The sequence below is a fragment of the Rhinoderma darwinii genome, chromosome 6 (genome assembly GCF_050947455.1).
Source record: "Rhinoderma darwinii isolate aRhiDar2 chromosome 6, aRhiDar2.hap1, whole genome shotgun sequence".
In the NCBI taxonomy this organism is placed as follows: domain Eukaryota; kingdom Metazoa; phylum Chordata; class Amphibia; order Anura; family Rhinodermatidae; genus Rhinoderma; species Rhinoderma darwinii.
In genome coordinates, this window is record NC_134692.1 from 73,987,949 (window position 1) to 74,225,922 (window position 237,974).

General features: G+C 43.4%; 1 protein-coding gene across 3 annotated transcripts; it reads right to left on the reverse strand.

Moving 5' to 3' along the window:
* Positions 1-16,864: 16,864 nt before the first annotated feature.
* Positions 16,865-191,954, reverse strand: PFKL (phosphofructokinase, liver type). Of its 3 annotated transcripts, none has more exons than XM_075829946.1 (22): positions 191,501-191,950; positions 177,653-177,726; positions 157,047-157,124; positions 155,671-155,860; positions 150,619-150,784; positions 147,729-147,773; positions 144,143-144,251; positions 136,579-136,674; positions 135,101-135,193; positions 133,561-133,686; positions 131,047-131,111; positions 97,671-97,734; positions 92,331-92,477; positions 92,092-92,162; positions 80,292-80,379; positions 70,846-70,998; positions 63,568-63,732; positions 38,036-38,097; positions 34,772-34,883; positions 34,434-34,533; positions 20,551-20,656; positions 16,865-17,513 (listed from the first exon to the last, which is right to left on the reverse strand). In XM_075829946.1, exons 1-22 carry the CDS (start codon positions 191,583-191,585, stop codon positions 17,366-17,368), a joined length of 2,343 nt encoding a protein of 780 aa, XP_075686061.1. In that variant the 5' UTR covers positions 191,586-191,950; the 3' UTR covers positions 16,865-17,365. The 3 variants fall into 3 exon arrangements, 1 of the variants encoding a protein (XP_075686061.1); XR_012849520.1 differs by lacking the exon at positions 16,865-17,513 and adding an exon at positions 23,396-23,491 and having other exon boundaries at positions 20,568-20,656; positions 191,501-191,954; XR_012849521.1 differs by lacking the exon at positions 16,865-17,513 and adding an exon at positions 25,608-25,674 and having other exon boundaries at positions 20,571-20,656; positions 191,501-191,954.
* Positions 191,955-237,974: the final 46,020 nt, after the last annotated feature.

Sequence of the window (237,974 nt, forward strand, 5' to 3'; positions counted from 1 at the left end):
ACACTGAAACGTCATCCTGGGAGGCCGGACTGGAGACAGACGCAGGGAGTTCTCGGTAAGTATGAACTTATATGTTTTTTTACAGATACATGTATATTGAGATCGGTAGTCACTGTCCCGGGTGCAGAAACAGTTACTGCCGATCGCTTAACTCTTTCAGCACCCTGGACAGTGACTATTTACAGACGTCTCCTAGCAACGCTCCCGTCATTACGGGAGCCCCATTGACTTCCTCAGTCTGGCTGTAGACCTAGAAATACATAGGTCCAGCCAGAATGAAGAAATGTCATGGTAGTAAAACCAATACGCTCCGCAGCACACATAATATCTGCGGACTTCATTGCGGAATTTTGACTCTCCATTGAAGTCAATGGAGAAATTCCGCCATGAGTCCGCCACTGCTCCGCAACAGACAGAGCATGCTGCGGACACCAAATTCCGCTCCGCAGCCTATGCTCCGCAGCGGAATTTTACGCCTCGTCTAAACGAACACTGCTAAATTAAAGTGTAAGTCAATGGACAAACGGCACCGCTGCGGATTAACGCTGCGGAGTGTCCGCAGCGGAATTTAAGTGAAATTCCGCCACGTGTGAACCCGCCCTAACAGTCATCCGGGTCAACGTTAACTGTATTCCCAATAGATGCTCCAGACATTTACTGCTGGTTTTTAGTAAGTCATATCAATAGGCTACATTCACACGAAGCGTAAAAGCTGCATATTTTCTGTCCAGATTTGCAGGCAGAAAATCTGCAGCGTATTACAGTAGCAACTAAGTGGATGAGATTTTAAATCCCATCCACACACAAATTTTTCTGATAATTAATTGTCCTGCGGTGCAGATTTTTTAATCTACAGCATGTCAATATTTTGTGCAGAATGTTTGCATATTTGTTGCAAATTATCCCCATTGAGTTCAATATGGAAGTGAAAATTTGCAACAATTAGTAAATGTTTTGTGATATTTTTTTTTGCAGAGGAAAAGTGGTAAAAATTACAAGTAGGAAGGAAGCAAAACATATTTCCACTTTAAAATTAAAAAAAAGCTGTATACTAACCTCCCCTGGTCTCTAGTTAGCGATGCCTCACTGTTCTGAATATGATGTCCCAGGCTGCAATTGTCACATAGGACGAAACGTAATCCCAGGAAGCCGGCAGCACAGAGACCAGCAGGGGGAGCAGGGATGCTTTGCTATAGGAGACCACGGGATGTGAGAAACACAGCTCAATATTTATTTCCCTGACTGCAGATTTTAGAAATATCCCATATGTGGCCATAGCGTGCTACTTGACTGAAACACAGGCTTCAGAAATGAAGGAGCACCTTGTGGATTTTGGGGCCTCCTTTTTATTAGGATATTCTCCTTGCACCACTATAGGTTTGCAGAGGTGACAAAAAGGTAGAACAGGGTTTAGGGGGCCCCGTTCTAGAGATAGGTGCGGGTCCCAAAGGTGGGACTCGCATCTATCTGACATTTATGACAAATCCTGTGGTTATCCTCAGAAAAAGCATGGTTGAACAGCAGCACACGTCTCCCAAGTTTCAATCAATATTTTCTTTTATTGGTCAAACATCCAGTAAAAAATGGCAACGTTTCGACCCGTGACAAGTGGAGGGTCTTTCTCAAGCCTTGTACAAAAAAAAGTTCCATGTAATAAAATCAAAAATTGCCATTTTCCCCTTATCAAGTTCTTTACTATTGGAAAAAAAATAAATCAAAGGGGTTGTCCAGGATTAGAGAAACGTAGCTCTTTTCTTCCAGAAACAGTGCCACACCTGTCCACAGATTGTGTGTGGTATTGCAGCTTAACCCTGTTCATTTTAATGTAGCTCATCTGCAATGCCAGACACAGCCCATGGACAGGTGTGGCGCTAATTCTGGAAGAAAACAGCCAAGTTTTACTAATCCTGGACAACACATTCAACTATACATAATTGGTTTTGCCCTCCTATCCTCACTGAGCTCGCCTTAGGACAACTGCCTTAGGACAGATGTACCGCCCCAGTCAAATTCCCCACCTGCCATGGTCCTCAAAGCTGAACTATAAAAATATTATGTTATATTATGTCAACGCTGTAAAAAAACGAACATAAAAACAATTCCAGAAATGCTCTTCTCTTCTTTGGTCACCTTGTCTGCCAAAAATGAGAATAAAAAGTGATCAAAAAGTGGCATGTATCCAAATATGGTACTAATAAAACTATAGCTCGTCTCAAAGAAAACAAGCCCCCATACAGCTCCGCCGACTAAAATAATTCAAAAGGTATGGTTCTCACAACATAATGGCAAAAAATATGTTTTGTTTACAAAAAAGTAATTCTATTGTGCGAAAAGTTGTAAAACATAAAAATACTATACAAATTTGGTATCGCCGGAATCGTACTGACCCGCAGAATAAAGTTAACATGTCATTGATAACGCACAATCAACGCTGTATAAAATAAACCTAAAACTAGAATTTCTGTTTTTTAGTCACCTTGCCTCACAAACCAATAGGATAAAAAGTGCTCAAAAAGTTGCAAGTTGCAAGTATCCAGATATGGCACCAATACAAACTAAAGCTTGTCCCGCAAAAAATCAAGCTATCTCACAGCTCTGTAGACAGAAAAAGAAAAATGGTATGACTCCCAAAATATGTCAACCCAGAAACATGATTTTTTTTTTAAATTGTATGAAAGTAGTAAAACATAAAATTGATATAAATTTGGTATAGCTATAAAGTTAACATGTAATTTATACAGCACGGTGAACGCCGCATTAGAAAAAAAAATGCTTTTTTTTAAATCACTTTGCCTCTCACAAAATGTAATAAAAAGTGATCAAAAAGTTGCATGTATCCCAAAACGGTACCAATAAAAACTACAGCTTGCCCGCAAAAAACAGCCTTCATACCACTACGTCTATGAAAAAATAAGTCTCCCATAATTCAGGAAAGAAAAAATATGCAGATGTGCAGCCCCGAGGGGAATATTTTTTCTGTTTCAAGAGGTGATCATCAAGGCCCCAATATTTGGGAACCAGGAAGGAGAGGGCCCAAACTTATCTGCTGGTAGTGACGGTGCCCATATTATACCGGGGCAACACATTCCCAGCGAAATTCCCCAAAATGCAAAGGTGCAGAGTGTGTAACAAAAGGGGATAAGAAAGGACATTTATCAGTGCGACACTGGCCTGTGCATAAAGGATTGCTTCAAAGCGTAAAAAACATCATGCGTACTCAGCCCAGCTTACATATGCCCCCACATTATAAACTAAAACACCGGTAAAACTGCAAATAAAACTATGACCAAGCAGCATTTGCGTTTCAAAAGCCAAATGGAGTTTCCTCACTTCTCAGCCCTACACTGTGCCAAAACAGCCACATATATTACATCGCCATACCCAGGAGAACCCATCTAACAATTTTTGGGGTGTGTCTCCAGTGGCACAAGCTGGGCACAGCACGTTTGCCACTGAAATGGCTTATCCATTCATTATAATGACGTATGAAGCTCTGGTGAGGCTTTATTTATAAGATAATTATACCATTGTAAGTGTATGTGCACACATAGTGTTTTCAGGCGTATTTCGGGGGCATTTACCCCTCGAAAAATGCCTGAAAAAAACGGAAGCTGAACGCCTACAAACATCTGCCCATTGAAATCAATGGGAAAAACAGCATTTAGTTCATCATTTCAACTAGTTCACAGCATTTTAATAAACGGAGCGTAAAAAGACGCTCCATAAAAAGAAGTGCATGTCACTTCTTGAGGCGTTTTTTGGAGCTGATTTTCCATTGAACACTATGAAAAACGCCTCAAAAGAAGCTCCAAATGAAAAGAAGCTTAATTTTCAGCTTCAAAAACGCCTGAAAATCAGAGACTGTTTTCTCTGAAAACAGCTCCGTAATTTTCAGACATTTTTGACTCAGCGTATGCACATACCCTAACACGGGGTTTTGCTAAATTCCTGAAAATTTCTGTCTACCCTATTGTTGAAGAATTGCTGGGGATATAAGACTGCCCCGTCTATTCTACTTGTTGAACCCCACGCAAATGGACAGATTTGCTCGTCTTGCAGTTTGGTGCTAAGCTGAAGTATTTTGCTCAACTGCATCTCCCCTTATTAATTTTGGGAGAGGAGTGCTGGAGATATTGCAGGGAGCTCAGGATAGCGAAGTGCTGGCATAGCGCCTAAACCTGTTAGCGGAAAATCACTGCGTGGTGGATCTCCTAAAGATCAATTCTGAACTCTGAATCTCAGGGTAGAATGGATAAATACAGGAAAACACCTCAGGGCAAAACCCTACTTGTTTACAAAAATCTAAATGTGGATTCCGCCCTAGAGCCGCCCCCCCCCCCCCTCACCCGATGTAATGTTCCAGGTTCTAGATATGCGACTCTGGTGATAATCTTGATGAGATCTTGGCGCTGGTTAAAAAAAGTAACTTTGGTTGACGGCACAAGTTGGTGTAGTCCATGTGAACATCTCAAAGACGTTGAAGGAAAAATTGTGTTGCTGGTCAAGGAATCAGTTGCCATTAAAAAGGAAGTCGATAAAATTATGGAAGAAAATAAACAGCTTAAAAATAAAATTGCTGACCTAGATCCAGGGGTTTTGTTGTTTTTTGCCCCTCCACTTCACTCTCTTCCAAATGGTCATCCAGTGCTTTTCTCCGTTCTGCTGTTTCCACCTTCTTATCTAGTAGTGATATATAGTTGAAAAGAAGACTAAGGTCCTTTAAGTCCAACCTATAATCCTACCGTGTTAGGCCCTATACACACGGCACGGATAGTCGGCCATGTTACGTCCGTTTTTTCAGTGGCCGTCGGACGGCCACAGTAAAGACAATAGACCCTGAATGGGGCTATTCACACAGCCGATTTTTTGTTTTTTTTTCCATTCCGGCCCGTGCTTCCGTTTTTAACGGCTGATTTTGACCCAATTTAGCATTCATTTTTTCCCTGTCCGGTTTAAAACAGGGTGAATTGAATTTGTAAATTTTTTGGCACACACTACCCTCTGTAGCCAATGCCACACTTCCCTCTGTTGCTAATGCCACACACCGCCCTCTGTAGGTAGTGCCACACAGCCCCAGGTAGGTAGTGCCAAACTACCCCCTTGTAGGTAGTGCGACACAGCCCCCTTGTATATAGCACCCCTATAGATGGCACCCCCCCCCCCTCCTGTAGATAGCGCTACTGTAGGGGACCGCTCCAGGAGAAGTCCCTGGCTTCACTGTCCATATATTTCTTGGAGTGGAATCCCCGGCTTTAGAAACGCTGTGGCCAGGGATTAGAGGAATTCCACTCCTACAGGGAGCTACAGTGAAGCGATCTGTGGACGGATGGGTGCCATCTACAGTGGTGGGGTGCCATCTGCTAGAGGGCTGTGGCAGCAAAAAAATCTCCTTCTCACATGCACTTCAAAATGTGGAGAGAGCGAGCGGGGGTAGACACTTGGAGCACATTCAAGTGACGGCCTTGCTTTACACGGCCCTATAGACTTCGATGGGAGAAGTGCGGCCGTGAGAATGGCTCAAAATAGGGCATGTTCCATTCTTTGACTGCGCGGTTTACCGGGTCATCAAAAAATCGGCCATGTGAATAGCCTAATTTGGGGTCTATTATTCTTACTGCGACTGTGTGACGGCCATTAAATAAACAGCTGCCACATGGCCGGGTTTCCCTGTCGTGTGAATGGGGCTTAAATCCAGAGGAAGGCAAAGCCCCATGAGGTTGATGCCAATTGCGTCATTAGGGTAAAAATTCCTCCCTGACTCCAAATATGGAAATCAAAATAAATCCCTGGATCAACAAGCCATCTCCAGAATCTAGTATTCAGAACCTGTATTATTATATTTTTCAAGAAAGGCATCAAGGCCCTTCTTAACTCCTTCAGGACCAAGCTCATTTTGGCCTTCAGGACCAGACCCATTTTTTCAAATCTGACATATTTCAATTTATGTGGTAATAACTCCGGAATGCTTTTACCTATCAAAGCGATTCTGAGATTGTTTTCTCGTGACACATTGGACTTTATGATAGTGGAAAAATGTGGTCGATAAATTCAATATTTACCAGTGAAAAACACCAAAATTTTGTGAAAAATTGCAAAAATTAGCATTTTTCTAAATGTAAATGTATCTGCTTGTAAGACAGGCAGTTATACCACACAAAATTGTTGCTAATTAACATCCCCCATATGTCTACTTTAGATTGGCATCGTTTTTTGAACGTCCTTTTATTTTTCTATGACGTCACAAGGCTTAGAACTTTATCAGCAATTTCTCACATTTTCAAGAAAATTTCAAAAGGCTATTTTTACAGGGGCCAGTTCAGTTGTGAAGCGGCTTTTAGGGCCTTATATATTAGAAAACCCAAAAAAAGTTACCCCATTTTAAAAACTTCACCCCTCAAAGTATTCAAAACAGCATTTAGAAAGTTTCTTAACCCTTTAAACGTTTCACAGGAATTAAAGCAACGTAGAGGTGAAATTTTCAAATTTCATTTTTTTTTGCAGAAATTCATTTTTAATCTATTTGTTTTGTAACACTGAAGTTTTTACCAGAGAATCGCAACTCAATATTTATTGCTCAGATTCTGCAGTTTTTAGAAATATCCCACATGTGGCCCTAGTGCGGTAATGGACTGAAGCACCGGCCTCAGAAGCAAAGGAGCACATAGTGGATTTTGGGCCTCCTTTTTATTAGAAAATATTTTAGGCACCATGTCAGGTTTCAAGGGCTCTTTAGGTGCCAAAACAGTGGAAATACACCAAAAGTGACCCCATTTGGGAAACTACACCCCTTGAGGAAATTATCTAGGGGTATAGTGAGCATTTTGACCGCGCAGGTTTTTTGCAGAAATTATTGGAAGTAGGCCGTGAAAATGAAAATCGGCATTCTTTCAAAGATAATGTAGGTTTAGCTAATTTTTTCTAATTTCCACGAGGACTAAAGGAGAAAAAGCACCACAACATTTGTAAAGCAATTTCTCCCGAGTAAAACAATACCCCACATGTGGTTATAAACGGATGTTTGGACACACGGCGGAGCTTAGAAGGGAAAGAGCGCTATTTGGCTTTTGGAGCACAAATTTAGCAGGAATGGTTTGCGCAGGCCATGTCGCATTTGCAAAGCCCCTGAGGGACCAAAACAGTGAAAACGCCAAAAAAGTGACTCCATTGAGAAAACGACACCCCTTGAGGAATCCATCTAGGGGTGTAGTGAGCATTTTGGCCCCACAGGTGTTTCATAGATTTTATTAGAATTGGGCAGTGAAAATAAAAAAAATCCTTTTTCTTTAATAAGACGTAGCTTTAGCTCCAAATTTTTAATTTTCTCAACAAATAAAGGAAAAAAAGAACCCCAACATTTGTAAAGCAACTTCTCTGGAGTACGGCAATACCCCACACGTGGTCATAAAATGCTGTTTGGGCACACGGCAGGGCTCAGAAGGGAAGGAGCGCCATTTGCTTTTGGTGTACAGATTTTGCTGCCTTTGGTTTCTGGTCGCTATGTTGCATTTGCAAAGTCCCTGTGGGACCAAAACAGTGGATCCCCCCCAGAAGTGACCCCCATTTTGGAAACAACACCCTCAAGGTATTCACCTAGGGGTGTAGTGAGCATGTTAACACCACAGGTGTTTTGCAGAAATTCGTGTGCACACTATGTGGGAGAATGAAAATGGGAATTTTTCCTTAGATACGCCAATATGTGGTGCCCAGCTTGTGCCACCATAACAAGACAGCTCTCAATTATTATGCGGTGTTTCCCTGTTTTAGAATCCCCCTACATGTGGCCCTAATCTTTTGCCTGGACATTCGACAGGGCTCAGGAGTGAAAGAGTACCATATCAAATTGAGGCCTAATTTGGCGACATATAAAGTATTGGTTCACAATTGCAGAGGCTTTGATGTGAAATAATAAAAGAAACCCCTGAGAAGTGACCCCATTTTGGAAACTGCACCCCTCAAGGCATTTATTAAGAGTTGTAGTGAGCATTTTCACCCCACGTGTCTTTTCCATAAATGATTGCACTGCGGAAGGTACAAATTAAAATTTTTCCCTAGATATGCCAATTCAGTGTCAAATATGTCATGCCCAGCTTGTGCCACTGGGGACACACACCCAAAAATTGTTAAAAGGGTTCTCCCGGGTATGGTGATGCCATATATGTGGAAGTAAACTGCTGTTTGGGCACACTCTAGGGCTCAGATGGGTGGGAGCGCCATTTGGGTTTTTGCAGCGTGGAATTTGCTTGGTAATAGTTTTGTTTGGAGTATCACTGTTGTTTCCGTTTATAATGTGGGGCATATCTGAGCTGGGCAGAGTACATCAGGGGCATAGTCAGGTTGTATAATAATAAGGTAAAAAAAATAATAAAATGATCCATAGATGTGTGTTACGCTGTGATCGATCCTTTCTGCACAGGCCGGTGTCGCACTGATAAAAGTCCTTATCCCCCTTTTGGTCCACACTCCGCACCTTTGCTTTGGGGAATTTTGCCGGGAAAGTGTTGTCCTGGTATAATACGGGCACCGTCGCTTCCAGCAGATATGTTTGGGCCCTCTCCTTCCTGGTTCCCTAATTTTAGTGCCTTGATACATCGCCTTTTGAAACAGAAGAAACGTTCCCCTCGGGCCTTCACAACTGGATATTTTTCTTTCCTGAATTATTGGAGCCTTAACTTATTTTATTTTTTCATAGACGTAGTGGTATGAGGGCTCTTTTTTTACGGGACGAGCTGTAGCGTTTATTGGTACCATATTGGGGTACATGCGACTTTTTGATCACTTGTTATCCTTTTTTTGGGAGGCAAGGTGACAAAAAAACAGCAATTCTGCCATGGTTTTTTAGTTGTTTTTTTTTTTATACAGCGTTCACCATGCGTTATAAACTACATGTTACCTTTATTCTGCGGGTCAGTACGATTCCGGCAATACCAAATTTATAGAACTTTTTTATAACTTTTTGCACAATAAAATTACTTTTGGAAAGAGAATGTATTTTTTCTGTCGCCAAGTTGTGAGAGCCATAACTTTGAAATTATTTCGTCGATGGAGCTGTGTGAGGGCTTGTTTTTTTGCGAGACGACGTATAGATTTTATAGGTACCATTTTTGGATACATGCGACTTTTTGATCACTTTTTATTTCAATTTTTGGAAGACAGTGACCAAAAAAACAGTAATTATGGCAGTGTTTTTGAGTTTTCTTTTTACGGCGTTCACTGCGCTGGATAAAGAACATAATATTTTTATAGTTCAGGTCGTTACAGTCGCTGCGATACCAAATATGTATGGCTTTATTATTTTTTTCTAAAATAAATGACTTGATAAGTGAAAAAGAGCGATTGTGTTTTATTTTATTACTTGAAACTTTTATTGTATGTTTTACAACTTTTATTTTTACTTTTTTTACACTTTTCTTTAGTCCCACTAGGGGACTTGAATGTCCAACTGTTTGTTTGATGTTCTAATACATTGCACTACCTATGTAGTGCAATGTATTGGAACGGTCAGTTGTTCACTGACAGCAAGCCGATCAGGCTCCACCTCTGGGCGGGGCCTAATCAGCTTACGTAATGGCAGACAGGAGTCCATTGTTAGGGCTCCTGTTGCCATAGTAGCAGTCGCCAGCCTTGCCATCGCATGGCAAGGCTGCCGATTTGCTACAAACCTCTAGGATGCAGCGATCACAATGGATCGCTGCATCGAAGGGGTTAATGCCAGGAATCGGAGCTAGCTCCGGTTCCTGGCGATAGATCGGGGTGTCCGCTGTAACATACAGCGGCCACCCACTGCTGATGACGCCGGCTCAGCTTCTGAGCCGGAAACTGAGACGGCGCCATCTTGCCGATGGTACCGGAAGCCTCCTGGGCCCCGCCGACGACGGGGCATAGGAGGATTCCGTTACTGGCGGACCGGGAGGTAAGCATTAGCTCTCCGACCGCCTTTGCAGCCACCGGCAAACCCAGCGATCACGTTGCTGGGGTGCCGGTGGCTATAAACTCCTCACATGCTGCGATCTCTATTGAACGCAGCATGTGAGGGGTTAATCGGTCGGATCGGAGGCTAGCTCCGGTCCTGACCGATACCTCAGGGTGCCAGCTTTAACATACAGCTGTCACCCGGCGGTAATGTCGCTGGCTCAGCTCCTGAGCCAGCTTCATCTCCATGACGTACAGTAACGTGAAAATGCAGTAAGACACAAGTTTTAATGACGTTACTGTACGTGATCCGGCGGGAAGGGGTTAATCCCTTCCGGTCGTAAACAACTTTCAGATTTTCATTTTAGTTTTTTCCTCCCCACATTCCAGAAGCCATAACGTCTTTATTTTTCCCTCGATATAGTACTATGAGGGCTTGATTTTTGTGGGACGAGTTGTAGTTTTTCGTAGCACCATTTATTTTGCCGTATATTGTACTAGGAAACGGGAAAAAATTATTTGTGGGGTAGTAAATGAAAAAAACGATTCCTCCATGGTTTTTTGCGCACAGTATTTATGGAATACACTGCGCAATTAAAACAACATGTTAACTTTATTCTCTGGGTCAATACGATTATGGCGATACCAAATATATATAGTTTTTTCTATATTTTACTACTTTTACATGTAAAAACCTAAGTGTAAAAAAGAAAACTTATATTGCGTCGCCAAATTCCGAGAGCCATAATTTTTTATTTTTCCGTCGATTAAGTAGTATGAGGGTTTATTTTTTGTGGGATAAGCTGTAGTTTTTAATACCATTTTGGTGTACATGCGACGGTTTGATCACTTTTTATGGGAAATTAGGTGACCAAAATATAGACATTCTGGCGTTTACAATTTTATTTTTTTATGCCGTTCACCGTGCGGGTTAAATAATGATAGATTGTAATAGTTCAGACTTTTACGGACGCGGCGATACCCATTATGTTTATTTATTTATCTATGCTCTAGGGAGAAAATGGGAAAAGGGGTGTTTTTTGAACTTTTAATTTTTTATTTTATTTTTTTTACACAAAAAAAACAACTTTATTCAACTGATTTTTACTTTTTTTTTATTAGTCCCCCTAGGGGACTTAAACCAGCGATCGTTAGATCGCTTGCACGATATACTGCAATACTAATGTATTCATACACAAGAGAAAACAATCAGAGCATTTGAGGCCAATTTATATATAAAATGTTTTGACTTTTATTAAACATATATCACAAACAATATTAAAATGCAGAAAGATAAGACTCTAGTAAGAATAGCGGAGCTAGTAATAATTATTCTTGCTGATTCAATTACATGGGTTAACAAATAGTATACAGTTACTTGTATCAGAAGATGTATACCTCCCCTCACAAGGGGAAATTTTCCCAAGCCTAGTGAGTATACTTTGTGAGTATATTGAGTAAATGTAAAGAAAAGAGGGTACAATAAAGTGACAGTGCTTTAGAAAGTAATCCGTATGGCCACAGCCTTACCCATAGCCAGCAAGAAAGATGGTAGTCAATGTCCGCTCCACCACATGAACCCCGACGCACGTTTTGCCACGAGTGCTTCCCCTGACACATCCCCCTGAGGAAGCACTCGTGGCGAAACGCACGTCGGGGTTCATGTGGAGGAGCGGACCACCACAATATCCTGTGGCAGAGTTCCATAGTCTCACAGTAAAGAATCTCCGTCTGTTACGGTGGTGAAACCTTTTTTCCTCTAGATGTAGAGGATGCCCCCTTGTCCTGGTTACAGACCTAGGTGTAAAAAAGATCATTAGAAAGATCTCTGTACTGTCCAATTATATATTTGTACATTGTAAATCAGATTGCCCCTAAGTCGTCTTTTTTTCTAAACTGAATAGCCCCAATTTTGATAACCTTTCTTGGTACTGCAATCCGCCGATTCCCTTAATTACCTTGGTCGCCCTTCTTTGCACCCGTTCTAGTTCAGCCAGGTCCTTCTTATTCACAGGTGCCCAAAATTGTACACAATATTCGATATGTGATCGCACTAGTGATTTGTATAGAGGCAAAACTATGTTCTTGTTACAAGCATCTATGCCTCTTTTGATGCATCTCATGATTTTACATGGCAGCAGCTGGCTGCCAATGGTTGCTAAAGGTAAATGTACTGTCCACCAATATCCCCAAATCTTTTTATGGGGTAGTTTTACCCAGTGTTTTACCATTTAATGCATAATTGTAAAATCTGTTTCCTCAGCCCATATGTCTACTAGAATAGGTGTTTGGAATGTAATAGAGTAAGGCTTCCCACACATGAGCGTGTTCGGTTCGTGATATATGGTCCGCACGTCGGCCGCATTTCCCGGACCAAACACAGTTCAGGGAGCCGGGCTCCTAGCATCATAGTTATGTATGACGCTAGGTGTCCCTGCCTCCTCGCGGGAATACTGTCCCATACTGAAACATGTTTTCAGTACGGGACAGTAGTCCCACGGGGACGCAGTGACTCACAGCGCCATACATAACTATGATGCTAGGAGCTCGGCTCCCTGAACTGTGTTCTGTCCCGGAAATGCGGCCGACATACGGACCGTATATCACGGACCGAACGCGGTTGTATGAATTAGGCCTTAGGGGAACGTATTAAGGGATGTACTGTTTTTGATATTATGAACAGACATCTTCCTGAAATAATTTGTCTCATGTTGACGCATCTTACAGAGCGGAGCATTGGAAGGGCTAGAAGGAAGTGGGCACAGGAAGAGTTCCATGCTTTGTTCTCCTCATATGCCCGGGGGGGGGGGGGGGGGTGGCGAGTGTGAACATCCATAGAAGTGTTAAATTCGATATTTAAGACTTCAGGGTTGATGTAGAGGGAAGATATGTATTCTTGTATGGTAAACTGGAGGAGGTCGGTATCTTAGCATTTGTTTACGTACCCCCTCTATTCTCCATCAGCATTCTAAACATTTTATTGAAATGTATTGCTCAAAAAGAATCTAGTCTGATTTTGATTTTAATTACACTATGGATGAAAGGTTCGATAGGGTGAGAATTTATGTAAATGATAGAGGCGTAAAGGATAGAGACTCCTCAACCATGGGCAAATTTTGCATTGAAACAGGGATTTTTGGATGCTTGGAAAGCAAAGTATGGGGACAAACAAATTTTCTCTTGCTTCAGTCGTACATATAAATCGATGTCCAGAATTGATATGGCTCTTATTAACAATAGCTTTGCTGATCGCATTCAAAAAATAAAATATGAACCCAACAGTATCTCACTTCACTCTATTGTTATGGTGGTTTTAAAATCTGAAGGGATTAGGGGGGGGGGGGCAAAACCTTTGTTTAGATTGCATCCGTATTGCCTTGCTGTGTTGAACGTAGACATGATCGAGAATGTTCGCAGGAAAATTGCATTATTTTGGAACGTTAATCTGAAATCTACCCATATCTCTTTGGTTTGGGGTGAATTTAAAGTTTATTTGAGGGGTTTATTGATTAAGAATATCAGTCATCTTTTGGGAGCAGGAAAGCAATTTGCTTAAGCAGGTCCTGGATGCAGAGGGGGCCTTCCAGGCAGATCAATCCGAGGCATCCTGGGGGATCCTGAATGATCAAACAGAAGGAACAGGAGTTTTTCTTATTCAAAAAAATAATTTTAGTGAGGCAGGCAAACCAGGTAAACTGCTTTCTCAGACTTTTAATAATCAAAGAAAGTTTTTGGAATATTTCTCATGTTTTTACAGATCCTCTGCTGGGAGAGACCTCAATTCTCTGGATAGTTATCTTGCCCAGATTACATTCCCCGCCCTCTGCAAGGAGGGAAGGGAGATGCCTAATGCCCCTACATTGTTTGAGCAGCTGAAAGAAGCATTGCTTTCCATTTCGGGAAATTCTTCCCCTGAAGCGAATGGACTGCCTTTTGAAATTTATAGAAAATTTTGGGATGCCATTTTTTCCCTGTTGTGGGAAGTACTAAAAATTGCAAAAGGGGAACCTCTCAAAATCAATGTTGGAAGCCATTATAGTTATTTTCTTGATAGGGAGGCTTATAGGCCTATATCGCTCCTTAACACAGATGTAAAGTTATATGCGAAAATATTGGCAAATAGGCTTGAAAATGTGAAATTCTAAAATCCATGAGGATTTATCCCTGGAAGAAATTGGAGTAATAATATTTATAGATTGCTTGCTAATATACAGTTGGGCAGGGGTGGAACCTGCTCCATCCTGTCTTTTGATGCTACTAAGGCGTTTGACAGGGTGGGGTGGGGTTTTCTTTAGAGGGTTATGGCAAAATTTGGGTTTGGAAAGAACTTTATAGATATAGTGAAGGCGATGTAGAGCTTCCTCACTGCTAGAGTCAGTGTAGGTGTAGGTGGGGACTTCTCACCCAGCTCTCTAGAGAAACATGGCAGGGGTGTCCCATCTCCACTTTTATTCACCATATTTATTGAACCTTTGACGATTCTAATAAAAGAGGATCTGTCCATTTCTGGATTTAGTTGTGGAGGGGTGAGGGTTAGAATCTTTTTATATGTGGATCTAAAGGCAAGTGTCCCCCTAATAAACACACACATATATATATATATTTTATTAATTATGATTATCAATTATTTCTCTTGTTTTAGCATTTTCTCACATCACACACTTGTATTATTTGGCCACCATTCACATTATTATTTTCCCTTTCCTTTCTCCCTTCTTCTTGCTGCTTCTAAATTTCTTCCACATGGTTCGAATTTGCGATCATATGTTTATTTACTTCTTAGATGCGCCCTCTTAGAGCGGTTGTGCGCTTGCGTCTGTGGGGGGGGAGTGACCATCGCCGCTCGCTGTCTTAATCGGTGGGCGGTGATGTTAGACATCGCCGCATCATTTCCGGTCTTATAATGCGGGACCGGAAGTGGGGCGGCGGCCATCTTCATACCCACCGCATGTCACCGATATTACCCTCTTCCACCCAAAACACCTGTGCACTACATTCCTATTGGCTATCCTGATCTAAAAAGGGAGGTCCCCGCTGGGATGACGCCACCCCAGGATGAAGGCATCAGACAAAACGCGCATCGGGTCGGCGTCATTTCCTGTGCAGGAGTTCCTACATGCGTATGTGTTCATTTGTGCTGGCTTTCCTGGTCTCTGATCATGTTTTGCTTTCCACTTGGATCTTCTATTGTGTCAAAACAGCATATTTATGACCAGATTACTTTCATTCTTATATTACTGGGGGCAGCTTGTATGGTTTCTTCCTAATTGTCACATTCGTTCATATGTATGCATGTCTTGGAGACATTGTTTCTTTACTTGTTTGAGACATACATAGACAATCTGTCTGATATTGACCAGTGTGATCTGTTTCAAATAAGCTCCATCAACCATTGTATGAGCATATCAATTGTTCTCTATTACACCTGATTTCCATATGCTCACTTGTTGAACCCACACGGACAAATTGTTTGTCCTTGTGCACATATCCTTTAGATTCGTCCATATACTCCTGGCACAGGCTGACGCCCTCATTTGCATTGTACGACTCATTTTTAATCATTGTTTCTATACATGTCTTAAATAAAGATTAAATATTTCCTATTATAGTATGATCATTGTGTAATTATTGACCCTTTCCAGTTGTAGGTTTCTCTTCAAGTTAAGCTTGGTATACCTTTCTTAAATGCCCCAGTTATGCCTCAGTAATAATTTTTTAATTATTGTAGATCTGTAACTGTTCTTTACTGGTCATATACCTTTGTGGCATTTTTGTCTTTCTGAATGTACAGATAGGCTTTGACTGTGTTAACCCAACCTAAAGCTGTCTGAAATTGACGATTTTGGATATTACATACCCCCTCCTTTGAAAAGCATAGAGAACTTCTGCCTGATGAAAGTGATTGACCAGGTTGGCAAACTTAGTCCACGGTGGGACGAAACTATATGTTTATGGTATGATCATCTGAATTCGGCCGATTTGCCACTTTGTGCAAACCACATTGCGGCCGTTTATATCTTATATGTATGGCCGGCGGCATAACCTCCTCATAAGATCATGCACACTGATAAGCAGTGTGAGCAAGTGATTTTACACTTTTATTATTCATTTGTAGGTTTAGTGTTCCCTTAAAGAGACTCTGTCACCAGATTATAAGTGCCCTATCTCCTACATAATCTGATCGGCGCTGTAATGTAGATAACAACAGTGGTTTTTATTTTTAAAAAACGATTCTTTTTGAGCAAGTTATGAGCAATTTTAGATTTATGCGAATGACTTTCTTAATAAACAACTGGGAGTGTTTTTACCAACTGGGCGTTGTACAGAGGAGTGCATGACGCTGACCAATCAGTGACCAATCAGCGTCATCCACTTCTCATTGTTCCAGCCCAGCTTCTCTCACTGCACAATCACACTGTGCTGTGAATCATGCTGGGCTGGAACAATGAGAAGTGGATGACACTGATTGGTCAGCGTCATACACTCCTCTGTACAACGTCCACTTGGTCAAAAGTAAAAACACGCCCAGTTGGTCAAAAGTAAAAACACGCCCAGTTGGTCATTAAGAAACAATTAGCATAAATCTAAAATTGTTCATAACTTGCTCAAAAATGATCGTTTTTCAAAATAAAAACCACTGTTATCTACATTACTGCGCCGATCACATTATGTAGGAGATAGGGCACTTATAATCTGGTGACAGAGCCTCTTTAAGCAAACTATAAAAACTGTTGTAAAGTGGGATCTATACGTTTTCTGATGGGCTCCACGGATAAACGCAGACAATTTAATTATCTATTGTTTTCATCTAGATGCATTTTAAATAGATAAGGGAATGGCATATAATGTAAATTTATAATGTATTTGCCTCGGCCCCCCCCCCCATATTTCAGACAGACTTTAATATCCGAATGACATTGTATCCCCCAAATAAAAATACCCTGGACTCTGGAAATAATACATCAGTGATGATCAGTTTATTTGAATTTATATAGATTTTTTACATTTTAGTGATTTATTCAGTGCAGATTTTTTATATTAAAGAATTGAAAACATTCTACATTCAATAAACTCATATTTCTGAGATAGAAATACTTCCCTTGGATGCCTGGGCATAATCTCCATTCATACATATGGCAGGTGCCCATTCATTATTATCATTGTAAATCTCTTCCTTCTATGTACTTAAATGGGTTATCATCAGGAGACCTAGAATTGATGGCCTATCCTCAGGATAGGTCATCAATATCTGATCGGTGTAAAGCAGGCTGGCAGCATATGGTGGTAACCAGAGAGGGTCAGTTAGCACAAAAAACTGATTTGTCTCAACTGGATTAAATGCTAAAGATTTCACAAGTAATGAGTTAGTCACTGCAAATTACGCTAGCTCATTTTGTTTAGGATTAACAATTTTATATCTCATCAGGTCCTAAGAATATCACATATCGGAAACAAATCAAAACCCTTTCTCAATGCTTAGAGTCCTGCGTGTAACATGTTCTATCTTTCCTGACACATATTCGGTTAGGCTGATTTGATAGTTAGCCAGCATCTTTAGCATCAAACGCAAGTTCAGCCACCACTGTTCTTTTGGCATTCTGTGCCTAGATGATAAAAAGAATACAAAATGTAAAGAAAGCACAATGTTACATAATGATACATACATGTTATGTTTAGGCCTTATGCACACGGCAGTAATAGGGCTTTCATTGAAGCGCATGGGCCCTCTATTATACCAATTTTTATATAGAGGTTTTTTCAGTAAGATTCGTAATAAAAATGTTCAAACACATGCCATGTTGTATATATCATTGGAGCCAGTACATGAGCACACAGGGGCCATAAGGCGCTGTACTAAGAACCCGTATAGGCTCCTTTCATATGGCTCTGCTATATGCATAATCCTAATGTTACATACAGCGAGTTTACCTCTCCCACTGCAGTAATGACATTAATATATTAATAGGCATGATTGATAATAGCAAACACCTCAACTCACAAAACCACAGAAAAAGGGGACATAAATTTACTTATTAAAAATCACAGAAAAAAAGCCATACTAAAGGCCAGGTTCCCACAGGTCGGATATGCTGCATAAAAACTGCGCAGCATATCCGACCTGGAACCTGCAGAACTTTCTGTCCAAAAAATGACACCACACTGTGGTAAATTTTTTCCAGCGCAATATCCGCTGCGGCAGCGCTGGGAGAAAAAAAAAAGCCATTTATACTTACCCCCTCCCTCTTCTCTGCACGTTGTCCGGCCTCCTACGATGACGCTGAGGGCCACGTGACACGTCAGCGGTCACATGGGATGAAACGTCATCCCAGGAGGCCGGAATGCAGGAAAAAAGAGAGCGTTCTTGGTAAGTATGATTTTTTTTCATTTTCTGTAGTTGCGATTTTTGCTGCGTAATCACTGCGATTCCACCGAAAAAGTTGCAACACTTGGATTTCTGTGCTTGGTTTTCAATGCATCCCCATTGAATTTGATGGGGAAAACCTGCCAAAGAAAAACAAAAACGCAGCATAAATTGACATGCTGCAGAATAAAATTCCGCACCGCAGGTCAATTTATTAACATTTACGCTGCTTTTTTTTCCCGCAGTGTGAGCATGAGATTTTTTTAAATCTCATCCACTTTGCCGTTACTGTAAATGCTGCGGAATTTCTGCACAGAATTCCGTTGCGGAAATTCCCCCACATTTACGCTACTTGGGAAGACGGTCTTACTGATGCAACATCAAGCTCAATCACCAGCTCCCAGCAGGATGCAGACAAGTAGGGCCGCCATCAGGAATTTCTGGGCCCCATACAGCCAAGGAGTCTGGGCCCCCTCCATTACCGAGGGTTGAGCAACGGAAAGTGGTCCGCTCGAGTTTGTACGTTATGCGCGTTAACCGATTTTGGCACTGATGTCAATTACAGTAAATTAAACCATGGGTCAGGCACATGACCGGTTAATGCCCTGGTTTTAATAACTGTTAATGCACCGGTTTTGTTCAATTCAGACCAAACGTATCCCACTGTATGGCATACAGTGGGATAAGTCGCCCAGGGAATGGCCATGGGGAAACTCCTGAAGTCATGGTCCATAAATGGACAGTGACGTTAGTAGCTTTCCAAGGGCTGGATTCCCCGGGCACAGCTTTTACCAGTCCTCTGCCCAGGGACTCCGGCGCTGTTCCTGATGTCCATATACGGACAGTGATGACAGGAGCTTCACAGGGCCAAAGTCCCAGGGCAGGGTGATTGCGATGCTCTTCCGCGATGCTCTGCCTGGAGACTCCAGTATTGGAAAGCTCCTGACATTACTGTCTATATAGTGTGTCAGGAGCGGTATACGTTTTTTTTGCGGGATCTCTCAGGATGGAATAGCAGAGTCTACTACGCTAGTCCCTCCTTAAAAAAATGGTAAACCCCATTCACATGAGTTATATTGTAATTTGTATTGAATTATCAGTGAGCAATCCGCACTGAAAATAGCTAGAGTTGTGGCCATGTGCCAATTTAAAAGCAAATTCTTCTTCTATTACTCTTCCAACCTCCATGTATTTGCTCTTGTTTTTCTCAGAACTTGTTGGGCTTCCATGTTGTGTAAAAAAAATAAGAGATATTTTACTTTTTAAAAAATGTAAAAGGAAAAAAAGGGAAAAATAATAAAATAAAAATATGTGAATATGTAATTTTAGGTGGTGTTTTCTGACATCTGGTGCATGCCACTGGGTAAACACACCTGAATACATATTTGGCAAATTCAACGATACCAAACATTTGGGCATTTCATACACGCTGGGCGCAATGAATGAATGGTAGGGAAACTGGCTTTTGGAGAGGAAATTTTCCAAAGCTGATTCCATAGCGATCTCTGTGCATGTGACCAGTGTCGCGGCCAAAGTCGCCATGTAGCCCAATCCTAATACTGTACAATACAGCACTATATATGATATGAAAGATATAGATAAAGAGATAGGTAGATAGAAATAATAATAATCTTTATTTGCATAACACAAAAAAATAAAAATAAATTTAGAGCGATATATAAAACATATTATAATCACCTATCTATTTCATATATATTGAAATATAGTATAGTTTTAGGCTGGGGCTACATGGCGACTTTGGCCGCGACACATTACTATGTTTCCTAGCCCACATGTAATGACTGTGAATGTGGTCGCAGTTATTTTAGTTGCGATGTAGGCTACTGGACAAAGCGATTTTTGGCCATGGGACCGGTGTTGTGGCCAAAGTTATCGTGTAGCCCCAGCCTAGAACTATACAATATATATGAGAGAGACACAGACAGACATGAGAGAGACACAGACAGACATGAGAGAGACACAGACAGACATGAGAGAGACACAGACAGACATGAGAGACACACAGACAGACATGAGAGACACACAGACATGAGAGAGACACAGACATGAGAGAGAGACAGACATGAGAGAGACACAGACATGAGAGAGACACAGGTATGAGAGAGACACAGGTATGAGAGAGACACAGGTATGAGAGAGACAGAGACTAATGTGAGTAATTACAATTTGTGTAAAGCGTTGTGGAATATACAGACACTATATAAGCAAGAGAAAAACATTTACAATACATTCTATTCCAATTAGTTATGTATACTTACTCAAAGTCAGTAACTTTTTTCAAATCACAAACAGATGTAAACGCCACAACTTTTTTCTTAAGCCCAATTACACAGGCGGTGTCTGGAGAATTAGCAAATACACGACCTTTAACATAAAATAAATGAATCAGAAGTGTTTGAACAACCAAACAATACATAAATTACATGTAAAGCTCCACCTTTTTAAAACAATGGGTAATATTTACTAATCAGAATGCACGAGAATTCTGGCACAAATTGCGGAAAAAAGTGGCATATATGGTGTGCACCAAATGTAATATTTGCTTAAGATACTTTTTTACGCCTCCCTCGATAATTTTGAAAAGTGTCTGCAAAGGCTTTGTAAATGGTGCACGATGTAATAAAAGCATGCGTCATTTTTATAACACAAAATATTGGTGTAAAGTGCGCCAGACAAAAGGTATCATACAGAAAAGTGTCTTGCATGTCTAGCGAGTTGCGCCAAATTTATCATACGTGTGCCATTGTGATAGATTTGGCACAGGTGATAATTTGTTGTGACAAGAATACACCTTTAACAGGAGATGGCAAAAAGCACAATAAACTGAAATACATGCTGTAAGTATTGCAGTGTAAAGTGCAAGCAATCGAACAATCACATGTTCAATTTCCCTAGTGGGACAAACATTATTTTTCAAATTAAAGCTCCCTGCTCCACCATTCATTATGTAATGCCAGCCACGAGTGATGACGCGGTGACATCATCGCGCCTGTCTGCCTTTAATTAGGCACTGTGGGGACATTATACTGTGTGGGAGCATCTAAGGGGGCATTATACTGTATGAGGCACTATGGGGGGGGGGCATTATACTATATGAGGCAGCTATGGGGGCATTATACTGTATGGCAGCATCTGTGGGGCATTATATTGTGTGAGGGCAGCTATGGATGCATTATACTGTATGGGAAATTTTACTGTGTGAGTGCAGCTATGGGGAATTATACTGTATGAGGCCGTTGTGGGAGCATTTTACCGTATGGGGGTATTATACCATATGGGGCATTATACCGTGTGAGTGCAGCTATGGGGCATTATACTGTGCGAGGGCAGCTATGGATGCATAATACTGTATGGGGCATTATACAGAGTGAGTGCAGCTATGGTAGCATTCTACCGTATGGGGTAGCTATGGAAGCATTATACTGTGTGAGTGCAGCATTACCCTGTATGGGGTAGCTATGGGGCATTCTACTGTGTGGGAGCACTATGGGGCATTATACTGTGTGAGGAGGCAGCATGGGGGCATGATAGTCTGTGTGTATGTATATATATATATAAAAATGTATGTATGTACTGCTTATGCAGCAGTACTGTGTCTTTAGAATGTGTGTACTGTAAAGCTGTGTGTATATCTATTGTGCATGCAACAGTGCTGTGTGTGTAAAATGTCATGGTGAGAGTAAAAATATCTTAACTTGTTTTCTGCTGTCTAAACCTGGGTGCGTGCTAGATGTCCTAGATGCCCAGAGGAGAGAGCCGACATATTACACATGTTCTGGACTTGCAGAGCTCTGGCAACATTATGGAAGGAGATATCTGCATTAATTGATAAGGTGTATGAGGTGAATCTTCTGGCAGATCCAAGGGTGTTGCTTTTGGGATATGTTAGTGATCTGGAAGGGGAAAGGTTGGAGTGTTTGGCAATTGCTAAGATATTGTATCAACTCAGAAAAACAATAGCTAAACATTGGCTGGATGCTGTACCCCCAACAAAGAGAGAAATCAATGGTGCACTGAATCACACCATATTAATGGAGCATAAAATATACTCCAAACGCAGCAATGTTAAAAAATGGGAAAAACAATGGGGCAAGTGGATTGATCGCTCAGGGATTGTGTCTCCGGAGGTGCTCAGACTACGGATGTGAGATGATGGTATGTGAGAGAACCTGTTGATGTTGGAACAACGGTCTTTTACCGGGGAGAAGGTTGTTGTTTTATTTAAATATCTAGTCCAGGGATTCCTATAATCTGAATGCTTTATTGCGGACATGGGGACATATACTGGAACAGATTGTGAATATGGGTATGTTCACACGCAGTGACCAAAAACGTCTGAAAATACGGAGCTGTTCTCAGGTGAAAACAGCTCCTGATTTTCAGCCGTTTTTGTAGCAACTCGCGTTTTTTGAAAACAGTCAATGAAAAACAGCTCCAAAAACGTCCCAAGAATTGACATGCACTTCTTTTTCGCGGGAGTCTTTTTACGCGCCATATTTTGACAGCGACGCCTAAAATTGCACCTCATGGGAACAGAACACCGTAAAACCCATTGCAAGCAATGTGCAGATGTTTGTAGGCGCATTAGGGGCGTTTTTTCAGGCATAATTCGAGGCGTAAAACGCCCAAATTACGTCTGGAAACACTGCGTGTGAACATACCCTAAGAATGTGATATGCTGGGAGGATCCGATTAAACAGAAATTATAAGGTATTAGCTAGAGGTATAAGTTACTGGTACAGGGCTGTGCTGGGAGGGGGTGGGATGACATGTTTGTTACTTGATATGTATATTTTGTAAAAAAAAAAATTCTCGATGGCTGGAATTGTACAGGCTTGTTATTCTCTGTATTCGATCATTTTGCCAATAAACTTGATCGGATTTAAAAAAAAAAAAACACCTGGATGCGTCCTAAAGTTAGGGGCGTCTTATAGTTCGAAATATACGGTACTTGGTGTCAATGCGTCCGTAAAAGTCCAAACCATTGCAATATAACATTATTTATGCCGCAAGGTGAACACAAACAAAAAAAAAAACGGAATAGCTGTTTTTTTGGGGACCTTGCCTCACAAAAAAATAAACTGCAAAAAAAGTCACATGTACCTCATAATGGTATTAATAAAAACTACAGAACGTCCTGTAAAAATCCCCAGCTCCATCGATGGAAAAATTAAAAAAGTTATGGGTCTAACAATATGGCTGCAATAAAAAAAAAAAATTGTTATTTTGTAAAAGCAGTAAAACAGAAAAATAAACTATAACTTTTGTATTTGCCGTAATCGTATTGACCCACAGAATAAAGTTAACACATCGTTTTACAGCACGGACATAGCTGTATAAAACAAAACCCAAAAAAGAATGGAGAAAGTGCTGTTTCTTTTTCCACTACAACCCAAAAAAATGGGGTTTCCCAGTACATTAAATGGTGCCATTAAAAACAACAACGGATAATGCGATGGAAAAATAAAAAAAGTTATCGCTTTTGGAAGGAAGAAAGAAAATGAAGAAAATGATTTTACGTATTATTTTTGGAAGCTGCACTTTGAGCAATTCCCTGTAAGGTAACAGCTATATATTAGGGAATTACTGACTATATCTGACTCAGGGGGATGAAGTTACCTAATATATCAGTTAAGGGGGTTGTCCAGGTTGGGGGCTGTTTTTTATACTGATGACCTATCCACAGAATAGGTCATCAGTAAACGATCGGTCGTGGTCCGATACCCAGACTCCGCACTGATCAGCAGCTCCAGCTGCCTTCAGGGTCAGTGCTGGAAGCAGAAGTCTCTCCAACCATTGTATACCGGCCGTGCTGCAGATCTGCTCCTATCAATCCTTCAATTGAATAGGGGAAGAGCTACAGTAACCCAGCACGGCCGCCATGCAGTGGTCAGAGCCTTGTGCTTCCGGCACCGACCCTGCATAGCTTCTGGCACCCGGAGGCAGCTGATAAGTGCGGGGTCTGTGTGTTGGACCCCCATAGTGACTAAAACGAATGGGATAGTAGGGTGGGCTGTAGGGTAAATTTATATATAATTAAAAGTCATTTACCATAATAGTTAAGAAAACGGTTCAAGAAAAAAACAAAGCAGAGACTTGTTTGGTTTTTTAGTTCAGCGACAAAATGTGGAAAAAATGTAAGTAATGCTATTTTAAGCACAAAGCCAGTAGTCGCATATATCATATGCTATAATAATAATAAAAACAATAGCGAATACATAAACACACATACACACAGCAGTTACATTGTATAACACAATGCGAACATTATCTGGTGGCAGATATAACATGCATTGCCATTTCTAGTGTTACCTGCAGAATACAAAATAACATTTTATGCCAAGTATGCAGTGTTTAGCGGACTAATACCGGATACCAAGTGGAAGATTTGGTGCCGAGTGCATATTTACATTCATATACTATGCTCTGTGGTGTCCGCACTTTCTCACCCATGACATGAATGTTCTCCGGTTTGGCAGAAGAGATTAAAAATTGCTGATAATTTAATCTTAGGCTCAGTTCACACAGAGTTCTTTGATGCTGATTTGACACAGAAACCGCATCTGAGTCAGCGCAAAAAAACGGCCTCCCATTGATTTTAATATGTGTCGAAGTAGTATATCCGCGGCGGTTTTTAGTTGTTCAGGATAAAAAAAAAAGCGGCATGCTCTTTCTTGCCAATGTTCCGCCCTTGAACTCGCATTGAAATCAAAGGGAGGCAGAAAAAGCGTTTTTCGCTGCATTTTTTTGCCCACGACGCTCGATGGCCGCGGGCGAAAAACGCTGCGAAAGTCGCGACAAGTAGTTGCAGGCAGGTCAAAATCAGGAATTTTGAGGCAAATTTTTTTTGTGTGAACTAGGCCTTAGATTAATAAAATGCAGCCGATTGGGCCCACCTAAAACGCCGACCCTGTGAAATCACTTCGCATACACCTTAATGGAAGAGTAACTGCTGAACTTCATCCGAAACGGTCCCTATTTTTCTAAAGGGCCTTTCTCACGTTTTTCCATTTATATTTCACAGAATGCCCAGAACAATTAATGGAAATATACTGCATAAACTTCCCACCCATTAATGCGATCAATACATAGACTGTATCTAAACAATCCCCAGCCTAAATTTCAGATTAACAGAATTTTTACGAACAGAACCCATTTAATTCAGAGAATTAGAGGATCATGCCTAGGGTAAAGCCATGCCAATAACTGTGACCAAATAGACAAAACTTCTAATGGGGTAAAAAGCAGGCACTTTATGGACAGCCGCAAAGTTTTCCTGAATGCAGCCACTACTCGTTTCATGCAGAGTACTCACAGCGGGTGACTAGTAGATCAGAGATGGTGTTTGGTAGAGCCAAGTGTGCATGGCTAGGTCTGGAAGACTAGAACATTATTATAATTAGCCAAAATCTGAATAATAATTATTTTCCTTCAGTGAATATGTCCAATCTTTGCCAATACACAGTAATCATATATCCGTCTCATTCTTCATTAGGTGAATGTCAAAGTTCTAATTTAAATAGGAAAAAATCCTAAACAAGAACATAATTCCAAGTCTGTTAAGGAAACCATTTGAACCATGAGACTTTATTTAAATATCGCAGCTCATTATTTTGACATTTTCTCCTAGTTTTTCCAGATAGGTAGCCAAGTCTTTGAAAAGTAAGACAAGTAAAGAAGAAGATACACAAATCCCTCATCAGAGTGGAGACCAGCTACAAAGAGCATCTCTCACTCAGGAGGATCTGGCATGCCCATGCTTTACATGGATAGCCCTTTGATTTGAATGGAGACCATGTAATACCCTATAATCCCTGTGGTGGTGCTGCAGGTAAATTAAACACTTGCTGCCAAATTCCCCCACACATTAAAAGGGATCGCTGGGGGTCCCAGCAGTACGACATCCGGTTATCATCAAAAGACTCTTATAAAAAGAGATTCTCTAAAATAAGTCAAGACCTTTAGGTTACACTATGGTTTCTTGTTCAAAGACCTGGGCGATCTTATGCTTAGAGGGGGCCCGGTGCTAGCGACAGCCACATTCAGTTGTATCTGCGTCGTCTGGCTGTAGATGGGAGTCGTCTAACTCTCTGAGGGGGCAGAGGTGCCACTGAAACCAGCCACCGCCACCCTCTTGCACCTGCGTCTTTAGCATGCAGGTACAAATACATGGATTAGCGCTGAATGGCCGGGCACGTTCCGTGTCCGATCATTCAGCGCCTTACAAGGACGTGGATTGGTGGGACAAAATGCCCTGCCAATTTGCGCCCTTCAACGTCGAAAAGCGGCGCGACGAAGTCATCACGCCGCTTGCGTCGTTCAGCTGCAGCAGACATGCTCAGAAGAGAGCAGGTCTGCATTGCCACCAGACGATGTGGGAACAGGATCATGCGAGTATGTAAAGTTTTTGTTTTTTTCTAATAAAACTGTGAGTGGCATTATCTACAGGGGGCTCCATCTAATGGGGGGGGGGTCTATATGTGGGGATGTGGAGCATTATATACAGGGAAAGCTATATGTAGGGCACAATCTACAGGGGTGGGCTATATGTGGAGCACTATCTATAGGGGAGCTATTTGTAGGGCAAAATTCATAGGGGTGGGCTATATATGGGACACTATATACAGGGGTGAGTTACCTGTGGGGAACTATCTACACAGGGGGCTATATGTGGGGCAAAGTCTAGGGTGTTGTATATATGTACTAAGCTTTGTTCTGGTGCTGTATATATGTACTGAGCTTTGTTATGGGGCTGTATTTATGTACTGACCTTGGTTCTTGTAGCGTCCATGGCCACAAGCCGTCGGGTTTACTTACCTCCCGACGCCCGCAGCCATGGATCCATGAGCGCTGGTCCCCATCTCCTTCCTAGGAGATGCCAGCGCTCACTTCCGCTCCGTTCTGCTGTGTCCCATAGGGTGCGCGCGCACGCTCGTGTCCGGCCTTAAAAGGGCCAGCGCGCGCACATCAGGAAATCATCATCATCATCAACGGCCAATAATTCCCTGGTCTATAAGAAGGCCCCAGCCCTTCTGATCCTTGCCTGAGCGTTGTTAGTTTATCCCAGTCTGTCTTGCAAATGGTCCCTTAGTGTTTACCATTCAAGTAGTTACCAGTGCCCTGTTACCTGTTTCTGTATCCCGTGCTGTTCTTGTTCCTGTGCCTACTAGTGTTCGAGTCGGGTCTACTGCACCTGCTGTCGTTTGCCACGTCCAGTGTCTTTTTTCCACGTCCAGTGTCTTTTGCCATATAGAATACTGCCCGCCACGTCTGGCGCTACCTGCTGCACTGGCCTCCATCCGTGCTGAAGCCACAGCTACCGTCTAGACTCGTTCAGGTACCCAGGCGTTACGATCTACTATTGACTTTTGTATAGACTGTTACCTGGTCAGCTGCCACTCCGCTATGGCGGAGCGGCCTAGTGGGTCCAGATATCCTGTGACCGTGACAGTACGCTCAGGCCATGGAACCCGCTGGCCAGCCCAAGACCGCAGTCCAGAAGATACAGACTGAGATGCATGACCTACGCACACGTCAGGATCAACTCCTTGAGGCTGTGAATTCTATCTTGGTCCGTCTGGATCTACTCACTGTTCCACCTCCGGTTCTTCCTCCTGATGCTGTTGCTGTGCCACTGCCCGTTGCTCCTCCTGTTTGTTCCCGATCCACAGTTCCTCTGCCTCTTTCTCCTCGCTACGACGGTGATCCCAGACCATGTAGAGGATTTATTTATCAATGCACGGTTCATTTTAGGCTACGGGCTCATCTCTTCCCCTCCGAGGAGGCCAAGGTAGCATTTATCATCTCCCTTCTTGCTGGCAAGGTCCTCGCATGGGCGAACCCAATCTTGGAGCAACAAGGACCTGTATCCTCGGACCTAGCCTTGTTCGAGGAGCCGGGTCGAACATCCTCTAACGCAGCTACTCTGTTGACCCTCAAGCAAGAGGGTTCCACAGTAGGGGAGTATGCCATCTCTTCCATACCCTGGTAGCCGAGCTGGCATGGAACAATGAGGCACTGGTGGCGACCTTCTGGCAGGGACTGTCCTCTCACATCAAGGACAAACTGGCAGCCCGCGACCTTCCTTCTACCTTGGATGCCCTCATCCTGTTAGCCACCCGGGTTGATATTAGAATCCGGGAGCGCACAAGAGGTTCGACAGGAGAGCTGGGTCCACAGACCAGCAGCCTCGGTCCAGAGACCACTATTGCCTTCCCCTAGTGTGCTACCTGAAGAACCCATACAGGTAGACAGAGTCCGGTTATCTGAACAGGAGAAGCAGCGCAGACGCTCCTCTGGACTAAGTATGTATTGTGGCCTTAAGGGTCATTTTGTGCGCCAATGCCCACAGAAACCGGGAAACTCCAGTACCTAGGGTTGGTTGGAGAGGCAACTCTAGGTGGAACGTCTCAGAACGTTAAAACCTCCCCCAAATTATCGACTCCTGTGACCATAGTCTCCGGAGAAACGTCACATCCTTCCTCCGCCTATCTTGACTTTGGAGCGGCTGCTAATTTCATCCAGCAGGATCTAGTGGATCATTTACATCTACCCACAGTCTGTCTGGAGAGACCCCTGACTGTTGCCTCTGTGAATGGTCTACCATTGCCCGATCCGATTATGCTCATCACGGAGACGTTGACACTACGGGTCGGAGCTCTTCACTCGGAGCAGATCACCTTCCTGGTACTACCTAAGGCTATCAATCCTATCTTGCTGGGTCTGCCATGGCTCCGCCTACATGCCCCGGTTCTTGACTGGAGTTCCGGAGAAGTTCTTCAATGGGGTTCCAGATTCCATAGCCATTGCCTGTCACGTCCGTCCTGTTATGCCCCCTCTGCCTCAATCACTCTCCGGTCTACCATCTCAGTATGCCAGTTTTGCGGATGTCTTCTACAAACGAGAAGCTGAGACGTTGCCTCCACATCGGAATTAGGACTATCCCATTGAACCGGTCCCTAATGCTTCTCTTCCCCGTGGACGGGTATATCCTCTCTCCTTGCCAGAGACTTTATCTAGGTTAGCCTATATCAAGGAGAATTTGGAGGTGTTTTATACGAAAATCTTCCTCCCCGGCTGCGGCCGGCTTCTTCTTCGTTAAGAAGAGAGATGGATCTCTTCGACACTGCATTGACTACCGTGGTCTCAACCAGATCATGGTCAAGAACAAATACCCGTTGCCACTTATATCCAAGCTGTTTGATCGCATACGAGGAGCCCAAATTTTTTCTAAGCTAGCTCTGCGGGGGGCTTATAACTTAATTCGGATTCGCCGGATGACGAATGGAAGATGGCATTTAACACCCGTGATGGGCACTACGAATAACTAGTGATGGCCTTCGGACTGTGTAACGCTCCCGCAGCATTTCAGGAAATAGTCAATGATCATTTCCGAGATCTCCTCTATATGTTTGTTGTAGTTTATCTCGATGATATTTTGATTTTCTCCCCAGACCTGATGACCCATCGGAGGCATGTCCGTCAAGTTCTTCTGCGACTGAGAGAGAATCGCTTAAATGCCAAGTTGGAGAAGTGCGTCTTTGAAAAGAAGTCTTTGCCCTTCCTTGCTACATCATCTCGGATCAAGGTCTTAAGATGGATCCTGAGAAACTAAAGTCTGTTCTGAAATGGCCACGTCCTAAAAGGACCATACAACGGTTCCTGGGATTTGCCAATTTCTACCGGCAGTTTATTCCAAACTTTTAATCTCTAACGGTTCCCATCTCTACCCTTACCAAGAAGGGTGTGAATGCCAAGGTATGGACTCCAGAGGCAGAGTCCGCATTCATTAGCCTCAAGAAAGCCTTCACTTCAGCTTCGATCCTCCATCACCCTGACGTACCTCAGCAGTTCTCATTGGAGGTGGACGCTTCCTCTGTTGGTGCACTTCTGTTCCAGAGGAGCTCCAAAGGAAAGGCAGTAGTATGTGGCTACAACTCAATACTTTTTTCTTCCGCAGATTGCAATTACTCTATTGGAGATCGGGAGCTACTGGCCATCAAATTGGCTCTGGAGGAGTGGAGACATCTTCTAGAGGGCGCAGCTCACACCATCTTCAATTACACCGACCACAAGAACCTTACCTACCTTCAGTCCGCTCAACGACTGAATCCTCGTCAAGCCAGGTGGTCGCCGTTCTTCACCCGTTTCCAATTTCTGCTCCACTACCGTCCCGCTGACAAACGTGAATGTGAGGGCCGATGCCCTGTCCAGATAGTTTGAGACGGAAGACACTGTGGAGTCCCTTCAGACTATAATAGACCCATCCTGCATTGTCACTGCTAATCCTCTGCAGGTTAAAGACATCCCTCCGGGGAAGACTTTTGTTCGGTTGGCAGACAGGAGAAGAATTCTCCACTGGGGACACAGTACTAAACTAGCTGGGCACGCTGGTTTCATAAAACCCGAGACCTGATTACTCGTCACTTCGTGCAAGAAGAGACAAAGTCCAGAACATGCCCGGTGTGTGCTTCTAACAAAGTTACTCACTCCAAGCCGGCCGGCCTGCTTCAACCTCTGCCTGTATCCAATTCCCCCTGGCAGCACATTGCCATGGACTTTGTCACAGACCTTCCCCCCTCAGCAGGATGCAACACTGTCTGGGTGGTGGTGGACCGGTTCTCCAAGATGGCACATTTTATCCCACTGACTGGCCTACCTTCTGTTCCCCGACTGGCGAGTCTCTTCATTCAACACATCTTTCGCTTGCATGGATTGCCTCTTCACATTGTGTCCGACCAGGGGGGTTCAGTTTACCTGAAAGTTCTGGAGAGCCCTCTGTAAACTCCTGGATGTGAGATTGGACTTTTCCTCAGCCTATCACCCCCAGTCCAATGGACAATTTGAGAGGATCAACCAGATCATGGAGAATTATCTCCGCCACTTCATCTTTTCACAGCACGATAACTGGGTACAACTTTTTCCATGGGCAGAGTTCTCGTACAACAACCACACAAGTGAATCTACCATTTCCACTCCATTTCACATTCTGTACAGTCAACATCCTAGAGTCCCTGTTCCAGTGTCGACTTCGGTCCTCTATTTTGCTGGCAGTCGATCGCATGAAGCGAAAGGCAGATACAAAGAGAAGAGGTACTAAAGTCTGGCTGTCCTCTCGGAACATTCGTTTGAAGGTGCCCTCATACAAGTTTGCTCCCAGGTTCCTTGGTCCTTTGAAGATTCTGCAGCAGATCAACCCTGTCGCCTATAAGCTGCGGTTGCCTCCTACCCTCAGAATCCCCTCTCCTTTCATGTGTCCCTCCTGAAACCCGTGGTCCTGAACCGCTACAGCAAGACTTCTAGTTCCACAGTTGCTCCCAGAGGTTCTTCTGATATATTCGAGGTGAGGGAGATCCTGGACTGCAAAAGGGTAGGAGGAAGGACTTTCTATTTGGTGGACTGGAGAGGGTGTGGTCCTGAGGAGAGGTCCTGGGAGCCAGAAGAGAACCTCAGTGCTCCTGCTCTTATTAAAAAATTCCTCTCTCGCTCTTGCCCCAAGTAGAGGGGGCGCAAGAGGGGGGATACTGTAGCGTCCATGGCCACGGGCCTTCGGGTTTACTCACCTTCCGACGCCCGCAGCCATGGATCCGTGAGCGCTGGTCCCCATCTCCTTCCTAGGAGACGCCAGCGCTGACTTCCGCTCCGTTTACTGCACCTGCTGTCGTTTGCCACGTCCAGGGTCTTCTGCCACGTCCAGGGTCATCTGCCACATTGGATACTGCCCGCCACGTTTGGCGCTACCTGCTGCATCGGCCTCCATCTGTGCTGAAGCCACAGCCACCGTCTGGACTCGTTCAGGTACCCAAGCGTTACTATCTACTATTGACTTTCGTATAGACTGTGACCTGGTCAGCTGCCTCTCCGCTACGGCAGAGCGGCCTAGTGGGTCCACATACCCTGTGACAGTTCTGTTGCTGTATATATATCAGAGATTGGTTTTAGTGCTGTAGGTATGTATTGAGCTTAGTTCTGGAGCTGTATATATGTACGAGGTTGGTTCTGGTGCTGTATATATGTATTGAGCTTAGCTATCGTGCTGTATTTATGTATGAGATTGGTTCTGATGCTGTAATTATATAGGAAATATTTATAATAACAAAATTGGAGGGCAGATGGAATGGTTTTCAATTAATTGTATATTTAATAGGAACCTGTCTGGTAGTTTTAACCCCTTGAACTGCCACCATGCGGTAATACATGACCTGACAATATTTCCAAATGGATGTTTTTTTCAGATGCAGGAAAAATCTATAAAACCAACTTTTAAAATGGCGCATACTATATGCTAATTACTCATTAAAGGGTCGTGGGGCGGTGCCGCTATCCTGAAGATTCACATAGCCCTTCCTCCAAACCCACCTTTCCATGTTTGATTGACATCCCCCTGGCTGATACAACTTTCTCGGATGCGCCATTGCCTTGTACTACTTGGGCACGCACTGTGCAGCAAGGTGTACTCTCCCAAGCTTCATCGCTGCACCGCACATGCCAGGGGAGTACAAGGCAAAGGAGGAGGCTGGTGGAATGTCCATGGCTGCGGGCTGTCAGCTCCAATCCCCTCCTGACAGCCGCAGCCACAAGTTGGCAAGCGCTAGCCCCAGCCTCCTCCTCAGGAGACACGTCCACTCACCTCAGCCGGATCCCGGACCTTATGAAGAACTTTGACCCGTGAGTACCCTGGACTGTAAGAGGGGTCCAGCCCCCTGCTTCTATTCCTGAGCGTTGTTGTGGTTTCCTAGTTTGTCTATGTGATGACCTCCTAGTGTGTTTCCTGTACCTGTTCCAGTTCCTGTTCTTTGCATTCCATACCATCCTGGTCTAGCACTGTGCTGTCCCAAAGTCGTGTCGTGCTGTATCCATGTCTGACCTGCTTCACCTTGCCCGACGCCTACCTGCTGCCTAGTCCAAGCCGAGCCTGCCCTGCTGTTGTCTGAGCTGCCACAGGTACCTATACGAACTATAGACCTTCACCTGCTCCCTGTTGGCCAGCTGCCTTACCGCCAAGGCGGTACGGCCCAGTGGGCCCACAGACCCTTCGTGATAGCTGGTAGTGATGTAGAACAGCCAGGGGGATGTCAATCAAAATCTTGGGGGCGCAACTTCAATTTTCGCCTCAGGCAGCAGAGAAGCTAGAATCGGCCCTGAGGCTGCAGTCTATAAAGTGCTGGAAAGACTCCCTGCACAGGCCGGTGTGATGACGTCACTGCATCATGCTGGTCTGCGCATGTGTCCTGACTGGAGCCTTTGCAGCGCTCCGTCCGTCGCAAGAACGGGGCAAGGTAAGTAATATACTATTTTGGGGCGGGGGGCTCTGTGGCACGATATACAGGGGGGGAGGAGCATGTGACGACATATACATTGGGGGAGCAGGGTGGCACTATATCCTAGGGGGGCTGTGTGCCACTTTACACAAGGGGGAGCTGAGTGTCACTATACACAAGGGAGAGATGTGTGGCACTATATACAAGGAGCTGTGTGGCACTACTAGGGGGGGCTTTAGAGCCATCTACAGGGGGCTGTGTGTGGCGCAATCTACAGGGGTCTGTGTGTGGCACTATCTACTAAGGAGGGGGCTGTGTGGCACTACTAAGGAGGAGCTGTGTGGCACTATCTGCTAGGGGGCAGTATGGCACTATTTACAAGGGGGAGGGCTGTGGCGCTATCTACAGGGGGCTGTGTGGCGCAATCTACAGGGGTCTGTGTGTGTGGCACTATCTACTAAGGGGGGCTGTGAGGCACTATATACAAGGGAGGGAGGCTTTGTGTAACTATATACAGGGGGAGCTGTATGGCGCTACATACAGGGGGGGCTTTATGGCGTTATCTAAAGGGGGGGCTGTATGGCACTATCTACAAGGGGGAGGCGCTATCTACAAGTGGGGTGTGACTGTCTAAAGGGGGGGCTGTATAGCACAGTCTACAGAGGGGCTGTATGGCACAATCTACAGGAGGCACTATCTATAAGGCGGGCTCCGTTCATAAGGAGACGGCCAGGTAAACCCGGTTTTAAGATAGGTGGGAGTCCCCGCGGTCAGACCCCCACCGATCAGATATTTATCCCTTATCCTTTGGATAGGTGATAAATATCGATTGTGGAAAATCCCCTTTAGCATAAGTGAAGATGGGATTCTATTTGACTTACCCCTTCGATAAGACTCTCTAAGTTTTTCAGAAATCCATAACACAGCCTTGACTCCAAGTTTTGTTCCATAATTTCTATCAAAAGGGGTTGGCGCACCACCCTGCATTATGGAAATAATTTCAAACATTAAAAATTGCTAAAATAAATAGATTCAAACTGACGATTCATAATTTACCAGAACACAGAATAATTATGTGCCAATATTTAACGTTTGTCCAAGCTATATTCATATATAAGGAAATGTTTGCCCAAGACTTCATAGTTAGTATATAATTAACTGAAAAGAAGGCCCCAATCCTAAAAATGACAAACTGTTTAGTGGCACAATTTTAACATACCTGTTGCAAGTGTCCAAGAACATTTGTACGACAGTCAAAAATGTCTTTTCCTTCTGCGGAGTACAGATTATGCAAAAATTCTGTGGTATAGTGGTCATGGCATTTTTCATTCCTATGTAATACACATTAAAAGGTAATTTTTATAAAATATACATATGTATCTATTGCATTGTCAAGTATTGTTTTTTTTTATACAAAAAATAGAACAGAAAAATGAAGACGCCTACGAATATTAAAGGAAAAAGGCTGTATCATGGGTGGTAAAGTGCCAAACGGATTCTCAGTCAATCCCTGCTTATACTTCTGTATTGCCCCTTGGATTTTGTCCTATTTATTTGCCTAACACAGGATGCACGGAAGTGCTGGGCAGCACTGGATATAATATACATGCAAAGAGATTCAAGCAGAACCCTTGGTTAAACTTGAGACATTTTTTTTTTTTCAACCTCCCTATGTAACTTATGCAGCTGGAAATAGAAACAGTGGGAGGGTTCCTCCAGCTCACCTTATCACGGATGTGTTGTATCGTTCGCGCACGGGTCCTCGTGTCGGTACACGTATAAGCATAAACAGAAACGTAAGGATTGAATCCAGCGCTGAGTCCTTTGGGTCTGTTAAAATAGGAAGCTTCTTCCAAGTTTTATTTTCAACAAAGTTAAAAACAGCAAAAATAGTGAGTATTGGTATTTCCAAAGTACAAATAGAGGGTTTAGCAGTGTGAGCGGTGCCTACGCGTTTCTGATTAAGGACGCAGTTAGCGCCAGAAACGCGTAGGCACCGCTCACACTGCTAAACCCTCTATTTGTACTTTGGAAATACCCGTACTCACTATTTTTGCTGTTTTTAACTTTGTTGAAAATAAAACTTGGAAGAAGCTTCCTATTTTAACAGACCCAAAGGACTCGGCGCTGGATTCAATCCTTACTTTTCTGTCTAACTTATGCAGCATCCAAGAACAGATTTTTGAGCGTCTTTAATTTTTCTACACAGTTCTTGTAGTGCATAATCCTCATATAATACAGTAAAATATGGTGGATGCTGGAATCTCTTTGCATGTATATTTGTCTATATCACAATCGTGCCGCTTGCATCATTGAAAGGCAGGGCAAGAATGTTCCTTGCCCTGCCATTCAGCTATGCAAGTGGCACAATGACGTCATCGTGCCACTTTCAACATTGAAAGGGGCTGAATTACATTAGTTCTTTGCCCTGCCATTCAGCGCTTTTCAATTACGTAAGCGACGCAATAACGTCATCACACGGCTTGCGTCGTTCAGCTCCAGCAGACTTGGTCAGAAGAGACCAGGCCTGCATTGCCAAAGGATGGGCGGGGAAGGGATCAGGTGAGTATATAAAGTTTTTTGTTCTTTTAAGTTAACATTTTCTATAGGGGGGCTGTATGTGGGCCACTATCTCCAGAGGGGCTCTTTGTAGGTCACTATCTCCAGGGGGCTCTAATGGGAGCACTATCTACAGCAGGCTCTATGGGAAGCACCATGTATGGGGGCACTAGCTACAGGGGGCTCTATGAGGGACATGATCTACAGGGGGCACTATCTACAGGGGGAAATATGGGGGGGCACTATTTACAGTGTGCACTATCTACAGGGTCACTGTGTGTGTGGGACACAGTGTGAGGTACACTTATAATCTGAGACCCAGTGTATGGCGCTATTACATTTAGGGGCATAGTGTGAGGCACCATGAGAATTTATCTTCATTTCTGCACATATAAACGTTTGAAAACTGAGACGCTGAAGACATCTGAGCGGCAAACTGAAGAAATGGGCCATGGCCGGGAGAAGTCATCATAGAGGTATGGACCGGATGGAGAAGAAAAGAGCAAAAGAACGGCTAGAATCGGACGGCTACGGTCACTCACTCTAAATGTTTATTCTGCCTCTAACCAGTACTGTAGTCCAGGTATGATCTGCAGCAAGATGGGTGGTATGATTTTTTTTCTGTTAAATAGCAACTCCCATCATATCCTTACCATTGTTCGGGCCATGCTGGGAACTGTAGTTTTACACTGTACAAACCTATATGGCAGTGGTTGCACTGAAATGGCAAGTGATCTCTGTACGGAGCTGTACTTTTTCTGGTACTACATTTATGTACTAACTTTGTTTTGGTGCTGTATTTATGTACTGAGCTTGGGTCTGGTGCTGGATTTATGTACTGAGCTTGGGTCTGGTGCTGTATTTATGTACTGAGCTTGGGTCTGGTGCTGGATTTATGTACCGAGCTAGGGTCTGGTGCTGTATTTATGTACCGAGCTAGGGTCTGGTGCTGTATTTATGTACCGAGCTTGGGTCTGGTGCTGTATTTATGTACCGAGCTTGGGTTTGGTGCTGTATTTATGTACCGAGCTTGGGTCTGGTGCTGTATTTATGTACTGAGCATGGGTCTGGTGCTGTATTTATGTACTGAGCTTGGGTCTGGTGCTGTATTTATGTACTGAGCTTGGGTCTGGTGCTGTATTTATGTACGGAGCTTGGATCTGGTGCTGTATTTATGTACTGAGCTTTGTTCTGGTGCTGTATTCATGTACTGAGCTTGGATCTGGTGCTGTATTTATGTACTGAGCTTGTTCTGCTGCTGTATTCATGTACTGGGCTTGGGTCTGGTGCTGTATTTATGTACTGAGCTTGGGTCTGGTGCTGTATTGTACTGAGCTTGGGTCTGGTGCTGTATATTTACCTTATATTAAGGTAAATGTAGATTTAAACAACAGAGACTGTTTTTTTAAAGTTACATTCACACACAGCAGATTTTTTTTTCTAGCTAGAAATCACATACAATTTAGAGCCCCTGATCTTTTTAGGGACAAAGCATTCTGCTTTCCTGTATGGTTCATTCAGTTTTTACAACAAATTCAAAACTGTGCCGGATCTGTGGTCGCCTAAACAGAAATCTGTAAAAGTATGGTATGGTGTCTTCAGAGTGTGTGTGTGTGTGTGTGTGTGTGTGTGTGTGTGGGGGGGGGGGGGGGCACACTTTGTGAACTGCCCGGGGCTCATGGTACTCTTAATCCACACCTGGTAAGAAGTACAAATCTTGGAGGCAGCCAAGGAGGCCGTTATAACAGAAAATAACTGGAGGCTGGATGGTCTACTGATTATCTGGGATTCTGAGCAGACTATACACAAGTTCCATTCCTAAACATTCTCTTATGGCCTTTTTAAAGACAGCCTCCGTCCTAGCAAAACTTTCCCTTTTTAGTTTTTTAAACTTTTGTAAATAATGGTATAAAAAAAATCATACCTCAGGACAAGTCCTCTCTGTATATCGGTCTTCATTTTTTCTGTCAAGTGCTCCACATTAGACTGAAAATACAATGAACTATGAATAATAATAATAATAATATGGATATGAATACATTATTAGTCTGCATTATTTTCCATCTTCTTTTCCTTCAATCCATTAAAGATAGCAAATCCAATTAAGTGGGTATTTCAACACCAATTGAATGGTGGCAAGTGGTAATTTAACATGAAAGTTATAAAGGATGAACCTCCTATTTTATTTATTTATTTATTTTAAGTTTAAAATTATAGAGACCATTCCTGCTCTGGTGTACACCACCTGTTTGAATCATAGAAATTGTAGGTATGGGGAGAGAGGAAAATAGACCAAGATTGATTGTCGCCTTCAATTATTTTTATTGATACCGACTGTTATAGGGAAAGGAATTTATTGTGCAATGTCCCGTTTTCCTTATTGCACAGCCAACTATTTTTTTTATTTATTTGTTCGTTTTGTTTTTTTATTTAATTCTTTTTGGTATTTTTATGACTTCATTTGTTGTAAGTGTTTTTATGTATTTCAAATCCCATTGATTAAGAAGCCATTATATGGCTATTCTTCATCCATGGGAAAAAGGAGGGAGTACTCCAAAAACTTAGTATTGTGATTATGACTTAGTCCATGAATTCACACAACATAGGATTAAAGCTGCAGCCTGTGTCATACAAGCAGCTAGGACAGGGGCGTAGCTAAAGGCTCATGGGCCCCGATGCAAAAGTTCTTATTGGGCCCCCCCCCCCCGCAAACTCCTCATGGCCGACGGTCCGCAGCTTTCAGCTGCATCGCTGGGTCTCCTAACAATGCAGCACTAGCAGCCGGGGCGTCACTAAGGCTGGGTTCACACACCCTATTTACGGACGTAATTCGGGCATTTTAGCATTGAATTACGTCCAAAAATGAGTCTCAAAAGCGTTGGCAAACATCTGCCCATTCATTTGAATAGGTTTTACGATGTTCTGTGCCGACGGTCATAATTCTTACGCGCCGCTGTCAAAAGGCTGCGCGTAAAAAAGACGCCCGCGTCAAAGAAGTGCCTGTCACTTCTTCAGACGTAAATGGAGCCGTTTTCCATGGAAAAACAGCTCCAATTACGTCCGTAATGGACGCAGCGAAAAACGCCTGCACATGCCATTACGTCTGAAATTCCGGAGCGGTTTTCTCCTGAAAACAGCTCCGTAATTTCAGCCGTAACGGACGCTGCCGTGTGAACATACCCTCAGGGCTTAAAATGTCAGGGGAAATAGCCCCAATACATATGTGTCCGCCCAAAAAAATAAATGTGTGTATAGGAGACAGCATAGCATATCTATAGCACTACGACCCTATAAACAATGGCTAGGATTAGATACATTGGCTCAGCAGACTGTATCACACATGATAGGATTAGATACAGTGGCTGAGCAGACAGTATCACACGATAGGATTAGATACAGTGGCCGAGCAGACAGTATCACACATGATAGGATTAGATACAATGACTCAGCAGACAGTATCACACGATAGGATTAGATACAGTGGCTCAGCAGACAGTATCACACATGATAGGATTAGATACAGTGGCTGAGCAGACAGTATCACACATGATAGGATTAGATACAGTGGCTGAGCAGACAGTATCACACATGATCGGATTAGATACAGTGGCTCGGAAGGCAGTATCACACATGATAAGATTAGATACAGTGGCTGAGCAGACAGTATCACACATGATAGGATTAGATACAGTGGCTCAGCAGACAGTATCACACATGATACGATTAGATACAGGGCCCAGCAGACAGTATCACACATGATAGGATTAGATACAGTGGCTCAGCAGACAGTATCACACATGATAGGATTAGATATAGGGCCCAGCAGACAGTATCACACATGATTGGATTAGATACAGGGCTCAGCTCGCTGACATTGCGGCCCCAGCGCTGGACCCAGGAAAGGTAAGAATAATAATTTTGCTTCTTTATGTGTTACTGATTATTTTTGTGCATTTGTGTTTTTTTTTACAGGTTCGGTTGTTGGACTTCGGATTCGAGGACTTTAATGACGGCGTTTTTTTTATTCTCAATAAAATGGTTAATGGGGTTGTGTGTTTTTATTTCATTAAAATATTTTTTCTATGTGCTTGTATCTTTTTAAACTTTATTATCACCGCCTTAGTAATGGCCGCTGGCTGATTGACAACCTCCATTACTAAGCTGGGGCTTAATGTTAGCAGGTGCAGAGACCAACACTAACCTCCATTATTACCCCGGTACCCACCGCCACCAGGGATGCTGGGAAGAGCCAGGTACAAACCAGTACCCGTCCATCTGTAGTGACGGGCAGGCACCGCGGTGGCCGCAGGCTGGTAGTATTAGGCTGGGGAAGGCCAAAACCAGTGGCCCCTACCACCCTGGTAATGCTGCCTGCTGCTGCCGTGTTGTATCTGGCTGGTTATGAAAATTGGGCGGGGGGGGGGGACCCGACATCGTTCTTTCCAATTATGTTTTTAAAATTTATTTATTTTAAATGACGTGGGGTCTCCCCCCATTTTTCATAACCATCCAGATACAATAAAGCAGCAGCAGCAGCCTCGCATTACCAGGGTGGGAAGGGCCACTGTATCTGGCCTTTCCCCTCCTGATAATACCAGCCTGCGGCCACCCCAGTGGCCGACCATCACTACAGATGGTCAGGTACTGGATCGTACCCGGCTCTTCCCAGCACCCCTGGTGGCGGTGGGTACCGGGGTAATAATGGGGGTTAGTGTTAGCCTCTGCACCGGCTAACACTAAGCCCAGCCTTAGCAATGGATGCTGTCAATCAGCCGGCGGCCATTACTAAGGCGGTAGTAATATAGTTTAAAAAAAAACACAGACATAGAAAAAATATTTTATTGAAATAAAAAAAAAAAAAACACACAACCCTCATTAACCATTTTATTGATAATAAAAAAAAAAGCCGTCATCGAAGTAGTCCTGGAATCCGCCGTAGTCCAACGACCGAATCTGTAAGATAACACAAGAAAAACGATTAGTAACACGTGTTAGGCTTAGATACAGGGCCCATGTGTGATACTGTCTGTGGGACCCTGTATCTAAGCCTACCACAACGTAGGCTTAGATACAGGGTCCAGCAGACAGTAATCTTATACAGTATAAGATTACTGTGTGCTGGGGCCCTGTAGCTAAACCTACAGTGTGGTAGGCTTATAGACAGGGCCCATCAGACAGGATCACACATGGGCCATGTATCTAAGCCTACCATGTGATTGGCTTATATACAGGGCCCAGCAGACAGGATCACACATGGGCCATGTATCTAAGCCTACCAGGTGATTGGCTTATATACAGGGCCCAGCAGACAGGATCACGCATGGGCCATGTATCTAAGCCTACCATGTGATTGGCTTAGATACAGGGCCCAGCAGACAGGATCACACAATCTGTGATCCTGTCTCATGGGCCCTCTAAGCCTGCTACATCGTAGGCTTAGGGGTTGTGCAGTCCCTAAACATTGATGGCCTATCCACATGATAGGCCAGCAATAGCTGATGTGTCTCCCGGGACCTGCCAATCAGCTGTTTTGAAGGGGCCGCAGCACTCGTACGAGAGCTGCTTCCCCTTCATTTCACTACTCGCTCACACTGTGAATCGCCGACACCGATTCACAGTGTGACCGGAATGAAGGGGAGCAGCTCTTGTACGAGTGCTGCGGCCCCTTCAAAACAGCTGATTGGCGGGTCCCGGGAGACGGACCCCGCCAGTCAGGGCTAATCTTACCTTCCTCTTCAGCCGCGGCGGTAGTTCTGTCGTCTCAATGCTGTGCGCGGCGCATAGCGCTGTGACGTCATGCGCTGCGCACAGCGCTTGACGTCAGGACCTCTGCTGCGATCCGGAACCAGGAAGGTAAGTAAAGTCTGTTACTATAGTAACAGGGGCCCGCGGCCCGAGTTACTATAGTAACTTTTTATTGATGTGGTGCGGGGGGCTGTGGGCCCCCCTGGCTTCGGGGCCCAGTCGCAATTGCGACCGCTGCGACCCCTATAGCTACGCCAGCGAGCTAGGATGTATTGCAAAAGGAAAAGGTACGTTTCCTAGTTCGTTATTGTGTGTATCAGGACTCATATATCACTTTGACTGCACTGGGAGAAAGCGAGTCTCCCAGTCCGTCCTTTTGTGCGTCCGGACTTTGTATATTGTCCCGGGTGTCGCTGCTCTAGGACCTGTCAATCGAGCAGCGAGACCGGGATCGCAGCTTTCACTGCACTGGGGTAGACAAGCTCCCAGTCCGCAGCCACACACCTCCAAACAGCGAGATCGAGATCACAGGCTGTATTGCGCCTGCAGCATTCAGAGTGTCAGCCGTGAGTGCCGTGACGTCATCAGCACTCGACGGCTAGGCGGCATGAACGGTTGGTGTCGCCACTACACTCGCTCAATCCCGTTGTGATTGGGGGCTATCTTTGGCTATAGTAAGATTAGCTGTATTGTATTATTCTAATCTCTCCCTCTTTATTAGTTTCCCTATTATCTGGTCGTTATTATTCCGACGTACGTTTCGCTGATCAGAGTCCGCTTCTTCCGGAGGCGGGAACATTTTGTTTCTGGTCCTTTTTATAGGCCAGAGGTTGACTGGCCAATCAACATAAAAGGGTAACTTGTTATTACGTATCTCTTGTTGAGAATACAATAGTGTGAGTATTTGTTACATTTGTAACAGGATATTTCCACCAGGTTATATCCCATACTTGAATGTGTTTAACAAAAACAATTAATAATTTATTAGTTAAGTCTTGTCATCTCATATAGTAACTTCAATATTACATATATATGGTTTGCTTGTTATTAAATAAGCAAATAGAGTCTAAGGATATCATATTAGTGTAACTTGTAGTTTTTTTGACTTTCTCTTTTTGTTAGGCATTCGGAAATTATGCCAATCGTTATTTGTATTTTTATGCTTTAATTTTTAAAGTATTTATTATTTATTTTTGTTTTTTAATTTATTACATTTTTATTGCTATTTTTGCATAATATTTCCAAGAGAAAGTCATACATATATAGCAGGAAAAGCACACCATTACGAATATCGGTGTGAAGGATCTTTCTTTTAATGACCCACACACTATATCCCATTTAGTCCGAATTATATTGGTAGTATAAATGACATTGTTGATTATTTGTTGACAAAGTGGTTGTCATTCTTTAGCTAGCTCATAGAGTTTCCATTATTTTTCTTAGGGTGTTTTTATTTTATTGAATATCCCACCCTTTATGAAAAAACAACCAGATTTATATCAGTTGGCATAACTGGCATATTTAGAGAAAACAGCCAAAATTAAAGGCATGGTGTCGCCCCAAAAACATGTTTTTTTTTTAAAATTTAAACATTTAGTGTGTGGGTGATTAAACATTGTTCAAATTTTTTTTATTTTTTTCGCGAGTCAGGAAATATTATAAATTTTTTCAAATTTTTCAAAATTTATAATACTACCCATTTTTGGTCACTAGATGGAGCTGTTTGGAGCTAGTTCCCAAAATTGCAGCATTGCAACATTGGGTTAAAAGCTATCGCTCTAGTGAGCGCTCAGCATCCCCCCCTCCTTTATCCTGGCTAGTGCCGGGATAAACGAGGGGTTTGAAAGGTTTAACCTGCTACACTGTGTGTCGCCATTTTTTGAGGTAACTCACAGTGTAGTAGGTTTGCATGCAGTAGTAAACACACACAAACACTAACATACATTGAAATCGCTTACCTGCTCCTGCCGCCGCGGCCCGTCCGCTCCCTTTGCTGCCGCTGTCCCATGTGCACTTGTCCGGAAGCCGCGACCGGAAGTAGTAATATCACTGTCCGGCCGCGACTTCCGGTCCACAGGAAAATGGCGCCGGACGGCGCCAATTTCGAATAGGACTGTGTGGGAGCGGCGCATGCGCAGTTCCCACACAGACGCCGTACACGGCAGTCAATGGGACGGGAGCCGTTCGCAGTCCCTATGGGACTGTGGCTGCCGTATTCCATGTCTGTGTGTGTCGTTAATCGACACACACAGAAATGGAACAAAAAATGGCAGCCCCCATAGGGAAGAAAAAGTGTGAAAAAAAGAAACAGTAAAACACAAACACACAAATGAAAATAAACGTTTATATTAAGGCACTAACATCTTTAACATATAAATAAAATATTTGTGATGACACTGTTCCTTTAAAGGACTCGTTGAGTCCACTAGGACTCAGTAAGTTCATTTTATAAATCCACTTACTCTCCTCTTTAGAGGGAGTCTATAAAAAGTCTGGCAACCGTCCATACTGAAGGGAAGTTTATATGAGTACATGGAACAGTGCATATTATGTAAATGATGGTTTTGTGTATATTAATTAGGCGCTCACAGTGATGTAGAAACGAGAGGAGGAGAAGAGGAAGATTGCAGGGGGTGCTAGATGTTGTAAAAAGAGCACCACAATGTTCTACTTTATTTTGTCAGAGAATACAAATAATTTAAAGCCAAAAGGGAATGTGTCATCAATTTGTTTTTTTAATTTAATAATTGTCTTTTTTTTTTTTTTTTTATTATGTCCTTTTTTTTCCCACTGGTAAGGAAATATGAAACAAATGAATGGTTATTATTTTCCACTATTAGCCAGCAGATGGAGCAATTATTAAAAAAAACAAAAACTGGCCCAGTCAAGCAACCTGTAAACGGTTGCTGTAAATTTAACCTGGCCACTGAACCTGCTGTTGACCAGATAGCTCCCCTACCCTTCTGGTTACCCAGCGGTAAAGTACAGGTTCTTGTCACCATTAAGATGATGATGTGGCTGCCGGATCCTGTCCGCGGTGACCAGAGCCATAGAGTGTGCGCAGTTCACAACTGATGAGGCTCCAGCATAGAGGTAGGGTTGTCCCAGGGGTGTGGTCTGACTAGCTATGTGAGTGGACGCTGAATCCAGAGCTCCCGCCACTGAGACACACTTTCTGGGTGAGGTAGCTGCCTCTACCAGTCTGGGGTCAAACAGAGCATCTTCTAAGCTTAATACGGACTGGGAGTTTGTTGAAATGACCCGCAAACGAAGAACACAAATGCTGGCGGGGATGAAGACACAAGATGGTGCCAGCCCGTCTACGCAGCAGGACGTAAAGCGAGACTACAGTGAGGCGGCAGCAGAAAAGTTGGGGAAGTTTACACGGCATACTTCGAGGACTTCAGGGCGATAGACGCGGATGTCCCCTCCATTTGTGATCGATGCACAACATTGGTCTCCGTTTACATCGCGGAGTCGGGGGGGGGGGGGGGGGGTGAGGAGAACGGGAAATGGTCAGCTGGGTCAACATGCACTTCTAAGACTAGGGCCACACCACATCAGAAGGAGCCAACCATAGTAGATGTCTGTCTTGCAGTAAACCATAGTAATATTTCATTGGCTGGACTGACTAGTCAGGTGGACACTGTAAGGGAGGACCTTTCTATTATCCACCACGATTCGCAAAAGGTAACTGAATGCACCACAGCGGCAGAGGGCCACATCAGTACATTGGAAGATGCTATTAGACGTCCTATAGAGCAGAGGTGGACTCTGGTGCCCAGGCTGTGAAAGCTTTGCAGGCCAAGACAGATAGCCTGAACAATCAACTACGCCAAAATAACATTTGTATGTTGGGGTCCCTGAACAAGTAGATGGGTCTAATCGGACGCCACTTTATGCGGTGGAAAGGGCTCAAAGGGTCCCTACACCCCCAAGCCCAATGGGTTGGACCTCTCGAACCAGTGCTTGTTAAGCTGCTACATTACAAAGAAAAAAACCTTATATTCAAGACCAGCGAGAGATTGGTGAGACATCTGAATTACCCATCTATTACAAATCTGTAGGACTCAGATTTCCTAATATTCGGATTACTCGGCAGAGGTTCAACTCAAGAGGCTCCAGTTCCTAGACATCAAGAAATGGCTGAAAGGCCCAGATGTGAGTGGTGGCGTTAGTGTTCACGGACTTCTTTGCCACTCAACAGGAGGCACTTTGGTGACTGGACATGTATGAAAACCAACTGCGCTGATCTCAGGAGGTGGTTGGAGGGTGAGCTAATACATTTGCAGTCCACGGGTTTGGCGAGGAAACAGAACTGCTCAGTTTTGCTGGTTCTCTAGCATATGGTTTGTTTTAATTTCTGCTTGCAATTGAGATGGACGGTTGTGATTTTTTCTCTATTGCGGTCATTATGCTGAGGAGAAAGAAGATTATGGAAACAACAGATTGTCCCGCAACAAATAACCCCTCACACAGCTCCATTGGAGAAAAAAAATAAAATATGGTGGCAAAAAATGTGCAGAGTTTGTTCCAAAAGCGGAAAAGATTGGGCACCATTTATCAGTGCGACACTGGCTACACACCTTTAGATTATTATTTACTACATTATTATACCCCCTTATTATGCCCTGATGTTCACCGCACATATGCCCCCACATTATAAACTGAAATACCAGCAAAACCCCAAACAGAACTACCAAACAAAATCTGTGCGCCGAAAGTCAAATAGCGCTCCCTCCATTCTGAACCTTACAGCGTGCCCAAACAGCAGTTTACGTCCACATATAGTATCGCCATACCCGGGAGAACCCGTTTAACAGTTTATGAGGTATTTGTCATCAGTGGCACAAACTGGGCAAATCAGTGGAAAATTTGCAATTTTCACTTCGCACCATCCGCTGCGCATTAACCCCTTCACGCACTCCATCATAGTAGCACGTCGTAGTGCGGGGGGTGATGTATGGAGTGGGTTCATGCACTAGGCCCGAATTACAGCTGACACCTGGGACAAACGGCCAGGAACAGTGATCGCGCTGTTAAACAAGCCCGTAAAAATTACAATATACTGAAATACATTAGTATTGCCGTGTATTGTAGCAGCAATCTAACGATCGCTGCTTCAAGTCACCTTGGGGTACTAATAGAATGTGTACAAAAAATAAATAATTAAAACGATTAGTAGTGACAAAAAGAAATGAAAAAGTTCAAAACACCCCCTTTTCCCCATTTTTACTCAAAAGTAATGTAAAGTATAGACTAAAAAGAAACAAAATTGGTATTGCTGCATCTGTAAAAGTACAATCTATTACAATAAACCATTATTTAACTTGCACAGTGAAAATTTTAATCCAATGCCAAAATCGTTTTTTTGGTCACGTTCGTTCTAAAGAAAAATGGAATAAAAAGTGATCAAAAAGTTGTATGTACCAATAAAAACTACAGCTCGTCCCGCAAAAAAATAAGCCATCACACCGCTCAATTGATGAAAACATAAAAAAAGTTATGGCTCTCAGAATGTGGTGAAACAAAAACAATTAATTTTTTAACAAATAGTTTTATCTTTGTAAAAGTAGTAAAATATAAAAATACCTATATAAATTTGGTGTCACGTAATTTGGTATCACCGTAATTGTATTGAGCCGCAGTAGAAAGCTAAGTTGTCGTTTTTACCACACGGTAGAAGCCGTAAAAACGAAACCCAAAAAACAATGGAGAAATAAATTTTTTCCAATTTCAGCCCGCAATTATTATTTTTTTCAGTTTCCCAGTACATTATATGGTACTTTAAATGGTGCCAATAGAGAACTGCTTATGCAAAAAATAAGCCCTCACGCCACTCATAAAAAAGTTATGACTCTTGGAAGACGGGGAGTAAAAAATGAAAATGCAAATAATGGCTCAGTCCTGAAAGGGTTAATTAATTTCTAATGAAAAAACACCTGTGGGATCAAAATGCTCACTACACCCCTTAAAATGCCTTAAGGGGTGTAGTTTCCAAAATGGGACCACTTCCAGGGGGCTTCCACTGCACTTTGGTACGTCAGGAGTTTTGCAAATGCGACATGGCGCCCAAAAACCAAACCAGCAAAATCTGCATGACCCATAACGCTCCTGCCTTTCTGAGCCTTGTCGTGTGTCCAAACAGAAGTTTATGACCACATATGGGGTATTGCTGTACTAGGGAGAAATTGCTTTACAAATGTTGGGGTGTTTTTTCGCCTTTATGCCTTGGGAGTATGAAAAAAAATTTCTATTCATTTTCACGGCCTAATGCCAATAAATTCTGCAAGAGGCCTGTGGGGTCTAAATGCTCATTATACCCCTAGATAGAGTCCTTAAGATGTTTAGTTTAAAAAATGGGGTCACTTTTGGGGGGGTTTCCACTGTTTTGGTCCCTTAGGGGCGTTGCAAATGCCACATGACACCCGAAAACCATTCCAGCAAAATTTGAGATCCAAAAGTCAAATGGTGCGCTTTCCCTTCTGAGCCCCGCTGTGTGTCCAAACAGAAGTGTATGACGACATATGGGGTATTGTCATAATCGGGAGAAATTTGTTTTCAAATGTCCAGATGCTTTTTCTTCTTTATGCCTTGAAGAAATTTTAAATTTCTACGTTTTATTGGAAATAATAACGCATGGTCTAACAGATGCCTTTCAGTTTTACACTGACAGGCACAATACTCTGTAATACAGAAGTATTGCAGTGTATTATAAAAGCGATTAAAAGATCGCACAGTAAAGTCCCCTAGTGGGACTAAAAAACAAAATTACAAAAAAAAATAAAAGCTTGTAATAAATAAATAAAAGTCCTAAGTAAAAAAAAAACAAAAAAACTACCCACTTTTCCCCTTACAAAATACTTTATTATGAAAAAAGTTAAAAATTACACATATTTGGTATGGCCGTGACCGTAATGACCCCATATATAAAACTATATAATTATTTAGCCTGCAAGGTGAAAGAGTAAAAAATAAAATTAAAAACAATGCCAGAATTGCGGTTTTCTTTTCATCCTGCCTTCAAAAAGTTTGCATGCACTCCAAAATGATACCAATAAAAACAAGTCATCCCGCAAAAAAACAACCCTCATACAGCAGAAAAATAAAAAAAGTTATGTCTTTCACAATATGGCGAATCAAAAACAAATTTAGAAAAAAATTAAAAAATGTTTTTACTGTGTAAAAGTAGTAAAACATAAAACTACATACATTTGGTATCGTCGCAATCGTAACGACCCGCTAAATAAAGTTATATTTTTTTTTTATACCACACGGTTGTACGGCATAAATTTAAGACAAAAAAAAAAGTGGCCAAATGTCAGTTTTTTTCTATTACCCCACCAAAAAAGTTAATCAATAAATTACAAGTATCCCAAAACGGTGCTATTAAAAATGCAACTTGTCCTGCAAAAAACAAGTCCTTATACAGCTATGTCGACAGAGATAAAAAGTTATAGCTCTTTGAATGAGACGATGGAAAAAATTAAAAAAATTGCTTGGTCATTAAGGTTTAAAATACCTTCGGTAATAATGGGCTAATCAGGCACCACAAGTAGTGTCTCCAGCAGTTGGACAGTGAGAAGAGTCACAGAGGTGCAGTTGGCAACCATTAAAAGAGGGTCTGTCACTAGTTTAGTAATGCACAAACGCCTATCTTATCTAATAGGCGCAGTTACCCTGATAATGCTAGTGAAAATTGTGTCCCAAAACGTTTATTACTTTAAAAGTTATGAGCTTTTTTTCTAAGTATGCAAATGAGGCTATACTAGACAAGTGGATGTCAACACCAGCGATTCTCCTGAGGTGCAGCTACGTCACAGCTTTTGACGCCGTCCTATCAGCTTACAGCATTTTCACACATGGTGAGAGATGGAGGCTGGAGGGAAGGGGGAGGGGGAATCACTTCAAATAGCCATATCTCCGTCTGTTGACCACCTGGAACAGTGGTTATCGGCATAATAAAAGCAGAGATTATAATCTTTGATATTGCACCAGGATTGAAGTTCTTGCTGTGAAACAACCAGAGATATCACCAGTAGAAAAACACAGTCAAGAATGGAAGCTGTATTCTATATGATCACGCTGTGTTGCTGCGCTGGGAAGAGGAGAACTGTATGATGCTGATTGGACAGCGTCATACAGAAAACATTACACCGCCCAGAATGAAAAGAAAAGTTACCTCCCATTTGGCAAGTATACCCAAATTAGCATATTTAGAAAAATGCACATAACTTTGCAAATAATAAAGGTTTTGTAAAAAAAAATAAAAAATTACACTGCAGTTATCAGCATCATACGCCTATTAGATTAGTTAGGAGATAGGGTATTAATAAACAGGTGACAGATCCTCTAAGTGTCCTCATTGTCCAGTTTCTACAGGTGGTAATCAGGAGGAACCACCATCACCCCCGACGTGGGCAGTGTAAACTAGTGCCAATCAACGAGATAGCTCGATAAACGGCGCGCGTTTGCTCCTTTCACAAGGAGCTATGTATGGGGACGAGCACTCGTTAATACGATCGCTCATCCCCATACATTTCTATCATGTCGGTAGCACGTCTCCCTGTTGGAGTTGTGCTGCAGACAACTATAATATTTTAGGCTGCATAAACTATACAATCAGCCGTTGAACAAGTTAGTTTATCGACTGATCGTTGTCCTGTTTACACAGGGCAATGATCGAGAATGAGAGTACTGTGAACGCTCGTTTGCCAGATAATAGGCCCGTGTAAAAGGGCCTTTAGTAGATCTAATTATGAGGGGAATCCAGATCACCTGAAAATTCAAGGAGTTGAGAAAGTGCACCCCCAACTGAGTTTATCACTCCCTCCCAGAACGATCACCTGTACCTTTGACCCAGAAGTAATTCCCTTTGGATGATATAAAAAGGAAAGTAATTGTCTGTTTATTTGATAAGCCTGATGAAGACCTAGGTCGAAACGCGTTGCACGATTTACCTTTGTTTGTTGTTATTTAAAGTCATTCAATATAAATGAAACAACTTTATTTCCGTCATTGAAAATGTGCGCATATACCACCAAACGGGAGCGCCCCATATAGGAGCTTTATTTTCTATTACTTTCTACCCTCAACTGAGAGGTGGGGATTGGGATAAATGCATCCTGCAAAAGGGAAGCACGCTGGATATTTGTCTTCAGAACAGTGAAGCCGGATGGGCTCAATGAGAATATATCTTATATTTGTTTTCTATGAGGGGGATCTATAGGTGATGGTGTAGGCTGGTTTTTGGCGGTGGATATAAGTCATGCCGACGTTGCGCCGCTTCATTGAAAGGATGAGTGGGCTCGTCCTGCCTCGGGTGGGCCTGGCTTAGCTAAAAATAGGTGGTGCACTGCCGCTCGTGTTACGGTCAGACACCAGTGCCGTTTTGTTAAAAAAGTTTTTCTGGCAGGGGGGCTTGAAAATGTACACAGAAAATAGTATACCTCCCCTTGTCAGAAATATACACCTTTGAGGAAACATCCGGCTTAAAAGGGATGTAGAAACCCATTAGATGTTTTGTGTAATGATATAAGCTGGTTTTGGTTATTAGTCCAGGCAGGGACAAATATATATGCTGATAACGGGAGAGGTTATAACAATAATAGTCTAGCGTGGTATTTGTTATACCAGTTGCTCACTATTGACATTTCACCTCAGTTTTCGCTGCCTGGTTAGCATGAAAGTTTTTGGGAATATATTGGCTAGTTTAGCCCAGCTTTTATGGATTAATTAATAAATTAGATATTTTAGCGTTCTAAGGCCTCATGCACACGACCGTAGCCATGTGCACAGCCGTGATTTTCGGGTCGGCCGGCAACGGACTGTCAGCCGCGAGCCGCCCGCAAATCGCGGGCCATGAACATGGCCCGGCCATTATTTTCAATGTTCTGTTCTTACTGCGGTGCGGGCTCCTGGGCCATGCACGGACCGTAAAATCTACAGTTGCGTGCATGGCCCCATAGAAATGAATGGGGCCGCAATTCTCCCATGGATTTTCGGGGGAATTGCGGCCGCAAAAGCACGTTCGTGTGCATGGAGCCCAATTCAGGGGGGTTTTCTATTTCACACATTTGAACAGTACAAAAGGCCAAAACTCAAAATGCGAACAGTAGAAATATGGATTAAAGTAAAAATTATAAAAATAAATCATGGTTTAAAATAAACTATACATAATGCAATTTCACAAATATGTTCATCCTACCAGTAGGGGTAGAAGATAGCTCTCTCTTCTTCCCTAGTAACTTAAGGGAATTTCTAATTTCCGCCAGTACAATATTTTTAATACTAGATGAAAGACTAGTGGAGTCCTCAGCGATAACTTTAGGCAAAATTTACATATCCTTCTATTATAAGAAGATACTAACTTTTTGTTACATACAGAATACTCCTTATTACGAGATTTATATAAAAAAATTCTACGACCCTCTCTGGCCTAAAAACATAATGTACAAAAAAAAAAAAGGACAAGATTAGAAAAATATTCTGTCCTAACCTTGTAGAGGACCACATCTTCAAAGTACCGGAATAGAAGAGCTTGTGGCGTCCGAGCGGTAACCGCACCCTGCTGCTTCCCCTAGGGTATCCATCTGGTGGTCTAGCGGAGGAAGGAGCCATCTTTTTCTAGAATTGGCTGGAGAGGCCCTCTGGCAACGGCGCGCTGTGAGCCCCTCCTCCCTGCTGGGACCCGCCTGAACACCACTTCCTGGGACAAAGGCACATCACCTCTGCCAGAATAACATGCCGCCGCCAGCCCGGATGTGAACACCAAAGTGCGCCGGAAGATGCCGAACGCAGATCCACGCGTTCCAGACAGAGTCAGACTGGCCCACCAGAGGACCGGATCCTTCGGTGGGGCCAAGCAGTGAGCGGCTTTTATCCAGCAGCAGAGCAGAGAGAGCTTGCCTCCCTGCCCCGATGCTTACGCTTGTAGGCAGGGCCGGCGTAATGGGTGGCAAACTGGGCAATTGCCCAGGGCCCCCCTGTCGACCATAGCAGCTGCTACAGGGCCCATGCCGCCCGGCACATCATTTATGGGCCATGTCGCATGGGTCCCCTCATGCCCGTTGGCGTCGCTAACACCGGAGGGGGCCCCGGTGCTAGCGACTACCACATTTAATTGTATCTGCGTCCTCGGATGTAGATACTATTGAATAGTATAGGCTGCAGGCCTGCAGCCTATAAGATGCTGGGACTGAGTCCCTGCGCCGGCCTATGCAAGTGTCCCGTCTGAGACAGTTGAACGCTCTGTCCGTCGCGCGAAAGGGGCTAGGTTTGTACAATCATTTATTTTTTTGGGGGGGTACTGGCTGTGTGGCGCTACCTACTAGGGAGGGGGGGTGTGTACCGCTACCTACTAGGGAGGGGGGTTCTGTGTGGCACTATCTACAAGAGGGGGGGGGGCTGTGTGTGGTGCTATCTACAAGGGGAGGGGCTGTGTGTGGCTATCTACAAGATGGGGGCCGTGTGTGGCACAATCTACAGAAGGTGGGCCGTGTGTGGCACGATCTACAGGGAGCGGTGTGTGGCACGATTATTATTGTGGGGCCTAAAGGGGTTACGATTATCGTGTGTGGCACCTAGGGGGCATTATTTTCATCTGGGGCACTATAAATGATGAGGTTTTTGTAGAGGGTGGGGAGGTGCTAGAAAAGCGAGAAGCCAAAGATGTTTGTGTTGCAAATTCTGCAGAGGCGATTCGTAGTCGGGAGAAGGAGTCAGGGCAATCTAGGCCAGATGAAGAAGAAAAGGAAAAGTGAGCGACTCCAAACTGAGAAGACGTCACCAGTGAGTCACTGGATTTCACTCTATTGTATTAAAGGAGATTTCCCATCTTAGACACTTATGGCATAACCACAGGAAATGGCAAAAATGTTGATAGATGCGGGTCCCAGCTCTGGGACCTGCACCTATATTTAGAACAGACTGCAGAATCCAGGTGGAGACCATTGGAGAGAGGGTCACGCGTGCGGCTTCCGTAACTGCTATTGAACAGAATAGAGAGCTGCGCGCACGTGTGACCCCCTCTCCACTGGCTTCCGCCTGGATCCTGCCGCCAGTTCTAGATAGAGGTGCAGGTCCCAGAGCAGGAACCCGCATCTATCAACATTATTGGCATTTCCTGTGGAAGGCCCATGGTACTTCAGTCTCACACTGGTTCCACAGCCTGACCACGGAGCTGGAGCATGACCCTTGGAGAACGCTCTCCCTCAAGAGGAAACCGCACCACAGCAGGATCAAGACTACCTCCCCAGAGGAAACTGGTGCCTCTAGAAGAGGGACTTACCCACCCCTGGCTTAAGTTTTCTCCTGAAGAACTTGCTAGGGGGTCGGCAATCCAGAGAAAAGTGTTTTATCAAACAAGACAATCCCATCCAGAGCACAAGAAACCTGACTGGGTATGTGGAGAGTTATTTTATCAGGCTTCCTTTCCAACAAATGGGAAGTCTCTCTAGGGGTACTTACATAGGAGAAGTAGTGTTATTTCTCATGTACACACATATGGCAGCTTATTCTGAAAAGTTACCTAAAAAGTTAGGTACGCTTTAAGCAAAAAGAGCACAGAATCGGTCCTAAACCAGACTAGGAGATAGAACAGCCTACACACCTTTAATTTATTTTGTGCACATAGCAAGACTATTAAAAGGTAAGATAACTTGGAGGTGGATATTTGACTCGACAGACACACACACACACACACACACACACACACACACACACACACGCAAAGTCAAGGAGTTGCACTTAGAAACCACAGTAATCAGATAACATGTTTGCTGCTCCTTTTTAGTAAAAAAACAAAAAAAAAAAACGGCTGAGGGGTGACCTAATTATAAACATGTCAAAGATCAATACAGAGATTTGTCTAATGATCTAATTTAACACAGGACTGGTAGTATAAAAAGAGGGCATCCACTACGTATAGACAAAAAAAAAGAAAAAAGGTTTCTACACATAGAAGGGGATTCTTTACTGTAAGAGCAGTGAAACTGTTGAATTCTCTTTGAAAAAGGCTGCTCATTTCAGCACTGAACAGGTGCTTCCATGATTGAATCTGGTAGGAGAATTTGCTTGTGCCTCATGGGGGGGGTTTGCCTTTTGATCAACATTGCAAGATCATAGGCTGAACTCTATGGACTTTCGTCATTTTTGAAACCTTACTATATTAAATCTTCTAGGAGAACAAAAATAAATAAAAAACAGAGCAAAAATATGGTAAAGCAATATAACTAGCAGCTCAAAAAACTAGTTCTATATTAAAGGGATTCTGTCACCAGCATTTCACCTATTGAACTCTATTCACACCTTGCTGGCCGTTGCAGTCAAAAGTTCGTTGCCGTTATCCCATCTCCTAAATTCCTCCTCCGACTGTAAATACTTTTATGGTAATGATCCGGCAGCCTAGTTCGTTCCTCTTCTAATTCCCGCCCTCCGCCGAAAATTAGCTCGCCCTGAATGCCAAATTCTCATCTGAGATAGTGCGCATGCGTCAGTCAAGGTAGAGCCTACTTAGAAGATAATTATAGGTTACATAGAAACAATTTTTCACCCACTTCCACCAGGTATTTCTGGTTTAATAGGTGAAAGGCTGGTGACAGATTCCCTTTAAGTCGCGACTGTTGGACATTCCAATAATTCTAAAGTAAAATGGACACAGAGCTTATATACGCTTCAACTTCGATACCACAAAGCGGTTAAAATGTTGATTCTCTGAACCTGTCCAACACTGTGGACATAAAGACATAAGATCCCCGGTCTTCTCCCTGCTTTCGGCATTCCCAATGTGAGCACTCCTTTTCTCAGTTGCCGTTGGTACAGATACCCTCAAGGATCAAAATTCCTCAGTTGTACTTTGTTTTTCACAGCGAATGTTAAAGCGCTGCTGTGGCAGCTCAGAAAACACCTGCGTCGGGCATCCCTTAGCAGCTCTATCCGTAGGATGTCGGGGGCAAGAAAAAAAGGAAAACTGCGTGCAGTATTAAAATGTTTCCCTATCCTTTAATATTACGCTTAGGAGGAAAAACTTGCATTAAAACATATCATAAAACCTCACAGAGTGTTTGGATGGTACCGACCGGTTTAGACTTTCCAGCTTCCTCAGCGATCACCATTTCAGATTCCATTACATGATAAAGCAGTGTTTACAGATCAGAGCCAGTTCAGCATTGAAAATACATCCTAGTCATACAGTATATAATTTTATTTATTTTGTAATAAAACAATTGGTATCAAGCTCTATATTTAGTCAGTTAGGGAGGATTTATCTGTAACGTCCGTGGCTGCGGGCTGTCAGCTCCAGCCTCCCGCTGACAGCCGCAGCCACGAGTCGGCAAGCGCTGGCCCCAGCCTCCTCCTCAGGAGACGCCAGCGCTTGCATCCACTCACCTTCGCCGGAGCCCGCAGGGTGCGCGCACCGGACATCTTGAACGACCTTTGACCCGTGAGTACCCTGGGCTATAAGAGGGGTCCAGCCCCCTAGTTCGATGCCTGAGCGTTGTTAGTTTTCCCAGTCTGTCTTGCAAATGGTCCCTTAGTGTTTCCCGTTCCTGTTGTTACCCGTACCTTGTTCCCCGTTCCGGTTTCCCGTGCTTTGCCCTAGTATCTAGTCGTGCCACGTCCAGAGGAATCTGCCACGTCCTGTGTCATCCGCCACGTCCGGAGGAATCCGCCACGTCCTGTGTCATCTGCCACGTCCAGAGGAATCCGCCACTTCCTGTGTTATCTGCCACGTCCGGAGGAATCCGCCACGTCCGGAGGAATCCGCCACGTCTGGCGCAACTTGCGGCTCCTGTGTCATCCGCCACGTTTGGCGCCATCTGCTGCACCCATCTCATCTGTGCCAGAGCTGCGGCCACCATCTGGACTATTCAGGTACCCTTGTGCGGGACATTGTATTTCTGGGGTGTCCTGTTTGGCCAGCTGCCTCCCCGCTGCGGCGGTACGGCCTAGTGGGTCCACTAACCCGCTTCGTGACAGTACGCTCAGGCCATGGACCCCGCTGGCCAACCTGAGACGTTGACTACACAAGCCATGCTGGCTGAGATGAAGGATCTCCAGTCACGACAAGACCAGCTCCTCCTGTCGGTGAACGCCATAGCCCATCGGCTGCTTGCTCCGTCCACAGTCATCACCGCACCCGTTCCTGCCGTTCCGCCTTCTACACTTCCTGTCTGTACCGGTACCAACCACCTGTGTTTCTTGCCGCTACCTCCACGCTATGACGGAGATCCGAGGTCCTGCAGGGGATTTTTGAATCAGTGCCTGATCCATTTCAGACCACATGCCAGGTCCTTCTGTTCGGATGACGTCAGGATCGCCTTTATCACCTCTCTCCTTACCGGCAAAGCCCTGGCATGGGCCAATCCTCTGTGGGAACATCAGGGACCAGAGACCCGGGACTTGCAGTGCTTCTTACAGACCTTCCGCTCGATCTTTGAGGAACCTGGGAGTTTCTTCGGCTGCTGCATCCTTGCTGACCCTACACCAGGGAGACCTCTCCGTGGGCGAGTATGCCATTCAGTTCCGTATCCTGGCTGCTGAATTGACCTGGAACAACGAGGCTTTGGTGGCTACATTCTGGCAGGGACTGTCTTCAGGGATCAAGGACGAGCTGGCTGCTCGCGATCTGCCATCTACCCTGGACGATCTTATCCTACTCGCCTCCCGTGTCGACATGAGGATCCGGGAACGTTCCCAAGAGGTTCTCCGGGAAGGAGAACTTCCCAGGCTGGATTCTGCTGTCCCGCAATCCTCCTCAGTCGTCCCACCAGAGGACCCGATTCAGAGTAATCATGTTAAAATGTCTACCCAGGAGAGACAACGCAGACGCACTTCTGGACTTCATTTGTATTGCGGCCATGGAGGCCATGTTGTGCGTCTGTGCCCCCAGAGGCCGGAGAGACCCCATTGCATGGGATTGGTTGGAGAGACAACAGTAGGTGGAACAGAATCTAACAGAGGATTCGCTTCCAAACTGACTATTCCTGTGACCCTGGTATCCGGCGACAGGACGCATCAAGTCTCTGCCTATCTTGACTCTGGCTCTGCTGCAAATTTCATCCAGAAAGAGCTTGTGGATCATCTTCAGCTGCCCACAGTTCCCCTGGAGACATCTTTGGCTGTTGCCTCAGTTAATGGACTGCCTCTGCCTGATCCCATTACCTCTAGAACCAAGCCGTTGAAGCTCCAGGTTGGAGTACTTCATTCTGAATTTATTTCGTTCCTTGTTTTGCCCAAGGCCATCAATCCTGTTATGCTGGGCCTGCCTTGGCTTCGACTACATGCCCCAGTCCTGGACTGGAATTCTGGAGAGGTTCTCCAATGGGGCTCCAAGTGCCATGGTCGTTATCTGCTGCAGATCCATCCTGTCAAGCCTTCTCTGCCTCAGTCGCTGTCGGGACTGCCTCCCCATTTTGCTCAGTATGCAGATGTTTTCAGCAAAAAGGAGGCTGAGACGCTGCCTCCACATCGCACCTATGACTGCCCCATTGAACTGGTTCCTAATGCCTCTCTTCCCCGTGGACGGGTATATCCTCTCTCCCTGCCTGAGTCTCTATCCATGTCGGCCTATATAAAGGAGAATCTGGAGAGGGGTTTTATACGAAAATCTTCCTCCCCAGCCGGGGCTGGAGTCTTCTTCGTTAAAAAGAAGGATGGATCCCTTCGTCCCTGCATTGACTACAGGGGCCTCAACCTGATCACAGTCAAGAACAAATACCCATTGCCACTCATCTCTGAGCTATTTGATCGCATACGAGGGGCCAAAATTTTTTCTAAGCTAGACCTGCGTGGGGCTTACAATCTAGTCCGGATTCGCCGGGGTGACGAATGGAAGACGGCATTTAACACCCGGGACGGGCACTACGAATACCTGGTGATGCCCTTCTGACTGTGTAACGCTCCCGCAGTGTTTCAGGAGTTCGTTAATGACATCTTCCGAGATCTACTCTATGTCTGTGTTGTTGTTTATCTCGATGATATTTTGATTTTCTCCCCAGATCAGACGACTCATCGGAGGCATGTTCGTCAGGTTCTACTACGATTGAGGGAGAATCATTTATACGCCAAGCTGGAGAAGTGCGTCTTTGAGAAGAGTTCACTGCCCTTCCTGGGCTACATCATCTCGGATCAAGGCCTCAAGATGGATCCTGAGAAAGTGAAGGCTGTCCTGGAGTGGCCACGTCCCCAAGGCTTAAGGGCCATACAGCGGTTCCTGGGATTCGCCAATTTCTACCGGCAGTTTATTCCTAACTTCTCTTCTCTGACGTCTCCCATCTCGACCCTTACCAAGAAGGGTGTGAACGCCAAAGTGTGGACTCCAGAGGCAGAGTCTGCATTTAATAGCCTGAAGAAAGCCTTCACTTCAGCTTCGATCCTCCATCACCCTGACATATCTCGGAAGTTCTCACTGGAAGTGGACGCTTCCTCTGTCGGTGCAGGTGCACTTCTGTTCCAGAGGAGCTCCAAAGGAAAGGCAGTAGTATGTGGCTACTACTCTAGACTGTTTTCTTCTGCTGAGCGCAATTACTCCATTGGAGATCGGGAGCTGCTGGTCATCAAATTGGCTCTGGAGGAGTGGAGACATCTTCTGGAGGGCGCTGCTCACCCCATCCTGATCTTCACCGACCACAAGAACCTCACTTACCTTCAGTCCGCTCAAAGACTTAATCCTCGTCAAGCCAGGTGGTCGCTGTTCTTCACCCGTTTTCTGTTTGCGCTCCACTACCGTCCCGCGGATAAGAATGTGAGGGCCGATGCCCTGTCCAGATCGTTTGAGACGGAAGACACGGTGGAGTCCCTCCAGACCATCATAGACCCTGTCAGCATCGTCACTGCTATTCCTCTGCAGGTTAGAGACATCCCTCCTGGGAGGACTTTTGTTCGGTTGGCAGACAGGAGTAGAATTCTCCGCTGGGGACATAGTTCTAAACTTGCTGAGCACGCCGGTGTCCGTAAAACCCGAGACCTAATTGCTCGTCACTTTTGGTGGTCCACGCTACCTAAGGATGTTCTGGACTTTGTCTCTGCTTGCACGGTGTGTGCCTCTAACAAAGTGACTCACTCCAAGACTGCCGGCCTGCTTCAACCTCTGCCTGTACCCAATGCCCCTTGGCAGCACATTGCGATGGACTTCGTCACAGACCTTCCCCCCTTAGCAGGATGTAACACTGTCTGGGTGGTGGTGGACCGGTTCTCTAAGATGGCTCATTTTATCCCGCTGACCGGCCTACCTTCTGCTCCTCGTCTGGCAAGTCTCTTCATCCAGCACATCTTCCGCTTGCATGGCTTGCCTCTTCACATTGTGTCCGACCGGGGGGTTCAGTTTACCTCTAAGTTCTGGAGAGCTCTCTGTAAACTCCTGGATGTGAGATTGGACTTTTCCTCTGCCTATCACCCCCAATCCAATGGGCAAGTTGAGAGGATCAACCAGATCATGGAAAATTATCTCCGCCATTTCATCTCTTCACAGCACGATAACTGGGTACAGCTTCTACCATGGGCCGAATTTTCTTACAACAACCACACAAGTGAGTCCACCACTTCCACTCCGTTTCACATCGTTTCACATCGTGTACAGTCAACATCCCAGAGTCCCTCTCCCTGTGTCGACTTCATCTCAGGTTCCCGCTGCTGACTCTGCATATGGGGACTTCCTGCAAATCTGGCAACAGACCCGGTCCTCTATTTTGCTGGCAGTAGATCGCATGAAGCGAAAGGCAGATATTAAGAGAAAAGAGCCGCCTCAGTATCTTCCGGGGACTAAAGTCTGGCTGTCCTCTCGGAACATTCGCTTGAAGGTGCCTTCATACAAGTTCGCTCCCAGGTTCCTTGGACCATTCGAGGTCCTGCAGCAGATCAACCCTGTCGCCTACAAGCTTCGGCTGCCTCCTACCCTCAGGATTCCCAACCCCTTCCACGTCTCCCTCCTGAAGCCTGTGATCCTAAACTGCTATTCCAAGACTCCCAACGGCTCCTCGGACATCTTTGAGGTAAAGGAGATCTTGGACACCAAGAGAGTGAGAGGAAAGACCTTGTATTTGGTGGATTGGAGGGGGTTTGGTCCCGAAGAGAGGTCCTGGGAGCCAGAGGAGAACCTCAATGCCCCTACTCTTCTAAAGAAGTTTCTCTCTCGCTCCGGTCCCAAGAAGAGGGGGCGTAAGAGGGGGGAATACTGTAACGTCCGTGGCTGCGGGATGTCAGCTCCAGCCTCCCGCTGACAGCCACGAGTCGGCAAGCGCTGGCCCCAGCCTCCTCAGGAGACGCCAGCGCTTGCATCCACTCACCTTCGACCTTTGACCCGTGAGTACCCTGGGCTATAAGAGGAGTCCAGCCCCCTAGTTCGATGCCTGAGTGTTGTTAGTTTTCCCAGTCTGTCTTGCAAATGGTCCCTTAGTGTTTCCCATTCCTGTTGTTACCCGTACCTTGTTCCTGTTTCCCGTGCTTTGCCCTAGTATCTAGTCGTGCCACGTCCAGAGGAATCTGCCACGTCCTGTGTCATCTGCCACGTCCTGTGTCATCTGCCACGTCCAGAGGAATCCGCCACGTCCAGAGGAATCCGCCACGTCCTGAGGAATCCGCCACGTCCTGAGGAATCCGCCACGTCCGGAGGAATCCGCCACGTCCGGAGGAATCCGCCACGTCCGGAGGAATCCGCCACGTCCGGAGGAATCCGCCACGTCCGGAGGAATCCGCCACGTCCGGAGGAATCCGCCACGTCCGGAGGAATCCGCCACGTCCGGAGGAATCCGCCACGTCCGGAGGAATCCGCCACGTCCGGAGGAATCCGCCACGTCCGGAGGAATCCGCCACGTCCGGAGGAATCCGCCACGTCCTGTGTTATCTGCCACGTCCGGAGGAATCCACCACGTCTGGCGCAACTTGCGGCTCCTGTGTCATCCGCCACGTTTGGCGCCATCTGCTGCACCCATCTCATCTGTGCCAGAGCTGCGGCCACCATCTGGACTATTGAGGTACCCTTGTGCGGGACATTGTATTTCTGGGGTGTCCTGTTTGGCCAGCTGCCTCCCCGCTGCGGCAGTACGGCCTAGTGGGTCCACTAACCCGCTTCGTGACATTATCTACCTGTCTACGTCAGAAAAGTTGCAAAAGGGCCCAAAAAGGCTTTCAGCATTTTAACGCCACCCTTGCCAATTTTATGAAAAGGGACAGGCCACTGCAGCCCAACAAATTTATTATAACTTATGCCGGAAAAATGGTGTAAAATTATAATGGAAATCTATGCCACTCCTAACTGGCGGAGATTTGAGGCGTAGTATGGTAGAGGCCAGTCTTCAAACCTTGCCCCCCCCTCCCAATTAGACAGCCCCTTCCTCACCGGACAATAAATATTAAAAAAAAAAATTAAGAAGGACGTTGCATGTGATGCAGCACTGTTGAAGTTTTGTGCATTATCGCATGTGAGCCGCAGCATGCTGAGGGAGCCGAGGGGACCCAAAGCGAAGAAGAAGAGCGGTGATGTGAATACACTTTATTTTAATTCTATTTTGAAGGGGAGAAAGGATGGCGCACGTCTGTGGTCATTGCGCACAGACGGCGATACATTTATTATTTAGGACGCCAGTCTTAATAAATTTCCTACCTGACTTCAATTTTGTTCTAAGCTGCATATTCCCATTGCTTTTAAACCTGCAGGGTTATTTTTAGGTTTCTACATACTTTGCAACATCTTTCCTTTGTAGATTTGATCGGTTCTATTCCGCTAACAGCCAAAAGAAAGAATAGAATGTAAATCAAAAAATGAAGTGTACCTTTTAGAATGTAGCTTTCGCTATCAGATTGTTGGAGAAACAGAATACTAAAAATGAGACAAAACAAAGATGCGAAAAATACTCGAAAAGGACTATTGGCCCATAGTGTGTCAGCCCATTTTAACGAGAAACACAAAAATGATCCTGCAAGTTTAAAAGCAAGGGGAATATGCCTCTTAGAATGAAATAGGAGGTTGGAAGATACAATCAAAAAACTTATCGCCAAAAGGAACGGACAACATATATCTTCTTTACACAATGTTCCCAAATGGACTAAATATAGAGTTTTACATCAATTGTTTTATTACAATATAAATTAAATTATATGCAAGATGACTAGGATGTATTCCCAATACTTACTCGGCTTTGCCCTAGAAACACTGCTAAGAATGCTTTCAAATCATGTAATGGAATCTGAGATGTTGAACCCTGAGGAGGCTGGAATCGTGAAACTTGTCGGCCACCATCCAAATACTCTTAGGTTTTACATATATTTTAATGCCTTTTTTTTTTTTAGTATTAAAAGGAAATGGAAACTTTTTAATACCGAGTTCCACTGTTTTTCTTTTTGATCCTTGAGGGTATCTGTACCAGCGCCAACTGAGAACAGGAGCGCTCTCCTTGGGAACGTCGAAAGAAGGGGGAAGAAACGAGCATCTTATGTCTTTATGTCCATGGGTTGCAGTGGCAGAATCGGAGAACAAACTTTTTAAACACTATGCAGTATGGAAGCTCGAAGCGTATATGAGCGCAGAGTTCATTTCACATTAAAATTTATGTTAAATCTTCTATTTTAATTTCCGATACAAAAGGAAAATAATAATAATGTGCTAATAGTTACTTTTCAGAGACTTTACAAATGATCAAGAACACAGTATAGCTTGCTTTACCAAAACATATTCTAACTAGTACAGTAATATATTTAACACTTGTAACTCACCTTCAAGTCATGAATGTTGAAATGATCCTCAAAGATGTAAGCAGCATCAGCACCCACAGCTATACCTGCCACTGTAGCAAGATAGCCACAGTATCCACCCATGGTCTCCACAATGAAGACACGTCGCTTTGTACCAGATGCAGATTGTTTAATGCGATCACAGCTCTTAATTTATCAGGAAAAAAAAAGTTTTCATTAATATTAAAATAAAATCACACAAAGTAAATTTTTACAAACATTAATTTAGGCATCATGATTTGTATTTAAAGTGTAGCTAAATGTTTGAGAAACTTTTGACATGTCATAGCGACATGTCAGAAGTTTTAATTGGTGGGGGTCCGTGCACGGAGTCCCCCACAAATCGCTAGAACGAAGCAGATGAAGCATTTGTGTGAGCGCTCAGCTGCTTAGTGTCTGTGCAGCATGTAATGGGCAGGGCTGCACTTTTTTCCTACCCTCCTCTGTTAATTAGATATCGGTGCCATTATATTTGGCGCCCGATATTTAAATAACCCCCTGAACTGGGACGTGTAATGGCAAGGGGGCGTGTTACTATGGCTGTGACACTGTCCAATCAGCTACGGACATTGCCACAGCAAAAGATGGAGAGAGGAGAGCGCGTGCAGCTCGGAGCTGTGCGTACATGCTCTCACTCACTCTTCAGCTCTTGACAGACAAGACTGTGTAATCTCTCGCGAGAGATCGCAGTCTTGTCCTGGTCTGCCGAGAGCTGAAGAGTGCGTGAGATGATGCACGCGCAGATCCGATGGATAGGTCATCGGTTGTTCAGTAGTGGACAACCACTTTAACTGGTTAAGGACTGCCCACTGTATATATACGACGCAGGTTTAAGCTTGATGACCGAGAGGTTGGGCAGATGAATATTGGGTGCCCAGTAGTCAAACTGCCAAGGATCCTGAAGAGAAAACAGAAGTGTTTTTCCCCTCCCCCTCCTTCAAAGTGCATATGTCACACACATATACAAATTGCAATATTAATTACATTAAGAACAAGACTATACAGGACATTTTCACATCATATCGTATATACTACAGTATTGAAGTATTCAATACGAGATCAAAACCGTTTCCAATTCCATATTTAAAATATAAACCTATTGGTTATCCGATCCTATTCCAGCGGCAACATCCATTGAAGAGGCAAATCCCGTTCCTTCTACCCAAGAGGCCCGTATTTTTTCAAAAGTGTGTCTGCCATTTCTGGATAGACAAATATATTTTTACATACGAGTCAACCAGTTAACTTTAGTTAAATTCTGATATAATTGGGGGTTGTTTATCAATCCAAATGTTGTGCGATGAGTTTGCTAGCTACATATGACAAACGGGCAATAGCCAGTTTGAAATGTTCAGATATAGAGACATCCTCCACATATCCCAGAATACAGACATACGGAGTAAAGTCTATGGAAACTTGATATACAGAAGAGACCAAGTCTACCACTTCTGTCCAGAAACGCTAATCTCGGACATTGCCACATCATATGTATCAACATACCGGGATCAATTTTGCATCTCAGATACATAGTCTCTAAGCCTGATGTCGTAGAGAAAGACCGGAGTCCTATACACTCTATGCCAGGGGTCTCAAACACGCAGCATACGGCCCCTGAAACCGTATCTCCCTTGGAAGAGGAGAGAGCAGACCGAAGGAGGTGTGCGCCTTCATGACGTCCCAGAGCAGAGCTTATACTAGTGCTCTGCTCCGAACTCCTGCTCTGAGGAAGCCCCTTACATCACCATCTATACATGGAAAGTGATGTCAGGAGCAGAGCTGGAGTCCCAGTCAGAGTGCTAGAAGCGGCTCCGCTCCGGGACTCCGGCTGGGGAAGCCCCTAAATATGGACAGTAATGTCAGGAGCAGAGATGGAGTCCCACTCAGCACGCTAGTAGCGCTCTGCCCGGGATTCAGACTCTGGGGTTGCCCCTGACATCACTGGCCATATATGGACAGTGATGTCAGGGGCTTCCCCAGAGTTCCGGAGCAGAGCCTATACTAGTGCTCTGCTCTGGGACTGCTGCTCTGGGGTTGTCCCTGACATCACATTCCGGTCCAGGAGGATCCCCTGACGTCACTGTCTATGGACAGTGACGTCAGAGGCTCCACCAGCAGAGGAATCTCACTCCTAGAGGGAGTCCCAATGGAGTTACCTACAGATGGCACTGTGGCATTATCTACAGGTGGGCGTGGCAGTATTTACAGAGGGCACTGCGCCATTATCTACAGAGGGCACTGCACAATTATCTACAGAGGGCACTGCGCCATTATCTACAGAGGGCACTGCGCCATTATCTACAGAGGGCACTGCGCCATTATCTACAGAGGGCACTGCGCCATTATCTACAGAGGGCACTGCGCCATTATCTACAGAGGGCACTGCGCCATTATCTACAGAGGGCACTGCGCCATTATCTACAGAGGGCACTGCGCCATTATCTACAGAGGGCACTGCGCCATTATCTACAGAGGGCACTGCGCCATTATCTACAGAGGGCACTGCGCCATTATCTACAGAGGGCACTGCGCCATTATCTAAAAAAGGGTTGCCCAATCTTGATATTTTGTGTCTGCTAAACGCTGCCAACGGAGCAACCAGACTGCATTTATCGACACAAACTGGAAACCTGGATTGTTAAAATAAAACTCGCAAATTTCCGGTAAGTTTAAACCTAGCGCTATTATTATAGTAATGTAGTATTGTTATAGTAATGTAGTATTGTTATAGTAATTCAAATAACTAATTGATTAACAATTTTGTATTGTATCAAATTTGAAAGTAATGCAGCCCGTCAACGTCACATTTTTTCTATGTGCGGCCTATTTACCCAGCCGAGTTTGAGACCCCTGCTTTATACAATAAGTATAAGTGAGAAATCTGATATGCCTCATTCATCAATAATTTAGTCTTCAATAGGATGTCGTTCCAATGGTTTTCCCCTATGGGTCCTACATCCCTTTCATTTATTTCTCAACATGGATGGGTATTGGTCTAGGAATCGTCAGACTTTTATATAAAAGAGAAATAATACCAGAAGTGTTGTCTGCTTTACTAATTACTCTGATCAAAATATTATCCGTCACTGATAAATCTTGGTTTCTACGGTTTCATAAGCATGTCGAAGCTGAAGGTATTTATAAAAATGGGTTTGGGAGAGATCAAATTCAGTCAGTAATTAATCAAATGGTTTGAAACCACCATCATCTATTAACTGGGTTAATCTACGAACACCTGCCATATTTTCCATATTCCAAAATCTAAAAGAATATGTGGTTGAGTTAACCAGGACATATACCATATAACTGCATATCGTGAGCAACCCTTAATGTGTTACAGATCTCTAATACACCACCATAACTTGTGCATCAGATACAGCGTCGGGAATTTTTTAGTATGTATTTTAAATTTGCCTCCAATGTCTCATACAGTGAATCAGAATGTAGAAATTGCTGAAGTAGCAATTCGGTAGAATCAACCACTTCATCTCTATCCCAACCTCTCAGATGTTGCAACTGGGAAGCTTAGTAACACATCCTAGGATTAGGAACTGCCAGACCTCCATGTCTTATCTCTCTGCAAAGATTCAAACTTTATGCCAGCATGTCCTGTACTCCATATAAGTAAAAATGTCCAATTTAGTTTATGGATTTTTATTTTTGAGGACATTGTCCCAGTTTATGCCCTTAAGGTCATCCCTTAGCCCAGGGGTCTCAAGCACCCGGCCCGCGGGCCGCATGCGGCCCCTGGGGCTGTCATCTGCGGCCCGCGGGACACAGAGCCGCTAGTATCCGCTCTGCTCAGAGATTCTGGAATTCCCTGACATCGCTGCCCACATATGAATAGCGATGTCTGGGGCTTCCCCAGAGCCGGAGTCCCGGGCAGAGCGCTGGTGTCAGCTCTGCTCCGGGACTCTGTGGAATTCCCTGACATCGCTGTCCACATATGAACAGCGATGTCTGGGGCTTCCCCAGAGCCGGAGTCCCGAGCAGAGCGCTGGTGTCGGCTCTGCTACGGGGCTCTGTGGAATTCCCTGACATCGCTGTCCACATATGAACAGCGATGTCTGGGGCTTCCCCAGAGCCGGAGTCCCGGGCAGAGCGCTGGTGTCGGCTCTGCTCCGGGACTCTGTGGAATTCCCTGACATCGCTGCCCATATATGGACAGTGTGTCAGGGTCTTCCCCAGAGCGGAGTCCCGGGCAGAGCGCTATTATCGGCTCTGCTCCGGGGAAGCCTCTGACATCGCTGTCCATACATCGACAATGATGTCAGGGGCTTCCCCAGAGCAGGAGTCCCAGAGATGTCAGGAGCACAGCTGGAGTCCCAGGAAGAGCCTACTAGCGCTCTGCCTGGGACTCCAGCTCTGGGGTTGCCCCTGACATCTCTGTCCATATATGGACAGTGATGTCAGGAGCAGAGCTGGAATCCCAGGAAGAGTGCCAGAAGCGGCTCTGCTCAGGGACTCCAGGTCTGGGCAAGCCCCTGACATCACTGGGGCAGCCTCTACAGAGGGCACTGAGGCAGCCTCTACAGAGGGCACTGTGGCAGTATCTGAAGAGGACACTGGCATTATCTAGGGGTGTGTTGCATTATCTACAGAGGGCACTGTGGCCTTATCTACAGAGGGCACTGTGGCCTTATCTACAGAGGGCACTGTGGCCTTATCTACAGAGGGCACTGTGGCCTTATCTACAGAGGGCACTGTGGCCTTATCTACAGAGGGCACTGTGGCCTTATCTACAGAGGGCACTGTGGCCTTATCTACAGAGGGCACTGCGGCAGCATCCACAGAGGGCACTGCGGCACCATCTAAAAAGGGGCTGCCCAATCTTGACATGTGTGCTAACTGTGCCGCCGGACTGCATTTAGCGACACTTAAACTGGAAAGCTGGATTGTTGAAATAAGCACGTGGAGAAATATCTCAAATTTTAAACCTAGCGCTATTATTATAGTAATGTAGTATTAGTATTATAGTAATATAGTGTTATACTAGTTCAAATAACTAATTGATTAACAATAATTTTGTATTGCATCAAATTTGAAAGTAATGCGGCCCGTCAACTTCCCATTTTTTCTATATGCGGCCCACTTACCCGGCCGAGTTTGAGACCCCTGCCTTAGCCCATGAAAATTGACACAACCAAAATCGTATTAAAGGATACAGAAAAATTATTATGTTGTGGTGACTATTACCTACGTGACCCCCAACCTGTGCTTTTGATATCCTGTGTGGCCTATTGGTTAAAATTAGGTCTAGAATCCCCCCCCCCCCCCTCTTGTTGGGTCCTGCACCAGTTGTGAAAGGTAATAGTCTTTAACTATCGACAAAAAATTATGAAATAAAATTTACTCCTAAAACACCCTTCACCAAAAAATACACCTCCTGCCAATCATTGTTGTAACGGTAGACAATAACTATCAAAATAAAATGTCTGTTTTAAGGTTAACACTATATTCTTACCAGAAAAATTTGGATGGAAAATAACTTTTTTTTCAAACTTAAAAAGCCTAAAAATGCTAAAAAAAGGAAAAAAGTATGTGTATAAAAACGATAAGGGAAGAAGCCTGCATTGATCAGGAAAAAAACAACGTAAAGATCATGTTGCTAGCCCAACAAATAAAAAGGTTATAGCCTTTTTCACGGTTTGCATAATTGCATCTAAGTGTTTTCACATATGTATTTTATAGTGACCTTAAAGAGACTCTGTCACCACATTATAAGTGCCCTGTCTCCTACATAAGGAGATCGGTGCTGTAATGTAGGTGACAGTAATGCTTTTTATTTAAAAAAACGATCTATTTTCACAACGTTAGGAGCGATTTTGGTTTATGCTAATGAGCTTTCTTAATGCCCAAGTGGGCATATTTTTACTTTCGACCAAGTGGGCGTTGTACAGGAGTGCATGACGCTGACCAATCGGCATCATGCACTCCTCTCCATTCATTTACACTGCACTAGCGATATAGATATAATCGCTATGTGCAGCCTCATACACAAACCCTAACATTACTACAGTGTCCTGATAATGAATACACATGACCATCCAGCCTGGACGTCATGTGTATTCAGAATCCTGACACTTCTGACTCTTTGTGAGATTCCGGCAAGTGAAACTAAATCTCGCGAGATTATGGAGCTAAACGAGATTTCGTTTCACTTGCCGGAATCACTGTAGTAATTTTAGGGTTTGTGTATGTAGCTGCACATAGTGATATAACTATTTCGCTAGTGCAGTGTAAATGAATGGAGAGGAGTGCATGATGCCGATTGGTCAGCGTCATACACTCCTCTGTACAACGCCCACTTGGTCGAAAGTAAAAATACGCCCACTTGGGCATTAAGAAAGCTTATTAGCATAAACCAAAATCGCTCCTAACGTTGTGAAAATAGATCGTTTTTTTTAAATAAAAAGCATTACTGTCACCTACATTACAGTGCCGATCTCCTTATGTAGGAGATAGGGCACTTATAATGTGGTGACAGAGCCTCTTTAATATATTTCCACAAATTAGGAGTTTAATTTTTGGTCTTCTGTATACTGGTTAATATTGATTACTTGGGATTATTATGCACTTTAATATGTAATTTTATTAGATTTAATATTAATGATTATGATTACTATTGAACTTTATATAACAGACATATGTATGTTCTTCGATGTATGTAATACATGCTCATTGGTGGCCTTACGCCCGAAGACGTTGATGCTTTGAGTGCGTCTTTAAGTGAGAGAAAGAATGAGCCGTTTGACGGCTGAAATTGCCATATAAACATCTGTGTCATACGTGAAAAATGGCTATAAGTTTTGGAGGGGCGCTTAACGTGTCTTAATCAGGTTAGTTACCCTTTATTGCATGCACTGGAGTTGTATTCTACATGCAGAACCACTATGTGCGCTAGACCGTTTTATAGATATTAGGGCAATTCAGTAGTGAAGGATGGAATTGTGATATATATATATATATATACTATAAATTATATTTATCTAAGACATGATTTTATAAAAAATAAATAAATATATATATATATATATATATATATATATATATATATTATACTTTTTTTATAACCTGGTGAAGAACCACTTTTTTTTGTGCGAGTATTTGTAGGTTATTATAGTTTGCAGTAATCTTGGCCTGAACTATTGGTATTTATGATTATTGCTCAAAAGATTGTAGGCTTTCCTAATGAGAAAATTTACCTACCGCCAAGATTTATTTCACATATTAATCCAACACTCCTAAAATTACTTAATTTACCTCCATGGCTGCATTAACTGCAGTGTCTGAGCCAATACTAAAATCAGTTCCTGGTACATTGTTGCTGATAGTAGCAGGGATAACACACATGATGATGCAAAGTTCTTCATATTGTTCCCGTGCCTCAACAAGCTGTAACACTCCTTCATAAGCCTACAAAAAAACAAAAAACACAAGACATGTTCAATTAAAGAACATTTTCAGAAAAATACATAGAAGACCATCTTTACTGAGGATTTGTGTATTTAATGACACAAATCTTTTGTCAATTTCATTTACGTCCATACAATATTCTCTCTTGACAAAACAATCTAATTTATACACGTACTTTTAGATGTATTTTTTATGTTCATCAATATTCGCTACCCAGGTTTATTGGTTTTTGTGGTTTATTAACGTGTAAAAAAGATCATTTGGAAAAAACGAAAAAGAGCAATAACTCAATAAGTGTGAAAATCATTTATGCATGCCCTCGTTGTCGAATATTGTTTTTCTTTAACCCTGTTCTGACAAGTGTTTTGCACCTTCATGCCGAGAGCAATATTTTAGAATGCTGCACCATAAAAGATGATTTTTTTTTTCCATCTACCCCAAGATATTTTACTTCTTTTTTGGCGGGACCCTGCTGGACCCACAATATTTCCTAATTTTTTCATGCTAAATTTTAAAAGGGAATCTGTCAGTAGATGCCTCAAAACTGCTGACAAAGCTATATAGAGGGAATTGTAACGATACCGAATGTCTTGGTCAAAAGTCGCGTCACCGAGAAATTGTCGTTTAATTCCCCTGGATCTGCAGTTGATAGTGCGCTCCAGCATGCAATAAGGAGACCGCTAGAGCGGTGGGAAGGGGGCCGGCAGCGTCCTCTAAGACGAAGCCACCACCTTAGTGGCACCTGCGACCATGGTGAAAGGGAAATTAAAAGTCGATGTCTCAGTCATGCAACTTGCATGACCGAGACAACAGGTATCATTACAATGCCTACTTCCTCCCCTATATAGCGCTATCAGCAGTTTTGAGGCTTTAGAACTGCTGGCAGATTCCATTTAAGGCAGTTTATTTAATACATAATATTCAAAACTGCATAAAGTCTTGAATAAAGACCCTATTTTAGCTTTAAATGTGACTCTCTCCCTTAGCTTTAGATGCAGCCTCTGTATATGGATAATAATTAGCCAAGTACAGATTTTTTTTTTAGTAAAGGCACAATAGCAGATAGGGCAGGGTAGAGAAGACTAAAATGAGCTAATAATATAATAAAAAAACTGCTCAAAATATTATTATAAGCTAAATTTTAGTCTTTTCTATCCTATGCCTTTGTGCATTTACGCAAAAATTTGGTACTTGGATAATTATCCATGTACAAAGTCTTGCATGACCGAGACAAAAAGGTATGTTTACAATGCCCTCCCCTATATTGCTCTGTCAGCAGTTTTGATGCCTCAAAACAGCGGACAGATTCTCTTAAAAAAGGAACTTATTTTTCTCATCTTAAAAAAAACCCAAAAATATAGCCTTAGAGCCCTGTTTTCAGGGAACAAACAGATCATGTGTTCCCGGTTAAGGCCCTGTTAACATTAAGTTTTGGCCCTACGTTTAGCGTGCACGTTGAGAAAGCTCCATGCAGACATGCTAAGGCCGGATTCACACAAGCGTGTTCGGTCCACGATATACGGTCCGTATGTTGGCAGTATTTCCCGGACCGAACACACTGCAGGGAGCTGGGCTCTTATCGTCACAGTTATCTATGACGCTAGGAGTCCCTGCCTCACTGCGGGAAAACTGGCACGTACTGAAAACATGTTTACAGTACAGGACAGTTTTCCCGCAGCGAGTCCTAGCGTCATACATAACTATGACGATAAGAGCTTGGCTCCCTGCAGTGTGTTCGGTCTGGGAAAAACTGCCGACATACGGACCGTATATCGTGGACCGAACGCGCTCGTGTGAATCCGGCCTAAATGTGTTTATAGGGCTCCACTAGCCTGACTGAGTCCAAAAGAGAGTGTCCTTTTGGCCTCCATCGGTATACATTTTGTTTGGAGGATGGAAGAAGATAGTATACCACACTATTCCATCCTAAAGGATGCCGCAAAAATAATGTATACTTTGGGGAGCTTTCCCAGAGCCAGAATCCCTGTAAGAGCGTCAGGTAATGCTCGGCGCGGGGATACCGGCCCCAGGGAAGCCCCTGACATCACGGTCCATGTATGTACAGTGACATCAGCGGCTTCTACAGCAGCAAAAATCGCCGGCCAAACAGTCAAGGAATTTCACAAAACAGGAGCCCCCCGGCTAGAGCGCTTGTGATGCTCCGGCCGGGGACTCCATAGTTGAAAGCCCCCGACATATATGTATAGGTACCTTAGGGGCTTCGCTACTTCAAGCGCTGAGCGCGGGGATGTGCCCGGGGATTTTGGGCAACTCATGCCACTGTATGCCTATACAGTGGACTATGTCGGTGCCTTCCGTCAAAGGTATACGTTGGGACTACTTCCGACATATACTTTAGACGGAAGTCAAAAATTTAATGTGAACAGGCCCTAACCTGTGCCCCAACAGTTGAAAAAAAAATCCTAAAAAAAGCTAAAAATAATATTTAACTGTGGGGGCACAGGTTAGCCAAAAACACTATATCTGTTTGTTCAGTGCTGTCCCCATATACAGATCACTGAAAACAGGGCTCTAAGGCTAGGTTCACACCATGTTTTTGCATCCTGTTCAATGGTCAATGCAAAAAGCATCACATCTATATAATTAAAATCAACCCAGCTTGTTCAAAGTGGTAGTTTTAAAATACACATTCAAAGTGCGTCAATGTTACAAAAGAAAGAAAAAAAAAAAAGAAAAAGATCACAGTAAAAGCAGATCGTGGGACGCTATTCGTACTATGGAGACCGGATTGAGCATGGTTATCATGGGGATACACCAAACAAAAACAGAAAACTCTGGTCCGACGTTCACGTCAGAGGATTGTCCATATCTGAGCACTAACATCACTCCACATCCCATGAACACTACGATCGAGACTACAGCTGATGGAAGAAATGGATCAGAATTTATTTTAATAAAAGGAATACTGTTACTATACAGAAAAAAAACATTCTATTTGTTGTTATCTTTGTTACTGCTGTTGCCGTTATAGGGCTTGTCCACATGTAACAGAATTGCTGCGTATATTCCGTCCGGAATTGTGGACAGCAAGTACGCAGAATACAGTAGCAGCAAAGTGGATGGGACCCAACAAATCTCATCCACACGCTGCGTAAAACTTCCAACCAGAAATTAACCTGCGGTGCTTATCTTTCGTACCACAGCATGTCAATTCCAGCGGCGGAAAGTGGATGAATTGCTGCGTTTTTCAGAGTAGATGTCACCATCTCCCAGCATTGAAAAAAACGAAGCAAAAAGCGACACCATTTTCTGCAGTAAAAACCGAAGGAAATGGTATGGTTTTTCCGCAGCGGAAGGTCTGCTAGTTTTACTGGAAATGCTACAGAAATTTTCTGCAGCAATTCCATTACGTGTGGACAAGCCCTTAAACAACAGGTAAAAATAAGTCAAATAAAAAAATAAAACCATTATATATATATATATATATATATATATATATATATATATAAATTGTATTTCCTATAAAATCGACATTGTTTATCATCCATACATCATATAAATTACGGCAGCACATTCTTTGTTATAAGGTATTATACCAATTGGAATAAATCTCTCTCTATATATATAAAAATGTATTTCTGTTGTCTGATCTCTGTTGCATATTCTTTATGCACAGCCAAACAACCGGACCAATCTGCAGCAAATTTGGCAAATAAGTAAATCACGCGCTTCCGTAGTTTTTAGACCGGGTTTAAGCTCTCTAGAACCCAACGTTCTCTACATATTCACAAAAGCAAATATGACGACACCACTGGCTTCCACATCAAGGACCTTCCTCCATTTCACATCAGATGACCAGTATTAGCCAATAGAAGCTTGCAGGTCCTTCATTTCATTCTTAGCCTCACTCACATACACACAGTTTTAGACCAGGTTTCCATAACAACCAAGCCATTTTTCTTTACTCGACGGGTTACTAACCGTAAACAAACTGTACCAATACTAGATTTGAGCACTCAAACCCTTTCATACCAGGCATGCCTCCAAAAAGGAACCCTGCACTTTGCCACAGGAGTCTTTCGTCTAAGCGCATGGCTGCTGCCCGAGCTGCTGAAATCTCTCAACAGAACCAAAGCCCGTGGATTTCAGCATTCTCATAAATTAAACCCCTTTCATACCAGTCCTGCCTCCAAAAAGAAACCCTGCACTTGGACTTTATTGGATACATTGGTTTGATATCAGTAGGAAATTATGTTTTTAACCACACACACACACAAACAGCAAACAAATAGACCAGTGTGAAGCCGGGTAACTCTGCTATTCTATATTATAAAAAGTGAATGTCTATTTGTCAGTCCTCTATAGGCATCCAACTGCCTGAACCAATTGACCCCAAATTTGGCACATAGGTACATCGTGTGTACAGGAAGGATTTCTTAAAGGTCCCGACGTTGCTGTTGTCAGCGATTATCACATGATCACGATCCAATACTATAAAAGCGATACAGACCTTCGCTTTTATTGTAAAGATGTTTTAATCTGGCAGTAGCTGGTAGTGCACTTTACAAGATAACCCTAGATGGGAATGTACAGGGCAAAGGTTACCCATAGCAACCAGATTACTGATGGCTAGGAGGAAAGCTGCATTACTAGCTGCAGAGACACCTCTTGCCCAACTGCAAGCTGATCAAATGCGTCATACTGCTGCTCAAGCTGCTGAAACTCCTCAGCAAACTCAGGCTCTCTCAGCAACAGATCAGACAGGTAGCTCTCAGAAGCGCAAATACTCCTGCCCGAACCCAGGCCAGTCAGCAAGCTGATAGAGCACATCATGTTCATGTACATCGTGCGAAAGAGTGGGCTTTCATGCAAGATGCCGTTTTCAATTATGCTCCAACCATAGTCTATGGCCAACTGGTAATAAAACGAACAATGCTGTTTATCAACAGGCTCCGTCACAGTCTTAGGACTCCATTTCCTACCAGTTTAGCCATTAGGTATTTAGGAAGTTAAAATTCAAATAAACCGTGTTTAAAGAGACTCTGTCACCACATTATAAGTGGCCTCTCTCCTACATAAGGAGATGGGCGCTATAATGTAAGTGACAGCAGTGTTTTTATTTAGAAAAACGATCTATTTTTACCACTTTGAGTGATCTTTAGCTTTATGCTAATTAGTTTCTTAATGCCCAAGTGGGTGTGTTTTTACTTTAGACCAAGTGGGCGTTGTACAGAGGAGTGTATGACGCTGACCAATCAGCTGACCATATATAAAGATGATTGGTAATACATTTAAAAAAAAAAACTATAGACATTTGGTATCTCCGTAATTGCATCGACCCTCAGAATAAAGCTTGGATAGGCAAAAGAACTATGAAGTTATAAACGACATAAAGTGAAACGTCAGATTTAAAAAATGAGGCTCTGTTAGGAAGGAAATAACTGGCTGCAGCGGCAAGGGATTAACATTAAAAAAAAAAAAAAAAAAGGTATATAAAGCCTTTAAATTAACTAAGTGCACCTATGTGTATAAATATAGGTATTTATGTGATTTGGGTCATGTTGAGGCGAGTGTATTATTAGTCATGTGTAAGGCGAGAAAATATTTGGTTTTTTTTTTCCAAAAGAGTGCAGGTTCTTCCCGCTCCCTCTTTTTTTTTTTTTTACAGTTCCTTTATTGCTCTTCTAATTTAGTCATCTACCTCATTTATTGTAAATTTGGGTTGCAGTACATAACTAAACAAAGCAGGCGAGGATGAATAACCACAGGTTTAACATGGGTGATGATTTTCGAAAGTACACTAAGTTTTAGACAGTGTAAACTTAGACAAGGCACTCAGAAATTGCACCAAATTGATCAAAGTGGTGCATGCTGTATGATAAATTTGGCGCATCTTGCTAGACACTTTTCTGTTCCTTATACCACCTATTTGGCTTAGTTTGCGGAATTATTTTGTGCCAAAATTTTGATGTATTTTAGGTGAAGGGCATCATATTTAGGCCATGCCTATTTTCACTAGACCACACACAATTTTCCACTAAGCCATGCACGTTAATAAATATGGTGCACAACATGTACGCCAGAATTATAGCTCAATTTTAACCAGTATTCTGGCACTTATTGAATAGTAAATCTGTCCCAGTGTGTCTACGCATCTGTGTCATGATCATAAGGGTATAACACCTATAGAACAAATCCCCAGTACAGCCAAAAATTAATTTTCAAATACTCAAGAACAGAGTCCTATTGGATTTATATATTTAATTTTCTAACTCCGGCTGGGCTAAATGAAATGTTAGAGAACACGCGCTAAAATATGTATTGAAAGCAGTCAGTATTTGCCCTTTACATTATGCATATATATGTGTTTACAAATATATATACATATACACACCCACACAATTAATGTATCTTTACCCGTTCCTTCCTAAACTCCAGTTTTTCCCATATATTATATATTTATTCCAATTAGTTTTACTATCTTAGAACAAAGAATGTGTTGCTATAATTTACAGGATGTATGGATAAAAAAAAATGTCGATTAGAGGAAATACAAAATATTTATATTTTTTCCTTTTTATTACCTGTAGTCTGAAACGGCAACAGCAGCAACATTGATGATAACAAATAGAAAGATTTTTTTTTCTGTAGAGTAACACTGTTACTTTTATTTAGAATAAAGTCCGGTTCATTTCCAGCTGTTGTCCTGATCGTAGTGTTCATGGGATGTGGAGTGATGTCTTTGCTCAGACATGGACAATCATCGGATGTGAGCGTTAGACCAGAGTTTTCGGTTTTGTTTGGTGTATCATAGACGTTTGATACTGTGCCGAAAAAAGGTTGGTATATAAAACGAAAATGCTGAAGAAGAATCTGTGTAATTGGGTTAACAACTGGCTGAGTGATAGAAAATACAGAGTGGTTATTAATGGTACATCCTCAGAGTGGGTCACAGTTACAAGTGGGGTTCCACAGGGGTCAATATTGGGCCCCCTTTTCATGTTTATTAATGACCTTGCAAAGGTTTTAGAGTATGATTTCAGTATTTGCAAACAATACTAAGCTCTGTAAAGTAATCAACACAGAGGATAATGTAATACTACAGAGGGATTTGGGGAAGCTGGAGGTTTGAGTAGAGAAATAAAGTTTAATGTGGATAAATGTAAGGTTATGCACTTGAACTGAGAAGACATTCTACAATTATGCATTAAATGGTAAAACACTGGGTAAAACTACTACAGAAAAAGACTGGGGATTTTGGTGGACAGTAATTTTAATTTTCTCAGCCAGTGCCAGGCAGCTGCTGCCAAGGCAAATAAAATCATGGGATGCATCAAAAGAGGCATAAATGCTCATGACAAGAACATAGTTTTGCCTCTATATAAATCACCAGTCAGACCACACATGGAATACGGTGTACAATTTTGGCCACCTTTGTATAAGGAGGACATGGCTGAACTAGAACGGGTGCAAAGAACGGCGACCAATGAAATTGAGGGTACGGGTGGATCGCAGTAACAAGAAAGGTGATAAAAATTTGGGGTTATTTAATTTAGAAAAAAAGACTGCTTAGGGGCAATTAAATGACAGTACAAATATATAATTGGACAGTACAGAGATCTTTCTAATGATCTTTTTACACCTAGGCCTGTAACAAAGGACAAGTGGGCATCAACAAGTGGAAAAAAGGTTTCACCCGCATCAGACGGGGATTCTTTACTGTGAGAGAAGTGAGACTATGCAATTCTCTGCCACAGGATTCTTTGAGCAAATTCAAGAAGGGCCTTGATATTTTTTTGAAAAATATGATTTTACAAGTACTGATTACTAGATTCTGGAGACGGGACGTTGATCCATGGATGTATTCTAGTATTTGGAGTCGGGTAGGATTTATTTATTTTTTTGGCAATTGACATCCACCTCATTGGGATTTTTTTTTTTGCCTTCCTCTGGATCAATTATAGGATTATAGGTTGGATTTGATGGACCTGTGTCTTTTTTTTCAACCTTATCAACTATGTAACCATGACGATCATCCTCAATGCGGTCTCTGTAGTACAAATAGTGTCCCACAATCTGCTGTTACTCATCTTTCTTTTTGTTTTTTTTCTTTTCATTGTTGCCACATTAATGTACTTTGAAGGAATATTTTAAAGCAGTCTTTTAACAAGCCGGATTGATTCAATTATATGGACGTTATACTTTTTGTATTGGCCAACGGACATAAATTACGTCATGCCTGATTCCATCCCCTTCCTGTTTTTTACCTTTTTATGTATTTGTGTGATATCTTTTACTGTTATTCATGACCTGATGAAGGGCCCTGTACGGTCCTGAAACATGTTGCCTATGTACCAATTAAACCAATTTCGCTCAAGCAAGAATTCTCATGCGATTGATGTGCCAAGTGCCCAGTCCCTATATTGCAACTTTTACCTGCCTCTATATTTATCATCCCCCAGGTGGAATCGGTTTCCACAGGTGAAGCTGTGGCCGGCAATATATTCTTCTCCTCATGCCCTTAAGTAGCGTTGTGCCTATGTCAGCACAAGTATAATAGGTGATGGTTTACCTGCTACCTATACATTTCTGCCTCAACGCTTAAATATTACCTTAGTGGAGCGCTGCCTCCTTATCTTTTATCTCTCCATTTTCTCACAGTACAGTAGTGCACAGTGCCACCAAACTCTGCACGTAAATTAACAGACTATTGGCAAAAAGACAGTCCCTTAGCCTGTTAATTTACTTGGTGTGGGTGGGAAAGGGTTAAGGACCAGACTGTAATAGTAGTTTAATACAGGCCTGGACAAATCTTACTCAGTTCTAGGAGCCACCTCATAAAACTTATGAGCAAGCAATGACACCCTCTATATACACAGTAAGGTCAAGCTCCCTCAACCCAGTTATGGCAATCTTTAAATCTCTCCTCCCTATTGGACCTGAATATTGGCAAATAAAGCAAGCAGCACACACTTTGCAACAAGGATGTATGAACCCTGCCATACAAATCACAGGATCCCCCCCCCCCTCCCCCGCAACCAGAAGTAGTAGTAGTAGTAGTAGTAGCAGCAGCAGCAATCCCCGTTCCCTCAGTAGTAGTAGCATGTACCCCCCCCCCCAACAACCCTCTTTAGTAGTAGCATGAGGTTCCCCTCTTTCCCCCAATAGTAGTAGAAGCATAGCTCCTCCTTCCCCCAATTAGAAGTAGCAGCAGGGTCTCCCCTCTTTTCCTGGGAAATAGGAGCAGCAATATCACCAGCTTCACCCCAATAGTAGCTACAGCAGAAATGTCCTACCTTTCCCCATATAGTAGCTACAGTATTAAAATTTACCTCAAATCCACCGATGACCAAAAGAGCTTGGATGCTGTATTTTCTTATGTTTTCCACAATCTTTTGCATACACGTCTTCGGAATTGTTCTTACAAAGTAGAGTAGATAAATAATTACATAAAGCACATTTAAGTAAGTATCATGTCCATGCCAATGAAAGCTACACGACTCTCACTAACATTTCCTTTGACAACACAATGGAGTATGAAATCTGCTGCAGAAGGTTTTTTGGTGTAATGAAAAAGTTATACATTTTATAAAGCTACCAGCCGGCAGTTTTTGAAGGGTTTTCTTATATCCGAGATTATTAGGAATTTGAGCATGTGCAGGATTCATGTCAAACATGCAGTCCCATCTGTGGGCAGCATGTTATTAAGCAGAAGGATATGAGCAGACTGATATATAGTTTTGTGGGAATAGGTTCAGGATAACTGGAAATTTTTTTTAAACTCATTTTATTTAAGAATTCCAGTACAAAATTTAACAAATATACAATAAATGTACATAGGAAGGAAAATAAAAGTTTATAACAATGTTTGACATTGGTTGTATACAAAAGGAGTATTTGCTCATGGAGAATAGATACAGAAGCCATGTTTATACATTCAACAAATTAGAACATGAATAATCCCTGAGCCAATTCACATATGATCAGTATATAAAGTTAGTATTCATCCATTCAAATTATGCAATAGCGAGCCCCTCAAATCCTCATATCTGTGCATAGTGTACTGGGTAAGTGAGCAAATACACCATCCCCTCCCAGACTCCAGGGAACTTGTGTACACAACCCCTATTTGTATAGATTATCCATTCATATGGGAGGATTGAACTAGTGAGACTTCCATTTAGAGAGTTTAGGAGATCACTGATCAATCCATCGCAATGCAATACTTTTGCTCGCCACAAAAATAACTTCTCTAAGAAAACTCCTGACGTAGTGAGGTCATTTATCTTCCAATAGAATACCAAACAAACAGACTTACCTGTGGGGACATAGGGATTGGAGTCTGTAACACTTCTGGAGGGAAGTGGTGGATACGGTTTCTGAAAGAAGAAATCAATGGACACACCCATATCATGTGCCAGAAGTCCGATCTCTGAAATCAGTATCTATGACACTCCGTGGTAGGACACCTATTCATTTTATGTAATCTCACGGGCGAAAAATAGCTCTGATGTACAATAGAAAGTTGTATAATTTTGTTATTAGCTGCAGGTGACACATAAGAAGGGGGGGGGGTATCTCCCCCCCCCCCCCCCGGTCCTCACTAGACAGGTCTAGTATTTGACTATTGTATGCACCCCATGTTGAGTCCAAAAATTAGGATCTAATGCATCTGATAAATGCAAAAGTAATGGATTATGGCACAGAAAAATGTCCGTCTGAATATCTGAGTAAGTAGCCTCTTAGTAGCTGGCCACACCTGTAAGGCCACTTTGTTTAACCCCCACCCGTATGAGTCAGTGACTGTACGTCCTGGCGAGAGGTTACTTCCCGTACCAGGACATACAGTTACTGAACCGTTCCCAGAGCTCACTGTCTTAATGGACAGTGTCCGGGAACTGGGAGATCAGCTGTTCACGACAGCTGACACTCCCATGTCACCGGCAAGCGGTCCAACCATGGCGATCGCTGCGATTAACCCCTTAAATGTGACGGTCTGCAGCCGCGTTTAAATTCTTTGTAGAAGATCAGCACCCCCATGACGCAATCGCATGGGTGCCGATGGTTGGTCTGCCAAGTACGGAAACCTATGGGGACCCGACTCCGGCCGGTTCTGTTAGGCTTGCTGACAGTGTCTCCGTAGGTAGCACAAAATATTAGTATCGCGATCAGTGTTGTAGACCTTCAAGCCCCCTGGTGGGACAAAAAAAAACTGTTAATAAAAATGTATAAAAATACAAATTTTCAAGTTAAAAGAAAAACAAGAAACACAAAAATGCCTTTTTCCAGCATAACAGTTTTATTATTGGAAAAAAAACTAAAAACTATACATAATTGGGATTACCGCATCCATAAAGATCCGACCTACAAAATGGTCATGTAGTTTATCCCGCACAGTGAGCGCCGTAAGAAAAAAATATGAAAAACAATGCCAGGATTTCTGTTTTTATGTCACATCTCCTCCCAAAACATGGAATAAAAAGTGATCAAAAAGTCATTTACTGCAAAATAGTACCAATAAAAATGACTGCATGTCCCGCAGCAAAACAAGCCCTGACACAGATTTGTCGAGCCAAAAATAAAAAAAGTTAAGGGTCTTAGGCCTCGTTCTCATCAGTGTCGGGTTCCGTTCAGGAGTTCTGTTAGACCTTTCCGTCGGAGGAAGCCATGAATGGAAAGCCAAACGGAAACCATAGCTTACGTTTGCATTACCATTGATTTGAAAGGTAATGCTTCCATTGAAAATGGTTTCAGTTTGTTTCCGTTCCGTAAGGTTTCCGTTTATTCGAGGAGAAAGACTTGCTCCAATTTACAGTATGTACAGGCCAGAAAAGATCACAAATTTATTCAAAGCTGCAATGGCCAACGTGAGAGAATCTCTAGGTCGGGACATGAAGAGAAACCGGTCATCAGCATAGAGACCTACCCTGTCCTCCCTCTGGCCCAGCATCACTCCTTTATATTACAGATGTTGTCTATTGTAGTGCCAAAGGATCTAGGGCGAGAGTGAATAGCAATAGGGAGAGGGGACAGCCCTGCTTAGTACCTCTATGAAGATGGAAGAAAGAGTTGAGGATATCAATGACAAGTATCTGTGCCCTAGGCGCTTTATAAAGCATTGAGACCCATTGTATGAAATGGGGGCTGAAGTCAAATCACTTCAGAGTTTCAAGTTGGGCCATTCAATGGAATGGAAGGCTTTCGTGGCATCTAGAGACGCCTTTGCCCAGTGAGCCTTTATTGCCACGCCAACCTTGGTTACTACCTGGACCCTTCAAATATTGTCATACGTGAATTTCCCTGGCATAAAGCCTAACTGGTCAGCATGTATCACCTGCAGTATTACCTGGTTAAGTCTATTGGTCAACACTTCTAGTGTTGGCCAATAAACAACGAAATTAGTCTGTAAGAACCACACTCCGTGGGGTCCTTATCCAGTTTTAACAGTACAATTATAGTGGTGTCATACAAAGTCTCAGGAAGCATACCAGTTCTCAATGCTACAGGGTACATGGAGCACAAACTAGGGATGAGATGGTCAGCAAATCTATGATACGCCTCTATGGAAATTCCTTCCGAACTGGCGCATTTCCCTTAGCCATGTCCTACAAAGTCTGTAAAACCTCTTCTAAGGTGATATCGCTCTTCAGGAATTCCCTACCCGACTCATCCAGAGCTGGAAACTCTGGGCCGTCCATGTATGACATGTAATCTGAGATGTCATACGAGGTCTGAGTGCAGATCTCTGTAAAATTGGGCAAATCTGTTGTCAATCCTTGGGGTATCAGAGGCGGGGCCTAAAAGGCTTCCAATACCAACAGCAAGATGGTGCTGGCTCAGCTTCTGGCTTATAAGCTGAGCCGTCATCAGCAGTGGGGGTCCGCTGTATGTTTCAGCGGACACCCTGCTGTAACGTCAGGAACTGGAGCTAACTCCGATCCCTGCCATTAACCCATTAGATGCATCGATTGAAAGCGATCGCTGCATCTAAGTGGTTTTAAGCAAATCGGCTACTGTCTGTTACTATGGCAACAGGAGACGGAGCCTGATCGGCTTGCTGTTAGTGAACTGACAGTTCTAATACATTGCACTAAATGGGTAGTGCAATGTATTAGAACATCAAATTAACAGTTTGACTTTCAAGTCCCCTAATGGGACTAAAAAGTGTACAAAAAAAAGTGAAAATAAAAGTTGTAAAAAAATAAAATAAAAACACAATTGTCATTTTTCCCTTATCAAGTCATTTATTATTGACAAAAATAAATAAACCATATATATTTGGTATCACTGCGTCCGTAACGACCTGAATTCTAAAAACATTATATTATTTATTCCGAGCAGTGAACACCGTAAAAATAATCTAAAAAACATTGCCAGAATTAGTTTTTTTGGTCAATTTGTCTTTCAAAAATGTAAATAAAAAGTGATCAAAAAAGTTGCATGTATCCAAAAACGGTTCCTATAAAAACTATAGCTCTCGCAAAAAACAGTCCCTCATACAGCTCAGTCGACTAAAAAATAAAAAAAGTTCGGGCTCTTATAACATGGTGACAGAAAAAATACATTCTTATTGCAAAATAAATTTTAATGTGCAAAAAGTTGTGAAACATAAAAAAGTGCTATAAATTTGGTATTGCCGGAATCGTACTGACCTTAACATATAACATGTCATTTATGACGCGTGGTGAACGCTGCATAAAAAAACCCCTAAAAAATCATGCCAGAATTGCTGTTATTTTTGTCACCTTGCCTCCCAAAAAAAAGAATAAAAAGTGATCAAAAAGTCGCATGTAACCCAAAATGGTAGCAATAATAACTACAGCTCGTCCCGCAAAAAAAACAGCCCTCTTACCACTACATTTATGAAAAAATAAAAGTTAAGGCTCCAATAAGTCAGGAAACAAAAATATGCAGTAGTGCAGGCCAGAGGGGGATATTTCTTCGGTTTCAAGAGGCGATTTATCAAGGCGCTAAAATTAGGGAACCAGGAAGGATAGGGCCCAAAACATATCTGCTGGAAGCGTGGGTGCCCATATTATACCAGGGCAACACTTCCCAGCAAAATTCCCAAAACTGCAAAGGTGCGGATTGTGGACCAAAAGGGGGATAAGAAATGACACCATTTATCAGTGCAACAGTGGCCTGTGCAGAAAGGATTACTTCACAACGGAACACACATCTATGGATTTTACCCCATTATTATACCCCTGATGTAGTCTGCCCAGCTTACATATTCCCCTACATTATAAACTAAAATACCAGTAAAACTCCAAACAAAACTACTAGCAAGCAAAATCCATGCTCCAAAAGCCAAATGGCGCTTTCTCCCTTCAGAACCCTACAGTGTGCCCAAACAGCAGTTAATTTCCACATATATGGCATCGCCAAACCAGGGAGGACCATTTTAACAATTTTTGGGGTGTGTGCCTCACTGAAGTGTCATATCCAGGGAAAAATTGCTATTTTTACTTTGCACCATACACAGCGCATTCATTTATGGAAAAGATCTGTGGGGTGAAAATGCTCACTACACCCCTTAATAAATACTTTGAGGGGTGCAGTTTCCAAAATGGTGTCACTTCTCAGGGGTTTCTTTTATTATTTCACATCAGAGCCTCTGCAATTGTGAACCAATACTTTGTAAGTCGCCAAATTAGGCTTCAATTTCGCATGGTACTCTTTCGATCCTGAGCCCTGACGATCGTCCAGGCAAAAGATTAGGGCCACATGTAGGGCTTTTCTAAAACCGGGAAACACAGCATAATAATTAGAGAGCTGTCTTGTTATGGTGGCACAAGCTGGGCACCACATATTGGCATATCTATGTAAAAAATCCCATTTTCACTCTGCAATATCGAGTGTACACTAATTTCTACAAAACACCTGCGGGGTTAACATGCTCACTACACCCCTAAGTGAATACCTTGAAGGGTGCAGTTTCCAAAATGGGGTCATTTCTGGGGGGTTTCTACACTGTTTTGGTCCCACAGGGGCTTTGCAAATGCGACATAGCGTCCAGAAACCAATCCAGCAAAATCTGCGCTCCAAAAGACAAGTGGCGCTCCTTCCCCTCTGAGCCCTACTGTGTGCCCAAACAGCAGTTTATGACCACAAATGCGGTATTGCCATACTCGTGAGAAATTGCTTTACAAATGTTGGGGTTCTTTTGTTTTCTTTATTTGTTGAGAAAATGAAATAATTTCGGCTAAAGCTACATACTCTGGAGAAGTTGCTTTACATATGTTAGGGGGCTTTTTCTTCTTTATACCTTGTGGAAATTGTTGTTTTATTTTTAGCTAAAACTACATCTTATTGGAAAATGTAAAAAAATTTATTTTCACGTCCAAATTCTAACACCTATGAAACACCTGTGGGTTCAAAATGCTCACTACACCCCTAGATGAATTCCTTGTGGGTGTAGTTTCCAAAATGGGGTCTTTTTTGGGGGTGTTTCCTTTGTTTTGGAATCACAAGACTTATTCAAACCTGACATGGTGCCTAAAACTTAATCTTATAAAAAGAAGCCACCAAAATCCACTAGGTGCTTTTTTGCTTCTGAGGTCAGTGCCTCAGTACATTACCACACTAGGGCCACATGTGGGATATTTCTAAAAACTGCAGAAACTGGGCAATAAATATGGAGTTGAGGTTTTCTTGTAAAACCTTCTGTGTTACAGAAAAAAATTAATTAAAGATGAATTTCTGCAAAAAGAATGTAATTTGTAAATTTTCACCTTTACATTGCTTTAATTCTTTGAAAAGCCTAAAGGGTTAAGAAACTTTCTAAATGGTTACGAATACTTTGAGGGGTGCAGTTTTTAAAATGGGTTGATTAAGGGGGGATTTCTAATATATAGGGCCCTCAAAACCACTTTAGAACTGAACTGGTCCCTGAAAAAATAGCCTTTTGAAATTTTCTTGAAAATGTGAGAAATTGCTACTAAAGTTCTAAGCCTTGTAATGTCCTAGAAAAATAAAAGGACGTTCAAAAAAACAATGCAAACAAAGTAGACATGTGGGAAATGTTAACTAGTAACTATTTTGTGTGGTATAACTATCGGTCTTTCAAGCAGATGCATTAAAATTTTGAAAAATAATAATTTTTATCAAATCTTGGTGTTTCTCACAAATAAATATTGAATTTATCGACTAAATTTTTTTTTTACTAACAAAGTCAAATATGTCACAAGAAAACAATCTCAAAAACACTTGGATAGGTAAAAGCTTATAAGCTTTCCAAAGTTATCACCATATAGAGTGACACGTCAGATTTGAAAAATAAGGCTCTGTCAGGAAGGCCTAAAGTGGCCACAACGGGAAGGGGTTAACTGGTTGCCCAGTTCAAAATGTTTGGTGAGGAATTTCCTGCTAGCCTTTTCTTGTAAAAGCAATAGATATTGCTGCCCAGAGTGTAACCAGTTAGATTTATTAGTTTCTAAAGGAACCGCAATGTATTGCTCCTCCATGCACAGCATTTCTGAGCTAAATCCTGCTCATCCGTAGTCGCCTCCTTAAAAACTATATGGTAGAGCAAAGGCATCCCCTAAGATACGCTTTGAAGGTGTCCCATAAAATCAAGCACAATAGAGGGAAGTCGGCACCACTCTCAATCTTCACAGCATGGAACAGGCAGATAGATGCAAGTGGAGTCAGGGTTTCCTCATTTAAAGAGACTCTGTCACCACATTATAAGTGCCCTATCTCCTACATAAGGAGATGTTCGCTGTAATGTAGGTGACAGTAATGCTTTTTATTTAGAAAAACGATCTTTTTTCACAACGTTAGGAGCGATTTTGGTTTATGCTAATGAGCTTTCTTAATGCCCAAGTGGGCGTACTTTTACTTTCGACCAAGTGGGCGTTGTACAGAGGAGTGCATGACGCTGACCAATCGGCATCATGCACTCCTCTCCATTCATTTACACTTCACTAGCGATATAGATATATCTCTATGTGCAGCCTCTGTCCAGGGTGCTGAAAGAGTTACTGCCGATCAGTACAGCCCTATAACTCTTTCAGCACCCTGGACAGAGACTACCGCTGGACAGGGAATACCATGCGCGGCGCTCACAATATAGATTAATGGTTCATTAAAAAAAATTGTAACAAAAAAAGTTACTACTTACCCAGAACTCCCTGCTTGCCTGCTTCTTCCTCAAGTCCGGCCTCCTGAGATGACGTTTCAGACCATGTGACCGCTGCAGCCAATCACAGGCTGCAGCGGTCACATGGACTACCGCGTCATCCAGGGAGGTCGGACTGGATGTCAGAAGAGGGACGAGTCACCAAGGCAAGGTCCAGGATACGTATGAACTTATTTTTCTTAATATCGCTGGGTTCCAGCATTGCTCAGCAGCCTCTTCGCTCTATCAGTGATGATAGAGAGAAGGGGCTGCCGATTAGTGCAGTGCGATATCTGTCTCTATGTGTACCTCTGCCGCCCAGCCTTCCGTGTGCCTTCAGTTTTTTTGGACGGCTCCATTGACTTGCATGGGCCTCATGGTCACGGAATCTCGGACCAAAGTAGGACATGCTCTACTTTGGTCGGAATGGAGCAACGGTGTGCATGGCCCCATTGAAATGAATGGGTCAGGGTGCTAGCCGTCAGAAAAACGGCTAGCACCCTGAACGAAAAGACTAAAGTGGGCATGAAGCCTAACAGTTATAGATACCATCCTAAAGTATTGCACGTCTGAAATAACCAGGATATTCCCTTTAGCATATAAATAGTCGTACCATCGCCTAGGGCCGATGTCACACATTCCCTTGTCAATAAGTGCAGATTCATAGATATGTACGTATACATATGCAAAAGTTCACTTTATGAGGCAGAACCCAAAACGATGGCAATGAAAAAAAAAAATCAAAAGAACAATAAACTGAACAAGCAATGTAAGGTCGTATGGATAAAAGTGCCAGAACATGCCTAAAACAGTGGCAAGGTAAAATACGGGAAGGATCCCGTTCAACATCAAATTACTTCTAGTAACAGCTCCCACATTGCAGGTATATCACTTAAAACATATATAGAGCAATGAGTCTCAGGAAGATCGAAGTCATACAGAACAAAAACATAACAAATATATGGACCGGTCAGGCATCATGGGGGATCAGACTGAGTATTAGGACGCAGAGCCACACGGAGGTCAGCCAGCAGCTAAAATATTCAGGCCCGGACCAGTCACAGGAGTGATAGTCACCCAACATGGGGGACAGCAAATAAAATTAGACCGGGTCAGTCAGGAACCTGTAAGGAAATTAAAAAAAAAAAAAAAAAGGTTTAGCCAAATAGAAAAGATACATGTGCAGTAATCTGCTCCTCTGCCATCCAAGCTTCATGTGACAAGAGCGGCAACTGGCAGTACGTCAGTCCCAGGTCGAGGATCAGTTATGTCGAGGTTCTGGTCAGCGGCTCACCCACTCATCAGCTTCCAGGGGAGAGTTGCAGAATAAGGAACATTCCCTGTCCACCACCCTTAGTTGTGCAGGATAAGACATGGAGTAGGGTACATTGAGGTCTTTCAGACATCTCTTAACAGCCATAAATATTGCTCTCCTTTTTTGTAACTCAGCCGAAAATTCAGGAAAGACAGAAACCGCTGCCCCATTAAACTTAATGTCCGTTAGCGGACGGATCAAGGGCAGAATCGGTCATTGCAAATCAGTAGGCGAGCAAGTAGTGGCCTAGATGGGGCTCCAGGCAGGGGCAATCGCGCAGGCACTGTATGAGCTCATTCCATAGTAAAAGCCTGTAAGAATGGCACATCAGGGAGTAATTCCTGAATCCATTTTGCAATAAACTCTGCGGATTTTGATCTTGTGCTTTTTCGGGTAGGCCTATCATGCAGTTATTGTTCCGGCAAAGGTCGGTTTTCCAGGTCATCAAATTTTTGTTTCCACAGTTCAGCGGCAGATTCGAAGGCTGCAATGGTGCCCGGTATGTGCAGAGCTCTGTCCTCTATGCCGGAAACGCGATCCTCCAAATGTGTCATGCACTCGCGCAGGGCTTGCAGGTCATGTCTGTTGAGGCCTATGTCGATTTTGACCTCCTCCAACTTGCCCATAACAGAGGTCTTGTATGCCGAGATTGCCGCCAGCACCTTGTTCGTTACCTCTGTCAGGGTGGGCTCGTGGTTCCCCCTCTGCTGCATGTGGGTCCTGTGCAGAGCGTCCAGATGACTATCCTCTTCGAGTACACTGTGGCAGAGGGGAGTGGTCGCCATCTTGCCCCTCTCCCCTAGCGAATTCCTGTAGGCTTTTATCCGCCCATTTGGCCTGGGTTGAAGTGTCCAGTGGGCAGTCCTACTCAGCGATTGGCAGCTATTTCTGTTTGCACACTAATGCAGGAAAATCATTGGTTGAGACTGGCAACTGGACTCTTAAGCCAAAAGTGAGCAAGAATTTAAAATCAATAAATTACAGGTTATCCTGAATCTTTTTCCACAAAACTATATATCAATCTGCTGAGCTCCTGCAACATAATTCTGGCAGATTGGACAGCATGGTCGACGTGACAGGTGTCCTCTAAGCTTGTGCAACATTTTCAATAGCAGAAACTTGTTGGACTGCTATGCCTGGTCAGAAATACATATAATGACATGCTCTCTAATTTACATAAATCCATGCAACAATTTTCAGAATTTGGCACAAGTTCTGGTATATTTTGCATAATTTTTTTAAGGGACTTGTACGGGAGTAGAAAAACATGGCTGATTTTTTTTTCTAAAAACAGTGCCATAAATGTCCACAGGTTGTACTTCAATGGAGCTGAGCTGTAATACCAGATGCAATCTGTGGACAGGTGTGGTTCTGTTTCTGATAGAAAGCAGCCATGTTTTTCTAATCCTGTACAACCCCTTTAACGTTAAAAAAACAAAACATTGGCATAAAGACAATTTACACCTCCAACATATTAATAAATCTCCCTACTAAGATCTGTTCACACATTGCGGTTTATTTATTTTTTGGCCGTTTTTCAGAACTTCTCTATTAGTAAGACAAAGGAGTGCATCCAAAAAAGAAAAAGAAACTGTACAACGGAAACACTAGTTTGTCTTCTGTATTCACTCCTGTATTTGGCTCAGAAAACTGCCACTAAAACTGCATGTGTGATTTAAGCCTTAGGACAGAGTTATGATCAGACACTGCAGCTAAAATTTAAGGTAGTCTCGGCTGTAATGGGAGCCTTAAATACACCTCCCTTTTCATCAGTGGACTCCCCAATACCTTTACACTGCAGCTTTGTAGGTGCTCAGATTGGTTGCTGTGCATAAAGGGCATATGGAGAGGATATTGCTTACAGCAAGCGTAGAAGAATTAGAAACTACAGGAAACCAAGCCACCAGTGAGATGATGAGGATTATCCTCCTGGTCATTTACACACATTAAACTTTTTAGCACTTTTTTAACCTTGCTCAAGTCTAGCAATTTTAAAAATCTGGTCAAATGTCTATATTTAATTTCTTTCTTTAGTTAGTTATAGGAGTCTCTGTTAGTGACAATGTGACAATCCATGAGGCAGAATTAGATATAGCCTACATTTTAAATAGTACAGCTTGACAAAAGATAATATTTTAGAGACATATGTTTTGGAGAAATTCTTTTTATTTTCTGGGGATATTTTTTTAAACTGTAGGTTTCTTCAAACATAAACATGACAAAATCTGAACTATTCTTAGGGCCTGTTCACATCGACTACGCTATTGTTTCCGCAAAAAAAACGGAAACCTTACAGAACGGAGACAAACGGAAGCCATTATCAATGGAAGCATTACCATTGAAATCAATGGTAATGCAAAGGAAGCTATGTTTTCCGTTTGCCTTTCAGTTCGTGGGTTCCTCTGACAGAAGGGTCTGATAGAACCCATCAACGGAACCGAACGCTAATGTGAACACACCCTTAGTTCAACAACACATTTTATTTGTATTGTGTTTTATAATTTCAAAATTTAAGCATGATGAGAAATAGCTCACCTATGAATAATCCCCCCCCCCACATACAGCTCCACATTAGTAACTGCTGTTTCATAGAACACCTGTTTTTTTCTTGTATATTTTTTACTTCGCTGTAACACAACAATCGCTGTAGCACTATTTTCTATAAAAAATATAAATGTGGAAACATCTGACATACCTTTTTGTTCCTAGCATTGACCCACCGCGGCCCAGCCATCCAGCAACATCATGCCAACCTACTTCATTAATCTATACAAAAAAACATAAAATTCTCGTCTATGTGCAGATAAATCAAAACACTTACATTAAACAACAAATAGATGTTTGAGACAAATAGATAAAATATGAAAAAAGAATCTTAAAACAATGTTGGACTTGACAAATTTTTGAAGCAGAGTTTACAAATTTAATCTGTACCTGCCCTTTTGACAGCCCTTCAAATCCATCATTCACAGTGTAGATCGTATGGCCCTCAAAAATTCCAATTCTCACAGCGGACCGGACAGCAGCATTCATTCCAGCAGCTGGAGCACCCACATTCAGAATTGCAATGCTGAAGTTGCTCTTAAGTACAGAAGAAAATAATGTCAAAACCTACCAGAACATTCAAGTATAAATCAACTCTTGAATAAAATCTCCCAGTAGTAAAGGTTTAGCAAAAAAAACCTCAATTATTCAGAATTCATTCATGTGGATTACCAGTGAATTTTGTTCCACGGCTAAAAAACCTTGTTCCGTCAGGATAAGGTATCAAAATTGAAAACTCTTCACCTTGTAGAGTCAGAATTATGTTAAGTAAGGGAACACCACTTACCAGTGACATCCATACTAGAACTGCTGGGGTAATGAAATGTATTAATATATAGTGCTCGGTCCATCCTTCCCCTTAAAGTCTTAGTGATAATGGATTATTGTGCTTAAAAAGAGGTCCTTGGAACTTAAACAGTGATGGATCTTTTTTAGAATAGGCCATTAATGTTTGATCTTAGGAATCTAACATCCGCAACCCCCTCCTCCCCTCAATCAGTACGTTGAAGGGGCCGCAGCACTAATTGTTCAAACAGTACGGGTGGATGTGCCTGGTACTGCAGTTCAGTTCAATTCAGGCGAATGGGACGGAGCTGCAGTACCTTGCACAGGTACCTGGTGGAGCTCTTGATACACACTGGAGATAAGGTAGCAGAGAGCCTCAATTATCTGATTTTGATAAGAGGGCACGATATGGTACACTGCAGTGGAATGCTCATCTTGAATCCTAACTGCTCACAGGTTTGTACGAAAAGGTCATGTGAGGTTATGTTAACAGAAGATTACCTGGGGCAACCACACAAAAAAAACTACAAACATACTGTATAAAGGAAAAGTACTGGATGGATAATTAATACATGTTAATTATTAGGGCTTTAATTTGTTGTAAGGTATCAGGTGACAAAACAGCAAAGCAACATTAACCCCTTCCCTCTTTGGCCACTTTTGACCTTCCTGACAGAGCCTCATTTTTCAAATCTGACATGTTTCAGTTCATGTGGTAATAACTTTGGAATGCTTTTACCTATCGAAGCGATTCTGAGATTGTTTTCTCGTGACACATTTGACTTTATGTTACTGGCAAAATTTGCTCGATATGTTCAGTATTTAATTGTGAAAAACACCAAAATTTTGCGAAAAATTGCAAAAATTTGCATTTTTCTCAATTTAAATGTATCTGCTTGTAAGGCAGGCAGTTATAACACACAAACTTGTTCCTAATTAACATCCCCCATATGTCTACTTTAGATTGGCATCGTTTTTTTTAACATCCTTTTATTTTTCTAGGACGTTACAAGGCTTTGAACTTTAGCAGCAATTTCTCACATTTTCAAGAAAATTTCAAAAGGCTATTTTTACAGGGGCCAGTTCAGATGTGAAGTGGCTTTGAGGGCCTTATATATTAGAAACCCCAAAAAGTCACCCCATTTAAAAAACTTCACCCCTCAAAGTATTCAAAACAGCATTTAGAAAGTTTCTTAACCCTTTAGACGTTTCACAGGAATTAAAGCAAAGTAGAGGTGAAATGTACAAATTTCATCTTTTTTTGCAGAAATAAATTCTTAATACAATTTTTTTTTATAACACAGACGGTTTTACCAGTGAAATGCAACTCAATATTTATTGCCCAGGTTCTGCAGTTTTTGGAAATATCCCACATGTGGCCGTAGCGTGCTACTGGACTGAAGCACCGGCCTCAGAAGCAAAAAAGCACCTAGGAGGATTTTGGGGCCTTATTTTTATTAGAATATATTTTAGGCACCATGTCAGGTTTGAAGGGCTCTTGCGGTGCCAAAACAGTGAAAATCCCCCAAAAGTGACCCCATTTGGGAAACTACACACCTAAAGGAAATTATCTAGGGGTATAGTGAGCATTTTGACCGCACAGGTTTTTTACAGAAATTATGGGAAATAGGCTGTGAAAATTAAAATCTAAATTTTTTCAAAGAAAATGTAGGTTTCGCAATATTTTTTTCTCATTTTCACAAGAACTAAAGGAGAAAATGCACCGAAAAATTTGTAAAGCAATTTCTCCCGAGTAAAACAATACCCCACATGTGGTAATAAAAGGCTGTTTGGACACACGGCAGGGCTTAAAAGGGAAAGAGCGCTATTTGGCTTTTGGAGCTCAAATTTAGCAGGAATGGTTTGCGGAGGCCAGGTCACATTTACGAAGCCCCTGAGGGGACAAAACAGTGAAAACACCCAAAAAGTGACTCCATTTAGGAAACTACACCTCTTGAGGAATTCATCTAGGGGTGTAGTAAGCATTTTGACCCCACAGATGAATTTATTAGAATTGGGCAGTGAAAATAAAAACAATCCTTTTTCTTCAATAAGACGTAGCTTTAGCACAAAATTTTTCATTTTCTCAACAAATAAAGGAAAAAAAGAACCCAACATTTGTAAAGCAATTTCTCCCGAGTACGGCAATACCCCATATGTGGTCATAAACTGCTGTTTGGGCACACGGCAGGGCTCAGAAAGGAAGGAGCGCCATTTGTAGTGCAGATGTGGCTGGCTGGATTGGTTTCTGGGCGCCTGTGGGCCCCAAACAGTGGAAACCCCCCAGAAGTGACAATTTTGGAAACTACACCCCTCAATGCATTTACCTAGGGGTGTAGTAAGCATTTTAACCCTGCAGGTGTTTTGTAGAAATTAGTGTGCACTCGATGTTACAGAGTGAAAATGGGATTTTTTCCATAGATATGCCATTACGTGGTGCCCAGCTTGTGCCACCATAACAAGACAGCTCTCCAATTATTATGCTGTGTTTCCCGGTTTTCGAAAAGCCCTACATGTGGCCCTAATCTTTTGCCCGGACATTCGACCAGGCTCAGGAGTGAAAGAGCACCATGTAAAATTGAGGCCTAATTTGGCGATTTACAAAGTATTGGTTCACAACTGCAGAGGCTCAGATGTGAAATAATAAAAAGAAAGCCCTGAGAAGTGACCCCATTTGGAAACTACACACCTCAAGCCATTTATTAAGGGGTGTAGTCAGCATTTTCACCCCACAGGTCTTTTCCATAAATGAAAAATTTATATTTTTCCCTAGATATACCATTCAGTGGCAAATATGTAATTCCCAGCTTATGCCACTGGATACACACAACCCAAAAATTGTTAAAAGGGTTCTCCCGGGTATGGCGATGCCATATATGTGGAAGGAAACAGCTGTTTGGGCACGCTGTAGGGTTCACAGCGGAGGGAGTGCCATTTGGCTATTGGAGCGTGGATTTTGCTTGGTAGTAGATTTGTTTGAGTATTGCTGGTGTTTCCGTTTATAATGTGGGGGCACATGTAAGCTGGGCAGAGTATATCAGGGGCATAGTCAGGTGGTATAATAATGGGGTAAACAATAAAATAATCCATAGATGTGTGTTACGCTGTGACACAATCCTTTCTGCACAGGCCGGTGTTGACTGATATATGGCGTCCTTTCTTATCCCCCTTTTGGTCCACACTCCGCACCTTTGCAGTTTGGGGAATTTTGCTGGGAAAGTGTTGTCCTGGTATAATACGGGCACACTCGCTTCTAGCAGATATGTTTGGGCACTCCCCTTCCTGGTTCCCCAATTTTAGGTCCTTGATAAATCACCTCTTGAAACAGAAGAAATGTTCCCCTCGGGCTGCACAACTGCATATTTTTTATACTTATTGGAGCAATAACTAATTTTATTTTTTCATAGACGTTGTGGTACGAGCCGTAGTTATTATTGGTACCATTTTGAGGTACATGCGACTTTCTGATCACCTTTTATCCTATTTTATGGGAGGCCAGGTAAAGAAAAAAACGCAATTCTGGCATAGTTTTTTAAGGTTTTTTTTATACAGCGTTCCCCACGCGTTATAAATTACATGTTACCTTTATTCTGCGGGTCAGTACGATTCCGGCAATACCGAATTTATAGAACTTTTTTATGTTTTACAACTTTTTGCACAATAAAATTACTTTTGTAAAAAGAATATATTTTTTCTGTCGCCAAGTTGTGAGAATCATAACTTTTGTCGACGGAGCTGTATGAGGGCTTGTTTTTTGCGAGACGAGCTATAGTTTTTATAGGTACCAATTTTGGATACGTGCGACTTTTTGATCACTTTTTATTCCAATATTTGTAGGGCAAAGTGACCAGAAAACAGAAACTCTGGTAAAGTTTTTTACGCTTTTTTTTTACGCTGTTCACCACGTGCAATAAATAATATAATATTTTGATACCCCAGGTCGTTACGGTTGCGGCGATACCAAATTCATATGGTTTATTATTATTTTCAATAATAAAGGACTTGATAAGAGAAAAAGGGTGATTGGGTTTTATTTTATTACTTGAAACTTTTATTGTTTTCTAACTTTTATTTTTTTCACTTTTTCTCAAGTCCCACTAGGGGACTTGACGGTCCAACTGTAAGATTTATATTTTTCTAATAGATTGCACTACCTACGTAGTGCAATGCATTAGATCTGTCAGTTATTCACTGACAGCAAGCCGATTAGTCTTCGCCTCCGGGCGGGGCCTACATCGGCTTCCGTAATGGCAGAGCAGGATGCCATTGTGTTGCCTGTCAGGGTTGGCGATCTGCTAGTAACCGCTATGATGCAGCAATCTCTTTCAATTGCTGCATCGAAGGGGTTAATGGCAGGGATCGGAGCTAGCTCTGGTTCCTGCCGTTACAGGTGGATGTCAGCTGTAACATACAGCTGACTTCCACCGCTGATGATGCCGGATCAGCTCCTGAGCCGGCGCCATCTAGCTGGCGGCTACGAAAGCCGATCAGGCTCCGCCGCCGGGCGGATCTTGACCGGCTTCCGTGCTAGGCAGACTGGGAGGCCAGTATTAGGCCTCCGGTTGCCATTGCAGTCACCAGAACCCCGGCAATTTCATTGCTGGGGTTTCGATGAGCTGCAAACAGCTTAAATGTAGCGATCACGTTTGAACGCTGCATTGAAGGGGTTAATGGCGGGGATCGAAGCTAATTTCGGTCCCCGCCATTACAGCCGGATGTCAACTGTAAGATACAGCTTCCGAGCCGGTGCCAAACATTTGGCGTAAGTATATGACATTTTGCGGGAAGCACTGGCTTTCCATGTCGTATACTTACGACAAATGTCGGGAAGGGGTTAATAACCAAGTTTAGCTAATAGATATTGAAGAGCGCTACACTGGGTAGGATATTTTAGCATATGTGGTCTGAGTGGCTACTAGAAAACTGAGCTATAATTAAGATTACCTTCTCTTCAGATGGCTTTTGATGGGCAAGCAGCTTGTAAATGTTCCAGTTATTTTCAAAACTCCTATTAAAAAAAAAAAAAAAGATCATTGTTCATAAGCTTAGAGGGAACGCTTCAGATATTTTTTTTATAAATCGCAATCACAGTTAAGATTTACAAGTGAAAAGCAATGTGTTATCTGGTCATGGACATGTACATTCCAGTATTATATAGGTAAATAATAAAATAATAATAATAGTATTAATAAAAAACATACATAATAGACCTAAGCACATCAGCTTAACTGTGAGAATAGGAATCCGGGAGAGAGAAAAACGACATATAAACTATAAACAAGTAACATCAGAGAAGGATGGACATGTGAGACATTGAAAAATAATAAAGGCGGTCACCGAAGCAGTCAGTCCCGCTGACCAGACAGATTCAGGTTTCAGCGCAAGATACAGCTTCTTTGTATCCAGGATACCTAGAAGCCATATCTCAAACAGAAAAAAAACATTTGTAATAAAAATGAATTCAAAAGTTGCTTTACCCGTTAGTAACCGCCCCATAGTGTTTTCACGGCGGCCACTAATGGGCTTTATTCCGATGCAATAGCCTTTTTATGGTGCTGCATTGGAATAAATAAACAGAGCAGGGAGCCATTAAATCTCCCTGTTCTCAGCTACCAGAGGTAGCCTGCTCTAACAGGCGAGATCGATATCAGTATCGATCTCGCCAGTTTAACCTCTCAGATGCGGCACTCAATAGCGAGCGCCCCATCTGAGTGGTTTTGGAGGGAGGGAAGGGGCTCCCTCTGTCACCACACCGGCATCCTACAAAAGATCGCAGAGTGTCGGTGGTTTCTATGGCAGCCGGGGGGCCTAACAAAGGCCCCCAGGTCTGCCACTAGTTACGCCTGCTAGGCCAGAGGCATGACGTAAAAAATGCTTTATTATAAAGAAAAAAAAAAAAAAAAGTTACACATATTTGGTATCGCTGCGTCCATAACGACCCCAAACTATAAAAGTTATTACATTATTTAAGCCGAATGGTGAACGCATTTTAAAAAAAAGGTGATAAAAAGTATTCAAAAAGTCACATCTACTCCAAAATAGTACCCATAAAAACTACAAATCGTCCCGCAAAAAAAGCCCTCATGTAGCTGCATCGGGGGGAAAATAACAAAGTTATGGTTCCTGAAATATGGAGACACAAAAACAAATAATTTTGAAAAATAGTGTTTTTACTGTGTAAGGCCCCATGCACACGACAGCAAAAAACGGAGCCATTCACTTTCATTGAACACTGACACCTTTCCGTAGCACTACGGAAGGGTGTCAGTGCCGTGGAAATGTTCCGGGAATTATGGAACATGTCCGTTCTTTCGCATTTTGCGGGCTGTGCTCCCATACTTTGTATGGGAGCACGGCCCAAAAATGCGGCTGTCAGTCAGCGGCCGCCTGTGCCTGCAATCTCGGGCCGTGATTGCGGGCACGGTCGTGTGCATGGGGCCTAAAAGTAGTAAAACATAAGAAAACTATATAAATTTGGTATGGTTGCAAATGTAACAGCCCACTGAACAAAGTTATTGTGTTATTTATACCACACGGTAAATGGTGTAAATTTAGGACGCAAAAAAGCGTGGCAAAAGTTATGTTTTTTTTCTATTCCCCCCAAAATAAAGTTAATCAATAAATTATATGTACCCCAAAATGATGCTATTAAAAACTACAACTTGTCCTGCAAAAAACAAGACCTTATACAGCTATGTCGACGAAAAAATAAAAAAAAGTTATAGCTTTTTGAATGAGACGATAGAAAAAAAAAACTGTAAAAAATAGCTTGGTCATTAACTAAAATAGCCTGGTCACTAAGGGGTTAAAACATAATACATTGTTTTATTAAAGAAAAAATAAAAAGTTTAAAAAGGTTTACATAGCCTATAAGCCTGTTCAAAGACCCCTTACTGCCAATATTTCATTGTTGCTTAGAAACAAGCAAGCAGATAATTCTGTTGACAGGTTTAACGATCAAGCAATTTTTTCATTTTCCCATCGTCGCATTTAAATCTTTCTTTTTTTTTTTTTTTATTTCCGTTGACAGCTGTATAAGGACATTTTCTTTCTTGCCGGACCAACTGTATTTTTAGTGGCACCATATTTGGGTACATAAAATTGATTAATCTTTGTTTACTTTTTTTTTTTTTTGAGGGGAGGGGGTAATGAAAAAAAACTAGAAATTTTGCCATTCTTGTTTGCATCTTAAATTTACGCCGTTAACCATGTAATATAAAGAACATAACATTATTCAGTGGGTTGTTACAATTGTGGCGATACCAAATTTATGTATTTTAAGAGCCATAACTTTTTTTTGTGCCCCTCTAGCTTTACGAGGGATTATTTTTTGCGGGACGACTTGTAGTTTTTATTGGTAACATTTTTGGGTACAAATGACTTTTTGATCGCTTTTTAGCACATTTTTTGGAACAGGCAGATGAACAGAATACAGCAATTCTGGCATTGTTTTTTTATTTTAGTTTTTACGGCATTCATTGTGTAGGTTAAATAACGTAAAAGTTTTAAAGTTGGGGTCATTATGAATGCAACGATACCAAATATATGTAGCCTTTTTTTTTTTTTAAACCAAGAAAAAACAAAAATTATAAATAATTTGTTTTTCATAATAAAACATTTTGTAAGGGGGAAAAGTGAGTTTTTTTCCTTTTATTTCACTTAGAATTTTTATTTATTTATGCTAAAACTTTTCTTTAATTTTTTTTTAGTCCCACTAGTGGACTTTACCATGAGATATTTTGATTGCTTTTATAATACTCCTGTATTGCAGTGTATTAAGTCTTTAGACAGTCCGACACCTGCTCTACAAGGTACAGGACACCCGTGTTGGGTTTATGTCACAGCATTTTCACCGTGCTATGGCTTAAGTACCCTAATGGCCGCCCCCAAAACACGGATTGGTGGTCATTAAAGGGTTAGACACCATAATACATTGTTTTATTAAAAAAAAAAAAAAAAAAAAAAGTGCTCAAAAATGTTACATATTTAATTCATTAAGCAAAGGCGGTTAGTATGAAGATAAATAAAGTGTCTTTCCTTTTTTTTTTTTTTTTTAATTATTATTAAATTATTTGTGGACCCCCTATATACTTAAACACCTTTCCGCACCTTGACGTAAGTGCACGTCGATGTGTGCAGTAACTTCGTGCACCTCGACGTGCAGTTACGTCAGTGTTTTGACAGTTAACTGCCGCGTGGCGCTACACCGCAGCGGTGGTTAACTCTGCACGGTGTCTGCCCTGCATTCCCCGTTGCCGATCAGCGGCCCATCGCCGCTGATTTCGGCAGTTAACCCCTTCGATGCGGCGTTCGATTGCGATCGCCGAATTTAAGGTGTTTAGCGCAGATCGGCAGCCCCCACGTGAAATCACGGGGGCTGGCGATGGTACACATGGCAACCGGACGCCGGATAATGGCTTCTGGGCTGCCATATACAGAAGCCTATGAGGACCTGCTGGAGGCTGGTCGTCGTAGGCTTCCTGTCAGACTGAATGTCACGTCACAAATACAATGTGGGACAAGAAAGTAAAAAAAATAAAAATGTTTAAAAAAAAAAAAAGTGTCAAAATAAAAGTTATAAGTGACAAACAAGAACTGCTTTTTTTCCTATAATAAGTCTTTTATTATAGGAAAAAAAACACGTAAAAAAAAAAAAAGTACACATATTTGGTATCACCGAGTTCGTAACGACCCCAATTATAAAACTATAATATTATTTATCCCGCACGGTGAACACCGCAAATAAAATAAATGAAGAACAATGATAGAATTACTATTTTTTGGTCACCACCCTTCCCAAAATATACAAATAAAAAGTGATCAAAAAGTCGCATGCACGCCAAAATAGTACCAATAAAAACTACAACCCGCCCGCAAAATACAAGCACTTACACAGCTTTTTTGACTGTTATGGCTCTCAGAATATGGTGACACAGAAAATAATTTATTTTATAAATAAGTTATTTTATTGCGCAAACACTGCAAAATGTAAAAAAACTATATACATATGGTATCGCCGTAATCATATCGACCCGCAGAATAAAATATAATGGTCATTTATAGCCCAGGGTGAACGTCGTAAAAAATAAATAAAAAAACATTGTCAGAATTTATGGTTTTTGGTCACCTTGCTTGCTGAAAAAATGGAATAAAAAGGGATTAAAAAAAATAAAATATTCGCATGTACCCCAAAATGGTACCAATTAAAACTACAGATTGTCCCGCAACAAATAAGCCCTCACACGGCTCCGGTGGTGAAAAAATAAAAAAAGTTCCGGCTCCCAGAATATAGCGATGCAAAATGTGCAGTGTTCCAAAAGCGGATAAGATTGGGCGCCATTTATAAATGCGACACTGGCCACATATCTGCAGATTATTATTTATTTACCCCATTATTATACCCTCTTATTATGCCCCTGATGTACTCTGCCCAGCCTACATATGCCCCCACATTATAAAACTGAAATATCAGCCAAACGCCAGAGCTACTACCGAGCAAAATCTGCTCTCCCTAAAGCCAAATGCCGCTCCCTCCTTCTGAGCCCTACAGCGTGCCCAAACAGCAGTTTACGTCCACCGATATGGCATCGCCATACCCGGGAGAACCCGGTTAATATTTTATGAGGTATTTGTGGCACAAACTGGGCACAACATATAGTGCACTAAAATGGCACATTAGTGGAAAATTTTAATTTTCACTCTGCACCATCCGCTGCGCATTAAACCCTTCGCGTACCACAACTTAATAGCATGTCGTAGTGTGGGGGGTGATATATGGAGCGTCTCACGTACTGAGCCCGCACCATATAATGTGGGTGTCAGCTGTGTATTACAGCGGATACCCGGGACTAACGGACAGAAACAGCGATCGCGCTGTTACAGGAGCCTGTAAAAATCACAATATACTGCAATACATTAGTATTGCAAAGTATTCTACCAGTGATCTAATGATTGCTGGTTCAAGTCCCCTAGGGGGACTAATAAAATGTGTAAAAACAAAAGAAAATAGTTATTAGTGGAAAAAATTAAATAAATATTTAAAGTCCAAAAATAAACCCTTTTCACATTTTTTCTCTAAAGTAATGTAAAAAATACCCAAAATTGGTATCGCTGCGTCCGTAAAAGTCCAAACTATTACAATATACAATTATTTAACTCGCACGGTGAACACCGTGAAAAATAAAGAATTTTAAACTGCAAAAATCGCTGTTTTTTGGTCACCTTGGCTCTACCAAAAAAATGTAATAAAAAGTTCTCAAAAAATTGTATGTACAAAAAAATGGTACCAATAAAAACTACAGCTTGTCCCGCAATGAAAAAAAATACGCCCTCACACCATTCTATTGACGGAAAAATAAAAAAGTTATGGCTCTCGGAAAGCAGGGAGGAAAAACGAAAAAGCAAAACATGGATCAGTTCAGAAAGGATTAATTACTTTCTAATGGAAAAACATTTATGACCACATGTGGGGTATAGCCGTACTCGGGAGAAAATTGCTTTACAAATGTTGGGGTGCTTTTTCCTCCTTTATCCTTTGTGAAATTAAAAAAATTCAACATTTTAGTGGAAATAATGTTGATATTAATTTTCCTGGCTTAATTCTAATAAATTCTGCAAAAGACGTGTGGGGTCTAAATGCTCACTATGCCCCTAGATAGATTCCTTAAGTGGTGTAGTTTCCCAAATGGGGTTACTTTTGGGGGGCTTCCACTGTTTCAGTCCCTCGGGGGGCTTTGCAAATTCGACATGACACACAAAAACTATTCCAGCTTCAAAAGCCAAATAGCGCTCCTTCCCTTCTAAGCCCCGGTGTGGGTCCAGCACTTTACTAACACATATGGCGTATTTCCGTAATCGTGGGGTGCTTTTTCTCCTTTATTCCTTGTAAAAATTAAAAATGTCTACGTTTTTACAGAAAAAAAAGTAGATTTTTATCTTTACAGACTAATTCCAATGAATTCAGCAAAACAACTGTGGGGTCAAAATGCTAACTTTACCCCTAGAAGAATTCCTTGAGGAGTGTAGTCTCCAAAATGGGGTCACTTTTGGGGGGTTTCTACTGTTTTCATCTCTCCAGTGCATTGCAAACGCGACAGGGCACTGAAAACTATTCCAGCAAAATCAGAAATCCAAAATCCAAATGGTGCTCCTCTCTGAGCCCTGCTGGGTGTCCAAACAGCAGTTTATTACCACAAATCGGGTATTCCTATAAATCGGAAGAAATTGCTTTACATGTGTTGGGGTGTTTTTCTACTTTATTCCTTGTAAAAAATAAAAATTTCTACGTTTTTTCACAAAAAAAGTAGGATTTTAATCTTCACATACTAATTCAAATAAATTTTGCAAAAAAAACCGTGGGTTCAAAATGCTAACTATACCCCTAGATAAATTCCTTGAGGGGTGTAGTTTCCAAAATGGGGTCAATTTCGGGGGGGGGGGGGTCTTTACTGTTTTGGTACCACAAGACCTATTCAAACCTGACATGGTGCCTAAAATATATTCTAAAAAAAGGAGGCCCCAAAATCCTCTAGGTGCTCCTTTGCTTTTGAGGGCTGTATTTCAGTCCATTAGCGCACTAGGGCCACATGTGGAATATTTCTAAAAACGACAGAATCTGGGCAATAAATATTGAGTTGCATTTCTTGGGTAAAACCTTCTGTGGTACAGAAAAAAATGTATTACAAATGAATTTTGGCAAAAAAAAAAAAAATGTAATTTGTAAATATCACCTCTAATTTGCTTTAATTCCTGTGAAACGTCTAAAGGGTTAGAACACTTTCTGAATGCTGTTTTGAATACCTTCGAGGGTGCAGTTTTCAAAATGGGGTGATTTATGGGGACTTACTAATATAGAAGGCCCTCAGAGCCACTTCAGAACTGAACTGGTCCCTGAAAAAATAGGCTTTTGACAGTTTCTTGAAAATGTGAGAAATTGCCGCTACAGTTCTAAGCCTTGTAACGTCCTAGAAAAATAAAAGAATGTTCAAAAAACGATGCAAACATATAGTAGACATATGGGAAATATAAACTAGTAAGTATTTTGTGTGGTATTACTATCTGTTTTACAAAGTAGATACATTTAAAATTTAGAAAAATGCTAATTTTTACAAATTTCCTCTAAATCTTGGTGTTTTTTTTACAAATAAATATTGAATTTATCGACCAAATTTTTTCACGAACATAAAGTACAATGTGTCACGAGAAAACGATCTCAGAATCACTTGGATAGGTAAAAGCATTCCAGAGTTATTACCACATAAAGGGACACGTCAGATTTGAAAAATCAGCTTCGTCCTGAAGGCCAAAACAGGCTGGGTCCAGAAGGGGTTAAACCCTTGCCATGACAGTTGCAAGAAATCAAAACGGTAGTGTCGTGGCTACTTGCAGCTCGAAATGCAACCACATTGACTTTCATTGCTTGTCATGTAGGCTATGGGACATCGCTATCTTATATCGTGCGACCTATGTCGTGGCCAAAGTCACTATGTAGCCCCAGCCTTAGGACGATTTTACATGTGGCAGATTTTCTGCAGATAAAGTTCACAGCGGATTACAGTACAAGAAAGATTTTTTAAATATTTTATATGTTGTTAGATTAATTACTTGGGGGTACAATTTCCTAAAAAGTGTCATTTTGGTAGTGTTCAGTGTTTTAGCACTTCACAACATCTGTAATGGTCGTATAAATATCAGAAAATTTGCTCTCTAAAAGCCAGTTTGCGCACCATTTATTGTAAGCTCCACCTCGTGCCAATCAAGCAAAAAATGCACACGCATTTGTTATCGCTGAAAATCACCTAAATTCAGTGTCATATTTTTCCTACTATATTTAAAATAAATTTTTTTAAATATAATACTTATATATTTTTTTACGCAATATGGAAGGCCAATATGTTATAAGAAAAACAACACCAAATACATGCAGGTTGGAAGAGTAATAGAACAACAATTTGCTATGGCTGGAACATGACTAAAACTTGAAAATGTGCCTCGTCAGGAAAGGGGGTAATGCATTGGGTCAGAAAGTGGTTAATGTTTTAGCTATTTAGTTTTAAAAACGAGTCGATTCAAAGATGAATGGCATGTACCAGGGGTACTTAAGTATACCTCCTAAATTTCAAGTATAGCAAAGAGAGGGAACCGATGTGGAACACGTAGCGCGGCAATTTTTTTCCTTTTAACCCCTTCCCTCTTTGGCCACTTTTGACCTTCCTGACAGAGCCTCATTTTTCAAATCGGACAGGTTTCATTTTATGTGGGAATAACTTTGGAATGCTTTAACCAGTTAGTGACCGCCCCATAGTGTTTTTACGTTGGTCACTAACGGGCCTTATTCCGATGCAATAGACTTTTTACATAGCTGCATCGGAATAAGTAAACAGAGCAGGGAGCGGTCAAATCTCCCTGCTCTCAGCTGCCAGAGGCAGCTGAGGGCTGGGGGCGTCCCTGCTCCAACGTGTGAGATTGATATTAGTATCGATCTCACCCATTTAACCCTTCAGATGTGGTGCTCAATAGCGTGCACCGCATCTGAGTGGTCTTGGAAAGAAGGGGGGAGCTCCCTCTCATCCCACTGACACCCGGTGATAAGATCACCAAGAGTGTGTCTCCGATGGCAGCCGGGGGCCTAATAAAGGCACTCAGGTCTGCCTGTAATGAATGCCTCTGGCATGACCTAGCAGATGCCTGTCCATTTTACACGGACAGGCAGAATACACTGCAATACAGAAGTATTGCAGTGTATTATAAATGCGGAAAAAAAAATAAAAAAATGAAAAACCCACTTTTCCCCCTTACAAACTGCTTTATTATTAACAAACAAAATAAAGTAAAAAAGTTACACATATTTGGTATCGCCGCGTCCGTAACGACCCCAACTATAAACTTATTACATCATTTAAGCCGCACGGTGAACGTCATAAAAAATTAAATAAAAAAACATGCAAAAATTGCTGTTTTCTTTTAATCCAGCCTTAAAAAAAATGTGATAAAAAGTGATCAAAAAGTCACATCTACTCCAAAATGGTACCGATAAAAACTACAAGTCGTCCCGCAAAAAAAAAAGCCCTCCTACAATTGCATCGGCGAAAAAATAAAAAACGTTATGGCTCTTCAAATATGGAGACACAAAAACAAATAATTTTGAAAAAAAAAAAAAAAAAGTGTTTTCACTGTATAATAGTAAAACATACAAAAACTATACAAATTTGGTATCGTTGCAATCGCAACAACCCACTGAATAAAGTTATTATTTATACCACACGGTAAACTGCGTAAATTTAGGACGCAATAAAAGTGTGGCGAAATTGCTGTTTTTTTTCTATTCCCCCCAAAAAAAGGTTAATAAAGAGGTAATCAATAAATTCTATGTACCCCAAAATGGTGCTATTAAAAATTACAACTTGTCCCGCAAAAAACAAGACCTTATACAGCTATGTCGACGCAAAACGAAAAAGTGTATAGCTCTTTGAATGAGACGATGGAAAACGTAAAAATGGCTTGGTCATTAAGGTCTAAAATAAGCTGTCATTAAGGGGTTAACCTATCCAAGCGATTCTGAGATTGTTTTCTCGTGACACATTGGACTTCATGTTACTGGCAAAATTTGCTCAATACATTCAGTATTTATTTTTTTTTAACTTGTTTTATTGAAAGAATTGTACAATACAAATGTCCATAGTACATAACAGAAAATAAACACATTTATGTAGTCACACAAATTTTGAACACAGATGCATAGTGGCTATGGCGGTATTTAACATGTCATAACCTAATAGATCACATAGTTAACCCTCAGTAATAACATCCCAGCGGGCAAAAAACTTTTCCAGGCCAATTTGAGTTATTTCAGACAAAATATAGAAATCCTATAAAGTAACCAATCATGCAACATCCGTCCTCCTCAAGGTTGCAGCAACTGGTCCCTCAGGTCTGTGAATCTATGCGGAGTATACAGGGTACACGATGAATCACACCAAATCTGCCATATTTTATAAAATTTACCAATACACCCTCTTTTCTTATATAATACTCGCTCATATGGAATAATGGAATTGATCAACGATTTCCATTTCGTCACCCTAGGAGGTCTCTGATCCATCCACCGAAGTGCGATGGTTTTCCTTGCCATGAACAATACTTCTTGCAATAAAATATGCATGTGGAATGGCCACTGATCTTCAGGCAGCACCCCAAATAGACAAATCTTGGGTGAAAAGGGGATCGGCTGCTTCACCACTTCCAACACCTCCCCCCAAAAGGAGGCCACCACTGGACAATCCCAGATCATATGCCAGAAATCAGATCTGGGAAAACGGCACCTGTGGCATTCAGTGCTAGGATATCTGCCCATTCTATGCAGTCTCACCGGCGTGAGGTAACTCTGATGAACTATAGATAATTGAATCATTTTGTTATTTGCCGCCGGCGATACAGACATAGGAGATGAAAGTACATCCTCCCATTCCTCCCCTGGCAGATCTGGTATCAGGCTCTCCCATTTATCTTTTACCGGTAACTTGACATTGGCCAGTTTAGCTTGTATAAGGGCCGTGTAGACAGCCGAGATCAGCCCCCGGGGGCCCTGTGATTTAAAAACTCCAATCAAAGGGAATCGTGAGAATTCGTGGTCTGACCTAGGGTATTGACTTGCGAGAGCATGTCGCAGCTGCAGATATCTATAGAAGCTTTTCCTAGGGATTTGGAAGTCCTATTGCATTTGCGCAAAGGATTTAATGACATTATCCGTATACACATCCCCGACGCTACGTACCTCAAAGCCATCCCAGAAAGAGGGGGCCTGCCCCTCCATTAGATGTGAAAGAAGGGGATTATCCCATAGTGGCATGTCCACCTGTATATCTGCATATGCATAAATTTGTTTGGCCGCCGTCCATGCCTGCACTGCCACCTTGTGGATTTGGAGCATTTCTTTATAAGTTCCCGGGGAGCTTTCTAGCACTGGCCAAAGGTGTGTTAGATGCAAATATGTAGCGAGGTGCTGTTCCCTCATTGGTAACGGGTCCGGCCCTGTCCATAGCTGTAGATATCTCAACTGCCCAGCTAGATAGTACATAAACAAGTCCGGCAGTGCCATTCCCCCTCCTGTTTAGGTCTCTGCAGAGTAGCCAAGCTAAGTTTGGATCTGTTGGATCCCCATATAAAAGCCGGGAATAATGCATGTAGGGATTTTAAAAAAAGCCTTATATACTGGTATGGCTGCGTGTTCCAGAACATAGACATTTTGGCAGAATAACCATTTTAATTAAATTTATACGACCCGTCACTGCCAGTGGGAGTGCGCCCCACACCTTGAATTTGAGCTTGATAAAGTCTAACAGAGGCAATATATTGGTGATTCGATCCTGCCTATGGTCTCTGTTTATGATAATACCCAGATATTTAAATGACGACACCACCTGCAGACCGTGCTCAGCATCCGCCCACCCCACTTCCTTCAAAAGGCATGAAAAATGATTTGTTCCAATTAACATGTAGGCCAGAAAATCTACCGAATTGGTTCAGGATTTCAATAGCTAGCCCCAAGTTGTCCTTCGGGTATGACATATACAATATCACGTCATCGGCGTATAAACTAATCCTCTCCTCTCGTCCTCCCACCACTATTCCCCGATATTCTGGGTGCGTTCTTACACGTATCGCCAAAGGCTCAATAGCTATTGCAAACAATAGCGGGGAGAGAGGGCACCCCTGCCTGGTACCTCTACGGAGTTGAAAATAAGGGGACATTATACCATTAATCAAAATTTGTGCCCTCGGATCCTTATACAGGATTTTTATCCATTTAATGAAAATTGGGCCAAAACCAAACCTCTGTAATGCTTCAAACAAATATGCCCACTCAACGGAATCGAAGGCCTTGGCCGCATCAAGAGATGCCATTGCCCAGTCCTCCTTCAGTGCCTCTCCTATTTGAGCCAAAATTTGAACCTTGTGTATATTGTCAGATGTGGACCTCCCCGGCATAAAGCCTGCCTGATCCGGGTGGATGAGTTGTAATATCACCTTATTCAGTCTATTTGCCAGTACCTTTGCAAGTATCTTGTAGTCTAGATTCAGTAATGAAATAGGACGGTAAGAACTACAGTCCCTAGGGTCTTTGTCAGGTTTTAGTAACACTACAATTGTGGCATCATAGAAACTGTCCGGGAGTTTTCCCTCCCCCCGGGCATACGAATACATAGGAGCATAATGGGGGAATGAGCTGGTCAGAATAACGAAGATATACCTCCAATGGTACCCCGTCTGGGCCCGATGCCTTACCCTTCGACATATCCCTCAATGCCTGTGTAACCTCGTCTTCCGTGATATCAAGTTCGAACATATCCCTGCCTGCCACATCTAACTGTGGAAATTTCAAGTCCTCCAAGTATGATACACACTCGGACCAATCATACGTAGACTGGGAGGAGTATAAGTCCCTATAGAATTGGGTGAAGCGGGCCGCTATACTAGGGGTATCAGTCAACTCACGGCCCTGACTGTCCTTAATCTTTAGTATTGCTGAGCTCTGAGAGCTGTGGTGAATTAAATGAGCCAGCAATTTACTTGATTGGTTTCCCAATTCAAAATAGGTTTGCCGAGCAAAAAACAGTTTCCTATCAGCTTTTTCTTGTAGTAATAATAAGTATTTACGGCCCATCGTCAGCCATGCATGTTTATTTGCTTCCGATGGGTTTTCTATATCTTCGCCCTCCAATGTTTTACATTGCTGTGCCAACTGACCCTCTTCCTTTGCCGCTTCCCTTTTTATGTAGGAGATTGTAGATCGCAAGCAACCTCTCAGGTAGGCCTTCAGGGTATCCCATAAAATATTAAGATTATCATACGAGTTATTGGTATCTTGAAAAACCTCCAATTGATCTGGTATGCGATCTTGCGGCCCTATCAGGGTGAGCCAGAATGGATGAATTTTCCAGCTACCAATCCTCACAGGCCCTGGGTTATTGAAGCACGCTACCATCGGAGAGTGGTCTGACACTCCCCTTACTTCATAAGCAATATCCGTTACCATCGGAACCATTAGAGCGTTCCCAAAGATATAATCTATACGGGACAGGGAATTCCTACCGATAGAATGACATGAGTATATCTTTACATTCGGATGTTTGCACCTAAATATATCTATCCAACCCATTTCTTGAAATAGCAAATTCAACTCTGTTGGAGCCACCGGTGCAACCCCACAATCCACTTCCCCTCTAAATCTATCACATTTGGGATCCATGACCATGTTAAGGTCCCCCATGCCCAGTACCGTAGCTTGTGGATAAGCGGCAGCAAATGTGGCAGCCTCATGTAAAATCTGTGTATTCGCCGGAGGAGGAACATATAGGCCCAGTAATACAAATGGTATAGTGTCGATGTAAGCATGTATAAACACATATCTACCTTCCTTATCCACTTTAAGTTTGACCGCTTCCCACCTCAGAGATTTGTGGATTAATACAGATACCCCCTCGGAGTAGGACGTATGAAAAGAGTGTGAAGACCATTGGATCCAAGGTCTACGCAATAATCTCGCTTTGTCTGGGATTAAATGCGTCTCTTGCAGACATATTATAGAGGGATTAAATTTACGGATACATGCAAAAATGGCCGCCCTTTTCCTCGGGGTACCCAGCCCCCGTACATTCCAAGACACGATCGGTATAGACGCCATTAGTGGGCCCGGAAACTATGTCTGCCTCGGAGGGAAGATAGCTCCCGACTCTTGCATAATACCAAAATACTTTCCCTAGCGACCTTTCCCCACCTTCTTTGCACTGTATGACTTTTTAGACATTTGCATTCATAAATGAGTATAATTTCGCCTAAATACGGCGTTGAAAACATAAACGACAGAACTAACATATAAACAGTAAATTGTATCGGCAATGCGAGATGACACATAGGCCATTGCCGAATCATGCCCTCCTCGTGGCACCAAAGAGTAACGGGGAAGGCCCCGTGCTATAAGGCAGTGTTAACGTATCCTTCCCTATCTGCATCTTCAAACATCACATTACATCTTAAGCCCTTTCCATAAATTCGTACAGGAGGACTATAAATCCTCCACATGCGTCACTCGTTCTCTCAAGGCCTGCATATCCTGCCTGATGAGGCCTATATCAATTTTCACCTCCTCCATCTTACTGGTCAGCGAGGTCTTGCATGCTGATATGGCTGCCAGGAGTTTATTCATCACCTCCGTTGGGGTAGGTTCCGGCTCTGTCTCCTCCACCACCGCTGAGGAAGATGTCGTCCCGCCAGGCGTCTCACTGCCCTTTGAGCGCTGCTGCAGGGAAGCACGGCCGCCATCTTTGATATCTTCCCGGCATAGCTCTGTAGCTTTTCCGTGGCCGTTTGACCTCTCGTGGGGCCCATAACTCCACTCTTACCACCCGACTGCTGCCTGGATCTCCGGGACGTAATGATGAAGGTAAGGAACGATCAGGATATTCACACGATCAATATAGCACGGGACCACAGCGGAGCTCTCAAGTCATGCGACTGCTCCCGTTGCGCGCCAAGCCACGCCCCCAATACATTCAGTATTTAATTATGAAAGACAACTAAATTTAGCGAAAAATTTCAAAAATTAGCATTTTTCTAAATTTAAATGTATCTGCTTGTAAGACAGGCAGTTATACCACACAAAATAGTGGCTAATTAACATCACCCATATGTCTACTTTAGATTCGCATCATTTTTTGAACATCCTTTTATTTTTCTAGGACGTTACAAGACTTAGAACTTTAGCAGCAATTTCTCACATTTTCAAGAAAATGTCAAAAGGCTATTTTTACAGGGGCAAGTTCAGTTGTGAAGCGTCTTCTAGGGCCTTATATATAAGAAACTCCCAAAAAGCCATTTAAAAAAATGTCACCCCTCAAATTGTTTAAAACAGCATTTAGAAAGTTTATTAACTCTTTAGACATTCCACAGGAATTAAACCAAAGTAGATGTGAAATTTACAAATTTCATTTTTTGTTGTTGCAGAAATTCAGAGGTCTTGTAGTGCCAAAACCGTGAAAATCCCCCCAAAAAATAACCCCATTTGGGAAACTAAACCCCTTAAGGAAATTATCTAGGGGTATAGTGAGCATTTTGACCCTACAGGTTTATTGCAGAAATTATTGGAAGTAGGCCGTGAAAATGGAAATCTACATTCTTTCAAAGAAAATGTAGGTTTGGCTAATTTTTCCTCATTTCCACAAGGACTAAAAGGAGAAAAAGCACCACAAAATTTGTAAAGCAATTTCTCCCGAGTAAAACAGTACCCCATGTGTGGTAATAAACAGCTGTGTGGACAAACGGCAGGGCTCATAAGGGAAAGAGCGCCATTTGGCTTTTGGAGTTCAAATTTTGCAGGAATGGTTTGTGGAGGCCATGTCACATTTGAAAAGCCCCTGAGGGACCAAAACAGTAGAAACCACCCACAAGTGGCCCCATTTTGGAAACTACACCCCTTGAGGAATTAATCTAGGTGTGTAGTGAGCATTTTGACCCTACAGGCGTTTCATAGAATTTATTAGAATTGGGCAGTGAAAATAAAAACAATCCTTTTTCTTCAATAAGACATAGCTCCATCGACGCGCACATCTCCACCGGTTGTTAACTGACTTTGAACGCCTCTGTGTCTCCACCCAACCCCCTACCCACGCCATCTCCACATTATACAAACTACTACTTGCACAGCGATCCCAACAACTCCCCTCCTTCTGCGGGGCTTGGGAGAGAGAATTACAGACTACATTTACAGAAGCACAGTGGAAGAGGTGTTTCACCCTTTCTCAAAAAGCCTCTATAGCCAGTAGGGCCCAGGAAACTAGTTACAAAATTGTCTCTAGATGGTATCGGGTCCCGGCGGCTCTGCATAAATGGTTTCCATCTGTGCCTGACAGTTGTTGGCGGTGTGGTGCTGCGGGAGGCTCCATGTCACATGTCTGGTGGAGTTGCCCCTTGTTGAGGAGTTTTTGGGATGCAGTACTTAAATTAATACTAGAGGTTACCGGAGTTTCTGTTCCCGATTCCCCAGAAGCTGCTCTGTTATTTATGTTCCCGATGCCAATACACGTTTATAAAAGTTCCCTAGCTAGACATCTCCTTCAGGCGGCAAAGTCAGTGATCCCGCGCAGGTGGAAAACTGCAATGCCTCCAACATTAGATGAGTGGTTTCGGGAGGTTGCCGTGATACAGCACATGGAACACTTAATAGCTCACTCCCCGGCAGCTGTGGTAAAATATACGTCTACATGGTCGCCATGGATAGTGTTCCTTTCGTCTTCTTCATACCTCACGGCCGTAACCTGAGTTGGCCTATGCCCCTGTGAAGTGTACGGTGGTGCTTATTTTCTGTTGGCTGCATTCATAATACCACGGAACAGGAGTCCAGGATCCTCTTGCCCTCGCCCTTCCCTCCTTTCCCTCCCTCTCTTGGGGCCTTTTCTATTCGTTCTTTTCCCCTGTCTAGGGTAATGTGCCTCTCCTTCTCTGCTTCAATTAAGTGGCCTCAACGTATGCTCTGCTGCTTTGCTCATGAACTCATTCATGCTACTGACGTATACTGAATAATGTTCTTGAATGGGGATGTGATGCACATTTCTGATTTTGTTTTAGTGGGTTTTTGCTTTGGTCTTTGACCTTGTTTGTTTGTTAATTTACTGTGTGGAGGCCTTCCCTCCACTATGTCTTGTAACTTTGTGTACTGAAACTTAATAAAACTTTGAATAAGAATAAGACATAGCTCCAACTCAAAAAGTTTCATTTTCTCAAAAAATAAAGGAGAAAAAGAACCTTAACATTTGTAAAGCAACTTCTCCGGAGTACGGCAATACCCCATATGTGGTCATAAACTGCTGTTTGGGCACACGGCAGGGCTCAGAAGGGAAGGAGCGCCATTTGGAGTACAGATTTTGCTGGATTGCTTTCTGGTCGCTATTTAGCATTTACAAAACCCCTGTGGGACTAAAACAGTAGAAACCCCCCAGAAGTGACCCCATTTTCGAAACTACACCCCTCAAGGTATTCACCTAGGGGTGTAGCGAGCATGTTCACCTCGCAGGTGTTTTGCAGAAATTAGTGTGCACTCGATATTGCAGAGTGAAAATGGGATTTTTTTTCCATAGATATGCCAATATGTGGCACCCAGCTTGTGCCACCATAAGAAGATAGCTCTCTAATTATTATGCTGTGTTTCCCGGTTTTAGAATCACCCTACATGGGGCACTAATCTTTTGCCTGGACATTCAGGGCTCAGGAGTGAAAGAGCACCATACTAAATTGAGGCCTAATTTAGCGACATATAAAAGTATTGGTTCACAATTGCAGGGCTCTGATGTGAAGTAATGAAAGAAACCCCTGAGAAGTGACCCCATTTTAGAAACTACACACCTCAAGGCATTTATTAAAGGGTGTAGTGAGCATTTTCTCCCCACAGGTCTTTTCCATAAATTAATGCGCTGCGGATGGTGCAAAGTAAAAAATTTTCCCCAGATATGCCAATTCAGTGGCAAATATGTCATGCCCAGCTTTTTGCCACTGGAGACACACACCCCAAAAATTGTTAAAAGAGTTCTCCCGGGTATCGCGGTGCCATATATGTGGAAGTAAACGGCTGTTTGGGCACACTGTAGGGCTCAGATGGGTGGGAGTGTCATTTGGCTTTTGAAGCGTAGATTTTGCTTGGTAATAGTTCTATTACTGGTATTTCAGTTTATAATGTGGGGGTACATCTAAGCTGTGCGGAGTACATCAGGGGATTAGTCAGGTGGTATAATAATGGGGTAAACAATAAAATAATCCATAGATGTGTGTTACGCTGTGAAGAATCCTGTCGCACTGATAAATGGTGTCTTTACTTATCCCCCTTTTGTTCCACACTCCGCACTTTTGCAGTTTGGGGAATTTTGCTGGTAAAGTGTTGTCCTGGTATAATATGGGCACCCTCGCTTCCAGCAGATATGTTTGGGCACCCCCTTCCTGGTGCCCTAATTTTAGGGCCCCGATAAATCGCCTCTTGAAACAGACGAAATGTTCCCCTCTGATCTGCAAAACCGCATATTTTTATTTCCTGACATATTGGAGCCTTAACTAATTTTATTTTTTCATAGACATAGTAGTACGAGGGCTGTCTTGTTGTGGGACGGGCTGTAGTTATTATTGGTACCATTTTGGGGTACATGCGACTTTTTGATCACTTTTTATCCTATTTCATGGTGACCAAAAAACAGCAATTCTGGCATAGTTTTTTTTTTATACAGCGTTCACCATGCGTTATAAATTACATGTTCACATTATTCTGTGGGTCAGTACGATTCCAGCGATACCTAATTTATAGCACTTTAGGTTTTACAATTTTTTGCAGAAATAAAATTACTTTTGTAAAAAGAACATATTTTTTCTGTCGCCATGTTGTGAGAACCATAACTTTAAAATTTTTTCGTTGGAGCTGTACGAGGGCTTTTTTTTGCGAGACGAGCTATAGTTTTTATAGGTACCATTTTTGGAGACTTTTTTTTTTTCATAATCTAAATTTTTATTAAGAATTTTAGCAAATACAAAAGCAAACAAGCCAAAGAAAACATCTCAATATACATACATGTTATTATTCGCATTGTCTATAGTTCTCTTAGGTAAGACATTAGCATGTTTCAACATATTACACACACACCTTATCTGCGAAATTCACATCTCAGGCTATAGGCATGGTCTCTCCTTGATAAGGTCTCATCATAAAAGTATATCCAAGGCTTCGTGTAAAGTGTGTGATATCATTCTAAGTCCCACGAAAGGAGGGAGGAAGAAGAAGAGGGAAAGATCAAGGAAAGAGATAGACTCCCAGAGCTAAACGTCCTGGGCCACCCAGAAACTCCCCGTGTCCCACCTGCCCAGTGGGAGCAATGAGAGGATTGACTGGGAAGGAAAGAAGGGGTTCCCTTCTCCCAGACGGAAGCCCCTGAATTAGCAGACTGCTCCTGACCGACCCCTCTATGGGGGGGGTTCCGCCTAGCCATTTAGCAAAGTGTGGACCAGATTTGAAGGAGGACCATGCACTCCACAGAGAAAGAACCGCACCAAAGCGATCACTGTCCTCTGCAACCAGAGATTCCATTCGACATAAAGAATCCATCTCCGCTACCCATTCGACAACTGAAGGCGGCACAGTGGACTTCCAATGTCTAGGAATAACTGTTCGTGCCGCAGTCAGGAAATGCCGTAGTAGCCCCTTCCTAATACTCGGCAAAGGGCCCGGAATTAGGGATAGCAAAGCCATCTGAGGAGTGGCCACCATCTGCGTACCTTCCACTTCTGTATAGATTTCAAAAATCGCTTTCCAGAAGGTCTGCAATACTTGACATGACCACCAGATGTGCAACATTGTTCCTGTCTCAGTCCCGCACCGCCAACACAAATCTGATACCTCAGGGTACATTCTGCTCAGAATCTGTGGGCAACGGTACCATCTAGTCAGTATTTTAACGTTTTTTTCCTGTGCATGACATGCCACCGGCATTTTGTGAGACAGAAAAAATATTCGATCCCAATCAGCCAGTGACAGGGTTACTCCCAGTTCTCGCTCCCTTGCGCTGACGTATGCTGGAGGCTTATCATCATAGGCCTCTAGAAGTAAGGTATACATGTTAAATATCACCCAGGCCGGAGGCTCGGTTTGAAGCAACAACGACTCAAATGCAGTGCTAGTGACGATATGCATACCGCCCGGTAGGGCCGAACGTAAGAAGGTGGACAATTGGGCATGTTCCATCCAAGAAAGCGTCCTCCCCGGGCAAGTCCCGCGCAACTCGGACAAAGGAGGGAGCCTCCCCCATACAACATTACCTGACATAATCTCGTGTTTTCAGAAGAGGACCAAATCATAAACTGTTTCGTATTGACAGCTGATAAGAATTCTGGGTTATCAAACAGCGGGCTAAGGAGCCCGGGTCTATGTGAAAGGCCCTTTCTAACCATCAGTCTGTCCCATAAAGTGAGGCAGTGCTGGGTTAGCAATGGCAGGGTCGCAAGCGCCGGCCTATAATCAGGAAGAATCCATGGCAACGATCTAAGTGAGAGTGCGACTATGGACTGCTCAATCTCTACCCACTGTTTCTTGGATCCATTATGAAACCAGTCCACCACCCTTGCGAATACTGCGGCCTGATAAGTGATCAAGTCCGGGAGTCCAGCTCCCCCCTTCAGTTTTGGATGGGACAATGACTTCAGATTAAGGCGTGGCCTCAAAGAAGCCCACACAAAGTTCCGAAAGGCTTTCTCCAATGCCTTAAAAAATGTTCCGGGGATTAATACTGGGAGAGCCTGAAATAGATATAAAAACCGATGGAGGATGTCCATTTTGATAGCGTTTATTCGGCCAAACCATGAGAGCTGCGCTCTATCATATGAATGTAGATTTTTAAGAGTGGTTAGCAGTAACGGCTGATAATTGAGAGTGTAAAGATCTACTAGGTCCCTAGGAATCTGGACTCCCAAATATTTGATTGACCTCGCCTGCCATTTAAAATTAAAGGATGACTTTAAGAGCTCCAGTGTCTCAGAAGAGAAGGAAATGTTGAGTGCTTCAGTTTTCGTATAGTTTACTTTAAAGTTGCTGACCTGGCCAAATACTTCGAATTCTCTAATGAGAACTGGTAAGGAGATCACAGGGTTTGTCACGAAGAGCAGGAAATCATCGGCATATAGAGCCAATTTATGACAATCTCCACCTATTCCTATCCCTGTTATATCTGGGGAATTACGGATAGCCACAGCTAAGTGCTCCATCGTGATGACATAAAGTAATGGTGACAGGGGGCATCCCTGTCTAGTGCCGTTGGCAATCGAGAATGTTGTGGAAAATACCCTGTTTGCCCTAACTCGTGCAGTAGGTGTCTGGTATAGGGACAGTATCTTATCTAGCATAATGGGGCCAAGTCCAACCTGGGTTAATGCCGATTTCAGGAACCCCCAATGTACCCGATCGAAGGCTTTTGCCGCGTCAACCGATATTAAACATGTGGGTAGAGACTTTTTCAGGACATAGGATATTAAGAGAGTGGTTTTATTGGTATTATCCCTCGCCTCTCTATGTCGAACAAATCCCGCCTGATCTCCGTGGATACAACGTGGTAGGAGTGGGGCTAGTCTATTTGCAATGGCCTTAGAATAATGTTTTAAATCCACATTTAATCAGGGAGATTGGACGGTAATTAGAAAAAGCCGAGGGATCTTTCCCTGGTTTGGGGATCACAGTAATGGTGGCCGCTAACGCTTGCGGAGTGAATGGCATGGAGGTTGTAACTGCATTATATACCTTAGTCATATAGGGAAGAAGTTTAGTAACAAAGGTCTTGTAAAAGGACGCCGGGAATCCATCCGGACCCGGACTTTTACCCGACGGAGCTGACTTTATGATTGCCTGAATTTCCGATTCCGAGAAGGCCTCCGCTAGTGAGGCCGTCTCGGTCTCCTCTAAAGTCGGCAACGCCGTCTGTGCAACATAGGAATCAATCCTCCGTTGGAGGGCACTTGGAGACATGTCTGCCAAAGGCCCCTTGAGGTTGTATATGGCCTGATAGTAGTCCTTAAATGTATTAACAATGTCTTCTGGCTTATGTTTGACCTCACCCTGTGTCGTTTTTATCGCCGGTATAAAGGATTGAGGAGCCCGTGGGTGTAATGATCTAGCTAATGCCCTCCCGCATTTATTAGAATGTTCGTAAGCGAAACGGCTCATCCAGTCTCGAAACGACGCATGCGCCTGGTCTAATAAATTTCTCAGCGAATTTCGAGCTTCTAGTAGCTCTGCTAAAGTCTGAGGGTGTTGGGACTGTTTGTGAGTGGTCTCTAGAGTCCGTATCTGGGACAAGAGCTTTTCAATTTTGAAAGCCCGTTCCCTTTTTAGTCTCAAGCCTTGCTGTATAAATATACCTCTTAATACACTTTTCAACGCCTCCCACTGAACCGGCAGAGGAGTGGAGTCCACCTCATGATGATCCAGAAACTCAGAGATGGATCTGTTAATCGCCGTTTGGCATACCGCGTCCCTTAAAAGATGGGGGTTCAACCGCCAATGCCATTCCCGCTGTTTAGTGTCTGGGAGGGTAAGAGACAAGTAAACCGGCGCATGATCCGCCCAAATCATAGTTCCAATCTGAGACTTCGGGGACCAGGAAAGTAGATGATGACTAATAAGAAACAAATCTATTCTGCTGTACATGTCATGCACCGGAGAATAAAAGGTGTAGTCCCGTGTTTGGGGGTTGAGAATCCGCCAATTGTCTACCATTTGCATGGCGAACAGCTTAGACTTAAGGGAAGCCAATTGAGAAGAGGAAACGGAGGATCTGCCCGAGGAGGAGTCTGCAACCCTGTCCATTGTGAAGTTAAAATCTCCTGCTGTTACCAAGAGACCCTCTGCAAATTTGGAGAGTTCCGTTAAATAACTCCTGCATACGCGCACCTGGTCATGATTAGGGAGATACAAGTTCGCCACAGTGAACAGTCGCTCACATATTCGAAGTTTCAGAAATACAAAGCGCCCCTGGGTATCATATTGGGTAGCAACAACCGAGACCGGAAGAGATTTATGTATAGCGATACTCACTCCTCTGGATTTCGCATCAGGGTTGGTACTATGGAACCACTGCGTATAGTATCGATGTTTCAGAGTGGGCACATGGTCGGTCCTGAAATGAGTCTCCTGCAAAAGTAAAATCTGAACACGTTGTTTGTGCATATGATGCAGAATTTGAGCACGTTTTTGCGGGGTATTAAATCCCCGAACATTTAATGAGCAACATTTTAAGGGCTCCATCTGGGAAAGAGGAGGAAGGGTAAGAGGGAACAGGAGAAGAAAGAGTCAGTGAACTAATGGAATTACTACAGACAGTGATCCAGCCCCAAAACTACTCTGTTTAGGGGAAAGAAGTTAAAGCAAAGTGTTCAACCGAACACGCCCTAAGTGTGGGTTTGACTGGACTATGGAAGAAGGAAGCTCCCAACCAACTCCCAAATGCCCGAAGCCTTGTATAGACACACATGTAAATTATCACATCATCAAACAACAATAATCAAACAACCCGTAACTGGCTAATGTATGCCTAGCACCATCTACCTCCATTAAGGGGAACTGCCCCTTATCAAAGATAACCTGTATCATGTCTAAACGGCTCCCATTACCATACAGGTAAGTATATCAGCTGCTATTCTGACTATACTGCCATTTATTCCCGACTAGGGTCCCATCCTAGGGGAGGGGGAGGGGGGGGTTACTCCCGAAACCATCGCGGCGGAACTGTATATAGGCCATAAGCTCTATCATCTCCCTCCCACCATATCCCAAAGGTCTGCAGACATGATGCGAGGTGGTCCATATAAACCCACATGGCCAATTGGGTATTTACCCATGATCCCGACCTTGGGGCTCGTTCTGATCTGTAATGAATACATAAATCCCCAATGCAGTCCCCTTCCCCCACATCCCCAATGCAGCATGTTAGGACATAAAAAAGTAATCCCAACCACTCCTTATCAGCGGAGCAGAATGTTCCAACATCTTATTCCAGCAATCTTGACCTGGTCGTAGCCGATGTCGAGGTAGCCGCCATCTGTGCTTCACATAGACAATTCTGCGGGGCAGGCCAGTCCTGTAATATTCCTGGCAGGGAGGTAATTTCTCGGGACCCGCGGAACAGAGTCCAACATATGCGACCGTGGCTGTCTTAACCGCTGTATAACTCAGTAAGGCACCATGGAGGCCGCCGGCGGCACATCAAAGGAGCAATCTCAAGATTCCTGAGAGGCATGAGCGGGAACTCCCGGGCCCTGCACTCTTCTGCGTCTCGCAGGGGTCGAGGAGTGATCCATCCGGTGATTACGTCTTGGTGTTCGTTGCGGCATAGAAGGAAAATACGGCCAATCTGAGATGGAAATCTGTGGGAGATCCAATGCAGCGAGGAAATCAGGGATATCTTCCGGAGAATTGACTGAATACAAGGAGGATCCACGGCGTACTTGTAGTTGGAAGGGGTATCCCCATGAATACTGGATATCTTTTTCCCTAAGTGCGACAAGTAGGGGTCATAGGGCTCTCCTTTTTGCCAAAGTGGAACGAGAAAGATCCGCCAGTAATTGCACCGGAGCCCCGTCGAAGTCCAGTGTACCCTTGTTACGGGCTTGCCTCATTATAGATTCCTTAAGTTGAAAAAAGTGGATTCTACACACCACGTCACGCGGTCTGGCCAAATCCGTGCTTTTTGAGCCCAGGGTGCGGTGAGCTCTATCAATTTAAACCGGAGAATACGCAGGTCTTTCCAGCAACATGTTAAATATCCCCTGTAACGTGTGAACGAGGTCCTGGGGCCCCGTAGCTTCTGGAATACCCCTGACTCTAATATTATTTCTCCTATTTCTGTTCTCTGCATCATCCGTCATATCAAACAGCATTTGTATATGTGCAGAGTGTTGATCCAATAAAATTTGCTGGGAGGCCTGATGCTGCTGCAGCTCCTGTGTTTGCACTTCAATAGCGTCCACCGATTCATTAATATGTGTAATGTCCTCTTTCAAGGAACGGATCTCATTTTTGCAAACCGCTTCAAGGCGGGAAATATAGCCCTCCATATCCTGTTTAGTGGGTATGGCCGCCATTTGTGCCGTTAGTGCCTGCAGCTCAGGGCCCATAATACAAGTTGGTGCTGGGTTAGAGGCTGACTCACCCCTCTGAGGTTCCGACGAGCTATCCTGCAGCTGGTCTGAAGGAGATGCCTTTCCCAGAGGCGGCGTCCCTGAGGTGCCGGTGCGGTCCGCCATATTGGAGAGACGGGCCAGAGATGCAGGCAGGCCCAAAAAATAATGAGGTATACCGCTCCTCGTCTGATCGCTTTTTGCGGGTGTCGGGGGTTTGGTGCGTGATCCCCTTCGCATTAGTGCGATGTGTGTCGCAAATAGACGCTGTTAATCGGGCTTGGGAGCAGTCAGGGAGCAGGAGCTCTTACACCACGCGTCTCACCAGCTCCATGTCCAGGCCACACCCCCCATTTTTGGAGACTTTTTGATCAATTTTTATTTCAATTTTTGTAGGGCAAAGTGACCAAAAAACAGAAATTCTGGCATCTGTTCACCGCGTGGAATAAATCACATAATATTTTTATAGTTTAGGCCGTTATGGTTACGGCGATACCAAATATGTATATTTTTTTGTTTTTTTCTCAATAATAAAGGACTTGATAAGGGAAAAAGGGCGATTGTATTTTATTTTACTACTTGAAACTTTTTTTAATATTTTTTACAACTTTTGTTTTTACACTTTTCTTTTGTCCCACTAGGGGACTTAAAGGTCCAACTGTCAGATTTTTTTTCTAATACATTGCACTACCTATGTAGTGCAATATATTAGATCTGTCAGTCATTCACTGACAGAAAGTCGATTAGGCTTCGCCTCTGGGCGGGGCCTAATCGGCTTCCGTAATGGCAGACAGGAGGCCATTGTTAGGTCTCCTGTTGCCATAATAGCAGTCGGCAGCTGTGCGATTGCAGGGCACAGCTGCCGATCTACTAACAACCACAAAGATGCAGCGATCGCATCCGATCGCTGCATCTAAGCGGTTAATGGCAGGGATCAGAGCTAGCTCCAGCTCCTGCCATTACAGGTGGACGTCAGCTGTAACATACAGCTGATATCCACCGCTGATGAAGACAGCTCAGCTCCTGAGCCGGCGCAGTCGGATGCCTTTCAGGCCCCACCTCCGGGCAGGGGCTGAAAGTTTTCAGTGCTAGACACCAGTATTAGGCCTCCGGTTGCCATTACAGCCACCGACACGCCGGAGATTTCATTGCTAGGGTGTCGATGAGCTGCAAACATCTTAAATGCAGCGATCGCTTTTGACGGCTGCATTTAAGGGGTTAATGGCGGGGATCAAAGCTAACTTCGGTCCCCGCCAATAAAGCAGGATGTCAACTATAAGATACAGCTGACATCCGGGGATGATGGCACGGACTCAACTTTTGAGCCGGTGCCATGCATTTGTTGTAAGTATACAACATTTTGCAGGAAGCACTGGCTTTCCATGACGTATACTTACGACAAATGTCGGGAAGGGGTTAAGCCAGGCCTCTATCCCTGCCCAATTCCCGCCCAAACACACCCGGTTCAGCCCACACAGTATCATGCTCCCATAGTGCCTCCCCACAGTATAATAGTACCACATTGCCAGTAGACAAAAAAAGGCCCTTTTCCCAGTTACCCCAAAAGTGAATGTGTATATACACTATGTTCCTATTTATTATGCACATGGGATTTTTGTTTGTTTTTTCTAAACAGTCAGTATGTGCAAGTTTTTTTTAATCCTAAACAGTTATATTACAATGTGGATATTATTACAGGTGGAAGCACTGATAATGGCAATTGCTTTATTTACAGTGCATTCAGAAAGTCTTCAGACCCTTTCACATTGTGTAATGTTGAGGCATTGCGTTAAAATACAAAAATGCAAGTTTTCTCCCCATCATTATGCATTCAATACCCCATAATGACAAAGTGAAAACAGAATTTTAGAAATGTATTAAAAATGAAAAACTCAAATTCTGAATGGACAGAAGTATTCAGACCCTTTGCTATGACACTTGAAATGTAGCTCTGGGGGCCTCCCATTTCGCTAGATCATCTTTGAAATGTTTCTACAGGAGTCCCACCTGTGGTAAATTCATTTGATTGGACATGATTTGGAAAGACACACCCCTATCTATAAGGTCTTACAGCTGACAATGCATATCAGAGCAAAAAAAAAGCCATGAGGAAGAAAGAACTGCCTGTAGAGCGGAGACAGGATTGTGTAGAGGCACAGATCTGGAAAAGGGTACAAAAAATATTTCTGCTGAACGGAACGTTCCCAAGAGCACAATGGCCTCCATAATTCATAAATGGAAGTTTGGAACAACCAGGACTCTTCCTAGAGCTGGCTTCCCCACCAAACTAAGTAGTTGGGGAAGAGAGGTGACCAAGTACCCAATGGTCGCTCTGGCTGGGCTCCAAAGATCCTGTGTGCAGATGGGAGAAACTTCCAGAAGGTCAACCATCACTGCAGCACTCCACCAATCTGAGCTATATGGCAGAGTGGCCAGAAAGAAGCCTCTCCTCAGTAAAAGACACATGAAAGCCCATCTGGAGTTTGCAAAAAAAAACACCTAAAGGCCTCTGACTGTGAGAAACAAGATTATGTGGTCTGATAAAAACCAAGATTTAACTTTTTAGCCTCAATTCTAAGCGTCATGTCTGAAGTAAACCAGGCGCTGCTTATCACCTGCCCAATACCAGCCCTACAGTGAAGCATGGTGGTGACAGCATCATGTTGTGGGGGTGTTTTTCAGCGGCGGAGGCAGGGAGACTGGTCAGGGATGGGGGAAAGATGAATGGACCAAAGTACATAGATATTCTTAATAAAAACCTGATCCATAGTACTCTGCACCTCAGACTGGGCCGAAGGTTCACCTTCCAACAAGACAATGACCCTAAGCACACAGCCAAGACAACACAGGAGAGGTTAGGGACAACTCTGTGAATGTCCTTGAGTGGCCCAGCCAGAGCCCTGACAAACCCAATCGAACATCTCTGGAGAGACGTGAAAATAGCGTCAACCGACGGACGCCATCCGACCTGACAGAGCTTGAGAGGATCTGCGGAGAAGAATGGCAGAAAATCCCCAAATCCAGGTGTGCAAACCTTGCTGCATCATACCCAAGAAGACTGGGGGATGTGATCATTGTCAAAGGTCCTTCAACTAAGTACGGAGTAAAGGGTCTGAATAGTTAGGTGAATGCAATATTTTAGTTTTTGCTTTTCAATAAATCAGCAAAGATTACGAACATTCTGTTATCACTTTGTCACTATGGGGTATTGAGTGCAGAATGAGGAGGAAAAGCTTGAATATTTTTTTTTATTTAACACAAGGTCTTAACATAACAAAATGTAAAAAAATTTAAACCGGTCTGAAGACTTTCCGAATGCATTGTACGTTTTGAAAAGAACAGAACGGTGGAGGCAGCATTATGCTTTGGGGCTGTTTTTCTGCAGCTGGAACTGGGGCTTTAGTCAAGGTGTTATGAACGTTGCGTTATGAACAGTTACAAATATCAGTCAATATTGGCACAAAACCTGCATGCCTCTGCTAAAAAGCTGAAGATGAATTTCACCTTTCAGCACGACAACGACCCAAAGCATACCTCCAAATCAACAAAAGAATGGCTTCACTAGAAGATGATCAACGTTTTGGAATGGCCCAGACCTGAATCCCATTGAAAATCTGTGGTGTGACCTGAAGAGGGCTGTACACAGGAGATGCCCTCGCAATCTGACAGATATGGAGCACGTTTGCAAGAAAGAGTGGGCAACAATTGACAAGTCAAGATGTGCCATGCTGATAGACTTCTACCCAAAAAGACTGAATGCTGTCAAAGTCAAAAGGGTAATTCAACAAAGTATTAATAGTTTAATTGTATGCATATTTATGCAACCACCTTATTTTTATTCTTTATTTTTATTTGTCCACCCTAAAAGATTTCAGTTACAATTGAACAGATTATAGGTGACATTAAAAGGTGGAAAAAGTTCTGAAATTATTCATCTTGGACTGATTTTGTAACATTACAAAAACCTGCCATTTTAACAGGGGGGTGTAGACATATATATATATATGTGTATGTGTGTATGTGTATATGTGTATGTGTATGTGTATATGTGTATGTGTATGTGTAATTAATATCCCCATAGGATAATGCTCCTATAGAACCCCCCCCCCACAGTATAATTCTCCTATAGCTGCCCCCACACAGTATGATACCCCAAAGTACCTCCCACACTGTATAATGCCCCCATAGTTGCCCCCATGCAGTAGAATGCCCCCGTAGATGCACCCATATAGTGTAAAGCACAGCACAGATGCCCCCATACAATATAATGCCCCCATAGCAGTCCCCATACAGTATAATGCCACAATACAGTATGACCCATAGTGCCGAATAAAAAAAAATAATAATAATACATGGGCTACATTCAGACAGTGAAAAAAAAATGTCAATTAAAAACTCATCAACTGTCAGTTTTTCATGCCCGTTTTTCATCAGTGCGTCTACAAACTTTCATCCATTTCCAGCCTGTCTGTCCATCATTAATGGCTGTTTGTCATCCGTTTGTATTTCATTTGAGAGTGTTTTTTGTTCCAACTCACTGAAAACACCTCAGTGCCCACTGTAGATAGTGCCCACATATATGCTAGTGCCCAGATCGCGCCACAGTGTCCCCGGCAGATCGCGCCACAGTGTCCCCGGCAGATCGCGCCACAGTGTCCCCGGCAGATCGCGCCACAGTGTCCCCGGCAGATCGCGCCACAGTGTCCCCGGCAGATCGCGCCACAGTGTCCCCGGCAGATCGCGCCACAGTGTCCCCGGCAGATCGCGCCACAGTGTCCCCGGCAGATCGCGCCACAGTGTCCCCGGCAGATCGCGCCACAGTGTCCCCGGCAGATCGCGCCACAGTGTCCCCGGCAGATCGCGCCACAGTGTCCCCTGCAGATAAAAATTACAGTGACGTCAAGGGCTTCGTCCAAGCTCAGCTCTTAACGTAGTGCTGTCCCTGGGGAGTCCTCGGCGAGTGAAGGAGATCCCTCTGCTCCTCCACTCTGTACGGAGTGGCTCGGCACAGACAAGCTCGATGACGTCACTGCATAGCACCTGAATGCTGTACAGTGAATGCTGAAGCAAGGAGCGAACGGTTCCTTGCTTCAGCATTTGGTTCAACTGTATCTGTGTCCTGAGGACGCAGATACATTTGACACCGGGACATAGAACAGACCACCCGGCACAGTGGGACACTGCCCGGAATCCGGGACTGTCCCGCTGAATCCAGGACTGTTGGGAGGTATGACAACTACTTTTTGGAAGCTTTGTAGGACTATTTACATCCAGATTTGTTATTTATTAGTGGCTAAAACTGGCATCCCTTCTCTTTCACCGGCCCTTTGAAATTAGGTATAAAGGGGGTTACTGCCATTCGAACAGACTGATGCAAATGCTCATCTGTGATCAGAGTGCGGTATGGAGGCTGCAGATTCACAAATATATGTAACACCAAACATGGATTGCTATTTTTTGCAGTGGATATTTAGCTGGGATAACCAATTTTGGCCAGAATTTAACAAGGACAGTCATTTAACTGAGCTTTCAAAGCTGTATTTTCTTGCAGATCAATTAACGCTCTGTAGAGTAGCAGAACTTGCCCAGGTAAAAGCATGATGGGCCTCGGCAGCGAATTGGCCAACATTTTATACTAGATATGGGTTTTTAATGCACAGCAATACTTCTTGGCCAATTGTGAAATCTTGGAACCTACTTATAGAATTTCTAATTAGCTTTTGCATGAAGCCCCTATAGTTACAGAAAACACTTTTTTGGTCTTTGCTACTTGGATGTTTTCATTAAGCTTTGAAAATGAAGCAAGGCTTCTTGTAGATCACTATGAAAACGCTCTAATTTCTTCTTAAAAGCCCTCATCGCTACCATCAAATATAGTTTGATTTTTACATTCAAATAATTTAAACGGCTTGTAATAATCGTCCAGAAAAGCAACAGTTTCCATTTTGTCTTTGTTACCCACATGTCAAAAATGCTTTTTCGGTCTTCTGTTCAGCTAAAAAGTTCTCCAGCACTTTTCGAATGCTCCAAAAGTGTTTTCACAGTGGACCGCTGACAGAGAGGCACAGACACGATGGGAGCACGTCACTGACACGTTGGTAAGCGGTCCTTGCCCGCAGTGACTTGATCCCACCATGCTCCTCCTCAGTCCTTCCCTCTCCCATTCTCTGTCCCTAACTCCCAAAACTCATTGGTGGCAGTGGTCTATATCCCTCCTATGCTTCAGCAGCTAAAAGCTCACTTAAGTGCTGCTGCCGCAGTGGAGGGACCCCCCTCCTTCGGCGCTGTAATGTCAGGACGAAACCTGAAGTTGCACGGCCGCAATTCCGGTTTTGTTCTAGCACCGGCATGATAGAAAGTACTGCTTACCTGTCCAGGGGTGTTGCTAGGGTCTTATATGTTTTGGGGCTTGTGCCCTAATCTTTTATTTGCCCCCACAAAAAATAAAAAATAAATATATATATATATATATATACACACACACACACACACACACACACACATACATATATATGTTTTTCATTTTTTGTGGGGGCAAATATATGTTTTGGGGCTTGTGCCCTAATCTTTTAAGACCCTAGTAACACCCCTGGACAGGTAAGCAGTACTTTCTATCATGCCGGTGCTAGAACAAAACCGGAATTGCGGCCGTGCAACTTCAGGTTTCGTCCTGACATTACAGCGCCGAAGGAAATATGAGGCAGCACTCCAGCCCTACTCCATGGGGCCTTTCTCAAGCTATACAATGAGTGAGCAGTGCACATATAAATACACAGGTTCCAATAATGCATAATTAGTTAAAGAGGCTCTGTCACCAGATTTTGCAACCCCTATCTGCTATTGCAGCAGATAGGCGCTGCAATGTAGATTACAGTAACGTTTTTATTTTAAAAAAAACGAGCATTTTTGGCCAAGTTATGACCATTTTTGTAGTTATGCAAATGAGGCTTGCAAAAGTCCAAGTGGGTGTGTTTAAAAGTAAAAGTCCAAGTGGGTGTGTATTATGTGCGTACATCGGGGCGTTTTTAATACTTTCACTAGCTGGGCGCTCTGATGAGAAGTAACATCCTCTTCTCTTCAGAACGCCCAGCTTGTGACAGTGCAGATCTGTGACGTCACTCACAGGTCCTGCATCGTGACGGCCACATCGGCACCAGAGACTACAGTTGATTCTGCAGCAGCATCAGCGTTTGCAGGTAAGTCGATCTTACCTGCAAACGCTGATGCTGCTGCAGAATCAACTGTAGCCTCTGCTGCCGATGTGGCCGTCACGATGCAGGACCTGTGAGTGACGTCACAGATCTGCACTGTCAGAAGCTGGGCGTTCTGAAGAGAAGAGGATGTTACTTCTCTTCACAGCGCCCAGCTAGTAAAAGTATTAAAAACGCCCCGATGTACGCACCTAATACACGCCCACTTGGACTTTTACTTTTAAACACACCCACTTGGACTTTTGCAAGCCTCATTTGCATAATTACAAAAATGGTCATAACTTGGCCAAAAATGCTCGTTTTTTAAAAATAAAAACGTTACTGTAATCTACATTGCAGCGCCTATCTGCTGCAATAGCAGATAGGGGTTGCAAAATCTGGTGACAGAGCCTCTTTAAGTGTAGAATCATACAATAGATTAGTGTCAATATTTTTAACAAATCCAACTTATGTCAGTGCAGGTTATACAGATATTACAATCTTTCAGCCGATATCCATGAATATCTTGCCTCTTCCGTATATATGTTTAATAAAGTGACAAGTGCCAATAAATATAGTGCAAGTGTTTAAAATTACATTAAATAACAATCAAACTCACTACTCTCCGGATAATAATTATTGTTATTAATGTAATTTTAAACACTTGCACTATATTTATTGGCACTTGTCACTTTGTGACATGTGCCACTTTGTGTTGTGGCTGAAAAGTGTGACTCCCAACCACGAATTATGGAAACGCTGAGCTACGCATCTTCCGAAAGTCCTATAGTAGTGAATGGCAGTTACGGAAGTAGCGTAGCATGCGAGCTACGCTGTTTCCGTAACTACCTTTCATTTCTATGGGACTTGCGGAAACAGTGTAGCTCAGCGTTTCCGTATTTCATGGTTGGGAACCACACGCTTCAGCCACAACACAAAGCACTAGAACGGGGTTTAGGGGGCCCCGTTCTAGAGATCGGTGCGGATCCCAGAGGTGGGACCCACATGTAGCTGACATTTAAGACATATCCTTGGGATATTCCAAAAAATAAAATATTTGAAGCAGCACAAATCCCGATATCAGGAGCGGTGTCACGCTGTAAGATCAGACAAACCCAGTCTGACGTAATGTAATCCTCAGAAAAAGCGTGGTTGAACAGCAGCACACGTCTCCCAAATTTCAATCAATATGTTCTTTTATTGGTCAAACATCCAGTAAAAAATGCCAACATTTCAACCCGTGACAAGTGGAGGGTCTTGCTGCTGTTCCACCACACATATCCTTGGGATATGTCATAAATGTCTCTGATTGGGAAACCCCTTTAAGACAACATTTACATGGTATACGCCAGTCCACTGACACTGTGTACAGCATACATGTGAAGTTATAAATATACATATTGCAAACTTTGCTACGAATTTCAAATAAATTATTGCTTTACCTTCCTCGTAACTGAATTGCTTCCTCAAATTTTTTCTCTTCCATAGCTTTTTGCACATCTTTTGTCTGAAATAAAGACATTACAGATTACTATGAATCCTTTAATTTTTAACAATATAAAATTACCCAATCCCACAGAACACCCAAGTGTAATATATAAAGTCCCTATATAAAGACTACAACTGATTACTACAACTGGAGAATATTAACCTCTAAACAATAAGCGCCTCACATTCATTACTCTGAATCTACTTCTATAATGTTTTTCTGTAAACACTTCCATTTTACTTTGTTTTCACGTCCTCCACAGCTAAGTGAGAGAGCATGTTGTTTTTTCTTGCCCTGTTCCAAGGATACTGGAAAAGGAGAATTATCAATACAATGTTGATCATCTAAAAAATAAGGTAGGTACCTGAGGTATCTTATTGCCTGTCCCACTCTTTTTTTCCCTCCCCCCCCCCCCCCCCTTAAGTTTCCTTTTGGGTCTGTCAATGCGTGTCCCAATTCTGTTTGGTCGAGAGTCCCCATTTTTGTTCCCTAGGCTGTAGTTTCTGTATTTCGACCTATTATTTCTCAGATTTATTCCTAAAGGGGTATTCCCATCTCAACCATTTATGGCTTATCCATAAGATATGCCATAAATGTCTCATAGGTGCGGTCCCAGAGTTTATGAAGCTTACAAAGGGAGGGAGGGGGAGCAGGGGGTGGGAGCGGAGGGAGACACAAACACTGCCAATACAGCTCTATGGAGAGGGGGGGGGGGGAGCAGAAGCAGATTAAAAGAGACACAGACATATATATATATATATATATATATATATATGAGAGCAGATTCTTCTCTTCTACTTCTGTGTGTGTAATGCATAGAAGACACGATAGCTTATTCTGAAAAGTTAGGTACACTTTAATAGAATTTAATAAGAATAAAAAGTAGGGAGATTATTGAACAGTTTCTTGGGTTATAGTATCTCGGATGACAATACGGTATAATAACCTAGTATTACTAATAATTATCGGGATGCTGGTTATTGTATTGCACCTAATATTCTTTTGACACATTTGCCCTTTACTTCCATTATTAGATTACTTGATTTCGATTTTGTTACAATCACTTGTTTAAGATGTAGAAACTAATTTAACCCCTTAATGACAGACCTATTTGCCCGTTAATGACCAAGAACTATTTTCAGTTTTATCACAGTCGCATTTATGGAAGTCATAACTTTTTATTCTTCTGTCGACATAGCCATAGGCTTGTTTTTTGCAGGATAAGTTGTATATTTTAATTACACCATTTTTGGGTGCACATAGTATATTGATAAACTTTTATGAACTTTTTTTTGGGGGGGGGGAATTAAAAAAAAAACAAAAAAAAAACAGCTATTCTAGTATTGTTTCTCGCGTTTTATGTGGCATAAATAACATGTTACCGTTATTCTATGGGTCGGTACGATTGTGGAGTTACTAAATACGTATAGTTTTTTGTTTTACTACATTTGAACAATAAAAAAAACTTGTGTTTTTTAAAAAAAAAATTATGCCACATTTCAAGAGCCGTGAATTTTTTATTTTTCGTCGATGTGGCCAAATGTGGGCTTGTCTTTTGCGGGACAAGGTGTAGTTTTCTTTAGTACTATTTTTGGATAGATGCAACTTATTTAAAAAATTTTGGGGAAGGAATGTGAAAAAAAAAAAAAATAAAATAGAATTTTGCTGTTTTTTGTACGCTGTTCACGCTTTGGTTTAATGAATGTGTTGCCTTCATTGTTCGAGTCGTTACGATCGCAGTGATACCATATATGTGTCTTTTTATTTCTATTTTTTACACTTTTACTAAATAAAACCACTTTTTATATGAAAAAAAAGGTTTTATTTTTACTGTAATTTTTTCCCCATAAACTATTAACTGGTTTTTTTTAAAAAAAAAATTTAGTCCCACTAGAGTGCTTCACAATGCGATCTTTTAATCGCAGATATAATGCTTTGTTATATGGTCAGTGTAAAACCGACAGGCAATCTATTAGGCCATGCCTCTGGTATGGCCTAATAGGCAATTACTGATGGTAGACCAGGGGGCCCTTATTAGACCCCCGGCTGCCATGGATACCCATCAGCACCCCACGATCGGGTCGAAGATGGGTGTCGATGGGATGACAGAGGGAGCTCCTTCCCTTTGTCAAACACATTAGATGCCGTGGTCGCTATTGACTGTGGCTACTAAGGAGCTAAACTGCCAGGATCGGAGTGCTCTTAGATTCCGGCAGTTGCGGCGGGAGCCTGGCTGTGTATAACAGCCGTACTCCTGCCGCTGATCTCATGGGTACATTGTCAGTACCCACGGGATATGTACGACAGATATATCCATCACGATGCAGGAACTAGCACATGCTTGTGACAAATATAACCGTCACTAGTCGTTAAAGGGTTAAAATAAGACAGACAGCCTCAGTAAACACAAAATATGGTTTACCATCTCTACAACACTACAAAATGTTAAAATAGAAAAAGTACTTACCACTTGAACACACTCCATCAATGGCAACCGTACGGACTGGTTACCAGACAGACTAACCACGCAGGCTGGAGTTCCTGCAGTTGCTTCCATCAGAGCAAGAACTGCTTCCATGCCCATTTTACTGCTCTGTTTTAAGATAAACATATGAAAATGATAAAGTGCTTTTTAGAGGAGGAGCACCCATATATTTAAAGAGGTGGTGCACACAATACAGGTCAAACAAAGCTACATGGTGTAACTTGTGCTAAAGGAAGGATAAAAGGTTCCAATAATAAGGGCTTGTCCACACGTAGCAGAATTGCTGCGTATTTTCCATCCAGAAAACACACAGCAGAATACAGTAGCAGCAAAGTGGGTGAGATTTAACAAATCTCATCCACGTGCTGCATCAAATTTCCGACCAGAATTTACCTGCAGTGCGTATTTTTCGTACCGCAGGATGTCAGTCCTGCTGCGGAAAGTGGACAGAATTGCTGCATTTTTAAGAGGAGATGTCACCATCTCCCAGCATTGAAAGAAACGCAGCAAAATCCTCACCATTTCCTGCAGTAAAAAAAAAATGCAGGAAATGGTGCTGTTTTTGCGCAGCGGAATGTCTACTAGTTTTAACGGAGATGCTACAGAAATCTTCAGCAGCAATTCAGTTACGTGTGGACAAGCCCTAGAGGGTGAAATCTGCAGCAAAATCCATGAAACATATGCAGATTCCGCCGTGGAATTGGTGCGAAGTCTGGACCAAATTGACAAGCCTCCTGTCCAGGCTTCTAGATGTACGGAAAGTGCTGACAGAGGGGCAAATCCTTTTGATCATTCAAAATACATTTTGTACATAAATACAAAAGTAGACAAGGTATTTATAATCTTGGTCATCATTAAAAGGGAGAAAAGAAAACCAGTAACATGATTTTGAACTAGTAGAAACCAAGATTATTATATTTCCGGAGTGTACTACATTTTATAGAATTTAAGGGAAAACTCAAGTGACAAATTAGCCATTACATTGTGTATATATGTCACCCTTAGGGCTTATTCAGACGAACGTATAATAAGTCGGTGCTACGCGCGTGATTTTCACGCGCGTTGCACGGACCTATGTTAAAGAATGGGGCCGTTCAGACTGTCCTATATTTGGCCGTGTTTCGCGCTGCACGCACCCATTGAAGTCAATGGGTGCGTGCAAATCGCGCTCGGCACACGAAAGCACTTCCGGGCGCCGCGCGTGAGTCGTAGTAAAATGAATGAATGAAAACAGAAAAGCACCACATGCTTTTCGGTTTACAAACATAAACAGTGTCCTAATGATGGCGGCTGCGCGAAAATCACACAGCCACGCATCATATGCTGCTGGCACACGGAGCTTTTGCGGACCTTTTGTGCGCGCAAAACGCACACGCTCGTGTGAATCCGGCCTTACTTGTAAAGGTTTTGTGTCTTTTGCTCATCACAGCACTGCTGTTGTTGTTATGGCCAGATAGGCTTTTTTACAATGTTCACCATGTGGGATAAAGAACATTATATTTTGATTAAAATTTATATTTACCAAGACACGGTCGAAGGCTGACGGTGTTCCTCCTCTTTGCACATGTCCAAGAACAGTAACCCTGGTATCAAAGCCCAAGCGTTTAACAACCAGCTGTTTAAAAATGAAAGAGAAGGGATTGTATTATTAAAGCAATCCTTGGCATACAATGCAGGGGTGGACATATCGGCGGTGCAGCCGTTTTGGCTGCAGAGGGGCCCAAAGGGGGTGCGGGCCCGTTCAGCTGCCCTAAAACGCTGTGCGCATAGATCGGCACACCTGTGCGGCAGACGGGAAGGGGGGGGGCCTTTTCCCTCCCTGTGCACTTTCAATGATGCCTCCCTGATGCCTTCAATAATATATGTTAAGTAAGGGGGCCCGATCTGTGAGTGGGGGGGGGGGCACCAATCTACTACTTAGAAAACGTATTAAGAGGGGAGGGGCCTGGCGAGGCTTATTCTGTCTGGTGGTCTTCATCACCTAGTAACAAGCAACATCTGGCAGTGACGCTCACTAGGTGACCAAGACCACCAGACAGAGTGCGCCGCACCTAGCAAGCAGCATCGCTATCTTCGGCCCAGTTATGGATCCGAGATAGCGGTGCTGCTGAAATTAAGCCCAATACTGGTTGACTGAGCCTCTTAGCCAATCAGCCTCTCAGCCAATATTAGCTGGATCCTGTGTGTCAGAGACACGCAGGACCCATTCTCAGCCTGAGAGAAAATGATACAGCTTCTTTGAATACAGGATAAATAGAAGCTGTATCGTAAAAAGTAAAAAAAAAAACAACATTATTAACTAAGTCAATTAGAAAAGTGCTTAAAAAAACCCACAAAAAAAACATTAAAAATTGTACATAGCCTTTAAACTTCCCAATATTTCTACCATTAAAAGGGGTTATGCGGCAGAAGAAAAAGGTCTGCCAATAATCGATTTACCTAAAATGAGTTTCCTTACTAATATATTAGTGCCGATTTCTCTTTGACGAGACGGTCACTTGACCCCAGAAATTCAGTAGATATTTTCTGTTTGAAGACGCTACGACACAGGCCCACGTGACCAAGAGCGGTTTCCCCCTCCCTTGTGTCGGAGAGTCATTGAACCACATGACCGATAGGGGGCTGGCATTTGATGATGCATAGGAAGTAAGCCAGGCCTCCTTCCACAGAGCCATCTCTGCCATCTAATTTCCCAGCGCATGTGCAATGTACCAGCTCGGGACGGGGATTACAGGAACTTAGGAAAAAGATGCGAATGACGGGACTTGTAGTATTCAGAGCTCGCTGAAACTGCAAGTCCAGCCCAATACCAAGAAGCTTTTGAGTGGCGATAGTGTTACCATGGTGTGCAGTAAGTAATGCTAAAGTTTTTTTTGCATTAAAGTGTAAATGTGGCAATGTATAAGGCATTTAAACGTATTTGTGGGTGTTTTTTTTTTTTTGTGGTCCCTGGATAACTCCTTTAAAATGTATAAAAGAGAACTTGATGAAAGAACAAACCTCTTTCACATAATTAGAAGTAATTGGTTCCCCATTTATATTAATAGCACCTTCCGCGATAATAATGATGTTCAGTCTTGAACCTCGACTTCGAGACTATAAAGAAAAGAAAAAAATATATATATAAACAGATATTGCTTAGTTTAAGAGAATGTATAGAATGTGCAGGGAAGGAAACAAATTGCTACATGCGTTTTTGAAATGTACATACAAACGTACTAAATGGCCAACAATATGTGGACACCCAATAACCACAACCATGTCCAGGTCAAATTTTCCATTTTTGATATGTACTTCTTTAAACGATAATGTCTTTGGAACCGTGTTGAATATCACAACTTTTTTTACAAGACTTATTAGGCTTTCATTTTCTAGATTAGTTAAATTAATTCAGTGACTTTAATTTTTATTATGAGCAGACAAAATCACAAAAAATAAAAGAAAAAACACTTTTTTGTAATTTTCCTTATATATATATTTATCTATCTAATGTACACACACACACACACACACACACACACACACACACACACTAGAGCTCTGTAACAAGTAGTCCTCCTCTCTCAGTCACACTGGATCGCTGTGAGGGGAGAGTGAAGAGGACTATATACACACGACCGTGAAAAAAATGGCAAGAACGAATCAATGGTCAGTTTTTCATGCCTATTTTGCATCGATGTCTCTCAAAATTTAAATCCATTTCCCTGCCGTCTGACCGTTTTTAACCAGCATTTGCCAACCGTTTTTCATGGACGTTAAAAAAAAAGGATGAATTTTATTAGTTAGGGCTTTTTGTCCCAACCCCCTGAAAACACCACAGTGCCCATGTAGATAGTGACGCAATAACACTGTATATAGCACCCCTTGTAGATAGCACCACACCCCATGTAAATAGTGTCACCCCCCTGTAGATAGCAACATCCCCCCTGTATTTAGAAATATCCCCGCTGCAGATAGCACCCCCTTTCTGTAAATAGCAACACTGCAGTTCCCTGTAGGAGCAGAATCCCTCTGGCCGAAGATCCTGCTCCTACAGGAAGCCCCTGATGTTTCTGTCCATATATGGATAGTGACACCAGGGGCTTCTCCAGTAGCGGAATCCCTGACGCAGAGCGATCTGATACCAGGGATTCCGCTCCTAGAGAGAGCTGCTAACGTCATTGTCCATATATGGATAGTGACACCAGGGGCTTCTCCAGTAGCGGAATCCACGTCCAGAGTGTCGGCCGGGGATTCCGCTCCTAGAGAGACCCACTAACGTCACTCCCTCTAGGAGGGGAATCCTCAGCCAGAGCGCTGGCCGGGGATTCCGATGCTGGGGGGGGGGGCTTAGGTGGCGTAATTTACAGAGGGCTTTGCGGGGGTTGTGGGTGGCAGTATCTATAGTGGGGGGTGTATTCCGTGGCTCTCAAAGACCCGGCACATGAGAGTGCAGTGCTGCTCACGCTGAAGCAGCACTGCACGGATTAAATCCCTTCCAGGCTGCCGACGTCTATACACGTGCAAACTGCACGGGGCATCGGGAGTTAGAACGTATATAGCCACATGCCACTCGTGAAGGGGTTAAAGTCCTCATACTAAAAACATGCCAATTAATATAGAGGCCCCCCACACCACACCATTGCTGCTACAACAGCCTCCCTTCTTCTGGCAAGGTATATCAATAGATTTTGAAACATGGAGGCATAAGGATTGTCCTGTCTAAGGCCTAATGCACACGACCGTAGTGGTTTAGTGGGCCGCAAAGCCACGGTTCCGTTGCAGTCCATTTGTCTGCAAAAAAAAAACTTTTGTTGTGAATCCGTGTGTCATCAGGATTCATGGATCCGCAACAAATAAAATTGATGTCACCAGATTGTGAAGTCGCAGATCCGGACCGTCAAAAGGAATCGTCCTGAGTTTTTACGTCCCTGATTTGCGGCCCCCACACAGATGCGTAGACATTATGGTCGTTTGCATTTTCTTTCTGCCTATCCTTCCTTTTACATTCATTTCTTGCTTTGGTTTAAAAAAAAATTGCAAAAACTGCCACAAAACGTTGTAGGTGATCTTGGCCTATATGTCATTGTATGCTGTAAGATTACAATCTACCCCAAATTTAACTAAAAGTTAGCCTAAATTATAAAAACAACAGGTTCAAATCATTATTTTTCTTCCTCCATCAAACCTTACAGCGGATTCCTATGCATTAAATAATTGTCTATTATTTTTGGTGCTGTATATACACAGACAGTGGCATAACTACCGCTGTAGCAGCCACAGCAGCTGCTACGGGGTCCGCGGCATGAGGGGGCCCGTGCCACCAGCAGGTACTGCCCCCCACGCCCGGAGGCTGCACTAGCAGCCGCCACGGCTGCTACAGCGGTAGCAACGCCACATTCAATAGTGTCTGCGTCCTTTCGGACGCAGATGCTGTTGAACACTATGACAGAGCAGGGTGGTATCTCCCTGCTCTGCCATAGGCTACTGTAACAGTGGCGTAACTCTAGGGGTCGCAACTGCGACCAGGCCCCTAAGCCTAAGGGGGCCCGCAGTGTCCCCGTAGCCACACAGCGCTGACCACGCTGGTCCCGCTTCCTGAATGCTGGAGCAACGACTCCTTGTTATACCTTTCACTCTGCCATGAGCAGCACAGCGAAGGCAGGCACGACGTAGGGACGTCATCGTGCGAGTCTGCGCCGAGTCACTCACAGCACAGACCGGAGAATAAGAATCCTTCACCCGTTGTGGGAAAGGGGATAGGTAATTATGTTGTTATTTTTCTATTAGGCACTATGGGACATTATACTGGGTAGGGAAGGGGGGCTGATAAAGTGGCAGCTATAGGAGCATTTTACTATATGGGGGCATTATACTGTGGAGGCATTATACTATGGGGGGCATTATACTATGGGGGGGCAACTATGAATGGCATTATACTGTGGGGGCATTATACTATGGGGGGGCAACTATGAATGGCATTATACCATGGGGGCAGCTATGTGGCATTATGCATTGTAGTGCATGGGGGAATTTGTTTGGGCATTGTACTGCATGGGGGAATTTGTTTGGGAATTGTACTGTATGGGTCATCTGTGTGGGCATTATACTGTGTGGGCATTCTATCGTATGGGGGCATTATACCGTATGGGGGCACTATGGGAGCATAATACTGTGTGGGCTGAACCAGGTGTGCATGGGCGGGGATTGGGTGAGATTAGAGGAGTGGCTTAAAAATTGCCGCTGCGCGCCGCATCGATTGTCCCTCTGCGACACGTGAAAATATAGCACTGTCCACAGGGGGGGGGGCGCTGTACAGCCCTGTCTACAAGGGGGGGGGGGCGCTGTACAGCCCTGTCTACAAGGGGGGGGGCGCTGTACAGCCCTGTCTACAAGGGGGGGGCGCTGTACAGCCCTGTCTACAAGGGGGGGGCTGTACAGCCCTGTCTACAAGGGGGGGGGGCTGTACAGCCCTGTCTACAAGGGGGGGGGGCTGTACAGCCCTGTCTACAAGGGGGGGGGGCTGTACAGCCCTGTCTACAAGGGGGGGGGGCTGTACAGCCCTGTCTACAAGGGGGGGGGGCTGTACAGCCCTGTCTACAAGGGGGGGGGGCTGTACAGCCCTGTCTACAAGGGGGGGGGGCTGTACAGCCCTGTCTACAAGGGGGGGGGCTGTACAGCCCTGTCTACAAGGGGGGGGGCTGTACAGCCCTGTCTACAAGGGGGGGGGGGCTGTACAGCCCTGTCTACAAGGGGGGGGGGGGGCTGTACAGCCCTGTCTACAAGGGGGGGGGCTGTACAGCCCTGTCTACAAGGGGGGGGGCTGTACAGCCCTGTCTACAAGGGGGGGGCTGTACAGCCCTGTCTACAAGGGGGGGGGGGGCTGTACAGCCCTGTCTACAAGGGGGGGGGGCTGTACAGCCCTGTCTACAAGGGGGGGGGCTGTACAGCCCTGTCTACAAGGGGGGGGGGCTGTACAGCCCTGTCTACAAGGGGGGGGGGCTGTACAGCCCTGTCTACAAGGGGGGGGGGCTGTACAGCCCTGTCTACAAGGGGGGGGGGCTGTACAGCCCTGTCTACAAGGGGGGGCGCTGTACAGACCTGTCTACAAGGGGGGGGGCTGTACAGCCCTGTCTACAAGGGGGGGGGGGCTGTACAGCCCTGTCTACAAGGGGGGGGGCTGTACAGCCCTGTCTACAAGGGGGGGGGCTGTACAGCCCTGTCTACAAGGGGGGGCTGTACAGCCCTGTCTACAAGGGGGGGGGCTGTACAGCCCTGTCTACAAGGGGGGGGGGGCTGTACAGCCCTGTCTACAAGGGGGGGGGGGCTGTACAGCCCTGTCTACAAGGGGGGGGGGCTGTACAGCCCTGTCTACAAGGGGGGGGGCTGTACAGCCCTGTCTACAAGGGGGGGGGGCTGTACAGCCCTGTCTACAAGGGGGGGGGGCTGTACAGCCCTGTCTACAAGGGGGGGGCTGTACAGCCCTGTCTACAAGGGGGGGGCTGTACAGCCCTGTCTACAAGGGGGGGGCTGTACAGCCCTGTCTACAAGGGGGGGGGGCTGTACAGCCCTGTCTACAAGGGGGGGGGGCTGTACAGCCCTGTCTACAAGGGGGGGGGCTGTACAGCCCTGTCTACAAGGGGGGGGGGGCTGTACAGCCCTGTCTACAAGGGGGGGGGGCTGTACAGCCCTGTCTACAAGGGGGGGGGCTGTACAGCTCTGTCTACAAGGGGGGGGGGCTGTACAGCCCTGTCTACAAGGGGGGGGGGGGCTGTACAGCCCTGTCTACAAGGGGGGGGGCGCTGTACAGCCCTGTCTACAAGGGGGGGGGGCTGTACAGCCCTGTCTACAAGGTGGGGGGGGCTGTACAGCCCTGTCTACAGGAGGGGGCGCTGTACAGCCCTGTCTACAGGAGGGGGCGCTGTAAAGCCCTGTCTACAGGAGGGGGCGCTGTACAGCCCTGTCTACAGGAGGGGGCGCTGTACAGCCCTGTCTACAGGAGGGGGCGCTGTACAGCCCTGTCTACAGGAGGGGGCGCTGTACAGCCCTGTCTACAGGGGGCGCAGTATAGAACTGTCTACAGGAGGGGGCTGTATGGAACTATTTACAGGGGGCACCATCTACAAGGACAGGCTGTGTGTGGCGCTAAGGGGATGGGACCTAGTGTTTCCTAGTTACGCCCCTGAATACAGATCTCACACAGAGCCATAACATGGCAGTGTGAATAAAGCCTTACTTACCGTACTCGTAGGAAGGGTGGCATCCCATGATAGTGCCTTGTTAAAAATATTCATTGCAACCCACACCACCGTGTTTTTTTATGGAAATTACAAAAGGTTGTAAGCTTGATCTTATGCCCGGATAGTATTATGCGTGGCATAAATAGCCACATATGGCAGGAAAGTATCAAACTATGTTTTTAATAAAGTAACATACAATACCATAACATTTTCGGTTATTTTACACTGAGGATTTTGGCATTTATTATCATTACAGAATCAAAATCTTTAATAAAAAGAACAATATAAAAGTAACACAAAAAGAATTTAAAAAAATATACCAAACAAAACACACACTACTAAGGACACACAATAGGGTCTTCCAAAATACCCCAAAAGTCGCTACTTATCTCAAACACTGGTTTTATTGTAACATAAAATTAAATTCACAGTTTTATTTAACCACTAACTACCAAACCTATTTTGGCGTTAAAGTCTGCAGGATTATTTTTGTTTCTTTAAGCGTGACCACATTCAGAGAGCTATAACTTTATTATTTTTCTGTTGACATAAAGTCTTGTTTTTTTGTGGGATGAATTGTACTTTACAATGGCACCATTTTGGGGTACCCATAACTTATTGATTAACTTTTAACAACGCTTTCTGAGAATAGAATGGAAAAAAAACCCAGAAATTTCACCATTCACCATGCGTAGTAAATAAACGCGTTACCTTTATTTTATGGGTCAGTACGATTACAACAATATCAAACCATTTTTTCTTTTTTTTCTTAGGTTTTACTACATTTTGCCCAATAAAACTTTTTTCTTTAGTATAAATTTATTTTTGCATCGCCACATTCCCAGAGCCATTCCTTTTTTTATTTTTCCTTCGTTGTTGCCATACGAGGGCTTGTATTTTGTGGGTCGAGATGTAGTTTTTATTGGTACCATTTTGGGGTACATGGGACTTATTAACTTTCATTATTAAAATTACTAAACTAGTAGAGGAGGAGATTAAAAAATAACAGCAGAATTGCTTTTTTTTTGGTTTTGAAAAATGTTATATATTTCAGAGACATATCAGAAGTTTTGATCGGTGTGGTCCAGGTGCCGAGACCTGCTCCACTGCTGAAGCGAAGGTGCAGAAGTGCTCAGCTGAGCGCCTTGCATCTTCGTCTTGGATTGGCGCTCCTCGTTAGGCTGAAGACGGCTCACATAGACAGTCATTTCAGCGACTGTGGGGGTCTTAGCACCCGGATCCCATTGATCAAAACTTGCAATAGGTTTGTATGACATAGCAAAAGTTTTTTTTAAACTAAAGTTACTCTTTAATTATTTTTTTAGTGCCACTAAGGGACTTCAAAAAGCGCTGTGATTGCTTATAAAATGCTTTGGCTTTGACATATCAAAGCATTACTGCCCGTCAGTGTAAAACTGATAGGCAGTCGCATTAAGCCGTGCCTCTACCACAGTCTAAAAGGCATACAGCCATGGCAGGCCCAGGGGACTTTGTTGCCATGTCAACACATCAGCGGTCCATCATCGCATTTGCAGGCCGCTGATGGGTGAATGAGGGAGCGGTTGCGGCATTTAGGGGGTTAAACGGCCAGGATCGGAGTTATGGAGATTCTGCGCCTGCACGGTCACCACGAGGTAATGGTACGTCATGATGACTTAAGGCATGCACGTCCATGACGTGCAGTTACGTTACGGTGACTTACCGTAACGCAGCACATTCTGTCCGAAAACCGCACCAAAAAAAAAAACTGATCGCCGTCATTAGAGTGGGGCTGTGGATTACAGCCATTGCCCGCTCCTGACCGTGTGGGCACACTTGCTGTGCCCACGCAATCAGCATAATGTGATGCTGCCAGCGTCGCACTAATGAGCGGAAGGGCGGGCACTGAAGACATAACATGTTCTCTGTTATACTAGTAACTAAATAATGTATTAAAATACATGAATTCACGATATTGAACTATTTGCGGGTGCACAGTATCAAAATAGTATCAATATTTTGATGCGTCATGCAACCCCAAATTGGAGAACTATAATATACGTGCTATTGCGCACGTCATATACACTATTAGCGAATAGGAAAAAAAAAAATACATGTGTGTGTGTATGTATAAAATGTAGTGATTTTGCTTGTATCAAGACTACTCAAGAATCCATTAATGCTCCTAAAGATATAATACAACTGATAATGTTCATAGAACACAAAGAGCATTTCTGTTTAAAAAAAAACAAACACAAAACGATATTATAAATGATAACAGTATAAGTTTTACAGTAAGGACAAATAGTTTTTAACATTTCAATCTTATCAATTGCATAAATATGTATGTATGTATGTATACTTGCCTCTCCAAGCCTTGTACACATTGTATCTTCCCAGTCCTCTTCAGGAGGACATTCTGGAATAAAAAGCCAGTCAGCCCCAGATGCCAAAGCTGACACTAGTGCTAAATACCTTTAAAGAAAAAAAAAAAGGAAAAGAGAAAAAAAAATTAAATTGCCTATTTGCAGCCAATACGTTTATGTATAAACTAAAAATTGTCAAGAAGAAAACATGGAAGAGGAAAGAGAAAAATAAATTCAGAACTTTGAATAGGTTCTGTAGGCGAACTGCATGTTTTGTTGTCATGCATTCTGTATAATACCCTGTGAGACAGTGACAGGAAAAATGGTAGGGGATTGCTTTATTTCCCCAAGATTCCTCTTGTATGTGTACTAGGCTCCAGGAAGTATCGGTCTCAGCCAGGGAGATCTGGATGAGAAAGAAGGGTTCCAGGAAAGCAGAGTATCCTCAGCAAGGAGTAGTTCGCTAAGGACTTTGTTCATTTCCAAGTTCGGGCCTGGAATTTTATGAAACGATAGGCAGGTTGGCAGTGCGGTCTATCATTCCCTTCCTGACTAGTACAGGGTTTTTCTCTGCAGCTCAGGTGTTGAAGTTCAGCTCTGCATTTGGTGAGGCGATGTGGAAAAAGACAGAACCTGTCCCTCTGTCTGGAGACAATTAGGGTATGTTCACACTATGAGAGGCATTTACGTGTGAAAAGACAGACTGTTAACAGCTGACTCGTTTCACACGTAAATGCTCCTCCTCGCATTTTGCGAGGCGTCTGAGACGCTCGTAAATCTTGAGCTGTGCTTCATTGAGTTCAATGAAGAACAGCTCAAATTACGTGGCAAAGAAGTGCCCTGCACTTCTTTGCCGAGGCAGTCCATTTACGCGTCGTCGTTTGACAGCTGTCAAACGACGACGCGTAAATTACAGGTCGTCTGCACAATACGTCAGCAAACCCATTCAAATGAATGGGCAGATGTTTGCCGACGTATTGCAGCCCTATTTTCAGACGTAAAACGAGGCATAATACGCCTCGTTTACGTCTGAAAATAGGTCGTGTGAACCCAGCCTTACACTGAAGTCTGCCAGCCTCCTGCTGGACGTTTGCATGTTGTGTGAGGTAACACACGGATTCTGATTTTGTTTCGGGGGGTTGGTTGTAGGTCACTTGTATAGGGAGTGAAAACGCGTTTAGTTAGCGCTTAGCCAAGCAGAGTAACTGCATGTTTTGTTGCCTGAATGTTAAGGCCGTACATTTATTTTTGTATTCAATCACCAAATAAATTACAGGAATACCACCTGTTTGAAAAAAACTTCCATGGCACTGTGTCTGACTGCAGTTTTCCTACGACTATAGAGCTAATTCCCACAACCCATAAAAGTCTTTAGGGAAAAAAATAAAACATTTTATCAAAAACAACCAAAACAGACATTTTACAGATTAAATTGTACAAAGTGTCAAATACGAGTGTATTTTTCGTAGGTCTGTTCATTTGCCATCTAATTATTTATACTGTGAAATGGGTATAGTACCAACATGATTAACTCACAACAGCGTTTTGTTGTTCATTAAAGTTCTATTTCTCCTTCCTATCATTTGTAGAGGAGTTTATTTCCATCTGACATGCTTTTTCAAGAGAATAAATAAAACTATAATAAAACTACTAAATACTGTTGTGATTTGAATATGTTACACTGAGGGGAAACACTTGTGGATTGATTAATCGTTGTAGCAGTAGGTGGAAACTCTTTTAAGGCTCTGTGCACCTCACGTTCTAGCATGTAAGTTAGGAAAGCTCCGGAAGTACACGCTAAATATGTCCATGGGGCTCCATTAGGATGACAGAGGCCAAAAGGGTGTCCTTTCGGCCTTTGTCACGGCGGTTTACATTGATAAACCTTTTTTGGAGGATGGAAGAGCATAGTAAATTACGCTTTTACAACCCGAGGGATCCCACAAAAAAAAAAAAAGTATACGGCGCTGAATTGCATATGTCACAGGTATACGTCTAACATTTACATCATGGGCTTTTCAACAGCCTTTCATGGCGTATATGTTTAACAGATACTATTAATGTCTATGGGCGTCTATAGATTCAAATGATATCCATTTAACATATATGTCATGAACAGGGTCATGAGAGTTCATGACTTATAGGTTTAACGTACGCCATTAAACCTTTATGGCGACGAATACCACTGTTAAGGTATCAGTCACAGCTTTTCCTGGCGTATATGTTAAAACAAAGGCCAAAAACACGATGTGCACAGCGCCAAATCACCAGAAGCAATATAGGCGTCACACTAGTTGATCATTGTACAGTTCCAGATTCCAAAGACATGCTTTTTACCAATACAGCTGATGTTTGGCACCATACATAGCTTCTGTGTAGCTGCTCGATCATGGAAACCATAGCCATCAAGCAAAAGATAAGTACTTTAGCTGATGTTACTTCCAGAGCGACTTGGTACTTGGCAGTTAGTGGTGCGACAGAGTTAAATTTCTACATGCTTTTATGCTCAGCCATGCCAATCTGTGAGCTTGTGTGGCCTACTACTTTATGACTGAGCATTTGCTGTTCTTAGACATTTCACAACAACAGGATAAACCATTGACCACGTAACTCCGCAGGGAAGAAATACGACTGTCTAATTGGAAAGTTAGTGTTGTGAAACCATGCCATTGAAAGTTATTGAGCTATGAAGAGACAAGGAACTTCAAATGTTACTCATTAACTCCAAAACATACTGATGCTCCAATTTAATTTAGGCCCGAGAATTCCCAACACATATCAAATGCATTTTTAGCCACGACCCACGGCAAAACCGCACGTTTGACACAATTTTTGTAAAAATCGCTGCGAAATGGTGCGGTTTTGCCACAATTAATGGAAAAAGTGCATTTAAACAGCGACGTGAATTCTCAGTCAAAAGAGTAACCTGCATCTCTTCTGACGTGTCCGTTTTAGTAAATACAGGTATTCCCGATAATAACTATTCTGGAGCATCCTTTCTTAGAACGCTGCTTTATGCTGTTCCTCTGTTATTCCTGATAGAAATGTATGAAAAAATTGACAGCTGGGTGTTACCAGTTGGTGGTATGATCCTACAAACTCTGACATTGTCCAATCAGTGCTGACAGTGCCCGGCTGTGTAGGAATACACCCAATTGACAAGGGGAATGGTAACACCCAGTTGTCAATTTAGGAGGAACACCCAGAACCGTTCTAAGAAAATATGTTTTAGAATTGTTATATTATGGGGGAAACAAATATTTACTAAAACAGACATGCCAGGGGAGGGCACAGGTCTCATAATGGCCTATCCTTAGGGGACCCCCACAATGAATGGGCTGCGGTGCTCTTGAGGGTGCCATGTCCCCTTCATTGGTTGCACAGGCACAGCAGCTAGTTCTTACGGTAAGCAAGTGAATGGGATGAGTGGCAGTACCAGAGATCAGACCCCCACTTTAAGAATGGATGGCCATCAATAGAACCGCTAAGTATGTGGCCACCGTTAAAGTATCACAATATATGGCACTATATTAAAGAGTTAGAGATGTTACAGATAAAGAAGATGTACAAAAAAAAAAGTCCTTACCCACAATGCCTTCCCATGACTTCCAACACAAATGTCCTCTGGTGGCTACAATGATAAAACAATTTTCATGCATTAAACAGTGAAAATAGCTTAACTATGAGTACGCAAAGGCACAGTTATTAAAATAAAATAGCATTTGCAACAAGATGATCAAATACTGGTCATTTTATGTTGATTTTTTTTTTCTTTATAAATTAATCTATGTTATTTGTTCACTTTTGCTTAACAGTGAATCTGAGCCTCCATGAAAACTGTCAGGGAGTACTAGAAACCTGGAATAAAGAACCTCATTGCTCAGGCAAGGAGAAAATGGTGGAGAGTACATTATATACCCAGGAAACCTGGTTGGATTTTTGCGCGCACTGGCCCTTTATGGGAGGAGATGTCAGTGTGCGCGCACTAGGGAGTATAAGAGAAGCAGGAGGAAGTGGCGGCAAGGCGGAGTGGTGCCGCAACTGCCCAGACAAAGAAGATGCTAAGGGCCAGTAGGAACTTGGCAGGAGGGGGGGGGGGGGATCTGGCGTAGTGGAAGACAGGAATCTTTAGATTGGCCTTATTCAGTTAAATGAAACGCCACACAAAAAGGGTGTGTAAAGAAAATCTAAGTCTGGTCAAAAGCTGAATTCGAACACATGTCTAACCAGAGCCCAAAAAAATGTAAAATTGTAAAATCCATTATTAAAATACCAATTTGTCGCAGTTTGCACCCATTCATTTTAATCCCAGTAAAACCAATCTTGGCAAGAAAGCACAATAAAATCTTAGGCCCCATGCACACGACAGTGCCCGCAATCACGGTCCGCGATTGCGGGCACAGCCGGTCGCCGACTGACAGCCGCATTTTCGGGCCGTGCTCCAATACAAAGTATGGGAGCACGGCCCGTAAAATGCAAAAGAACGGACATGCTCCATAATTTCCGGAACATTTCCACGGCACGGAGACCCTTCCGTAGTGCTACGGAAAGGTGTTCTCGTTCAATGAATGTGAATGGGTCCATTTTTGCGGACCGCAATTGCGGTCCGCAATAACGGAGATTTTTTACGGTCGTGTGCATGGGGCCTTAGGAGTAGGGTTTTGGCTCCATGTTATTATTATGAGCAATATCTGTGCCATAATAAAGGGGTTGTCTGGTTCCAGAAAACTAATATTTTTTGTACAATTAAATGTTATACAATTTTCCAATATACTTTCTGTATTAATTTCTCCCGGTTATCAAGATCTCTGCTTGTTGTTATTCAGTAGGAACATTCAATCTTTCTGTCCATGGCCATGTGGTGGACACAGGTGAATGGCTCCTTGAAGTATGTATATCTGTATATCAATGCTGTTTCTTCTTCCGAGCCGTGCACCTGTATGACATGGACAGAATCCTATCCACTAGAAGTAAACAATGAATGTTCCTACGGAATAACAAGCAGAGATACTGAAAACAGTGAGGAATTAATATTGAAAGTAAATTTGAAAATTGGATAACGTTTCATTATACAAAAAAAATAAATAAATAAAATAAACACATTAATTTGCTGAAATGGGGCAAGCCCTTTAATTAAAATGTCTCATGAAGTATGTCAAGTATTGGATTTGCTTGTAGTCTGTAACCATAGGGACATACAGGTCAGAATAGAAGCTATAGACATATCTGTAGATAGGGAAGGGATTAATTAGAGCAGTTAAAGAGAACATTTGTTCAGCATGTAATGGGGCACTTTAAAAAAAAAAAAAAAAAGTCTACCTCCCTCCGTTATTTAGATATCGGTGCCGTTATATTTGGCGCCCGATATATAAATAACCCCCTGAACGGTCAACGGGGCATGTACTGGCAAGGGGGCGTGCTACTATGGCTGTGACACTGTCCAATCAGATATGGACAGTGTTACAGCAAGAGCGAGGATACGCTCAGTCTTTAGCTTTCAAGATCAGTCTTCTGCCGAACTGGCAAGGGGGCGTGCCCGTAGCAGTGACACGCCCCCTTGCCAGTTCGGCAGAAGACTGATCTTGCGCGCACACTCTTTCCTCGCTCTAACACTGTCCATATCTGATTGGACAGTGTCACAGCCATAGTAACACGCCCCCTTGCCAGTACACGCCCCGTTGACAGTTCAGGGGGTTATTTAAATATCGGGCACCAAATATAACGGCACCGATATCCAAATAACGGAGGAAGGTAGTATTTTTTTATTTTAAAGTGCCCCAGGGTTTGTGCAGCCCTCCCCATTCCATGCTGCACATGTATGGGGAGGTGAAAGGTTCTCTTTATGAAACAACACAACTTTAGTAATGCCCACTAATGATAAAATACCTTCTTAGGTTTGTTAATTTATCTTACAAGCAGCACACCATGCTCGTGACTGACTCAATGCCCTATGAATTCTAAGTAAAGCTACTTCTGAACTTTGACCCCATTTTAAAGATATAGAAAGATCACATGCTTTACTTGCAGAATATATACTGTACCTTGACTGCGTTAAACTAAACACTATCTGATCGAGAAGATTTGAGTACTTGGTAATTTATTGATCTAAACCTCTGTTCATTCTGGGCCTAGGAGTCCAGTTGGCGGTCCTACTCAGTGACTGGCAGCTATCTGTTTGCAAACTTATACATGAATGACTGTCAATCACTGAATAAACCCGCCCACTGGACTCAGAGTAAGCAGAGGTTCAGATCAATAAACTGCAGGTTAAAATAATTTTATTTCCCACAAAACTATTTATCAATCTGCTCAGCTTCTCATGCTCTATAATATTTTGGCTACAGATAGGACTGTTTTTCAACGTGACAGGTTCCCTTTAAGCAGAATAGTAATAAAAAAAGCGAAGGTAGTGTCCATACAGAATTTACTGGAAAATGTACCAAAATGAAGAAATGCAATAGAAAACCTGTGCTTACCTCTGTGCAGTTGTAGTGATTGCATCAATGACCTCCAAAATCCGGTGCAAAGCTGAATCCGTTCCAATTGTCATATCAGTACCACAGAAGTCATTGTCAATGGAGCCCACAAGTCCAACAATATTTAAATGAGAGTACTTTGCAGCAACATCTTCAGTAATTTTTCCTGTTATAAATAAGACTCCAATTAATAATATCTGGGACACCAAAAAAAAGTTTATAATGCCGTATACATTATTGAGAAAGTAAAAAAAAAAAAATTCACATTTGCATACTGCAATAGTTCATCCATGATACAAGGTTCAAATGGTACTAGACACAGGGGAAGGGAGGGATATTTACGAAGAAAAATGCTCCAGAATTCACTTGTAGAGTACATAGCGTACCTAGATAGTTTTAAAAAGAAAAAGGGCAGTGGCTAAGATCGTAAAATGCATTGTTAAATATGCAAATTTATTACCGCAGGCACCATTTTTTGGGTGCAAAATGTTGAGGTAAAGTACGCAAGCCAAGAGGTGGCACACAGATGAGAAAGCCTAACAAGTGTCTAGCAAGTCGCGTCAAATTCGCATTTGTGATTAGTTTGACACAGTTTCTCCCCAGGGTTTGTTTTTTTTTCCTACATTTTAATATACACATTTTTTTCATGGAATATCACTACTGCAAATAAAAGAATATTACTACTACTGAAAATACCACAGCTAATTCACTCCAGTCAAAAACTACAAATTCAGCTTCTCGTCAGCGACACGGAACTCTGCAAGTCTCCAAAGTTTCATGTGCCGTAAAAGAGATCCCCTACTAAGCCGCAGCAAAAGCCTGTGCCAGCCATAATTATAGAGCAGCTTCAGAGTCAGTATAGGAATTAAACCTAACTGGATCACATAATGACTACTACCCCATGCAGGATATTAATAAGACACCAGGGATGATGGGGCTTGGATAGTGTTAAAGGGGTAACGTCATCACAAGGAATGCCCCTAATATCCCTTCTTCTCTGCCAATGAAAAAACGCTAAAATGTGCAATGGGTTTCCTGTGTTCTGTAGGATAGCCTACAGAGCAAAAGAGAGGACCCAACTATATTAACTCAGAATTCACTAAAAGGGAATGAAAAGGGGGTTTCTAAACTTACAACTGGAGATGAGCGAACCGATTCGACACAAACCGAATTCGGTTTTAATTTCCCAAAAGTTTTGGATTCGCCAAAATCCTAAACTTTTGGGGTTAGTAGCGCATGATTCGTCAAAATAACAGCCGCCGGCAAGTGCCAGCCACCATTTCACCGATTAGAGGTAAAGAAAAAGTGGGAGAAGAGAATAAGAATAAAAAAAAGTTACCATACTTACCACCTCCCCTGGTCTTCTGTAGCAATGCGCCCCTGCCAGCCTCCTGAGATGACATAATTTTGTCCCAATCACAGTCCGCAGCAGTCACATGGAACAAAACAACCCCATCTCAGGAGGCCGGCAGGGATGCAATGCTACAGAAGAACAGGGGCGTGCAAGTATGGTATTATTTTTATTTTAGGGGTGGAATAGCACGTGCCCAAATTGTCCTTTGTGACTCGCCGATGTCTTCTAGTACGGTATCCAACTTGAATTATAAAAATTGTGTTGCTTTGAAGCAACGCAAATAAATCTGATGGACAATTCACCTCAAAAAGGCAGACAGGTTGCATTTCAAAAAAAAATTAAATGCAGGTATCTCAGTTAGAGCCTTTTCCGGGAGTTCTCAGAGCCCCTTCTTACCATTTACATGATTCCCATATCCTTCAGTATGATGTATATAATTACTGCATCAGTTTATATATTTTCTTCTTTCCTTTTTTGCTGTCTTTTCATGGCTCATGGCCTCATGCTATTGTGTTCATCACACAAACCTCTGCCTAACCCCAGTGTAAAGCCATGAGATCCCACTAGTTATCGCGAGATCTTATTCACACGGCCGTAATATACGTCCATGTGACGGCCGTTAAAACAACACGCATGTATTTCAATGGAGCCGTTTACACGGTCTAGGTTTTAACAGACCATGCAAAGGGTCCGTTGAAAAATAGGACACGTCCTATTATCTTCCATTTTCACGAATCCCACAATAGACTCAAGTCTATGAGGGATCCGTGAAAACTGGTCCCGCACGGGTGCAACTTGGACGTGAAAAACTGCCTTTTTCAGTTTGCCGAGTTTGCACACGATCGTGTGAATTTAGCCTAAGGCTCTGACTAAAAGAGCGATGTTAGAAATGTCCTTGACAACAAGCCACTCAAAGCGTCTCCCTGCAATCTGTGAAAAAAACAGACAGTGAGGCCCCATGCACACGAACGTAAAAACGCCCATAATCATGGGCCGTAATTATGGGCCCATAGACTTCTATTGCCCACGGGTACCTCCCCGTATGCTTACGGGAAGGTGCCCGGGCCTTTGAAAAATATAGAACATGTCCTATTTTAGGCCGTAATTATGGCACGGGCAGGCCCATAGAAGTCTATGGGGCTCCCGTAATTACGGGTGACTACGTGCGTGCACCCGTAATTACGGAAGCATTGCTAGGCGAAGTCAGGGGATAGTCACTGTCCAGGGTGCTGAAAGAGTTAAGTGATCGGCAGTAACTCTTTCAGCAACCTGGACAGTGACTAACGATCACAATATAGATCAACGTGTAAAAAAAAAAAAAAAAAGGACGTTCATACTTACCCAGAACTCCGCTTCTTCCTCCAGTCCGGCCTCCTGGGATGACGTTTCAGCCTCCCTGCCGCGTCATCCAGGGAGGTCGGGCTGGATGTCTAGAGAGGGACGCGTAACCAAGGCAACGGCCGGGTAAGTATGAAGTTCTTTTACTTTTACCTCGGAAAGGGCTGCTCCTTCTCTCTATCCTGCACTGATCGAAAGAAGGGGCTGCCGATTAGTGCAGTGCAATTTTGCAGCGAAAACGTGCCCGTAAATACGGGTGGAATACTTGTGACACCGGACCCGTATTTACGGACACGGGTCCGTAAATACTGGTGCAATACGGGTCAAATACGTGTGACCAAGGACCCGTATTTACGCCAGTATTTACGGAACGAAAAAAATACGTTCGTGTGCATGGAGCCTAAGTGTAGATTCACATGAGCGTGTCAAATTTGCGCGCGTAAAAAATGCAGCGTATTCCCAGCAGTTCATGTCCGTGTGCCATCAGTGTGCGTTGCATGTGGCATAGGGTTGTCACGATACCACAATTTGGACTTCGATACCGATACTGTGTAGAATTGCGATACCCGATACCAAAACAATACTTTGCCAACAGTAATAAAAAAAAATAAGTTCTTCCATTTTATGATGTGAGGCGCAAGGTGTGATGAATTTTGAATGTGCCTCACATTAATAGTAATTAAACCCATCATGTTTCTCAGTCATAATGGACAACATTGGGTTAATGTGAGGTACATGATGGGGTTAATTATTAATGTGAGGCACATGGAGGTTAAATTCATCACACCTAGAGCCTTACATTAGTAAGTGAAAGAAAGAAAAGGTTTTATAAAAAATTTTTTATAGCGTACACATCATAAATGACGCAAAAAATTTGATGTGCAGGTTATTACGGCCGCACCAATACCGAATGTGTATATTTTCTATATTGAGACTTATTTTAATTTTTATTACAAAAAAGGTTTGTGTATTTTTTTTTTATTTAACATTACTATGTACTGATAGTACACAGGCAGTTGTTAGGGCATAGCCAAGTATACCCTAAAAGGAAATCTGGTCAGACAGCCCTGGGGTCCTTCAATGGACCCCAGGTAGTCTGCCCATACATGGCATGTCCCTCAATCGCGTCACAGGAATTCCCTGTGACGTGATCCAAGGCGCATCCCCCCCTTCTCTTTTACCCCTTGAATGCTGCGGTCAGCTTTGATAGCAGCATTCAGGGGAATAGCGGAAGAGATGAGAGATTTCTCGCGGTCACCCCTCCAAGTTCTGTCTTCAGCGCCACCGCTCATAAGTGCAGCGCTGGCTGCATCACATCATACTGACCGCATGCGCACTTGGCAGGACTCAGGAGCGGGGCAATGACTGTATTACACAGCCGCAGCCCCGCTCTCATACATTCATATGTTACAATGCTAAGCTGTGCATGAAATAACAGTATCGAACCGTTTCAAGGAGCACGGTATCGAAACAGTATCGAAGTTTCGATGCATCGTGCATCCCTAGTGTGGCACGCGTTTTTCACGTCCATGCAAGCCCTTTTTTGTATTTCTGTGCATTTGATGTGTGAAACACGGACAGCACACGGATTTCAATGGGCGATCACGTCCGCAAAAACACAGCAACATAGGACATGCAGTGAGTTTCACGCAACGGACACTTTGTGTGAAAACTCACATTTGAACAGCCCCATTGAAATGCATGGGTTTATGTGCGGTCAGTTATTTTAACGAACGGCACACAGACAAGGAACAGCGCCACCACAGGGGAAATTAATAATTACACAGTGTCCATTCATATCAATGGGTTGTCTCTAATACAGGACAGGTCCTCCAAAATAAAAGAGGGTATTTGTAACCGCTGTACATTCTGGCCAAGAGGATCCTGAACAGAAGATCTCCCTCTATTACCTCAGTATTCCCTAATAGGGTGTACGGAAAAGGCTTTTCTAAACTAGACAACCCCTTTAAAGTAAGAGCTGCGAGATCTCACGATAATTAGCAAAAGATCGCGGCTTTACCATGTATGGCGCTGTGCGGGGTTATAGGAAGGCGCTGGGTGTGTAAACGATCAAAACATCTGCACCTTGGCTCAATTTCTACAAGAAAAACCTTTCTGCAGAATGTGGATGGGAGTAGTTCTAATCTGTTCCACTTTGCTGCCACTGTAATACACTGCAGATTTTCCAGCCGCAAATCTGGATGGAAAATCTGCAGCAAATACACTGTGTGAATGTAGCTGAAGGGTGTTTTTAATAACCAATCCAAGTAAAAGCAATCCCCTGTTAATAAGTCTTCACCATAAATTCTAAACAAGAATATCTTTCCTAAAGTGTATACAAACATGTTGCACTTATCTACCTTCGCTAACCAACTCTTCAAGCAGACCTCTCCATTCCTTCCGAAATATGTTTGCTCCAGTTAAACTTCCGTCACCGCCAATGACACATAAATTTGTTATGCCATGCTGCACAAGATTATAGGCTGCAGACAAACGCCCTTCATGTGTCGTAAACGCCTTACACCGTGCACTACCAATGATAGTGCCACCCTACAAAAGAAAAAAATAGAACAAAGAACATAAAAGTTAAGACAACAAAGGGAGTGAATTATAAAACTGTGAACATTAGGTTATAGGGGTTATCTGGGATTTTAAAATTGATGACATATTCATGGCCTATCCTAAGGATATTAGATTGACAGGGGTCAGACTCTCGGCACCCCTGCCAATTAGCGGTGTGCAAGTACGAAGACAAATTAAATGGATGTAAACAATGAAGACTGTGGTTCTCGTACAAGCACAGAGGCCCATTCAAACAGTTGATAGGCGTGGGATGCTGAGAGTCAGACCCCCACCGATCTAGTATTAATGGCCTATCATAAGGATAGGCCATAAATCCCGGATAACCAGTGTTTGCATTAACCCTTTAATTGTGTACAGAAAAAGCATCAATTTTCCCCCTACTCATTGAAAAGTGCTATAACCACACGCATACTGAAACGTAAGTACTTCCACCGCATCAACAGTAGGTTCACAATCTATGCAGCCGATTCGAACCAGATACGCCAGCAAATTCTGGCTAAAAGTCTGCACTAAATCGTGTTTGATTTGGTGCAGATTTTTGGCTGCATTTTACGCTGCTTTAGGCCTCATGCACACGACCGTAGTGGTGTGCACGGCCATGATTGTCAGGTCGCCGGCAGCGGAGTGTCACCCGCGAGCCGCCCGCAAATCACCGGCCGTGCACATGGCCGTGTGCATTATTTTCTATGGGCCTGGGGCAATGCATGGACCGTGGAAACCACAGTCTAGTGCATTGGCCCATAGAAATGAATGGGACCTCAATTCACCCATCAATTCTCGGGTAAATTGCAGCCGCAAAAGCTTGTTCGTGTGTATGGGGCCTAAACAAGAGGAGGAGATGGAACTAAAGTAAATATGCACTTTCTATAAAATTGTGTGTGCCTTGATGGTCAGTTTGGTTAAAGTTGCAACATTACATTTATCATGACCTTGTACATGATCTATACAAGATGCTACACCGAGAGAGGATAACTGGGAATCTTGCTCATTACTATTTTTTTTTTTATATTTAGGCATCTGGTGGTCGTCTAGTCCTGGGTTGCTCGATAAACATTATCCAGTGTGTAGTTATGGTGGGCGACCTATAAATCTTTATCTGTACTTCTACAGACTGAAATATGTAAATATTTATACCTTGTTCTACAAAACTTACCAACTGGATTATGTTCGACACACTTAGCCAACTTGCTTGCTTGATACAATCGCCCCCTTCAACCAAGCCTTCATAACCCTACAATGAGAATATAAACTTACTAAACAATGCAGATAAATACAGCAAAACAATATAGTTCTAACTGTTTGGCGAGGATTGACGTCTCCGTGTCATGAGCGGCTGGACGTGGCTGCATCCTGATGAGAGTACAAGTCATGCTGATCACATTAGCACAGCAGGTGTGCCCACCCTAATGTCAGACATCAGAGAAACCGCTGATCCGCACTGTTAACCCATTGAATGCCACGATCAAACCTGATCGCAGCATTCAAAGAGAAAATGATTGCTTGACAGGGATTCCCTGTGATGCGATCGAGGAACATACCTTATATGGGCAGACAAGCCAAAGTCAATTGAAGGACCCCAGGGCTGTCTGACCATATTTCCTCTTGTTAGGGATAACTTAGGTGTGCCCTAACAACTGCATGTGTACTATCAGTACCCAGGTGACTGTACTGGTATAGATCCCCCTATAGGATAAAAAAAAAAAAATGCATTTTTAATTAAAACAGGGGAAAAAAAAAAACAGCTAATTTTTTTACAATAAATAAACTTTACAAGTAAATAACAATACAAGTTCAAAAACATTTAACCATAATATAGACATATTTCTTATAGTCATGTCAAACAAAAAAAAAATGTAAAAAAAAATTACAAGGGGATGAAGGGGGAAAAAAAATAAATAAAAAATTGTTCTGTACCCAAGGCCAAAATCGGCCTTGTTCTTAAAGAAGATCTGTGACGGGTTTAGTAATGCCCAATCTCCTAGCTAATCTAAATGGCGCTGTCACATGGTGTCCCAAAACATTTGAAAAGTTATGAGCTTTTTTTAACCCCCTCCTGCTGTAGCCAATTTTGACCTTCCTGACAGCCTTATTTTTCAAATCTGACATGTCTCACTTTATGTGGTAAATAATTCGGAGATTGTTTTCTCATGACACAAGTTACTGGTAAAGTTTGGTTGATACATTCAGTATTTAACCCCTTAAGGACGCAGCCTAGTTTTGGCCTTAAGGCTCAGAGCCCATTTTTCAAATCTGACATATTTCACTTTATGTGGTAATAACGTCGGAATGCTTAAACCTACCCAAGCGATTCTGAGATTGTTTTCTCGTGACACATTGGGCTTCATGTTCGTGGTAAAATTTGGTCGATATATTCAGTGTTCATTGGTGAAAAATTGCAAAATTTAGAGAAAATTTTGAAAAAATTGCATTTTTCAGAATTTAAATGCATCTGCTTGTAAAACAGACGGTTATACCACCCACAATAGTCACTAGTTCACACTTCACATATGTCTACTTTAGATTGGCATCGTTTTTTGAACATTCTTTTATTTTTCTTGGACGTTACAAGGCTTAGAACATAAACAGCAATTTCTCATATTTTTAAGAAAATTTCAAAAGCCTTTTTTTTAAGGTACCTGTTCAGTTCTGAAGTGGCTTTGAGGGGCCTATGTATTAGAAACCCTGATAAAACACCCCATTTTAAAAACTAGACCCCTCAAAGTATTCAAAACAGCATTTAGAAAGTTTTTTAACCCTTCAGGCATTTCACAGGAATTAATGCAAAGTGGAGGTGAACTTTGCAAATTTCATTTTTCTTGCGGAATTTCAATTTTATTCATTTTTTTTTCTGTAACACAGAAGGTTTTACCAGAGAAACACTACTAAATATGTATTGTCCAGATTCTGCAGTTTTTAGAAATGTCCCACATGTGGCTCTACTGCGCTCGTGGACTAAAACACAAGCCCTATAAGCAAAGAAGCACCTAGTGCATTTTGAGTCCTCTTTTTTATTAGAATATATTTTAGGCAGCATGCCGGGTTTGAAGAGGTGTTGAGGTGCCAAAACAGTAGGAATCCCCCAATAGTGACCCCATTTTGGAAACTACACCCCTCAAGGAATTCATTTATGGTTGTTGTTACCATTTTGACCGCACAGTTTTTTCACAGCACGTATTTGAATTGGGCTGTGAAATGAAAAAAAATGTAATTTTTTCCAATAAAATGTCATTTGTGATCAAAATTTCTTATTTTCACAGGGAACAAAATACCCCATTTGGTTGCCCAATTTGTCCTTAGTGTGGCAATACCCCATTTGTGGTGATAAACTGCCGTTTGGGCCCATGGGAGGGCTCAGAAGGAAAGGAGCGCTATATGTTTGTTGGAGTCCAGATTTTGCTGGATTGGTTTTCGGGTGCCATGTCGCATTTGCAGAGCCTCAGGGGTATCAAAGCAATAGAAACCCACCAAAAGTGACCCCATTTTGGAAACTACACCCCTCAGGAAATTCATTTATGGTTGTTGTTAGCATTTTGAGCACACAGTTTTTTCACAGCACCTATTTCAATTGGGCTGTGACATTAAAAAAATGAAATTTTTTCCAATAAGATGTAATTTTTTATCAAAATTTCTTATTTTCACAGGGAACAAAATGCTCAATTTTGTTGCCCAATTTCTCCTGAGTGCAGCAATACCCCATTTGTGGCAATAAACTGCCGTTTGGGCCCATGGGAGGCCTCAGAAGGGAAGGAGCGCTGTGTGTTCTTTGGAGTCCAGATTTTGCTGGATTGGTTTTCGGCTGCCATGTCGCATTTGCAGAGCCCCAGAGGTATCAAAGCAATGGAAACCCACCAGAAGTGACCCCATTTTGGAAACTACACCCCTCAAGGAATTCATTTATGGGTAATGTGACCATTTATACCCCATAGTTTCTTCACAGAACTTATTTGAATTGGGCTGGGAATTAAATAAATATATATTTTTTCCAATAATATGTCATTTTAGCTCAAAAATTCTTATTTTCACAAGAAACAAAATACCCCATTCTGTTGCGCAATTTGTTCTGAGTGCCGCAATACCCCATTTGTTGTGATAAACTGCCGTTTGGGCCCATGGGAGGGCTCAGAAGGAAAGGACCACCATTTGGCCTACTGGGGATTTTCTAGTGTGAAGTCATGTATGCAGAAGCCCCTGAGGTACCAGTACAGTTGAAACCCGCAAGAAGTGACCCCGTTTTAAAAACTACACCCTTAAGGCATTCATCTAGAGGTGTAGTGAGCATTTTGACCGGAGACCTACACCCCATAAACTGTAATGTGGGTTCTCCCCGGTATGGCAATACCCTACATGTGGCTGTTATCAGCTGCCTGGGCACACAGCAGGGCTCAGAGGGGAAAGACGAGGGGGGATAAGCTGTGCGGAGGGCATCGGGGTAAGTAAAACTGGGGTAAATTATAAACCAAGGGATGTATGATAAATTTTAAAACACTCTTTCATACAGAGCTCTGGTTATTCGGGACACGTGTCACATTGATATATTGTGTCATCCCTTATCGCCCTCTTATAGCAGACTTTGCACCTCTTTTAACTTTTTCCCTTCTTGCCAGTTTGGGGAACTTCCCCTGGAAAGTGTTGTCGCCCTGGTACGATGCGTGTGGCCCCGCTTCCAGAAGTACTGGGTGCCCCCCCTTCTTGGTCCCTAAAGATTAGGTTCTTGATAATCACCTCTTGAAATTCCAGGAAAGTTCCCGTCTGGCCTGCACATCGACGTAGCACGTACGCATTGTACAAAGCCATCTGTATAATGTGCACGGCCAGCTTCTTATACCACACCGCATAGCGCTGTAGGGCTTCAGGGCTTGATCTTACAAGTCCATCCCTCCCATGTACCTATTGTAGTCCAGGATGCAGTCTGGTTTGGGGGTGTCCCTCCCTTCATAGATCCTAAACCTGTAGGTATACCCTGATGCACTCTCGCAGCTTATACATCTTCACGCCATACCTTGCCCTCTTTCCCGGCAGGTACTCGCCGAATTGAACCCTCCCTTTAAAATGTACCAGGGACTCATCAACAGAAATACACTTCTCGGGGTGTATGCTTGGGAAAACCGGGCACTGAAACGGTCTAATAGGGGTCTCTGTTTATACAAACGGTCAAAACTGGGGTCATCTCGGGGTGGGCACGGCTCATTATCAGTATAATGTAAGAAGCGAAGTATTGCCTCATTTATTTATTTTTTTAGGTTCCAGTTCAGTTCTGAAGTTGCTTTGAGGGGCCCATATATTAGAAACTCCTATGAAATACCCCATTTTAGAAACTAGACCCCTCAAAGTATTCACAACAGCATTTAGAAAGTTTATGAACCCTTTAGGTGTTTCACAAAAATTTAGAGCAAAGTAGAGGTGAAATTTACATTTTTTTTTTTGTCAGAAAATCCTCTTTATACCATTTTTTTTATAACACTAAAGGATTTATCAGAGAAACGCAAATCAATACGTATTGCCCAGATTCTGCAGTTTTGAGAAATATCCCACATGTGGCCCTAGTGCGGCAATGGACTGAAGCGCCGGCCTCCGAAGCAAAGGAGCACCTAGTGGATTTTGAGGCCTCTTTTTTATTAGGCACCATGTCCGGTTTGAAGAGGTCTTGTGGTGCCAAAACATTGGGAACCCCCCAAAAGTGACCCCAATTTGGAAACTAGACCCCTTGAGGAATCCATTGTAGTTATCTTGGGGTGCATGCGGCTTTTTGATCAGTTTTTATTCTATTTTTAGGTGGCGTGGTGACTAAAAAACAGCAATTGTACTATTGTTTTTTTATTCTTTTTTTTTTACAGCGTTCACCGTGCGCTATAAATAAAATATTCACTTTATTCTGCGGGGCGAAACGATTACGGCGATACCAGATGTTTATAGGTTTTTTTTATGTCTTATGGCGTTTGCACAATAAAATACGTTTTGTAAACAATCATTCACTTTTTGTGTTACCTTATTCTAAGCGCCATAACGTTTTTATTTTTCAATCAATAAAGCCGTGCGAGGACTTATTTTTTGCGTAACGAACTGTAGTTTCGATCAGTACCATTTTTAGGTACATGCGACTTTTTGATCTCTTTTTATTCCATTTTTTGGGAGGTGAAGTGACCAAAGAATTGTGATTGTGGTACGGTTTATTATTATTTTACGGAGTTCATCGTGCGGGATAAATAACAAAATAATTTTGTAGTTCAGGCCGTTACGGACGCGGCGATACCAATTATGTATAGTTTGTTTGTTTGTTTATATATTTTTATTAATAATAAAGGACTGATAAGGGAAAAAGGGGGATTTTTACTTTTATTACTTTTAAAACTTTTATTTTCTTATTTTTACACATCTTTTTTTAACTTTTTTTTTACTGTATTACTTTATCCCACTAGGGGACTTGAGGGCAGGAGGCTCTGATCGCTATTCTAATACACTGCACTACATGCGTAGTGCAGTGTATTAGAACTGTCAGCTACTCACTGACAGCAAGCATAGTGGGTCCTGACGTTGTCTATGGCATAGCCGGACGCCATTGTTTGGTGTCCGGTTGCCATAGTCACCATCGCCGGCCGCTATCGCGTAGCAGGCCGGCGATGGCAGCTTAACCCCTAAAAAGCCGCGATCTCTATAGAACGCGGCTTTTAAGGGGTTAATCAGCGGGGACACAGCGATCGGTCCCCGCTGTAGGAGCTGTGACAGCTGCTGAACAAGACAGCAGCGTCACAGCTCCTGTATGTGTCGGGAGGACGGCCGAAACGGCCGTTACTCCCGTGACGTAATATTACGGCATGGAGCGCGAAACGATACAGCTGCCATGACGTAATAGTACGTCAAGGAGCGGGAAGGGGTTAATTGTGAAAAACACAAAAATTTACATTTTTCTAAATTTAAATGTATCTGCTTGTAAAACAGAAGGCAATACCACACAAAATAGTTGCTAATTAACATTTCTCATGTGTCCACTTTAGATTCAAATTGTTTTTTGAACATCTTTTTATTTTTCTAGGACGTTACAAGGCTAAGAACTTTAGAAGAAATTTCTCACATTTTCAAGAAAATTTAAAAAGGCAATTTTTTCAGGGACCAGTTCAGTTGTGAAGTGGCTTTGAGGGGCCTATACAATACAAACCCCCATAAGTTACCCTATTTTAACCCCCTTACCGCCGCAGCCCTTTTTCAGATTTTCATTTTCGTTTTTCCCTCCCCATCTTCCAAAAGCCATAACGTCTTTGTTTTTCCATCTATATAGTCCTATGGGGGCTTGATTATTGCGGGACGAGTTGTAGTTTTTCGTAGCACCATTTATTTTGCCATATAATGTACTAGGAAACTGGAAAAAACATTATTTGTGGGGTAGAAAATGAAAAAAAACAGCGATTACTCCATGGTTTTTTGCACGGCGTTTTCACGGAATTCACTGTGAAATTAAAACATATTAATTTTATTCTGTGGGTCAATACGATTACGGCGATACCAAATATATATAGTTTTTTCTATATTTTACTACTTTTACAAGTAAAAACCTAAGCGTAAAAAAGAAAAATGTATTTTGTGTCGCCAAATTCCGAGAGCCATAACTTTTTTATTTTTCCGTCGATTAAGTGGTATGAGGGCTTATTTTTTGCGGGATAAGCTGTAGTTTTTAATAATACCATTTTGGTGTACACGCGACGGTTTGATCACTATTTATTTCATTTTTTGTGAGAGATTAGGTGACCAAAAAAGAGATTCTGGTGTTTACAATTTATTTTTTTCACGGCGTTCACCGTGCGGGTTAAATAATGATGTATTGTAATAGTTCAGACTTTTACGGACGCGACGATACCAATTATGTTTGTTTATTTTACTATGCTCTAGGGGGAAAATGTTGGTTTTTTTAACTTAATTTTTATTTTATTTTTTTACACACAAACAAAAAACAACTTTATTTAACTCATTAATGCACTTAATAGGTGCACAAAGATGGCGGACCTAGTGGCCTTCATTAGGCCCCCTGGCAGCCATAGCAACCATCACCACCCCGCGATTGCGTTGCGGGGGGCGCGGTGAGCTGTTAGAAGGGGTCGCCCCCTCTTTCCAACGATTTAAATGCTGCGGTCGCTATTGACCGCAGCATTTAACGAGTAAGGCCTCATGCACACGAACGTGCTTTTGCGGCCGCAATTCCCACGAAAATCCATGGGAGAATTGCGGCCCCATTAATTTCTATGAGGCCATGTACACGACCGTAGTTTTTACGGTCCATGCATGGCCCGGGAGACCGCACCGCAGAAAGAACGGACATGTCTTATTACGGCCGTGTTCTGCGGTCCAAGCTCTATAATGGCCGCGGCCATGTGCATGGCCCGCGATTTGCGGGCGGCTCGCGGCTGACCATCCGCTGCGAAAATCACGGCCGTGCGTATGGCTACGATCGTTTGCATGAGGCCTTAAACGAGCGGGATCGCTCGTTACTCTGAAGTGTCGGCTGTAACATACAGCCGACACCCGCATCGTATGGAGCGGGTTCACTCCGTGAGCCCGCTCCATATTTCCCCTACCCGACGTTGACATATGGATACGTCAAATGTCAGGAAGGGGTTAAAATCTGCACCCCCCCTAAAAGTATTCAAAACAGCATTGAGAAAGTTTCTTAAACCTATAGGTGTTTCTCAAGAATTAAGCAAAATAGAGGTGAGATTTACCAGTTTTATTTTTATAGGAATTAAAGCAAAGTGGAGGTGAAATTTGCAAATTTCATTTTTCTTGCTGAATTTCAATTGTATTAATTTTTTTTCTGTAACACAGAAGATTTTACCAGAGAAACAATACTAAATATGTATTGTCCAGATTCTGCAGTTTTTAGAAATGTCCCACATGTGGCTCTACTGCGCTCGTGGAATAAAACACAAGCCCCAGAAGCAAAGAAGCACCTAGTGCATTTTGAGGCCTCTTTTTTATTAGAATATATTTTAGGCAGCATGCCAGGTTTGAAGAGGTCTTGTGGTGCCAAAACAGTGGAAACCCCCCAAAAGTGACCCAATTTTGTAAACTAGACCCCTTGAGGAATCCATTGTAGTTTTCTTGGGGTGCATACGACTTTTTGATCAGTTTTTATTCTATTTTTAAGTGGCGTGGTGACTAAAAAAACAGCAATTCTACTATTGTTTTTTCATTCTATTTTTTTTACAGTATTCACCGTGCGCTATAAATGATATATTCACTTTATTCTGCGGGCGATACGATTACGGCGATACCAGATGTTTATCTTTTTTTTATGTCTTATGGTGTTTGCACCACAAAATACTTTTTGTAAAAAATCATTCACTTTTTGTGTTACCTTATTCTAAGAGCCAGAACTTTTTTATTTTTCCATCAATAAATCCGTGCCAGGACTTATTTTTTGCGTAACGAAATGTAGACCATTTTTAGGTACATGCAAATTTTTTATCTCTTTTTATTCCATTATTTGGGAGGTGAAGTAACCAAACAATAGTGATTGTGGTACGGTTTATTATTATTTTCTTTTACGGCGTTCACCGTGCGGGATAAATAACGAAATAATTTTGCAGTTCAGGCTGTTACGGACGCGGCGATACCAATTATGTATAGTTTATTTGTTTATATATTTTTATTAATAATAAATGACTGATAAGGGAAAAAGGGGGATTTTTACTTTTAAAACTTTTATTTTCTTATTTTTACACATCTTTTTTTACTTTATTACTTTGTCCCACTAGGGGACTTGAGGACAGGAGGCCCTGATCGTTATTCTAATGCACTGCACTACATGCGTAGTGCAGTATATTAAAACTGTCAGCTACTCACTGACAGCAAGCACAGTGGGTCCTGACTTTGTCAGGACCCACTAGGCTTCCGTCGATGGCATAGCCGGACGCCATTGTTTGGTGTCCGGTTGCCATAGTCACCATCGCTGGCCGCTTTCGTGTAGCAGGCCGGCGATTGTAGCTTAACCCCTAAAAAGCAGTGTTCGGTATTGAACGCGGCTTTTAAGGGGTTAATCAGCGTGGACACACCGATCGGTCCCCGCTGTAGGACCTGCGGCAGCTGCTGTACGAGACAGCAGCTGTCACAGCTCCTGCATTTGTCGAGAAGACGGTCGAAATGGGAGTTACTCCCGCGACGTACTATTCCGTCGCAGAGCGCGAACGTATAGGTTAGCGCGACGGAATAGTACGTCGCTGAGCGCGAAGGGGTTAAAGAGCTTAGTTCAGTTATTTCTCTCCCCCTCTTCATAATATTTAGAGATTCTCTAGTTACTGGTAGGGTTGCTCACACTGAGTTTTTTGCAGGCAGACAATTCTGCCGGGAAAAAATCAGCTCCAGTTTTTAGAAGTGGTTTCGCACCACATGCATTTTCTTTTTAAATATCTCTTTAACAGAAAGATGGAATAACTGCGAGCGGGTTTTTTTTTTTTACGAAAATCGCGTCAAACGCGTTTATTTCCGTCTCCCATTGATTTCAATGGTTTTTTTTTTTGAGGCGGAAAACGCCTCAAGAAAGGGCATGTCGCTTCTTTTTACCGCGAGCGGTTTTTTAGCTTGCGGTAAAAGAAACTCCACCTCCCATTGAAATCAATGGGAGTCCATTTCGGCTGTTTTTTGCCGCGGTTTCCGCTGCAAAAAAAACGCGTAAAAGAACTCTGTGTGAACGGGGCCATATAGTGCCAGGGAACTGGTGCAGGACAAAAGTGGTGCCTATGTTCAATAAGGGCTCTGGGTCTTTCCCGGGTAATTATAGACCAATAAGCTTAAAGAGGCTCTGTCACCAGATTTTGCAACCCCTATCTCCTATTGCAGCAGATCGGCGCTGCAATGTAGATAAGAGTAAAGTTTTTTGTTTTTTTTAAAAACGAGCATTTTTTGCCAAGTTATGACCATTTTTATATTTATGCAAATGAGGCTTTCTAAAGTACAACTGAGCGTGTTTAAAGTAAAAGTACAAGTGGGCGTGTATTGTGTGTGTACATCTGGGCGTTGTGAATAGAAGTGTATGATGCTGACGAATCAGCATCATCCACTTCTCTTCGTTAACACCCAGCTTCTGGCAGTGCACAGACACAGCGTGTTCTCGAGAGATCACGCTGTGACGTCACTCACTTCCTGCCCCAGGTCCTGCATTGTGTCGGAAGAGCGAGGACACATCGGCACCAGAGGCTACAGTTGATTCTGCAGCAGCATCAGCGTTTGCAGGTAAGTAGCTACATCGACTTACCTGCAAACGCCGATGTTGCTGCAGAATCAAATGTAGCCTCTGGTGCCGATGTGTCCTCGCTCGTCCGACACGATGCAGGACCTGGGGCAGGAAGTGAATGACGTCACAGCGTGATCTCTCGAGAACACGCTGTGTGTCTGTGCACTGCCAGAAGCTGGGTGGTAACGGTGAGAAGTGGATGATGCTGATTCGTCAGCATCATACACTTCTATTCACAACACCCAGCTAGTAAAAGAAGTAAAAACGCCCAGATGTACACACATAATACACGCCCACTTGTACTTTTACTTTAAACACACCCAGTTGTACTTTAGAAAGCCTCATTTGCATAAATATAAAAATGGTCATAACTTGGCCAAAAATGCTCGTTTTTTTTAAAAAAAAAAACAACCTTATTCTTATCTACATTGCAGCGCCGATCTGCTGCAATAGGAGATAGGGGTTGGAAAATCTGGTGACAGAGCCTCTTTAACATCAATCGTGGGAAAAATGTTTGAGGGGCTATTGAGGGACTATATACAGGATTATGCGTCAAAAAATAGTATTATAAGTGACAGCCAGCACGGTTTTACTAAGGACAGAAGTTGTCAAACCAACCTCCAACCGGATTTGTTTTTATGAAGAGGTGAGCAGAAGCCTAGACAGAGGGGCCGCTGTGGATTTAGTGTTTTTGGACTTTGCAAAGGCATTTGACACTGTCCCTCAGACGTCTAATGGGTAAATTAAGGACTATAGGTTTAGAAAATATAGTTTCTATTTGGATTGAGAATTGGCTCAAGGACTGTATCCAGAGAGTTGTGGTCAATGATTCCTACTCTGAAGAGTCCCCAGTTATAAGGCGTGTACCCCAGGGTTCAGTGCTGGGACCACTATTATTCAACTTATTTATTAATGATATAGAGGATGCGATTAATAGCACTATTTCTATTTTTGCAGATGACACCAAGCTATGTAATATAGTTCAGTCTATGGAAGGTGTTCGTGAATTGCAAGCGGATTTGAACACACTAAGGCCGCATTTACACGAGCGTGTGCGTTTCGCGCGCGCAAAATGCACTTAACAGCTCCGTGTGTCAGCAGCGTATGATGCGTGGCTGCGTGATTTTCGCGCAGCCGCCATCATTATGACACTGTTTGTAAACAGAAAAGCACGTGGTGCTTTTCTGTTTTCATTCATAGTTTTTACTGCTGTTGCGTGAAGTGCTTCCGTGTGCTGCTCGTGATTTTCACGCACCCATTGACTTCAATGGGTGCGTGATGCGCGAACGCACAAATATCGGACATGTCGTGAGTTTTACGCAGTGGACACACGCTGCGTGAAACTCACGGACAGTCTGCACGGCCCCATAGACTAACATAGGTCCGTGCGAGGCGCGTGAAAATCACGCACGTTGCACTGACGTATATCACGTTCGTCTGAATAAGCCCTAAGTATTTGGACATCCACTAGGCAAATTAAGTTTAATGTGGATAAATGTAAAGTTATGCACCTGGGTACGAACAACCTGCATGCATCATATGTCCTAGGGGGAGCTACACTGGGGGAGTCACTTGTTGAGAAGGATCTGGGTGTACTTGTAAATCATAAACTAAATAACAGCATGTAATGTCAGTCAGCTGCTTCAAGGGCCAGCAACATATTGTTGTGTATTAAAAGAGACATGGGCTCGCGGGACAGGGATATAATATTACCACTTTACAAAGCATTAGTGAGGCCTCATCTAGGATATGCAGTTCAGTTCTGGGCTCCAGTTCATAGAAAGGATGCCCTGGAGTAAGAAAAAATACAAAGAGCAACGAAGCTAATAAGGGGCATGGAGAATCTAAGTTATGAGGAAAGATTTAAAGAATTAAAGCTAATTAGCCTTGAAAAAAAGACGACTAAGGGGGGACATGATTAACTGATATAAATATATTAATGGCACACAAAAAATATGGTAAAATCCTGTTCCATGTAAAACCCCCTCAAAAAACAAGGGGGCACTCCCTCCGTATGGAGAAAAAAAAGGTTCAACCTGCAGAGGCGACAAGCCTTCTTTACCGTGAGAACTGTGAATCTGTGGAATAGTCACCGCAGGAGCTGGTCACAGCAGGGACAGTAGATGGCTTTAAAAAAAATGCGTAGATAATTTCCTACTATGAAAAAATATCAGTTCCTATGTCAATGTGCAGAAACTTTTCCCTTCCCTTTGTTGAACTTTATGGACATTTGTCTTTTTTCGACCGTACTAACTATGCAATGTCCACAAGGAATAAAGAAGAAAAAGCCCCCTAACATTTGTAAAGCAACTTCTCTGGAGTACAGAAATAGCCCATATGTGGGCATAAACTGCTGTTTGGGCACAAGGCAGGACTCAGAAGAGAAAGAGCACCATTTGGTTTTTGGAGCGCAGAATTTGCTGGATTGATTTCTCGGCACCACGTCGCTTTTGCAAAGGTACCGGTATAGTGGAAACTCCCCAAAAGTGACTCCATTTAGGAAACTACACCCCTTGAGGAATTAATCTAGGGGTGTAGTGAGCATTTTGACCCCATAGGTGTTTTAAAGATTTTATTAGAATTGGGCAGTGAAAATAAAAATTAATTTTTTTCCAATAAGATGTAGCCTTAGCGCAAAATTTTTCATTTTCTCAACAAATAAAAGGAGAAAAAGCACCCCAATATTTGTAAAGCAATTTCTCCGGAGTACGGCAATACCCCATGTGGTCATAAACAGCTGTTTGGGCACACGGTAGGGCTCAGAACGGAAGGAGCGCCATTTGGCTTTTGGAGTGCAGATTTTGCTAGATTGGTTTCTGGGCGCTATATTGCTTTTGCAAAGCCCCTGTGAAAACAGTGGAAACCCGCAGAAGTGACCCCATTTTGGAAACTACACCCCTCAAGGTATTCACCTAGAGGTGTAGTGAGCATGTTAACCCCGCAAGGGATTCGCAGAAAACTAAGTATGCACTAGATGTTGCAGAGTGAAAATGGAAATTTTTCCATAGATATGCCAATATGTGGTGCCCAGGTTGTGCCACCATAACAAGACCACTGTCAGGATTCTGTTGTTGTACTGCAAAATTACCACTAGTGGCCGCTGTTTTACACTTTGAAGAATTGTGCTGCACTTTTACTCCTTACCACTGGAGGCTGCTGTTTTGCCCTTAAACCTGCCCTTAACCAAGATGGCAAATGTTGCATCGTGTGGAACCACCTTGTTTCCTGTTTGGGCCTACTTCAGACCACATGGAATACCAAACAGTGCTTGAGTATTGTGACTTGTTCCAGTCTCCTGCTCCTGAGAACTGTCTTTGCCAGACTGTTCCTACTTCCTTGCTATTGACTACTACTCGTGTTCCACCCTCCAAGCACTGTTCCTGGGGACGTCTCACCGGGTTCTGCACTGTGCTCCGCTCGCTACTTCTGACCATAGGATTCCAGCAGTGTTCGCCAGTATCGTAACAACCACTCTCTAATTATTATGCTGTGTTTCCTGGCTTTAGAAACACCCTACATATGGCCCTAATCTTTTGCCTGGAGCTTAGACAGGGCTCAAGAGTGAAAGAGTACCATGCGAAATTGAGGCCTAATTTGGCGATTTACAAAGTATTGGTTCACAATTGCAGAGGCTCTGATGTGAAATAATAAAAGAAACCCCCGAGAAGTGACCCCATTTTGGAAACTACACCCCCAAGGCATTTATTAAGGGGTGTAGTGAGCATTTTCACCCCACAGGTCTTTTCCATAAATTTATGCGCTGCGGATTGTGCAAAGTAAAAATTAAAAATTCTCCCTAGATATGCCATTTCAGTGGCAAATATGTAGTGCCCAGCTTGTGCCACTGGAGACATACACTCCGGGTTCTCCCGGGCATGGTCATGCCATATATGTGGAAGTAAACAGCTATTTGGGCACACTGTAGGGCTCAGGAGGGAGGGAGCGCCAATTGGCTTGTAGAGCGTGGATTTTGCTTGGTAGTTTTGCTTGAGTATTGCCTATGTTTAATATTATAATGTGGGGGTACACGTAGGATGGTCAGAGTACATCAGGGGCATAGTCAGCTGGTATAATAAAGGGGTAAAATCATCCATAGATATGTGTTAGGCCTTATTCACACAAACGCGTTATACGACCGTGCTACGCGCGCGATTTTCACGCGCGCCGCACGGACATATGTTAGTGACTGGGGCCGTTCAGACTAAGTGAATTTCGCGCAGCGTATGCGTGCTGCGTAAAAAAACTCACGACATGTCCTATATTTGCCTGTGTTTCGCGCAGCACGCACCCATTGAAGTCAATGGGTGCGTGAAAATCGCGCTCGGCACACGGAAGCACTTCCGAGTGCCGCGCGTGATTCGCGCAACAGTAGTAAAATAAATGAATGAAAACAGTAAAGAACCTCGTGCTTTTCTGTTTGTAAACATAAAAACAGTGTCATAATGATGCCGGCTGCGTGAAAATCACGCAGCCACGCACCATATGTTGATGACAGTGTTTTTTGCGCGCGTAAAATTGACACGTCCGTGTGAATAAGGCCTTACGCTGTGAAGCAATCCTTTATGCACAGTCCAGTGTTGCTCTGATATATGGTGTTCTTTATCTCCCTTTTGGTCCACACTCCGCACCTTTGAAGTTTGGGGAATTTTGCTGGGAAAATGTTGTCCTGGTATAATAAGAGCACCCTCGCTTCCAGCAGATATGTTTGGGCCCTACCCTTCCTGGTTTCCTAATTTTAGGGCCTTGATAAATCGACTTTTGAAACAGAAGAAATGTTCCCCTTAGGCCGGCACAATTGCATATTTTTTCTTTCCTGACTTGTTGGAGCCTTAACTAATTTTATTTTTTGATAGACGTTGTGGTATGAAGGCTGTTTTTTTGCGGGATGAGCTGTAGATATTATTAGTAACATAAAATTTTGGGTACTTGCGAATTTTTGATCACTTTTTATCCTACAGCAATTCTGGCATAGTTTTTTTTCTTTTTTTTTTTTTTTTTTAAATACAGAGTTCACCATGCGGGCCAGTACGATTCCGGAGAGACCAAACTTATAGCCCTTTTTTTTATGTTTTACAACTTTTTGCACAATAAAATTACTTTAGTAAAAGGAACCTATTTTTTCGCCAAGTTGAAAGAGCCACAACTTTTTAATTTTTTAGTTGACGGAGCTTTATGAGGGCTCTAGTTTTTATAGGTACTATTTTTGGATACGTGCGACTTTTTATTCCAATTTTTGTAGGGCAAAGTGACCAAAAAACAGAAATTCTGGCATTGTTTTATACAGGTGTTTTTTTTTTTACGCCGTTCACTGCGTGGAATAAATAACAATATTTTTATAGTTCAGGCTGGTACGGTCACGGTGATACCAAATATGTATGGTATAATTATTTTTTTAAATAATAAAAGGACTTGATAAGGGAAAAAGGGCGATTGTGTTTTATTTTATTACTTGAAACTTATTATAATTTTTACAACTTTATTTTTTACACTTTGTTTTAGTCCCACTAGGGGATTCAAAGGTTTAAATGTCTGATTTATTTTCTACTACATTGCACTACCTATGTAGTGCAATGTATTAGATCGGTTAGTCATTCAATGACAGCAAGCCGATTAGGCTTCGCCTCCTGGGGGGGCCTAATCGGCTTTCGTAACGGCAGAGCAGGAGGCCATTGTTAGGCCTCCTGTTGCCATAGCAGCAGCTGGCAGCCCTGTGATCGCATGCAGGGCAACCGATTTGCTACCAACCGCTAAGATCGCTTTCGATCGCTCCATCTAAGGGGTTAATGGCAGGGACCGGAGCTAGCTCCGGTCCGTGCCGTTATAGGAGGGTGTCAGCTGTAACATACAGCTGACATCCACCACTGACGCCGGCTCAGTTCCTGAGCCGGCACCATCTTGCCATCGGCGACGGAAGCCTTCTAGGCCCCGGAAGCTAACTTCGGTCCTCGCCATTACAGCAAGGTCCCTGCCATGGACCGATGCATCCGTATTGGCAGGGTATGACTCTCCTCAGATAGCAGAATTGTGATCACCCCCGCCGCTAGATGTATTCTCAGTGTGGACTGTGTGCGGAGTTAAGCTTGTCAGTTGTAGTAGAGCTGAGTGTCTGTGTAGCAGAGCTGAGTGTGTGTGTGTGTATGTGTGTGTATTTATGTAGCAGTTTTGTCTGTGTAGTAGAGCGGAGTGTGTGTGTGTGTGTGTGTGTGTGTGTCTGTAGTAGAGCTGAGTGTATGTATGTATGTGTGTATGTAGCAGAGGTGTATGTGTGTGTGTGGCAGAGCAGAGTGTGTATGTATGTATGTAGTAGTTTTGACTGTGTGTAGTAGAGCTGTGTGTGTGTGTGTGTGTGTGTGTGTGTGTGTGTGTGTGTGTAGTAGAGCGGAGTGTATGTATGTAGTAGTGCTGACTGTGTGTGTATGTACATAGCAGTTTTGACTGTGTAGTAGAGCAGAGTGTGTGTGTGTGTGTGTGTGTGTGTCTGTGTAGTAGAGCGTGTGTATGTATGTTGCAGTGCTGACTGTGTCTGTGTAGTAGAGCGGAGTGTATGAGTGTAGCAGTTTTGACTGTGTGTAGTAGAGCCGAGTGTGTGTGTGTGTGTGTGTGTCTGTGTAGTAGAGCGGAGTGTGTGTGTGTGTGTAGTAGAGCGGAGTGTGTGTGTGTGTGTGTGTGTCTGTGTAGTAGGGCGGAGTGTGTAGTAGAGGGGAGTGTGTGTGTGTCTGTGTAGTAGAGCCGAGTGTGTGTGTGTGTGTGTGTGTGTGTGTGTGTGTGTGTGTGTGTAGTAGAGCGGAGTGTGTGTGTCTGTGTAGTAGAGCGGAGTGTGTAGTAGAGGGGAGGGTGTGTGTCTGTGTAGTAGAGGGGAGTGTGTGTGTCTGTGTAGTAGAGCAGAGTGTGTGTGTGTGTCTGTGTAGTAGAGCAGTGTGTGTGTGTCTGTGCACTAGAGCAGAGTGTGTGTGTGTGTGTGTGTGTGTGTGTCGTAGAGCTGAGTATGTGTGTGTGTGTGTGTGTGTGTGTGTGTGTGTGTGTGTGTGTGTGTGTTGTAGAGCTGTGTGTGTCTGTGTCATAGAGGGGTGTGTGTGTGTGTGTGTGTGTGTGTGTATAGAGCGGAGTATGCACGGGCCCCGCTGATACTTCATAGCTGCTTATCAGCTGTTTTGAAGAATCAGCGGCGCACACACGCACACACGCACACACGCACACACGCACGAACGCAAAATCAAGTGTAATCAAGCGGTTTTTGGCACGTAAAATGCGCATAAAAATATGTGTCAAATACACGCCGTGTGAACCGGTCAACTGAAAAGTCATTCACTTCACTTTCATCATTCTAAGGCCTTATTTACACGAGCGTAGTTCACGTCCGTGATACGCGCGTGATTTTCACGGATTCACACGGACCTATGTTAGTCAATGGGGCCGTTCAGCCATTCCGTGATTTTCACGCAGCGTGTGTCCGCTGCGTAAAACTCACGACATGTCCTATACTTGGGCGTTTTCCGCGCATCACGCACGCATTGAAGTCAATGGGTGCGTGAAAATCGCGCACAGCTCACGGAAGCACTTCCGTGTGTCGCTCGTGATTCGCGCTACAGTTGTTAAATAAATTAAGGAAAAAAAAAGCACCACATTCATTGCAGTTTCTAAGCATCGAAACCGCGTGTCATAAGGATGCCATATGCCTGAAAATCACGCAGCCACGCACCATTCACTGATGACACATGGATCTGCAACACGCGCAAAACTCTGCGTTTTTTGCGTGTGAATTTCGCCTAAGTATGTTCACACGCAGTGTTTTCAGCCGTTTTTCGGGCCGTAAACGTCCCGAAAAAAGGCTGAAAAATTGGAAACAGAACGCCTACAAACATCTGCCCGTTGGTTTCAATAAGAAATACGGCGTTTTGCTCCGACGGGGCGTTTTTTACGCGCCCGTTTTCCAAAAACGGCACGTAAAAAGACGCTCGCCAAAGAGAAGTGCATAATCACACCCAAAATTGCAGCCGGACACTGCTTAGCAATTTGAAGACACCTTTTCCTGGCTTGTAAGAGGGGGCGGGTGAGATTCCCTCCCACATTTACGGCAGCTGTGAGTCAGGTTGCTTTGCCTTATTCACCTTGCTGTAATTATAGGAAGTGCTTCCTCTGGTGGCCAACATAGGAAAACATGTAAAATTATTATTTCGTTTTTAATACCTTCCACCATGTGGAAGAAAAGAAAAAAAAAAAAAAAATACAGCAAAAAACTTAATAGAAATAGGCAACTTCCTTTAAAAAAAAAAAGTTTAATTCGCGACACATTCCCTTTAAGACGCATTGCGTTGCTCTTTCACTGTTGCATTGTGTATTCCAATGACGGCCGATCACATGCTCAACCGAAACCAGTTAGTGAGTGTAAGGGTATGTTCACACGGTTTAGCAAAATACGTCTGAAAATACGGGAGCTGTTTTCAGGCGAAAACAGCTCCTGATTTTCAGAAGTTTTTGTAGCAAACTCGCGATTTTCGCTGCATTTTATGGACGTTATTGGAGCTGTTTTTCAATTGAGTCAATGAAAAACGGCTCCAAAAAGTCCCAAGAAGCTTTTTCGCGGGTGTCTTTTTATGCGCCGTATTTTGACAGCGACGTGTAAAATTAAGCCTCGTGGGAACAGCACACCGTAAAACCCATTGAAAGCAATGGGCAGATGTTTGTAGGCGTAATGGAGCCGTTTTTTCAGGTGTAATTCGAGGCGTAAAACGCACAAATTACGCCTGAAAACAGTGCGTGTAAACATATCCTTCGGGTATGTGCACACAAACTCTTTTCAGACGTAACGGAGGTGTTTTACGCCTCGAATTATGCCTGAATAGACGGCTCCAATACGTTGGCAAACATCTGCCCATTGCTTGCAATGGGTCTTACGATGTTCTGTGCAGACGAGCTGTCATTTTACGCCTCGCTGTCAAAATACGGCGCGTAAAATGACGGCTCGTCAAAAGAAGTGCAGGACACTTCATGGGACGTTTTTGGAGCAGTTTTCTCATAGACCATTGAAAACCACCGTGAAAAACGCGAGTTGCTCAAAAAACGTTTGAAAATCAGGAGCTGTTTTCCCTTGAAAACAGCTCCGTATTTTCAGACGTATTTTGTTAATCGTGTGAACATACCCTTAGGCTGGGTTCACATGACCTATTTTCAGGCGTAATCGAGGCGTATTATGCCTCGATTTACGCCTGAAAATACGGCTCCAATACGTCGGCAAACATCTGCCCATTCATTTGAATGGGTTTGCCGACGTACTGTGCAGACGAGTAAAATGACTGCCTCGTCAAAGAAGTGCCGGACACTTCTTTGAAACGTAATTTGAGCCGTTTTTCATTGAAGTCAATGAAGAGCAGCTCAAGATTACGGCGTCAAAGACTCCTCGCATAATACGAGGAGGAGCTTTTACATCTGAAAAGACGCAGCTGTTTTCTCCTGAAAACAGTCTGTAACTTCAGACGTAAAAGGAAACTATCGTATGCACATACCCTAAGGGTATGTTCACACGGCAGTGTCCGTAACGGCTGAAATTACGGGGATGTTTTCAGGAGAAAACATCCCCGGAATTTCAGCCGTAACAGCATGAACGCCGCGTCTATTACAGACGTAATTGGCGCTGCTTTTCATTGGAGTCAATGAATAACGGCTCCAATTACGCCCCAAGAAGTGACAGGTCACTTCTTTGACGCGGGCGTCTATTTACGCGCCGTCATTTGACAGCGGCGCGTAAATATACGCCTCATGTGAACAGACAAACGTCAGCCCATTGCTTTCAATGGGCAGATGTTTGTCAACGCTTTCAAGCCGCATTTTTCGGACAAAAACGCCCGAATTACGTCCGTAATTAGTGTGTGTGTGAACATACCCTTACTGTGGACATGCGCAGTCTGCTATTACAGACACTGAGATATTTCCCACACGAGTGCATAGGAGTCCTTTTGATCTACATTTAGATTGGAGAGTGCCAGCTGCATTTGTTTTTGAACACATTTTACTCATGATTGTTTAATATGTACACTTAATTTTTTATATTATTCATGATGCATGCATTTTAGATTTTTGTATGTCATGTCATATTTCACTTGAAAGTACACTAGTGTTTTTTACACGTCATATTACACTTTATAATTTGAACAATTTTGTATAATTGTTATTTTATTGTAACACTAATTGATTGGGCTTTGCTCCTTATATATGTTCACCAGTGTCTATCACAAATTGCTTGAAAACGCCTTCATTGAGAAGGTGGAACGTTGAAGACTATGTCTGGTGAATAAACCACTTCACTCTGAGGGCTGCTTCGCTGTCTTTTTTGATCTTATAATGAAATAAGCATATTATACAGTGCTTGATGTAAATACTACACTAGAGATTTCAGCTCTGAAGCCACTAGAACTGTGAATGCAGTTTTGAACTATTATAAAGGCTGTAACTCAAGTCCAGTACAAGATTAGTATTACAAAATATTCATTAAGTTACTAAAATTTTCATATAGATTAATTGTATATATGGAAACCGTAAAATACCTCATATATGTGGAAAACTTTAGCTCCAACGTAAATACCCATGCGAGTCACAGCGCGAACCGCAGCGTTCATTCCTGCAAAACGAATAAACAAATGTATTATAGAATATTATTTGTGTGTGCTGAATATATTTCTGTCAATATGGTAGGATCATAGACAAAGGAGATCATTCTGGTAATTTAAATAGACACTAAGTTTTCAAACAGCTTATGCTAATCTAATAGTATACCGGATATATGAACTTTTTAACACCTCGACATGCCGATACGTCATGGTGCAGGGGGACAAGTATGGAGCGGGCTCACGCGCCAACACCTCTCCATATGCTGCGGGTGTCAGCTGTATATTATAGCTGACACCCTGCACTAACAGCCAGGAACAGAGATCGCGCTGTTCCTGGCCGTTTAACAACTTGAATGCCGTGGTTAATAGCGACCACAACATTTGATCCGTTAGAAATTTTATAACTTAGATATGAAAGATTAGAGATGGATCTACCCGTTGACACTAAACCCATCAGTCCCGCGGACCTGACGGATACAGGATTTAGCGTAAGATACAGCTGCTCTGTATGCAGAAAACAAAGCGGCTGTATCCCAAAAGTTCAAAATATAATTTTTAATAAAAACGAATTATAAAAAGTTGAACCAAACACACTGACCTTTTTATAAAAAAAATAAATCCCTTTTAATCCCTTCTGTTGTCTATCCAGGCCGGTGTCCTTGGATGACATTTCATCCCATGTGACTGCTGCATTGTCAGCTCAGGAGGCCAGAGAACAGAGGGACGAGTCGCAATGACAACGGAGAACAGAGTATTAACTTTTTTTTTTTTTTTTTACTTTTTCCAACAGTGTATCTGCAGCGGCGATTCCGCATGAAAATCTGCACCACAAAACTCCTTCAAAATACTAAGAGAAGTATTTTTAACTGGCTGAAAGATCTGTAGTGCGACCTCTGCAACTACGTGAAAATCCCCATTTGGCGCAAATTATATTTTTTAAAGAATTTGTGTTATTTATGTTGCAAACAAAAGTAAATACAACGCACTGACATAGCAGCACATTTGAACAATGTGAGTGATTCAGATATTAACAGAACCATTTGTCTGTGCCGCTTAACCCTTTCAGGACCAGACTAAATTTTCGTTTTTATCCTCCTCGCCTTCAAAAAGTCATAACTTTTTCGTTGACAGCCATATGAGGGTTTAGTTTTTACGGGACAAGTCGTACTTTCTAATGGCACCATTTATTTATTATTTGCTAGGTACTGGGAAGATGGAAAAGAAATTCACAATGGTGTGGAATTGAAAAAAAAAAAAACAGTAGTTCCGCCATTTTCTTATGGGTTTCTATTTTACGGTGTTCGATGTACGGTGAAAACAACACATTACCTTTATTCTGCGGGTGAGTACGATCACTGTGATACCAAATCTATATAGTTTTTGTTATGTTTTAGTACCTTTAAAAAAAACTTAATAGATTGAAAGAAACAAAATATTTTTTGCATCGCCATATTGTGACCCCCGTAGCTTTTGTATATTTCTGTGTACAGAGCTGTGTAAGACTTCTTTTTGTAGGTGGAAAGATGTCGTTTTTAGTAATACCATTTGGGGGACTGTCTGGCATGTCGATAACTGAGAGATTCCTGCTACGACGTTCACCGTATTGGATAAATATTTTTTAGAGTTTGTGCATTTTTGGACACAGGGATACTTAATGTTTTTAGGTTTATTTTTATATGTGATCTAGGGAAAGAGGGGTGATTTACATTTTAAGGGGGCTTTGACCTACGATCATTAGATCGCTTATGCCATAGACTGCAATATCACAATATTGCAAAATTAGTAGATTGGCAGGTTTCAATAGCAATCTTCCTATAGCAGGGCTGGGAGCGTTCACAAGGCTCCCAGCTGCTATAGGAGTACACTGGCTCCCACGATCTCACTGTGCGGGAGCCGGTGACCGGTCCCGAAGCTAAAGGATCAGTAAAAACCGCAGATGTTGGTAGTCACATCCAACACCGGCATCTGAGGGATTAAAAGCTTACGATGAAAACATTTTCTGAACGCAAGTATTGCCGCTGGGTCCATGCTGTGCGCTCTGCTTCTGAGCAGGTGCCATTATTAAAAAAAACCTTTCCTGATGTAAATCGGCAAATTAGCGATGGGACAGGGTTAAGCTTTTTGTATAGGAGTAAATATAAGAAAGAAAAATAAATAAATAAAGTTAATGCAGGTCAACTAAAGATTATCAGGCCGGAGTGTGACGTGTAAATCAGGATTCCGCTACACCTATAGTGTCAGGGGAATCCAACCACAGACCCCATACTTTATAAACTTTATCAGGGCACCCACGGTGTTTATAGACTAGTCATTCATAAGTTATAAGAACGTTACGTTTTTTCCATGCTAAGATGGACGGTGGTCTATCTGCCATCCAGTGCATTGCAATAGTTTTCCTGGCTAAAGTCTCTTTCAAGAATATGCGTGATGTGTCCATTGCTCTTCATCTAAAATGACAAATAAAGCGATCTCAGGAGCATTCGGTATAGGGATAGATAACCAGGACATGAGGAAGCAAAATACCAGTGTCCAAAACGTAGAGATGTAAGGACAGTCCCACACAAGATGCCAGAAATCTGCTTCTAAGTGATAACACCTGTGAAATGCATATGTGGGAGTCCTGCCCATCCGGCATAGTCTCGAAACCGGCCTGATACACGAAACAGCTGGATTACCTTATTAATTGCAGGAGATACTGCTAAGTGGGAACGCAATACATCGCCCCTAAAACGAATCAAACTTCTTCTAGCCACTAACGAGGCCAAATAATGACTTGTATCTGATAAGGGGGCATCGAATGGCCATTACCTCAAACCACAGAGCTTACCTGCCAGATAATATATGTGTAGGTCTGAGAGTGCCACCATCCTGTTTGGACTAATGCCACCTAAGCCACTAAATATAAATAAATATGAATCACTGCTAAATCTACTTACAATAGGGAGGTTCTTAGTGCAAATTTTTATCAAATTGTGTGAGCCCACCTGCCACGACAAGGCTGTAACATACACGCCTCCTGAGAACTACGTCGAAACGCGCGTCGAGGCGGTCATACAAGCCACTACTTTTGTTTTTCACAGTGTCATGTAAGTAAGGGGGGATTCACACGAGCGTGATTTGGCAGCGTGTAGGGCGCGTGGTTTTCGCGCGGCACGCAATGCCCTATAGAAGTCTATGGGGCAGTACACACAGTCCGTGTATTTTGCGCAGCGTTTGTTCGCTGCGCAAAATACGCGACAGGTTCAATAACTCTGCGTATTTCACGCATCACGCACCCATTGAAGTCAATGGGTGCGTGAAAACGACGCATGTCGCACGGAAGCACTTCCGTGCGAACTGCGTGTTTGCGCAACAGCTGTCAAAAGGATGAATGGAAACAGAAAAGCACCACGTGCTTTTCTGTTTCCAAGCATCCAAACGGAGTGTCTTTGCGAGGAGCGAACCCCGACAACCGAAGCTAACTTCACCGGGTTCGGCCAAACTCGTTTTGGCCGAACCCGGCCAAAAAATTTCCGGTCCGCGACGTCGGGAGACATTCACTGTGCATGGTGCTGAAAGAGTTAAACTGTTTCAGCACCATGGACAGTGACTTGTGATCCCAAAATACATGAACCTGTAAAAAAAAAACGAAGTTCTAACTTACCGATTACTCCTGTCTCCTTCCTGCAGTCCGACCTCCCGGGATGACACTTCAGTTCAAGTGACAGCTCCAGCCAATCACAGGCCAAGCACAGGCTGCAGCCAATCACAGGCTGCAGCGGTCACTTGGACTGCCGCATCATCCAGGGAGGTGGGGCCCGATGTCAAGAGAGGCGCGTCACCATGGACGCGTCACCAAGGACGCGTCACCAAGGCAACGGCCGGGAAGTTCTCGGTAAGTAGGAACTTTATCTTTTTTTTTACATGTTTTTCGCTGTTGTGTTCGGCATTCACTGTCGAGGGTGCTGAAAGATTTAGCTCTTTCAGCACCTTGGACAGTGACGGGCATCGACAAGCCTCATCTCTATGATGCCGGCTGCGCGAAAATCACGCAGCCGCGCATCAGACACGCATGACACACGCAGCTGTCAAATGGTTTTTGCGCTCGCAAAACGCCGCGTTGTTTGCGTGCGCAAAAACGCAGCGTTCGTGTGAATCTGCCCTAAAGCTGCTTTATTTTGGTCTGTGTTTGAATCACTATCTTGACATTGATATCGTTATCTATAGGGAGCTTATTTGAGGTGGCTATTGCTACTGAGGCATAATACTGACGCTAACTTATACAACATCATTTCTGTATTAATGTGATTTTATTCCATACTTCCATTATTGTAATGACTTGAGTATGGGCATATTCCCTAGTGGCACACTAATGTAATCATGTTCTTTTGATACTGAACATAAATCTTTGAAAATAACCGGCAGTTTTTATTGGATATGGAGAAGCGCTGTATGCATGTTGATCACATCCGTTTTTTTAACTTATTGTATGTTTCACCTGGTCTCTTATATTTTTTTAAACAATAATATAAATTATTTTTTATTCTAATTGAAGTTAACTATGGTCTTCATGCTCCTATATGTTTTTGAGTTAGTTTGAATTTGATATTTTCTGGAGTTTTAAGCCGTCTTCCTACAAAGATGGACTTAATATAGGAATATTCATACACCCGGCACCCGCATTCCCCTACCTGGTTATGACGTAGCCATACGTCAAATATCGGGAAGGGGTTAAGAGAAAACAGACTCGGAAATCCAGGTATTTTTAGAGCTGACTTTAACCCCTTAACGACCAAGGACGAAAATGAACGTCATGGTCGGCTGCTAGTTCCCGCACCATGACGTTCATTTTCGTCCGCATTTCAAACTGTCACTCTGTGTAAACACAGAGTGACAGACCCGCGCTGACAGCTGTCCTAGACAGCTGAGACATCAGTCTTGCCGGACAGCGGACCATCGCCGCTGATTTCGGCAGTTAACCCCTTAAGTGCGGCAACGGATTGCCGTCGCCGCATTTAAGTGGTTTGAAGCACATCAGCAGCCCCCACGAAGTGATCGTGGGGGCTACCGATGCTTGTCACGGCAATCGGAGGTCAGATAATGACCTCCGGGTTGCCATGCACGGAAGCCTCGGAGGAACAGCCTCCGGCCGTTCCTCCTCTGCTTCCTGTCAGTGTGACAGTCACGTCACAATGACAGTTAGAGTACATCACACTACGTGTGTAGTGTAATGTACTCTAGCAGCGATCAAAGCTGCAAGACTAAGTGTCCCCTAGTGGGACAAGTTAAAAATTAAAAAAAAGTAATAAAAATGTTTTAAAAAAAGTGTAAAAATAAAAGTTATAAGTGACATAAACACTAAATGCTTTTTTTCCTATAATAAGACTTTTATTATAGAAAAAAAATGAACACGTTAAAAAAGTACACATATCTGGTATCACCGCGTTCGTAACGACCCCAACTATAAAACTATAATGTTATTTTTCCCGCACGATGAACACCGCAAAAAAAATCAATAAAAAACTACGACAGAATCGCAATTTTTTGGGTCACCACCGCTCCCTAAATAAAGAATAAAAAGTGATCAAAAAGTCGCATGTACCCGAAAATAGTACCAATAAAAACTTCTATCCGTCCCGCAAAAAACAAGCCCTTACACAGCTTTTTTGACTAAAAAATTAAAAAATTACGGCTCTCAGAATATGGTGACACAGAAATTTTTTTTTTTATAAATAAGTCATTTTATTGCGCAAACGCTAAAAAAAAGGACCAAACCTATATACATATAGTATCGCCGTAATCGTATCAACCCGCAGAATAAAGTAAAAATTTCATTTATAGCGTACGGTGAGCGCCGCAAAACAAAAACCTAAAAAACGGTGTCAGAATTCCTGTTTTTTGCTCAGGATTGCAAAAAAATTGAATAAAAAGTGATCAAAAAAAAAAAAAAAAAAAAAAAAAAAAAAAAAAAATCGCATGTACCCCAAAATGGTACCAATGAAAACTACAGATTGTCCCGCAACAAATAAGCCTTCACACCACTCTATTGATGGAAAAATAAAAAAGTTATGGCTCTTGGAAAGCGGGGAGTGAAAATCTAAAATATGAAAGCAAAAAATGGATCAGTCCTGAAAGGGTTAATTCATTTCTAATGAAAAAACGTATGACCACATGTTGGGTATTTCCGTACTCGGGAGAAATTGCTTTATAAAAAAATGGTTGTTTTTTTCCTCCTTTATCCCTTGTGAAAATGAGAAAATGCAACATTTTAGTGGAAAAAATGTTGATATTAATTTTCGCGCCCTAATTCTAATAAACTCTGCAAAAGACCCGTGGGGTCTAAATGCTCACTATACCCCTAGAAAAATTGCTTGAAGGTTTTTCCAAAATGGGGTCACTTTTGGTGGGTTTCCACTGTTTTGGTCCCTCCAGTGCATTGCAAATGCGACATGGCACCGAAAACCATTCCAGCAAAATCATAAATCCAAATGGCGCTCCTTCCCTTCTGAGCCCTGCTGTGGGTCCAAACAGCAGTTTATTACCACATATGGGGTATTGTCGTAATCGGGAGACATTGCTTTACAAATGTTGGGGTGCATTTTCTTCGTTATTCCTTGTAAATAATACAAATTTCTATGTTGTTTCAGAAAAAAAGTACATTTTAATTCTTACAGACTAATTTCAATATATTTAGCGAAAAACCTGTGTGGTAAAAATGCTAACTATACCCCTAGATAAATACCTTAAGGGGTCTAGTTTTCGAAATGGGGTCGTTTATGGGGAGTTTCTATCATTCTGGCAGCTCAAAGCTTCTCCAAATGTACATTGGGGCCTAAAACATTTTCAAGCAAAATATGAGTCCTGAAAGCCTCCGGGTGTTCCCTTCCTTTGGGGCCCTGCCGTGTGTCCAAACAACGCATTAGGGCCTCAATGTGGGTATTTTTGAAAACAGGAGAAAGAGGGTGATAGATTTTGGGGTGTGTTTCTTCATTTTCATGGTCGCTTTACAAAGAAATCGGTCTTCAAACAAATACTTTTATGAAAAAAGTGAAATTATTATTTTTTTCACCTGCTATGCATTAAATTTAGCAAAGAACTGTGGGGTCAAAATAATTACTATACCCCTAAATAAATACCTTATGGGGTCTAGTTTTCTAAATGGGGTCGTTTATGGGGAGTTTCTATCGTTCTGGCAGCTCAAAGCCTCTCCAAATGTACAGTGGGGCCTAAAACATTTTCATGCAAAATATGAGTCCTGAAAGCCTCCGGGTGCTTCCTTCCTTTTGGGTCCTGCCGTGTGTCCAGGCAGCGCATTAGGGCCACAATGTTGGTATTTTTGAAAACAGGAGAAACAGGGTGATAGATTTTGTGGTGTGTTTCTTCATTCTCATGGTCGCTTTACAAAGAAATTGGTCTTCAAACTGATACTTTTATGAAAAAAAGTGAAATTATTTTTTTTTTCACCTGCTATGTATTAAATTTAGCAAAAAACTGTGGAGTCAAAATACTTACTATACCCTTAGGTAAATACCTTAAGGGGTCTAGTTTTCTAAATGGGGTCATTTGTGGGGGTTTCCATCACTCTGAGACCTATGAGCCTCTGAAAACCTAGCTTGGTGCAGGAAAACAAAATGTACTTCAAAATGTATAAAATTATTATTCAATTTGTAAGTCCTCTAAATTGCTGAAAATTTATTTTATTTTTTCAAAAGTGCTGCCAAAATGGAGTAAAGAGATAGAAATATATATTTAATTAAAAAAATTGTACAGTATGTGTGTACATATGTGACATATTGCAGTTAAAAATAGGGGAAAATGGTAATTTTTACAAAATTTCTTCCATTTTTCTATTTTTTAATTAATTTCCGCAAATCGTATCAGTCTACTTTTACCACTAAAATAAAGTACAACATGTGACGAAAAAACAATGTCAGAATTACTTGGATATTCATAACTTTCACAGAGTTATTCTCTGATAAAGTCAGACATACCAGATTTGACAAATCTGGCTTGGTCATTAAGGTACAAACATGCCCGGTCATTAAGGGGTTAAAGTTTTGCTTTTTTTATGCTTGTGTCTTAAGTGCATTTTGGAAGAAGTTTTGAAGTGTCAATGAGAAATGGGAAAACTCTGCTTCAAGAAGGCACAGGTAACTTCTTTTTTACAAGGCGTCTTTTAAAGTCGAGTAAAAAAAAACAACGCCCCATATGAACTACACAGTGTATTTCCCATTTAAACCAATGAGATGCGGTTTGCAGCCGTATTTCTGAGTGCAATATGAGCGGTTTTAACACTCTGAAATACGCCTGAACATATGCCGTGTGAACTAGGCCTGAATATTTCCTCTTTATCTGACAGTAAGGGTATGTTCACATGGCTTAGCAACATACGTCTGAAAATACGGAGCCGTTTTCAGGCGAAAACAGCTCCTGATTTTCAGACTTTTTTGTAGGAACTCGCGTTTTTTGCGGCGTATTTTATGGACGTTATTGGAGCTGTTTTTCAATGGAGTCAATAAAACCCATTGAAAGCAATGGGAGATGTTTGAAGGCGTAATGCAGCCGTTTTTTCAGGCGTAAAACGCCCGAATTACGTCTGAAAACAGTGCGTGTGAACATACCCTAACTCATGCTGAGAAAGTGGTTTCTATTCTAATCTGTATACCTCAGTGTCCACTGGGTAAGTTCATTGAGAACTTGTCCTTCCTGGGTGACTCCTCCCTTATGCGGCGCACCTCACAAGCGGTCATGCGTGGCATTTTGTGTGTTGTACACACGTGAGCAGAGAGCCAAATATAATACTTCACATCTGGATCTCCTTACCACCCACCATGCCTACATAAACCACCTGAACGATCATTCCAAACAGCGTTACCTGGATGCCAAGCGCTTAATGGACACCTTTCCTCAGACACAAGTCAAACATAGAATATAACTCACACGAAATAACTTCAGACCAAACTAACCAGAGCTCACCAGACTAAAAACACAATCTTAAAGGAAAGGTGTCATGAATTTTTTTATTTAATTAACTTGTGTTTTTATTTACTTAAATATTATATTTACTTTGTTTTCACATTAAAAAAAATTTGTACTTTTCTAGGGGCTGCCATTTTTTATTTTGTGTATGTGTCTCTTCTACGACGCATACACAGATGAATACGGCAGCTACAGAGCACAGGAGAGTAGGAATGGGAGCTGACCCTATCTCATGTGTTTCTGCCGTCTATCTCTGTACTGCGCATGCTTTGTGGCATGTGCAGTTCAGAGAGACCCAGCATAGAAGCTGGTTTGTAGAGGATAAGTCGGCGCCATTTTGGTGAAGTGATTCACTGTAAGATTGATATAGAATGTCATTCAAAATTTTTTATTAAATAGATTCACCGCCTGAAAGAACGATTAAAATGACGTTTATTATTGATTATTATTAAAAGTATGGCTCAACCGGCCACTAAGTCCAGAAACCAGGCACAAGCAAGTGATAGGCGAAAAGTGTCCAGGGTGATGGTATGTCTCTAACACCCAAGAACCACCTCTCCCTACTTGTTATATAAATATTCGCTACACCCTTGCCAGCAATTTCAATAGATCCTACGCGTTTCAGTATCACCACCAGCGTGATACCTCATCAGGGATTCATAGAAACTGGCTAGTACATCAGAGTCGTACACGCGTCTGGAGGCTAAAATCAGCACATGAACAGTGCTATCCAGTGTTCTGTTTTTAAAACTAAATAATCAATGTTTCTATGAATCCCTGATGAGGTATCACGCTGGTGGTGATACTGAAATTCGTAGGATCTATTGAAATTGCTGGAAAGTGTGTAGCGAATATTTATATAACAAGTAGGGAGAGGTGGTTCTTGGGTGTTGGAGACATACCATCACCCTGGACACTTTCCTTTTCGCCTATCACTTGGTTGTGCCTGGTTTCTGGACTTAGTGGCCGGTTGAGCCATACATTTAATAATAATCAATAATAAACTTCATTTTAATCGTTCTTTCAGGTGGTGAATCCATTTTGGTGAAAACCTGCCGCACTGCAGGTAAAGTGTGTGTGTGTTTTGCATGTTTGGGGGGGGGGGGGATTTGTGTGTAGGGTGTGCGTGGGGGGGGGTTTGTCTGTATGTGGCGGGATGTGGGGGGTTTGTGTGTGTATGTACGTTGGGGGTGGTGTTCGTTTCTTTTTTTGGAGCGGCTGCAGGTGTGGTGGAGAGCTCCATGATGCACTAGAATTATTACTATGCTGCATCTCTAGTTCCCGTCCCAGTTCACTAACCTCTAGTTTCTATTACGGTGCAGGGGAGAAGACAGACGTATGCTGTAGGTGAGTATAAGGGTATGTTCACACACTTAACAAAAAACGGCTGTAAAATGCAGAGCCGTTTTCAAGGGAAAACAGCCCCTGATTTTCAGCTGTTTTTTAAGCATCAAGCGTTGTTTGCGGCCGTTTTTGGAGCTGTTTTTCTATTGAGACAATGAAAAACTGCTCCAAAAACGGCTCAAGAAGAGATATGCACATTTTTTTATGGGGGCGTTTGTTTTTTGTTACAAACGGCGGCGTAACAAAACATCCCGTGGGAACGAAACACTGTTTTTCCCTTTGAAATCAATGGGCAGATGTTTGGAGGCATTCAGCTTCTGATTTTTGCAGCGTTTACGGCCCGAAAAAGGCTGACAATAAGCCGTGTAAACATACCCTATAGACCTGATGAAGATGCTGATCCAGCATTGAAACGCGTTGCCATTTTACTTCTATAATAAACCTTTGGAACTTCTATTTGCATACGTGATTCATCATTGTTCACGGGTTTGCATGTTATCCCGTGTGTAGCAGCACCGCTTGAAGACTCCTCTTTTCTCCCAACCATTACCAAACATACCATATGTATTTTTATTTTTCATACTACTAAAATTTTTTGTTTTGCAGGTTCCGCTGGACCTAGTAGTAGATTCGTTGCTTCCATGATCTGTTTTTTAATAAATAAAATTTAATAAGCGAGTGTCTTGTGGGGGAGTTTGTATTTTAAAAAATATATATATTTTCTTATGTCTCTGTTTTTTTAATACCTTATTAGCGCCTTAGTAATGGCAGTTTTCTGTTTGACGACGTCCATTACTAAGGCAGAGCTTAGTGTTAACCAGCAAAAAGGCTAGCAGTAACCCTGTTATTACCCCAGTACCCAACACCAGGGGTACAGGGAAGAGCAGTACCCGACCATCTGTAGTGATGGTCGGGCACTGGGGCGGCCACAGGCTGGTATCAGGAGTCTGGGAAAGGCCAAAACACGTGGCCCTTCCCACCCTTGTAATGCTAGGCTGCTTTATTATATCTGGCTGGTTATGAAAAACGATCAATAATAATTGCCAAAAATGACGTGGGGTCCCCCCCATTTTCATAACCAGCCAGATACAATAAAGCAGCCACAGCCTAGCATTACCAGCGTGGGAAGGACCATTTTTTGGCCCTTCCCAGTCTAATAATACCAGTCTGCGGCCGCCCAACACTGCAGATGGTCGGGTACCGAATTGTACCCGGCTCTTCCCGATACCCCTGGTGGCAGTGGGTACCGGGGGTGATAATGTGGGGCTAGTGCTAGCCTTTTTACTGGCCAACACTAAACCCCGCCTTAGTAATGGACATTGTCAATTGACTTCTGCCATTACTAAGGCACTAATAAAGTATTTAAAAACAGAGACCTAGCTCCCTGTTCAGAGAGACTTCAATGGGTGCGTGATACGCGAACAGCGCACAAATATAGAACAGGTTGTGAGTTTTTTGCAACGGACTCACATTGCACAAAATTCACGGACTGCCTGCACGGCCCCATAGACTATTATAGATCCGTACGACACGCGTGAAAATCACGCGCGTTGCACGGACGTATAATACTCTCGTGTAAACGAGGCCTTAGGGGAAACAGCGTAGCTCAGCTTGTTACGCGGTTTCAGTAACTCCACATGTAATCAAGTGGCCGCTGGTTCAAGTTCCCTAGAGGAACTAATAAAACGTGTAAAAAACAAAACGAAAAAAAAAAACCCGCCTCTCAATGTGGTGAAACAGAATCAATTATTTTTTAACAAATAATTTTTTTCTTATTTTCTGTTGTCTAAAACCTGGGTGCGTCTTATGGTCAGAAAAATACAGTATATGTGAGTATAGTATATAGCAGTATAATAGGTGTGTAGTGAATATAATGTTATTATATGTGTACAGTATGTAGCAGTATTTTTTATACAGACAATATATAGCAGTGTTATATGTGTGTAGAATATAAAGTAACTATATTAATTATATTTACAGCATATGTTGGACTTTATATGTGGCAGCATTATGTGTGTGTGTATGTATATATATATATATATATATATATATATACACACACACACACACACACACACACACACACACACACGAGGGTATTATTTATATGTACAGTATTAATGTGTGCTGTATATGGCGGTATTATATATTTATACATTTTACAGACGTATTATTTATGTATGAAGTAAATGGCAGCATTATTTATACGTACAGGATATACCGGTGTTACAGTATATGGTGGCTTTATTTATACGTACAGGATATACCGGTGTTACAGTATATGGTGGCTTTATTTATACGTACAGGATATACCGGTGTTACAGTATATGGTGGCTTTATTTATACGTACAGGATATACCGGTGTTACAGTATATGGTGGCTTTATTTATACGTACAGGATATACCGGTGTTACAGTATATGGTGGCTTTATTTATACTTACAGGATATACCGGTGTTGCAGTATATGGTGGCTTTATTTATACGTACAGGATATACCGGTGTTACAGTATATGGTGGCTTTATTTATACGTACAGGATATACCGGTGTTGCAGTATATGGTGGCTTTATTTATACGTACAGGATATACCGGTGTTGCAGTATATGGTGGCTTTATTTATACGTACAGGATATACCGGTGTTGCAGTATATGGTGGCTTTATTTATACGTACAGGATATACCGGTGTTGCAGTATATGGTGGCTTTATTTATACGTACAGGATATACCGGTGTTACAGTATATGGTGGCTTTATTTATACGTACAGGATATACCGGTGTTACAGTATATGGTGGCTTTATTTATACGTACAGGATATACCGGTGTTACAGTAAATGGCAGCATTATTTATACGTACAGGATATACCGGTGTTACAGTATATGGTGGCTTCATTTGTGTGGAAGGTATGTAATATGGGAGGGGGCGCCAATTGTGCTGCACAGGGCACCCTGTACATGACACATTACTACTCCGAACTATACAAAACACAGCCGCATGGGACCTACTGTCCTCCACCAGCCACAATGGTTTATATGGGAGGACGACGGATTTGGACTGGTCTGTACCGCTTTTAACACTTTCCTCTTCATCTCTGACCTTCAGGCCACAGCACATCACACAGTGCCAGTGTGGAAGAAGTTGGTAAAATATTGATCTGGCTGGCACAGGAGGGGCAAAGTGGCTGCGACAGATATGGAAGCACTGTGACTATGATGGTACTGAAGGGGCAAGTGCCATGTGTTGGTGGGAAGTTTGTACCATTGGACATGGCAACCTGCATATATAAAGAGGGCAGTTCAGGAACATGGGGCAGGGTCGATCCTCGTGACTGTTACTCACTTTTGTCATGTCCACATCCGCACTGTGAAGTATTTAGACATTGCGGTCTCTGCAAAAACTACAAGCAGGTTTCCGCCGGCCACAGCTGACAGCAGCCCTCATGGAGCGGGCAGCACATAAGAGGCTAAAGCGCTGTGTACTGACCTTGTGCATCTCCTCCGCTCGTCAGGACAGCGATAGCCTTCCCGGTTCCTGACATCCGCAGCTTCTCCATATCTGGCGCGGACATGTTTAGCGGATGAGATGAATGCGCCCCTGTTCATACAGCCGCAGTCAGGCAATGTACCCTGGAATGTACGTGCTGCTGGTTGCGTTATTTCCTATTGGAGCGACCTTCGGCCCCTCCTCATTTCACTGGGTGTGTTCTGAGCTCAGGTCATTCTATGCACCTACGCGCGCTCTGACTGGAATCCCCCAGCAGCGGCTCTATACATTATCCTATTGTGTGGTTTGTAGGGGGAGTATTTTCCTATTTCACGTTTCCAAATGTGCGGGGCGGTATGTGAAGGTCTGTGTAGCCCCAGGGGTGGCGGGCACAAAGTAGCTGATTACTTTGGATTTGGTAAGTGACAGGGTTCCAGGCATATGCATAGACACAATAAAAGAGAGATATCTACATACTGGTACCACGGAAAAGTGGAGCCAATAAGATTCCACCTCTTATTTTTCCGAGGTTCTTTGGAAAATGAAAGCATTGTGCTGATTGGATGCCAAGGACAGCTACTCTATTCCTTTGAAACCGTTTCCATACATCTCCCCCAATATAGGTAATCTGCCTGTAAGTGGTGGTGAATATTATACCGACTAAGTTTGTCACTTTTTTGAACTTTTAATATTTATTTTTTGTACATAAAAACAGTAAACATCACTTAAAGTTGTTTTCTATTAGTCTCCGTAGTGGACTTGAACCAGTGATCGTTGAATCATTTGCATGACATACTGCAAAACTAATGTATTGCAGTATATCGCTATACTGACCGTCTCCTTTGAAGCCCTGCCAGTGGCAGGGCTTCAAAGGAGTACAAAGATGGCAGACCTGGGAGCCTTCATTAGGCACCCAGGCTGCCATTACAACCATCGGCACCCCGCAATCGCATCTCAGGGGGGCCACTGGCACGGAGGGGGCCGCCATCCTAATTATAGCTTTTTAAATGCAGCGTTCACGATTGACTGGCATTTAAGTGGTTAAACGAGCAGAATCAAAGTGGTCTTTGATTCCGCTTGTTGGAGTGAGGTGTCGGCTGTATTACACAGCCATCACCCGCTAAGTATGGAGCGCGCTCAGTCCGTGAGCCCGCTCCATACTTCCCCTTAACAGCTGCCGTGTACATCTACGTCACATGTCTTTAAGGGGTTTTCCAGCCAATAAAAATGTTTTCAAGGGGGTGCAGCACTTGTATGAGAGATGCTTTCCCTTCATTTCTTCTTGCTTTCTGTGAATCTTTGACACACCTATGGTTTCCGTTTGTGTCCGTCAGGGCTCCATTCTGACGGAAACCTCAGTCTGAACGGAACCCTAGCGCAGATGTGAACAAAGCCTAAATAAATAAAAAATCCAAGGAGGTCTGATATTTTGAAACATTGTTTCATGCACAGGCCGGGCTTTGTGGGACACGTCTCACATTGGTATGTGGTGTCCTTACGAATGCCTCGCTTGGCGCAAACCCGGCACCTTTTTGGGGCTTCTGTTTTTTTTCAGTAGGGGGGTTTCTGTGGGCAAATGCTGGCCTGGAATTATCCTACTGACGGAAGGACCAGATAACCTGCGCTCCCCTTCCTGGTCAGCAAATAGTAGGGCCTTAATTACTTTTTCCTGAAATTAGACGCAAGTATCTCCACTGCCAGCATATCTGCAGAGGACAAAGGCGTTGTATAAAGCAATCTGTGCAAGATTGACAAAGCTTTTATACCACACCTTTGCCTTGCGCATGGCGCTGTATGATTTTATTACCTGATCAGACAGGTCAACGCCACCCATATATTAGTTGTACTCCTGTACGCAAAATGGTTTGGGGACTTGGGTGGTGGATCCGCGTACAGGGACAAGACTGCAGCTGCTGTCATGAATGCTAATCAGTATAAGGCCGTCCCTTTTATCCCTATATCTCAGGAGCAGCAGATCGTCGCTGCAGACAGCTCTGCTCTCTCCTAATTTTAGCGTCTGACCCATCAAAGTTTTGGGCAGGCCCTTCTGATTTTTGTGGATTGTTCAGCACGCCGAGGTGGATCTGGACGAGAGAACTTTTAGCAATGGGACACGGTTGTAAAATTTGTCCAGATAAAGATGATATCATTTGCCAAGTAAAGGATGAACAAGATCACATACGATCTTTCCACTAATCACTAGGAAGGGGGGCATTCTGGGGGATCTATATGGGAGTCTTTCCCCTCATAAACTCTAAAAGAGTAGGTGTAACTGGTGGCACTCACATAATTTGTACATTTTTATGCCGTACCGGCATATTATTTGGTAGATACTGCCAGAAGTGCAGTCTACCCTTGAAGCTTACTAATTATTCATCCACTGCAATGTTTTGTTGGGGGGTATAAACTTGGGAAAAACTTTGGGCGTAGTGGGCAATTAATGGTCTATTTTTATAGAGCCTATCAAAATTTGGGTCTTGTGGGGGTGGGCAGTGACTGTTGTCGTAGTGCAGGAACTTCAGGATGGCTTCAAATCGTGTCCTGCCCATAATTGTGCGGTACAGGGGGGTGTTATATAACGTATCAGGGGACCAATAGTCTCTAAAATTGGGCTTTTTGACCAGACCAAAACGTAAAAATAGGCCCCAAAACTTCCCTAATTCCACTGCGTTTGTGGGGTCCAATTTTAGCGCCTCGCATAAAATGAGTTGGGGTTCCTTTTATATGAACTTACCTTCATATATGTTGGTCTGCTGGACCATTACATTTAAAAGGGTGTCAGAAAAGAAAAAAGTTTAAGATAATCTATGGGGCTGAACCCCGGAGTATCAAATTGAATGCCTGTGGGGGCTGTAAATTCAGGCACCTTGGGGGTATAATTGTCCCCAGCTACCCATGTCAGCTCATGCAGAGCAAGGGGGGTGCAGACTCTGAGTCACTTGATGCGGACTAAAATGTTTTGGCTTTTATTTAACAGAAAATAAACACCGCTACTCCTAACTGAGTAACGAGAATGGACCGACGACCCTGCTGTTCTTCCAAGAGTAAGAGAACCCTACCTATCAGGGGAAAAACCAAATGAGACGTGGCATTGCTACCTAGCAGGGAACTCGGGCAGTGGGCAATCTAAGGACACAGCAGGGTGATGGCGACCGGATACTGCGACAGATGATCGCTGGGCACAGATCACAGCATGGCAGAATGGCACTTTGGGTGATTGAAATTATATATTTGATGACTAGTGGGCACCAAAGGCGGTGATCACTGGTCAGTAGGCACAAAAGTGGCAGATCGCTGTTTTTTGGTTTTTTTTATGACCCTTCACTTTCTTCATACAGGCAACTGTCTCTGACAAGCTGTCTGAGAGAAATGAGCTTGTCATAGCTGGAGATGCCGGCAAAACAGGCCTCCTGTGCTGTGATTGGCCAGTCAGTACTGACTGGCCAATCACATCGCTTGCCGTCATGGGACCATTCTGATTGGTCCTGTGCCATGAGTCCTCCTCGGCAGCTGTCTCTGACAGTTGCGATCAGGACGCTGTCACCGTGTTACTCAACACGGCGACAGTTTAAACCTCGGAAGTGACTGTACGTGATATTGTGGAAAAGCACTTGCAATCTCGACGTACAGTCCCATCCGAGTGGGGGAAGGGGTTAAGGTTCCATGTGTGAACATTATATAGATCTGACACAGTAATGTTATGTAGCTAAGATATAGCAACTTCGGATGGCTAGCACTATATACTGCAATACTAATGTATTGCAGTATATTGTCTTTCTGACAGGCTCCTATTAAGCCCTTAATAGGAGTACATAGATGGCAGACCTGGGGGCATTCATTAGGCCCCCAGGCTGCCATGCCAACCATCGGCACCCCACGATCGCGTTAAAGAGGATCTGACACTAGTTTATTAATTCCTTATCTCCTAACTAATCTAGTAGGCGCTATGATGCTGATAACTACAGTGTAATTTTTTTTTCCCAAAATGTTTATTTGCAAAGTTATGTGCGTTTTTCTAAATATGCTACAGCGTGATCATATAGTTCACAGCTTCCATTCCCTGTGTTTTCAACTGGTGATATCTCCGGTTGTTTCACAGCTAGAACTGCGAACTGAGATTAGAATCTCATCTTTCATGTCACCAGAACCACTGTTCTAGGTGGTCCACAGCCAGAGATATGGAGATTATAAGTGATCCCCCTTCCCTCCAGCCTCAGTCTCTCATACTGTGTGAAGCAGCTTGATGCTGATAGGACAGCATCAGAAGCTGTGAGGTAGCTCCACATCAGGAGGATCGCTGGTGTTGACACCCACTTCACCTCATTTGCATATTTAGAAAAAAAGCTCATAACTTTTAAAGTTATAAACGTTTCGTTTTGGGACACAATTTTCACCAGCATCATCAGTGTGACAGTGCCTATTAGATTAGCTAGGAGATTGGGCATTGCTAAACCAGTGACAGATCCTCATTAAATACCGCGTTTGCTATTGATCGCGGCATCTAAACGGTTAAATGAACGGGATCCCGCTCGTTACAGTGAAGGGTCGGCTGTAATATGCAGCCGAAACCCGGGTTGTCTGGGAGGGGAGGGGTTAATAGTAGTTTAAAGGGAATGTGTTGCCAGCAAAACATGTTTGTTTTTTTTTTAATTAAACATTTAGTGTGTAGGTGATTAAACATTGTTCAAATTTTTTTTATTTTTTTCACAAGTCAGGAAATATTATAAATTAGATTCTAATTTATAATATTTCCCATTGCTGGTCACTAGATGGAGCTATTCCCAAAATTGCAGCATTGCATGTGGTAAAGCAACCACATTGCTTTTTGCTGCAAAATTGGGAAAAAAGCACTCGCTCTAGTGAGCTCTGAGAATCCCCCCCTCCTTTATCCTGGCTAGTGCCGGGATAAACGAGGGGATTGAACGGTCTAACCTCCTACACTGTGTGTCGCCATTTTTTGAGCTAACACACAGTGTAGTAGGTTTACATACAGTAGTAAACACACACAAACACGAACATACATAGAAATCTCTTACCTGCTCCTGCCGCCACGGCTCCCTCCGGCCCGTCCGCTCCGTCTGCTTCCGCTGGTCCAAGTGCACAAGTCCGGAAGCCGCGGTCCACAGGAAAATGGCGCCGGACGGCGCGCATTTCAAATTGGACTGTGTGGGAGCGGCGCATGCGCAGTTCCCACACAGATGGCGTACACAGAAGTGGATGGCACGGGACCCATTCGCAGTCCCTATGGGACTGTGGCTGCCGTATTCCATGTCTGTATGTGTCGTTAATCGACACATACAGAAATGGAAAAAAAAATGGCAGCCCCCATAGGGAAGAAAAAGTGTAAAAATAAGAAAAAGTAACACACAAACACACAAATTAATCCAAACGTTTTTAATAAAGCACTAACATCTTTAACATATTAAAACAATTTTTGTGATGACACTGTTCCTTTAAGGGGTTGTCTGGGTATGGGGCGTTTTTTCATACTGCTGACCTATCCACAGGATAGGTCATCAGTATATGGTTGGTGGGGGTCCGATGCATGTTACCCGCACTGATCAGTTGTTCCGGCTGTCTCCGGCACCGGAAGTTATGCAGTGGTCGATACCGGAAGCAGGAGACTCCAACCACTGTATAGCAGCTGTGCTGCAACACTGCGGGTCAGCTCTGCTCCTATTTAAAGGAAAAGGAGCAGAGCTGCAGTACTGCAGCACGGTCGCTTTACATTGGTTGGAGCCCTCTCTACCCTCTTTAACCTCATCATATACCTCACAGACATAATGGGCAACATGATGGGTTTAATTACTATTAGGCTATGTTCACACGGGGTCTTTTGCCGAGTTTTTTGACGCGGAAACCGCGTCGCAAAACTCGGCAGAAACGGCCCGAGAACGCCTCCCATTGATTTCAATTGGAGGCGTCGGCGTCTTTTTCCCGCAAGCAGTAAAACTGCCTCGCGGGAAAAAGAAGCGACATGCCCTATCTTCGGGCGCTTCCGCCTCCGACCTCCCATTGACTTCAATGGGAGACAGGAGAAAGCGTGTTTTATGCCCGCGGCGCTCAATGGCCGCGGGCGAAAAACGGCGCGATAATTGCTATTCACACGGAGTATTTTGGGGGAGGAATATCTGCCTCAAAATTCCGTTTGGAGCTTTGAGGCAGATATTCCTCCCCCAAAATACTCCGTGTGAACATAGCCTTAATGTGAGGCACATGGAGGTTTCAAATTCATAACACAATGTACATCACATTAAGTGACCCTATTATTTCACTCACATAATAGCAACATTGGGGTTAACCCCTTAGGGACATGGTCATATTCAGCCTTGAGGAGAGAACAATTTTGTTAATTTTTTCCTCCTTTGCATCCTGCGCTCATAGCCTTTTAATTTTTTAATGCTATAAATTTGTTGTGCAGGTTATTACCTTTGCAACAATACCAAATATGTGAATATTATTTCATGTATTGGGACTTATATTTTAATAATGTTTATTGTAATAAAAAATTTGCCTTTTGTGTTTCAGATTTTTTTAAATTAAGTTTATTTTTTTATTAACTTTAATGTACTGGCATATAACTATATGCCGGTACATTAGCCTTTGTACTGAAAGTACATAGGCAGTTGTTAGGGCATACCTAAGTATGCCCTAACAGAAAATATGGTAGGACAGGTCTGGGGTCCTTCAGTGGCCCCTGGGCTGTCTGTCCATGTAAGATATGTCTCTCGATTGCGCCACAATCAAAGTGGGGTTCCCACCTTATCATTTTCTCTTTAAACGTCGCGGTCAGTTTTGATCGCGCCATTCAATGGAATAACGGTGAACATTAGTGGTTTCTCTGATCTCCGTCATTAGAGCGGGGCTGCGGCTGTGTATTACAGCCATTGCCCTGCTCCTGATTGCGCGGGAACACTTGCTGTGCCCATGCGATCAGTGTGAATTGTCCGGCACTGCACTAAGGAGCACCGTCACTGAAGACAGGGAACATGGGGGCGCTTTGCAGTGTGTCATGTTCTCTGTCTGCAGGGCTGGTGCCGTCGCTCATTAGTACAGAGCTGGCCACGTCACATCATCCATGTGACTAAATTCAAGCATTACAACATTAACACAGCTTCGTATCGAAATACATGAATTCACGGCATTGAACCGTTTGCTGGTGCACAGCATCAAATTAGTATTGATATTTCAATGCATCGTGCAACCCTAATTATGTTCCTTACTAAAAGAGTTGAGTAAATCTATTTAAAATGTTTATTTGTATTGCCTTGCTGTTGATCATTGTACATAATGTAAATGCAATGTATATCTGCTGTATTGTACTTTTTTTTTTTTTTTTAAATCAAACCAGTTTTTATTGATAGTACAACATACATTATAAATCTCATGTATATCTAGTCAATTCCAACAATCAATACATTTTCAGTTTTGTACAGAATATTCAGTTACATTTAACATAACTCCCCCTTCCCTGCAACCGAACTCCCCCCCCCCCCCCCCGCAGTATCTCCTTCTTTCCCTGGCTCGTACATTTTCTCTCCCGCATCATACTAATACATGATCATGATCATGTCCCCTCAATCTGCCTCCTACCTCCCTGCCGTACCATAGTTATGTATCCACTTTCCCCATTGTTTATCATATTTGTGCATTGCCCCACGTTTCAGATATATCCGATGTTCTAACGACACCGTGTGATTAACATATCCTACCAGTTCAGACACCTCCGGGGGATCCGCGTTCAACCAATATTTTGCTATCAGCTTCCTAGCGTGGTATAAAACTTTTTTAATAGCCAGTAATTCAGCCCCATTTCCTCCCTCCTCCCCCATACAACCCAACATAAAGATCTTAGGTTCCAACGGGAAATCCCTCCCATATACTCTCGCTACCATGCCTCCAACCTCCTTCCAGTAGTCATTCAGCATCGGACAGTCCCAGAACATATGCTTTATGTCTGCCCCATCAAACGAACACCTGGGACACTCCTTCGTTGGCCTAAGCCGCATTTGCCATAACACCTTAGGTGTCCTATACACCCTATGCAGGAGAAAAAGTTGTGACCGCCTATGTGCTACATTAATGGACAGCATTTTGGGCGATTCGAGTATCTCCTCCCACTCTTCATCTGTTATAGTCCCCACATCTTCTTCCCATTTGCGTCTGATCTCCCCCATCGGATCTCCAAGGAATTTGGAAAGTAATGTACTATATATCACAGAGATAATCCCCTTAGTGTCCTTTACCCCCAATACCTGTTCCATCGCTCCCATAGTGGAGCAGCTCAAGTCCACCGACCTACCCTGGGCCTGTGCTGCGTGACGCAACTGGAGATACTGATAGAACATCCGATGTGGGAGCCCAAACTCCTCCTGCAATTGTGAGAACAATTTGAGACTTCCTCCCTCATACAACTGGTATACATATTTGACCCCTGCTTTTTCCCATTCCTGGAAGCCAGCCAAGATACTAAATTCCCATAGGTATGGATTGTCCCATAGAGGCATATAGTTGGAGCACCCTGTAACGCCCAATATTTTCTTGCATTCCCACCAGATCCTATGTATCAATAGCAAGGTTGGTTTCCCTTTCGCCTCCCTCCGCAACTTATGAGACTCCATGGCCTCTAGTATATCCGTGCACTGACTCAAATAATACACCAGTTTCCCACTAGAGTCCCACTCTTCCCTATTCTTCCAACCTTTAAAGTGTTGCACTTGGGCTGCTAGATAATATATCCACGCATTTGGAATAGCCAATCCTCCCTGGTCTGTTGGTAATTGTAGTTTTTCCAATTTAATCCTGGGGATCCCCCTTTTCCACACCAAGTCCCTAAACAGATTATGTATTCTCCTGAACCAGTACTTAGGCAACCACACTGGGGCATTATGCACAACATAAAGAACCTGAGGCATCAGAATCATTTTAATCAGGTTTGCTCTTCCTAGCGCTGAAAGTGGTAGTCCTAGCCATATTCTAGTCTTTTCTTTTAGTTTGTCCAGTAATGGTTTTACATTCAGTGCGACAAAATCCTGCACCCTCGCCGAGACCTTAATCCCCAGATATTTAAATTCCTTAACACAAGGTATATCAATTCCCCCCCCCTGCAGTGGCCCCTCTAATGACTTGAGTGGCAATAATGCCGACTTGCTCCAATTAATTTGCAACCCTGAAAATTTACCAAACCGTTCCAATACAGTCATTATCATAGGCAGTGATCGATCTATCTCTCCCAGGAATAGCAAAATATCATCCGCATATAGTGCAATGCGTTCCTCCAGGTCCCCACATCGAAACCCTTCTATACCCGGATGTTGCCTTACTATGTTTGCCAGAGGTTCGATCGCTATAGCGAATAGTAACGGGGAAAGTGGACATCCCTGACGCGTCCCCCTCCCTAATCTAAAAGAGTCTGACATCCTTCCATTGGCTCTGATTCTAGCCACCGGTTCCTTATACAACAATTTTACCCATGTTATAAAATTTCTCCCAAAACCAAACCGCTCCAAAACAGCCCACAGATACCCCCATTCCACGCTGTCAAATGCCTTGGCAGCGTCTAAGGACAGCACTGCTCTACACTGCGTATCTGCAGCATCTGTCTGCAAATTCAAGAATAATCTCCGTATATTAATCGCTGTAGATCTTGATGGCATGAATCCCGACTGATCCGGGCCCACTACTTTAGTTACCACTCTTGTCACCCTGTTAGCCAGAGCCTTTGCCAGAATTTTAACATCAGCGGGCAGCAGGGATATTGGTCTATAGGAATCTGGCTGTGTTCGATCTTTCCCCTCCTTGGGAATGACCACTATTGCTGCTTCGTACATAGTCTGCGGTAATCGCCCCCTGGTAAAACTATCTTGGAACACCTCCAACAACTCTGGCAGAAGCTCCCCCCCATATGTTTTGTACAGCTCAGTGGGTATTCCATCCATCCCTGGAGCCTTTTCATTTGCCATAGAACTCACCGCTTCCTGCAGTTCCTCCAAAGTAATTGGCTCCTCAAGCCACTCTCTCTCCTCCTCCCCCAGAGTAACCCACGTCATTTCCGCCAAATAGTCTGTCAGAAGATCTTCTGGATAATCTACCCTCGTGCGATACAGCTCAGTATAAAAGGACTTCAACACTCCCAGTATATCCCCTGTTTCTCCCACCAGTGTCCCGTCTTTATCCTGCAATTGGTGGATGAACGCACCCTCCCGCTGAGGCCTAGCCATATTTGCCAACAATCTACCCGTCATTTCTCCCTCCTCATAGTATTTTTGTTGCAAAAACAACCTTTTATTAGCTGCTTGTTCCAGCTGATGTTCCTTTAGTAGTTTTTGGGCGACCTTCCACTGGGCCAAAGTTTCTACTGTACTATTAGCAATATGATTCTCCTCAGTTAACGTCACCCTTCCCCTCAGATGTTCTCCCACCTGTCTTGATTTATTCTTTATGATCGTGATCTCCCGAATATACACCCCCCTTATATTTGCTTTCATAGCGTCCCATAGGATATCTATAGGAACCGTACCTTTATTAAACTCAAAGTACTCCTGCAGGCTCGTATTTATTATCTCCTCCCCCACTAGGTGTATCCAGAACGGATTTAGCCTCCAGTGCAGTCTTAGCCCCCCCATCTGTGGGCTGGTTCGAACCTTCAGTATCATCGGGGAGTGATCAGACAATGACCTTGGTAGATATTCCACCCCTTCCACCCCCTCAATCCCTAACCCGTTACTAAACATCAGATCTATTCTGGATAATGACCCATACGTAGATGACACACAAGAATATTGCGTAGTAGAGGGCCATTTTGCCCGCCAAATATCTGTATACCCAACCTCCGTCATGTATTTCCCAAACCGCGTCAGAGCAGCCTCTCCTACCCCCCCCCCCCCCCTTTTGGAAATTTATCGCACCTTTTATCCATTACGTTGTTGAAATCTCCCATTAGTATAGTCGGAACCATAGGCCAACTAGCCAACCTCTCCAACACTTCTCTTATTGGAACCACAGAGTATGGGGGAGGTACATATAGTACCACAATTATACATTCCCAGTTAAACAGTTTACAATGTACCCCTACATATCTGCCCTCTCCATCTCTAAAGGAAGCCAAACAGCAAAAAGGTACATCCCTATGAACCAGGAGACTAACCCCCCTCGAGTATGTGGAGTGAAAGGAGTGGAAGCTGTGCCTAATCCAAGCCCTATGTGCCTGTTGCACAGTATCAGCGGTAAGATGCGTTTCCTGTAGTCCCATCACTCCAGCAGACTGTCCTTTCAGGAAATCGAATATAGCTCGCCGTTTTGTTGCCTCCCCCATACCTCTCACATTCCATGACAAAAGATTTACCCTACCCCCCATCTAGCCATTTCTTTTAACTGACAGTGGCAATTACCGTTAAATCCAGTGTTAATCAGAGCATACTGCATTTCAAACTCCCTTTCCCTCCAAAACATTTTCCCCCCTCCACCCACTTCCCTAACCCACCCAACTTTACATAAACTTACCCTCCAAAGAGGGCCCGGGCTGGCGAAGAAACCTCCACCAATGTGACTATTCAGCTTCCCATTCACATTGCAGAAATACATCTCTTCCCGCAATATAAACTTAAGAACCACAAACCTCCCGCCACCTTACCACAATAGACATATAGCATTTCTGTGACTCAAATACCTGATGCTTCAATTAAACTGACATCTCTGTCTCCCCCTCTCACCATTATAGACATATAAACTGCAGACCCACATTAGAACAACAAATAAATGCAGAAAACAGTGCCTTATTCCTCTGCGCAGCTCATCCTTCTCTTTTTTTCATAGAAATCAGAGTCCCCCCTTCAGCCCTCCACCTGATGATCACGCCGCATCTTCCCCTCGATCCTGACGAAGGCGATCTTCGTGACTATCCAGCCATCTCAGCGCATCTTTTGAGTTCTCAAAAAATTGTACGGATCCCAGCGCCGCAACCCGAAGCTTCGCCGGGTACAGCATTGAATATTGAACACGCAGATTCCTCAGTCGTCGTTTAATATCCATAAATTGCATCCTTCTTTTCTGAACCTCTGCAGAAAAATCTGGGTAAAATGACACTTTCACACCATTCACCCGTATATCTTGCTTTTCCCGGGCTTGCCGAAGAATTAAATCTCTGTCTTTATAATGAAGCAACTTTACCAACACAGGTCTTGGCGGCCGTCCAGGTGGGCCAGGGCGAGTTGGTACTCTATGGGCTCTTTCCACCGCAAACAGTGGGGTCAGCGACTCCTTACCAAACACCTCCAATAGCCATTTTTCAAAAAATGAATCCGGGTTGGACCCTTCTACTTTTTCAGGAATCCCCACCATCCTCACATTGTTTCGACGTAGGCGATTTTCCAGATCATCAGCTTTAGATAACAGGTAATTTACATCCACAGCTACCGCATTTACATCCCTCCTCATGGGCAGCATTCTGTCTTCCAATTCGCTGACCCTGCCTTCCACCGCTGTTGTTCGTTCCGAAACTTTCTGTAAATCGTGACGTATGATGGAGATATCCTCCTTAATTCCGCCCACCTGGCAGGTAAGTTTAGCTAGCGTGGAATTACACAGGCTCACCGCCGAAAAAACATCCGCCAGCGTGGGTCCCGGCTTATTCAAGCTATGCGAGCCTCGATCCAGCCCTCCTCCTGAGCTGCCTGCAGCACCTTCTCCATTCTCCTCCTCCTCTGACTCCATCTGTGACCTCAGCGGTTCATACCTAGACCCTGAGTGGCCTGTCTGCTCTTTCCCTCCGTCTGACATCTCTCCATCAGCAGCTGCCTTCATGGGCATCTTTCTGGCAAAACACTCCAGCCGGGATGCCGCCGCCCCTCTCAAATCCCTGCTCTCTGCCATCATGCACGTGTCGGCGCCATCTTGTAAGCGCAGCTCACCTTCCTCTGCCGCCTTAGACTTTCTGGAACGGGTCATTACAGCCTCCAACAGCTCCAGAGTCGTGTCCACAGATTCTCCTCCTTCTCCCCTCTCCGCACAGGTATGTCTCCGTTAGGATAATTCAGCCACAGGATATGTACCAGGATATCGGCAGCGGGAGCTCCGGTTCCTGCGTCCGCTCACATATGCCGCTAAGCCACGCCCCCTGTATTGTACTTTTGAGTAATTTTGTTCTGCGCCTTTCGGTCCGAGGATTTGTGTACTGGCAGTACTGCCATAGCCTGTCTAAGTAGCTTACTACAGGAGTGAGCGTTTTCGGTCTGCCAGATAAACAGGAGCCCTGGAAGGGCCTGATGCTGTATACAGGTGTACGTTGTGGTGGCACAATGCTTATAGGAAGGGCGAGAGAGTCAGTGGGCTGGAGGACGGAGTGAGTGACAATGTGCCTGAGAAAATGCTGTGCATTGTTATAAAAGTTCTATGGGATCCCAGAGTGGTACCGCGTAGCAAGGTCTGGAAATCGTCACGGAAGAGTCGGTGGGCTAACGGGAATCAATTGCCTATAGAGTAGGTGGCTAAGATTATTTACAGCTGGTGAAGGACTGTCGCTGTAGTGGTGTGTTTTGAGAGTAGCTTCAGTATGGCAGCTCTGGTTGAACTGTGGGAGATTGATATGGTGTGGACTGTGTGATAACTTCAGCCCTGTTCCCCAAGACTGACTGAATTGTATTGGGTCTTCAGTCCAGGAGATAGGCGTAGCCAGGGCCGGCCTTAGGATGGATGGCGCCCCGTGCAAAATTATCCTTGGGCACCCCATCATAGAAAAAGTGCCCCATAAAAAAGTATAATGCCCTATATCGTGCCCCCTCACAGTATAATGCCCCTTTAGTACCCCCATACACAATAATAATAATAATATATTCTAACCCCTTCAAGGACAGAGTATTTTGTCCTCTAATTGTGTCCGCACACTATTATGCCCCCTAGGTGCCACACACAGTATATTGCCCCCTGCAGTGCCCCTACACAGTATAATGTCCGCTTAGTGGCCTCCACACAGTATAATGCCCCCTCCCCACACACAGGCAGCCCCCCTTGTAGATAGTGCCCTCCTGTAGATTGTGCCATACAGCCTCCCTGTAGACAGTGCCATAATCCCCCACCTCCCCCTTGTAGACCGTGCCATACAGCCCCCCACCTCCTCCTTGTAGACAGTGCCATACAACCCCACACGTAGACCGTGATATACAGCCCCTCACCTACCCCTTGTAGACAGTGCCCCCCCAAACAAGAAAAATTTTACTCACCTAGGCCCCGTTCCCACGACTGAGCTTCTCCACAACACCAACGACGAGATCCTTGCGTAGGCTGGCGTGATCCTGTAGCCTAGTACAGAGTTTCCCAACCTTTTTGGACTCGAGGCACCCCTACCAAAAATTGTTTAGAGAAAGACAGAGAATGGCTAAAAACAAGCCCTACACTCTTAGGGTATGTTCATACAGCGTTTTTTGTAAGGCAGAAAAAAAAAATCGGACTCAAAATTCCTTCAAGAATTTTGACGCAGATTTGGAAATGACAGCGTTATTTTGACTTTTTTTTTTAAGCCGTTGAAGCTAATGCAAAAGACGCAGGAAAAAAAGCACTCCAAACGAGCGCCGCAGGTATTTTCTGCCTCCTATTAATTTCAATTGGAGGTCAGAGGTGGAAACCACTTGAAGACCATCAGCCCCCCCCCACTCACAGTAAAATGACCATTAGCCCGCCACTCACAGATGCCCCCTGTAGGTAGCTGCCACACAGCCCCCTTGTAGGTAGCTGCCACACAGCCCCCTTGTAGGTAGCTGCCACACAGCCCCCTTGTAGGTAGCTGCCACACAGCCCCCTTGTAGGTAGCTGCCACACAGCCCCCTTGTAGGTAGCTGCCACACAGCCCCCTTGTAGGTAGCTGCCACACAGCCCCCTTGTAGGTAGCTGCCACACAGCCCCCTTGTAAGTAGCTGCCACACAGCACTTTTGTAGGTAGTACCAGACACCCCCTTGTACGTAGTGCCACACAGCCCCCTTGTAGATAGCACCCTCCCTTCCTGTAGATAGAGACACTGTAGCTCCCTGAAGGAGCGGAATCCCCCTGTGGCCGGGGATTCTGCTCCTGGACGGAGCGCTTGTTATCTCTGTCCATATATGTATAGTGATATCTGGGGCAACTCCTGAATCCCTTTTCACAGCGTTGCTGATGCAGTGACCGGGGATTCCACTCCAGCAGAAGCCTCTGACGTCTCTGTCCATTTATGAACAGTGACGTCAGGGGGTTCTCCTGGAGCCGAATCACCGGCCACCACGCCGGCAACGCTGCGGACAGGGATTCCGCTTCAGGAGTTGTTCCTGATGTCACTGTCCATATGTGGACAGAGACATCAAGTGCTCCGTCCAGGAACGGAATCCCCGGCCACAGGGGGATTCCGCTCCTTCAGGGAGCTACAGTGGCGATAGTAGAGCAGGGAGATTCCTCCCTGCTCTGCAATAGTGTTCAGTAGTATCTGCGTCCTAAGGAACCAGAGACTATTGAATGTGGCATCGCTACCGCTGTAGCAGCCACAGCGACTGCAAACATTGGGGGCCCGTGCGACACGTGCCCCCTTATGCTCTGTGTCCTTGCTAGCAGCCACTATGTCTGCTACAGCGGTAGCGACGCCACTGAGGGAAGCGCCCAGGTCGAAAGGCAGCTGCTGAGTCAACGGGCCTGGTTTCTTCTGAAACACAAGCAGGGGAAGGGAGCCAGTGCAGCGCCCCCTTCCACCTGCTAGAGTGGTGCTCCTTGTGCAATGGCACAGGTTCGCACACCCCTAAGGCCGGCCCTGGGCTGTAAAAGGCATCAGCCTGAGAAGAACTGCGTCCAGAGAAGGAAAGGTTGATTACCCTGTGGCCCGTAATTCCAGTCCTGGAGAACTAGTGGAGTGGTGAGATCTAGGGGAGTGTGGTAGCCCAATGGGCTATTGGTCCAAAGGCCCAGTAATAAGGCCTCATGCACACGACTGTAAAACGCGAACCGTAACACGGTCCACGGTTTTACAGACCTATTCAGTTCTATTGGCCGTGGACACCTTTCCGTATCGCTACGGATGGGTGTCCGTGCTGTAAAACCGTGCCGATAATTATGGAGCATGTCCGGTTTTTCGTGGGCCGTGCTCCCATACTTTGTATGGGAGCACGGCCCCGAAAATGTGGGCAGACAGCTGTACCAGCAATCGTGGGCTGCGATTAGGTGCATAGTCGTGTGCATAGAGTATATCTGTCCTCCTGAATGTGCAAGGATTTGTAATTGCCAGTTGTGCTTTGAACTGTGACAAGTCACGCTGCTCTGTGTGAAGTTAACACTGACCTGTAGTCCCTGTGTAGCTAAAAGTAAGGGTATGTGCACACGACCTCTTTTCAGACGTAATGGCGCTTTTTACACCTCGAATTACGCCTGAAAAGACGGCTCCAATACATCGGCAAACATCTGCCCATTGCCTGCAATGGGTCTACAATGTTCTGTGCAGACGAGCTGTCATTTTACGCCTCGATGTCAAAAGATGGCGAGTAAAATTACGGCCGTGGCAAAGAAGTGCAGGACACTTCTTGGGACGTAATTGGAGCTGTTTTTCATTGACTCCAATGAAAAGCAGCTCCAATTACGTCCGTAAAAGACACCGCGAAAAACGTGAGTTCTTGCAAAAACGTCTGAAATTCAGGCTCCGTATTTTCAGACATATTTTGCGTTTGTGTGTGAACATACCCCCAACCAATCTGACGTTGATGCCTTATGAAGGAGTGTTGCAGCTGAATGCTAGAACATTATAATGTTTTCAACCATCAAGCGTGATCTACAACCAACAAGTGTAACTGCGCCAACTATAGTGTATTGTAGCCATCGAGCTTACTATGCCAGTTTACTCTACAATCACGTTCTGCGATTTGTTTATTTAACCCCTTCAGGACAACGCTAATTTTAGCCCCATTTATTCAAATCTGACGTGCCACTTTGTGGTAATATAATAACTCTGGAATACTTTTACCTATCCAAGCGATTCTGAGATTGTTTTATTCATAACAATGTACTTTATGTTAGTGTAAAAATGTGTTCGATAAATTCATTGCTTATTTGGGAAAAACAAAATTTCGAGAATTTGAAAAATTTGGATTTTCTAAATTTAAATGTATCTGTTTGTAAACCAGATAGTAAAATTACACAAAATAGTTACTATTTCACGTTTCCCATGTGTCTCCTTTGTTTTGCATCTTTTTATTTTTCTGGGACGTTACGAGGCTTAGAACTTTAGCAGCAATTTCTCACATTTTCAAGAAAATTTAAAAAGGCTATTTTTTTCAGGGAGCAGTTCAGTTCTGAAGTGGCTTTGAGGAGCCCATATATTTGAAACCCCATAAAACACCCTATTTTAAAAACTGCACCCCTCAAAGTATTCAAAACTGCATTCAGAAAGTGTTTTAACCCTTCAGGCGTTTCACAAGAATTAAAGCAAAGTAGAGGTGAAATGTACAATTGACATTGTTTTTGCCAAAATTCATTTGTAATACATTTATTTCTGTAAGGGTATGTTCATACGGCTTATTTTTTGCCGTTTTTCGGGCCGTAAATGGACAAAAAACGAGTGAAAAATCGGAAGCGTTGTGCTCCGACGGGCTATTTTGGAAAATGGCCGCGTAAAAAACCGGCCGCGAAAAAGTGCAGGTCACTTCTTGGGACGTTTTTGGAGCAGTTTTTCATAGACTCCATTGAAAACCGCTCCAAAAACGGCCGTAAAAAATGCAGCGAAAAACGCGAGTTGCTTAACCCCTTAACGCTCAGTGACGTACTATTCCGTCATGGAAACCGCCCTGTTCGCGCTCCATGACGGAATAGTACGTAACGGCCATTTCGGCCGTCCTCCCGGCACATACAGGAGCTGTGACAGCTGCTGTCTCGTACAGCAGCTGTCACAGCTCCTACAGCGGGGACCAATCGCTGTGTCCCCGCTGATTAACCCCTTAAAAGCTGCATTCAATAGATATTGTGGCTTTTTAGGGGTTAAGCTGCCATCGCCATTTAGGGGTTAAGCTGCCAAAGTCAGCACCCACTATGCTTGCTGTCAGTGAGTAGCTGACAGTTCTAATACTAGTGGGATAAAGTAAAAAAGTTAAAAAAAGATGTGTAAAAATAAGAAAATAAAAGTAAAAATCCCCCCTTTTCCCTTATCAGTACTTTATTATTAATAAAAATATATAAACAAACAAATAAACTATACATAATTGGTATCGCCGCGTCCGTAACGGCCTGAACTACAAAATTATTTCGTTATTTATCCCGGGTGGTGAACGCCGTAAAAGAAAATAATAATAAACCGTACCAGAATCACAATTCTTTGGTCACTTCACCTCGCAAAAAATGGAATAAAAAGAGATCAAAAAGTCGCATGTACCTAAAAATGGTACTGATCGAAACTACAGTTCGTTACGCAAAAAATAAGTCCTCGCACGGCTTTATTGATGGAAAAATAAAAAAGTTCTGGCTCTTAGAATAAGGTAACACAAAAAGTAAATGATTTTTTACAAAACGTATTTTATTGTGCAAACGCCATAAGACATAAAAAAACTAATCATCTGGTATCGCCGTAATCGTATCGCCCCGCAGAATAAAGTGAATATGTCATTTATAGTGCACGCTGTAAAAAAACAATAGTAGAATTGCTGTTTTTTAGTCACCGCGCCACTTAAAAATAGAATAAAAACTGATCAAAAAGCCGCATGCACCCCAAGAAAACTACAATGAATTCCTCAAGGTGTCTAGTTTCCAAAATGCTATCACTTTTGGGGGGTTTCCACTGTTTTGGCACCACAAGACCTCTTCAAACCGGACATGGTGCCTAATAAAAAGGAGGGCTCAAAATCCACTAGGTGCTCCTTTGCTTCTGAGGCCGGTGCTTCAGTCCATTACCGCACTAGGGCCACATGTCGGATATTTCTCAAAACTGCAGAATCTGGGCAATAAATATTAAAGTGGTTTTCCAATCCTTTTTTTTTTTTTTTTTTTAATCAATGCAATGTTCCTCTATTAATATATTAGTGCACTCTGACTATCTTTTTCTTGATAATAAATGGTTTTAGTAACATTACTCCCTATTGTTTACCTTGAGAGGTTTGTTTTGCTCAGTAAGTTCATTCCTCTTCTCTTCCTGTGTTTCTCCTCCCTGCATGCACTGCTCTAGTCCCAGCATGCAATGTGCATGCAGCAGTGCACTTGCTCCGCCTACTACACCCAGCTCTACTAACTTCTGCAATCTCAGTTTTCATTTTGGTGCTCTCATTCTATTACTGATAACACAAGCTGAAATCACTGGATATCTGCGTTTTTAACCTCTTAACGCCGAAGGACGGATATATCCGTCCTCAGCAGCAGCTAGTTCGCGCAGGAGGACGGATATATCCGTCCCGTAATCGTGCGGGTACTGTCACTGTACCCACGCGATCAGCGGCAGGAGCACGGCTGTTATACACAGCCTGGCTCCTGCTGCAACTGCGGGGAATCGAAGCGCGCTCCGATTCCGGCAGTTTAACCCATTAAATGCCGCTGTCAATAGTGACAGCAGCATCTAATGTGTTTGACAGAGGGAGGGAGCTCCCTCTGTCCCCCCATCGGCGCCCCCGCAAAGAAATCGCAGGTCGCCGTCGGGTTTCCATGGCAGCGGGGGTCTAACAAAGACCCCCAGGTCTGTCTTCAGCATCTGCCTGTTAGGCGATGCCGGAGGCATGACCTAACAGATTGCCTGTCAGTTTTACACTGACAGGCAATAATGCTTCGGTATACTAAGTATACCAAAGCATTATATATGCGATCAGCAGATCGCATAGTGAAGTTCCCTGGTGGGACTAAAAAAAAAAATGCCAATCAGTTAAATAAAGTTGGTGAAAAAAAAAAAAAAAATTACAGTGAAAATCAAATAAAACTACTTTTTTTGCCCAAAAAGTGGTTTTATTTAGTAAAAGTGTCAAAACAAATCACACATACACATATATAGTATCCCCGCGATCGTAACAACTTGAACAATAAAATTAACACATTAATTAAACCGCCGGATGAACAGCGTCCAAAAAAAATGCAAAAAAAACAACGGCACAATTCGCTCTTTTCTCCCATTCCCCCCATAAAAAATTAAATAAATATTAATCTATAAGTCCTATGTACCCCAAAATAGTACTAATGAAAACTACACATTGTCCCGCAAAAATCAAGCCCACGTACGGCCACATAGACGGAAAAATAAAAAAGTTACGGCTCTTGGAATGCGGCAATGCAAAAAAAAGTATTTTTTTCTAAAATACTTTTTATTGTGCAAACGTAGGAAAAACATATAAAACCTATACATATTTGGTATCCCCGTAATCGTGCTGACCCATAGAATAAAGTTAACATGTTATTTACGCTGCATAGTAAACGGCGTAAACTTATAACGTGAAAATCAATGCTTGAATAGCTGCTTATTTTCAATACTCTCCGAAAATAAAGTTAATAAAAGTTAATCAATATATTATAAGCATCTAAAAATGGTGTAATTACAAAATACAACTCGTCCCGCAAAAAACAAGACCTTATACGGCTATGTCGACGGAATAAAAAAAAAAAGTTACGACTCTTGGAATGCAACCGTGAAGAAACAAACAATAATCCAAAGGTCATTAACGCGCAAAATGGCCTGGTCATTAAGGGGTTAAACGGTTTGAAGAGGTCTTGTGGTACCAAAGCAGTGGAAACCCCCAAAAGGTGACCCCATTTTTGAAACTAGACCCCTTGAGGAATTCATTGTAGTTTTCTTGGGGTGCATGTGGCTTTTTGATCAGTTTTTATTCTATTTTTAAGTGGCGCGGTGACTAAAAAACAGCAATTCTACTATTGTTTTTTTATTCTATTTTTGTTACAGCGTTCACCGTGCACTATAAATGACATATTCACTTTATTCTATGGGGCGATACGATTAGGGCTCATTTACACGAGCGTGTTATACGTCCGTGCAACGCGCGTCGCAGGGACCTATGTTAGTCTATGGGGCCGTCCAGACAGGTGCGTGATTTTCACGCAGCGTATGTCCTCTCCGTGAAACGCACGACGTCCTATATTTGTGCGCTGTTCGCGCATCACGCACCCATTGAAGTCAATGGGTGTGTGAAAACCACGCATGTCGCACGGAAGCAATTCCGTGGGACAAGCGTGATTCGCGCAACAGCAGTGTAAAGGATGAATGAAAACAGAAAAGCACCACGTTCTTTTCTGTTTACAAACATCCAAACGGAGTGTCATAATGATGGCGGCTGCGCGAAAACCACGCAGCTGCGCATCATAAAGGGCTGACACACGGAGCTGTTAAGTGCCTTTTGCGCACGCAAAACGCCGCGTTTTTTGCTTGCGCAAAACGCACACGCTCGTGTAAACCCGGCCTTACGGCGATACCAGATGTTTATAGTTTTTTTTTATTTCTTATGGCGTTTGCACAATAAAATACGTTTTGTAAAAAATCATTCACTTTTTGTGTTACCTTATTCTAAGCGCCAGAAGTTTATTATTTTTCCATCAATAAAGCCGTGCGAGGACTTATTTTTTGCGTAACGAACTTTAGTTTCAATCATTACCATTTTTAGGTACATGCGACTTTTTGATCTATTTTTAATAAATTTTTGTGGAGGTGAAGTGACCAAACAATTGTGATTGTGGTACGGTTTATTATTATTTTCTTTTACGGCGTTCACCGCGCGGGATAAATAACTAAACAATTTTGTAGTTCAGGCCGTTACGGACGCGGCGATACCAATTATGTATAGTTTATTTATTTATATATTTTTATTAATAATAAATGACTGATAAGGGAAAAAAAGGGGATTTTTTCACTTTTAAAACTTTTATTTTCTTATTTTTACACTTTTTTTTTTACTTTATCCCACTAGGGGACTTGAGGGCAGGAGGCCCTGATCGCTATTCTAATATACTGCACTACATGCGTAGTGCAGTGTATTAGAACTGTCAGCTACTCACTGACAGCACTAGGCTTCCGTCTATGGCATAGCCAGACGCCATTGTTTGGTGTCCGGTTGCCATAGTAACCATCGCCGGCCGCTATCGTGTAGCAGGCCGGCGATGGTAACTTAACCCCTAAAAAGCCGCGATCTCTATTGAACGCGGCTTTTAAGGGGTTAAACAGCGGGGACACAGCGATCGGTCCCCACTGTAGGAGCTGCGGCAGCTGCTGTACGAGACAGCAGCTGTCACAGCTCCTGCATCTGTCGGGAAGACGGCCGAAACGGCCGTTATTCCCGCAACTTCATATTCCGTCGCTGATAAGCGGTACATGCAATATAAATCAAGACGTAAAATATGACCTTTTATACTGACCACACTGAGGTTGAATAAACATTTATTACGTATAGTATGTGGGAGTCACTAGGTCACTGAAGTCTGTGTGTAGCGTGAAACACTTAAAACTTGCGCATGCGCACTGTAATGTACACGGCCGCTGAAGACGCAGCCACATCATTTCACAGAGCATGCGTGGTGGAGTGTGTCAACCATGCATGCTCTAATCAGACAAAGAAGCACGTGGTACAGTTACGTCATTTGTGACGTAACCGTACAGTGTGAAAGCCGGAAACCGGAAGTAAGGTAGCCGAGCAAATGGACGGGTCTGCACAGGAAGTGCAGATTTTGCTTTACTAAGGGGGTGGTGACGGAAGAGGATATACGACGCTACAGCCATCTGATCAAACGTAAGTACATTGTAAAGTTATATATTTTTCATTGTTTAATTTAAATGAATGTAATTTTTTACTTCCGGAAAACCCCTTTAAGTTGCGTTTCTCTGGTAAAACCTTTTGTGTTATAAAAAAAAGTGGTATAAAGACGATTTTCTGACAAAAAAAAAAGTAGATTTCACCTCTACTTTGCTCTAAATTCCCGTGAAACACCTAAAGGGTTCATAAACTTCCTAAATGCTGTTGTGAATACTTTGAGGTGTCTAGTTTCTAAAATGGGGTGTTTAATAGGGGTTTCTAATATATAGGCCCCTCAAAGCAACTTCAGAACTGAACTGGAACCTAAAAAAAAAAAAAAAATTAGGCAATACTTCGCTTCTTACATTGTACCTATAATGAGCCGTGCCCACACCGAGATGACCCCAGTTTTGACTGTTTGTATAAATGGAGACCCCTATTAGACCGTTTCAGTGCCCGGTTTTCCCAAGCATACACCCCCGAGAAGTCTATTTCTACTGATGAGTCCTTGGTACATTTTAAAGGGAGGCTTCAATTCCGAGAGTACCTGCCGGGTGAGAGGGCAAGGTATGGTGTGAAGATGTATAAGCTGTGCGAGAGTGCATCAGGCTATACCTACAGATTTAGGATATATGAAGGGAAGGACACCAGTGCTCAGCCCCCAGAATGCCCCCCCCCCCCTTACTGGGAGTTAATGCAAAAATTGTGTGGGATTTGGTGCACTCACTGCTGGACCGGGGTCACCACCTCTACCTGGATAATTTTTATACCAGCGTCCCACACTTCAACTGCCTCGCTACCAGAAGTCCTGCGGCATGCGGCACTGCTAGAAGAAATCTGAGAGGCCTCCCTAAGACTCTGCAAGGCAAACACTCAGAAGGGGTGAGAGCAGGGCACATTCTAGCAGCAACATATTGTGTGTCAAGTACAAGGACAAGAAAGATGTCACACCAGTACCCATGTACCAGGACGGGGGGAAAGGGTACGGAGACCCCCAAACCAGACTGCATCCTGGACTACAATAGGTACATGGGAGGGGTGGACTTGTCAGATCAAGTCCTGAAGCCCTACAGCGCCATGCGGTGTGGTATAAGAAGCTGGCTCTGCACATCATACAGATGGCATTGTACAATGTGTACGTGCTACATCGATGTACAGGCCAGACGGGAATGTTCCTGGAATTTCAAGAGGTGGTTATCAAGAAACTAATTTTTAGGGACCAAGAAAGGGGAGCACCCAGTACTTCTGGAGGCGAGGCCACACGCATCGTACCAGGGCAACACTTTCCAGGAGAAGTTCCCCAAACTGGCAAGAAAGCAAAAAGTCAAAAGAGGTACAAAGTCTGCTATAAGAGGGGGTATTTTACCCACCACCTAATCTGTGAGTATGGCCTTTTCTGTGGTTTTAATTATATTCTATGTCCCATTTTTTTGTATATCTTAGATTTTGGAACGAAAAGTTCTAGGTAGGGACTCGCAAGTGTGGGGATCCGTGACGTGGATTGCGAGCTTGCGTTTTTTTGGCCAAAACAACAACTAATACCCCATGTTTTCTCATGGTTACTTACATTGTACATACTTTTTTTCAGGACGCGCCCGGGTCTTATGATGCTGGGATAGCCTGGTGTGCGGATGTTTGGCACTGCATGCAGGGCAGCCCGCTCTCTTACTATATGGGCGTTATAAATAGGCTGCTATTCGGCGATATATGCTGTGCCTCACTATCCAAACACTATGCCTCCATGTTTACACACTACACTCACGTTTTTGTTTCACTCACAGCCCTGATCTCTACACACTACACTTAGTCATGTCCCCTATACCTCACATGTGCACTATACACAGTACTTTATTATTTATTTATTATTACTACACATTTACTTCCATGCCCAACACACCACTCCCCTCAAGGTTAGTGGGAGTGGCTATCATTATTTAAACACACCTGGGCACTTCCCATCAACAGCATTCTCTGACCTGGTTGCGTCCTGTTTGGAACGGGTATTTTACCCACCACCTAATCTGTGAGTATGGCCTTTTTCTGTGGTTTTAATTATATTCTATGTCCCATTTTTTTGTATATCTTAGATTTTGGAACGAAAAGTTCTAGGTAGGGACTCGCAAGTGTGGGGATCCGTGACGTGGATTGCGAGCTTGCGTTTTTTTGGCCAAAACAACAACTAATACCCCATGTTTTCTCATGGTTACTTACATTGTACATACTTTTTTTCAGGACGCGCCCGGGTCTTATGATGCTGGGATAGCCTGGTGTGCGGATGTTTGGCACTGCATGCAGGGCAGCCCGCTCTCTTACTATATGGGTGTTATAAATAGGCTGCTATTCGGCGATATATGCTGTGCCTCACTATCCAAACACTATGCCTCCATGTTTACACACTACACTCACGTTTTTGTTTCACTCACAGCCCTGATCTCTACACACTACACTTAGTCATGTCCCCTATACCTCACATGTGCACTATACACAGTACTTTATTATTTATTTATTATTACTACACATTTACTTCCATGCCCAACACACCACTCCCCTCAAGGTTAGTGGGAGTGGCTATCATTATTTAAACACACCTGGGCACTTCCCATCAACAGCATTCTCTGACCTGGTTGCGTCCTGTTTGGAACGGGTATTTTACCCACCACCTAATCTGTGAGTATGGCCTTTTTCTGTGGTTTTAATTATATTCTATGTCCCATTTTTTTGTATATCTTAGATTTTGGAACGAAAAGTTCTAGGTAGGGACTCGCAAGTGTGGGGATCCGTGACGTGGATTGCGAGCTTGCGTTTTTTTGGCCAAAACAACAACTAATACCCCATGTTTTCTCATGGTTACTTACATTGTACATACTTTTTTTCAGGACGCGCCCGGGTCTTATGATGCTGGGATAGCCTGGTGTGCGGATGTTTGGCACTGCATGCAGGGCAGCCCGCTCTCTTACTATATGGGCGTTATAAATAGGCTGCTATTCGGCGATATATGCTGTGCCTCACTATCCAAACACTATGCCTCCATGTTTACACACTACACTCACGTTTTTGTTTCACTCACAGCCCTGATCTCTACACACTACACTTAGTCATGTCCCCTATACCTCACATGTGCACTATACACAGTACTTTATTATTTATTTATTATTACTACACATTTACTTCCATGCCCAACACACCACTCCCCTCAAGGTTAGTGGGAGTGGCTATCATTATTTAAACACACCTGGGCACTTCCCATCAACAGCATTCTCTGACCTGGTTGCGTCCTGTATGGAACGGGTATTTTACCCACCACCTAATCTGTGAGTATGGCCTTTTTCTGTGGTTTTAATTATATTCTATGTCCCATTTTTTTGTATATATAAGAGGGGGATAAGGAAGGACACAATATATCAAAGTGACACGTGTCCCGAAAAACTAAGGCTCCGTATGAAATAGTGCTTCAAAATGTATCATACATCCCTTGATTTTTAATCTACCCCAGTTTTACTTACCCTGATGTACTCCGCAAAGCTTATCCCCCCTCGTCTTTCCCCTCTGAGCCCTGCTGCGTGCCTAGGCAGCTGATTACAGCCACATGTAGGGTATTGACGTACCCATGAGAAACCACATTACAGTTTATGGGGTGTATGTCTCCGGTCAAAATTCTCACTACACCTCTAGATGAATGCCTCAAGGGTGTAGTTTTTAAAACAGGGTCACTTCTTGGGGGTTTCAACTGTACTGGTACCTCAGGGGCTTCTGCATACATGACTTTGCACCAAAAAATCCCCAGTAGGCCAAATGGTGGTCCTTTCCTTCTGAGCCCTCCCATGGGCCCAAACGGCAGTTTATCACCACAAATGGGGTATTGCCGCACTCAGGACAAATTGGGCAACAAAATGGGGTATTTTGTTCCCTGTGAAAATAGGAAATTTTGATCATAAATTACATCTTATTGGAAAAAATGTCTTTTTTTTAATTTGACAGCCCAATTAAAATAGGTGCTGTGAAAAAACTGTGTGGTCAAAATGATAACAACAACAACCATAAATTAATTCCTTGAGGGGTGTAGTTTCCAAAATGGGGTCACTATTGGGGGATTCCTACTGTTTTGGCACCTCAACACCTCTTCAAACCTGGCATGCTGCCTAAAATATATTCTAATAAAAAAGAGGCCTCAAAATGTACTAGGTGCTTCTTTGCTTCTGGGGCACTAGAGCCACATGTGGGACATTTCTAAAAACTGCAGAATCTGGACAATACATATTTAGTAGTGTTTCTCTGGTAAAACCTTCCGTGTTACACAAACAAAATTGAATAAAATTGAAATTCAGAAAGAAAAATGAAATTTGCATATTTCATCTCCACTTTGCTTTAATTCCTGTGAAATGCCTGAAGGGTTAAAAAACTTTCTAAATGCTCTTTTGAATACTTTTAGGGGTCTAGTTTTTAAAATGGGGTGTTTTATCAGGGTTTCTAATACATAGGCCCCTCAAAGCCACTTCAGAACTGAACAGGTACCTTAAAAAAAAGGCTTTTGAAATTTTCTTAAAAAAAAGAGAAATTGCTGTTTATGTTCTAAGCATTGTAACGTCCAAGAAAAATAAAATAATGTTCAAAAAACGATGCCAATCTAAAGTAGACATATGGGAAATGTGAACTAGTAACTATTTTGGGTGTTATAACCATCTGTTTTACAAGCAGATGCATTTAAATTCTGAAAAATGCTATTTTTTATAAATTTTCCCTAAATTTTTCACCAATAAACACTGAATATATCGTCCAAATTTTACCACTAACATAAAGCCCAATGTGTCACGAGAAAACAATCTCAGAATCGCTTGGATAGGTTTAAGCATTCCGACGTTGTTACCACATAAAGTGAAATATGTCAGATTTGAAAAATGGGCTCTGAGCCTTAAGGCCAAAACAAGGCTTGCACCTTAAGGGGTTAAAAAACGTCTGAAAATCAGGAGCTGTTTTCCCTTGAAAATCAGGAGCCGTTTTCCCTTGAAAACAGCTTCGTATTTTCAGACGTTTTTGAGTTTGCATGTGAACATACCCTTAGGGTATGTGCACACGATGAGAGGCTTTTACGTCGGAAAAGACAGACTGTTTTCAGGAGAAAACAGCTGCGTCGTTTCAGACGTAAAAGCTCCACCTCGCATTATGCAAGGCGTCTTTGACGCCTGTAATCTTGAGCTGCTCTTCATTGACTTCAATGAAGAACGGCTCCAATTACGTAGCAAAGAAGTGTCCTGCACTTCTTTGCCGAGGCAGTCAATTTACGCGTCGTCGTTTGACAGCTGTTAAACGACGACGCGTAAATTACAGGTCGTCTGCACAGTACGTCGGCAAACCCATTCAAATGAATGGGCAGATGTTTGCCGACGTATTGTAGCCCTATTTTCTGACGTAAAACGAGGCATAATACGCCTCGTTTACGTCTGAAAATAGGTTGTGTGAACCCAGCCTAACACAGAAAGTTTTACCAGAGAAACGCAACTCAATATTTACTGCCCAGATTCTGCAGTTTTTAGAAATATCCCACATGTGGCCTAAGTGTGCTAATGGACTGAAGCACAGAACTCAGAAGCAAGAAAAACACCTAGTGGATTTTGGGGCCTCCTTTTTTTTTTTTTAGGATATTTTTTTAGGCACCGTGTCAGGTTTGAAGAGGTCCTGTGGTGCCAAGACGGTGGAAACCTCTCAAAAGTAACCCCTTTTGGAAACTACACCCTTAAGGAATGTATCTAGGTGTAGAGTTAGCATTTTGACCCCAGTTTTTTTGCTAAATTTGAATGTCTGTAAAAATTTCTGAAGAAACATAAAATTTTCACATTTTTACACAAAATAAAGGAGAAAAAGCACTCCAACATTTGTCAAAAAGTTTCCCCTGATTACAGCAATACCCCATATGTGGTGATAAACGGCATTTTATGACAGGCAGGGCTCAGAAGGGAAGGAGCGCTATTTGGATTTTGGAGCGCAGCTTTTGCTGGAATGATTTTCGGTGCCATGTTGCGTTTGCCACGCACTAGGGATCAAAACAGTAGAAACCCTCCAAAAGTGACCCCATTTTGGAAACTACACCCCTCAAATGAATTTTTCTAGGGGGTATAGTTAGCATTTTGACAGTGATTTTGCTGAATTTATTGGAATTAGTCTGTGAAGATGGAAATCTACTTTTTTCTGAAAAAAAACATCGAATTTTCACATTTTTACAAGGCATAAATGGAGAAAAAGCACCCCAACATTTGTAAAGCAATTTCTCCTGGGTACGGCTATACCCCATATGTGGTCATAAACATCTGCTTAGAATAGCAGGAGTGCTACTTGGCATGCAGACTTTGCTTGATTGGTTTTTAGGCTCAATGTCACATTTGCACAGCACCTGAGGGTAGAAACCCCTGAGAAGTGACTCCATTTTAGAAACTACACCTCTCAGGGCACTCATCTAGGGGTGTAGTGAGCATTTTGACCCCACAGGTGTTTAATAGATTTTATTAGAATTAGGCAGTGAAAATGACAAATTTTATTTTTTCCAAAAATATCTAGATTTAGCTCCCAATTTTTTATTTTCACGAGGTGTAATAGGAGAAAAAAACCCACACAATTTGTTACTCAAGTTCTTCCGAGTACGGCAATACCCCATGTGTGGCCCCAAACTGCTGTTAGGGCCCGTGGCAGAGCTCAAAGTAGAAGGAGCGTCATTTGGCTTTTAGAGCGCAGATTTTGCTGGATTGGTGTTCAGGCGCCATGTTGCATTTGCAGAGCCCCTGAGGTACTAGCACAGTAGAACCCCTGAGAAGTGACTCCATTTTGGAAACTACACCCCTCAAGGCATTTATCATTTGCATGGACATATAAAAGGGCTTAGGAGTGAAAGAGCACAATGCGGATTTGAGGCCTATTTGTGATTTTCGCAGCATTGGCCCACAATTGCAGGGCTCTGAGGTAAAATAGTAAGGCCTCATGCACACGACCGTAGCCATGTGCACGCCCGTGATTTTCGGGTCGGCCGGCAGCGGACTGTCAGCCGCAAATCGCGGGCAATTCACATGGCTGCGGCCATTTTTTCAATGAGCCCGGACCGCAGAAGACGGCCGTAATAAGACATGTCCGTTCTTTCTGCGGTGCAGGCTCCCGGGCCATGCACAGACCGTAAAAACTACGGTCGTGTGCATGGCCCCATAGAAATGAATGGGGCCGCAATTCTCCCGTGGATTTTTGGGGGAATTGCGTCCGCAAAAGCATGTTCGTGTGCATGGGGCCTAAAACAAATCCCCAAGTAGTGACCTATTTTGAAAATGCACCCCTTAAGGGGAGTAGTGAGCATTTTGACCCCACAGGGTTTTTATTTATTAGAAATAAACGCTCAGCGGATGGTGCAAAGTGAAAATTGCAATTTTCCACTGATATGCCATTTTAGTGCCCAATATGTGGTGCCCAGTTTGTGCCACTGCAGACAAATATCTCAAACTCTTAAGCAGGTTTCTCCCAGGTATGGCAATGCCATATATGTGGACTTAAAGAGACTGTCACCACATAAGTGCCCTATCTCCTACATAAGGAGATGGGCGCTGTAATGTAGGTGACAGTAATGCTTTTTATTTTAAAAAACGATCTTTTTTCACAAAGTTAGGAGCGATTTAAGTTTATGCTAATGAGCTTTCTTAATGCCCAAGTGGGCGTACTTTTACTTTCGACCAAGTGGGCGTTGTACAGAGGAGTGCATGACGCTGACCAATCAGCATCATGCACTCCTCTCCATTCATTTACAACTGCACTAGCGATATAGATATATCACTATGTGCAGCCTCATACACAAGCCCTAACATTACTGCAGTGTCCTAATAATGAATACACATGAAATCCAGCCTCGACGTCATGTGTACTCAGAATCCTGACACTTCTGAATCTTTTTTTGTGAGATTCCGGCAAGTGAAACCAAATCTCGTTTAGCTCCATGATCTCGCGAGATTTCGTATCCGTTGCTGGAATCTCACAAAAAAGAGTCAGAAGTGTCAGGATTCTGAGTACACATGACGTCCAGGCTGGATTTCATGTGTATTCATTATCAGGACACTGTAGTAATGTTAGGGTTTGTGTATGTAGCTGGACATAGTGATATAACTATATCGCTAGTGCAGTGTAAATGAATGGAGAGGAGTGCATGATGCCGATTGGTCAGCCTCATGCACTCCTCTGTACAACGCCCACTTGGTCGAAAGTAAAAGTACACCCACTTGGGCATTAAGAAAGCTCATTAGCATAAACTTAAATCGCTCCTAACTTTGTGAAAAAAGATCATTTTTTTTAAATAAAAAGCATTACTGTGACCTACGTTACAGCGCCCATCTCCTTATGTAGGAGATAGGGCACTTATAATGTGGTGACAGAGTCTCTTTAAACTTCTGTTTGGGCACACTGTAGGGCTCAAGGGAGGGAGCGCCATTTGGTTTTTGGAGTGCAGATTTAGCTTTGTAGTAGTTCTGTTTCGGTTATTGCTGGTATTTCAGTTTATAATGTGGGGGCATATGTAAGCTGTGCGGAGTACATCAGGGCATAATAAGAGGGTATTCTAATGCGGTAAATAAATAATTTGCAGATGTGTGGCCGTTGTCGCACTGATAAATGGTGCCCAATCTTATCCCACTTTTCTGCTCATTGTATTGCCATATTCTGAGAGCCAGAACTTGATTATTTTTTAGCGGTGTTAGGGCTTATTTGTTGCGGGACAATCTGTAGTTTTCCTTGGTACCATTTTGGGGTACTTTTTTTTTTTTTTTTTTAATTACATTTTTTGGCAAGTAAGGTGACCAAAAACCAGCAATTCTGACAAAGGTTTTTTTTTTACGGCTTTCACGTGTGCTATAAATGACATTTTACTTTATTCTGCGGGTCAATATGATTATGGTGATACAGTATGTATATAGTTTGTTTTTTATATTTTAGTGTTTGCACAATAAAATAATTTGTTATTTTTTTTTAAATCCTTTATTTTTTGTATCACATTCTGAGAGCCATACGTTTATTTTTCTGTCACAAAAGCTGTGGGAGGGCTTGTTTTTTGCGGGTCGGGCTGTAGTTTTTATTGTTGCAATTTTGGGGTACATGCAACATTTTGATCACTTTCTGTTCTTTCAGGGGTGGTGACCAAAAAAGAAATTCTGGAATTTTAATTTTTTTACATCGTTCACCGTGCGGGGAAAATAATGTCGTTATGGACGTGGCGATACCAAATATGTGTTTTTTTGTTTTTTTTTGTTTTTTTTATATTTTCAGTTTTTTCCTATAATAAAATACTTTTTATGGGAAAGAAAGGCAGTTATTGTTTTTGAACTTGAAACTTTTTTACATTATTAACTTTAACTTTTTTTTTGTCCCACTGGGGGACTTGAAGGCATGAAGCCCTGATCGCTATTCTAATACATTGTTCTACCTACATAGTGCAGTGTATTAGAGCTGTCCGTTATTCACTGACAGCAAGCCTATTAGACTTCGCGGCCAGACGGGGCCTAATAGGCTTCCGTACTAGGAAGATCAGGAGGCCATTGTCCTCACCTCCGCGGGTGCCAATCGTTGCCATAGCAAACATTGGGCGCGATCTAACCACCTAGATGCAGCGATCGCTTTTGATCGCTGCATCTAAGGGGTTAATTGGAGGCTAGCTTACATCAGGGTAACAAACAGCTGACACCCGCGGATGATGGCTCAGGCTGCCTGCACCATCTTCTTGGTCCTGATAGTAAGACTTTTAGGCCCCGCCTCTGGGCAGGGGCCTAAAAAAAGCTTCCATACTTGGCAGACCAGGAGGCAATTGTTAGGCCTCCGGTTGCCATAGCAACCACCAGCAACACAGTAGTGCCGACAAGCTAGAAACCACCTGGATGCAACAATTGTCTTTGATCGCTAAATCTAAGGGATTAATCTGCAGGATTGGAGGCTAGCTCCGGTCCTGGACATTACAATGTGTTGTCAGCTGTACTATACTATACAGCTGACACCCGTTGGTGATGGCACTGCCTCAGCTTCTGAGCCCGTTCCATTACCATCACGTACAGTTTAGAGAGAAGGTGCTAATACATTAGCGCTGACAATGTAACTGTATGTGATTGGGCGGGAAAGGGTTAAAGGGGAACCCTCAACCACCTCTAATATGTTCGTTTCAGACACAATCTGCCGGCAGTCTGATGTCTACAACAGCTGATATGTTTGGATTTTTACCTGTGCACATCTTTTATTTCCTATGAAATAAGTGACACCAGATGTGTTTGACAGCTGCTTATTCCCCTCCGTTTATTCAAATACATACCCATCCAGCCAAGTTGGCAGAAAGCAGCTGTTGGCACACGAGTGGCACTCAGTCTAGGGCAGGGGTCTCAAACTCGTCAGGGTAATTGGGCCGCATATAGAAAAAATGGGAAGTTGACGGGCCGCATTACTTTCAAATTTGATACAATACATAATTATTGTTAATAAATTACTTATTTGAACTACTATAACACTATATTACTATAATAATACTACATTACTACAAAATTAATACTACATTACTATAATAATACTGCTAGGTTTAAAATTTGAGATATTTCTCCACGTGCTTATTTCAACAATCCAGTCTGTGGATGCTGCCGCAGTGCCCTCTGTGGATGCTGCCGCAGTGCCCTCTGTGGATGCTGCCGCAGTGCCCTCTGTGGATAATGCCGCAGTGCCCTCTGTAGATAATGCAACACACCCATAGATAATGCCACAGTGCCCTCTGTTGATAATGCCACAGTGCCCTCTGTTGATAATGCAACACACCCCTATATATTGCCACAGTGCCCTCTGTACGTGCTGCCACAGTGCCCTCCGCAGATGCTGCCACAGTGCCCTCCGCAGATGCTGCCACAGTGCCCTCCGCAGATGCTGCCACAGTGCCCTCCGCAGATGCTGCCACTGTGATGTCAGGGGCTTGCCCAGAGCTGGAGTCCCGGAGCAGAGCCGCTTCTAACACTCTGCCTGGGATTCCAGCTCTGCTCCTCACATCACTGTCCATATATGGACAAAGATGTCAGGGGCAACCCCAGAGCTGGAGTCCCGGGCAGAGCGCTAGTAGGCTCTTCCTGGGACTTCAGCTGTGGTCCTGACATCACTGGGACTCCTGCTCTGGGGAAGCCTCTGACATCATTGTCGATGTATGGACAGTGATGTCAGGGAATTCCACAGAGTCCCGGAGCAGAGCCTGTACTAGCGCTCTGCTCGGGACTCTGGCTCTGGGGAAGCCCCAGACATCGCTGTTCATATGTGGACAGCGATGTCAGGGAATTCCAGAGTCTCGGAGCAGAGCCAATACTAGAGGCTCTGTGTCCCGCGGGCCGCAGATGACAGCCCCAGGGGCCACATGCGGCCCGCGTGCTTGAGACCCCTGGTCTAGGGTGTACAGCTGGAATACAGACAGCTCGTTTTCTGATTGCCTTATGATGTCACTTGTGGCCTCTCACAAGACTGCGCATGTATTTGAGACATAACTTTCTCCTGCTTGAAGCTGTCCTGATGGCTATCTTCTGTCTGTGACCATACACTCAGGCCCCATGCACATGACCGTAAAAAACCTCCGTTTTTGCGGACCGCAATTGCGGTCCGCAAAAACTGACCCATTCACTTTCATCGAACGCGGACACCTTTCCGTAGCACTACGGAAGGGTGTCCGTGCCGTGGAAATGTTCCGGGAATTATGGAACAAGTCCGTTCTTTTGCATTTTGTGGGCCGTGATCCCATACTTTGTATGGGAGTATGGACCGAAAATGCGGCTGTTAGTCGGCGGCCGGCCGTGCCCGCAATCGCGGGCCGTGATTGCGGGCACGGTCGTGTGCATGGGGCCTTACCAATAGCGTTGTCTGACATGTTTCTTTGACGTTGGAATGTGGATTAACACTTACTTCCTTTTAAATCTAACATGCTTTGTGGTAATAAGTTTAGAATGCTTTAACTCATCCAAGCTGTAATGATGGGGGTAGGGAAACAGACAAGTGAGCCCTAATCTAGCCGCTACTCTGTCCCTGCCTACTTGCAACGACCCGCCCTAGGCGACGGGGTACAACTGGGCGGCGGTCCCTACGCTCAGTAAGTGCACGAGACAAACAGACAAGGGTACACAAAGCTAAGGGAAATGGGGCAGTTGCCCACGGCAACACCGTGAGCTAAAAGAGTGGTGAACGAGCCGAGTCAAACCAGGAGTGAACGAGGTACCAAACGCAGATCAGGAGAGTAGTCAGAAAGCCAGGGTCAGTATGGAGCAGGATCAAATAGTCAGAAGCTGTAGCTGGGCCAGGAAACCACACGAGAAGAATCACAAGCAAAGGAGGAACAGGAAAGGCAGGTATAAATAGACAGAGGGCGGGGGCTAGCTCCGTCTGGCCAGGCTCTGATAGGCTCTCCCACTCCTAAGCCTGCCATCCTGAGTGGTGGAAAATGGAGTCAGTCTCAGAGACATAGACTCAGGTGCAGACTGATTACCTATGGGCGTATACACAGAAGTTGTGCCAGGCAGATCCTTTACACAAGTGTTTGAGAATATTATCTTGTAACACATTCTACTTTATGTTCGTGGTAAAAATTGTTCGATACTTTGTGTGTATTTGTTAAAACACCATAATTTTGATAAATTAGCATTTTTCTAAATTTACACCGCGTTCCAAATTATTATGCAAATGTTATTTTTTGATGATTTTCCTAAATAGTCGATGCAAATGACAGTCAGTATAATCTTCAAGCCATCAACCATTGGAGTATAATGCGAATTTTATTGAACAAATCTCCTAATGATAACAGATTTTTTTTTAGAAGTAAAAAACTCAAAATGCACTGTTTCAAATTATTATGCACAACAGAGATCAAAACATTTTAAAGGTTGTAAAGAGAACTAAAATGGTCATTTGTTGAATTTGCAGCATCAGGAGGTCATATTTACAGAAATCAAAAGCTCTTTCAATCAAAACAAACTTAACAGGCCAAGTTACATGTTAACATAGGACCCCTTCTTTGATATCACCTTCACAATTCTTGCATCCATTGAATTTGTGAGTATTTGGACAGTTTCTGCTTGAATATCTTTGCAGGATGTCAGAATAACCTCTCAGAGCTTCTGTTTTGATGTGAACTGCCTCCTGCCATCATAGATATTTTGCTTTAGGATGCTCCAAAGGTTCTCAATAGGGTTGAGGTCAGGGGAACATGGGGGCCACACCATGAGTTTCTCTCCTTTTATGCCCATAGCAGCCAATGACACAGAGGTATTCTTTGCAGCATGAGATGGTGCATTGTCATGCATGAAGATAATTTTGCTACGGAAGGCACGGTTCTACTTTTTGTACCACGGAAGAAAGTGGTCAGTCCTAAACTCTACGTACTTTGCAGAGGTCATTTTCACACCGTCGGGGACCCTAAAGGGGCATACCAGCTCTCTCCCCATGATTCCAGGCCAAAACATGACTCCGCCACCTCCTTGCTGATGTCGCAGCCTTGTTGGGACATGGTGGCCATTCACCAACCATCCACTACTCCATCCATCTGGACCATCCAGGGTTGCACGGCATTCATCAGTAAACAACACGGTTTGAAAATTAGTCTTTATGTATTTCTGAGCCCACTGCAACCGTTTCTGCTTGTGAGCATTGTTTAGGGGTGGCCGAATAATAGCTTTATGCACACTTGCAAACCTCTGAAGGATCCTACACCTTGAGGATCGCGGGAATCCAGAGGCACCAGCGGCTTAAAATGCCTGTTTGCTGCTTTGCAATCGCATTTTAGCAGCTGATCTCCTAATCCTATTAATTTGTCTGCCAGAAACCTCCCTCATTTTGCCTTTATCTGAACTAACCCGTCTGTGCTCTGAATCAGCCACAAATCTTTTCACAGTACGATGATCACGCTTAAGTTTTCTTGAAATATCCAATGTTTTCATACCTTGTCCAAGGTATTGCACTATTTCACGCTTTTCGGCAGCAGAGACCTTTTTCTTTCCCATATTGCTTGAAACCTGTGGCCTGCTTAATAATGTGGAACGTCCTTCTTAAGTAGTTTTCCTTTGATTGGGCACACCTGGCAAACTAATTATCACAGGTGTCTGAGATTGATTACAATGATCCAAAGAGCCCTAAGACACAATACCATCCATGAGTTTAATTGAAAAACTAATAATTAAATGTTTGACACTTAAATCCAATGTGCATAATAATTTGGCACACGGTGTAAATGTATCTGCTTATAAGGCCTCATTTACATGAGCGTGTGCGTTTTGCGCGCGCAAAAAACGCTGCGTTTTTCGCGCGTTTGTATTGCGTATGGTCTGCGTATACGCAGGCTTGTTGCGTTTTTTACGCGCGCAGGACTAGCGTTTGCATCGCGCATAAAAAACGCAGAGGGGATTATTGGGACGCCTGCCTACAAATAGGCCAGCTGGCCCAACCCCTGCTTGCTGGTAGAACCCAGTTTTGAACCTTCTTTCCGCCTCTGCAGAAACAAGCGTGTGTTTTTCCCTTTACGTTGCAATTGCCTTGACATCCAACTATTATGGCTTCGCCATCGCTGGCACGTGTGCTTCTTCTCTGGATGATCTCACGTCGGTTTGGCGAGCGGCGACACATGCTGCAGCACCGGACGTCTGTAAGAACTCGCATTTGGGTTCATCCACTTGTGGCGCAACGTACTATAAAAGGCCATTTCCATACCCTGTATGAGGAGTTAAGGCGGCATCCCGAAAAATGTCGTGCCTTCTGCCGCATGTCTGTGGCCGCGTTTGACCTTCTTCTTGCGCAAACTCGCTCTGGTCTCACCTACCAGAATACCAACATGAGACGCTGCATTTCGGCCGAAGAACGGCTGCTTGTGACCTTGAGGTATGTGTGAAACGGATTGCAGTTAGGCCTCATTTACACGAGCGTGTGCGTTTTGCGCGCGCAAAAGGCACTTGGCAGCTCCGTGTGTCATCCGTGTATGATGCGCGGCTGCGTGATTTTCGCGCAGCCGCCATCATAGAGATGAGGCTAGTCGACGCCCGTCACTGTCCAAGGTGCTGAAAGAGCTAACTGATCGGCAGTAACTCTTTCAGCACCCTCGACAGTGAATGCCGAACACAATATACACCAACCTGTGAATAAAAAAAGACTTTCATACTTACCAAGAACTTCCTGCTTCCCCCAGTCCGGGCTCCCGGCCGTTGCCTTGGTGACGCGTCCCACTCTTGTCATCCGGCCCCACCTCCCAGGATGACGCCGCAGTCCATGAGACCGCTGCAGCCTGTGATTGGCTGCAGCCTGTGCTTGGCCTGTGATTGGCTGCAGCTGTCACTTGGACTTAACTGTCATCCCGGGAGGTCGGACCGGAGTTATCGGTAAGTCAGAACTTTTTTTTTTTATTACAGGTTCATGGATTTTCGGAGCGGAAGTCACTGTCCATGGTGCTGAACCAGTTTAACGCTTTCAGCACCGTGGACAGTGACTGTCTCCTGACGTCGCGTACCCGAACATTTTTTACCGGTTTCGGTCAAAACGAGTTTGGCCGAACCCGGTGAAGTTCGGTGCGCTCATCTCGAATTTGACACTCCGTTTGGATGTTTGTAACCAGAAAAGCACGTGGTGCTTTTCTGTTTACATTCAGGAGTTTGACAGCTCTTGCGTGATTTTCGCGCATGCAACGCAGGACCGTCAGTGTGGCATGCGTTGTTTTCACGCACCCATTGAAGTCAATGGGTGCGTGTTGCGTGAAAAACGCAAGAATATAGAACATGTCGTGAGTTTTACGCAACGCACTCACGCAGCGCAAAATTCACGCATCGTCTAAACAGCCCCATAGACTATTATAGGTGCGTACGACACGCGTGAAAAGCACGCGCGTCGCACGCGCGTATAATACGCTCGTGTAAATGAGGCCTTAGACCATGCCGCTGTCTGCTTATCTAGCCCTCCACTAACATATGTTCTGCCTTTGTATTTCTTTCTCGTTTTTTCTTAGATTTCTGGCCACAGGCAATAGCTATCATTCGTTGCATTTTGAATTTCTTTTGGGAGTGACCACCATTTCATTCATTATCACATCCACCTGTGTCGTGTTGTGGCAGAGGTTAAAGAGCACGGTCATGCCGCAGCCCACGACAGAACAGTGGCTAAGTATTTCGGAGGGATTTCTTAGAGCGACAGAATTTCCGAATTGCATTGTAGACGGCAAACACATTCGTGTGAGAAAGCCCCCACGCAGTGGCTCCCAATACTTTAACTACAAGCAGTTTTTTTCTATGGTCTTGTTAGCCTTGGCGGACACCAATTATAGTTTCACTATTGTTGACATTGGCTCGTATGGAAGCTCCGCTGATGCACGCATATTCCGTTCTTCAAGAATGGGAAAACGACTCCTCAATAGGCGACTGGCGGTGCCGGAACCTTCCATCCTCCCGGGCTCCAGTGGCCCCCCTATCCCGTATGTTATCGTTGCGGATGAGGGCTTTGCACTCACTAGGCAAGTCATGCGTCCCTTTGCAAGAAGGGGCTTGGATGACCGTCGGCGCATGTTCAATCTCCGCCTGGGACGAGCTCGGCGCTGTGTGGAATGTGCCTTTGGCATTATGTCAAACAGGTGGCGTGTATTTCTCTCAACCATGCAATTGTCCATGCCGAATGTCACACGTGTTATACAAGCGGGTGTAGTTCTGCACAACTTCTGCCGCATTAATGATGCTAACTTTGATGCAGAATATATCCTGACACATGCAGGCACCACTGACAATGTCCCGGTGAATCCTCAAGGGCGTTCTGTCTCTTCTGGCCTTCGCGTGCGTGATACGTTGGCAGCATATTTTGCGTGCCCATCTGGACCAGCACCGTGGGGGCCAGAACACCTTTGAAGGGGTGTATGTTCTTTGGCGGCTTCACTACCCACGTGTCATGTGACCATGTAACTATTGTGTGTATTTGTGGGTTTGGGGTTGGGTTAGGGACGCGCAAAACCAGAGGACCCTTGACGCGCGTTGCGAGCTTACATCTCTCAGGGGTTCAGCAGGACTTTATACAGTTGCTGAGTTACTTTCCCCATATATCCTGTTGTGCCGACTACACTTTAGGACCGTCCAAGTGCAGTTCGTTTGCCTCGGGGCCCATGGCAGGACCTAAACTTTGCAATCGCTTTCAAGCTATGTCAAACCCTGACAGATGAACTAAAACCTTATATCACATGGCCATGCATTGGTCCAAAAGGCCAGAGGTGTGTGAGAGTGTAGGCAAAGGAACATTGTGGCAAACCTTGTGTTGTGTGGTCTAAATGAATAATAACATGAAAGCAAACCATTAACCATGATTATTTTTCTTGATGGCTTTGGAGCCAACTAAAACGTTTTGCACCTGAACATACACACGAAGAACATGGTGTAACGAACAAAAAAACAACAGCGTGCGCACACAACAAACGTGGGCAGCCTTGCACCACACACAACATTGCCGTCCAAAGATATTCCCACCAACACACTCACAGGTGTTGGTATCTTTGTCCTGGGGAGGCATATTCCTGCATATCAGCACCACTATGCTGGACCTGGAGCTGGGTAGGTTGTCCCTCGCCAGCATAGTGGTGCTGATGTGGTGGGTGGAATGTGTGCCCTGGCAGCTGGTGAGCCATAGGGCGCATGTAGGGATACGGCCGTACCATCTGGGGAACAGGGTGGAATTGCCCAGGCACCTGGGCCGTGGGTGGCGGCATGTAATTATTTCGCCACTGCTCTATTGCCGTGAAACACATATGGGGATTGTGTGGCGGTCTGCAAGCGTCGATCAATGTGACGATCGACGCCTGCAGACGGCCCATAAGGTCCATCGGCACCAGGCGTAGGAGGGGGACAATGCTGCGGCCGAAGGCATCATTCCCATCCTCCTCTGCGGCTCGCCTGAGATAGTCCAGTACCCGCGTATCCACCTGGGCAGCTGTGGAGGGCTGTGGGGCACGAACACGCCGACTGCGGGCTCGCACGGGCCGTTCCTGGGCTGGAGAGGCAACCGGCCGTTCTGACTGGCCTGGTGCGGGCTCCTGGGGTGTCGGCTCGGGGCTGGGTGGCAGGATATTGGGAGCAGGGAGTTCGGCCACAGACTCCCCAACGTCAGTCTCCTCTGCTGTGTCCTCCAAATTGTCGGTGGTTCTACAAGGAGCAAAAAAAGTATGACTACAATATCTAACATTGCCCACAACAACACGTTGGCAGACAGGACCTTGGCAAACACACATTACACTCATGCAACGGCATAAACGCTTACGTGCGCATATCCATGATGTCCTTCAGGAACATCAGCTGCTTAGTATATATGTAGGGCCGTTTGCGAGATGCCCCATCTCCGCTGCGTCCCTTGTCACCCATCTCTCGCCTGAATTGATCACGGCAGCTCCGCCACCGTGTCTTGATATCTTGGACTGTTGGATGTAACAAAAACATAACACGCCATCAGAACTATCACCTCTCACTTCAAAATGAAGGGCCCTGCAATGGCAATGCGGTGGGACGTGGGGAAGCACCTGCTCCACCAAAGTTTCTCGTGCTAATGAGCGCAATACACATACAGGGCCCAGGTTTTCGATAGGCATGACAGGCATTGACAGAAAATGCCAGGTACTCACCCAACCGAGTGCGGTCCCGGGTTCGGCCAGTCTCCCACTCTTGCCCAAAGAGGTTTTTGGCCACCAACTCCCATGCGTCCTCCTTCACCGTCCTGTTATGATACTCCTCACATCTGGTATCCCATATCGCGGGATGCTCCTGGACAAAAAGGATGAGGCGCTCCACATCCATCCCGCGCGGCATGGCTATATTATGGCTGTGAAACGCTCAAAACTATCCGCACACAACTCTCCTGGCACTGGCTAGACTTGCCCCCTCGCACTTGAAAGGCAGGCACTTCCTGGTTTGGAGTAGCTTTGTGTAGCTTTATAGACTAATTAGAATGGACATAACAGCTCTTGCGTGTTTTTCGCGCATGCAACGCAGGACCGTCCGTGTGGCATGCGTTGTTTTCACGCACCCATTGAAGTCAATGGGTGCGTGTTGCGTGAAAAACGCAAGAATATAGAACATGTCGTGAGTTTTACGCAACGCACTCACGCAGCGCAAAATTCACGCATCGTCTAAACAGCCCCATAGACTATTATAGGTGCGTACGACACGCGTGAAAAGCACGCGCGTATAATACGCTCGTGTAAATGAGGCCTAAAACAGATAGTAATACCACACAAAAATAATTGGTTAACACTTACCAAGTGTCTAATTTGATGGCATTCTTTTTTTGTAAGTCCTTAAAAATATTCTAACATTCTAGAATAATTAAACTATAGCAGCAATTTCTCAAATTTTTGGGAAAATTTCCAAATCCAATTTTTTTTTTTGGTATCCATCCTGCAGAGATAGCCTGTGTGCCGCTCTGTATCGCCATTTAGCTCCTAGATACAACTGTCTCTAGACAGCTGACATCACGGAGCTCTGCCCAGAGACCAATCAGTGAGGTCTCTGGGCATGTGATCATTGTGACAACTGTCACAATGATCACTATACTTTCCCCATCATCGCAGCACCCGCTAGGAGCACAGGTTTTCCCTGTGTTCCCATTCAGCGGGAGCACACGGTCATATGCAAATGTACTGCTGTCTAACCTGTCTATGTAGACAAGCGGGACAAGAGTGTCAGTTCCTCTGTCACCCACCAGCCTAAGGAAAACCTCTCCCACCAGCATCCCCTTGGTAAAGGTAGTAACGCTAAGGGGATGTTCCTACTGGTCAGTAGGGTGTGTTACTTAAACCCCCCCCCCCCCCAAACCAGGCCAACACTGGTGCACTCTGGCAGTCCACTGGACCAGCCTACTCCCTGTGGCTTTCCCATAGCCCTTTCTGCGCTCCCTGGCTCTTTTGTGCAGATAGTGCTACTTTTTACTGTATGGCCAGCAGTGCCATTTTAAGCTTGACTACATGACAAAAGCACCCATCTTCCTAAGAATTAGACCTAAGTGCACTACCCCAGTCAAGAGGGGCGGGCCCGCATTCTCGTTTCTTTTGTGGTTTCTCCAACACCACTTCCTCCAGGCCGCAGACTTGCCAGGACTAAAATGCCAGACCTTTCTTTAAGAACTGGCCCTCCTGGCGTCCCTGACCTTCACCTGCAAAGGATGGAGCCGGCAAGGTAATTTCTGCCTGAAGGTAACTCACTGGACTTGCCTTGGGTGGGGGACTTCTGCACTTCAAAGACATCTAGCTCTCTCACATTTCAGATGCCTGGGTTCGAGAGGTAGTATAATTAGGTACAATAATCTAAGCCTCCCTGCAGAGCGTTTCTTTCAGTCTGCTGTTCCACAGATCCCACCCTTTTCTCAGGCAATCGACTGTGCTTCAGGAAGTCATCATTTTGGTAGACTTGAACCAAAGGTCCCAGGGCTTTTATTCCAACCTTTTTGTCGTTTCCCAAATAAGGACCGTTCAGTTCGGCCCATCCTAGCTCTCAATGCGCATGTCCAGGTCTGTCATTTTTGGATGGAAACTCTCCGATATCTACCATCGCTTTCATGGGGGAATTTCTTCTGTGGACATCAAGGATGCATATCTACACATCCCTACCTGTGATACCCACTTGCGCTTTGCGGTACTCTCTCACTACCAATCACGGCCCTTCCTTATGGTCTGGCAACAGCCCCGAGAGTGTTTATGAAGGTTCTCTGTCGTGATGGCACCCAGACACCCCCCTGGTGTGAAGGTCTCGCCGTACGTGGATGACATTAAACAAGTCTTCCTCCACGGAGGACAACGAGATGGCTTTCCAGATCAGTCTGTTCGGTTGAATAATCAATCGGTCCATTTTTTGCTGTTGTTTTCTATTCCTCTTACATGTACAGCTGATATGGAGAGGTTGTTCTTCTCTGTCCATAATAGCTTTCTCAGATTAGAGGATGCTCTCCCCATCAGAGGATCCCATAAGCCCTCGACCAGAGAAAAGAATGTGTGGGCTCCCCAGGCCCAACGGCTGTGGTCTCCAAGGAACTCCTCTCTGGAGATGAGCTGAAATTAGCCACCAGTTTAGAGATAATCTTACCCTTGAAGGAACTTTGACTCTTCTGGCCAGGGAGGATTGGTTCTTGTCCCAAACCGAGAGGAGAAACCGCTGCAAGGGTCTTAAATGGGCTTGTGCCTAGGGGACAGCTGGGATCGTTGAGGTTAGGAAGCCCAAGTCATAATTTCTCAAATGCAGTGATAGTCTTCTGCAAAAGAAAGACTTTTCAACGGGATTGAAATTTGTTTTTCCTCTGGAAGGTACGAGGTCGTTCTCAGCGTGTCGAGGAGAACCCCCTAGAAAATGCTTTTTCTGGTTTGGGAAGAGGTCCGATTTTTCTTTTATTAACCAGAATAGAGAAGAGAAAGTTTGAAGGATGAGTTTCAGATCTAGAAGCTGATGGGGCCGAGATATGGAAGTCGTCCAGATAAGGAATTATCTGGACAACATTCAAATGAAGACAATCGGTAACCTCCGCCATTAACTTTGTAAAAATTCTTGGTGCTGCACAGAGCCCGAACGGGAGAGCTTGGTATTGAAAATGATGAATCGTGTTGTTCAAAAACAAGGCCATCCTTAGGAACATCTGAGATTCTGGGTGAATCAGAATGTGGTAGTAGGTATCGGTCAAATCCAGTCTAACCATATGACATGAAGATAGAAGATTTCCTGTGGGTTTTATGGTCTCCATCTTGAATTTTTTGTGTGTTAAATAATGGTTGAGGCCTTTTAAATTTATTATGGCTCTTTCTGAGCCATCTGTTTTCTTGACGAGAAATACAGGAGAATAAAACCCCAGACCTTCTTGGGATCTTGGCACCTGAGTGATGACCTGCTTCTGAAGAAGATATCTGAGCTTCTGTGGAAAGACTATCCATAGATCGGAAACTTTAGAAGAGAAGGAAAAGACTTCTAGCTGGTAGCCGTGATAAATTATGTTTAGAACCCAAGGGGAAGGTGAGATGTTCTTCCAGGCTACTAAAAAACGTTTTAACCTGCCCCCTACCGGACATCTGGCGTCACTATGGAGGTTGACGGGACTGATTTTTCCCTGTTGAACGTGACATTTTTTTCCCTTGCTTCTGTAAGGTTGAAATTTAGATGATTCGTGTTTCCTCTTCGAATCCTGTCCTCCACCATAACTATTCTTTTTTTGGTTATGAAAGGATCTCTGATACTGAAAGAATTTCTGATCTACTGAGAACTTTTTCTTTTCAGCCATGTTTTCTAGGATGTCATCTAATCCAGATCCAAATAGACTGTCTCCTTCACAAAGGATGCCAGCTAGTTTATTCTTAGAATGAGGATCTCCGGACCAGATCCTTAACCTTCTTGCTGCCTTAGACAATGCAGCGGATTTAGCTGACCGTTTAGCTAAATCTGTTGAGGCATCTGCTAGGTAGTTGGCGGCTTTTTTCAACATGGGTGAGGATGAGAGGAAGTCTTCCCTGGGAGTACCAGCAGCAAGATGGCTTCCCAGTTGATTGATCTAGCCTGAAAGAGACTGTACAGGTAGCAGAGATCCCGAGGCTAAACATTACTGTGGATGCTTTCCACGTTCTCTTTACAAGAGCATGCACTTTTTTATCCATGCGGTCTGTAATTAACCCCACGTCCTCAAACGGTAGTGAGGATTTCTTGGAGATACCTGCTACAGAGGCATCTACTTTGCGAACTTTGTCCCAGAGTTCCGAATCTTCTTCAGCAAAGGTAGATTTGCGTCTGAAGGAGCCAGAAACCGTTCTTTTTTTAGGATCCTTCCGTTTAACGTTCTTATGTACAGGAAACACTCTCTCATTTCTCCCAGGCCCTGGAACATCTGATTCTGAATGGAAAGAGGTTCTTTGGTATCCTCTTTTTTCATGGGAGCCCGAATGGCTTTAAGACATTCTGTATCTTCCATCAAACTACAGGGCATACCGGTAGTGTCATCTGATGAATCTGGGACTGAACTTCCCCCTCATCAGGGTCAGATAATATAGGAGCTGTAGAGGGTAGAGAAGGTTGATGACTGCTAGAAGTAGAGGGCCTGGGAGTACAAGCATCTATTTGAAGAGAAACCGCAGAGCCAATTCCTCTTTAATAATAGATTTTATACTATCCAAAAATGACAGTGCTTCATCCACCACTAATTTCTGAATCCATTTAGAGCATAATGCCTCCTTATAAAAGAGGACAGTGACTAATTACAAACACCACATTTCTTAACAGGCTGTTTAGGCAGAGCAGAGTGAGGTACACTTAGGAGAAAGGAAGACGTCACTAGTAAAACAACTTCAGCCCCCAACATAGCTAAAAGGAGGGAGGGCGAAATATACAAGGAGGAGAGACATACCAGGCCAGAGGCAACCACAGGATCTGCAGACTTGTGGGTCCACTACATCAGAGGTAACCGACAAGGTTGTGAAGGCGCTGGCATTCACTTACCAGCAGTCTTTTTATTTTGAATTCTGGCCCCCAGTTAGGCTCCACCTCCTGGCTATTCCAGCCAATACCCGCTCTCCTTTGAATATCAGCTTTATGATGCCGACGCTCCCACTGCTGTACATGCGCGTCATAAGAAACCATGTGACAGGAAACGCTGAGACCCAGGAGGAGAAGCATTCCCAGCCAAAAGAATCCCCGTCCGCCAAAGCGAGTCTGTGCCTGATCCAGGTTCCTGAACAGGAAGGAACCCGGCCCTGGGCTACCTCCAACAGAGGACTTTTGCCAAAGAGCGAGAGGGAAGCCCGTAA

What these genes read in the sequence shown, in the direction of transcription:
- PFKL (XM_075829946.1), bottom strand. Translation starts at nt 191,585, where the DNA reads ATGTCCGCGCCAGATATGGAGAAGCTGCGGATGTCAGGAACCGGGAAG. An exon ending in CAGCCTTCGACCGTGTCTTG is followed by an intron (nt 133,687 to 135,100) that starts GTAAATATAAAT and finishes ATCTTAAAACAG; the next exon opens with AGCAGTAAAATGGGCATGGA. An exon ending in CAGAGAGGACTTGTCCTGAG is followed by an intron (nt 34,884 to 38,035) that starts GTATGATTTTTT and finishes TGTATTACATAG; the next exon opens with GAATGAAAAATGCCATGACC.